The 283323-nt window shown below is 43.9% G+C and overlaps 5 protein-coding genes across 11 annotated transcripts; 4 read left to right on the top strand and 1 right to left on the bottom strand.

The window, feature by feature from the left end:
• Positions 1 to 723: 723 nt before the first annotated feature.
• Positions 724 to 187840, top strand: MARCHF5 (membrane associated ring-CH-type finger 5). Of its 2 annotated transcripts, XM_078593207.1 has the most exons (7): positions 724 to 1169; positions 32048 to 32137; positions 67824 to 68026; positions 160159 to 160289; positions 163489 to 163672; positions 166494 to 166660; positions 178736 to 187840. In XM_078593207.1, the coding sequence occupies exons 1-7, from the start codon at positions 1129 to 1131 to the stop codon at positions 178895 to 178897; spliced, it is 978 nt and encodes a 325-aa protein (XP_078449333.1). In that variant the 5' UTR covers positions 724 to 1128; the 3' UTR covers positions 178898 to 187840. The 2 variants fall into 2 exon arrangements, with proteins under 2 accessions (XP_078449333.1, XP_078449334.1); XM_078593208.1 differs by lacking the exon at positions 32048 to 32137 and having other exon boundaries at positions 725 to 1169.
• Positions 187841 to 222633: 34793 nt separating this feature from the next.
• Positions 222634 to 235205, top strand: LOC144717669 (ADP-ribosyl cyclase/cyclic ADP-ribose hydrolase 2-like). 2 transcript variants are annotated; one of them, XM_078593209.1, is made up of 8 exons: positions 222639 to 223853; positions 225167 to 225296; positions 226734 to 226863; positions 230251 to 230333; positions 230563 to 230639; positions 230816 to 230908; positions 233366 to 233452; positions 233928 to 235205. In XM_078593209.1, exons 1-8 carry the CDS (start codon positions 223546 to 223548, stop codon positions 234079 to 234081), a joined length of 1062 nt encoding a protein of 353 aa, XP_078449335.1. In that variant the 5' UTR covers positions 222639 to 223545; the 3' UTR covers positions 234082 to 235205. The 2 variants fall into 2 exon arrangements, with proteins under 2 accessions (XP_078449336.1, XP_078449335.1); XM_078593210.1 differs by lacking the exon at positions 233366 to 233452 and having other exon boundaries at positions 222634 to 223853.
• Positions 235206 to 239483: 4278 nt separating this feature from the next.
• On the bottom strand, positions 239484 to 241275 carry LOC144718003 (ATP-dependent DNA helicase Pif1-like). Its single transcript, XM_078593861.1, has one exon. It carries the CDS (start codon positions 241254 to 241256, stop codon positions 239598 to 239600), a length of 1659 nt encoding a protein of 552 aa, XP_078449987.1. The 5' UTR covers positions 241257 to 241275; the 3' UTR covers positions 239484 to 239597.
• Positions 241276 to 243271: 1996 nt separating this feature from the next.
• Positions 243272 to 251211, top strand: LOC144717670 (ADP-ribosyl cyclase/cyclic ADP-ribose hydrolase 2-like). 2 transcript variants are annotated; one of them, XM_078593211.1, is made up of 9 exons: positions 243272 to 243647; positions 244195 to 244324; positions 244429 to 244546; positions 246411 to 246481; positions 247152 to 247216; positions 248420 to 248500; positions 249825 to 249914; positions 250113 to 250157; positions 250981 to 251211. In XM_078593211.1, the coding sequence occupies exons 1-9, from the start codon at positions 243487 to 243489 to the stop codon at positions 251078 to 251080; spliced, it is 861 nt and encodes a 286-aa protein (XP_078449337.1). In that variant the 5' UTR covers positions 243272 to 243486; the 3' UTR covers positions 251081 to 251211. The 2 variants fall into 2 exon arrangements, with proteins under 2 accessions (XP_078449337.1, XP_078449338.1); XM_078593212.1 differs by lacking the exon at positions 250113 to 250157 and having other exon boundaries at positions 243287 to 243647.
• A 138-nt stretch (positions 251212 to 251349) lies between these two features.
• On the top strand, positions 251350 to 273876 carry LOC144717671 (ADP-ribosyl cyclase/cyclic ADP-ribose hydrolase 2-like). 4 transcript variants are annotated; one of them, XM_078593214.1, is made up of 9 exons: positions 251350 to 258574; positions 258949 to 259113; positions 259519 to 259642; positions 259750 to 259867; positions 260971 to 261032; positions 264012 to 264076; positions 265312 to 265392; positions 266828 to 266917; positions 269268 to 273876. In XM_078593214.1, exons 2-9 carry the CDS (start codon positions 258971 to 258973, stop codon positions 269407 to 269409), a joined length of 825 nt encoding a protein of 274 aa, XP_078449340.1. In that variant the 5' UTR covers positions 251350 to 258574; positions 258949 to 258970; the 3' UTR covers positions 269410 to 273876. The 4 variants fall into 4 exon arrangements, with proteins under 4 accessions (XP_078449340.1, XP_078449339.1, XP_078449341.1 ...); XM_078593213.1 differs by having other exon boundaries at positions 251350 to 257885; XM_078593215.1 differs by having other exon boundaries at positions 251350 to 257885; positions 266828 to 266889.
• The last annotated feature ends 9447 nt before the right edge of the window (positions 273877 to 283323 follow it).

A 283323-nucleotide genomic window follows, 5' to 3' on the forward strand; every position in this document is an offset into this window, starting at 1 on the left:
CGTATGCTATGTATGTATGTTGTGTATGTGCTATGTGTGCGTGCTATGTATGAGTTTGCTATGTGTGCTGTGTATGTATGTGCTATGTATGAGTGTGCTATGTGTGCTGTGTATGTGTGCTATGTATGTGCTATGTATGTGCTATGTATGAGTGTGCTATGCATGTGCCGTGTATGTATGTGCTATGTATGTGCTATGTATGTGCTGTGTATGTGTGCTGTGTATGTGTGCTATGTATGTGCTATGTATGTGCTATGTATGAGTGTGCTATGTATGTGCTGTGTATGTATGTGCTATGTATGTGCTGTGTATGTGTGCTGTGCTATGTATGTGCTATGTATGTGCTATGTATGAGTGTGCTATGTATGTGCTGTGTATGTATGTGCTATGTATGTGCTGTGTATGTATGTGCTATGTATGTGCTGTGTATGTGCTGTGTATGTGTGCTATGTATGTGCTATGTTTGAGTGTGCTATGTATGTGTGTATGTATGTATGTGCTATGTATGTGTATGCTATGTATGAGTGTGCTATGTATGTGCTATGTATGAGTGTGCTATGTATGTGTGCTGTGTATGTGTTGTGTATGTGTGCTGTGTTGTGTATGTATGTATGTATGCGATGTATGAGTGTGCTATGTATGTGTGCTATGTTTGCGCGTGCTGTGTACGCGTCCGCCACGTGCGCGTGGTGGTGGTTTCTGCTTCGCCTGCCGCTGCTCCCGCGTCACGACCCAATCACTTCCGGGTTCTCGGCGCCCTCCACCACCGCCTCCTCCTCCTGCCGCCTCTTGCCGCCCTCTCCGCCGTCTCTCTCCTCGACCCCCTCTCAACTTCTACACTTCTACAGGCGAGGAAGAACAACAACAACAGTAACGATACACGAAGGAGAGCGACAACGAGCCGAGGAGGAGGATAGAGGGGATAGAAGCGAGAGGGCGAGAGGACAGCCCCCCCCCCCCTTGGGCCTGCGCCGTTCGCACAACGCCGAACAACCACAACACAGCACACACGTGTTTGCTTAAGCCGCCTCGCCTCGCGTAGCATTCACAGAAACACACAGCACACATCACAGGCGTGTTAAAGGAAGCTTTGGTAATCGCAAGCAGCAGAAGAAGAAGAGGCGAGAGATGGCTGTTGTGCAAGACGCGGCGGGGCCTCCTCTTGACAGGTGAGTTGTGTGATGTGAGATGTTCATGGCAGAGGGTCCCATGTGTTGATGTGTGTGTGTCTGTGTGTTACAATAGACAGCACAGCTGGGCACAGCTTGTGTTTGCAGGACAGTAGCAGCTGGATATAAGCACACCCTGAGATTTGGGAGCGAGGCAGGGCCCTGCTTCGTGTCGGAAGTTGCCTTTTTGCCTTCCCCGCCACCGCTTTAATTGTGCCGACTTCGTCACGAACACACAGAGAAGCTTGTGCTGTATTCGGCGTTGTTTATTAGGATTATAAGATCGCCGTGTATAGCGCGAACAGTTCAAACGACGTTGCGGGGTGAGTAAACTGTGCGTGCTAATTGCCCCACGGTAAGTTTATCGCCATATGAAGAAGTGTTGTGGGTCGTGGCGAGGTTGTTTGTGACACACAGACACACAAAACAACAACAACGACGAGTCAAGGATGCAACGAGACGTCGTGGTCTGCGACACGTGCGTGCGGCATTGTGAATGCGGTCATGATGTCATTGCACACAGAGCGAGCAGCAACACGTGCTTGTGGACATGGCTTACCATCGACTACACACACACACGTGTGTTACTCTACACATATACTATTGTAAACACAAGATACCGATGCCTTTATGCGGAATACAACGTCGCGTGGTGTAGTGATGATCCGTAAAGTGTACACGTGAGATGTGACAGCTCCGTTGTTGTGTGGCAACAACACTCACACCGTGTGATTTTGTGCTGTACGGATACTGCATTAGAGCATTACACATTGCTGCTTTCGGGAATAGAGTTTACACCTTTGTACACACACTGGCATTGCAATGACATGTAATCTCATGTACATCTTCTTGGTTATTTCGGTAAAGTCACGTAGAAGGGAAATAATACAATAATAAAAATGTTTTATTACGGAAATAATAAAATAATAAAAATTAAACATATGTTACTATGTTTTATTATTTATTATTTATTATTTTATTATTTCCCTTCTACGTGACTTTACCGAAAGAAACAAGAAGATGAATCCCTGCAGTCACGAAAGCTTTAAATCGAAATCTCATGTACACTCTTAATGTGCATCATTATCATATATTATTGAATCCACTGCTGGATGAAGGGCTCCCTAAGCCATACATAATCCTTGATATCCATACCTGTCAGCCCCTTATCAGTGCCCTAACTTACTACAGACCAATTCAGACCTTACTGGTCACCCCGTGCCCTTATAAATCTCAACGTTCATCCTACAAAGCCCCATCATAAGGGAGAAACACAAATACATGTACTAATATATCTTTTTTAGCCCGTATTTAAACGGATGTATGCTGTATGGACCTGAAAACTAAATTTTCCTGTACAAGAATACTGGTAAACATGTGGGTTGACAGCTATGGATATCACTCCAGCGAATGGGATCGTATACTCCATCAAAGCATTGCATTCGACTGCACTCTGGTATTTTTTACACTTAAATCCTAACAGTCGTACAATTTAAGTTTATGCAAAACAGCACTGCAAGGTATTGTACTGCAGTCCGGTATGTACGACTGGTACATTTCAGTGCAACAGTATGTAACGCTGTAAAGCCTTTGCAACATTCTTACAATACTGTGTATACCATAATTTGGTTGCGAAATACTGTAAACAATACCATATACCGCCGTGGTATTTTTTGTGTATAATATATCTCACGCGTCCATATAATATGTAATACACAAAGCCGTAAATAAATACATGACGAAATTCTATCATATTCTTTGGGTCTTTCGGTAAAGTCACGTAGATAGAAATAAAATTACAAATATCACGACGTTTCGATCGCAACGCAGGCAATCGTCATCAGGCGCAAGACGATTGCTTGGGTTGTGATCGAAACGTCGTCATATTTTAATTTCTACGTGGCTTTACCGAAATACCCAAAGAATATGAATTCCTGCAGTCACGAAAGCTTTAAGTCAAGAAATTAGATTGCATGTACAACATGGTATATTTAAATCATACTGCATATAATGATCCTGTTAATTTTCGATTTAAAGCTTTCGTGACTGCAGGGATTCATCTTCTTGGTTCTTTCGGTAAAGTCACGTAGAAGGGAAGTAATAAAATAATAAAAATAAAACATAATAAAACAATTCTCACGACGTTTCGGCCACAACGCAAGCAGCCATCCTCAGGCGAAGAATGAAACACCCCAAGCTTGGAGCGTATATTTAAGCTGGGTTAGAGGGGGGGGAGGTGGGAAGAAGAGCGCCTAAACAAAATAATTTGCATATGCTGAATTCCTCTTGATATGCAAATTATTTTGTTTAGGCGCTCTTCTTCCCACCTCCCCCCCCTCTAACCCAGCTTAAATATACGCTCCAAGCTTGGGGTGTTTCATTCTTCGCCTGAGGATGGCTGCTTGCGTTGTGGCCGAAACGTCGTGAGAATTGTTTTATTATGTTTTATTTTTATGATCCTGTTAATGTCAAATGACACAGTATGTGTACTATGTGTACCATACACCACGAAATAGTACGTACACTTACATATATTACATGATATCCATTGCACTAAAGTACAATGCATGCAATGCATTGAGGTTTGTATGAGCTGTCCAAGTGCTGAAGGTCTGAAGTGTGCTTTTATCCATCATACAAGAAGACCTCTAATTACAATGTGCAGTACAAAACTCTCCATGCAGCATTGATTTACTCCTGCATTGTGGGTTGTTAAAGTACTCTACTTGTGTAATTTCCACGTGTTGTATTTGTTTTATGGCAAATGCTTCGTTCACTACAGCACTGGCAGAACGTGTGTATGCAGAGGTATGCCCTTACAATTAAAACGCCTGCTATCTTACCCAATGTGTAAAAAAAAAGAAAGTATGTTTATATACAGGGCATACTAAACTCCTGCGGCATGGGCCAGAAACGTGGTCACAAACAAAAAACGGAATAAAACCTGAAAAATGCACAAGTGTGGTGAGACGTTTGCTTGGCATTGCATCGAGAGATAAAAAGAGGACACATGCTTTAGATAACATCGTTATGTGTGTTATATTCACTGTTTAGAATGTTAAGTGGGCTGGAGCTGAAACAGCTCGAAAGTTTGGAGAATGGTGGATGGTCAAGACTAACGTCAGATTGGTAGCCAGAGGAGGGAACGCACCCAAGAGCATGTCCACTCCAGAGATCTCATGGTTCTGCTGAATCTCAGAACCATGAGAGATGGCGACGGCTTTAGGAGGCCTTCATCCAGCAGTGGATGCCATGATCATGCTCTTGAAGAGCCCTGCTATGTCCTGGCCACTGTGTAGATATGTAATTTATTGTACAGGTAGTCCCCGAGTTACGATGATCCGACTTACGATATTTCGATCTTACGATGGCGATAGCGATACTACAAAATTGTAAAATATTTTAAATTTCGCGCGGCAGGCAAACGCAGCAGCGTACGAGGTCCGATACGTTCAATGCATGTTAAAAGTTTTTATAGCAGATAGGATTGTTTCCTATTAAATTGCAGTACATATAGGTAGGCTAATAATTTATCATGTTTTATTACTTTACATTTTGCAGTGCAATACAGTATTGTAATTAATAAATACATACAGTATATAGTTTATACAATACGGGACTGTAGATTGCTCTGTTTTACTAAATTATCACCATTCTTTAAGACTCCTGGGTATGCTAGGCCATCTTCGACTTAGGATATTTGTGACTTACGATGGGGTCGTCGTAACGCATCTCCTTCGTAAGTAGAGGACTACCTGTATATTGTATATCCATGCATGCATAAAGCTTCATTAACCATCTTCTTGGTTCTTTATTATGTTTTATTTTTATTATTGTATTATTTCCCTTGTACGTGAATTTACCGAAAGAACCAAGATGATGAATCCCTGCAGTCATGAAAGCTTTAAATCGAAACTTCATTAACAATGTTTTTGATTTGTTTACAATTCATCTGTGTTCAGCATTCTAACATAACATCAGTTTTGGAACGAATTGTCACGATTCAGAGTACTAAAATATGTTTTTAGTTTTGTTATTTAAAACATTGTGGCAATTTACGTGAACCCAATCATCGTCAGCCACTGGCTATCCACTGCTCGATGAAGGACACAATCGCGCTCTTTCCATCCCTCATGGTCTGGTGATTCCACAATCCATCTCACTGCTGGGCATGAACTCATCCGATTGCACCATTGATGTGGTGGTTGCCCTCTCATGCGTGTTCTGTCCTTTGGTTGCCATTCCATCACATATTGTCAATCGGCCATCATCCCTCCGAGCAATGTTTTCGGTCCAAACCCACTTACTTTCCGTAACAATCAATACGATGTTTGTGATTTTGGATTCGTTTCCAGATCTGTGTGTTCCTCTTTCTGTGCCTCGGTTGCACTCAAGCACACACGCCTCCACGTTTCTTTGTACACTTTTCAGTTTCTGTTCCGTTTTTTTGCCATTGTTAAGTTCATGATCCATACGTCACATCGGTTAATATGCACCGATTGAAAAGTTCTTCTTTAGACAAATTGGAATTTGTGCTGCTCGATTAAGCTGCTTTCCAAAAGCACTCCAACCATATGCTCTTATTTACCTATTTAATCATTGTATCCCGATATGCTTCAATAACTACCCGAGGAATACATACTCTCACGTGGGTTTTCATATATTACAAACATCTAAGACTCAATATTTTATACAGTACGCAATGCATATGTCATGAGCTTTAGAATTTGTATTAAAATATAAGTTGATGAATGTTTTCACCCGAAACATCTTGCGGTTCGAGAGAATGCGCCACTGTGCATCTTGTTAAGAGAGGGTGCACAGTGCCTGTGAGTGTTTACTGATGGCATTATAAAGAGCACTGCCTCCAGTCCTCTTTCATGTAATTGGGATGCACTAGTGGGATCCTCGGATTACTCATTGATCCTGATATTTACCATGGGACTGAATGGGGAAAGGTAAGTGAACATTTCGATTGACAGGCCATACTCAATACCCACACAAGACAGAACTCTTGAGAGAGGTCTTGTTGAGAATTTACTGTAATGCATTTTGAATGCACAGATATGTCCGTTGTTTAATCTTCAGTCCTTTGTCAATCCACACCGGTGTTGGTCACGGTTTTATTTGTTATCATACTTCACGACGCACGTCAGCGCAGATTGATGAAGTGGGACCCATGGGTGGTGCAGATGCCACTCGCTTCTAATGTTCGCCGTGGCTTGGAATTGCGTTCAGGTTGCCTGGCTGAGAGCCCAGTGCGCTAACCACTGTGCCACCACTCTAACCCCTGAATTGTACTATGCTGTAATTACACTGCTGCCTCTCGAGGTTTCGTAGTGTTGTTTTTATATCAGGATAGTGTGCTGCTCAATTAAATGCAATTATGATAATGTATACCGTATTATGCTAAACTGAGGGCAATTTGACCCATTTCAACATCAGCTGTTGGTGCATAATGCGCATGTTGTCTGTTGCTGGCAATAGCAACTTGTGCTCCAGGTCCGCTTGATGGGGTTCACAGTTTATGATAAATGGACAGCATGATTCTTTCACACCATAATTATCTTTGTGAGCCCTCATTTTTTTCTGTGTGCCGCCTTTGGCTTGAATACAGTAATTTTTCAAGGAAATTACCAAGTGCAGCCACAAACCGTCAGGGAAGGCAGCGTGACACATTGTGAATTAAAAGGGTGGTTATGTATGGGGTGTAGATAGAGTGTGTGGTGCACAGAACTTAATTTTTCTTCTTTGCTGTATTATTGAACATACCCATTAAGCAAGTACATGACTCACACAATTATATTGGCTTCTGGAGTTCCACTTTCTCAAAAAAAAATTCATGACATTGATACATATTTTAGAATTTTAAGAAGTTTTTTTTATACATTTAATGTTTGCTGCTCAGTATCTGCCAATAATAAGCTAATGTCTATCCGTTGACTTTTATTTCAGAGCACCACAATAAGAAATGTGGTCTATAAGTTTATGAAGACAGAACATTTTCAAAATATTTTGGTATATAATATATGGCAGGAAAGCATTATGATTCCTGTTTAGTCATAATACATTATATACATATATTTTCCTTGAAATTTCTGTTCTCTTCTTGATTTTTTAAAATATATATTTGTGGTCTTTTTCTGCATTGAGATTTTTGTTTACCATTCTTTGTTTGAATTGCAAGTCTCCCTTGCAGAAGAGACCAAGGTGTCAGTTGGCTCTTACCTGGTTATAAAGTATATGTCTATGACTCATTCTTTCTAACATTTCTCGGTTCAGAACAAGGACCATTGCCCAACACGTTAGCTTACTATATATCCTGCAAAAATGGATGAGGTGTCATTGTGGAGGATTGTTGGAAATACTACTATAGAGGACTTCTGAAAGGCTCTTATAATTTTGTTGACTGACAAATGGACAGACAAATGGAACACCGGGCTTTTATAATAGCTTTGTATTTGTGTATATATATATTGTTATGTTTTTTAAGAGAAGACAAGTTTTGAAAAATATTTTTTTTTCCCAAAGCCAGGTACTTCCTACTCGTATCATATAAAATAAAATCACATTTTAGTCTTATTAGCCAATGGGCCTTTTCGACCGCTGTTTTCTTGCATCATTTAAGCAGGCAAACTCTGGATCGGTTTTAACTTTTTACATCCTGAGATTGATCAACAAAGTCAGACCTGACTGCCGATGACACTAAGGATTCACAAGGTTAACTTGACCTTGATTTCTGATTTAAGACCATTGTGACCCAATAAATGTGTGGTCCTAACAGACAAGCAGACACAACGTTGCTTATGAAACGCTGAAAGAAAAAAACTGGTTTAGAGTTTTCTTGATTAAAACATGCTGCTGTAAAGCATTGTGTCTAGGCTGTTGAACCAAAATGTTATTTTAACTTGGAGATACAGACGTTTGTTTATTAGTTAAATCACCCATACTCATCCACGATGACACAGATTTTTTGTACAAATGTATCTTTCGTCACGATGACACAATGATTTTTTGTACAAATGTATCTTTCGTTTTATAAATGTATGTATACGGGAGCTGCACGGTGCAATGCAAAAAAAAGCATGGAGAGATGCATGCTTGGAGTTACATTGGGAGACCATAAGAAAGCCATATTACTGTTTAGAAAAGTAAAGGGGGCTTGGGCATAATACATCGCGAGAAGAGATGATGGCCGGTGGTTGAGACTAACGATTGCGTGGCAGCCAAAGGAGCTAACGCACACGAGGAGACATTTACCGAGAAGATGGAGCAACGAAAGCCGTTTGTGTGCAGGTGACAGATGGATGCCTACGTCAACGATGGCAGCGGATTGGGGAGGCCTTCATCCAATCGCGGATTGATTGTGGCTGGTAATGATGGTGAGCAGCATAGGTTTTGGTGGATAGCTCTTGCATATAATGGAGCGTTTTATTGAACAGCTTGAGACTGTTGATGAGGCTCAAAGTCAAAACTGCTCCAGAGTTTGTGCGATTAAATGCACAGGAGCTGCTGGACTAAAATGTGTTTGATACTCTTTTGTTCTTTCGGCAAAGTCACGTAGGTAGAAAAATAAAATAAAACAAAAAATAATATATCACGACGTTCCGATCGCAACACAAGCGGTCGTCCTCAGGCGTAAAAAATAATCCAGCAGTGGATCTGCTGGACCAGCGAGAGAGCTGTTACAGCTGTGGCTATCGAAACATCGTGATATATTATTTTTTGTTTTCTTTTATTTTCTACCTACGCGACTTCACCGAAAGAACCAAAGAGTATGGATTCCTGCGGTCACGAAAGCTTCAAATCAAGATTAAATTGTGTGTTATTATGTTCATTAAGTTGTGAGATCGATCATGAATGATGATTGTGCAAACACAGCCCCTTTATATGTTTTTTTTTAAATGGTAATATTGTTACTATAACCCAGCATGGTGAGGTCTTGTCAAACAAACCCCCATTACTGACATCATCCAGCAGTGGATTTACAATTGGCTCCAAATAATTATTAGTTCATTACTCTTGCAGCGCAGTGGTTTTATTTAATTTCTGGTCTCTCTGTGCTCTAGGTGAGACAATCAATGTGATTGGCTCATCATGCGGCTGTGTCACTTTGAGTCGTCAAGCTTGAGAAACCTACATTTTGAAACTGTCGTGCAGACTAATATGCACGCTAGCACCCACACACTGCAGCCGTGATGCCACCCAACCAATGGCATACTTGTTGCCATAGTAATCCATTATCGCTGGTAGCCTGTCTGCCCTTGGCTTCGTGCTGTGGTTGAAAAATCTGCCGAGTGTAGCGCTCGAGTGGCTGCTGTGAATATACTGTACCACGTAGACAGAAGAGGGTAGGCACAAAGCAAACACGGCCGCATCACTTTCCCTTCCTAAGCCAAATGTGCGATATCGAGGCGCGAGGTTAACGTGACCTTGATTTCTCTGGCCCAAGACGATTGTGACTCAATGGATACCGCGAAGTGGGACCAGGAAAAAAACCATATGTGATTCAAATCCCACCACCTATTGTAGTATTAGATTGTTTCGTGTTTAATTATATCCACATTTTGCCATCGGCACGGTCATGCCAATAGAGTCACATGTTCGGTTTGGTAATGACCCTGAAGTGGCATAGACCTGTGCCCTAACATCCTTCCAGGATGTAATAACATACAACAACCTTGAGACTGTGCTCTTCACTTGTGCAATTTTCTGAAATGGTTTATGGTTTCCCATCTCCAAAACCATTCGTGGAAAGGGCAAATTTTTTTTTTTACATGAGCAGCAATGTGTGTGTGTGTCTAGTCTGAGCCAACCAAAGTGACTGTGAGGACGTCGTTTAATCTCAAGTGACTGCCCAGGTTAGAACCCAGCGTCTCGGCGATTCCGGCTTAGTGCCACGATGCGCACATAAGCGCTTTGCCCTAGAAACGGCCAGCCTTGCTGGGAAATATGGTGTTGTTACCGCTCGGGGAAGTTGTGCATCATTATTGTCAACGTATAAACTCATTGAAACCAAACATAATGTTTTACGCATTACGTATTCAGAAATACGAATACTTTAATAAAAAGAAAACTAAAGTAGACACATTTATGTGATGTTTTCTTTATGATTTGTGTTTTTTTATGGAACCACAAACATACTAACATATATGTTCACCCCAATGGCTACCCCCATTGGCTAGTGCTTTACTAACCCGCCGGCCTTTCCTGATCTCCCCTCTGTCATCACTCATCCTTGCTGCTGTCACAGCTCTTTATCGTCACTGTCCTGCTCCACTTGTTGTTGCTGCTGTTTTTGCCAACTCCTCACCCTGTGTCTCGTCCCATGTCTCTCACCCGCGCTTCTCGCCACGTCTCTCGCTCTCTCTGCCCATGCCTCAATCACCTGGCTCTCTCTCTCGCTCGCTCAATGTGTCTCTCGTTGTCTCACTGTGGTCTCACTCTCGTGTGTCTCCCTTCCACGTTTCACTCGCCCCATGCATCTTTCAACTCCCTTGTCCTGTGTGCCTCTTGCCCATTGTCACTCTCGCCTTGTTTCTCCCTTACCCTTTGTCTCTCTCACCCTTTTATCCTGTTGTCCTTCCCCCGCACCTCCGATTAGCACGGTTGGCTACGTACGGTGGGAAAGATGTTCAACGTACATACGTACATCTCTCTTCTCTTCGTGTCTTATAATTTTTTCTTTCTCTTTCTCCATGTGTCTCTCGCTTCGGGGTCATTATCCTCAAACATGTTCTAATAGTGGGGTACAGCAGAGGGAAATGTAGGAAATTGCATTGTTGTACACTCTGTTGTACTTCAATGCTTCCGTGTCGATGCTACCCACCATCACCAACCCACGCTGACCATCATGTTCAAATAACCCCTATGAGACCCGCACAGTGTGGGGAGGCCCTGGCCCAGCAGTGGTTTGACAAAAGGTTAGGACTCACACATTCACAGAAAGGGGGGGGGGGGGCATCTTCATATGTGATGCAAAGTGACTCTCCAGCATTTGTGATTATAGTTGGGGTTTTCCTGTTTGGTATTACTCTGCAATACATGCATGCACTTTTTTTGTTACGTATTTATACAATATTGCATGATGGTGTGTGGGAAGTTTATTCTTGTAAATGGATTTTAAACACGGAAATTAATTCAAGAAATACATGGCAAATGGGCATGTGTCTAACGCTGCAACACAATCACATTTATTTGTAGATTAAGGAATCCTAAGACAGTGATTGCATTTGGGGACTCAATCGTGAACCGCTGTGGCTTGTTTCCTGGCCAAATAAGACTAATCCAATTCGATGTCACAATTTTCCAGTGTCATCCTTATTTTGTTTTCCAGCCCCATTGTTTATTTTTACACGCGTTACTCATTTGCTGTGCCTGTAAAGTTGAGCTTTTCCATACTTCACATGGAGAAACCAATCAATGTTCACCGCTGGAGAGAGAAGCTTAGACGATAAACAAAGTTCGATGCTATTTGCCGTCTCGTTTCATTCTACTCTCTTTGGGATCATATTGTGACCGGAGTGCACATCTGATGTGAATAATAGCACATGCCATGAATGGAATGGAGCGTTTCAAATGAACACACTTGGACTGCCCCCCTCAACACTCCCCTAATTTTCAGCAGTCCACATGCAACGTTGCCCAAATTATCTGCCCATCTGTCTGCTCGTATAGCTGTTGTCTATTGATTTATATTCTTTCGCATTCATATGGCTGTCTGGTGTAACAGTGTCTAGCCTTCTGTCTATCTGTTCCTTGTGCATGCATCTGTTTTTTTAAGTATTATCAATTCATATCTGTCTTTATAGTAATTCCAAGGTACATATTTATGTAGTTGTGATACTGTATGGAGTTAGTTATGTATATGTGGAGCCTTTTTTGGTTGAAGGTGGACGAACATCGAGGTGGGTGTGGAGAAGTATAGTACAACAGTGAATTCTGCTGCCTTGCCCTCTGCTGCCCACTGTGTCGAGTAATTAATTTTAACCATTTCTGAGTTAATTAAATTTTCCAATGTAGATTTCGGAGTGGCTTTAGTGGTATCTGGCATTTTATTTAAATATTTCCGTGTAAATTGCATCTTATTTCCAAGATGCTGCTCCATTTAATCGTATGTAACGTAAGGATACGTTCTGTTAGTCAGCACCTGTGATGGTCAGAATGACACATGACCACCTTCATCTTTAGTGCTGACATTGACACATTGTTCGAATTGCGTACTCGTTTTTAGTTTAGCCCAGGCAAGCAAAATATAGTCGATGCATTTTTAACCATGGTCAGGAATTGAACTTGGCTTGCATGCATTGCAGTGCAGAGCTTTAATCACTGTGAAATGGGCTTCCTAGATAAGAGACATTGCACCCACCCACACAGATGTTCACTGGAAGGAGCCTGGTCACATCGCTTTAATGTAAAATCCAAGGATTTTTTTCTAAATATCAACTTTAATTATGGCTTTGTTCTCTACATGTCAAATTTAATTGAAATAAAGTTTGACGTATGTAATGAATACCTTCATATGTGGGCTCTTTCATGATAGACTAGGATGGGCTGTTAACATTATGAATATTGCTATCACCATTTATTACCAATGAGATGCTCTCCGTGTTCCATTATGGAGCTGTCTTAATCACAGCTTTCTGAAGGGTGAGGTCAAAATAAAACTTCAAATCATCACAACCTTCCCTTGGCTCCCAATCGACCTCAGGACTCATTGAGAGGATTGCCCTCTTGGTCTTCAAGGTCCGACAAGGCCTCATCTCTTCCTCGCTCACCTCAATGCTCCTGCCCTTTCCGCATTATCCGCTCCAGCAACCACTTCCCCCTCCCCCCCTCTTGCCAGTTTCCCCTTCACTGGCCTCCAATCAGAGGGTCATCACTGCTTCTCCATCTATTGCCCCCACTGTTTGGAGCCCTCACTATATAGCAAATAGTGCAAATGGAAACTTGACAAACCTTGTCTCCATTTGCCATGGTCAACCTCATACACCACTTGGCCCACCATTTTTCAGTCCACCCTATTCTGGATTTGAAGCTTTCGTGACTGCAAGGATTCATACTCTTAGTTCTTTCGGTAAAGTCACGTAGGTAAAAAATGAAATTAAAATGTTATTGTTTTATTTTTATTAATTTGTATTTAATTTTTTACCTACGTGACTTTACCGAAAGAACTAAGAGTACCACCCTATTTAATTGATGTAAGTAATAATAATGGCATTGCATCGGTTTGGATGGTGAGATCTCAAAACACTTAGAGTATGGGAAGGTGATTAACTTCTCTAAAGGATATCGTGATGTCGGGTGGCTAAGGAAAGCCTGCATGGGCTAACTGAGCTACTTTAATCCGCTATGAATCTACAATTGATAGTTCTCCTCACCAGCCCTACCGCCTCTGATATTTACACTGCATTTAAAGGGTAAATTATGCATGACCCCTCTCATCCACCTTCCTATTATAATTCTTCCTCATATCTCTGCCCCTCAGGATTCTTTAACCGGTGGCCCATAGGCCATATGAGGCCAGCAAAGGGCCAAAGGGCCTTTGCATGACCTCCCAAGCAATGGCTCACTGGGAGATATATAGCTCTCCAAGATATCGAGAGATACAGATTCGTGAGATAAAATATGGACAGATGAGGGGATCTGTAGATGAGAGATTAACAAGAGCCAGAGATGGGGGACCTGACATGCAGACTGCTAATCAATCTACAGAAAATATTATAATCTGCGCGCCAATTCATCCTGTTACAAGTGGATATTAAGCATCATCCATAAGCGGTCCCAAATTCATATATCTGTGCATCAGAAGTGGTCTCCCATAAACACTGCATTCAACCTACTATCCGTGGCTTTTTCGATAGCAAAAAAGGGGCGGCCCGAAAGTGGTGGCAAATGAATGCTGTTCTGTTATCCGCTTGCCGCGTGGATTGCACAAGTAATTTCTGCGGATGAACGCGGATTATAGGATCTTTCAATAGTGCCCCCTCCTCCACGTCAGCAGATCTGCTTTTAATTGAACAGTTTTTGTCCACTATTTTTTTTGAATGGTGTACGTATGTTTATGGCCTGTTTAATTTGTACGTGCACACAGCCATCTCTTGATGGTTATGATGGCGACTGATAAATAAACTTCATAGCCAAGAGACCATTGGGAAAAAATGTCTCCCAAGACAAACAGAGCACGGTGGACATGCAGAGTATACAGTTCATAAATGTATTACTCATTGCTCAAATAATGTTGTTGCGAGTCTTTTTTGTGCATTTTTTTGTGCATCTCGAGATATCCATGGATTCAGACATAATTCCAAATTGTATTGCAAAATTTGGTACGTATTTTGACGATTTAGCTGCCCTTGATGATGTTCCAAGGGAAGTTAAATGTGGCGCCTAGCGTTTAAAATGAAGGGATAATGGTACGCGTTGGGTACTGCTCTGCTTGTTTAAAGTTTTTATTGAGTTTTTATCACTTTAGTATTTTTAATAAATATTGTGCTGCGCAGGTACACTTTCAAAAGATCTTGATCCTTTTTACATAGGGCATTGAATGTATCATATCCCCATTATTATTTTCGTGATCCCTCGGCGCGCATTTTCTATTCATAGAAGCACCGATACAGTGTACGTTTAAAAAACATTTTCCTTTGTGTGGGTATAAATGGCGTATACAGTAGGTACATGAAAAACATCGTAATGTGTTTCCTTGCTTGAGTAAAAGCTTATGGTAATAATGGGAGCAGATGAGAAAAATACATTCACTAGCAATGTTCATGCTTAATAATAATAATGCACCTAAAACATGAGATTATAAGCTACTTTGAAAGAATGCTGTATAACATCATGTGGCAGATGGGTGTCACGTATGATTTAATTGTCTTCTGACAATTCCAATATCTTCAAACTATACAAAGGAGCGATTAAAAAAAACTATCTGCATCAAGATGGAGTGACCTGTTAGCTTTTATTTTATGGGTTCTGGTAGTAATTGCGTTCAAGTCATACAATCTTGTATGGTCAGGCTATATTATAGTAATCGGGGTAACTTATTTGAAATACTATGAATAAATGCAGTACACACTTGCAATCCAAACACAGCGGTCTGTATCCCATTTTTTTGAGGCTACGGGGATGTGAGGTCTCATTTTCAAGATCAGTGGTGTGAAGCTGTCTTATGTCGCTAGGACACATATTTTCCAGCCACTTCTCGCATGTTACGCCTATTCACATATTTTCATTTGCCGCTAAGGCAATAATACGTCTTAATAAACAGTTAAACAAGAATTATTGCAAAACATGAAAAATACAGTGTGGAAACTCAATGGCGTATTGGGAACCCCCCCCCCCCACATAATATCCACTCGCTAGTTTACCAGATACATCTTTATATGTTTCCTTAAAATAGCTACGATTTGAAAAAGCAACAAATGTCTATACTACTGATCTTATGGCCTGACCTATACTAGGTTAAAGGAAAACCTTTAGAAAAACCTTTCAGAATCTGCATTACAGGGAATTGATTAAACTTCAGGTGGCTGTAAAAATAATAATAGATTAATGTAATGGGCATACATAAACGCGCTTGGTATGGGTTTTTTTTAATAATAGGAGAAAGGTTATTTTTTAACGAATGTCAGTGGAGCAAGAGTGTTGCCCCCCATAGGGCTCAGAGGTCCATGTTACAGGAATAATGGAAAATGTTACAGTGGATGGGTAATAATGAAATATTGAAATGTGGTGGATGAACAAAAAAAAGAAGTGGGAATAAAGTTTGGCAGTCAGTTTCAGGGAGTAATGAACGATGTGTCAAACTCGGCGTTTCCAGTTTTAATATGTGGATGTCCCAACACCCGCTGACGTGTTCAACTTTTGAACATCCCTTTTGAACTTTGTGCTGGTAAATCGCTCGTGTAACTTATCACAGTCATTTACATGTGCAGACTTCTCTTTCACCTTAGCCAGCGACAAAACGGAAATAAATTATAACCCTGTTTGAGGGCCTGCATTGTTGTCTTGGGAAATGCAGCTGGTAAAACTGCATTGGTTAAAGGTGCACGCCTGCAATTGCTTGCTCACATCGCGTCTGGCCAAAGGGTCTCCGTTAGAGGGAACTGCAGAGAACCCATTTAGACAGTATTTTGTCTACTCTTCCATGCTGGCGAGATGTTTTGCATGAAGTGGGAGGACCCACACTCTTCCACACATGCCGATTGACTAAACTTGCAAACACGGGGTGGACAGACGCGGGGCGGCGGGGGGATTTTAAGAAACTTACCCAATGTTTGAACCCCCACTTTGGAAGACCGAATTAAACCAGTGCCCTCTGGATTGCAAGTTGTGTGTTAACCATTCACCCCACGGCATCATCCCATGCAAGCTTTTCCCTTGTGCAGGCTGCCTCATCATAATCCATCGGGCGGGTGTGTCGCTTACACGTTGATCTGAGCATGCTCAACCAGCCCAGCTCTGAAAGTGGTGGATCACAGACAGGTGGCCGCAACTCTGCGCGTTTGTTTCGGTGGTGGGAGAGTCGGTAACAAGTGCAGCGGGAGGAGCTTGGTGGCGTTTTGGGGAAACACGACGTTCCGTGGGTCAGGTTTTTAGTGCTTGCCCGTTGGACTTCTCGACAACATTTATTTTTAAGCTCGCACAGTCGAGACATCCCAACTAAGTGTCACGTGGGTGGCGGCTGGACACGATGTGAATGTCGCAGAGGACACGTGTTAATAAGCAGCTGAAGCAAGACCGTAAAAAACGTTGCTGCACATGGGATCTTTCCAATCAGTCATCCCTGGTTGGTGTCAACCCAGGATGCCAGTGGTTACTTCTGGGTGTACGACCATAACTTTGATGGCTCCAGAATTCAAGTTGCTTCCTCTTTTACCGCATAAATGAGAGCATGCCCAGTGTTGCTTTTCGCAAAGGGCACAAGGACCAGTGCTGCTAATGAGCACTTGTTTCTTGGCCCGGCTTCTATCCTCGGCAAAAAAAAAATGTATTTACCCTTCCCTCGTGGTCATGCCAGGTTGCTGCAGATAGTGGAATCTTTATATTGAAGGTTCCATACTGGTTTTAAACCAATTACACGAATTCCTTATGTTTCCAAAGGTTTGTCCTTGGTGAGTGGAATCAAACCCAGGTTGCTGTGTTTGGAGCATCGAGTTTGCTTCGAATGACGGCAGCCTCTCTTCACTTCTGCCTGAGCACGGCGATTCGTAAACCCGTCCCTTCTCTCGCAGGGCATTGCCAAGCCAAGCACGGAGCTTTAGTGGGGGTAGGTCAGCGTCCAGCTATTTGAAGTGGCTGGATGTGGGCCATTGGTATGAGGTTGTGTAACTAAAGCCATCAAGTATAAAATCCAATGCGGGTCCCCAAGAACTACAAAAACACATGTTGGGTCATCTCCAATGCACTCCATCAAGCGGGACTTGGTACATTAAGTTTCAACGAAGACAGAATCTAAAAATGTGTCATTCAGTGTATACTCTTAGGTTTTTTCGGTAAAATCACGTAGGTAAAAAATACAATTAAAAGTTAATAAAGTAATAATGGAAATAAAATGAAATGATAAATCACGACGTTTCGGAGGCAACACAAGTCTCGGTCATCAGGTGGGACCGTCACAGCTAAAATTACTGCATCAAATGCAGTAATTACTTTTATTAACTTTTAATTTTATTTTTTACCTACGTGACTTTGCTGAAAAAACCTAAGAGTATGAATCCTTGCAGTCACGAAAGCTTCAAATCTATAATTCATTCAGTGTATGTCTATTCGAACGTGTGCCATGTTGTGATTACTAATCGTTAACAAAATGAATGTGTTGAAGAAAAGCTCTCCGATGTGTTTTCGGGTTGTACCGCGTGTCGTTCTACACGGTGTTGTCCGACGTTCCGCTCCACGTGGCGGTTGGGAGCTTCTTCATTTGAGTTCCTGGTACCTCAAAAACGCATCAGAGAGCTACTGTCACAATAAGTTACACAGAAGTATGTTTAATAAACGTTACAGATAATTAAGTTGTGTTAGTTGAATTGCTTTGTGTACCGGTAGTTATTCTTGGAAAAGAGACATTTGTTACGTACATGATGCACATTTTAAAATATCGAACTATTTTGCAAATGTAAATTTTTATGGCAGCAATGTAAGGAAATGTGCATTTGTTAGCTAAATTTAAGCAAAACTTTGAATATTGTCAGGTGAGTTGTCGTATAGAAAAAGGAAAACAATTATCTGATAGTAATACAAGCCTTGCAAATAATAAATCATTAACTAAGTCTCCTATTATCACTTGGGGTTTTTAAAACATTGTCAACGCATGGCAGCGTGGCTCCACGAAGTGAAGTACTGGACACATTTAACAACCCGGAGTGGCACGAGAGAGCCGTGGGGATAAAACTCGAGCGTGTTGCAGTCTTAAAATTCTTCTTCAGATAACACCTAGTTAGTTTCAGCCGGCTTTTTGGCCCTAACATTATCTGTACATTATAGCGAGCTTGTTGTGCACTCACGGAGACTTCCGCTCGAACGGTGATGTATTTTTAATGGGGTCTCCATTACAGGCACATTACATCATCATATCACCTCTTCTGTTTCATCCGCTCAAGCTTATTCAGCTTCCACCAACCTCCTCGAACCGCAGAAAGTTGACAACTGTCAGCATGTTCAGGATTTAGTTTTTTTAATTTATATAACTTTTTGAGAGAAAACCACCCCCCCCCCCACACTTTTTTTACGTTGAATTCTGCCGGTGTTATAAGTTATGTGCTCTGTTGGTGATTTACTCAGCTGTGTGTTGAGCATTAATCATTGTACATCCATCTTGCAATGTGTCTTGACCGAGGAGTGCCAGCATTACTTTTATAATCATCTCCAAACTTCGTACGGCCTCAATGTTAAAATGAACATAAATACTGAAATGTTTTAGGCTGGAGCTGTGGACCAGTGGTTATCGCGCTACCCTAAGTACCTGGCGATCTGAGTTCAATTGCCAACCATGGCTAACATCCGTGGCGAGTGATGTCTGAACTGGACCTGGCTTGTCCTGATACCAAACCGTACTAATCAGTTTGGTCAAGTATGGTGAATCAACTCTGTGATCGATGTGGCGTACAGTGCCTTTCGTTCAGCAGCGGATTGTAAAACGACTATGTTATTAATGGCGACTAAGTTATTAACACATGGTTCGCGCACAGTAATATTTAACGATTCAAGTATGTGCCACTGCTGATATGCAAAATGTTTAAACGTACGAGTTTGACAATTACGTAAAAATGTTTCAATGTCGACACTAAATGGCACCATTGTGAAGGCTGTTTATATTTAAGTAAAAAAAAGGGTCGTGTGTTTTGACTGGCATGAGTACCCACTGAGGTCCTGAGCCTTTTAAAATTAACAATTTATTGACGGACGTTAGTGTTGCCATATGCTCTTTTTGCAGCTGACCAATCACACTTTCCTGTGCTGGCATTCTCCGGTGCAATGTCAGCATTGACCCAGCACATTTGAAACTAGGAAGCTGGGCTAATAAAGGAGTTTGTGGGGAGGAAAAAAAAACATTATGATACGTATACGTACAATAATTGAAAGTGACACTTGGGAACAGACAAAACCGGGGTGGGGGGGTGGTCGTGGCTTCGCTTGTTTGTATTGTGAGGTTTACTCCACCGCTTCCCAAGGCACAAAGACGCCTGCCAGGTGTCTTCATTTAAGGCACCTCGGTCCCTCGCGCTGACTCGGCAACCTTGCCTCCATCTGATGCCGTCGTTACGCCCACTGGTCTGTGATGTTTTATTAATTAACCCGGGCGGTTAGGCGAGAGGCTTTTATTTCATCCCGTTCACAGCTGCGTCTAAGCTGGGCCTCGTGTGCTGGCTCGTGCGTGCGTGCGGGACACGTGGCAACATCGGAGCGGCGCTTCACGTTTGCTCGCTGCCGGCGGGGTTGAAGGAGGTGCTCGTTAGGGCGAGGATGAGTAACGCTGGATAAAGCGCCCGATTAATGTTAAACCTCTGGCTCGGTGCATCTTCTTCCCACGTGAGACCAATCCCGAACGGGGCCAGACGTTTTGAACATCACGTACGCGCCAATGCGCAAAAAAAGAAAAAAACAACTCACAGCCTGCCTGTGCCTCCTCTTAGCAGCAAAGTGGACCTTGCCCGTGTCTGCATCTGAGCATTATTTATGGATGAGGCTGGTATGTTGGACGGATGCCTTACGAGGGGCAACTGATGACCACCAAAGTCTAACAGTGCCGTGGGTTTTCTGCGCATTATACGGCAGCTCGCTGTGTTGCGAGTGTTGAGCTCATGAGCACAAGCTCCTTACTCGTGATGGCGAGCCATCACATGGGGTGACCCAACTAGAGCATTGCTTGGCCTACTTTTACCTTCTTGGAATCGGGCATTCTTCAATGGATTACTGCCTCTCTGCAAGATGCTCACCGTGCGCAGCGTCCTGAGATGCTGTCGCATTGAGGAATGCGCTATGAATTAAACTTGCATTGTGTTGCCTCGTGGAAAAATGTTGAAGGCTTATGTAACATGCTTATGCTACGCAGTGATACTGTGTTATTTATAGATGCTGCCACCACAGCAAAGATCTAGTGACACTTTTAATAAGAGGGTTATGCCCCTTAGGTGCTGATGTAATGGCCCAATTGTAGATCAGCCACAATTAAATTTCGAAATTCATCATCTTCATGTATCGTGGTTTGTGCATATCATTGCTTAATTGAAAAAATATGTTTGTACATTTGTGCATCCAAAAAATGCTTCAGTGCATTCACGTAAAACTTCAAAACCCCCTAAACCATAAAGCTTACCGCACAGATTATTATTAATACCAGCATGGTCTTTGGACAATACCAGCATTATTGTCTGCAGACTATACTGGTCTTTGAACAGTAATGGCTCTGAAACACTTTTGAAAATATGTTGTAAATGAATATTCTGGGTACCAGCAAGATTAATGGGTACTCACAAGTCGACAAGTATCTGGGTGCTAGGGTATGCAAGTGCACTCCGCACTTTGTACTGTCCCGCAAAATCCCCTCGCAACAAAGAGGCTGCCTTCATAGAGACAGGCCTCGGCAGCTTGTTTGTTCATTATGTCTCCATTTAATACACTACAATTACACACCGCTACTACGGTCATCAAATTATATGCCGACATATAAACGCGGAAGCTTCATATTAGTTGCGTGTGTAAATCACGCGAAAACGGCTGTGAATGCTAAAATGTTGAAATGGAGTGAAACTCTTGCCACCTGCGTTTGTTTCTTGGCTCCGTGTAATGTCAGCCGCGAGTGATATTTGGAACCAGTTCTGGAACTTCCCGTTCACCTACCCTCACTGACCAGCGTGGTGAAGTATGGTCAAACAGCCCTCACAAGCGATGTGATACTGGGAGGCCTTCGTCCAGCAGTGGATTGACAGAGGGCTAAACATTGATTACATTTATTATGAGAGTAAAGTACAGTCGTGTCCCATGCTGGTACTATATTGCACAACCACATGGATAGCAATCCCTAATCTGCTAGGCTGTGATATCAGGTAAGTAACCAATCACAAATGCCAATTTAATCATGCAGTCAATCATTTGCTCTTCCAATGGATTTCTATTGTTCCCTCACTTAACTTCATTTATAAATTGTTCAATGGCAAGCCTCGTCGGTTTCACGTAACCCTTGTAGGCCGAGCGAAATGAGACCTCAGTAGTCTAGTGAATTATTTGAATAATCAATAGCCTCACAATGAATTCAAAATACATACAATACTGAGAGTGCGTTCACCGAGGACATGGAGCTATGTATTCCGCTCAAGTGCTGGGTAGGTTATGACGCTTGTTTACCCAGGAAAGCAGATGGGAGGAAACTGGAGAGAGCCTGGAGCAATACCGTGCAGAACAAGGGGAGACCACACAAACTACATCCAGAAAGGCATCCGAGTGAGGAATCGAATGAAGGCCCTTCTTGCCATGATGCACAAGTGTTTTTTTCCACTGTGCCACCCTGCCGCCCAACTAATCTGGGAATTGGAATTTTTTGATCCGGAAGCGGGGATAATCTCATCTCGAATTTAAAACTGTCAAATCCAGCCCCCACTGCACAGGCTGCCCATGCTGGCACTGACTATAGGCACCAAGAGAACAATATTTAAACGTCATTACACACTGTACCAACCTCTAATCACGATATTATCGAGGCCGACTGAAAGCGAATCACAATTATCTTGCTTTTAAATGGTGCTCGTGCACAAGCTTGATTGATTTTTTTTATCACCAATATGAAACCCAAATAAAAACCTTAAAAGCGACAGTGGTCCGCCACCCTTAAACAAGGTGCGGGACGCAATTTTACACACCTCAGTGTCCATTACTGAATGGACATTGTGTATTTAGAGCGGGCTTGCCTTCAAACGGTGCCTTGACCACTGGGCCACCCGAAAAGCCGTAAGCCTAATGACTGCAGCTGGGGACAATTTAGGCTGTAAAAACCATCATGGGCCCCCCCCCCCGCCGGATGGCCCGTTTCAAAAAGACCTCTCCCTCAAGATATGGTAACGCAGCATAAATGGGTTCAGTTGTCACATCTCAAAAAATGTCACATTTGTCGGTTGCTCGGCAGGCAAAGTCTTGATCCTCGTGCAACTACACGAGTGCCGCTACTGTGCCATGTAATAGACCTGTGGTCGTCCATTAAACGGCACGGGTTTGGTGAGACGTTTGGCTTGGCTAATTGTGCACTTGCGCACCGTGCCCACCCAGCAGTCATCATCAGCCATGGTCGGTCCACTGCTGGCTGAAGCCATCTCCAAGCCGACGCTGTCGCTCACGGTCCTGCTGTATAATAATAGTCATTGCTTGTGTGCGTGGCGTAGGCGGACTGTTCGCTTATTTGCAAAACTTGTTTGATTATATTATATCAGGTTTTGTTTTTAATGCGTGAAATGTGGTATTGGATTTACAGCATTCTTCTATACAGCCACTGTATTGCTCTGTTAAAAATGCATTACAATTCTTTTGAACATGGTGTAGAAATGCAAAGCTCTTATCGCATCATCTTTGAAGGAGTCATTGAAGTTAAGCCATTAGTTGTGATGGGCTCTGATTAATTGCTTTCGTTGGTTAAACATTCCTCTTGGGGTAATTTTTGCATCGTTTTTAATTTTTTTGTCATTTAGAAAACCTGAAACGTCAGCCAGTTGTAAATCATGGCAATTCCATAAAGTTACCAGGTCTGTAATTTCCTCCATCTGGCAATTACCCAGTTTCATAAGTCACCTCCAAAATGACAGAACTGAGCATTTTTCAGAAACCCGTCTGGCATTATGGTTGCTGTAGGTCACAGTATTATATTGTTTGTTGAGAGTGGCTTAGCCTTGAAGGGAAGAGGATACGGGAGACAGTTTGACATTTTATTCAGCCCTCTTGATGTGCTAATGCTCGTGCCTATCGGCCGAACATTGAAAGGCCTGAAATATAGGACACACGTTCCCTGAAAGGTGGGCCAGAGAAACTCCATTGTGCCTCTGGTAACTGTGCTAACTAGAAGGATATATATTTTTTGTACGTGGCACGCGGTTTTGATGTGAAGGTCGGCTGTGGCTTCTTTGGTCAGTGTGTGTCGACCATGCAGGAGAGTCCTTCTAAGCGGCAGTACTAATCCTTGGGTAAGGGGCATGGCCACAGGACACGATATTGGCAGGTGGTGGTGGCAGTTGTTTTGACTAATGGTGGGTCAGCTGTCCAGTTAGTGTGGTCGTACAGGATGGTGCGTGTGGCTTTGGATGGTTGGGGGAGCATGAGAGTGCTCTAGGCACTGACCAGCTGCCCGGCGTTAGACTCTGCTATTGTCTAAAATCATGGCCTTATTAGGATTTGCCAGCTTATTGTCTGGCATCAGACGGGCTTGGCTGTGGGGAGGGGGGGGGGCGGTGGCCGTCAGACAAAAAAAGACATGTGTCACTTTAAGGTTGATTTCACATCCACTGGGTAGAAGAGAAAGAAATTACTTAATAATGTAGAATATGAAATTCTGAATATTGTTGCTATTTGTGTGGGCTATGGAACTTTACTTAATGCTGGTTCATATGTGTTTATGAACATAATTTATATGTTCTTGCTTACAGTGTATATGCTGTGTTGACAAGGACTGTTGTCAACCATTTTGTTAATAACCCATTCTTGTTGGTTGCTTGCAGAATGCTTTTCTACTTTTTTTTTTGTTGTAAAATAAAGTATATTGGACAGTTGCGTTTAGGCCCCAATTCACATGTTGGCAAATTTAGGGTTGTTTTATTCCAACATTTTTTCGTGAAAATGTGCTGATGTCTCCATTACCAACAATGAGGCAAATTAGCATATCATTGTGCTTTGGCCATTTTGTCAAAGATATTAATCTGGTTGTCAGTGTAAATGTCTGACATTTGTGTTTTATTTCTTTCACCCCAACCGATAAATATAAATTAGTAAACATCCTTAGCAAGTTAAATTAATTGAAAACTTCAGCATACCATAAAAAATATTTTTACCTTTCAAATGTATAAGCACACAAACCAGAACTTGACTAAACCGTTATTATTAAATGTATTCAAGAAACTAAAATAATATTAGTCCTGTATTTACAGTTGTCCAGTACATTTCATTATTTATTTTAAGACATGATGCATTTATTTAGATAACATTTTTTACTTATGAATGTTTCAAATGGACATTCCAAAGTAAAACGAAATGCATGGCTTGAAAAAAAACCCTCCAAGTCATTGTTATCATTGTAAATTTTTTAAAATGCTTGTACAATGTGAACCAACTAATGCAACTTTATCTCAAGCTTTGCATCGCTGGTCCCTTCAAACGAGTTGTTCACTTTGCTTGCGTCGATACAATCAGAACCAATGAGAGCCATCATGGGGCAAGGGTGGCTGTTTTGTCCAATACAGTGACGTGCTTTTTTTTTGTAACAAGGAGCCACGTTCCTCAGAGACTGTTACCTAAAATAAACTCTGTGTGTTGACGTGTAAAGCATCGCATGAATTTGTGCAATGAAAGGGGGTCAGGGACAGCGGTGTTTGCGTATGAGGCATGCCCATGTGTTGTTCCTTTTTTTGTCCCGGACTCTAACGATGACACAATGACGTGCGGTTGGGCAGGCTCGCTGTCTGCCACTCTTCTGAATTCCCTGCTGGCCTTTGTTAAACCACAGTCTGATAAACCCTTGCTGTGCTGCCCTCACGCCTGCCCTGTCTGATTGCTGTTTGTCCCTCTGTCACAGGCGCACGGATCGCGCAGATTTACATCGAAAACCTCATTCCGCACGCGAGCCCGGTGTCTTTAACCGTCGGGCGCGCGTTTTTGGAAGTGGCAGCTGTGCGATTGTATTTGAAGAATGCGTGAATAGGACGGGAGGGGGGGCACGCTATGAAGCCGCCCCAAAACACGCGGCACACTCGTGTGTGTTTTTCCCCTCCCGATGGTGTGGGCAATTTTTTCCAAGTGCAAAAAATACGCATTGCAGTTTTCGTGCACAACAGTTTTTTTTCATGCCTTTAAAAAAAACTAAATTCGATGGAAGGGATTACAGACCCACAGATTTACACACAATGCAATGCTGGCGGGACTCTTAATAATGTGGATGTTTATTTGTTTAGAGCGTTTGGGTCAGGAAATGCTCGCCCACATTCAGTGAGTGACAGAGGCTATATTCATTAAGACGTCTGAGCATCTGTACGAAGGCTTTCCCCCACACGTTTGTGAGTTTTGTGTGGAGTCGTTCTACATTTCAACCTGTGTAACCCTAATCCAAGACCCACATGCAACCGCAATTGACTAGATGGCGCAGTGGCCATAAATTATTGATAATTTAGTTGGCGAGGCTTGCGTATATAAACACAAATGTTTTACGTAATGCCTCTCTTCGAAGAAAGGCCACCGCCCAAAATTATATTTTCGTTTATTTTTCATTTACGTGGCATTATCAATGAATGCTTACATTGATCATGATAACCATGACAATGGAAACATAATTTTCAGCCTGCTTTAAGGGTTATTTGACTGTGACGTAATGTGTTTTTTTATTAACACAGAACATAATTTTCCAGTAGGAGTAAGTGGTTTCATCAATAAACTTCCCAGCCTTGTTGCTCTTGCAAGGCACGTGGCCGACCATTTTGTTACTGGTTTTCCCCGTTCACTTTTCTCTGTTCTGTACCGGCACACTGATGCACATTGGGTAGCTGCGCTGGCTTGGTCTCTTGTATCACTGCAGCAGGATTTGTGACGAAACTAACCATATGATTGGCTGCCACTGTTGGATGCATCTCGCGAGTCATTGGTCGGCAGGACACTGGTGCTACACTGCTCGGAGCGGTTTGATACGTTTTGCCGTAGGGCATTTTGGGTCTGCCCGTGGGTAATTACGCATTATGCTATGTTTATAAAATTTCTAAAACAGAAATACAGCTGCTCAAATTGTAGTTCTAAGCCGGAATAGAATAATGTGGTTTTACATAAATAAAAATTACAGGCGACAAAAAAGATGTTTAACTGAATATATTTTCTTCGGTTTTTTTGTAAACAAGTAGGCAATGGACTTACGTTTCATATATATAGGAGCCAAAATGGTATTTATATTTAACCTGCAATGAAGATGTTCATCGGCCACCCCAAGGAACAAGGTATTTTGCTGCAGTTTAATCCAGCAGAGTAGAAGACCTAATTATAAATGTCTCCCGATGAGTTTTAAAAACCTGTTAACTTCTTCATCCTTGGCATCATCATCTGCAATAAATCCAAAGCTGTATGAAGGACTCCGCCAGCCTGCATCTTGCACGGTCTCACAATGCAACAATACATCCAGCACATGTGTTGATGTTATCGGTCCCGTTGACTTATGAACGTCAAATTGGGTTTGCCTATTCTCATGTATATTTGAGTCTTCTTTGGCTTTCTCACACACGCAAACATAGTCAATCAAGAATTATCCAGACATTTTTCAAGACCCTCTCTTGAAAGAGAGTATGAAGGGTCAGTGTTGAAAGAGAGTATGAAGGGTCAGTGTTGCTTCGTACATTAACAAAGACGCGAACGTTATTTCTACTTATAACCGTATCGTAACAAGAGCCTGTTTGCTAGGCATTGATTGGTCCTAACACATCAATTGGCCTCTGCTATTTAGTCTCAACACATTGGATTACAACAAACCCTGTGTTATATTTTAAAAAGGCCAAACATGTTGCATCTGACTTGTGCTTACGCAAGTTGATTTTTTGTTTTAGTTGGATTGAGCGGGAGATGACTGCGTGTTTTTGGAAGGCGTTGTGGGCTCGTCCAGCCATTCCGAGCTCTCAGAAGACACATCTTGAGCTGAATTCGATCGAATCGTTTGCGTATTGATTGCACAGCATCAGCTGATGCATTCTTCCATGGTGCATTGCAAGGTCATGTGAGTTTCCTGTGAACACGCGGTGCTATGTTTAGATTTAATGGGATCGCAAAAAATAAAAATACAGAAAGGACGAAACGGTCTGTTTTAGTCGCCACAATACAGCTTATTTAAGCCGCCATTGGTGATTGTTGTTTACAAGAATAATCCTTTCTGCTCCAGTTAAAGAAGGGTTACATGCCGTGTCCAAGCAGGTTTTTAACATGTCCTCTTATCAAAAAAAAAATCAAGGTCTGCAGTACTTGCCCAGACTAAGTTAATACGCCTCCTTCACGCTTCTATTCCGTCCCATAAATCATAAAAGTATTGTTTACACATCACATCATGCCATGTCTAAAATAAGAGGGTCCTTGCATATGAACACCTGGCAGTTTACCAACATTGGTTCAAGCAAGACTGATTCTGCTGATGAGACACGATATGTCGAAACCGGTCCAAAGTTGACTTGTGTTGACCAATATGTTGCCGAATTTGCACACTTCCAGAAGACCCTGTGGCTAATTGGCTGTGCAATTTTTTCGTACGTGAAGGGGACAGAAGCACGATGGGAGTGAATTGTCTGCTTATATATTTCGTTACTTGCATTCTACACAACGACGCGAAGTATCACTTTGTGTCACAAAACTACATGAGGCATTTAAAAGCAGTTGCCACACACGCGTGTTAAATTGGACGGATAATATTGCGCGTAAATACACGATCGTTAAAATTGCCGGTATCGGTATAACCTCATTGTAGCTATAAGGGACTCGATTGGTTGTGTCCATGCTCCCATTAACAAAAGCCAGCCCCGCCCATCACCAGTGCTTCATTGAAAGAGGCGACTTACGTTTGGCACATTTTCATCACACGTGCATTGTGTGTCGGGCAGATACCATCTGACATGGGTTCAATTTCCAAAACAAAACCCGGGCGGATCAGACCGCCCTTTATTCTCTCTCACGTTTTGTATAAACTCAAGAACTTTGCCAGTAAGGCTTGTGTTTCATATTTGTTCTCTCCCGCCCGGTCAAGTATACAATGCGTATTCAAATGGGCATAGCAACAAAGCCAGCACGTGGTGCAATGGCGCTTTATCCCATGCCTCCTACCGGTACCCCGTATTTATGATCCCATTAATTTGTAGCTGTGGAAAAAAAATGCAACCTGGGCGCAGTTTTGCCAGAGCGCAGAAAGCAGGTTGATGTATGGGCCTGGAGAAAGTAAAATTTTCCTTTCCCATCTAAATATATTCTCCTTTTATTCCCAGCAACAAAGTCATGCACAATAGTTTAGTTTTTTATACCTTTCTCACAGTGACCGTAAATTTTCGATCACGTATGAATAATTATAAGTCACACAGTATTTGTTCGTGACTTCGATATTTTGTAGCTAATGCAACTGTCACGAAGCGTTTTTCCACACCACCAGACTCGTGTTGTTGTCTGTGTATTGACTTCATTGTAACTATAAAAATTCACAACCCTTTGTCAATCTACTGATGGATAAAGGCCTCGCCCATGCCCTGTTGGTCATTGGGATTGTTTGACTAAAGTAAACCATCGTGGCCAGTATGGACGTGGAAGAGGAACTGGTTCAGTTCAGATATCATTCACCGCTGATGTCAGTCATGAGTGTGAATTAAATTCAGGTCGCCGGGTTCATAGGGCGCCGTTATTCTACCGCTGCACCCCATTGCCTTAATTAAGTCGCACTATTAGTAAATCCGTCGTCTCGGATGATGTTGTTTTGCTGGTTAAATGACAGGCGTTTTTTGTTGTGATTTCATATGGAACACGGCTTTTAGATTAATCTGTCTAGACTTGTTTGTGGGACGCTGATGAGGGCGATGCTGACCCAGTTGTAAGCCAAGGCGGCAGCAGCGTGGGACACCATGCTCAGTGTTGCTGGAACATGGTGGGTGCTTGTGGTTATTGTACGAGAAGTTTTTATTGACTTAAATATAAAGATGTTGTGGGGATAAAACGTAGTAAACCACCTTTCAAAATGGGAGCTTTTTATTGTGTTGGAGCTTGCGCAGAGCTCCACGCAGTAAACACAATTATATCCGCGTGATATTTGTGCCATTGAAACGGCCCTGATTAGGTCATCTAAGTTGTCCCGTTTTTATAATGGAAATTGTACACACACCCATGGATGGGTTGAAGAGTAATGGTGGAATGATGCATTGATGAATCCATTAATATCGATTTTTAAGTGCACGATACACGCGCCAAAACGTGTGTCAAAATCAATATCTTTCGTTTTGTGTCATCATCATGATCGGCCAATCAACTGCTGGCCTCCACAAGTCATTGCAATCTCTTACGATCCTGCCATGTAGCACTCTGTTTCCGCTGTTGTATTTAATGGGTTCGCGTTACCCCTGCAGCTACCGTTTACCGTATTGGTAAAATTATTGATTCTTGAATGGCGTCGTGATCCCGAATCGACCGGGGAGAATGGTTCCATACCTTTTGTACAGTATGAAATGGGCAATAATTAACAATTCATTGCTCCTGAACAATTCACTTTTGAATAAAGTTTTGTTCACATGTGATCCAGCATGCTGGAGAAAGGGTAAGTGGATCGCACTGAGATCATGGGAGTGAGCCACCTGCCCGCAGTCCAAAACGGTGATTGTAGAAGGTAGTACACGGAAGGTTATTGAATTGTGTTTTTGTTCTCCACACTTGCCTCTTGTTTGTTTCCGCGTACTCAAGTTACTTTTTGTGTTATATCCAAAACAATGAAACGAGAACTGGCCAAATGTGCCAAGCAAGGCTCTACTGGAAAACATTTTAGAGCCTAATTTTTTACCTTTCTGTATATGTGCAGAACATTGTTTTATCATCCTATTAAATTATTTGTTATGCCTCGCGATGCCCTGCTGTTTTATTCTGTTCTCTAGATTGCGCATCTTTAGCGGCAGTTCTCACATCGTATATAAATTCCCTTCCACGGTTGATCTCAAAGTCACTTCCTACCCTTGACTTGTTGTGAATGTGTGTAATGAAGGTGTAGGGGTCAGGAGCAACGGGTTGCAGGAGGTGGCGCGATGACTTGGAAGCTCCAGCTGGCAACATTGACATGGCCTAGCGTGGTGGCGCATTCGCAGACGCTTCACGGTTCAAATCCAATCGCCGCTGTGATGAATGCTGCAGGTGTAATGCTATAATAATACACGCCGCCTGCTTAAACAGCGCACGTTTAAAGATCCCCCCGACGTCATTCCAAAGAGTGGGGGCCTCTGTGTGCGCCAGCGTCAGGGGTCAAATTTGCCAAATTAGAAAATTACAACCGCAAATTACTCAATCGGGAAGCACCCATAGCAATCATCACCGCCTCATGGCAGAAAAATGAGACTATCCTCGTCCCGATCTCTTGAGCTTCTCACCTGGTTAAGCAAAGTAAACTGTGAACTCGAAGGTGTTTGAAAATAGAGGCTGTTGTGCCACCCTGCCCTTGAAGACGTACACCAGCCCTGTTGTACTTGTTACAAAAATAAGGGGGAGTGGGTTGGGGTAGGCTTGAAATGTATAAACGCACGCACCACGGCAATGACTTTGGTTGGTGTGACGGTCACATTTGCTTAAGACCTCAGCCGTATTCTTTCAGTGACGTTGCCAAGCGAACGAAACCCGGACACGTTTCCAGGATACTTGTGGGGCCGCCTCCTGTATGACCGGCAGTGGCAAATGAGTCGCTGTGTCATCTCTTCTCAAAGAGGAGGAAAGAAATGAATTGCATGCGTGTTGTTGTTGTTGATACGTGTGTTTATATGTGGCCGTGTATATGAATTGGATGTAAATAAGGTCAATTTAATCACGTTGTGCTAAGTTTGACTCCTGGTTGGTACACGTCAGGGGCGAGTGATATGGCCCTACCCCTGGGTAAACTCTGTATTCAATTGGTTACCTGGTTCTACGTTAGGATTGTTACTGGGAGACAATGGGAGCCAGGCATGGTGGTGTTGGCTTTATCACACAAATGTGTGCCATGCCAGCCATAATAGAAACCCACTGACAGCACTTTCCCCTACAGTCCGTAAAGCTTAACTGGTCATGTTTGCACACTGCACACAGTATGTATAAACACCCACAAAGATTCCGTCTTGAGATTTAAACCCGTGGTGTATACACAGTTGGGACAAGTGCTGTTTGCGAGCGCCTATGAAGACTGGGCACAGTGCATGAGCAGAGGGTTCGAGTCACCAACGCGCACCATCTCAGTTTATCCACCACCCGTCTTCCCAGCGATGATGATGATGTTGACACCGCTGTACTTCAGGCTGGGTTGACCTCGGGGGAGGCCCAGGTCACCGTTTGTGACGCACCCACCATTTGCTGCAACGCACAGAATTCCGGCGAGGCTCATTACGGGCAACGCCTAATGCCTGCGTCCAGGGGTTGAGAAAATGACGCCCATTACCCACCTGTGCACGACACTTTTTTTGTTATTGCAGGTTGCGTCTCTTCAGGTGGCGGGATAGATCTTGCCCTCCTGTTGGACATCACGGGTCTACTCTACTCATAACTTACGGCTGGTTGGAGGGGTGGGGGAAATCGTTAAATTCTTCTGCACACAATGCTTTTGTCGTAGCGATAGCAAAACTCTGTCCGTTTTTAGGGGGGTTCCCGATGAAAGGGGAATTAGGGATACGGAGACAAAAGCTTCCCCTTAATCACGTGTCGGTTTTACAAGGATCCGCCGCTGTATGACTAATATCAAAACATTACAAGGGATGGAACACACATTTCCAGGAATTCATTGCGTCTGCCATGTAAGCACACACACACACGCATACGTTTCCAAATTAAATACACATTTACAGCGTGCGTAGAGACAGGGACTTTCCACAATGAAGATGTGGGACCGGGGGTGGACTGTGTTTAGGTCAACTCGGCTACAAAATGAGTGCCTGGTGCGGTGTTTAAAGATCGCCACTGGGGAGACAAAGGCGTCTGGGCGTGGTGCTGGCCACCCACCCCCCCGCGTGCTGTTCTGGCTCTTCATAGGTGCTCGCTAACAGCACTTGCCCCAACACTCTTTTACAGGCTATAAGGAAGGGGGGGGGGGGTCTTTAAAAAAACACCGACATCTATTTACTTGATTTGTAGCTTTCGTGACTGCAGGAATTACTCTTTGGTTCTTTCGGTAAAGTCACGTAGAAAGAAAATAAATTAAATAATAGAATACGACTCTTCGATTGCAACACAAGCAATCGTCATCAGGTAGAACTGTGTCTCTGTGTTGTCTCTCTCTGCTTGTGTGTCTGTCTGTGTGTCTATGTTGTGTGTCTCTCTCTGTGTGTCTCTGTGTTGTCTCTCTCTCTGCATCTGTGTCTGTCTGTGTGTGTCTGTTGTGTGTCTCTCTCTGTCTCTGTGTTGTCTCTCTCTGCTTGTGTGTCTGTCTGTGTGTCTATGTTGTGTCTCTCTGTGTGTCTCTGTGTTGTCTCTCTCTCTGCTTGTGTGTCTGTCTGTGTGTCCTCGTGTCTGTGTTTTGTCTCTCTCAAATTTAGTTCTACCCGATGACGACTGCTTGTGTTGCAATCGAAACCGTCGTATTCTATTATTTAATTTATTTTCTTTCTACGTGACTTTACCGAAAGAACCAAAGAGTAATCTCTTCACTTGTTTGAACATATTTAAAACGTGCGCTCAGACGCGAAGACCCGGGCGGAGGATCCGCATGCCCCCGCCGGACTGTCCACAGGGCTGGTCCAGTCCGTGCAGATTTCGGGGCTTGGCAACTGACCACGGATGGTGGTGATTGGCCCACTTTCACCGTGTCCGGGGTCGCACGGCCAGTAAGCAAGTCAGTGGGTTGCGAGACCGGCGCTGACCACGCCTCGAGGCCCTCATGTCGTCGCCTGCTCCCCACCACCACCACAATAACAACTTGTTGACACGAGCACGCAACTTCTGCCGTCCATCATCATGTCCGGGTTGTGGGCCGTTTGCAGGGCGAGCCCACCGCTGTTTTTCAGATGAAGCCACGCCGCGTGCGGTGGGTTAAACTGACCAGAAATTGTGGCTTACTATCCATTACTGCTATTAATGTGATCCACCCGATGCAATGTTTGCAGATCTACGTGAAGTAATACAATAAATCGGCAGACATGAATACGCAGTCCTTCACATATTTGGCCCTTCACACATTTTATTTTACACATCCCATCGGATCGGCCTTGTGGCAGCACGTACATTCTGCAGCATTGGTTCCACACAATCAAGCTAGTTTTCTGATCCGTGTGGGTTTTTGGAATGATGGTTAAACTCTCGTTTTTGAGCACTTCCATTTTCTCCCACGTGCAACGTCCGTTGAATAAATTGTAACTCTCATCAAATAGGCAACGTCAAGTAGATATTCAGTTTGCTTTCATATCGTTTCATATTTAGATTACAGAGATAAAAGGCAATGGATGCGGGTGCAGTCACTGCACTATGTGCAGTCACCGTATACATTTGGACCCCTCTTATCCGGGTTGATGTGAGAGTCGCTCTTGGTGGATTCTATTATCTGCATTCATCCATTAATCGATATAGTGTAGGATGAATTTAGTACTCGCGACGACTTCATCATGTTGCAACAACAGCTTGACAATGATGACAATCATCAACTATCATAATTATCATCATCAGCAGCAACTCGAATAGCTGCAAATAGCATGATCATCAATCATCATGATCAGCTGCAGCAGTGGTGGTGGTAGTCCCCGTGGTAGTATTGACCAGAATTGCGAGTGTAAGGTGTGGCCGATGTAATCCGTTGCACTCGGCTGGCCGAGCCCTATGGGCCCCCCTTTATTACCTCACGCCAGGGTTCACAGAACCCCCAAGATTCCACGATTATTCATGATGGTGACCAACACGCTGCGATCATATAAACAAAACTATTTTTTTGATTTTACCAGATAAGGCCCACTGAGCTATAATAGGTCTTTTTCAGAAGCGACCTGGCCACAAATGATAGCTCAACAAAGTCGCTATCACGTGGAAATGTATAGCAGCCAAATACTCAAAACGCACGTTGATTTCAAATGTGGAGGGGAAAAAACTGGAAAAGTCGGAGATAAATCCACCCGACTTCGGGGAGAACACGCAAACTCCATATATACAGGTGTCGGGATCGAACCCACAACCTCCTGTATACCAGGCGAGGTAGTTCACATCTTGCGACCATGGTGCCACCATGTACATTAGAACAGAGTATGTCGTGAGCACTTATGAAAACTAGATTTAACTTAAGTACTAAAATATATTTTCCGCTGATCGCACAATCTCGATTGGAAGCGTATTCGATTCCAAGAGCGAAATCGCCATTCAAGGTTCGATTAGGAATCGTGAGTTTTAATCGATAGACACACCAAATTAGACAGCTTAAAACGCATCACATGAAGGCATATTTGTGGATTCTCGCGTTCATTTTAATAGTGCACTCACAATTTTCTGTATTGGCATGGATGAGATAAACCACGGAGTATGCAATATGGAATTTGCTCAACATCCCAGCACGACATCCTCCGGAAAAAAACTGCTGACACTCATTATGATGCTTTCTAGATTAAAGAAGCAGTCGTTACATTGAAAGTAAAATTGTATTATAATTAACCAAACTCATAAGACGTTTTTAATTTTCCATGAGATTTTTTGTTTTGACAAATTTAGTCGAGAAAAACAAATCCTCCAAACAATTGGGATATTAACGGAGTGTAATGTGTCATTGTTTAAAAAATGCAAGCGGGAAATGGTGAAAGCCCCAACAATGCATGCAAGCCAGAAACGCGTAACGAAGAGTTTGACAATGACAATGATTCACGGTGGGGTTGTTTTTTTTATAGCTCAAACGAGCATTGAGATGGTGCTCATCCCTACCTCATTTACAGCCCCTCAGCCTGTGAAAGAAATTCCACTTTCATATGGCAAGGGCAAGTCTATTCATATTGACCCCCTCACACACTAATTTTTAGGCTGAGTCAACCCCCAACCAGGCTTTAACCACTAAGCCGCCAGGCCGCTTACGTTATTACTCTGCACTCACTTATGGGTCACGCTTCGACATATCGTATATTGCTATTATTACTACTAAACTTAAGCCTCCATGACTCTTGTTCAGGAGGGTTCTGTCAAGTTTTCACAGTAGGGGGTGATGATTGCTACGTACAGTATGTTAAAATTGAATCATTTGTGGGGTAATTTGTTAAATTTGGCAAATTTGGACCACCAGCACGTTGAATTTCCTGCTCTTACAACATCACGGGACCTGTAACATTCGCTGTGAATCAAACGGCGTGTAGAATTTTGAAGGTTAATACACCCGCAGTATTAATCGGGGCAGCTGCTGGATTCGAACTGTGAACCTCCACAACAAGAGCCAAACTAAAACTAAACTTTTTTTTATTTTACCAGGTAGAGCTCGCTGAGTGACATCGCGCTTTTTCAGAAGCGAAGTGGCCACAAATAATAGCTCACCAAAGTGGCTTATCATGTGGAAGTTTAAAGCAATCCGTCGATTAGCCGAGGTATGCCTAGCTCTGCGATCTACATTTACTTGCAAATTCCATCTCTAGCTCCGCCCACTTACCCTTGGGTTTTACCCACCTCAAACCTTTATAACCTTTGACTGCAGGAGCTCTCACGCTACATTTCTTTCTGCCTCAGCAGTCCGCCTGCTGTATTGTTTCACCTGAAGATGATTGCTTGTGTTGCGATCGAAACGTCGTGATCTATTATTTATTTTTCTATCTACGTGACTTTACCGAAAGAACCAAAGAGTATGAATTCTTGCAGTCACGAAGGCTTCAAATCAAGAATGTTTAACAAATTCCCCCCAAAAAACTATTGGTCAAATGCTCGGTGGTGAGTGAATTTACATGTTCCATGGTTCTTTCGGTAAAGTCACGTAGATGGAAAAAAATAATAACAATACATTTCGATTAAAAGCTTTCGTGACTGCAGGGATTCATCTTCTTGGTTCTTTCGGTAAAGTCACGTAGAAGGGAAGTAATAAAATAATAAAAATAAAACATAATAAAATAATTCTCACGACGTTTCGACCACAACGCAAGCAGCCCTTCTACGTGACTTTACCGAAAGAACCAACAAGAATAACAATAAAATTATAAAAATGAAAATACGGTGAATAAAAAGTAATAAATTGACATGGTGACGCGTGAGTGGGAGATTGCTGCAAAGCGGTTACCGCGAGATGGGACGTGGCGACTGTATTTGCTTTTCTCGTTTTCATAGATAAATAGTCACGAGATTGTTTAAATGTCACTGTTGTAATGGATTATGGAAATGAGAGCATAAAATGAAAAGCATGCGGTAGAAATATTTGTTCGATTAACTTTAAACAAATTTTAGCACAAGTGATGGCACATTGATGACTATCAATGTTATTTATTTTATTTTACATTTACACTACTTACTTGGTTTAAGATTTAAACGTGCGTAACCTTTAAATTGTGATTAGCCTCTTCTTTAAATTGGTTCCTGGTAAGGTCACACATTCATCATTAAACTCTTTTAAGTTGGATAACGTGTAAACTTGTAATGCATTGTAATGTAATTTCCATCACGGCGCTCCTCTTCATTGTTGAGGTGTGCCCGCTCGGCCACGTTATTCCACTCGGGGTGTTCTAACGAAGACAGCTCAAAAAAACTGCCGTTACGTCTCGTCAAGAGCTAATCTTATTTTAGACACAATTGTTCAAGCTCACAGCTGGAAAACATTTTTTTTTTAAAGACCGAGCAGTTCCAACGCCTAATAATAGCGGTGTAATTTGCATGGCTGGGCGATTGCTCGGTTTACAGATATACCCAGCATGCCACCGTGGACATGGCTGTTGACTAAGTTATTAATGGCCCCAGCCCCGCACCGTAAATGTATATGCTCTGTTGGACATAATTTAATAACCTGACCTTTTTTTTAATATACCAGAAGTAATTGTTACACGCCGGTGTTTATTCATAAGCTGTATAGGCAGTGTTTTTTTTATATCAAAGATAATGTCGAGTGAATTTGTTAAAAAAAGAAAGTTAATTTTGTAGTTCAAATGGTGATATGTTTTAATACTGCCCTATATTAACGATATGGTGTGCTGAACTTGAAATATAATGACCATAAGTGTTGAGTAAGTAGATGCTGGTCTTACTCAGATAAGTACTTGCCATGAAAATGAATGGATTGGGTATGCGAACAATTACTTGTTATGGACTCCTTGCTTTAGTCAGCCAGCTCGAAAGAGTAATTTTAAAACCTGTATAAAGAGTAAATTGGAAAACAATGATTTATCATTTTTCAGTTGTTAAACCAGTAATTTAATACCGAGCTTTATGGAGGTTATTTGTTTTTAGCCAAGTGCATGGCCTCTGTTTAGGACACTTGCTGTAAATGTTTTTCTATGTGAGTTTGCAAGAATACATAACAATATATTATACGCAATTTCTACTTGCGTTGTGGAATTAATCATTTTAAACTAACGAGCGAAGTATAATTTACGAATTAACTTCAGAAATAACAATACTTGTGCATGGATTACAGGCCCTAAAATACATATTTTTCCGTTTTGTATTCTGCTATATTCTCATGTATGTGGTGCAGTCGATAAGTTATTGCAATGGGATTCCATCGCATGTCACACTGACCTCGTGCAAGGCTTACGTTGAGGCACTAAATCTCTGTCCTTTGTAATGATGGACCGGCGGGTGAGATTGCATGTAGAAAGTAACAAAACACAAATCAGATGAGCCAGGAGGCAAAGAAAGTAATGTTCCCACCAAGGCTATTCATAGTAACATTAAAATATGTTTTCTGAAAATGTTGTATTGGTGAAATAAAGGCTTTGGCATAATGGAGAAGGTCTCAACCATCTTCAGAATATTGTCGCGACCAAAATGAATGGACTGCAGGATGTTGTTGAAGACCTTGGCAAGTTGAAGTTGAATGAGCAGAACAAAAGTTTTATCCGACAGGTTCGCTGAACAAAAGAAAATTATATTTGTATGGACACCGCTCAGACACAGTAGATTCTAAGACAAATATGACATGAAGAGGTGAGCAGGAATAGGTTGGAGTGTTTTTTTTAAACTTGCATTTGTGCGCCACAGAGCAAAGTTGTAATCACTCCAATATTGTCTTCTATGACATGGACCTTGTAGAGATACAAGCTGAGAATTACATTGCACGACATCGGAACATATAGATCCAAGAGCAAATGCATATCGGAAAACATCATGTTGCGTTTAGAAAAACAAGTGGGCTTTGGCAGGACACATCGCGAGAAGACGTGAGATTGTTGACAAAATAAACTAAATTATTTTATTTTGCCAGGTAAAGCCCACTGAGAGCTGTAAGATATTTTTCAAAGGCGACCTGGTCACACATCATAGCTCAACGAAGTGGCTTGTAATATGCGGGAATTTAACAACAGCCAGATAATCTAAACGCATGTTTCTAAAATGTGGAGGGATAAAGCGGAGGACCCGGAGAAAAAAACCACACGACCACCACGGGGAGAAATCGCACGAACCCACGACCTCCTGCGTACCGGGAGAGGGAGATAAGATCTCACCACCGCGGCAACCAAAAGAGAGAAGACGCCTGCGAGGGCGACCACCATGAATATGGAGCAATGAGATCAGCTCGTACGCAAGAGCGAGATGGATTGTGCCATCGCAAGACAATGAGGGGTGGATATGGCAGGGGGAGGCCTCCATCTGGCGGTGGAGAGATCAGAGCTGCTGATAATGATGAAATCTGTGTTACATATCACGGTACATCTAGTAACACATGATGTGTTTATCAGCATGTTGTTCTCCTCTAATCACTATTTTGTTCAGGGAACGTGTTGTATATGACCAGGGATCGGCAACCAAAATAACAAGAAGAGCCATTTTTTTTTTCGAAATCGGTACAACACCCAGTATTTCAAGAGCCGCAATTGCACGTGAATATGGGACGGTGGTCCTTAACAAATAACGTCACTAAACGGTCCTCAAAGAGCCGCATACAGCTCCAGAGCCGCGGGTTGCCGACCCCTGTAACGTGACTTTTGTTTTACGCGATTTTAAGCCTTCAGTTTTACGTTTTTCAAATTTTCCCTTCATTTTAATTGGTTATAATTACTATCAGCTAACTTGACAGGGATAATACTTCTGGCATTTATCTTCATACTTTTATTTCTCCATGCAATTTTCCTATAATACCTTCAGCTGTCACTGTCGGTCTCCACTTACGATTTGTATCCTGTTAATTTCCTTACGTAGTCTTGGTGTCATCTGTCATCAAAGAAATGGGAGACCAGCCGTTGTCACATTTATAGACCTATTTATTGAATGTTTGTGTACATAAATGAAAGATGGTGTACCTCAAAGCACTATTATATTCAAAATGGATTTGAGGAATTACAGGCCCATTCGGGTCTCATCACATGGATGTCAAGTGTTCATGGAAATGATAGAGAACCGAATAATGGTCACTTTCGAGACCAACCAACCACTGGAGCAATCCGGTTTCAAAAAAGGTTTCTCTACCATTGTCCACATACATTCAGTACTATCAATCATATATTAGGGAAAGCAAATAAATGTCAAATACGATATGCCCAGCTTTTCTAGACTTTGAAAAGGCATCTAATTCAGTGGAAACATGTAGTCTTCCAAGCTTTCGGAGACAAAAAGGGCTTATTAAAAATATATAATCCGGGTGGGTGAATGTGGTCACAAATATAAAATATTAAGCTTCACTCTGCGTGGTTTACATTTTCAACTTTCAAATATTCTTTGCAACTTGTACTTTTGCATCAGTGTGTTTGCTGAGCTCAACTTTATAAAATAAACGAGTGGTTATCTGCGGAGAAGGCCTCAACCCCCTAAACGTTTCATTTCATAATCAGCCGTGATCAATCCACAGCTGGATGAACCCTCCTCCAAGTCGCTGCCACCTCTGACAATTCTGCGGTGCAACAATCCATCCAGCAACTGCACTTGAACTGATTTCATCACTCCATCTCCTTGGGGTCATCCTCTCGGACGCGTACCAATCTTTGACTGCTGCCCTGCTATCATTCTTGAGCATCCGTCATCCCTTCGAGTGATGTGTCCTGCCTAATCCCATTTACTTTTCTCAATAGTTGGTGATTTGTCATTCACCTGCGTGTGTTCTCTAATTCATGTGGTCCTCCTCTCTTAATGTAATTCCAAGCTTGCATCTTTCCATGCTTCTTTGCATATTTGTCAGTTTATTTATTTATTAACGACCACGTTTCTGAATAATATGGGTAGTATGCGCTGATGAAAAACTGTCTTCTTTCGGCACTTGGGAATGTTACTTTTAATTGTGTCACATCAAAATACATCGAATCACATTTGGTTTTCAGCAGATGTTTACTATCATCTGAGGATATAGTGCACGTAGCTTCTTGTGCCATGAATATCAACGATTTGCGAGGTGAACGTGCAGCTGTGCCTCCAGATGTACTTATTCACATATTCATGCAGTCGTGAGCAAGATACTGAAAGCCGAGTATGAATTATAGTCTTTATAGCGTGAATCTAGACACGTCTATTTGCAGCTGACTTTGTGCGATGGAGATGGTTATTAGAGCCTTATTTTGGCTGCGCTCATTTTGCATTTCTGAGAATGGATGTCTAAAATTTTTGAGCCGATGCCATTTGATATTGGACTAAATGTTTTTTGAAATGGTGTTGATGTTTTGCAAAACTGAGGTTGCAAAAACATGTTGCTTTAAAGGGACCGTGAGCCATGTTTTATAGGTCAACTAGCGGGAAGTACCCAGTGTTGCCCGGGCAAAAAAGACACAGACACATCGACTTACACACACACAGACATCGACCCACAAACACATCGACTTACACACACACAAATGGACTCAAACACACATCGACTCACACACACATCGACTTACACACATTGACGTACACACACAGCGACTCACACACACACACATCGACTGACACACACATATCGACTCACACATGCACAGAGAAGCCACGCACATCGACTTACACACAGACATATCGACTTACACACAGCGACTCACACACACACACTGACACACACACATGGACTTACACAGACACACACACATGGACTTGCACATCGACTCACACACACATCGACTTACACACACACATCGACTTACACACACGCACATCGACTTACACACACACATCGACTTACACACACATCGACTTACACACACACATCGACTTACACACACACACATCGGCTTACACACACACACATCGACTTACACACACATTGACTTACACATACATAGACTCACACACATCGACTTACACACGCACACACAGCGACTGACACACACACATCGACTTACCCATACATCGACTTACACACACACATCGACACACACACACACGGACAAACACAAACACAGAGACTGTCAGACACACATTAACTCACACACACACACACATCGACACACACACACATCGACACACACACACCACGCACACGCATATATGGACTCACACGCACACATCGACTTACACACATTATTATTTTTATATTTACTAAGTTTTTAAATCATAGTTTTCTATCTACGTGATTTTAGCGAAAGAACCAAGGAAGAGGAGAAATGCACGCGTGTATAAGTAATTAAGAGCGATGACGATCATGTTCCGACATTTTTGTTCAAAAATCTCCCGTGAGCAAAAGCGGTAAATAAATTAAAGTAAACGAATAATAAATGAACTTATCCTACCTGTAACTATGAGCAGATGCGCACCAATTAAGCGTAATTGACGTAACGTCACTACTCAACCCCCGTACTGAGGGGGCAAGTGTAAATATGTTAGAATGAAGACGTAATATCATTCAGTATATTTATTTGTTTGTCCCTGTGCAGTAAGTGATATTGCGTGGCTGCTGATGCCTCAAGAGTACAGAAAAAGGCTCTTCCCCTAAAACGTGGTTTTTGTGAGCAGGACAGTGATATTTAGAAATGTACCTATTTTAAAAGAGAAAACGTGTACATAAGTGTCATTTCCTCACACAAAGACGTGGTCACAAACGCAAAGTTTGTGTGGAATAATATCCATTTTGTACATAACAATTTTAAAGTAGCACAGAGTACTCGGGGAGAAAAATCTTTTACTTAGATTAACTATTTTCAAACATTGGTTAATCCCTATCATTTAATATTAAATAACAGTAATAGTAATGAGTAAACATTAATGGTAATACATGTTTTAAGGGAGCTGTAAATCTGTCTTACCTTATACAGTGTCCACACCGAACGCGTGCGCTCGGAGGCGCAATGTAACACATAAATAACAATAAACAGCACAAAATTCCTAATTAAAGTACTTTAAAGGGGACGGACGCGAAATCGGAATAGCTTCTGGCTCACCACGGGGCTTATGCCGTGCTACCTGGGTATTTAAAAAAAATGTAAACCCCACGGTTCGCAAGCCAAATCCCTCTCAAGTGTCGGCCCCACACAGACAGACAAAAATGCCTTTTCTAGGTAAGAGAAGAAGATTTGTACATGCCAATTTTAAAACAATAAGAATTACTATTATTCTAAGTGATTGCAGTTTTGTGTTGTAATTGTATAAAGTATTAATTCACTGCATTGGGCTCATAGTCCAGCAGTAATTGTGGCAATGAGTTTGGTTCCAGACAAAAACCTTGGAAACATGAAGCAAGTTTCTTTATTCACCATTTCTTCTGCCAAACCTGTGGTAAAAAGATACGCCTGTAAAAAGGTGAGCCAGTTGTTTGATCGTTTGCGGTGTTTGGCAAAGTAAATTGTGGCCTAGAAGAATAAAAGGCAAAAACATCCGTTGAAAGAGGGAAGCTTTCTTCTGTTGTAGATGTCAAAGGTGTGCCTTTCATTGACTTTTTCCTGTCTTTATAAAGACGTCAGTCTTCCTCTGCCTCGAGATCCCACGAATAACAGGGGTGAAGTGTCGAGGGCGGTTGCCCCCCAAGAGAAACAGAAGACCTCGGTCAACTAGATACGCATTTGCATAGGGCCTTCTGGGGTCAAACGGATGCTGCTGCAGCGTAGATTTTCGTGGTTGTGCTGCATAGCCTTCCGATGTGTGTATGCGTTGGACCTCGTGTTTGTGTTGCACGTCCTGGTATTGAGATCTTAACTACCTTACCTGGTTTCCAGGAGGTCATGGCTTTGATCCCGACCCTGAATCCTGTATGTTTGGCGTTTGCGTGTTCTCCCCGTGGTCACGTGGATTTTTCTCCGGGTCCTCATTTAGAAACATCCGTTGGAGTATTTGGCTGATATAAATTTCCACGTGATAAGCCACTTGGTTGAGCTATCATTTGTGGCCAGGTCGCTTCTCAAAAAGCTATATAGCTCAGTGGGCCTTACCTGGTAAAATAAAAATAGTTTTGGTTTTATAGTTTCGCCTGGAGTTTGAAGAAGCTGCTGCCGAGGTAAGGGAAGCGAATCATCGCACGGTGTGCTGAACGACCACACGGCATGATCCAAAAACACACCGGAGTGCCACTTCCCCAGTGATGGTTTGGGAAGTTCGAAGTGGAGGAATCGCAATGTAAAATAAAATCGGAAGGAATACATTGGTTATTTAATTCATTGTGTCTCTTAGATGTTTAATTGTTTAAAAATGTCAAACAGCATGGAAATGTTATTCCTTTAGCTATTGATTTTATTTCGCGTGTACAGATGGACATGCCACGCGTGGAAATGTCACAATTGGGTATTTAGCCTGACAATCTCATTCTGTGAACTTCTGCTGTACTTTTGCGTCAAGTAGGTTGATGCTCGCAAATTATGGATACGTTTTTAAAATGCCTCTGCTCACCTGTGCAAGTTCAAGTTACTATACTCGTTATATTTGACTGTTTCTCTTTTAATCCAAACCACATTTTTTCGCGCTGCTTTATAGGCAGTAATACAGCTACAGTCGAGCCAGCATTTAAACTTTCAATACTGTTTTCCACATAACATGAATATAATCACAAAGTGCGCTAATAAATACGGAATTAAATGTAAACTTACCAAAGGGCGCTTTAAAAAAAAACATCCACCTATGTTAAGATGCATATTCTTAGGTTTTTTCGGTAAAGTCACGTAGGTAAAACTACGTAACTTTACCGAAAAAACCTAAGAATATGAATCCTTGCAGTCACGAAAGCTTCAAATCTAGAATTATGTTAAGATGCCTTCTCGCCAGGTAAGGCCTTCGCAGCGCAAAAATAACCCAACCCCTTGCTTTTAATTAGCCTCTTCAATAATGTTTTTATTTGATGCACCAGATACAAGGGTACATTTAAGATTTGACATTTAATTAGCATTTGTTGTGAAGACTGCTGGGGGTTCACAGAGCAACGCAAGGTAACCTTGGAACGCCCTCAATGCACAGCGCATGATATTAACATGATTAACCCATCTGTCCTACCGCAGTCCCCCCCTACATACCTAGCCGCCTTCCTCGCCTGTTGCCACGGTGACACCTGGCTCCTCTCGGTGTTGCCAATACCTGTCAGCAGTGGAAAATTGGCTTTGTTCAAACATGGGGCTTGGTCCCCCCCCCGGCTCAATCTCCCTCCACCCTCTCGCCTTTCCCCTCCCCCCTTCATCCTAAGTCACCCCCAGCCCTTCCTCCTGTCCCCACTCTCTTCCCCCTCAATCTGCCTTCTTTAATCCAATTAAATAGCCATGGAAAGAGAGCTGCCTTCCTTTCCATCCCAGGGCTTGCCCGGTGCAGTTGTTCAGCACCCCATTGTCGGCTGTAAATAATTAACTTTGGTTGATTAGCTGTTTAATATTCTCAAAGTCGGGCGCGGTCCTTTAAGGGTTGTTTTGCCGTTTTGTTGGTTAAGTTTGGTGTCTGTGATGAATTCAAGTGTCATTATTATAATGTTGATGGAGAGCATTGTAGACAATTCAAGAAATAGGACTGCTTCTTAATTGTCACTTTTATGTACGGGAACATTGCTATAAATAAATGTGTAAGTAAGGTAATTGAATATATTGTGATTTTTGTTCTGTACACTCGGCATTAACATGATTTAGTAGGACAGCAAGCTCGTTGAGATGCGATGGTGAGCATCAATTTACCTGGTTATCGTGATTGATGGGGCCGTAAGGAAAGATACATAGAAATGTTTGACATGTATCGCATTCGACTCCTTTGACTTAATCTCTTTCAAATAATGCGCATTGTTACGGAGATGCTCCATTTGTGAGCGCGAGATGAATGCGAAATGTTCTTAACGCGTGAAACAATCGCAGCCTTCCTGCTCACTATTAAAAAAAAGTAGTGAAGGCTGATGTACATTTCATGCTCGCCAAGAAAATAATTATAATTAAGGAGAGAGGAATCGTGGCAGAAAGCAGAACACCTCGGATATATAAAAAAAAGCATTAAACCCAGGACCTGCAACATATCGGGACGTGCAGTACTGGTGCAATACATGTTCAAAGAAGGGACTGGTGCAGGTGTTTTCTTTACACATTTTTTGTGTCAGTTTTCCCGATTCTTGCCGATGGGATATTGAGCATTCCGCTAATTGAAAATACGTCCGTGCGTCGGAGGGGGCTGGGCTCGCGCGGCACGAAATGCGCGTGCGTGTGTGTGGGTAGAGGAGGGGGGGGGGCACAGCTGCTCTTATGTGTGGCCGTGTCACGTGGCAGATGGGGGTCCTCCGCCGTGGTGCACATGGGACCCGAGGGCGGGGGGGTGGGCAGAGTCGGCCAAAGCTACGGCAGGGGAGAGGGGGGTTATGGGGAAAAGCGCACGTGGCCATGTGGCAGTTCCCATGTTGTGAATGTGCGTCTGGGCGCGACGCTTAGCTTAGCGCACGGCGACTCGAACACCGCTACCCGAGTTCAATTCTCGCCGCTCGCGACCCAATAAGTGTGGCGAATATTTGAACTGGTTCTGGGTTGACTCAGCCTCAAATGAGTACCAGGTGTGGTGTGCAAACATCATCACTGGGGAGACGAAGGTGGCCGGACGTGGTGTTTTGGCACCCACCCCATCATTTGCCATGCCAGCCATCATCGGTGGTCACTCACAGCAATGACTCAACAGCCTATTATAGGCTATATGGGAATTTTGCCTTTTTTGTATGCACAGTCCCTTTAACCCACGGAATGATAGGTGGGACTTACCCGTGTCGCTCCTTACACATTTATGTAGCTATTTGCTTAACTTTAAATGTCGCAGTTATTGAAAAGTGTACCAAAGCGAAGTCTGTAATAGTTACCAGCAGTATGCCATGTAACAACACTTGGGCCTGTCCTGCGATGTCAGTGTCATTAAAGTGCACCTAGCCTGGTGCAAGAATTGTAGTGATGTCACCGCCACGTATTTACAAATGCCAGTTGTAATGTTCAACACGCGTGTGGTTTTTATACACGAGTGTTTTTTACGACTATCCTTTATCCGTATGTGGCATAGATGTTCACAGACTGTGCCCATGACACCAGCAACCTGGGTTGGATTACCAACCAAGCATATCTGTGGCAAGTGGTATCTGGGGCTTGGCTAGGAGGTCAACTCAGCCTTGAATGATGGTGTGGTGTGGAAATAGCCAGCAGTAATCAGAGGTGGCTGGGCTTGGTGCTGGCCACACCACCCCCATTGTGCGCAGTTGTCAGCCTTGACAAGTGCTTGCTAACGGCACTCAACCGAAAGGTTTATAAAGCTAAACGAGCGATCTACGTCTTCTGAGTATTTATGCATTCCCCAATACACTGGTTTATAGACTGCGTTTATTTTACGAACTTTAAAAGACTTTATTATTTCTATATTATATAATAGAATTTCCAGATTAATTGGAATGTATATACGTAGCTTATTTTGCACTTTTTTTTCCCATATGCAGTATGTAACAAGTAAATGACAGCCCTTCGCCTATTGACTGCTGGATGAGGGCCTCCCCACACCACACGGATTGTTTGACTATACTTCACCACGCTGGTCAGTGTGGATGAGTGAAGGAGAGGAATGGTCGGCAGGAAGGGTCGTTAGTCAGGGCCAGGAATTGAACTCGGCTTGCTGTGTTCTTTTACAGCGCGGGTGCGCGCTAAGCACCGTGCCACTGCTCCGCACCCAATATCCGTCATACATAGCGAAACGTAATTCTACAGTAAGTAACCGTGCCGTTAATCTTGGGACTCATCGTGTTTTTTTTAATTGATGCCGTTCTTGACAAGCTGCTTGAGGCGCTGTGACGAATCCGCTCCAGAGTTTGCGTGTAGCCGGCCAATGCTGCTGAAGCCCCTGTGCACTTCCCAGGAAGCCTTTGTGTTTGATGGAGTGTTAAAAATACTTGTATTCTCGAAGCGGACAGATATATTAATGAGATGTACCGTTTCCGTGTTTATTTTGTCACTTGTAATTCTCTCACAATGATGCAGATGTTTATGGTGCGCTTTTATCTTTGCATTGTTGACACAGCTATGTAATACTCACTGCTGTCCGTGGCTGCGCGTCCCCGTTGGAGTAATTTTGCATGTGACAGGAAACTGTAGTTCCCCGGGAATAGCCGGGTATTTGAAGGGAAAAGATCAACCTGTGTGATGCTAGTTTCTCCACTGCTGCTGCCCTTCATTGTCCTTGAGGGTGATTGTATAACACCCAAATATTTAATTTTATTTTACCAGGTAAGGCCCCACTGAGCTATATGGCTCTCTTTTCAGAAGCGACCTGGCCACAAATGATAGCTCAATGAAGTGGCTTATCACGTGGAAATTGACAGCAGCCAAATACTCTAAACGCACGCACGTTTCGAAATGCGGAGGGAAGAACCGGAGGACCCGGAGAAAAATCCATGTGGCCACGGGGAGAGAGAACATGCAAACTACAAATAAACCGGCGTTAGGGTCGCGATCGAACCCACAGCCTCCTGTATACCAGGCGAGGTAGAAGCTGTCTCAGCTGTGTGATCCACCAGCTCTAACACTTACCTTCGTGTGGTTGATTGGAAACATGTGCTACCATACCAGACATTATATACTCCTGCTGACATGACATCCATATTTTGATCTTGTGGTTTATATTGAAAACAAAAACACTTACCACCGTGAACTCGGGTGGTGGGGGAAGAGGTGGGTGACAGGATGGGCTGAGAAACTGTCACGTTTTGTCCTTTTATAATTTACCTGTTCTGAACTGTGTTGAAAGAAGCCAGGACAGTTTGTTTTGTGATTACAGTAAGTCCCCCTCCCTCATTTGTAATGCAAATAATCGATCTACGGGAGCATTAGGCAACAACTCTAAAAGTACGGTACGGTTTGTTTGTTTTTCCCTGTCTGCTGCACACTACTTAAAGTATTGTTCCCTGTGTAAATGAAACAAGTGAAAGCTCGCCATACATTCAAAACATCCTATTATCATTCTTAAACTGCTTCAAGTTCTTTTCATCCGCATCATGGCAATCAATAGAGTTAATGAGACTCTGCAGCCTTCTGTGCCGATAGCATCCTAATGTGATGCAAATGAGAGTGAGTGGGAACTGCTCTGTGTTTTGATTTAATCAGTTGCTGTCAGGCCGTGATTAGGAACCGCTTATTGAGCACAATGCTGCGACTGATTTGTAAATCCGGACTTTGCTGCTGTCGGGAGCGATCGCAAATTGGGTAGCTGGGCGTTCGCAGAATTAGGGCGCGTAGAATCCAATAAGGCGGGATTCTCGCAGAGGCAGACTAATACATTTTGACAGGATCAAGGGCGGACAACCCAACGAGACGATGGGGGGAAAAAATAAAGTTGAGATCGGCGTCGTTGGCAGATTAAGACGGATGGCTACAAGATGACAACGACTCGTACCCTCTGCCTGGCGCATCGGTTTGTTTTGGGTGTCTCGGACGTGCTCGAAACGATTTGCCACCTCTGCGGTACACAACAAAAATACCGGATATATCGTGGGAAGAAGAATACCTGGCAGTACCGGAAGAGTGGAGACCGACTTGCTTTATATACTCTTTGGTTCTTTCGGTAAAGTCACGTAGGTATAAAATAAAATACATCACGACGTTTCGGGCGCTACGCAAGCGTCCGTCATCAGGTCGCGTATTGTTACTTGACCGACCAAAGCTGGGACTTTCAATGTCCCCGGGAAGACTCGCAAACTTCCCAGGAGAGCCCCCCTGAAAAAGAGGAAGATCCTGGCAAAGACCTGACCAGGTGGCAACCCGCACGCAACGGCCTTGGTTGCTTGCGCCCACCTCGGTGCCGTGAGCCCCCCCCTCCCACCGCTGTTCTTTGTGCCTGTGAGAGCAATCAGAGAAGACGCTTGAGTGAGTGCCACATGCCTGGCGCGGACTGCTGAGAAGTGACTTAATGGAAAAGAAGACCGCCTAATAGAGCGCACGTCCTTGGCGTCCAAGGTGGATCACGGCATTTTGTTACGCGGCGACTCATGAAATACCCTGCAATTTGTGCCGTGAATAGATCTGACCCTTTGTGCCTAATGTTTGTTGTAATTTATACAGTTTAAAGTCGGTGTGGATTACGCAGCCTGTCCGGTGCTTATGGTACACGTTGGTCGATCTGCTACCGGGTCTGGGCCTTCATCATGCCATGCAGTCCTTGCTAGTTAGTTTGACCGTACATCACCACACTGATCAGTGCGGGTTGGTGAAGGCACCTCTGATTATCGTGGTTGACTACGTACGGTGCGAAAGAAGTTCTCACAAAGTGCAGTGCAAGAGTGGATTTTTGCTGCACTGCCCATGGTAGCATACAGCGCAAGTTGTTTTGCACGGTGGTCACCCACTCACAGCGCTATCCGGGCACAACCCCTGCTTAGCTTTCGAGATCTTACGATATTGGGCGCACTCCCGGGAGATTTGGACATTTGCCGCATGCGCACGGCTGTGCATTGGTGAAACGGCGCCGTTGATGCTCTCTGCACCAGTGAGCCGTGGTGGAGTGTGTGCGGCTTGCTTTTAGCTGCATCCTCGCAAATGTCTGCAAGCCTGAAAACAAAGGGCCTACGGAGCATCCTTTTGTATTAAGTCGCAAAACAATAACACCTGGATATCTGCGTACTACAAAACCAGGATATGTGCCCCTGTGTAACTTCCATGGCTTTAGTTACTGCCGCACTGTGAGTCCTAACGCCCACATTCGATAATTATTGACGGTGCACAGGGAAATTGGTACCAAAGCGTGACTTGCCCCCCCCCCCCCCCACGAGGTTGACTCTGTGTAAAATAAGAGCGTGGTACAATGTGTGCTACATCTGCAACTGGAGAGGCAAAGGTGGCCAGAACTGGTGTCGGTCATACCCCACCCCTTGCACGTGCTGTGTTGGCGTGAGCGAGTGCTGGGGGCTAACGGCCCGAGTCTCAACGGTGTGAGTCTGTAAAATGTGGTGGCTAAGCACGTGGCCTGCATTCCACCTGATGACGATCGCTTGCGTTGCGATCGAAACGTCGTAGTTTTTTGTAAAAAAAATGTTGAACCTATCTACGTGAAAATCAAAATCTATCTACGTGACTTTACCGAAAGACCCAAATAATATGAATTCCTGCAGTCACGAAAGCTTTTAAGCCAGCAAGTATGGACTCAATCTCAATCAGTCCCATCTGTAATAGGGACATAGTGTTGCCCCTCTTGCAGATTTGTTTTTTTTAGTGATCTGGTTTTTTCTCACATCTATAAACACTCATTGATTGGCTGAAAATAATAATTTAAATATATATGTATTGTGTGATGCAATTGCAAAAATTACGCCGTGTAAAAACGAAATATGCAACGTGTAACTTTATGTATAACTGCGACAACACTGTGCTTATAACACACTTGTTATATTAATTGCAGTTTTCTTTTAAGTGCAGATAGCTCTCGGCACTATAAATATGAACAGATTCCAAGTGTTGCATTAGCAATGGCATATTAATGCTTGAAAACAGTTATACCTCCGTGTTTAAAAAAAACAGTGACTCTAATACTCGGATATGGTGAGAACTAGCCCACATGTTAACCTGCACACCGAATAAATAATTAATTCGAAAGGCTCTCGTGGTTTTGCGCACCCTTCGTACGACTGACCTTGCAGAATTCTAAATACAGTGCGGTGGAAAGATAGCCTTGCGAGAACACAGAACAACGCACGGGCCTCCCTCGCAAAGTACCACTCTCGCGTGGACGTCAATCCGCCTCGTGCTGGAACAGCTTCTCCCCAGTACAGCGAGCGGTCACGCACGGGCACTTGGTTTCCATACGCATCGGAATAACGCAGAAATAACAGCGTTGCCAAACATTTGGGTGGCAGGGTGGTAACGCTTGTGTCGCCTCCCCCCCCACCTCACGCAGAGAGAAGGCTCCTGGGTTCGATGCCAGATTGTGTGCCTTTCTTTGTTGAGTTTGTATGTTCATCCCCGGTTCCGCATTGACTTCTTCTGGGTTCTCTGGTTTCCTCGCATCAGCGGAATCTCCCCGCCGGCCTCCTGCTCATTCAATGTAACTGGAATTGGACAAATATCCCAGTGCTCGAAATTTACTTGGATATTATTCCATTGGCATTGCACACAGCAGTGACATCGCGCACCCTCCACACCCTCTACTGCGAATATTTGGCAGGACTCTTTTGAAAAAAGGGTCTTGAGACTCGGTGAGGCTTTCCTAGGCAAATAAGCGGAATGATAATACCGGTCACAATAACACAGAAATAGTCACGGTACAAATATATTTTCCGTTTAGCTTTAAATGTTCTGTAACAATTTGAAATTCCCCAAACGGTATGTTCTTTTTACCCTTGCAGCTGTCTCAGGAACGGTCTTTAGTTTACTACGTTTATTGATAACGTTGCTGCGATAAGTTGTTTGCTGTGGTTTGTGATTGCGATAACAAAAAACCCAATTGTTACTGAATCTAGCCTGAGAATGCTGGGAATAACGGCATGGGATGCATTAAAATAGGTTATGAGAATGAGGTACAGCACTGGGAAAAATACACAGACCCCAATCTAATATTAATCTTATTTTCAAGAGCAACTTCACATGCCGATTGTATAAACGAATTAGTGCTTTGAAGTTGGTGGGTCCCTTCTTTGAAAAATAAAGTGGTATCATGTGCGACAGCCTACGCATACCTTTTTAACATCCCGTTTTCAAAATTGTTTTACCACCCCTCCCCACCACCACCATCATGACCATCCCACCACCGGATCGCATCCCACAATGCTGCCCCTCCATCAAATCATTTTGGGAAAGTTAAAGAAGTCAAAATAGTTGCGCGTTGACCGGCTTAAAAAAAACTTCCACGATCGACAAACTCAATGTTGGTACAAAGTTTGACCACAGCCGTCAACATCCAAATTCTCTTCTCACTGCCGTCAAGTCCCGCAAATGTGCAAACACCCACTCCCCTCCTCCACCCCTCCCGAGGGCCGCCAACTCTTTATACGGCCGTACCACGCGCGCCGGGCACAGCGGCGGACTCTCTTTATAAATCCAGAGGAACGGGCTGCGTTACTTAAATCACTCGGCCACGTGCACCTCAAGCACGTGCGCTCTGAACCCTGCGACGACTGGGTGTGATTAAGAATGCCACGCTGGGCATTTAATATTCTCCGGGACTGGTAACTCTCACTGAGCCACGACTGCGAAATGTGTTAGCTTTGTATCGTACTGACACGTCTTTTGAATTGTAATCGGTTTACGTGTTTACTTTTTTTTCCTCTATTTAAAAACTATTGATTAATTTCAAGGTCACACAACTGAATTTTTTTTATTTACAACGGTGCTGCTCAGTCTCTCTGATCTGAAGAAGAGCCAGTGTGTGAAACGTTCGCCTACAAATGTACACTTTTTTCAATCTACTACTGGATAAGGGCCCTCCCTATGCCGTACAGGCAGTAAGAGTTACTTGACCGTACTTTTCCACACTGGTCAGTGTTGGTAGAAGGTGGAGGAAAACATAACAACAATGCATTTCACGGTACTGCCCTCTACTGCCCACAATGCCTAGTGCACCTGTTTAGTGTACCTGGGGTCACCCATGCATGCTTTTCCTTTGAACAATCATTATTGCATTCTTACCGTGTGCCACAGATTCATCATTTGATTCTCATTATAGTTGTCCAAGTGGAATGAAAGGTTAAGTTGATGCTGGCTGGCATTTAAGCTCAGAATCTTATGATTGTAATATTTCAGCTCTGGGCCCCATCTCAGCCTTTGTAAACAGTACTGTGACACTAAGAAAATAAGTGCATAGGTTCGTGGTCACATGTGCATTTATTCACCTTAAAACCATTTCCGGTGTTTACTCCTTCATGAAACGGACGGACGGGATTAATGAACAACATTTACATGGCACAACTTTCCAAATGCTACTTAATTTACATAGAAAACAGCGTTGCAGTAAAATTCCATTGACATGGTTGAAGTGATTTGCATAATGGAGTTGTGCAACTTTAGCTGAGTTTTTTTTTGTAACCTTGCCCGGACGTTTTCGACTGTTTTTCTTCTCAGCATTGCATTTAAATACTTGGCACCACGGGCATAGCAGCTCCGGATCTCTTTTGTTCGTTGGTGATGCCTTGCCCACCGCTGGCGATGACGCTGTCTCGAAACCATCGGAAAGGCACCATTTTGTTCACGGGGCCGCACGTTCGTCGCTTAGCATTGGCGAGCGTTCAGATGGCTGGAGAGGAGAGGACTTGTCAAGCCAAACTCTGAAAATGTCAGCCCGGCTATCGCCGCACGTACCATGAGTGGGTGGCTTTTGCCCGTTTTCTCTCCTCCCTCCCCCCTCAGCCTTGCGTATAAAAAGCGCCGGGGCTTCTTCGTGAAGATGCGGCATTGAGCGTGCGAAGACATCGGGCAACATCAGCAGAGTGCAATTAAATCAGGCGTAGGTTTACCCGCGTGCGCCTCGCGTCACGTCAATAAATAAGGGGCCGCTAAGTGCCACGCATGCGCACGGTGCTCATCCGTCTATTAATACCTCGTGGCTGATTTTGGTCAGGAGTAGCTCGCAGACGGGAAGGGTTTAGATGCTTGCATGGAAAGCGGAGAGCAGGTGCATAGCTAATCTGCTTGCTTCAGCCATACCAGCAATTCGCGAGCAGCACTGTGTGTGATCCCTGAGGCCCTGTCACGTCGGTTGTCCTGGGGACCAAAGCGGCTACAGCAGCTGTGCGCGTTGCTTGATAGTTTGGCGGCGGACGGCCGCATTGGCTCAAGCGCTGTGTCCGCAGGCAGTCCTTCTCCCATGGTCGAGTGTGAATTGACGAAGGGGTTGCATGTTTTGTCCAGCGCCACGCGGCTCTCTAAGATGTAGGGGAATTCCGTAGGTGAGCAAGTGCTTTCGGTCGGTGTGCCTTCCTCATTGCCGAACGGAGTCGGTTGTGTGCAGGACAGAGGGAAGGGATTGGCGTGTGATGATCGACGATTTAAAGTAGAGAATGCATTGTCAGCCCCGTGCCCTCTGTGGATGATCACAGTGGGCTGATGAGTCGATTAGAATACGATGGGGGGGGGGGAGGGGGAAGTGATTGCAGTCGTTTGTCTACTTTATTTTGGGGATAAAATATGTATTTTTTGCAAAACGTCACCATAATGCAACTTCTATAGAGCACTTGCAATGCATTATTTTTGAAGCATCAAAAAAATAATGTGGGCTTCAATGAAAATGACTACGGCTGGCCCAGACCTGAATGCCACATGCGAGCACGGTAGCAAATTTATTATTTTCAATTTTGGTCTCGTAAATAATTAGGATTAATTAGGTTGAAATAAAAACAAAACACTGCACGTAAACAACAGCTGATTAAAGCATCGGCTTTAATGCATTCTGTGTGAAAGGCGTTTGAATGCTGCGGCTATAAAACCCGGCGGAGTGCCGTGCTGCATGCAGAGGCCGCATGCTGCGCTTTGGCTGCAGTGCAAAAGTGCGGTCTGCATGAAGACCTGCAGGGCTGATTTAGAGGGAGTGGCTTTCTCTTGCTTTCCGACTACGAAGCATCTGCAACCCCGCTTGCAATTTGTATTTTGCGATAGCTTTTACCGGCACAGTGCCGTGGTTGAAGATGATGATGATGATGCCGCCGCTGCTGCTGTTCATGATGATAGTATCTATGGTGGTGATGATGAGAATAATAAGGGTAATTATGATGGTCCGGATAACAGTGATAATTATGATCATTATGACTCGATAACAATGGTGATAGTCTTTATAATGGTGGTGATGAGTTTTGATGTTATTTTGGTAACCGTGACGATGTTGGTGATAGATTTGATGACACTAATGAAGCTCATGATTATGTTAATATCGGTGATGACAAAAAATATTCTAGGTAAGTGCTAATGTTGGTCCTGGCGATGTTGATTGTCTTTATTAATGGTCATGATGGTGACTGTTCTGGATGTCGATGTTTGTGATCATGACCTATACTCTGAATAATGCTGACGAGGGTGACGATGATATTCTAAATAATGGTGATGTGCTGATAATAATGACGATTATTACGATTATCATGATTTTAATGATAAAGAGTCGCGCTTTTTTTGCACCACTTATGTTTTTTTTATTTTAAACAATTCAAAGACACCGGGGCAAGGGTCCCCCTCCCACCCAGTCTCTCCCATCCCCTCATCCCACCCCCGCTCCCCAATCTTCCAGTTCCTTATTGCCCCCCCCCCATCTCATTTCTGCGAAGTCATATGACCCCTAGTGCTACAGCAAGGCCCACAGCTGGGCTCTGGGGGGTCGGGGCGGGGCCTCGAAATGAGATTCTGCACCGGCCTCGCAAAACATCTCGCGAAAATAAACCGACACCGCACGCGGGCGCGATGGGGGTGGTGATGATGGCCTTGGGGCTGGCCATCGCACCGCGTCGGGCCCTGCGTGGATACGAACGCCACGCGGCTCCAGCGGCCGGCGGGGAGTCCCTGGGCCGCTCTCTCGCTTTGGGCTCTCTGTGCCGCGCGGCGCTTTGCAAACGCGAGCGCGCCGGCCCTGCCTTCGATTTGCTGCTGCTGCCGCTGCTGACGGCGCAGTGGTGTTTATACGTCCAGAACAATTGGCAGCTTATTCGTGGCCTCTTTATTCTTCACGCACCGGGGATAAATTTGGCATATCCTGATGTAACGAGACAGGCGGGGGGCTGACGTGGCTCTGCGCAATTGTGCAAACACTGTCGCACGCATTGCGCGAGCACTCGCTCGCTGGGCAGAGCGAGCCGCCGCCCATGCTGAACAAACACGGTTAATATTGCAGCGTCGTTTGTGCCCTGCGATCAGCTCTCCATATCTGGCCCCTTATCACCGCGAGGTGCGCATGTTGAAATGTACGGCCATGTGCAATCAAATTCGTCGAATTGCCCGAATAAAATGATTCCATTTAGCTCAGAAATTAAATTGAAAATAGGTTACAATTTTGGCTGAAAGGTTTCCAACTGTGAAAATGTTTCATCCGCCGGTGTAAATGTTATCATTAATTTGCGTTGATATTTGTTCTACTTTAGACCCACATTTTGTAGCGTGCTTAAAAAAAGCCACGCATTAAAAACAAAACAATCTCATATTTAGTCTCAAGTAGGTATGTGGAATTTTTAAGAGGACTGCTTTGCATGCAAGGGCTATGCTCGCTTGTTAATATGCGGCATGCAGTGTGTTGTTTCTTCCTGGCCTTGCTGCTCTCATCATTCTGTGTGGGCTGCTAAAGGCTGCTGAACGACTGATCAAGGTGAAACGCCACCCTTCCCGGCGACCCGCGTCATGACGCCCGTTTTATCTGAGGACGGCGCCATGGATCTCTCCATTGTTTTATTCGCTAATCCATTAAATTTGTCGTCGGTTTGGTTCTGTACTGCGTGGATGTTTTTTTTAACATGCACACAGATATAGTCTGAATAATTCAATTTGTCTTAACCCACGGGGATGCTAAAATTATCCTTTACGTGCATATCAGCTGAGCACGGAAGTTAATATTTAATATGAGACCTGTCTTTGCTAGGGCCTTCTGGGTAATCTATACTACTGAATCATTAATGCGGAGGAAGCAAGAACTGGGCATGAAGCTAATTACTTTCCCCCTGACGTGAGCAGCGTAGGTCAGTTTGACATTGCCGAATAGCACTTTGAGGGCATTTGAATCGCATTGCGGACATATCAGCTGATTGTCCCTCAAAGGCTTATGGGAGCTGTCTGGTTGCCTACAGTCTAGCTCCGGGGTAGAGGAGTGATCGCAGACACGTGATCGTTTAAAACAAATAAACAGGTTGGCCGAAAATAATTACGTTCCCGCTTACTCTAAAAACAATTTTAAGGGGGATAAAGTGTTGACTCGTCGATCAAGCGTGATGTTGTGGCGATGATGACAGTTGGCATATTGTCTTTGTGAGATCTAAATTTAATTCCCCCCCCCCCCTCCTTTGCCGCCAACACCTTCTAAACCCGGACAGGAACAATATAAACATTTTTTTAATGTGTTTAAAACATGTGACCCCCCAAGCGCCTCTTTCAATCGACGACACGTGAACACAGGAAGCGCAATGGCAGTCAACAAAAGCAGGACGTGCTGACATGACCATTTTGTGCCTCCTCTGATGTCTGGCTGTGCATACGCCGCACGCACTCGCTCGCTCCAGACTGTCTCGTGTCCGCCCCCAGTTTTTTGCGTTGGAGTTGGGTGACCTGGGCAAGCTCGCTGTACAAAGTTCCTCCCGCCCTGTTGTGGCAAAGGGTGGTGGCGTTTAGGATTCCGACATGCTGGAAGGAAGATTTTTTTGATTGCTCTGCCTTTTATCTGTTCTCTGAGTTTGGAGGTACTGCGCCACTTCCTAGCAGGCCATTAATGTTTGTGCATCAGTGTCAACATGTATTGAGTCTTATTCCCAACAAAAAAAGCACAGCTTTATAAACAAGATTTATGCGACTTAAGTGAGCGAGCGTTGTATGGGGACAGTATGAATGGATTAAATAAATGAATTAACTTGGTAAATAAATGATGTGCCTGTGTTCCAACAATGCATCTTCCTTTACCATTTATTAATGGTACTCGTAATGCCAAGAGAGAAATAAAACATTGCATATAATTTTGATATTGCTTAATCATTAATATATAAAGTCTGGCCTTGGAAAGCCATTCCCATATCAAGTCCGGTACACATGTAGCTAATTTATTCAACTTTATTTTATATTTAAGTCAAATGCTCAGTGCAATATTTGACCTGCTGCCTAAAATAATAACGACACTGTTGTAGTGAAATATAAATCAACCCTTTGTAATGGAATATTAATTCACACCATTCCACTACTTGGGTTTTTAATTAACATGTTCATGTTGTGTGTGTGTGTGATTAGTTGGTTACGCCGCAGAAATGATGTTGAATCCGGCAATGTGGCTCGCTAACAATGTCAAGTGACAGCCATGTTCTGCCTGCGTATTGCGGTCACATCTTCGGTTCAACGGTGCCTCACCGGGCCTTCAAACGCGCCTCAAAATGTACGGCCGACAACGAAGGAAGCAATGTCTCAGTCCGTGGTCTGCAATGGGGTTTTTTTTTGTGTGCTCCCTGTATATACACGAACCGCGCGCTTTATCAGGAACTCGCACGCCCTGATCAGTGGGTGTTGCGGGCTGGCAGAGAGGGCGGAGGAGCGGCTCGTTTCTAATTATCAGCCCCCGTTACGTGAGCAGGATGAGAGTTTGGGGGCCGATGGGAGTTTAGGGGGCGACGCGGAGGTCAGCGGGACTATTTGCTGTGCAATGATTAAATCGGGAAAGGGAGGTGGCTTATGGGAAGGGGGAGGCGCAGGGGGTTTGCGGCTCCTACAGTTCATCTCGGTGCAATGTGCGGAGGGAGGTGGCCGTACCGCTGCAAGCCGTCTCCAGTCAGCCCGAGGCCTGACACCACTAACCTGGGCTGATTGAATAGGCTGAATGGTTTTGTCAATTTTTATATATTTATTTTCCCCCCCTCCCCACCCAGAGTAATCCCAACAGATGCTTTTAAATACAGTAACCCCTTGGTGGTGTTCCAGGTGCTGACTGCAGAGCCCAGGGAAACAGCCATTTGATTTGTTATATATATAATTTTTTTCTGAGCACACGCTCCGGATTATTCAAATGCCGCACATGACTGTGGTGTGTGTGCACACACGCGCTCACCGGCTAAGAAATACGATGTTTTGCGCCACCGCCATGAGTGTGCTTGCGAGTTTGAGGATGTGAAAGTACCGTAAATAACACAGAGCAAAATCCGCTCCACTTTTACCATTAACTTTTCCTTGCAACAGAAAAGTATACAGTGTGCTAATGTTCTCGGGCAATGACCATTCTTCAAAATCCTTTGCCCGAAGAGATAGCTCACAGCATATGTGTTATGCTATAGGACAAACGTGTTAATCGTTCAGGCTGTGAGTTTTGTTCACGCTTGTCCACCACTGCAGGTGCAGTCAGTCCTGCAATGCCTTATTGAGTACGGTTCATGGTAGGGTCGTGGTGCCAGTGGTAACACATGTGCCTCACTGCATGACCAGTGTGGGTTCAATTTCTAACTAGGGCATCTTTCTGTGGGGAGTTTTATCTTCTCCCTCTGTTGATTTCCTCCTAGTTCTCTGGTTTCCTCCAATGGCAAAAACTAAAAAAAATGGTATTTGTTCAACATCACAATGTTGAAAAAATAACCACAAATTACTCAATTGTGAAAACGAAAAGCAGCAACATCGGCCTCATACTGCTAAAACTTGGCCAGGACCCGCCGGACAAAGAATGTTGAGACTCTGTGACGATTTCTTGGGGTGTAAATGTAGTGATAGTGGAAGAAGTAATTTAAAACGTAATTGTTTTATCTCTGTGCTCCCACGAGTGGCATCTTAATAACTGCGTAAGGTATCGAGGCATGGTCCAACCAAAATTGGTTTCCTTGTTTCCCCAGCGGATGCTCTTCGAACATGCGATAGTTAACCTCTGAGTTTCTAGGGTTACTCAATTCCCACAGCAGGGGCACAGGTGGTTATTTAAACAATAGAAAGTTGAAGTTTTTTTTCCCCTCTCGTCACTTTTTAGTGTCTCCATGAATGCGAATGCAAGTGCATATTATTTATGCATTAGGCATACACGCAGTTGTTCCCGTTTAGAACTGAGCTGAATATCTTCTTGTGACGGGAGACATCAGCCGGTGTATTTATTCGCGCGACATTCTGAAATACACTGTCGATAATGAACCAGTGGTGTTTAATGCCCTCACAAAAAGAGAGGCTTGATAACCAGATGATCCTTGATGCTCAAAATCTGGCCCCCTTTGATGGGAATGTGGAATGAGCAACATGGGTTGTTTGAGTTTGGAGATGCTGGACTATTGGGTAAGTTCCACATATTTTGTTCATACAAAATGATAAATATCTTGATACTGGTGAATAGCTGAAACTGCTTAAGCTGAGCTTTTAATGTTTTGCGTTTGCATTGTCCTTTTAGCGACCTGTGGTCAGCACTGGTGAGACAATGCCATATAAGTTGCTGTCTCTTGTGCAGGTCAATCAGTTTCAAGGACAGTGCATACATCATCAAAGCATATTTGTTTGAGTTTTTTTTTACCACAAGTATGTGTGTTTAATGCAGACACGATGCATTGTAATTGGTGTCTATTTGGTTTTTGAAAATCTTCACACCTGTATTTATGCCAGAAAGGGTAAATCCATTCTTTTAATCATTCAACATCACTGTGTTCCTTTACCAAAATGATAGAATTAGAAACATGTATTATAGACTAGCTTAAGTAACAAAAAAACTTGACCGGAGCCAAATGGTCACAGAACATGCAACAGCTACATTAAATGCGCTATTGCACAAACTCTCCAGTTTCCCTATTTGACAGGTTCCTATACCAATGTATGTTTATTGCGTAGACCGTCCTCTAATCCTTTCACATGTATTAAGGGATATGGAAAGGGATCAATATAGCCGAGAGCAGCAATTATTAGGGAATGAAACGATGGCAAATCTCGTGCGCTTGTACCAGCAGACATTGCAGTTTGGCTCAATTCAAATCGTCTCCTGCGCGTTCCCTCCTGGATGATGGAGCTAAGCCACATTTGCATGAACACTTTGAGATTAGTGATACATCACATTTGATTCACACTTTTGCCAGCACACCCTCAACAGGTACAAAATTTCGTACCGCGTAACTTTAACCTTTTTAAAGCCCGGCTTAAAAAAAAATATACAGTGGTACCTCGGTATACGTCGTTAATTCGTTCCAGAAGGTAGGGCTTATACCGAAAATGACGTACAGTATACCAAACGAATTTTTCCCATAAGAAATAAAGGGAAACGAAATAATCCGTTCCAGAGGAAAAGAAATGATATTTTATATGGCATATTATACATTAATGGGGTTGTATAAAATAATTTAGACACTACTTATTACTAAAATGCACTTATAAATTAAAATAAATGCATAAATAAATTAAAATAAATTGAAATAAAAATATAATTTAACATCACTTTACCTTGGTGAGAGGAGTTGATAGCAAGGGTTGTGCACTGAACGAGATCTACAGGCAGACTGAGGAGCGGCGCTTTGTTTCAGTTGTGAACGGGGTCTACGCGGGTACGCGGTGACTCATCCTGACCCATACAAGTTCTAGCAAGCGCGTCGTATCCCAAGCAAGACGTCGTATCCCAAGACATTTTCTCTCTCGTCAAAACACGACGTATACCAAATTCGACGTATTCCAAAGTGGTCGTATACCGAGATATGACTGTATGTACGGTAAGACCTCGCTACACGCATGCTCACACAATGCGTTTTCGCTTTTAACGCTGTTCTTCCATTAGGGGACACTTGGCGCAATGGTGAACGTGCACCGTTACAACGCGGTACGCGCACCGTTATATTGCGGTTTCCGAGTGGTCGACGACAAACTACTCCCTTGAGCTGTGTGACTGAGCGGAATGATGCAGTCATGTGGTGGCGGACCCTCACTTGTTAATCCCGCCATCTCACTGTGTGCGCGTAGTACATCGTATTTCGCCAAACTTTATCATTGCGTTAATTGTAGGGAAATTGTTTTCGCTGAAGGCGGCAATTTTCAGAAGCACATCTACTGCGTTTAAACAAGGACTTGCTTTATTCTTTGAATTTAAATACAACTGGCAATTAAGCACACCATTGTCTTCTGACCCTACTGCAACCGAGTGTGAAGTGAGAGGTTAAAATTTATTTTATATTCTTGGTTCTTTCGGTAAAGTCGCGTAGAAAGGAAATATTAAAATAATAATAAAATATTATTTTCTTGCTACGTGACTTTACCGAAAGAACCAAGAATATGAATCCCTGCAGTCACGAAAGCTTTAAATCAAAATTAATTTCATGCTTGGTATTTGGCCGAGTTGAGCCTGGATCATGCCCGGACGGGGCACCCACATGGGCCCCACGCGCTGGTCATCAGAGGGCAGCGCACCAAAAGCGATTGTCATGATACACTTCTACGCTCCCGCATCTTCGCCGTCCTCCTTCAGCCCACACTGATCGGCCTGGCGAAGTGCTGTCAACTGACCCCCACGATCCGTACGGCGTGGAGTGGCCGTCATCCAGCAGTGGACGTAAATCAGGGGGGGCGACACCTATTACGGGAGTAGCTATGATTTGCAAGGTTACAAATCATTTGGCCCAGTCACTTCCAACCCCTTTCAGCCAATCGGCCAATCTTGCCTATTCCAGCTGCTTTCCAATTAGAGCTCTCACGCTCACCACCATTGCTCTCCGAAGCTCCACGTGTCGGTGTCGCACCTTTTTTTGTTTTAACGGAGCACATTTTGCGCGATGTTAAGTTTCCGTCGCGCTCGGCGATGCGTTCTGATCGTCACCGCGTGTGCCTTTTGTAGCGACAGCCCATTCCGGTGTAATACCGCGGCTATTTGGCTCTGATAGACGTGTCCCCCCCCCTCCCTGACTCAGCGTGGGAGATTTTAGCCCCAGCGAGCAGTTGGCAAGGGGACTTTTATTTTTTCTGGGCTTTTTTCCAAAGATGGTTATGACATGTGGGGCACACTGACCTAATCTAGGGGACGTTTTCTGGACATTTCTCTTGACATCGCCACAATTTAACAGATGGTTGATGCACTTGTTTGATAGGGTCTCCGCACCACCTTGACGGGGGGCACGAGTTTGCATTTTAATAGGCAGACGCTCTCGTTCGAAGCATTCACTTACTGGGTCTGTGATCTCCAGCAGCATATATTTTTTTAACAAGCCTAACTCTGCTCGTGAGATACAGAATACCTAAACCAGTCTTAGAGTTTGCTTGCTAAAGCAAAATGCTGCTGGTATAATATTCGTCTGGTAAGCCTATTTTTAGGCAGATGGACTGAAACATTTCTTTTTATATTTCTGTGGCTAAATGGAAGGGATTTCCACAACAACAAATAGTCAGAATCATCAGAATCGGTATTTATCCTGGAGAAATCCGATGAGCTTTGATGATGATAATAACGAGTGTGCGTGTATGATGCACTCTGACTTGTGGGGGCCTGCTTGCATCCTCCCACCGTGGGGATGAGGGGAGGGGCAACTAAAGAAAACAAATTTCCTGGTTCTGTACTCTGGAGTATAAATTGTGTGCCTCATGCAACTATCCAAACAGCGTATATATATCATGTGCTCTTTAATCAGCAACCCCACCCGCCGGCTTTAAAACCGAGTGCGTGCCGTGCAGCAATGTGCCGAGAATAATACTGATTCGTTTTAGTTTAAGGATGTTTTTCAGTACGGCTCATCAGCAGAACGTTAAACCGTGAGCAAATATGCCAATGTAAGGCCAGCGCAATTATCAACTCGACGTGTTAAGGTCATTCCCTTCTGGTTTCTCGACGCCACTGTGCTCTGAATGGTAATCGGCCGCCGCTCGCCCACGCTGGAGACTTTCCTTGCTCTCACGAGTCGCGCATCTTTTCATGATTTTTCACACAGACGCTCCCTTAAAATGCTTAAAAGAAGAGGGAGGGGAATGAACATTAATACGCATAAAGCTAGGGGTGATTTAAACTTACGAAAAAATTGATTCCCGAAAATAGACCTTTTTTCAGATGGGTTTGTTCGCGCACAACGTTGTCGCCGATGCCTTCGGATCGTTCCTCGTCTCCTTCTCTCTCTCAGCTCTGTGCCGCGAAACATTGAGGCAGCGTTGCGCGCGCACTGCTCCAGCGAGACGTTCCACCCCCCCCCCCCCTTTGTTTTAATGTCACATTGGCCGTTTTCCGAATTCTCAAGGTGAACATACCAATGAGCGCTTGCATTAGAGCATTAGATCGTTTTGCAACCAGAAAAAGGCCATTCATTCCTTCTGGGTCGTCCCTTTATGAGCGAGGCTCTTGCAGGCTGCTCGTCTTTAATGCCCAATAGACACAAGAAGCCTTACTGTTCCTCTGCCCGAGTGCGTTGGCCATATCCCCCAAGCAGCCTATTTACCAAGAACAAGTCCTACCGCTTTTTAAATGGTTCTTTTGATTGTCTTCCAGTTTTACTGAGCTGCCCCGACAGACTATTCCATTCATCCGGAAGCCTTTGAGCGAAAAAAAAGCAGAGCAAGCTTACTTAATGTACGCATGTTCGTACACAGCATCTAAACATGACCTCCACTGAAATGTTACCAATTGGGTGCGTATGAATTAAATGCTGTATTTTGCACGTCGCCGATTGATGTGCTGCATAGAGGCTGTGCAGTGACTCCGAGTCAAGGGCCGCTATGGCCAAGATCTGCCTGAATGTTGAACTAATACTCTTGGGCAGCAGCTGTGATAATTTCAAAATCAAAAGTCTTAAGTGCTCATACCAGCATTGGCCCAGGTCTCTTTTGCCAGGCCTGTTGCCTGTGGTGTCGCTGATTCCCCATTCCTATGGCAGTGACCAGTCCATTTAAATAATGGCTACTGCTGTTGGCCTCCCACCAAGTGAATGAGAGAATGTTTCAATCCCCGATAGGGGTTTGAACTAGGAACCTTCCGATAAGTGCCGTGGCATATTACCTCTCTGCTGACAATAGTAGCTATTATAAGCTGTCCTTTTGAACATGTTTTGCATGTCACGTGGCTTAGCCCTGCTTCAGTGATGTCACTTCTCACCTGCACTGTTTCCATCGAAAAAGAGCCCTCGCTCTTTTGGCATGTAATTGTGGTTTTATGATTTTTGCAGTGACACGCTGTGTTTAGGTTAGAAGGTTCTCTGGCTCGATAAAGGCCAATAAATAGCTGATCATGCAGGATGTCATGTGTTTTTTTATTTGAATTAGTAGAGGTGAAGGTTAGCATTGCAGTAAATGATGCAATGTCGGGCCTTTTTTAACACTTGCTGAGGTTGTAATTCTGTCCGTACACTAATATTTACGTAATAATAATGCTCTCTGTTTATCCAGGAAAGCCTCATTGACACTTGAGATTTGTATTCAGTGGGTTCTATACTGGGATGTGTGGCCAAAACAATGAGTGATGTGGGAGGAGATTGGAACACGCAGAGCAAACCCATACAGACGAGGTGATAAACACTTTAATGCTCCGTACAAATGGATTTAATAATTTTTTTGTTCTTCCATCTTCTAGTCACCTTGCATCCCGGGGCATTTTAGCATCGTGAATGTTTACTTCAAATGTTTACAAGTGCTTAAACTGGGTGCTTATATTAGGTGGTTAAACACAACAAAATTTAATTGTCTGATACTATAGTTGGAAGAGGATTCCCACGATGACATTGACTCAGTCCATTCTTGTACAAGTTTTAAATGCTAGTTTAATTAATATAGTTAGCATATGGAAATATTTTTGTTTGTTTTTAATCTCATGTTCTACAACATTTAAAAAAATATATAGGTTTTAAAATGAGGACGACATGTTGCTAAAGTAGGCATTACGCATTTTGCGTGAATGTGCGTTTGCGAGACACGTGACTTGCTGTCGTCGTGTTGCCGCGCGACGCTCGCGAGGGCATCGCGCCGGCCCCGGCAAGGGCGCTCGCCGTTTCACCTTGGCTCATGTGCCCGCAAGATTTTGGACCAGCACGCAGCACAGACGGGCGGTAACGTTCCGCTGGAGAAACGCGCTCGCTCTCGTCGTGCGTCCGTGGGCAACGCTGCCATCACGCTTGCCTCTCTCTCTCGCGAGCGAGTGTGCGTGTGGAGGTGTGGGTATGCCCGCACCTGCGTGTACACGCTTGCCACCGTGCGTCTCCCATCCCAATGGCGCCTCTCGCCCATTGGCAGGAGTGACCGACGGCTCTTCCGTACCGGCCTCCGCCGCACTTGAGACATCTTTGAAGCGTTGTCCACGATGGATTGGGCCCCATTAAAATTGACGTAATAGCCACGACCTGACTTTACCCTTGCGCTCATGTGCATTTGCGCACGCGCTAGTGTGCGTGCTCCGTATTTTATGTGTGTTCCTTGTTTGTTTTTATGTCGGTAATTGGAATGACGGTGTGGTTTGAGACATGCGTGTGGTGTGTGTTTCTTGCGTGTCTGCCGACGCGCGTTGGTGGGTTATGTGCGCTCTCTGTGTGTTGTGCATGCACTTAGGGGGAGGGTGGCACGATGCTAAAGGCACTTGTACTGCAGGGCCGGCCACCTGTGTTCAATTTCATTGCACAGTGCTCTGAGCCCCGACAACCTGAGTGCGATTCCTGGTCACGGCCTACAGTAATGAAAGATATCTGATCTGGTTCTGTTCCCCTCACTTCACCAACCTGCACTGACCAGCATGGTGAAGTATGGCCATATATAACCCCTACATCCCACAAGGTTAAAGGGGTCCATCGTCAAACAGTGGATTGACAAGAGTGCTGTATAGACACACATGATTCAGGACACCCACTGAAGTTGAGCAGTGACCAATCTATGCCCAGAGCTCACACTTCGTAATACAGGTTTTTTGGGTTAGATCGCGTAAATATATAAATGTGTCGTTAAACCCACCACCGCCCGACACAGCCAATTAGTTAGCTTTATCACGTAAACAGAAAATGCCAATTCGGTACTAGTACAGCACACCGGTGTGTTGGAGAGCAAAGCCACAATATTTATAGTCCGAGTAAGACGTTTCGCCAGTAATTACAACTAGCTTCACTATTATGGATGATATTGGTCGCGAAAGCCTACGTGTTAAACTCACACTTCGATTTTAATGTTTCCATCAGCAGTGTGTCCCCCGAAGCTCTGCCCCCCCCCTGCGCAGGTTGCGTTTGCGCACGTGTGCACACGCGCGTGTGCGCCGTGTTAACGTTGGCGGTGTGCGCCGCGTGCCGTGCAGGAGCTGCTGGGTGTGCTTCGCGACGGACGAGGACGACCGCGCCGCCGAGTGGGTGCGGCCGTGCCGGTGCCGCGGCTCCACCAAGTGGGTGCACCAGACGTGCCTGCAGCGCTGGGTGGACGAGAAGCAGAAGGGCAACGGCACGGCGGTGGTGGCGTGCCCACAGTGCAACGCCGAGTACCTCATCATGTTCCCCAAGCACGGTAACGCCTGCCGCCAACGCAACCGCCACCACCGCTATGCTGTGGCGATGCACCTGCAGCGCTCCTCTTTTACCTTTCCCTTCCCGTGTGTCCCTTCTCACCTCCCTCCCCCACCCCCTACCCCACCCAAATCACGTTTCACCATCTTCCCGAATGTCCCTCGCATATGCACGGTGGGATGGCGGCTGCATTTAGACCCCCTGTGTGTGTGTGTGTGTCTGTGTTGAATTTGTTGTTGGCTTATGGCCCCCTCCCGCCGGTTGACCCCAGACCTGGCGATGTCACCGAGGCACGGGGGCCTGCGAGTCGTGACGCCGCTCGGCTCGCGCGGTCACGCGACCACATTGAAAAAGAGCACGTGGGCAACCTACAAATATACCACGGTTCGTTTAAACGTCGCAATCTACCCTCGTAGATTGGCGAACGTTTTTCCAGCGGGAGGTCACACATTATGTGGACACTTTAGAATATGTGCATGTGTGACCAGGCATGCTGGTTGGGGTCACCTCTGCCCATCATTCCTCCGGGGTAAATAAACTGACCACCATTTTGTGTGGGAAGTCAACAGTGATTACACAATGCAATGCAGACGCCACTGCAAATAGCATTATATGCAGTGGCGTCTGCAGTTAATGTAACAAAGTTCAAGGGCAACCAGCGCCAAAGCAATTGTTTCCACATGATTACACTCGCCCCCGTCGTAGGAATGTGGAATATCCTCCGGCCTTCGGGCTGTAGACATCAGGATGCCCTTTGTTTTAACCACAAGCAGTTTCTACAATTATCCACGTACGTGTGCACGTCCTGCACGTAAGTATACACGGTGTGTGCGTGAATATGTTGTTATCCCTTGAAAAAAACCACACGGGTCATCGCCATGAAATGGTGCGGTCAAGGTAAGACACCACGAGCTGTTTCTCAGATCAACGATGCGGGTACACGTGAATTTAATGTCGGTAAATAAACATTCACATTGCAAAAATGTGACTCTAAATGCATCGCAACGATTACATATATTTGCATGGTTGTGTACGGCCCTTTGTCAATCCACTGCTGGACCAGTGATACCACTGGTCACTGTTGCTAGCTGTGCCAGGGCTCGTAGTGCAGTGTGCGAACCACTGTGCTCAGAATCTTTACAACTATTAAACACATAAAAAAAAAAATGTTTTACCAGGTAAGGCCCACTGAGCTATGTAGCTCCTTTTCAGAAGCGACCTGGCCACATATAGCTCAGCGAAGTGGCTTATCAAGTGGAAATTTATAGCAGCCAAAAACCAGTGGACCCAGAGAAACATCCACGCGACCATGGGGGGGAGAACATGCAAACTCCAAATATACAGGCGTCAGAGTCAGGGTCGAACCCACGACCTCCTGCATACCAGGTGAGGTAGTTAACATCTCACCACCGTGGTGCCCCTTGCCATTTATCTCGTATCTCCACAAAAAAGGACCTGAAATTTCAAACGTTTTCAATATGGCTCTATACTATAGTAATAAATAATCAGTGTTTTTTCTTTGGTAAATATCTTTAAAATGACAAATTTCGGGTTCTTGAGGGTGGGTGGGGGTGGAAATCGCCTCCATTCCCCCCACCCCCCTGAATCCACCACTAATTGTGCCACTGCTCTATCTCGTGTACAAAATAGTCGTGTGTTTCGCATCTATTCGCTGGCCTGTTGTGCGGTCCGACTATAAACCTCTGTTTTAAGTGTGCTTTTAAAATTATTTTGCTCTTTTCGCAGACACTGCATGTACAATATACAGACACGAGAGTGTGACAGCTGGAAATGGCAAAACATAAATATAAAAAAAGCACGAAGGAAACCGAGCAAAATATTAGTAAAGGCAAAATGTTGGCATTTTACCACAGCAGACTTCCAAACAACCTGGGGCAGAAACAGTTGACACTTACAGCGCACTTTTATATATATATATGAAATCCACGATTTTTATATTAAACAAACATTGCAAATGTCTTGCCAGCAGTGTTTGTAAAATAAAGTCATATGTGCATTGTGGAGGATATTGTTTTGTCATGCGATTGAAAGGCCCAACAAGGTATGTTATTTCTAGATTTGAAGCTTTCGTGACTGCAAGGATTCATACTGTTAGGTTTTTCGGTAAAGTCACGTAGGTAAAAATTTGTTTTTATAACAAATAATAGAAATAGTAATAGAAATAAAATAATAAATCAGTAAATCTAGCTTTGACGGTGCCATCTGATGACGGAGACTTGTGTTGCCTCCGAAACGTCGTGATTTATTATTTTATTTCTATTTTTTTATTTTTTTATTTTACCTACGTGACTTTACCGAAAAACCTAAGAGTATAAGGTATGTTATCACGGACGACCCCAAGTGAATGCATCAAATGCAAAATTGCGTGATTGCTCTTGGCAGAGGCTGCTCATATGGGAAATGTTGCCGACTATTGGCGGCGCATTTCCAGTGCGGCAAGGGGGGGGGATGTCGGCGCCTGCTGCCGCGCAGTCGCATGAACGCACGACGGGCAGGAGGAGGACAAATGGCGCTAGTGTAGTGTCTTGCCCATCAGTAAATGAACGGGCGGATCCCTTACTGAATGAATAGACGTATGAATAAATCCTTGGTTTAAAAAAAAAGAAATCGGCAAATGAATGAATGAAAGATGTCCTGCTCCGGTTTGGCGGCATATTGGCAGGCTCGGCATTATGAGGATTAGCGGAGCGTGACCCAAGCTAATTGTGGACATTGTCGGCACACAATACATCAGTGGTCGCATTAACATGGGCAGCATACTTAAGAGGTTTTCTTCCGCTGCCGAATGTATAGGAACTACTTGTAAATACATGTGCTGCACATTGTACAACCACAGTCCTCCCATTCACAAAATACGACGTTTGAAATATTACACACCAAAAAAAGACATTTACTTTGGTTAATTAATAACAATTTTTTTGCACATTTAAACTCTTCTGATTTAGAGTGTCTCCGTACACTTTTTACGTTCCATGCTGCCGTCACACAGATAACAACGTATGTGGTTCCACGTGCAACGCGAACGATGTGACGCCGGTCATTTTTTCCTTCTCGACCGAGGCACACCACACCTGCTCATCTATAACAAGCGACACATTATAAGCCGGGCGATGTACGTTACTCATCAAAGCCCGCCTGTGTAGTCAGGTTAATGAGATGCTGTGACCATCTGCAGCTCCTGCACGGAGCATCTGGTCGCTCGCTCTTTGTAAACAAGGTCACTCAAGGACGTGTGTGTGCCCACCATACCTGGAGTACGGACGATGGTCAAGTGTATTGTGCGGAAGCCCGTGCTTGCTATTTGTCTCCCAAGCACGTTTCTGTGCTGCGCGTGCGTGCGCATACGTGTGTGTGTGTGTACGTGTAGCGGTTAGCACGCGCTGCGCTACGAATCCGGGGACCCGAGTTAGATTCCCGCTCATGGCCATTGGCAGTGACAATTATCTGAACCGGTCCTGGGCCTCCCCTAGGTTTACTCAGCCTCAAATGAGTACCTGATGGGGTGTGTAAACCTTGCCACTGGGGAGACAAACGCGGCCAGGCATGGTGTTGGCCACCCACATCCTTGTGTGCTGTGCCGGTCTTTATAGGTACTCATACTTGTCAATCCCTTATCAGTGCCTACCTTATTACAGACAAATTCAGACCTTATTGGTCACCCCGTGCCCTTAGGAATCTAAAATGTTTATCCTACAAAGTTCCATTACAAGGGAGAAACACAAATAAATAGACAGAAAAATGTTGTTCAATTTCCCTGAACAAGAATACGGGTAAATTGTATGGGTTTACAGGTATGGGTACTCGCTGACAACACTTGCACCAAAAGTCGGTTACAGGCTATAAGGGCTGTGTGTGAGCACAAAATAATCAAATGCTCAAAATCAAGTGCTCAACAATATCAGCCACCTGGATTCAACGCCACGACTAGCCACGCACAAAGCAATAGCATTTGTGATCAGAACCACGGGTTTACTCAGCTTTAAAACAAGTACAGTACTTGGTGCGGTGCTTCATCATGAGCTCTGGGGAGACAAAGGTAGTTTTAGTTTTGACCACAGTACTCTCTTGTGTACAATATCAGCATTCATAGGCCCTCACTAACGGTGCTTCTCCCAGCAGTCTGTACACCACTCGACCGGCTCTCTGCGTATTGGGAGCAATGGTGTACCGGTAAGGCAATTACATAGGCAACCCAGTGACTCCGGTGCAATTCCTGGTCATGCACTTAAGTGGAAATTGGTGTCTGTACTTGGCATGGGTCTTCTCAAAGGTTACACAGCCTAAAAATGATTACCCAGTTCAGTGTGTCAACATGGGCGCTCGGGGAGACAAGGGCAGCGGCGCGTGACGTTGACCCCGCCAACCCCTCGAGTAGGCACACTGCCCTTAATAGATACTCGCTAACAGCAGCAGCTGCACCGGTCTGATCGGGCTATAACAGGCACCCTTGGTGTATGTGTTCACACGTGCACGATATGCCGTAGGTTTGTAACGTGTATCATCCACTGCATGTGTTGAAGACGAAATTAAAGATGTAACTAATGGCGTCATTATAGACATCAGCAACGACATACTTTTGGCTTTTAATGAAAACAATGTTGGCTTGGACAGGACATCTAATTAGAAAGGATGTTGGCTATTGGTCGAGACTAACGATGGAATGGCAGGCAAGGGAAGCAGCGTGGCCGGCATAACTTTCACCGTGGAAATGGAGCGTGATACATCAGCAGGTTCTCGGTGGAGTTTTACATCACAGGCTCTTGAGAGATGGCGATGGCTTGGGGGAGGCATGCATCCAGCAGTGGATTGATCACGGCAGATGGCGATTTGTATTATATTTTGTTATTAAACAATCTTGAGTGGGCTTGCGTGTGTTGTACCGTAATTAAGCAAACGGGCGGTATAGGCACAATGCTGTGAACGATGGCTTAGTTTTGGTTAATCAGCATTTTGTCAGGCCCGCCCTTAGCAGGATTGAGTGCTGGGAGACATGGGGGGGATGGATTTTTACTGCCCTTCTCGCGTGTTCGCTTTAGTTATTGCGCATTCTCGCCGAATGCCACTGCACAAGATCGGTGAGCAGCTTACATCTCTCCTTGCATCTCCTCGATGCCGTTCTCATCCCCACCCCCCCCCCCCCAGATTCTAATCCCCAACCATTAAGATGCGCTGACGCCGCCGCGCAGAACACCAGCGTGGATCACTCTACCCACCGCCGACCTTTACACTGAAAGCCCACCGCGGGGTTAACCCCTTCGCGTGGCAGCTGATTAATGTTTCCAGCATGCGCGCGTGATGTTCTTCTGTTCACCGCAACGGTGAACAACACGTGATTGGGCACACCACGTGCTAGGCCCGTCGTTGATTGACTCCGCATTAAAAGTGTCTCTTTCTAAACGAGAAATCACTAGGTTTGTTTTTAACTTGCAAAGTATTTAAATTTGAGTCGATGGACAATTCACTTTGTTCCTGTGATCAAGGTAGCATCGATATTTACTCCATGATATTAGTCATCCAGCAGTAGAACTGGCAACACAGCAGCTAGCCGATCGATAGGTTGTGTGTGATGGAGTAAAGTGTGCTGACTCCCACCTCTTCCAAGATGTCTGGCCAGGGTGGAAGAGGTTCTCTCGGCCCTCTTATACCTGTGGCGGTTTGAGCTGCTTGTTGTACGGTGCATTGTATGAATTCAACATGTGAGTGGTAATGGGAATTCTGCATTGTTGGTAGGTAGCCAGTGATTATCCCAGGTTAATCTTAATTGCGTGTTTGCTGGTTGACGCACTTATTTCACATTGAGCATGGCCCTGAGTGAGGTCTCGGCAGAAAAGCATGCATGCACAGTCTCGTCAAGGCCCGCACAACTTGTCACTTGTTTAACCAATCCACTGATTCCTGACATAAATACGATGCCAATACGTTTGCATAAAACCACATTGGCATAGGCAGTTGGGTGACTCAGAGGGCCATAATGCCAGCAACGGAGCGAACAATTTTATGCATGCTGCTGAGATCGTGGGTTCAAATCAAGGTCTTGTTCTTCTTCAAAGCCAACAGCTCTGTTATTGAAAGGGGTTGGTTCCGTGTACTTCCATTCTGTGTCCCTCTTCTATCTTCACATCCACGATCTGCATGTCTCATTCTACCATATCCATTCATCTCACCTTCAGTCTCCCTACCTGGGTTCCAATAAGGCAGTCACCCTTAGTTAAACCAGTTTTGTTCATACGGTGGTCACCGACATGCTCCGGTTAAAGTACTAATGAACTACGTCCCTGTGTCGAGCACCCAGCGTTACTAGAATTTGATTTAATTCATGATTACGTACGCGCAGAGTCTCTATAATCTAGTTTTCCCCAGGAGCACAGGTTTGATAGTCCCAAACCAATAAACTGCTGAAAAATAAAATCCTCATCGAGATTTTTTTTCCCCCTTAATGCGGCCGAGCTCAAAATCGTAAGTAGCAACCGTTACATAACTGGCATGCGATGAGCGCTTTATAGAGCGTGAAGTGATGCCATTGTTGGGTAAGAGAGGCCCATTGAAGTGACTTCAGAAGCATTTCTGTGGCGTCATCTCCAGGGGCCCTTCCTTTGACGCGATGTAAACTATTTATCTTTTCTTTTACCAGGTAAGGCCCACTGAGCTATATCGCTTTTTTTTTGTATGTATGTTGAACTTTTTTCACACCATACGTAGCCAACCGCGCTAATCGGAGGTGCGGTTCAGAAGCGACGTGTCCGTACATGACAGCTCAACGAAGTGGCTTTTGTGGAAGTTTATAGCTGCCAAATACTCTGAACGCGTGATGTTGATTCTAAATGTGGAAGGAAAAACTGGAGGACCCGGAGAAAAATCCAAGCAAAGATGGGAAGAACATGCAAATATGCAGGTGTCAGGGTCAGACATCAAACCCCACAACCTCCTGTATACTATACTCAGTGGTGAGGCAATGAACATCTCGCCACCATGGCGCTCCGATGTGAGGCTGTGCTGACTCAAGACACCAACAGCAGGGCTCCTTTGCGTCATTACATGCGTCCGGTGGCACATTTGGGATGTGATTTGTGAGATTATAGGAAAACATGGGTGGTGGCCTACTTTACAGGATCTGCATTTGAGATGATAACAGTTTGCCCACATGTTATTTGAGACAACTTGGATGCATCGCCCATACTAAGTTACCAACTAATTCTATCAATCAGCATTTCATCTCATAGGCCTTATATCACGACTGTCTGCCGTAATTCCCTTATGTCTTTTGCTAAGTATTAAAAAACAGCTGACAGCCTGTATAAATTAATTACAGTGCGCTATATGAAGAGCACTGGTAGAACTTATGAATATTTCATGTAACGTGCGTTGTCGCTAGATAATGATAAAGGCGTTGACATCAGCATATATTTATTCTTCATCAAACCATCTGTGTTTGTAATCAAGGCATTTGATGTCTGATGGGGGGATATATTTTGATGAGCATACCAGAACTTTTAACTGCATTAACATTCTTTTAATGCAATTAAAGCACATTTTTTTGACAAGGCAGCGAATTCTGGTGACCAGCTTCTAAGTGTATGCCGTATTGACGCGTCCCAAAGCCGTCCGCAATGGCCGTGGTTGTGCCAGTTAGAAGCCGTCAGTATTTAAAGCACGTTCACACTCGCCCACCGCTAACTAACCAAGGCACTGCAGCGCGAACCGGTGCGTGTGCGCAAAGCGACATGGAAACAGATTCATATGGGGTGATCATGGCTCGCGCGCCAAACTCATGGCTGTTTATTATTATGCACGTCCGTAGCAGATAATTACGCTGATTTAGTATGGATATTATCTCCATTATGTCTGCATTCTCACCAGGTTACATAAAGGACACTACAGTTATTATTTACATTGTTTATGTACATTGTTATTGCTCAACAGAAAGGTTATTCCCTGCATGTCATGCTAATGTCAGTGCGAATGTCCTTGCCCTGGTAATTTATTATTTCAGCTTAATATACGCATATATACGCGTGCAAACCCTGCCGATGGTTTTTATTCTTGTTCATGCCTGAAGGCCAGGGGCCGGCTTACATAACAGTAACAGCAGCAGGGAAGCCAACATGAGAGCTATGTTGTCATAAGTAATTTATATAATTTTACAGTTCACATTTGAGATATTTTTCTTCTTCTTCTTCTTCAGATATTGGGCCCCCCGAGAGGTTACGCACGCAGATCAAAGCGGCGGGCCGTCGGTGGCAGCCCCGGTGTTCCCTGTGACCGCAGTGTAAAAGCGGGGGGTGATCTCTCTGCAAGAGCGAATGTCTCCCGTGGCAAAGCGAGCCGAAACGTGTCGCACGCTGCCACGTTTCCTCGGAGCCCTCGCGTGTCTCTCTCGTCGCGCCGCACGTCGTCGCACTGCGCCCAGCCTCGTCCGCGATGCTCGATTTGCGTTTTTTTTCTCAAACGTGCCGTGGCTGCATATAAATTGAATGTAAACGCGAGGCTGGCTCCGTCGAGGCGTCGGCGGCAGGTTTCTCTATTTGACGGTCAAAGAAAAAAAACATGGCGCCACGAGACAAAAGCAAACCGATCGAGATGCGCCGGCTGCGAGCCTGCCCGCCCACCTGCCCGGCCGCCCGGCCGCTCTCGTTGTGACGAACGGTGACGGGGGGAACACGGTTGTGCCGTTTGCAAATGTGTGGCCAAGAATGGAGTTTACAGCCCAGTGCGATTTCACCTGTAGCTACAGCGTCTTGCGGCGGGGGGAAAGCATCGCACCACGTGGACGCCACAACCTGCACGGTCCTCTAATCCTATCAGAGCTATATTTCTGGGGTAGAGCCCTGACAGAATGTGCTGCTGCCCTTTACTTTTGTTTTGCCTCCGCTGCAGATCGTGCTGCTGCTGCTGCATCGCGCTCGCTCTCAAGTAGCCGAGCTGCACACGCTTGCAGGCAGGCTGCTCAGCGTGGGAGTTGAGACACTTAGCTGTGCACATTGCCTGCAGCCCCTCCGCCCGTGTGATCTGCGCCTCCTTTGCTTTTATGCGTCATCGTGATGACGTTGAGAAGCTGAGGTTAGGTGGGGGGGGGAGAAATATTATCGGCGTGCGTCATTCGTATGTCGGCGGTGCTTTCTCGTGTGTTTGCACCATGGAGGTGGTTGAAGAGGCTTTGGCGCGGAGGCGAAATTCGGCACAAAATCGTGATCGGACAGATTTTAGTGTTCGTGGCGCTGGATCCGTCGACTCGGCCTGGCTTGCTCGCAAGATTGTTTGTGTGCCCGCGCTCGTGCACGACTACGGCAGCGTGGTGGAGTGATGGTGCGATGGCACGCGGAGCTGTAATTTGAATAACTCGGGTTAAATTTATAACCACAGATGTGTCGGTGGTTTGACGGTGTCTGTTTGTGCCTTCCCTGGCCTATGAAAAATAACTTATTTTAATATTTGTTTAACACGTAGCAGGCTTTCGTGACCAATATCCATAATAGAGGTTTTTGGGCTAGATTGCGTAAATATAAATGTGTAGTTAAACCCACCACCACACGACAGCCAATTAGTAGGTTTGTCACGTAAACAGAACGTGCCAATTTGTTACTCGTACAGCACACCCGTGTGTTGGAGAGTAAAACCCACATTTAAAATCTGAGTACGATGTTTCGCCAGTAATTCCAACGTGCATCATCAGGCAACAGCTAGATTTGTGGAGAAATCCTGGTTCGGTCTTAAATGCAGGGATAAATGTGATTTCTAGCCGAGGGCAATTTGCTCGTGCCAAACTCTGACAATGAGCACGTGATTGCAAAGCAAGCACACATTTTAAAAACGCTTGTATGTGCAAGCGCTTCATTGCATTGTGGTAGATTATTGCACTCGTATTTGTCAAGATCGTTGGTCATTACTGTATGTGTCCGAATTTTTTTAACGGTGTATGTGTTTTTTTTATAAAATGTATTGTCATCACGTGCGTTTGCAGTTTGGCAAAAGGTGTTGAGCTACCTTCATTAAACGAAGTGCTTTTACATTCGACCACAGAAGCAGGGGTGGCTGCATAGAAAATTTATGACACGAGGCACGGGAGTTATTTTAATGCTTTTTGCATGTTTCTGCATTCATATCTTCGCAAAAACTGTGAGGTGCATACGTATACGTATCGGAAAGGTCACTTTTGCTAATTGCAAATATGACATTTAAAGCTCGTGTGATGTACTCGCATGCAATAAGCGGATTTGTTTCTAAGCCCGGAGTGATTTGTCTTGCATATATCACCACAAAATGAAATGCACCTGCGTGCTTCGTGTGTTTATACTCCACACAGGAATTATATTGCACCTCGTTTCAGCCCTCGCACCGCTGGCCTGTCTCGCACTCACAAAATCTTGGCATTTGGATGAGAAGCTAAAATTACTTTTGGGCTAAAGCGGTGACTCACTACCGGTGAAACTGCGCAATAAAACTAGACACACACATAATGTGTGATGGCATTACCTGAAACTCGTATGAAAAAAAAATCACGTACATGTACTTACAGGGTTTTTTTTTTCTTCTCTGAGATTGGCAGGGCCTTTTTAATTGTACAATATTCCAACGTTGTGATGAGGCACCACTGCCGTTGTCATTACAATGAATGTAGCACCCATGGAATTGCTGCCATTTTTACCCTCAAGACCTTTACTGTGTTTGATTTATGTATAAAGGTGTATAACAAACAAACAAGCAAATATCCCCGTCTAGCCTAAACAAACTGTTGGAGCGAGTGCTGTTAGCGAGCACCTATAAAGGCCGGCACGGCACACGAGGGCGTAAGTGGCCATCACTAAGCCCGGTCGCCTTTGTCTCCCCAGTGGCGATGTTATTACACACCGCACCAGGTACTCATCTGAGGCTGAGTCGATCTAGGGGAGGCCGATGACTGGTTCAGATAATCGTCGCTGGTGTTGGCCGAGAGCAGGAATCGAACCCAGGTTGTCAGGTTTGCAGCGCAGCACGCTAACACACACATATTGTACACACACCGGATATAAAAATACTTAAATGTATCAAGAGATATATAAAGAAAAATATATTAAGTATCTATCAAGAAAATAAACTTTCGAGTTCTCTTTTTGTGATATATTCATGAACTAACCACATAATAAGCAATCGCTTTGGAGATAAGTACATTGCAAAGTAAGGCAATATGCCGGAGTGTATACATTTAATATCCTGTAAAACTTTCTAGCCATTCTCCGTGCGTATATCATAATTCTGTAGTCGCTGTCCTTTCGCTGACATTGAATTTTAAGCAGCACGTCTTTGTGCGATCACTGCTGGGCCCGGGAACATTTCTTCAGCAACCTTTAATCACAAAAGTAACGTTGCTGACGGGGCCGTAAATTGTGTACCTGTTGACGTGAAAAACAGTCTGGCCTTTCCACTGACAAAAAAAAGAATTCATGGACACATCCGCAATCTTGTGATCTTCCCTTGCTGAATTATCCCCATGCAGGCGAACCTGCTGAGGATTGAGAATCGCTTGACCATGAGCAAACAATGCAAATGAAAAGGTCGTCTGTTTGATAAGATGTTGGGTGGAGAGATCAGGTTGAACTGAATCCTACACGAAAAATGTCATTGGATTTTTTCAAATTCCCCTTTAGCCATATACGAGACTTGACAGATGATCAAATCTCTAAACTTGCGGCACTCTCATTGAGGATCGGCGTCCTTCAGAAAGAGGTCGTTAATGTGGCGGCGCGATTGACGCGGAGTCGGCTTGCACGGGTTTCACGGTTTGACGCTCGCATTGCAGCTGCTGCAATTACTGGTACACGCTGCTTGTTGTGAGAAAGATGTTGGGGGAAAAACCGGCGTGACTTATTTAACACGTACGTCTTCCGCAGTGCCGCTTGTGTACTGCAGCCTTCGCCACGCACTGCTGCGTGCATCTTCGGGGAGTTAAGTTTGGCTTGAGAGAACAAAATGCTGAACTCACAGTCCAATGTGGAAAACCGTACTTGCAAGACAGTGTGTGCCTCGCAGTGTTCGTTTCGTAACACATTTGTTTCCATTAAAATTTAATGAAATAGATTCCCCCCCTTTCAGTATACTGACATGCAGGTCATCCTCGCCGGAAAATAAAATGTACCTCTCTTGGCACTAATTAGTTCAAATTCAGGACATCGATGCATGTATCGATTTATTGATTATATATGGTCCAATACGACAGTGAACGTTACTCTGAGCACAGGTGATGTTGTTGCACTGCCAGTGGCATTTGCCGATGTTGCTTAATTTGCGACGTGGATGCACGTGACTGACGAGCATTGACTAAACTTGGCACAAAGTTGCCTCCGGTGGAGTGGGTGGGTGGTCTCTGCCGTCCTGTTTATAACGATTGCGTTTGAGTAGACCGCAGATAATGTTATTTTCTGCTGATGCACTTGCCGCAGTGGCGAAAAAAATCAGATGACTCACCGTGCCCATGGTGTCTTGCTCTTGAAGCAAGCAAGGAGGTGGTAATCGTCTCTTCTGGTCGATCTCGGCTCATGGTGGAAATGTCACATTCCTATGGCAGGGGCAAGACTGTCTTTTCGACAAGCCGCTGTTGACTTTGCACAAAGTCAACAGCGGTTTTATGGGCCGAGTCCACCCTCAACCGGGATTTTAACTCGGGTCCTTGCAGCTTATGAGTCGAATGATGAAACTTACAGTGCCATCTGGGCACATCGTTCCTTTTGACATTTCAAGGTTATTGTGAATGACGTAGAGTCCATATCCTGCTGAATTGCCTTGCGTAGTCTCTGGCGTTGCGCATTAACGCGCCACTTCACGTCATCGGTAGAAGCGCATAAAGGAAGGAGACAAAACAAGCAAGGGGACTCTTTTTTTTTGACGCGAGGAAACATTCATTAAATGGTTTCGTGATAACCATCTTATTAAAAACAACTGTTAAGCTAGATTTGAAGCTTTCGTGACTGCGCAAATTACTCTTTAGTTCTTTCGGTAAAGTCACGTAGAAAATCAAATCAAATAATAATAGAATACGACGTTTCGATGGCAACACAAGCAACCATCATCAGGTAAGAATGAATGATAAAACACAGACACGGAAGCAACACAGGCAGACAACATGCAGAGAGAGACACAAAGACACAGCGAGCGAGACACACACCGAGGAAAGACAGACACGGAAACAACATAGGCAGACACACATGCAGAGAGAGACGCACGCAAAGACACACACCAAGACAAACAGAAGGACAGCGAATCTGTGCCGAGGCCTTAAATAGAGAGAGGGGGAGGGGTCGGGGCAGAGAGAGGACTGGGGAGGCGGACTAACGTGGGGACAAGGAGGGAGCAGTGTGGAATTCCGGACCACAGTGGCCAGAGGAGAGACACTGGTTTAGAGCAAGAAAATCGAAAGTTTGAGAAAGCAAATGTATCTTCTTGTTTCTTTCGGTAAAGTCACGTAGAAGGGAAATAATAAAATAATAAAAATAGAACATAATATTTTATTATGTTTTATTTTTTATTATTTTATTATTAAGTCACGTAGAAGGGAAATAATAAAATAATAAAATACAACAATACTGTTTTATTATGTTTTACTTTTTATTATTTTAGGGAAATAATAAAATAATAAAAATACTACATAATATTTTCTTATGTTTTTATTATTGTATTATTTCCCTTCTACGTGACTTTACCGAAAGAACCAAGAAGATGAATCCCTGCAGTCACGAAAGCTTTAAATCGAAAAGCAAATGTAGTACAATTAAGAAGTGTAATGCAATGCAACACAGAGGGCCGGTTAACACGCAGTCTCTCCTCCGGCCACTGTGGTCTGGAATTCCACACTGCTCCCTCCTTGTCCCCTCGTTTGTCCGGCTCCCACAGTCCTCTCTCTGCCCCGGCCCCTCTCCCCTCTCTCTATTTAAGGCCTCTGCACAGATTCGCTGTCCTTCTGTTTGTCTTGGTGTGTGTCTTTGTGTGTGTCTCTCTCTGCATGTTGTCTGCCTGTGTTGTTTCCGTGTCTGTGTTTTATCATTCATTCTTACCTGATGATGGTTGCTTGTGTTGCAATCGAAACGTCGTATTCTATTACTTGATTTTATTTTCTACGTGACTTTACTGAAAGAACCAAAGAGTAACTGTCAAGCTATGCTAGCGCCTGAAATGTTCATACCTTTGGCATGATGCAAAGGGCCAATACATTAATTCAGTGCACTGTAATATTCAGCGGCTTGCTCCATGCAATTTTAGAGTAACTGTGTAAATACAAAAAATACAGCGAATTTCATACTTTTTGTTTGCGTTCAAACATGTTTGTTAGTTATCACACAGCACTGCCAATCATGTGGTATATCCTGCAAAGCAAACAGAGTCTGCTATGAGCAGGCATATTCAACTCGCCATGGGCTCAATGTGTGAAGATATGGAATACAACAAAACTTAACCATGCTGTAAACAAGTTTTCTGACACAAACAAGGGAGAGCAGTTGTAATTACTTTCCTCAAAATGAATGTTAACAAAGTTATGCTGCTTTCACCTTCGGTAATGCTTTCTCATCAATGTACTGCGCAATAAGAATAGCTTTTGAATGTTAGAGTACATCCATTTAAACATTGTTTTACACTTCACTCGTGTCAGTCGCTTTTATTGTAAAAGGGAAAGGTGCAGCCCTGAAAGCGCTTGTACAGGCTACTGCTGTGAGAAGGGTCCCCCTTGGGCTTCCACTGGAAGAGAAACTCTACGAGAATGTATTAGGCCCTCCGGTTTCACATTGACCAGAGGTCTTGGAAGAGGTGGCAGTACCCCCACCCCTTTTCCCCCACGACACGTGACCTGCCGATCGGCTAACTATGCTGTGCTCATGTTTTTACTGCTGGGTGGACGGAGGCAATGGGGGGGGGTGGGGGGCTTGAAAAACATTTGCTCATCGTTCCAACTGCTGTGCCGGGGTAAACAGTGAACCAAACGAGTGAGTTCGGGGGTTACAAGTCCAGTGCTGCTGGCTGATGCGCCATGGCACCAGCAGCAGCGCTTTGATTGGAGAGATGTGGCAAAGCGCATTTGGGTTTTTTCCCCCTCCCCATAAAAGTTAAGCATGCATTTTTTAACTACACTTTTTAATGAGTTGTCATAATGGGAAAACTCTGTTCTGAATCTATTTGCAAATGGTGTGAATGTGAAACATTAATGCAAAGTCTTAATCAGTACAGGATAACAAAATCCACCGTTGTGCTGAAATGTAATCCATTTTAATTTAAGTTTATATTTTGATAGATGGGCATTAGTACGTTCTTTTTTGCTGATACATTTCCAAAAGTTCAATTGTATCAGTGTGGTCACTACTTAGTGTAATCACTCATCATAATACTTTTTACACGTGAGTCTGATTGTGTCTCGTGAGTAACAGGCCTGCTAATGTAGCTGTAGCCATCAAATCAGGATGCTGGGCTTCGCATTGAAAGACATTGCTAAACTGAAAGAAAAATTATCTTTATTTTTGTACGTGGCTTAATTGTACTTCCAACATCCAGATACTAAATAGGGTTTCCATTTGCCAGAGTAACATTACCGAATGACCTCAAAGTGACGTCGTGATATGTCTCCTGACATCCTTAAGTATATGCTCGACTTCGTACGTATGTATGTATGTATGTTGAACTTCTTCCGCACCGTACGTAGCCAACTGTGCTAATCGGAAGTGCTCTCCCTTTGATATCATTGCACTGGTGGGGGAACACGTTTCAAACTCAGGGCCTCCATGGAATGTTTTGCGCGATATTTACTCCTAACCATGGTCATTGCATTTGACTCCTTCAGTCACCCAGCCCATAAAAAAAATTGTGGCTTCTTTGTCAGTGACCTTGTGAGAATATTTTCAAACACATGCCCCGCCGGTGGCAAGGAAGTGGCAACGTCTCCAGCTGCTCTGCCGAAGCAACAATAACGACGGTGGCATTGATGATGACGACTCTAAGATGATGTGACACTTTGTTAATGGAGTTTGTTCCTTCCGCGGCTTTCTGCAGTCCCTGATTATAATGTATGCTAGCGGAACAGATGGCAAATCCTCTGCAGAAATTTTGACCCAAACGTCCTCTGTGTTATAGTGTTGTTCTGGAGACACAGAAGCAGTTGGGTACTTTAATCGCCTGGGTGAGTGCCATATTTGGGGATCCATCTAGCTTGTGATGGGCCCTGTCTTTCAGTCGGGTATTGGGCTGGCCCACTTTACACGTATTAGTATTAGAGATTGTATTTTGGGTCTGTGCAGTGCACACTTTAAAATGCAATTCCTATCAAATTTAAACCAAGTTACATGCGCCAATCAATGAACATCAATAATTGTAGGCATGATTCATTTTTATATTTTATTCCCCATCTGTTGAATAAAAAATGTCTTAAAATATTATCACGCTACTTTCTTTTTTTGGAAACAAAATCAAATTCCGCAACAGGACCGCTCATCAATTGATCACGTCATTTATTGATTTACTGTCATCAAAAAGAGGACACAGAATATCCGGAACAGTTAATTGACCTCGGCTGTCATTTTGCAGATTCATTTTTTTGTTATCTTGCGACCTGGCAGGTCCATGGCAGCACGTGGCAGCCCCCCCCCCCCCCGACAGGTGACGACCACTGTTACGCAAGTGACAGGCAAGAGCAGGCGTTTATCTTTTAAGAAAATAGAGCCACGACATTCAGCTCTTCTGCGTGTGGAGCTCAGCGAGGAGGCGAGCAGATTTCGGTATTCGCAGTGGCATGTTCGACACCGCCGCGGTACAGTGTGCCCAACCGTCCGTACCCCCCCCCCGCAGCCCGCTGTGTTGCGATGCGCACCGCGGGCGCATGATGCGCGTGAAAATGAGTTGCGCTGCTAGTGTGCTGGGGTGAGGAGGTGGGGAGGGGTGTTCGAACAGAGCCAACTCTGTTGGCAAGAACGGTGGGCATGGGAAAGTGGGGGGAAAAAAACATCATGTTCATTGGCAGAAGGGAACGGTGGCCTCGATCGCCATGTGCTTTATGCGTGCAAGCGTCTGTTGGGTTTTTGAAAGTTTTTTTGCTCTAGAATATACGTGATGATTCTTCTTCGTCGTGTCAACGTCCACCGCCTGATTTAAATCACGTAATAAGGAAGGACACGGTCCGCGGACATGTAAATTGTACGTTGTATTAATCAACATGCCGTAATGGTGACTTTTGTCGGAGCGATTGGATATTTTAACGGTCAAGGGATTTTTAACACTTGGTCACACGTTAGTATTGCCCGTGTGCAATTTATCTCCATTTAGATTCCCCCTCCCCCCTGCTAATGGAATTAAGTTTTTCCATGCGTTACAACCAAATGAGGATGATTCGAGCAAAAATTCAGAAAAGTTGAGAACTTAATTTTTTTAAATGGAAAATCCATTGTAAGTTGCAAATCTTGAAAAAATATATATCACAATTCATATTTCATTTAGCATGCCTTGCCCATTAAATTAATCTGGCCTTTCCATTACCACTGTGGCCCATTGTTTGTAAGTCAGCACAGCAATTATGCCAGATTGTATAAAAATCCAGCATGCACTGTTGTGGAGGATCATGGGTAAATTAAGACAAAAATCTGTCTGCAATAAAAAGTAAATATATTTTTTCCCAGCACAGCAGACTATGGGCCTTCTGGAACCAAATTGAACAGCAGAATTTTTAGAAGCAGATTAAATCTGCAGCAGTTTTGACTTTCTGAGTCTCTTCAGCATTCAGGTCTGTTAAACAAATGCTGCTGTGTTGCCAGATGTTATTGGCAAGAGTCATTATGCAAGAGCTGCATGCAAAAAGTACTGTGGGTGCTGTGTCGTTGGGCAATACCATTTTTGGCCAACAGAAACATGTTTGTAAAAATTGTTAAGTTGTATCGGTTGGGTGGTGGGTGGCTACATGGGATGCTGGTTGGTTGGTTGGTTTGATGGTGGGTGGGTGGGTTGGCAGTTAAGTTGGTGCATGGTTTCTGTGGGTAGGTGGATGAGTTTGTGGGGATTGGAATAGGTCGGCAGATAGGTGTGTGGCTGAGTGGGTTGGTGAATAGTTGATTTGGTGGGTAGGTGGACAGGTTAATAGGTTGGTTTGTTGGTTGGTAGGTAGGTGGGTATGTTGGGTGAGTGAGTGGGTGGGTGAATTAGCAGATTGGTGGATTCGTGGATAGTTGGATCACTTGGAGGAGGTGGGTGGTTTGTATAATAGGTGAAAAGGTGGATAAGTTGATAGATATGTTGGTTGGTGAGTGGATAGGTGGTTGGATTTATGGGTAGGTGGGTTTGTGAGTATGGTAGATGGATAGGGGCGGGTCGGTAAGTGGGTGGGCTGGTCTGCAGTTGGGTGGATTGCTGGGTAGGCAGCTGAGCTGGTGGGCAGTTAGCTGGATTGGTGATAAGGATGTTAATCATTATTAATCATATTTCGAATCAATTTTCAATTCCCAAATCCTTTGAATCGATAAGCAGACCTCGTAAAAATGTTCCAAGGATTGAACCGTTTGGCACGCTTAAAACTTTCAAAGGGCACTTTGCGTTCCATTGTGATTGGTCAGCGGCAGTCATAAGTCACCGACTGCAGGGACTCATCACTCGCCACGTGGATCATTCCACCACACACAGGCTGGACCTATATGTTAATTTTTAGACATTTTGATATGTGCGGCAAACTGATAATACCTTTTTTTTTGCATGTGATTATTGCTAATAATCAGAAGAATTGAAATTATCAACCCTAATTGCTGGGGTAGGTGAGTGGGTGGGTGGAGTGAGTTGGTTGGTGGCCTGTGGAAGAGGCAGTGGCTGGCACAAGGGGATATTTTGATGGGAAATGTTTGCCACGCTCTATGAGCATGTATTTATCCTTACAGAACCATGAAAAAATGCAAATGGAGGACCGCAATGATTAATTGATTGGTAGATGCATATTGATCTCCTTAATCTCTGGGCAGCAATTCATGATCGCGATGGCCTGCATGGGATTACTGTTTTGTTCTGAAGGTCGAAGGTTGAGAGAGCGAGAGCAAAGGTTGCTTTGCTATGAAAGTCCGTTTTGGCTGTGTGGAGTTGCCTGTCCTAAAATATCCCATGAATGAACCGTTTCACACGCCCCCAGTGCAAATAAAAATTTGGATCGTATTTTCGGAAATGCAGCTCGCTCACAAGCCCGAGGTTGCATAACAAGGCCGCACAGAACTTCGCCAGAGTAGAGAGATCGCACGCAGTTAACGAGAGCCGTGAATCACACGACGCTGGCATTTAAAATGCGCGAGTTGGACGACACCATTCAAGTGGGTGTGATTCTAATACTGTAATAGCTATGTTTTTGTTTACAGCGCTTTAATGGCACGGACATCATGACATTTTGACTCTAATGCCCTTGCATGATGACGTCTATGTAATATGGGAGAAATATCAAAACAAAAAAACAGTCCACTCATCCGCCATTAGCGTGCCTGAGCCAAATGAACATGAATGTAGTAATGGTAATTCTTAAGGGGATGCATGCTCGCTCGATTGACTCTTAAAGAGAATGGGCCATTATTCAACAACGGGACCTATGAACAAATTACGTTGAATGCGCCTGATGTCACCAGATCTCAGAAGCTAAGCAGGGTTGAGAGCTTTGATAGTGCTCGGATGGGCGACCACGATATATCACAGGTGTTATAGGCTGTGGGGCGACGAGGTAGGCAGCAGCGTGCCGTGCAGCAAAATACATGATCGCACTGCCCCTCTAAACTCCCACCGGTGCTCCCTGCCTTTACCAACTTGCACTATGTATGGTCAAATAACCCCGGGACATTCATTGCATGGGGAGGGCCTCATCGAGCGGTGGATTACCAACAAGCAGAACGTGTACAACCGGGGGGTTCTGCTCGTGTACTTATGGATTCGTTGCCGAGTGTAACGAAATGCGTACGGCTAGCGTATTAAATGTTTGTTCATCATCATCATCATTAGCCATGATCAATCCATGGCCGGATGAAGGTTTCAAGCTGTCGCCATCTCTTGACGGCCCTGCGGTGTTGAAAATCCACCTGACGTGAAGACACGAGCTGATTTTAATCCTCCATGTCGTTGGTGGGCATCCTGTCAGATGCGTCCCGTTCCTCCATGGCTGCCACACTGTTATTGTCACATATGGTACGTACAGTGAAGAGGAACACCTTCCACTGGCTTAACGTGCACAGCAGCATACCATTGTGATCGTCTGTAATGAGGTATTACATAATTTGTGGCAATGACGCAACTAAAACGATATATTTTTTTCCCAAAGTCAATTGCCAGTGCCCTCAATCCTGTCCTTTACAACTATAATTAAAGTAAACATTTTAGCGTATTCGTATTACGTCTAATTAACCTTTGCTGTAATAAGGAACTGAATGGAAGACAAACTTTGTAAGCACAGAAGTATTGCATGTAAAGAGTAATCTGTGAGTGCTGGGTAAGAAAACACGTAACACTTTATCGAGGCGACAACAGAAATAGTTCTCTGGCATTGTTTTGGAGGGCGGTGCCCCCTTGCACAATGCAACATAATGCTCTGTAGGGAGCTGGAAAGAGGAACACACGGATTCGAGAACATACGCGCATTAAAGACTTAATATCGATCGTAGGTAAAAGGCAAATAGGCTTGGGCAGGAAACGGCGCCAAGAAAGGGGGGGGGGAGGGGGGAGGTGGTGGCTGATGGCGAGGAATAATGATGAAGCGGCAGGCAAGGAATGGAACGTGCATCATTGGATGCTCATCGAGGAAATGGAGTGACCACATCAGCTTGTGTGCAGGTGCGAAGAGGATTCTCATGCCAGTGGAGTGTGAGAGATGATGGCGACTTGGGGGGGAGGCCTTCATCCAGCTGTGGATTGACCATGGCTGCTGATGATGTTGAAGTGCTCTGTGGATTTGTAACGTTTCCCAAAGGAAATTTGTGTTACATGCCTCATCTGTACAATTTGTTTTTTTACAATATTCATCCCATACATCTCATAGGTAAAACATTTAAATACAACTGTATCCATTGAATATTTCTAGATGTATACGGAATGGAAGAGTAAGCCAAATACACTCTGGAGGAGCTCTCCAGCACTTCCTCTCATGGAGGCTCTTCCTCCATCAATTGCTGTTTTACCATTTATACATTAAAAAAATAACAATAACAACTCAATACATGACCTATTGATCGTATTAAAAACCAGTGGTGCTTTAAATATTTTAACTATATTAACTTTTTCATGACCTGCCAAGACTCTTGGCTTGCAGGTGAAGCTTCTAAATATTGATGCCTCATGCCGACATTAATAATAATAATAATCAAAGAATGACCGCTTTCAGTGAAATGCCATTCATTATTTATTAAAGCAATGGCTTTGAATCAGTAATAACAATGTGTTCACGGTGACCTGAATTAAATTCCACGCCGGAACGGTTTGTGAAATTCTCTCCGCTGAATGAAATGCTGTTAACGGGATTGAAGCCCATCCACAAATTCCACTCCGCTTTACGGTTTAATAATCTGGCCTCGTGGCCATGTGGTCCAAGTGCTCGACACAAAATCACAAAGTTGCGAGTTCCAATCCCGGTTGGAGGGTTGACTCAGCTCTTCATTCCTCTGGGGTTGCTCCAAAATAAGCACCGGTTTGTGGGGAAATGAGAAGTGGCAGTTGCATCGGCGAGATGCGTTTGCTGATTGTACCACGTGTTGCTGGGCTTTAAGCCTGATAGTTCTTCAGGAAATGAATTATAACTGAATATGAATTTCCCTCTGAAGTAGCTGCCAGCACATGCAGCGAAACGTCGGTCGTATTGCCGAAGAATGCGCGATACAACCCCGAAAACGGAATTTTAAAAATTATAATTCGGTTCCAGTAGATCAGTGTTCTTAATTGCCACAGGCAGACCCTTTGTGGCCTTTAGTGCGGCGCCCCGACAAGACACAAATGTGCAAACACCCCCATCGTGCTGTCAAACCCGAATGGTTTCAGATGTGTGGTGGCCCTCACACTGATGTCTTATCGGCGAAAGTTCCCCCCCCCCCCCTTGAAAATGAGCGAAGAACCCTGGTGATAGACGCTTGCGGAGCAACCCGCCGGACACCACGCGGCACAGCGTGAAACTCACCGAGGGAGCTATGCTGCACAGGCACGAAAAGCCTCCACAACGGTAGTGCTGGCAATTCTATTTGTTACCAATTCGCGTTGCGGGAACGTGGAATCGTTTGCACTGGCTCAGGGGCACCGATGGTGATGAGCGTGGCCCTAATGGTCAATTGAGCGAGAAGGCACTTTAACCGCACTCATTTTTAATTACGTGCTATGAAGAAGGAATGCCGGTACCCAAAGCATCACCAATTCTATTTTTAATTTTAAGGTAATGTTGTCGACAAATACCGCGGTGGCGAGATGTTAACTCCCTCGCATGATATGTAGGAGGTCGTGGGTTCAATCCCGACCCTGATGCCTGTATATTTGGAGTTTGCATGTTTCTCTCCGTGGTTGTGTGGATTTTTCTCCGGGTCCTTCGCTTTTTCTCTCCACATTTACAAACATGTGTTTAGAGTATTTGGCTGATATAAAATTCCACATGATAAACCACTTCGTTAACCTATCATTTGTGGCCAGGCCTGCTTTTGAAAATGAACTATTTAGCTCAGTGGGCTTTACCTAGTTAAAAAAAATAGTTTTAGTTTAGTTTGAATCCGTTGAGACGATTTTTTGTTCATTCTGGTCGTGCACCACTGCCAGCACAGCAGCGTCTACTAATTTTGTTTTTAATATACGTTAGCTTCGGTGGTGTTTACTCCAGTGTAATCGAACTGTACTGTTTTACATATATATTTATGTTTTACCCTTGACTTCCATGTCAGGCACAAACTGTACTGGTGTCCCATCTGCTGTGCCCGTCACGCGTCATTATAGACGCGTCGCGATGCGGAGATGGTGCGTAGCGAGGGACTCCCGTGCGCGTGGTCTGCCGCCCGACGCGATGGGAAGACGCTGCAAGGGGTCGCCCCGAATTTACATCCCTCATAGAGGCAGGCGCGGGACCTGGCAGGCGGGGTGGGACGGCGTACCTTCACAGATTAAACTTTCGCACACTCAGGATTTGCTAAAGCCCTACTTGAATTGTTGCCACTTTATTGTAAAGTACATGCGAAACAATACATGGCCATTGTCCCTTGAAAATGTAATTATAGCGAATAGGTTTTGTTGTTGTTGTTGTTGTTAAGTTTTACAGATTTTCAGTGGTTGGATTGTTGTGCATTAGCAACAGGATTAACGTGTTTATGCCGCCCTTGTTTGTTGTGATGGCAGCTTTAGTCATGTGACTGCAGGATTGCCACGTGAACACGACATTTAAATGTTCCACTAAAAATGGAGCAATTATATTAAACGTTTGCCTCCAATGTTTTCCCCTCATGAATGTCTATTTACAGTCCTTTCAATTGTGTGTAAAAGTGCACCTATGTGTGTAAACAATGTGCATTGTTACATACTGTGTGCGTCGACATCACAGTGGAGATTAAGCCCTCACTCGTGTCCTTCCCCATCACCTTGGCCTCGAGTTGCCTGTCCATTTCTCTCAATGCAGCGCTCCACATAATCTGCGTGCTGGGAATATGTTGGTGATGAAAGTATGACTTTCACGTAAACGGTTACATTCAACGTGTTAAAATGATAATACGAATTTTTTTTTTTGCTGCATACCACATGAAATATGAACATTGCCCGAAATGTTTTCTATGCATATTTTTTATTTACTTATTTATATTTAGGCAGTGTTGCTAACAAGTGTTGTTGAGTTTTTTCGTGCATTGTGCTTGTGCTCGCTGCCTATGCAGCATCACCAAATAACCATGAGCAGCACTCCTTGATGGTGTCTGCATTATATCAGCTTTCACTGTCACCCTTACCTAAAATTGTACAAAATCCTTTTGAAAAATTGTATAAATCCATAAAATTGACTTCGACAATTATTGCTTCTCCCCTAAATCATTTCTATAACCATAAAAAGACCTTTATCTTGAAGTACATAAAAGATTTTTACATCTTCGCCAATGAAAAAAATGCAATAAGCTCGTGGCCTAGCGATAGCACGTTCGCCGCTTTTTGCAGAGGTTTATGGTTCAAATCTAGCGGCTGCCCTGGTTGTTACTGTAAGTGTAGTAACCACAAAAATACGTGTCATCTGTTTCACAGTTAATGTTAAAGATCACAATAACCTACTCTTGCTCATGACATAATTCGCAAGAGGAGGCCATTGTGAGCTGACATCAGGTCCAAAACCTTACCTGTAGTGATTTTTATTATTTTATTATTTATTAATTTTAATTTCATTTTTTACCTACGTGACTTTACTGAAAGAACTAAGAGTATGAATCCTTGCAGTCACGAAAGCTTCAAATCTAGAATCATACCATCCTTCCTACCGTCATCCTCATGACCAATCATCACCATAGCTATAACTGCTTCATCCGGGCTGTTAATACTTTCGTGTTGGCATTTTCGTTGTACTGCTTGAACATCTTAACACTTGTATTTATACCAGAAATAAGAAAGCTTTTTTTTATCAGAACCTCTCGTTCGAACACCCGTTCCCCGCTCTCGTGAAATCCGGTTGCATCTCTATGCTTCATAAATCCCAACTGTTTATTGTCGTACGTTCCGGCTTTGCGTGCGTTCCTTAAAGCTGGGATAACTCGTCCTGCCAAAGCATGGGATTGGTGGTAATTGAGGTTATGAGTTGATATGGTGATAGAGCACAACAAGACTGTATAAGTGCTTTTTGGTTCTTTCGGTAAAGTTTTTTTTGCCCACTTCAGCAATTGTTTCTTGCTGTGGTTGTTCCACCTGATGACGGGCGCTTGTGTTGCGCCCAAAACGTCGTGATTAAATTTTTTTTTTTATACCTACGTGACTTTACCGAAAGAACCAAAGAGTATGGATCCCTGCAGTCACGAAAACTTCAAACTGTACGAGTGGCTGGACAAAGTGAGAGCCATAGTTAAGTCGCAGAAAGTAGGCGAAGGAGGAAGTACTGAGTGTTTGTTTCAGCTCTTTGAACCAGATTTGGGGTGAGGAGGAACCACAAGACTCAGTGGATTTGCTACGATACGTATAGGCAGCAAGGGAAAGGTCACTTACAGAAGGCTGAGAATTCTGGAGAGCTTGGGAAATAAGCAGTCCAGGAAGAGGTCGAAACAGATGTAATACGATTGGAATCGGATAAGGAAGTGGGGGTATGTGGTGGATTTGCTGCCGGTTGGCTACATACGGTGCGCAAAAAAGTTCGACTTACATGCACACGTTGGGAGGGGGGAAATGCTGACGGAAATGCATGGGTCAGCTCGCACGCGTTTCGCTCTACGTGCTGCTGGTACCTTCTGCCGGAACCCAGCACTCGGAGCAAAACGTCGGCACTGTGCCACACAACACGCTGTACATCCCATTTCCCGCACCTCCGATTATCATGGTTGGCTGCGTACGGTGCAATGAAAGTTCAACATACATGCATGTGAACAGTCAAGTAAAGACAATTTATTTTTGGTTAACGTATGGTGCCTTTCTGACACAAATGTGCCACCCAAAGCGCCATTACATGATTCAAAATAAAAATTCCATACATTTGAACAAAATTAAAGTAAGTTATGGCTGTGAGTTGTAAAACACCAGGGAGCTGTCCAGCACAACTGCGAAAACCTCCGCGGTAGTGCTGCATGATCAACAAGTCGGGAAATCTTGGTTAATGAAAGCTGCCTGGAGTAGAGAGTGCCATAGAATAGTTAAATGTTATCATTGTACCATCGCATAGTAAAGGGGATCGATGGATGAGATGTGCTAAACCTTAATACACTTGCGTTCAATAAAGAAAGGAGTAATGCATATGCGGGTCAGTGTTCTAGGCCGTAACAAGGAAACTAGAAAAATTATCACCCGGCTTTTGAGTACAGTTGTATGCTGGGGATACTAGGATCTTAACAGCATAAAAATGAAAATAACTTTGAATTTTCAGAACTCATTGCGGCAGGTAAGCGTTGGCAACTTTTAATCGGGAAGAGGACGTTCGAGTGGATGAAGCGTGCCGTATGCAGGGTTGGAGGAGGGCCAGGTCACAGAGACGGGCATTCCAGTGGCACCCAGAGATCGGCGACGGGAGGAGAAGAGCTAAAGCCACGTGGTGGGGTGAGATAAAAAGCAGACATCGGGGGCGGGGGGCTGGTGTCGACTGGAACAGTCGTGAGATCTTGAGGAAGGAAGGAAAGGGGGGGGGGTGTAGGGGCTATTGAGATGTGGGGACAGAAGTTTTTCACTTACACTTGACATGTGCAAGGTATCACCACATGGGATTTTACTGGGCCCATACCATTACCGTAATATAACAGCAGAACATGACAACACGCCAGCGAATAAATTAATCGATGTCAAGTCACGCCTTCAAAACATTCATATGCCTATGTCCCACAATCTAGCCAAAGAACCATGATTATGTATTTGTTTTAATATAAAGACACAAATGCCTCCTAAACATTTTTTTTCTCTTCTGCCTACGCTCATGGAGCACAATTGCAGCCACATTGCTGTGGTATATTTTACCGTGTGCCCTGCAATATTTCACAAAAGCGTTAAAAGATTACCGAGGAAACGCCGTGCTTGGCTGCGGCCCCTGAAAATTATTGACAAGCGAGGCTTTGTGCAAGTCAGATGCCTCTGCCACCTCCCTGTATTTTCTAGACACTTTTTAATAACACATTTCTTTATTTATTTCGCAAATTGCTTGTCCTCCCATTGCCTCTTTAATGGCACCCCATTTTGTATAATTATTGAGTTTAAAAACGCTGACACTGCGGCAAAAAAACCACGTTGTCTTTGCCAGTCATGTTTTTAGCCTGCTAGGGTACAGTGATAGATAAATACAACTTTTTTTGCATTCGTGCTTCCGAGTGCTTACGCCACTGATTCTGGGCGAACTATCGCTTTCATCCTGTCCAGCCACCGTGCACTTTTCCGTAAACAACATGGAAGTTTTGAAGCCCATTGGGGTTTTTTCCCCCCCTTTCTCCCGTGCCTAAAGTTTAGCGTCTGGACACTTTGCCATGTGTAGTTTCACACAGCCCCTGCAATGGTCGCAAAAAAAACACTGGCATCAAGCGTTATGGTCATCACTCGCACAGGAACTGCTCTCCACCGGCAGAACGGGTATCAGGACATTGAAGGTGCAAGCCTCTGTTTTACGAGCAGCAGACGCGCGCTCGACTCTTGATGAGTGTCGGTGTGCAGCGGCGGGTTCGAGAGCAAACTGGGTTGCGATGATTGTGGCCACTCAGATTAAATGTTGCCTCCGTGCGGGCAAACACCACCGAGTGATTAATCTGCCTCCCTGCTGCGTTCAGACTTGAGCAGTTTAATTTATATCAAGTTTGCGACTTGTAACCGCCAGCAGCCTGCTTGGATGGCTTTTTGTTTCTCCTCTTCCTCTCTCAATTTCGTATGGATTGACTACTCATCCAGGGTATGGCATTCGTATTCATTTATATGGCACCGAAGGTTTGTTTACTTTTTTATATCCATCCCAGGATTCTCGGAGGTAGCTGGCAGGAAGTGTGCTTCAGTGAAATCCTAATTACACTCTGCTATTGTGTGCATCGGCTTAGCGCGGATCGTGTGTGACAGGTCGTGACATTTACGAATGCATCTGCGCGTCCCATTATGCTTTTGTTTACTCTAAAAGCTGGACTGAATGCACCTCCCGCATGTAGTGGAGTAGCCACTGTGACAGGCATGCACAAATACCTCCACTGCAGCATGCGGTTGGTTGGCGGCTGCATAGTCACATGTATTTTTTTAGATGGAACTGACGAGGGCTTGTAAAATCTGGTTCACGCTACTTACTCCCCGCCCGAAGCGAGCTGTGCAGATTGCCAAGGTCAGGTTTTTTTTACAGTACAATTAATGCCCGGTTTGGATCTCACAACACAGCAAAACATTCACTTGCCATATTTACAGCACACGCAATGGGAACAAGTCCGAGAGTACGTACAACATGGAGATGGAGCAACGAAATCAACTTGTGTACAGATGTTAAATGGCTCAAAGGGCCATGTAAGATGGTGATGGATTTAGAGAGGCCTCTCACCAGCAGTGGACTGATCGTGGCTGATGATGGGTATGGCTTTTATATTACTTGTTGTGGAACGAAACGACACACCCTCTTGAAACTTTTGAAACATTTTGAAGAGAGCCGTAGTCGCCGGCCCTATGCTGCACAGTATTGGGGATGAGTTAAATAAACATATGCCACTGTTGCGAGGACTCACTGGAGCCATGTAATGCTTTATAAACAATGCCGTCCTGTGGACATTCTGAAACTGTGGCTCGGGGAGACCACGAGGGTTTTGCAGGTCGCTGTTTGCTCAAAGCACAGTCGCTCGTTTTGTCGAATCTGCACTCTGGTCCACAGTCCTGCGCCAATTGAGCATGAATGTGCTTCAACCCTCCCCCTTGCCCGAACGGGGATGGTCAATTATAAACCTAGTGGCCAAACTCGTGAAAACATTGTCACATGACGGCCCCACTCCCCCCCCATTCTTTACAAAAGCTACGTTTTCTCTCTGGGCCCACTCTGCCTTCAGCGCCTGCCCAACCTCTCATCCCTCACATCCAGCCTCGTTTCCGAAGCCTGCCACGGCTCTTTCTGAACCTCCCCCCCCCTCTGCTTGGGCACCGTGGTGGCGAGATGTTAACTACTTCGCTTGGTATGCAGGAGGTCGTTGGTTCGATCCCAACCCTGATGCCTGTATATGTGGAATTTGCATGTTCTCCCCGTGGTCGCGTGGATTTTTATCCGGGTCCACCGGTTGTTCCCTTCACGTTTATAAACATGTGTTTTAGAGTATTTGGCTGCTATACATTTCCACATGATTAGCCACTTCTTTGAGCTATAATTTGTGGCCAGGTCACCAAGACCTATTATATCTCAGTGTGCCATATCTGGTAAAATAGAATTAGTTTAGTTTTGTTTATTTTCTGACATTTCCTGATTTCTTTTCTCCAACCAGCTCATTCCAATGAACTCCTGCAGCCCACTCTCCCTTCTCTCCCAGCAGTTTCCCCAATAACCCTCGAGCTTACTTCCACCAACTACCGTGCTTCACCATAGCAGTGCACGTTATATAACGGAAGATGTATTTTTTGTATGCCATGTGCTTACTTCAGCAGTCGGCTCATTGGAGAATGATTTATTTTAATATGTATGCAGAATTCCTAAGCGCAGTCAGTTGATTTGAGCCAAAAAAACATTACTATCACTCTTAATATTCAATCTCGCTGAAGACAACTTTGCTGCATTCGTTTTGTAAGCTCATTCATGTGATAAAGATTTCTCATACTCTTCCACAGAATGGCACCTGGACATATTCGTTGTTTCCTTTGTGCTGATAGACAAAGACAAAGTTCCCTTGTTTTAGCCTTAACAGGCTGTTGGGGCAAGTGCTGTTAGCGAGCACCTACGAAGTCCGGCACATGCACGCGTACACACACCAGATCAGGTAAAACTATTTTTAGACTAAATCAACCTCGGACATGCCCACGGCTGGTTCACATACGAACCAATTGCCAAATGCTGTGCACGGCCTTTAATCAAATCTGGGTCACCAAAATGCTAAATCGGTGCGGTAACTACGGCTCCATCACTCCCACGTATAGGCACAAGTGTTAGGACACAAAGCACTGTGACGTGTTGTTATAGGACCTTGCTGATATGAATGTGATGTTGTCGGCAAGAGGTACATTCGTGTGATCAAAACGGTGCGACCCCGTGCGTTTGTGTATCTTGCTTCTCACTGCTCGAGAAGGAATTGTTACGCAAAACATTAGGAAATGCCTTTGATTGAATGCGGCAGCGCCGCTTTGTCCTTGTTCCCAGCACCCCGTGACGTCCCTGCATGTGACCTTGTTGTTGCGGCAACGTCTTAACGTCAGCGCCACTTACCGTCATTCGTTTTTGGAGCGCCCGTGAGAATTGAAAAATAAAAATGTCCCAATCTATTCCAATAATAACGATAACGTAGCGGGGTCACGCTTCCACTCCGCGGACACGATCTTCGTTGAGTCTGTTCGCGCTATGCTGTCCGAATAATAGCCTTCATGTTACGAGAGTAACAACGTGGAATGCCGCTTTGCTGTTGTCGTATGCTGGTGAGAGTGTTTTCATTCTTCCAGGAAAGCCCGTGTCAGTCTTGTGACTCTCTGACATGAGGCTCTTGCTTGGGAGTTGACCAAGATTACCTTTCTGTTTTTTTGTGTGCAGGCAAGCACTATCATACCAGGTGATATCATTAGAACTGTTATTTGAATGTACACGTACAGCCGCTAGTTATTCCACTGCTGGATGAGACCCTCTCCGTGCCATGCAGGCCACGGTAGTTATTTGACCATACTTCACGCAGGTGAAGTAAGACGGGGGGAGCATAGATGTACAATTAAATAATGGATCTTGCTGCACTAGCTTCTGCTGCCCACCGCATCGTAGTTATGCAGCCTACAACACCTGCTATGCATGCTGGTCACCTATCCAAGCACTATACAGGCTCAACCGTGACTATCTTCCTTTAATGTGATGAGATTTGGGTTGAATTTTGGGTGATTTGGTCAGAGCTTAATTATTATGCTAATACCATACCTTCACGTGCATCGTGCTCTCAATTGCATGTTAGCTGAGGCAGGCGATGACAGATTCGGCGACGGCGCTATGGGTATCCTTGCGTGTGTTTACCACTCCAAGTGTGTCACTGCCACCGCCGCCCGCACCCTGTAATTTGTGACACTTCCTCGGGCGTCCTGCGTAAACAGGGACGGCAGGAGTCTCCCTGGCCCCTGGCAACAGCTTGCGGCCTCCTTCTGCTCTTTCCTCTCCTGCTCCTGGTCCTCGTGCATCTCCCATGCCAAAGCGTGATATCCCCTACCACCGTCATTGCCACAGGCGTTGTGGTTGTGTTGATGACGTGAGGAGGAAGTGGGGGGGGGCACTGCTAGGAGCTGGTACTTATTTTTCTGGATCCTCCCAGATCGTGCGAGAGGCTTAAAACAGTCTCATAAAACCCCGTGAACTGCATTTGATTGCATTTTTGTGCAATGCCAAATTAATTGGCTTCGTGTTGCACACCGAAGCGTCTGCATTATCGTGCCTTGCAAACAGTTTGTGATCTGTGAATGAATGAGTTCCTTTATTTTTTGAGTCAAGTGTGAACACGTCGATATGCAGCAGTAGGAGTGGCCTCGTTTATTTCGCAAGGGAGACCGAAATTAGTATTTTTTTTTAATTGAGAAATTATAGTGCAAGGATACTGACTTGCATTGAGAAAGCGACAGAAAGTAAAGTACGTATTATAAACAAAGATACGACAGTTCATTATTATTACAGCATATTCATTAACTCATCAGCCAAAGCTCGGTGCTTTGTTGCTGCATCAAATAACAAAAATATTTCAACGAGAGCTATCAATGTCTTGTTTGTCACATGAGCATCTATCTTCAGCAGTCAATCCTACTGATGTCACATCTGCACGTGTTTGTACATTTTTGCATGTGTGGGCATGGGTCTGCATTGCATGCAGGGGGGGGGGGTGACGATGGTATCAGGGAGTGCGCTGTTAACCAGAAGGGAAGCAAAGACGGTTAAAACACATGTGCGTTAAGAAACAGCTTGGCCCTTTGGTGTGTGATTTCACGGCAAAATGTAACGTCACGATGTGAAATGAAGACCAACCTTTGCAGTACTTAAAATATTTACTGTTTGACTTGTTTGTATATCTTCACTATGGACTAAGACCCATGATAATTCTCTTATGTCAATGTTCACAGCTTACTCTTAATCACCGAAGCAGGAATGCACAAAAGTATGCAAACAAAAACCTGTCTCGTGACTTAATGGAAAGCTCTTGGGCAATCCATACTGACCAGCGCGGTTGAAGTATGGCCAAACAACATCCATAACGGACAGCGCGAGGAGGCCTCCATCCAGCAGTGAATTGAAAAGCTACAAATTGTTAAAATAATGGAAGTGGTGAAGCAGTGGCGTAGTGGTTAGCGCCTTGTGCTATGAACCTAATTATCCGAGTTCAATTCCCGGCCATGGTTAACATCAGTAGTGAGTGAAGTATGAATAGGTTCTGCCCCCCCTCCTCCTCCCAGACCTTCACCAGCCCGCACTGACCAGCATGGTGAAGTATGGCCAAACAACCCCCATGACCAACACAGCACAGAAGGGGGCTTGCGGCCTTCATTTAAGCGCTAGATTTAACATGGCCTCAAAGTGAACTTTCGTTTTCTTTATTCATGGCAAACTAGACAGCTGCTTAATAAAGGGTGATCCAATTATAGATACACCACCTCCCTCTAATGACCACCTTACGTTCTCCGCGACAGGCTCATTGGATATTGTGAAAGCGATGGCGCCCATATCTTACAACAACAGGACTTGGAAGGGAGGTGACAGCATGGATAGAGACCCACGGAGCCGTGGCGCACGAACAGCATCTATTTCAGGAGAGATTAGGACATGCACCACCACAAAGGAAAATAAGTCACGAATCGTGTCACAGATTCGAAAAATATAAAGAAAAACGGAACAGTGTCTCAGAAAAGAATGTGTTGCGTGCACAGTATCCCATGCCTAGTGGTCCTCAATTGCAATCTATAATGGTATAATTTCTCACTGTTATGTTGTTTGTGGGTTATATAAAAAGGATCACCCTGTATTATGTGCACCCACACGATACTGCATCTTCATTAGCTGTGTCTGACCCCTTTCTTTGGTTTTTGCTAATGGTGTCAAAGAAAAGCTTTGCATGTTCTGACATTGGACAAAAAAACCCACCATAAATTCAAGATCATGCTGTACTGACATTAAAAGGGACGTGTCCTCTATTTGTGCTTTGTTCTTGCTGTCAAGTCTAATCAAATACTTTGTGTGTTGATATGATTGCCCTAAGTACACGCGCGTGGGTGTGTATGTATGTTATGTATGTGTGTGCTTCAGGTAGTCTGTGCTTTAAGATCAACTGTAATTGGATGAGCGCGGTTTGAAAATACACCTTCCTATATCGTACGTGATGTCGTATATCTGCCCTTGATAGATTCGACATGCATTGGAAATTCAAGGGTGTCTAATTCATTTGGACAGCTGGGTAGTTCAGCGGCTAGCGCAAACACCGGTGAGCCGGCTTGCGTGGAATTCACGCCGATTCCTGCCCTTGCTTGGTTTTGTGTGGTGGGACAGTACCACAGCGTGCAATCTGTTGTAAAGTAGACGTGGAAACGTCAGAGACTTAGGTTGTAATAGTAGGCCATTGACCGTCATTTCCAAAGTCCCAAATTAGAAAATTGCTTCCAGTTCATCATCATCATCATCGTCGTCAGCCATTGCCTTCCATTGCCAGATGAAGGCCTCCCAGCCGTGCACCAGTGAGACTGTGGCTTCACGAACCATTAGACACGGTGAAGCCTCAGTCTCACCGTTGCATGTGAACTGATCTCATCTCAGTCCTTTTGTTGCAGTTCTGTCGCCAGTCTCTCGTCTGTTAGGCATCATCCCTGCTAGCAACGCGCCATACACACAAAGTCAAATTACTTTCCTTAACAGTCCATGTCATGTCTCCGATTCGTGTTTGCTACATGATCCACGTGTTCAGTGTTCTGTGTCTCCATGTAATTTCCAGCGTGCAATTAATAGCAGTCGTCAATGTATAGTCAAGTATGCATCTATTACTGAATGGATTTTCCATTTAAATATGTTCTCACCTAGCTTATAAGGCATAACAGAAATTATGATTAGATTTTGTTATTCATTTGACATGTGCTGAAGGTTTGGTGGTGATTGGTAATCCATAATTAATCACAGTTCAAAAATAACGTTGTACTCATTCTAATGCACAGACATACGGCATAATGTACCCACCATGTATTGTACGGATGTAAAAAAATGATGTGGGGAAATGCAAAAGGAATATTATATTTATTTCAACAAAATGTATGTTGTAAAGATCCCCCGAGATGCATAAATCTCATTTACAGAGATACTAGGCCCGTCAGGGATAGCACTTGCTTTGGAGAATTATCCAAGAAGGGCAAATTTCGACACACCGGAGACATTAGTGAAACCGTGGAGGTATTTCAGCACAGACAATTGAGCCTTTAACACTTCAGTTAAATATCACATTGTGACCAGGTTCTTTAATCTCTGCACCTCGGATGGGTCCCCAGTTTAGAGTTGCCGTTTGAAGAACCATTGCGGAATATATATCTTGCCCCGAGCGTGACAGAGGGCCTTTCTGCTGGCCTGTCACCCACACGGGCGATTGCTGCAATTGTTCTTCGAAGAGGAATTCATCACTGGCCAGACAGGGCAAGTAATATTGTGGCTTGCCACATTACAAAACGTCAGTGTCCTCCCAGCTGACGTGTGCATAGGGTAGCGCGTTTCTCTGTTGGTAGTCTTGAGCCAATGTTGGCAATTCCACATTACACATGCAATAGCCATATTCCATGTAGGTGAACCACTGTTGATTTACCACGATGTGGTTCTCGTTTTTATCAGTTCCGAATATATGATGGGGTTTGGTCGACATCGAATTGTAATTTGAACTTGCAACCTGTGTATTGTGAGTTCGGTGCTCTCAACCACAGCACCACCCAGTCAGCTTTACTCGTATTACAATCAGGGCTGGAAAGGGGAAGAAATTACTGGGGGAACTCGTCAGTGCCAAGCGGTGATTTGAACTTGCAACCTCTGTATTGTGAGTCCGTTGCTCTTAACCACAGCACCACCCAGTCAGCTTTACTCTTAGTTACAATCAGTTCTAGAAAGGGGATGAAATTACTGGGGGAACTCGTCAGTGCCAAGCGGAAGCGAAGTGGATATGTTCATACCCAGGGTTGAGAGACCCCCCCCCCCCCCCCACAAAAAATACATCTTTATTCATAAGGGCTTCTATCGAGAGACACCACCTTTTACAGGTGCTTCCTTTGAAATTACCTTTTAATAGAGCCGTTACAACACCAGAACCCTCGTCTCATCCAGTACAGAACCATTGCATCTACAGTTTGCGCACTATTATAACGTATTTTTAAATCCTTTATATTAAGTTTGCTTGCTTGCTTAGGACCGTGCAAATCTTTCGGTCGTTTTTTAACCCACTTCCCGTGATCCAATCGAGCTGACATTTTGCACACAGACTCGTTGTGCGTGACAATGCATTTTCGTGAAAAAAAAATTTCCTAAATTTTACACTGTTTAGAGAAATTTTTTAAATATTTAATTACCAATTGTTTAATGCTGCCAGACAATCATCTGACCCATAGGTGGTAGCCATCTCAAGCCAGAAGACGAGATGACTCTAGCCGCCCCGATGCCACGCATATAAAGGATTTATAGTGAAAAACTTTGTTTTTACGGGTTAATTTTTTAACTCACGTTGTTTAATGGCCATTGCTAATCCACGCTATCATTTACAATTGGTTATCTGTTGGCAGAATATTTTTTGTAACAATTCTCGCTGCTTTGCTCTCAATTCTAAACTATTACATTGCTGCACAACTTTACGTTAAATTGTATTCACGATTTGTGACGAATCATCTTTCCACCCATTTATAATATAACATCCATGAAACCTAGTTATTTTACCTCCTAATTTATAAATTACATTCTACAACACATTCTAACGTATGTTTCGGTTACTTTATGGCTTTGTACAATTTCTACAACACGAACAATTTACACAAATTACAGTCGTATTTTTTTATGCCAACGTATCTATTCATAGTTTTGTTGCGCTCATGAAATATGCGTTATCTTTAACACGCTTGAGACTTTGATCTCAATGGGCTTTCACCTGCGTCTCAATAAATGTCTTGAAATGCGAGTAAGGTGCACAGTCCATGTCCTCATACATTAATTGTTTGTTTCTGAATGAGCAATATTTATGCATATCAACAAAATATGGGTAGAACGCTTCAATACCCTTCCCCATTGTCGTGATTTATGTATTACCATTGGCTGGTAGCACCTCTGTTGGCTGCAGGGGTAATATAAACCCATTGCTTACAACATAAATATACATTAATAATATTACACGGATTCTTATTACAAATGTTATGTTGATATTAAAAATAAATATAAATCGAAGCATTATTCCACCCCTAATAAAGAGGCACCACTTTCCATTCGAGGAGTAATTCCCGTCAAGACAGGTGAAAATGAAAACAGCATCCACACAAACTGCAAAATATGGCACCTGGGGTTTGCAAAGTCGTCACAACAATGGTAAGGATATTTAAGCAGAGGAAAAGTGCCTTTTGAAAACAGACAATGCTTTCAAAATAGAGCCTTTTCACCGTACCACAAAGGCTCAAAGGTAAATAAACTAAAATAGCAGGTAATGTTTTTGGCGAATGCTATGAATGACGTGTCATAGCAGGATCAGCAGTTGTGTTCCAGCTGTGCTAATTGTGGGTAAGGTGAACTCCCAGAATGCACCTCGTCGCGGTGCCTTCGTGTTTACTCCGCACGGGGTGAATGGCTCCGCGCCTTTTGTGAAGGCAGCGAAATGACGGTGCGCATGAAATAGGCTTATTTTAATGTGATTACATTATCAATAAAGTAGGCTCTTAACAATATTGAATGCAATATGTAATCGTGTGAAATATTATCTTGCGAGTCTCTCTTTCTTTTGACTCCGTTATGATCGCACGGCTTGGCCCTGTGGAGCCAAGGATAACTTTAGTTTCTCGTTAATCACGAAGGAGTTTAAAAACACCAAGATACTGTGAGCTGTTTATATGATTTACATTGTAGCAGCATTGGATGTCGAGTAAATGAAACTCAACAGTATTCGCTTGTTAGAAATGCTGCAAGTAAAAAATTAACACAGCGCGTGCCTTCGACCGCAAAGCTAGGCACGTGGCGCCATGATCCCATGGCTAACGTACAAATCATAATCGTAGGGGACGGTCACCGTAACCTCAAAGCTGTCTGCTATCAGATAGGATCGGGTCAGCACCGCCAGTGATTGTTGCTCAACGCAACGTATACTTTTCCCCGGGAAATTCGAGCATTTTACAATGGAAAGCAGGGCCGGCCCGAGGCATAAGCGAACTAAGCGGCTGCTTGGGGCCCCCTGGCCACCAGGGGGCCCCCGAATCGTTTTTTTTTTACAATTAAATAACTTAAACAAGTGATATAAATGAATTAATGAATGAATGAATAAATGCACATTTGCAAATAATTTATTTAATATGTTTTTTGTGACCGTTTGTATTCAGAAGTTTTAATAAAAGAGTGAAGTATTTTAAGTGTTGTTTTTATTTTTTATTAATACATAACCTCACTGTATTCGTTTATAATATTCGCTATAACATTATAGTGTGACATTTGTGTCAATAATCTTCTAGCACAGATGAGTCTGCGTGGTGGGAGGGGGGCCCCCAAATCAAATTCTGCTTAGGGCCCCCAAGAGGCTCGGGCCGGCACTGATGGAAAGTGACCAGAAGCAGCTGCTTTGTCCTTTTCATTGATCTCTCAGGTTTCACGTTGGTAAATCGTTTTTTTGTCTAAATTTCACAGTGGTGTAAAAAAAGTAATTTCAATTCTGCAGTGCCACTGACGGGCATTTTTATTGGTCGATTGCACCCCTGGTGTCAAGGCCAGTGTCCCCCGACATGGCATATAGGTGGCTAAGCTATTGCATTGTGTGAAGTATCTCTTGTTGGGTGCACAGGCTCGAAGCAAAAACAGGCAGTGCAATCGATAAAATATACTTTGGCCATTCAGATACTGTATATTATCTCAACAAAAAGAGGATGAAGAAAAAACCTTGTGCTGTTGAAATTGGTAAAAAAATTACAGTGAACTCAACAGGAAAAAAAACGAAGGCTCTGGCATTATTTTTATTAATTTTGTGTCACGTGGATCCCCGGGGCACCCACTCACAGTGTCATCATGGTGAACCGGGAGTCGAGGGGGCTGAGGGATTGGGGAACTGGTGTCCACGATTGCAACACAAATTCCAATTCCACTCGTAGGCGCTCGGACTCTCTTTCCCGTTATTCTCTGCGTCATGGCTCTACCATCCTGACGTTTATTCGAACCCGTTTATCTCAAATTTCCATTTGCGAGCAGACAGTGCGCGTTCCTGTTTGTTGCCAAACGGCGCAAATTTCTGCTGGCCTCGTAATTTGTGCACAGAACAGTAGTCCTGTTTATAGAAACGAAGTGTATTTTTAAACGTTGTGGCTGCTGTACATATACCGGCGGTGGAACGACTCGCCCTCTCGCAGCGGTTCGACCAAGTGTCGCGATTCAGGATCATTACTCGATTCGGGATTAGATTAGATTTCTTTTAATATTGCCGTGAGCGGTAGTGCCTCTGGTAGCTGCAGGGGTGACCTGAACTCATTACGTACATCACGTATGAATAACAAAAATATATTGATTTTCACACGTGAATCGATACATGTATGATGAGCTTAAGAATCAATTAATCCACGGATTCTCTGCACCCCCAAGTTCAAAATGTATGTTAAAGTGAATAGGTCAATGTTGTGGTGGTGTTTCAAAAAGCCCCGGGATGCTCATCTCTCTTGGCAGACTGAGCCCGTGGTGGCAATTCCACGTTACCAAGGTTGGGGCCAGTCGGTAATCAATGTAACAAGCTCTTTTGACTTCTCACAATGTAGTGCTTATTTTACCAACTCTGAGAGATGATTTGCTCAGTAGACCCTGACTGGGATTTAAACTCACAACCTTCCATTTGTGAGTGGAGTGCTCTTTAAGGTATATACCCTTATAATTGTTGTTTGCACAGGAAAGCTTGACTGAGAATTAGTTTTTTTTTCAAGAGTGCTCTGCTCAGGATATTTGGCCACTTATTGAGAAGTTTGCGTTTGAAGATTAATTCATCATCGGTCCATCAGGCCTACCAATGTACATGGACTACCCTTTTTATCATATCGGTTAATGAGGACGAATTAAAATCGTTCTTCTTTAGGCACATTGGTTTGTTACTGTTTGCATGATCAAGTTCAGATTTCCAAAAGTACACTTATTCTGACTGATCTCTGCACATGTGGACATCTACTGCCCTTTTTGTCAATTCACTGCTGGATTAGGGCCTCACTACTCCACATGCCGTGCGGGTTGTGGAGGTTAATTGACTGTGCCTCATCACGCTCATCATCGTGGGTTGGTTGAAGGTGGGGAGCGTAGACGTAGGCAGAGTAATCCAGTACAATAATGGCTCTAGCTACACTCCCGATTCGCACGGTTGGCTCCGTACGGTGCGAAGGAAGTTCAACATACACGGGCGTCTGCCAACAAGGTCCCATACGGCCTGTTCATCTTCGGGAGAAGTCTCGCCACTGGGTGTAATCGGTTGTTTTGCCTGTCGGCCGCATCACAGCAGTGGGGGGGGGGGGGGGGCAGGAACTAGGCCCCCCTCGGCTGGCGACTTGCTGCCACTCGAGCCGGTGGCAGCGTCATGGCGCTCGCGGGGATGCACGCGCACCCAACGCCGCGCGTAACAGAAACGGCTGACCTATCGGAGCGGGACTGCGCACGCAAGGTTAACGCGATGAATTAATACGTTTACGCCTCTCTTTGTTGCCGCAGTTCCATTAGGCGCGTGGCGAATGAATGGACGTTCTGTGCAAGTACAAATGTCACTTTGTTGTTGTTTTTACTTAATTTTCTGAAATTAACCCCCCCCCGCCCCCCCCCAAAAATATATTATACCCTATGAATGAATAAGTTTTAATTAAAACTGTTGCTAAGGGGAGGTTTCTCATTCCAAAAGATAATGACTTTCCCTTTATGGGAATGGACTGCTTCCATGAATTTCTATCAGCCTTGGAAATGACCTTCAGTGTTTTTGGGAAATGCTTTCAGAAGTCATTTTCTAGTTTATCAGTTGTTGAGGACATTACTCAAACGCCCACATACACCATTGCCAGACGCATGAAATATCAATGAAGTCATGTTTGTCCCAGAGAAGACTAAATCACCCACTGGTGTGTGTGTGCCCGTATGTGTCTTGCGTGTGGGTGCGTGTACCGTGTGTGCTTGTGGGGAACAGCTTCTTTACGTTTATCACTCTGTTCTGTGATTCCAGAGTCCAGGGTTTAATACCTGTCTATGATCCACACCATCAGCAGTAGGAATCTAAGTTTACTCAGCCTGAGATGAGTGGTAGGTTGTATAAAAAAAACATCAGCACTGGGGTGACAAAGATGGCTGGATGGAGTGCTGATGACCAGAATCTCATGTGACGTGGTGGTCTTCATAGGTGTTCGCAAACAACAGTTGCCATGACAGTCTGTGAATTATAAATTGGGAATATTTACACATTTGTAAGGAGTGATGGATCTAAATATAGACATTGGTTTCTTTAATCACGTCAACATCTTAAAGTCAGCCTTTTGAGCTTTTGTACAAATCTTTTCTCGCAGAATGCGTTTCATCATTGGCCTCAAATTTTGTATAAAAACATTTTGTATGAAAATTTGAGGCCAATAAAAAAAATGTTTGCGTAGGCTTTTTTTACGGGGTGACGCAAACATTTGCGTGTGTTGTATTTCATCGTTTTATTACCCACAATTCACAACAGCACGTGATATTAAACGTGGGGTAGGCAGCTTTGCTTTTTAATACTTAGTTTTTATAATGACCAAGAAAATAAAAAAGACGGCTCGCGTATTTATTTTGAATTGCTGACCGAGGCTAGCAAACGGCGTCTTTGGTGCATCGTGAGTGATGTGATCAGGCTAAAGGATCAGGGTCTAGGTGCATTCAGATCAATAACAGTGCAGGAAACCCAGCAAAATGGACTGCTTACGTTGCTCTTATAACAATTTAATGTCAATCAGGCCCACGAGCGAGCAAGCCTTATCTGATTTAAATGCGCGTAACTTATACCCAGCACGGACAAATTCCACTACTCAAAGCAACTGGTTTGTGCAAATTCGTCATGTAAGGTTTGCGTGCAACATGTCCAGCTCTGAAATATATTGTTCACATACAAACAGGTGAATTTAATTTTGCGCACAGTTCAAATTTGGCCAATGCTTGTTCTGCAGCCAAAGCTTTTCATCCTGGTGAACAGTGGTGGAGCTGGCCCATTGGGGGCCCTAAGCATACATACATACATACATGTTTTTTGGGGGGGGGGGCTATGGGGGGGGGCTCCTTTCTACCTCTAAACTCGTAGTGCGATGAGAGCAGAAACATATACAGGTAGTCCCTGAGTTACGATGGTCCGACTTAGGATATTTCGATCTTACGATGGCGATAGCGATACGACAGAATTGTAAAATATTTTAAATTTCGCGTGGCAGGCAAACGCAGCAGCGTACGAATCTTACAGTACAATATGATACGTTACGATACGTTCAATGCATGTTAAAAGTCTTTTTTTTAATAGCAGCTAGGATTGTTTCCTGAAAAAAACTTTCTATAAAATTGCATTTCATATAGGTAGGCTAAGAATTTACCTTGTTTTTTTACTTTACATTTTACTGTGCAATACAGTATTGTAATTAATAAATACATACAGTATATAGTTTATACAGTACGTTACTGTAAATTGCTCTGTTTTGCTAAATTATCATCATTCTTTAAGACTTCTGGGCAGGCGAGGCCATATTCGACTTACGATATTTTTGACTTACGATGGGGTCGTCGTAACGCATCTCCATCGTGAGTAGAGGACTACCTGTACAAGAGATAGTGGTGTAGTGAGATGAGAGATGTGAACAGAAGATAGAAATGCAATGAGATGAAAGAGATGCAGGTGAATAAAGTTCAGTAATAAAGATGTAGATAAGAGCCAGGGTAGAGGAGAGAACAGAGCTGCAGACAAGATAGATATGAGAAAGATTACTTCGTTATTTTACGTCCATATGTTTTGTTAATTGGAGTGTGAATTTGAGCTGATATTTAGTGCGTCAACATTTTTTCGTCAAGTCCAGGGCCCCTTGAGTTGCCTGGCCCCTAAGGTTGTGTGCCACCGCTGCTGATGGGCCCCAATGGGCACGGCTCCTGCGACGTGGGTGACACACGGGCTCGGCTGAAATTGTTTTAACAATAACCAAGACCAGTTGTCACTGCAGCCAAACAGACACAGCTCAGCAAACTTCTTGGGCAACTAAATTTTAAGTTTTGGACTGAAAATGTTTAACCTACATGCTTCGCTGGAGGCTTGGTAAAAAAAAATTAAAATGTTCCCACATTGACACTTAAGTAGTAATTCACATGCCACTCACAAAGCTCACTCTACCTGCTCAGCAATAGCTGTCTCCAATCCCGGCCCATTCAGTGGTCTATAAAGTTTATATGAACGCAGTGATGTAGAGATGCCATTCAGCTGCCTCTATGCGGCTTTACATGGCATGGTAAATCTCACAATCTTGCTGAAGATCACCCTGTCCTCTGCCTGTGCATTTAAGAGTCAGCCCAGGCACGAGCCCAGCAGAGGAATATCTCACGTGTATTTGACGGAAGCTGTCAAGGCCCCTTTTATTTATTGTAATGCATGTATCATCTTCCCAGAGGGCCCCCTTCCCAATAAATGCAGCTATATAAACAGGCCTCAAAATAACAATTACGACTCAAGTGTTGTACGGCTTGTGGAAATTAAAAGTGCATACCCGTCTTTGGAAATTAAAATATGAGCATGCATGTTGTATTTATTAAGCATAAGCCAAAAAACACCTTGGTCACCATCACTCTGACACGGCCTTAAATCCTAACTACACATAGCTGGTAAGCTTTCAGGCACTTGGCCAGTGGCTCTTCTTAAGAGCAAAGTATGCATTGTGCTGCCAAAACCCCCACTCTTTGCAAGCCACCACATTGGAAAATGTTGTCTTCAGTTAATGTCATTGTGTGTCTCCACCTACAAATGGGTGTTTGGAAGTACTCGTAGCCCTGAGTCAGTGGTGGCCATTCTGCATTCCGATGATTCGCAATATTATAACTGCCCTCCCTCTGCTTTGAAGAGAGGCGATTTCCTTCAATTATCCTATTAAGCCATACCACTGTGTTCATGACTGCAATTGCGAGGTATTTTAGTGTGTCCACATACACTACTGCCAACACAATCACTGACATGTTAATTATCTTGCAACTCGTGAGTTTGCAGTTGAGCATGTGTATCTGGAAGTTATTTCCAGCCATATATTTATATACTTAAAGGATGGGCGATGGCCATGCGATGACCAGGCTGCTGCAGGGCGACGTTGTCAGCAGGGGGGCCATGCAGCCAAACTCATTGTTGTACTGTACTATTCTCCAGCGTCTATGCTGCCCATTGCGACCAACCCCTACCGTTTAGCGTGGTAAACTATGGTCAAATAACCCCGGCAATCCGCACGGCGTGGGAAGGGCCTCATCCAGCGGTGGGTTGACAAAAAGGGGCTGTCCATGTGCATATACACAAATACTATTTACTTTGATCCAATATTTTTTTTCTCGCCATCAGATAGCCCAGCTAAGATGGTGTATGTAGGGGGACACTGAATGGCTCAATGTTAGGCTTAGTATCAAAGTGGCTCCACTGGGGATTGGTGCTCGTGGGAACCCAGGCTTGATTGCAACCCAGGGAGGGTTGATTGGAGAGCATTCCACTCTGGGTGTCTTATTAGTGAACGTCGTGCACTGAGCGCTTGACGTTTTTAGCACAGCCACTCGATATTAGTCACAACACTGTCCCCAAATCTCATTATTCACACTCCATTTAATGTCCTCGGCTGTGAGAGGCTCGCTGAGGGACAGGGGAAGTGTGGATGATCCGGTGGAGGGCATTCGCCGAGATGAGATCGGGTAAAGGCTCAATGGATCGCTGGACATGGAGTGGGCTCCTTCAGTGGCAGCCTATTGTGATGTCGAGGTGAGGCTTGTACTCTTAATAAGTAATAAAAACAATTTTTTTTTACCCAGGAGGGTCTCACAGAATTTTAAAGCTCCTTTTTTTCTCATGAGCATGCCATTGGGATATTTGGCCAATTATTTTTTGCGTGAAAGTTCACACTTATTTGGGAAGAGGAATAAACACATCCATTTGTATAGGTCGATAGCCTTGCTGTGTCCAACGTAACGGTCACTTTACATCCCTACAACGTTTGTTTAACACGCCTGCCTGCTGATGCGACCCAGGAATGTTTAACTGGTCCAGAGATTGCTTGCTTAATTTTTGGTGGATAATTAATGTTGGTCTGGATAGCCCAAGGCTGATGACTGAAGAATATTGTATTTGTATTAAATGGAGACACGAGACGGAGTTCAAATTCATATACGTTATTACCACGATGCTCCACAACAATGCATACTGAGTTTATTTACGTCCTTGCTGGTGAATCTATTGCGACATGTTGATGTCTCTATGATCCACCAATCCCCACCCTCAAGGCGCAGGATTTACAGGCGCTGTGCCTGAATGCCCTGAAACAGAACTTGCAGCGACGACGTAAGCAGCTCCCAACGTTTGTTAATCCCCCTCATCCACATCACATTCACATGCATCGGCTGTAGAGTTTACGAATTAAGACTACTGCGCCTGCGTGAAACAATGCGTCTAGCCATGAATGGCTTCTTTCAGAGACCCGGGCCCAGGGTTTTTGAATTATGAGCCAGTGGTCCCAGAAGCAATAATGTTCCGAGGCCACTTGTCATCTCAGTCAGGGGCCATTTGTCACCAGTCAGGAGCCACAGCGATCCACTCCACGTCCATTACCAGCAGTAAAGTCGATGTGTTCACGTTGGCTTACAGATAATAATGGTGGAAAGTGTGTGGTAATTCCCTATTACATTTGGTAAACTATTTAATGTTTCGTGTGCCACTTTGACCATTTCCCAATGCGAGGCGAGCAGATTGAAATATAAATCTCCTAATTCTTCCGCTTCTGCAAGTGGTCCTTGGGTGTGGAAAATGTAGGCGCCGCAGCCCGCTGCTTCCAAGACACCAGGTGGACAATCAAAACCCGAGCATGAGTGAGGACACAGTGGCCCCAAAAGCCGCACAATTCTGGGGCCATTTGTCATCAGTTAAGAGCCCATTCATCACCAGCCAGGAGCCACACTGGCCCACTGTGTACGTAGCAATTACCAAAGGCTCAGTGAAAGTTTTTGGAACTGGGCTGCAGTGGCCGGGATCAGTGGTGGAGTGTAGCTGCATTGAATTCGGTAACCCTGTTATTTATGTGCTGCCCTGGAAAAAAATTAGCACTGTGCTGTAGTGTGCTAAAATGGGGAAACAAAAAAAATACACCTTTAAATTTGTTTTCCACTAATGGCTCCCTGGGCAATAAGCGTTTATGTGCCACTTCTCATAGGTTACGTACCAAGTGGCCAATGTGTCTTTTCTGGTCTTGGCCTATAGCTGTTTTCATCACTCATTATGCTCAGCTCATTTAATGTAATGTAAATGAGCCTTGGAGTCATAAGCAAGGGTGGGTCCTGTTAAGTGAATGCTACTGGCTGGCCTTAAGTTATACATGAGCGCCATTCACAAGCAATGTTGTGTAACAGGCCACATCCTGCTGATGAAATTGTTAAATTGAAATCATTCAACAGTTTACTTTGTTTAAACAAATGCTACTGATATGCGTTGAACCATAATACTCATTGGTGGTTCGACTAAATGTTATTTTGTCTTGGAAGAAATATGGTTATCTGTTCTGTCTACTGATATTAATTGCGGTGTTTGCACGCGTTGTTTATTATTGTGAATTTAAGTAATGTAAGGACATTTGACATTTAGCGAAGGGCTTCTCTTGTTAAGCACTGTTAAATGGCAACAGTGGCAAGGTGCTATTCAGTCAGTGGTAGGAAGAATGCAGTCTGAGCACGTACAGAGGTTTTATAAAAGACACGCACATCACACCACACACACGCGTCACCTATTAGACTCGAAGTTTGCAAGCCTCTCCATTTTGGCTACTAACACAATACGGTTTTGAAACAGGAAGCGATACAAGGTAACTTCATTGTCAGCTTGCATTGATTCTTCAGTCAATAGTGGCTGATAACGTTGTGCAGAAGAAAACGGCCTTACAAACGCGTACAAAAGAACCCACGGACAGACCAACACCAGCGGTGATGTGCCAGATGCACGCTCCACTTTGAGCATGCCCCTCTGAAACTGTACCATTGCTCTGCCAAAGAGTGCGCCGAAACCTTGGATGTCTCTTCCCACATGGGTCGGCGCTGAAAGACATCGTACCTCCGTCTGTGGTACATCTCCTCCGCCCACCATTTGGTTTTTATCCCAGTTAGTTAGCTTTATCACATCTCAAATGGGCTCCTGCCACTCCACAGAGCCCCTCCGATTCTCTCATCTCTAGACTCCAGGCAATCCAGGATGTAGCTGCCAGACTCCTCACCTACACCCGTAAACGAGGCCGCATCGCCTCGATACACTCCAATCCCTTCGCAGGCTCCAAAAATCCTGGGTCAATCTCAAGATTGCACTCACCATCTTCCAGATCCTTCAAGGATTCGCCTCTGCTTATCTGTCTTCTCTTAGCTCTCCATACTCGCCTCCACTGCAGAAACCAAGGCTTTTTGTCAACGTTCCTAGTCAACTTTCTCTCAATGGGAAGAAGTCATTAATTTGCCTTTGCTGCCCCTATAGTCGAGAGCTCCTTTCCCCCAGCACTCTGCTCCTGACTCCCTGCCTCCTGTTCAAGTCCAACCTCAAGACTTCTTTTTTAATCTGCCTATGTCTGGCTGCCTCTCTATAAAACAAAATAGCCCCACTGTTTCTGTATTGCAAATTGAGATGCGGTCACATGTTGCTGCTATACAAATCCACTTTTTATTGTGGGTCGGCACAGCGGGTCTGCGTGCACAGGCACACGAGTCTCACGCTGGTATGCGGTGCTGAACTTGGCCTCCTGTAGGTTCTCACCATTTGTCTACAGAACACTGGCTGTGTGTGTATTATAATTTTTTTTCACAACAACTTTGTCCCCAACCCGGCAGTAAAATGTGTGGGCCCCGCCACCCAAGCGAGTGGTCCTCGGGCTCTATGCATCTGAAATGCAGCGCCCAGCCTGGTGTTGTGACATTGCAGGGAACGTGGGCCGTGTCACGCGGTGGAGCGAAGGTAAGCGTGACGTTGTTGCCTGGCGCACCGAAAGCCGTAAGCCGTTCAACAGACGTGTCCCGGGCAACGGCCTCTGTGGCCCTACCTGCAGCACGTCCAGACGTGTAGTGAACACTGATCCCATTGGGGATCACGTTGAAATGTGTATTGACTGCAATGCAGAATACAATATATGTGTCGAGTCACATGTATTGTATTCTACAGCCGAGCTTGCTGGTTGGGTGCTTTAAGGGTGTGCATTTTACCCTCGCTTCGGAGTCAAACAAGATGCTGCTGCGGTGTATTGGTTAGCAGTTCACTCAGTGGTGCAAGTTCTTAAATAGCCCATTCACAGTATTAATGGCTTTCCCACAGTCAGTCGGTCGTATGTGGTGGGGTAAAGTGTGGGTGCTCCCACGTCGTCTGGCCAGTGTAGAAGATGACGCCAAAATACCCTCGAGGGGGCTTCTCAAGAGTCCCCTCTAGTGGAGGCCCTTCTGCAAGCAGTGGTGTGAACAACGCAACTTGTGTGGCCGCACCGTCGTCACCTTTACTATGCACACAGCTAGAACACCATCGGATTAATTTCAATGCTCTGCACCTCCGATTAGCCCGGTTGGCTACGTACGACGCGAAAGAAGTTCAACATGCATAACAAAATAGGTTATATTTTAAGACAGTGTTTTTGTCTAACGGCACAGTACTGTGAGTTACAATTCCACTGCCACCACCTACTTTGCATTTGGGAGCAGATCCTCACGACGAAGTGGTTTCGAGTGCTGTGATTTTACATCCAGCACGCCACGCTTAGAAATTGCGATTACAGATGCGAAAGAAAATAACTGGATTCCCGGCATCGCCGCCCGACAGAATGAACAAATGAGCGATGTGGCGGGGGCGTTGAGAGGCTCTGAAATGAAACCACCCTTTGGCATAACCTTCCCTATATTCCACGGCTCAGTTATGTGTGCATTGAGTAAAATGCCACCCTATGTGACGCATGGGCCCAGCTTCAGTGTAGGCATGAATAATAACACGTGCATCTGCTGTGGGTGCAATGTGTGCTTTGGTTACCAAGGGTCAAATGTTGGTCAAAGGCATCAGGACATAGCGTGAGGGTCTGCAATATTAATCCGAAACCTTTCAAATAAGCTATTGCTGTTAGACCTCAAGTTTTTGTGATTAATGATTCAATATGTTTTGGTTTGTAAATAAATTATAGAGGGTAGGGGGATGGAGGGGAAACATTTATGCGGAGATTTTTTTTTTTACAAAACTTTAAAATTATTGCCGAAACTTCAGGTTCCGGGCTTTTGTTTGTCAGAATGACGTCCGTAAGTAAATTAAGCCATCTACGTTGTATTTTCGATTCGGACATGACAGAGTGGGTGTGGAAGCACGTGACTTTTATTCAGAGATTTTGGTGGTGGCTCACGCAGAGTTCTGGGCCCTGCATTTCTGGTTATGACTTTGTGCCCTTATGGCAGAGTAGAGCACAAGCAGGTTTCCGACTTAGACGGGCCACGTTTGAGTTTAACCCTTTGCATGCACGGATTTTCTCAGGGCACTCCAGTTTCCTACCAGAGCGAACGCTTTCCACAATGGATGGGCCTAACTTGCACATGCAAAACATTTAAAACTCAGTAAAGCTTTCATAGGGATTAACAAAAAAAAATCTATTTTACATTCGGTGTAGTGCTATTTATGAGCAAAACACCTGGAATGCATCCGATCTCAACAGATTTCAGAAGCCATGCAGGGTTGAGCCGAAATAGTGCTTGGATGGGCTACCGTGTGCTAACGCCTTGGACGGTTGTGGAGCTGCTTGGTCAGGGGAGGGGTGTGCGACAAAAATACATTTTTGTACTGTATCATGCTCCCAACGTCTGTGCTCGCTCCCCACCTTTATCAACCTACACTCACCAACGTGGAGAAGCATGGTCAAATAACCCCTGCAAACCCACACGGAGTAGGGAGGCCATCATCCTGGAAATGCGTAGGGAGTCCTATATATAGTAGCTGCATGGAGGCAATTGCATATGTTGGAAACATGTACATGCTAACCTTTTACATATGTTGGAAACATGTACATGCTAACCTTTTACAAGATATATACGCCTCGACTGTGTCGCAATATCTTTTCCGGCAGACATGGTGTGAAGAGACCTCCATGCATTGGTGGATTGAGAATTCATCCGATTTATTTTTGTAATTAATGAAGCTGGAGTGTCTGGAGAAAGATCATCGTGCACATCAGGAGATGAGTGAGAAAGCACTGTCCGTGGCCTGCTTTTGATGTGTTACCTTGCACCTGTGCATGTCATCTTAAATGAATCCATCCAGACTCGCCACGTTGGATGATTCAGAATGTCAAAGTGCAGTGGCACAAGCAGGTCGTTATTGTGCAAAAGCCGTATGCGTTTTTGTTGGAGTTGCCAAAAGTCGAGTAAAGATCCCCCGTATAGCCTGCATGCATCGTTGGGGCAAGTGCATTAGCAAGCACGAATTAAGGCTGACACGCATGCGCAAGAGGGGGTGGTGTGATCAGCACCGTACCAGGCCACCTTTGTCTCCCCAGTGCTGATGGATTTTGTTTTAACACACTGCAATAGGTTACAGTTCTCATTTAAATCTGAATTAACTTCAGAATCAGAATGTTTACTTATCCTGGAGGAATCCGATGCGCGATGAAGCTCGTTTTCATAGATGTTCAGGATGGGCGAGTCAGCCAGTTACAACAAGAAACAAAATAAACATCGGAGTGCAAAATAGAGAGAAGGTAAGCAAGTAGCAAGTCACGAAAATTAAATAGGGGAAGGCCGAGGGTTCATGGCTCCGCTCTAAGTTTCCACTAACATGTGGCTGTGGCTGGGATTCGAGCCCAGGTCTCTTGGTTTGTAGCGCGGTGTCGCAAACCAACTGGACGACATTAAAGACAAAGATACCCCGTATAGCCTTAACAGACTGTTGGAGCAAGTGCAGGTTAGCGAGCACCTACGACGGCTGGCACGGCACACGAGGGGGGTGAGTGGACAGCACCACGCCCCGGCCGCCTTTGTCTCCCCAGATATGATGTTTACACACCGCACCAGGTACCCATTTGAGGCCGAGTTGACCGAGGAGAGGCCCGGGACCGGTTCCGATCATCGTCACTGGCCTTGGCCGTGAGTGGGAACCGAACCCGGGTTTCCATGTTGGGAGCGCAACTCCACCGCTCCCCACAAAACACACACGGGGACAGACACGAGGCGTCGCTGCACCGTGCGCTAAACGTGGAGGTTTAAACACGCAGCTGGCTGCAATAGCAGCAGGAGGAACATGCAGTGAGAAGCAGTGGCGGTAATTCAACAACTGCGCCATCACATGCCACACCAGGTAACCGTACTTAGCCAGTGCAGGCTGCAGCCACATGTAATTGGCTTTCCCATCGGCGAATGATCAACCTGCCAGCAAGTCCTTAACAACCACACCTCATTTGCTGACACGCCGCAGCTGATGAGCCGGTTTCGCTGCCCCCCCACCACCCCAACCACTGCCGTTGCAAATGAGGACAAACCGGATAGCCCTTTAATCTGGTTAACACACAGTTGTGTGGCCCGTGAAGTCCTCCTCGCTGGGCTGGTTTGGCAATAAGTGCACCTGTGAATGTACACCGCCAGCGGGCGTTTTACATCGTGGGGGGGGGGGGTATCGGGGTCACTGCTCGAACCAATGAAGGCCGCATGAATGCGCATCTTTACTTGGCATTTTGCAAAGCAAATAAAAGCTCATTATAAGCCTTTTAAAAAAGGGGCGAATGTGTGCGTGCGCACGTGCTGTGGACCAATGCTCGTGCACATCACGTGAAACGGTAATTGTCATCGTGGCAAGATGCGGCGGTGGGAATGTTGAAAGGGAGGCACAGAGATGAAGAAGGCAAGCGTGAGGCTCTCTCGGCATTGTGTCGTGTGGCCAGTTATTGTGATTAATCGTCCACGTTGACAACATTTTAATTGCGGTCATTTATGCGTGACAAAATATATTCTGTAAAAAGGGGCTTTCGATTCGTTACTGGCAGTTTAAAAATGCTCACGTCCTCATTCTCTGTCTGCAATCTCCCCTTTTCTGTCTGTCTCTTGGAATCTCATTAGCTCATTCGCTATTTGTTTCTCCGTCTGCCGCATGTCTCGGTCCCCTTTTATCTGTTTTTGTTTTCGCGGTCCTCGCCGCCGCTCTGGCTGTCTCTTTCTGGCTGTCTCCACGTCTATATCTGTCTCTCCAGCCTTGGTGCCTCCCATGCCCCCACTGCCTCTACATCGTCTGTGTGATTCAGGCTGCATAGCTGGCTAAACATATCTGTGGTGACTCGCGGGTGTTGGTGTCGCGCGGGCTGCTTGTTGTGCTGTTCCATGAGTTGGCAGTGCTGCTGGACAGGCATTTTAACACGTAGGCTTTCGCAAACAATATTATCAATAATAAAGGGTGTTTTTCGATTTAAAGCTTTCGTGACTGCAGGGATTCATCTTCTTGGTTCTTTCGGTAAAGTCACGTAGAAGGGAAATAATAAAATAATAAAAATAAAACATACCTGTTCTTCATCTGAGGACGGCTGCTTGCGTTGTGGCCGAAACGTCGTGAGAATTATTTTATTATGTTGAATTTTTATTATTTTATTATTTCCCTTCTACGTGACTTTACCGAAAGAACCAAGAAGAAAAATAAAAGGTATTTTATTTCGATTTAAAGCTTTCGTGACTGCAGGGATTCATCTTCTTGGTTCTTTCGGTATGTAAATTTTTTGTTATTTAATTATTTCCATTCTACATGACTTTACCGAAAGAACCAAGAAAAGGGTATTTTATTTTGGGTTAGATCGCCAGCGCGACCTTAACAAGAGCCCTGCTCAGCGCTGCCAGCGTCACATTTAAATGCCTTGACTCTTAAAAAGCTATTTTTCATTTTACTAGGTAAGGCCCACTGAGCCTAATAGCTCATTTTCAAAAGCGACCTGGCCACAAACGATAACCAACTTTAGTGGCTTATCGTGTGGAAATTTATAGCAGCCAAAGACTCTTCACGCATGTTTCTAAATGTGGAGGGACAAACCAGAGGACCCGGAGAAAAGTCCTTGCGACCATGAAGAGAGCATGCAAACTCTAAACATACAGGCATCGTCAGGGTCGGGGTCTGGGTCAAACCCATGACCTTCTGTATACCAGGCGAGGTAGTTAACGTCTCGTCACAGCGATTCACTTTTAAACCATCTGCAGAGTCGTCACTTATGGGACCTATTTCATTCACGCAATGATTTTGCAACAGTTGAGAACTCATTTTTATTTAGCATCAACACCAAGCAGATAAATATACATTTTAAATAAACACCCTGATTTAGGTTTTCACAGATACGCATATTTATACCTTAATTATTCGGTCATTGCAACAACAACAAAAAACCCCACGATTTTAATTTTCTGTTCGTTGGAGCATTTTGTGTTGCGGATAGGACGGTGTGTGTTATTGACCAAAGCAAAGCGCAGAAATTACAGTTGTTGAAATGGTGCTCGGCTGCCTACAGACTTGGTAGTTCTGACGCAGAGCACGCACGTGTTCCCAAGCAGATACCGACCCAGTTAGAGATAACACGCATTGAAGTGCCTTCCCCGGGCTGCCCGTGTGACTGCTTTCAGCCGCATTCCTTACCACCGAAAGGTTTGCAGCAAAATATAGCCGCAGTTCTCCTGAGCGCTTCCAAACCGCACGCATAAATATTTTTTTCTCTCCCTCCATTCGGCTCAAAAACTGACCTTCAAAAGCAAAACGCTCGTTCTGCGTTGCATTTTTTTATATTGTCAATCGCCGCACGCTCGCGTTTCCTCAGTCGAACTGCGCAGTTTTGCTCTCGCGCGCCCGGCGAGCGCCCATCTCGGTCGCGGGCAAGCACACGCAACGTTCTGGAGAATTAACGGCACGATTAATTGCGCCGGCCGCAATTATGCGAGGCGTGTGTTGCAAATGAGCACGGGGCCTGTAACGACGACCAGCGGTCGCGGTCGGCGAATGCAAATTTCCCGCGCGGACAAATAATTCCTTAAAATAATGCGACTCTACCAAAAACGCGGTAGGCGCGCGCCCACACGCACGCACGCACGCGCGTACCGCGGCGGCTGAGCGTGCGCGGTTTCGAGGCGCGGGGCGCGTAATGCAAAATTGACGTGCCACGGCAAAGCAAGAGCATTGACATTTATCAGATGTAATGCATTATCTGCAGCCTTTTGTCCGTCCTTGCCCGCGCTCTGGTGACGCACGCTGCGTGGGCGGCTGATGCCGCAGAAGGTAGCGCCCGCTCCATCCAATAAAAGCAAAAGCATTAACTGCATCCACCCGCGCCTCCCGGCCATGCCTGATTGACGCTCCTCTGCCGCAGTCCCCTCTCCGCCGGCGTGCGTGCGCGCGCATTTGCAATCGTGGCGTCGTCATGGGGTTTCTGTTTACGTTGCTTTTGTAGTTTTTCCCCGCCTCCTGCTTCACCTTGCGTGTGGATGCTGCGCGTGGCTTCTTCGCCGGTGTGGAGGCTGTGGGCGGGCGCGGTGCGCTGCCGCCACTTTGCGCTCAGCTGCAACGCATCTCGAAAAATGTGCAAAACGATTGAAGTTCATGACGGTGCTGATCTGAGAAAGTACATTTATGTGTACACACGTGGCCCACACTTCAGATTAGTATGGTTGACCATGTACATTTGCGAGAGGTTCAACATACATGCATGCATACACACGTCGTGTGTAGTTAGGATTTATTTAAAGCAGTCAAGGTCACAAGGTCATCACAGTTAATGCCTTTAATGCCACCATGCCTGGCCGTTACCTCCTTTATTCCGACATTGCAAAGTCGACAACTGACCTTTGACATCTGATCGCACTCGCAAGCATTCGCCGTTCTCTAGCCGCTGTTGCTTTTTTCTTCTTGGTTCTTTCGGTAAAGTCACGTAGAAGGGAAGTAATAAAATAATAAAAATAAAACATAATAAAATATGTTTTATTTTATTTTTACTTCCCTTCTACGTGACTTTACCGAAAGAACCAAGAAGATGAATCCCTACAGTCACGAAAGCTTTAAATCGAAGCTGTTGCTTTTGTCATAGTTCAGCTCTTTAGTCAACCTTTTTGTGCATGTTCTCATATTCATGAAAATAAGTTCATTCCAAGCAATTACCTTTCCATGCTTTCATCATTTTTATGTTGTACCCACTTATGGATGGAAATCAATACAATGTCTCTTAACCTGCGTATGTTCTCTAATCACGTGTCCTTCTGTGCCTCAGTGTAATTCCAAGCATGTACCTCTCCACACGTCTTTCGCCGCTATTCAGCTTTTGTTCCACTTTTGTTGTTAATGCCGTCTGGCCAGATAATAAGCGTACGACACACACCAACCATATTCGGCTACACGAGAGAGAGGCCGTACCTGGCAAATCCATCGCTCTACGGGACGTGTGGCTCGACACAGACGCGTCACCATTGAGGCCGCGGGCGGACCTCAAGGGCAGGCCGCTGACACTAATCCGACGCGGTGACAGCCTCTCACGTGTTTAAAACTCCCGGGGAGGTAAATCTCCTCAGTTGAATTAATAACGAGAGCTGTGCACAGGGTTGCCGCGCTACTTTTTAGCCACCGATCAAAACGTTTTGATTTGCTACGCGTGTCTCGTCTTGCAATTCCGGTTGTCAAGCACAGTTTGATTTAAACGGCACGAGAACGAGCCGCTAAATCGATGGAACATTAAACATTTGACGTATTGCTTTCATTACAATTGAAGCTCCATTGTGTACTAATGCAATTATAACCCATATTAATACATTTTGTATTCGGAGTTCAAGAGGAAATGCAAAACACAGTGGTATACAAAGCCTGCCGAGAGAGTTGTTGACGATCAATGGCAATCTTGCCTCTCTTCAAGGACAGCTCGCTCTAACCCAAGACCGGGTGATGAACTGCAGAAACTACATCAGACACAGAAACCCTGGCGACTCAAACATTTTTTGTGATCATAAAAGATCCATTGTTGGGAGCAGTGGCACAGCGGTTAGCACACTGCTGTGCTAGATTTACAGCGACAGTGAAAGGCGGCGACTTGTGATGTTCGCACCAGTTCTGGGTGCCCCCTTCACAAATCCGCACTGACCAGTGAGATGATGTACGTTCAAATAACAACGGCACGATTGGCACGCCGTCGGGAGATCTTCATCTTGCAGTGTACTTACAAATGGCTCAAATTTACGTATTGTTATCAAAATACCCATCGATATAACATTGCAACTGATTGGCACGGTTGGCTACGTACGGTACGAAAGAAGTTAAACATACATGCACAATAATTCTCAAAACAGGTTAAGGCACATTACGTATGTATATCTTACAGTGGAAGCATGCTTAAAATCCTGCTAGTTTGGAGCCGTGGTTGATGGTACTGTGCATTTATCCTCATTCTGTTGCAAGACTCACAAATAGCTGGATTTGCAAGATGGGGGAGGAGGTGGGCAGCACATGAAGTGGGATTGTGACTTGTCTGCGAACATTTGAGCGGCTGTTTCCCAAAATGTACGTGGATTGTCTATGGGAGCCACATTTTCTTCCGAACATAAAACGCTCGTCAAAATAAGAACTGTCCAAACCTCGGAACACATTCGTAATCACCTATGATCTCTCCACTGCTGGGTGGTGGCCTCCGCACATCGTTGCTATCCCTTGTGGTCTCGTGGTGCAAAAATCCCCATGTCCCTCTGCACATGAGCTGATTTCATTGCTCCATGTCTGCAGTGGTTGTCGTCTCGGACGTATATCCTCCTTTGGCTGTCACGCCATCATCAGTCTCATCCTCCCTTCGTGCGACATGTCCTGCCCAAACCCACTTCTCTTAACGGTCAATATGTCCAGCACTGTCCTGAAAATGTATTGAGACTTTTTGAGGCTCTGCTGGCCAAATAAAATATTACTATTATTTTCATTATTTTCAAAATTGAAAGCTGTGAGCTATCCCACAGGGCAGAATTGCTGACAGGCAATATCGATCATGTTTTTATATATATATATAATTTCAGTTTATACAATAACTTAAAAATTTAGTGTCCCAAGGCTCTAATGAGCATTGAGCAGTGTTTATCTGAGCTTGGTGGTCATGCGCTAGTGGTGGAAATTTGACGTGTAGGGTTTTCATGATGGTACTCTATAGATTTGAGAACCAGCAACACAAGCAGCAGCCGGCAGCGCTGTTCAGTATAATCAAGAGAGTGAGCCGCTCGATTCCATCCCTGAAGAAGCTAAACTACAAAAATATTTATTTTTATTTTAGCAGGTAAGGCACACTGTGCTGTAAAGCTCATTTTCAGAAGCGACCTGGCCACAAATGATAGCTCAACGAAGTGGCTCATCGTGTGGAAATTTATTGCGGCCAAATACTCTTAAATGTATGTTTCTAAATGTGGAGAGAAAACCCGGTGGGGCCCGGAGAAAAAATCCACGCGACCACGGGAAGAATATGCAAACTCCAACTATACAGGTGTAGTACCGTTGAGGACGCGTGGACACCCGAGTAGAGGCACACGTATTTATTTCACAACAGTCACTGGGGACATACAGTACTGGAGGGGGTATCGGCCCCCTCACCCGGATAGCTGGGAACACACGGCTAGCTACCCCTAGCCTGCCTCCTAATCCTCCAAATACTGGGCTAGGGGAAGCTGTCTGGCCCGACACTGGTCAGTCGGGCTACGGTACCCGGAGTCCCAGAGTCCTGGCTCTGGTTCACGGGACCACGCCGCTGGCTCGGTCCTGCGCGGCCCTGACAAGGGCGGCGTCCCAGGGGAGTCCAGGGCTCTAGCTAGGCAGTCTTCGGTCTTCAAGAGTTTACTTAAACATTCCCCCTTTATACTCCACCCCCGCTGAGGGGTGGGGCCCCGGGCTGCCTGGTGCGGACGTCGTTGAGAGCACCCCCCCCGTGCACTCACGTAGCCCCGCCCACTGTGTTTGTTTCCCATAAGCTGCCATGCATAACGGCTCTCTCTCTAACACCCCTACACATACAGCTCCTCCGTAACACCCCTACATCACCCCCCCCTGTACAGCTCGCAGCCGTCCCGGCTGCAACCTTGACAATAAAAGTTTATTCACCCCTCGATCCCCCAGCGTGTGCCTCATTTTTACAACAATAACGCAACGAGAAGAACAACAGGAAGGGAAAATAACCCGACGCACCCCACCCCCGAATAAATACGAAATCCGTACAACCAACGTATATACATTTTTTCAGGAAACCCCCCAGCACACACACAACACACAGCGAACACAACATTCGTACAATGCAATGTGCCAGGAGCACACCACCGACGCCGCACACAGTGAGCATAACATGTGAACGTACACAGGAAAAAAAAATATTTCCAAAAAAAAAAAATTCTTTTTTTTCCTTTTTTTTTTCTTCCCATTTTCACTCCGTGCGTCACAAGAGTCTGCGCATTTTTGCGCGCGTCCTCGCCGCAGGCCCGTCACACGGGATAACCCCGGCCGGCAGGCCGTCGGGTGGCAAGTGTCCATCTCCGAGTGAGTCTGTTGTTGACGTCGCAAGACCCTCGGCATCCCCCGTGGGGGTCGTCGGGCGTGAGCCCGTCACTCCCGGTGCACCTGGGGGCGGGACAGCCGGCAACGCGTCAGGCGAGAGCAGCGGAGACGAACTCTTTGAGTCGGTCGCCCCCCCCACATGTTTGGCCACGCGCGTGTGTAGTGGGACCTCGCACCGCAACGAAGGGTTTGAGCCTGGAGGGGTGTACAAACCACCGGCGCTTCCCCCATTTAATGCGTACGCACTGAGGTCTCAGGACCTCAACCACCTCGACGGGGCCCCGCCACGGCCGCACCAGTTTTGAGGAGGTCGCGAGTGGTACCTGGGGACAGTGCAGCCATGCCCTGTCCCCCGGCTTCCACTGTAGCACATGCGGGCGACCCAGTCTGAGGCGCTCATTAGCCCTCTGCCGCATGTCAGAATTCTGCATGGCAGCATCCCGCGCCTCTGTCAATTTTTCCAGGTTAAATTTAACATGTTCGGCCAATTGAGTTTTTCCCTGTGGCGCTGGGATCTGCAGCTGGGCCCGAACAGGTGGGTCAGGTTCGCGGCCATACATAAGGAAGAAGGGGGAAAATCCCGTCGCAGCATGGGCGGCCAATCTGTACGCTGCCAGGACCCCCTGAATTTTCAAGTCCCAATCTGTCTGTGAGTCCGAAACCTGCTGTGACAACATCGACGTGATTCAAGTTTCAAGTTCATTTATTAGGTATAGCCCTGTGAGCCATTCAGCTCTTGAATCGGGTGCAACCGCAACAAACAAAAAACAAAAACATGAACAAAAAACATCTTAAAGTGAATATGTGACTAAGTGCAAACAGAAAATCCAAGAAAAGACATCCCGTCGGTTTGTGGGTGATATGGAGAGGTACGAATCTTTTTCGTGCCCAGGATCTCACAGACCTGTTGGAGCAATTTGCCAGAAAAATGTTTACCCTGGTCGGTCAGCAGCCGCTCGGGAGCACCTTTGTCAAGGACATATCCCTGGACAAAGGCCTCCACGATGGCTGCTGCCGACTGGTTGGCCAGGGACCAGGCCATAGGCCAGCGCGTGAAGTACTCCACCCGGGTTAACAAATATCTATTTCCCCTGGGGGTGGCGGGGAACGGTCCCAGAATATCCAGCGCGACAAGTTCGTTCACCCGGGAGACCCTGATAGACTGCAGGGGCGGGTTCGACTCCCTCGCTGGTGGTTTCCGCTGCGCACACCTAGGGCACGACCCTAACAGATCCCCGACATCCCTTGTCATGCCCGGCCAAAAAAAATCAAGTTGGAGCAAGGCCAGGGTCTTTTGGGTTCCCAGGTGGAGGAGGCGCTCGTGAGCGGCCCACACCACCCTACCCCGTAACCCCGAAGGGACCACCAGCCGGTGTCGATGGGATTTCCCGTCCCAATGCATTAACAACCCACCGAGCATTTCCCATGCGTCGGCATCACCCCTCCCCCGCCGGTCCCCGATGCGGCGGCGCAACGCAAGGAGGGAGGTATCTTCCATCTGCAAACGCCCCCATTCCGTGGCAGGCAACCCCAACAGGGAATCAGATCCCTGTTGTGCGATGGAATTCGTCATTGACGCTGCGTCGTCAGCAGCCGCCAAGACCGGAACAGGCATTTCACCAGGATGCCTGCACCGACCCGACCCCAGGAGGCATGCGCATTCGGGGTGGTTGGCATGCGCGACAGAGCGTCCGCGTTGGTGTGGCGAACGCCCTTACGGTACGTGGTCTCAAAATCAAAATCCTGGAGAACCTCCAGCCATCGAGACAATTGTCCCGATGGTTGTTGGACTCGCAGGGTGTACTGTAGCGCCGCATGGTCTGTACGGATGGCGAAACGCTGCCCGTACAGATATGGCCGGTACTGCTGGATGAAATAGACAATTGCCAGCAGTTCCCAACGGGTGACACAATATCGTTGCTCCGCTGGAGACAACACTCGACTACCGTACGCGACCACCCGTTCCACGCCCTCAACCACCTGGGAAAGCACGCCCCCAATACCTGTGTTGCTCGCGTCGGTATCGAGCACAAAGGGTTTTGAAAAATCGGGATAAACCAGGGGAGGGGCATTAACCAGAGCGTCCCGAAGGGAGCGGAACGCAGCCTCCTCCTCCTGTCCCCAATGGAAGCGGACCCCCTTTGACGTCAAAGCGTGCAGGGGCTTAGCAATGGTGGCAAAGTCCGCGACAAAGCGTCGGTAATATGACGCGAAACCAACGAAGCTCCTGACCTCTCCCACCGAGGTGGGAGTCGGCCAGAAGCTGACGCACTGCGTTTTGGCGGGATCGGTAGCAATACCCGAGCGTCCAACGATGTGCCCCAAATAACGTACCGATTCGCGCAATAAATGACACTTTTGGGGTCTAAATTTCAAATTAGCAGCCCGCATTTTGAGGAAAACGGCCCGCAACCTCTGGAGATGCTCGTCAAATGTTCTGCTAAAGACGATAACGTCATCCAAATAGATTAAACACGAATCCCACTGCAATCCAGCCAAAACCAATTCCATCAATCGCTGGAAAGTCGCCGGCGCCGAGTGTAATCCCATCGGCAACCGGTTAAATTGGAAGAGACCATGTGGTGTACGGAATGCAGTTTTAGGCTTAGATTCATCGTCCAGAGGAAGCTGCCAGAATCCCGAAAGCAAATCCAATGTGGAGAAGAATCGCGCCCCCGCCAAGGCGTCCAGCGATTCATCAATACGGGGAAGCGGGTATGCGTCAGCAACGGAAATTTTGTTGAGGCGGCGAAAATCGACGCAAAACCGCAACGATCCATCCTGTTTCTTAACCAGAACGATCGGCGCTCCCCACGGGCTGGTAGAGGGAGAAATGATGTCGGCGGCTAACATGTCATCAACAGCCGATTTGACATGGTCCTTCTCGGCGGGACTCAGCCGGAAGGGATTTTGGCGTATGGGCGCGCTGTCACCCGTATCAATATGGTGACGCAGCAAATGGGTACAGCCTAAATCGAATTTGTTCTGACTGAACACGTCGGCAAATTCGCGCAGGAGTGTCCTAAGTTTTTGACGCTCTACATCCGACAGGTCCGTCGATCCCGCACAAAGCGCCTCAAGCCACCCTTCATCGGTGTCCGAATGTGGAAGCGGCAGAGTGGCAGTGCCAACGTGATTGGCTACAGGTTCCTCGCAGGGCACCGGCGTTGCGTGAGCAAGCACGGTCCCTTGAGGAATTACCACGGCCTGCGACCCCACATTGAGGACCGCGATGAAAGGGTCCCCGTCCCCCCTTACGATGGTCTGGGCGGAAATTAAATGCGGCCCGCTAACCCCGGCCCTAGATGGCCCCAGCAGGACACCCTGGTCCCCAACACCCTTAGCGAAGGGCCTACGAAGTTTTAGGGGCACCAACATTTGTGCCCCCGGCGGCACGCGAACCGTTTGAACGACAAACGCCGGTACCGTCGCGAACGCCGACCGAGCCGCAGTAGGGGAAGGCAAAAACGCCATCTGTCGTCCCGACGGGAGCTCAATGCAACCTTGATCAATCAAAATCCGAATTGGCATTTTGCCCAAGAAGTCCGTCCCCAGCAGGCACGGAACCGCCAGCGAGGAGGAAACAAAAATGGGGCCGGACAATTTAATATCACCGATCGAAATTTGTGCGCGAATCTGACCCATGATACCCAATGAGCCCCCGTTAGCAGCGTAGAATGGGACATTAACCGGTAGCAAAGGACGACTCTGGACGGGGAGAATGTTGTATATGAGTTCCGAAATGATAGTCGCCGACGCTCCTGTATCGACGAGGATACGCACTTCGACCCCGTCAATGTGCCCTACTACGGCCGACGACCCCGACGCCGCCGCCACAACGCGGTGGGCCAACACGGACCACTGCCTGGGTTCGATTTGGGTCCCCATAGTGGTGCGTGTTGGCCCGACGGTGCGCAATGTTGGCCCCCCGTTCGTTGCGGTGTGCTTGTGTGTAACGGGTGTGTGCTTTGGCCAAACATGTGGGGTGCCGCGACTCGCCGGGTCATGTTGATGGAGCTTGGAAGGAGGAGGAGGGCCGGCGTCCCGGAGAGGAGAGCGGCACCCCGAGGCGACGTGGCCCCGGATGCCGCAGTTATAGCAGCGCGGGAGCGCAGGCGGTGATAACGGACAGTCGGAGCGGCCCGACCCATCCCGGCCCGCCCGTACTCCCACCCTCTGCTGCTGTCGGAAGTCGGCGGCGTAGACCTCCTCCACCGGGGGGGTGACGGCAGCCACCGTACGCCCGGCCGCTGCCCTGCTGGCCTTCCGTCGCTGTGACAGGAGGTTAGCGTGGAGGATCCGCGCCGCCTGGAGGGAACCCATCTCCGTGTCCTCCTGTGCGACGATGGCGATGTCCAGGTCGTCCGCCAGCAGAAGAATTTTCTCAGTGACCATCGCGTCCACGCCTTGGTCATCCATACGAGGGAAGGCCGTCTTTGCCAACGCCAGAAGGGTCGTACGGTAGGCGAGGGGCGACTCCTTTGCACCCCGCTTGCGATCATAAAGTCGCTGTCTGCATTCCGCCGAAGGTCCGTAGACCCCAGCCAGCAACTGCAGCGCCATTTGAAGAGTGGAGCGCTTGTCCCTCGGTGCCGACGTAAGAGCGGCGAGGGCGTCGCCGTCGAGGAGCGCCAGCAGCGCGCAGAGGGCTTCGGCGTCCGACCACCCCGCCATTTCTTGGTGCGCGAGGAAGTGCCGCTGGAACCCCCCCCCAGTCGCCCTCCTCAGCTACAAACTCTTTTAGCGGGGGCAGCCTTTGGTGTAGCGCAGCGATCGCCGTGGAGGCCCGCGCTTTGCTGTCCCCGCAACTCGGCTGAGCGTCGGCACGAACGACAGATGGAATCGCCTGTCGCGCTGATGGTGACGCTCCGTCCGTTGGTGGTGACGCGGCAGCCCCTGCGAGGCCGATGTCGGACCCCAGGTTGAGGCTGGCCACGCCCTCGGCAGCTGCTGCGGCGATGGCGGGAGATTCAAAGTTGTAGTCAGTAGAAATGGCGGGAAGGCGCAACGGTCGTCGGCCGTCCTCGCCCCGCGGCGGTCCAGCAGCCCCCAGCCGAGTGATGCTCTCGAGTGTGGCGGCAGCAGCATACAGCAGCTCCGCCAGCCTCGCGTGCGCCAGCCGAAGTCCGTCGGATGGCGACTCCCCTTCCTCCCGATGCCCCGGTAAGGATGCATTCGGCCCCGGCTGCTCGTTGCCTCCATCAGCCGTCTCTGGCACCGCACTTCCCACGGTGTCCTCCGCCTCCTGCACCCCGGCCCGAGCTGTTCGGCGCGTGTCCATGTTCGTTGTTGTTCACTTCTGTCACCAGATGTAGTACCGTTGAGGACGCGTGGACACCCGAGTAGAGGCACACGTATTTATTTCACAACAGTCACTGGGGACATACAGTACTGGAGGGGGTATCGGCCCCCTCACCTGGATAGCTGGGAACACACGGCTAGCTACCCCTAGCCTGCCTCCTAATCCTCCAAATACTGGGCTAGGGGAGGCTGTCTGGCCCGACACTGGTCAGTCGGGCTACGGTACCCGGAGTCCCAGAGTCCTGGCTCTGGTTCACGGGACCACGCCGCTGGCTCGGTCCTGCGCGGCCCTGACAAGGGCGGCGTCCCAGGGGAGTCCAGGGCTCTAGCTAGGCAGTCTTCGGTCTTCAAGAGTTTACTTAAACATTCCCCCTTTATACTCCACCCCCGCTGAGGGGTGGGGCCCCGGGCTGCCTGGTGCGGACGTCGTTGAGAGCACCCCCCCCGTGCACTCACGTAGCCCCGCCCACTGTGTTTGTTTCCCATAAGCTGCCATGCATAACGGCTCTCTCTCTAACACCCCTACACATACAGCTCCTCCGTAACACCCCTACACAGGTATCGGGGTCTGGATGGAACCCACGATTTCTTGTATTCCAGGCGAGGTATTTAACATATCGCCACCGTGGCACCCAGCATGTGGAGCGAAACATCAGACATTATGCTGAACAACACTCGGTTTGACCCGAAAGCACGTTGGGAGAGCTCATTCTTATTGTGGGGGTCAACTGTTTTCTTGGGCAACAGCCGTTGGCCTCCCATCAACTGGTGCTCTCTCACTGTGGTGCTATTTTTTTTACGAACCAAAGAAAAATTACGATAATAGGACCAAGTCACAACCTTGGCCATAATTTGTATTCAGGATGTTTCTCTTGGGACATAGTCATCACTATCAACACAAACTTTTATTTATAGAGCATCTTAAGGATTTGTGGCAATAAAACGAACGACATATGTCATGATGACTATGGAATATTTTCTGGGGACTAAGCACAGTGGTTATCGTGCTGCGCTGTGAACACCTCTGATTAGCACGTTTGGCTATGGTGCGAAAGAAGTTCAACATAAATACAGCACGCTGACCTGAGTTTGATTCTAGCCCATGGCTAATATCATTGGTGAGTGATATCTAAACTGGCCCTGGCCATCCCACACTAACCAGAATGGTAACGTGTGGTCAAACAACTTCCATGACCGACAGGGTGTGGTGAGGCCTTCATCCAGCTGTGAATTAACATGTTACTGCAAATTATTTGCGTTACTATTTATTACACGCACATGCAATAGAGTACAGGTAATCACGAAAATGCTATAACATGCATTTAATCAACCAATGGGCCTTCCAGGTCAATCTTTACAATTAGCATTCATTTAAATCGAGACAAACTCTGGAACACTTCCCACTTAACTGAGTTTCATCAGGAGGGTGCGGTCTATTAAATGGTGGCTGCTGACCCGATACAATGGGCGATAGCCATCCGTGATGAACACCATGAGGCCTCATGAATAACGCCAACCTCGCGAATACAGCGGCGTAAAACTGTGCAAAATGTAGCGCGCGGAGATTGACATCTCAAAGCAATTATGAATGCTCACTGTTGTGATCTTGTGTGGGGGTGCAGCTGAAATAAAGGCAGGATTCACATATCTCTGGGCTTGCTCTGCTGGCTTAATCGCCGATGCCCTGGGTGCTGGCCTTGTGTAATGAGCTGTGGCACCGAGGCTGTGTGCTGCATGCGAAGGAGACGTCTGCCCCCTTGAAAAAAAAATCGCTACCGCCCGGTTTTCTGAAAGGTACAAACGGCGACATAATGAAAATGTAAACACTCGGAGGGGTCAGCGCAGGCAAAACATGAACCGATTTCACTCTTGCTGTCCTTCATTATGCGAGCAGGCAGCCTGGATTTCCCAACGTGACATTTTAATGTTAATCGTGGCTGGGCTGTGCACCACATTTTATTCTGGCTTAGGAATTAAAGGTAAAGGGAAGGTGCAGATATTAGATTTTTTTTAAACCACCACTGCCTTCAGGAGAATGACAGATTTTGTTTTTGTACAGTACTGTACGAGCAAAGAAATGGTTATGGTGTAGTCCTGCAAGTGCTTTCTCAGGCCACTGCTGCCAGAAGGAGGCCCACGAGAAGGCGCTCTAGAGAGTCCCTTAAGAGGGTGTTTAGCCAACTCTGCCAAAGTGACCAAATTTCGTGCAAGAGGTTGGAGGTCGCACACTTTTTACCCCACCACGCGAAACCTGCCATCGACGGACTGTGGTTGACACATTTATGCTGCTGGGTGGACAGAGGTGAGGGGACTTTAATAAACGTGACTGTGGTTTCAACGGCCACATCGGGAGATCGAACCGGCGACGACCTCTGGACGACATTTAAAAAAACTTTTTGGCTTTTGAATAAAAAATGACTGAGGAATTTAGCTGTAATCTTCAGAGTTGTTTATTCTCGTACAAAAAGTTGTATTCTTCAAAAGTCTTAAAAGCTAATCAACTAATTTCATTAGCCTATAACATGTCCACAATCACACTGATCCTGTTGAGACTGCATTTGTCTTTTATGTCGTGGTAGAAGCTTGTGCATCGACACACAGACAGAAGCACACAAAAGGCATTTCCTGTCAGTGTGGCTGATGGAATGTGTTTGTATGTGGTCTGCTTTTTTTAAAATAAACTAAATATAAATACAAATGAATACAAATACAGCTGAATCGGTTGAGCGGCATGTCGTGATCTTTACAGGGCCGTATGTTAAATTTTGGCTCGGGGGTCAGCTTAACTCATCATCCATTCTGGTTGATAAAATAAGTATCACCTGGGGAGCACCAAAAGATTGGTACTCACCACAGGAACATTTGGGTTCTTAATGTTGACTCGTGACCACCAGCAGAGAGAAGCACTGCCCAGTGCTTGAAAGAGCAAGAAAAAATATTTACATCGATACATGCCAGCTATTTGTGTGACCATTGGTATAAGAGTGATATGTATTGTATATACACGCACACACCCATATTGGCTGTTCACTCCCAGAAATAGAGGTTTCTGCGTGTTATACCTCTGCACTATACTACACAAGCGTGCAATTTGTTTAGTTAAGTTGGAAAGCGGAGACCGCTTTCCGAACAGTGTCCCATGGAGTAGCTTCTTCTTACCATTTCAAAACCCTCTCGCTGTGGGAGCCTGTGGAGACACATTCAGCAGCTAAAGCTGATAACCTGCACGTGGTAAAACACTGTCCATCAGGCTCTCGGACCTGCACAGGGAAAACATTTTATTCATGCGAGTTGTGGTACGCGTTGTGCAAAGCTTGTGGTCTTAACTTGCCCGAATAACAATGTAGACTACGGTATTACAAGTGAACCTGATCACTGCTAATTATAGCCAATTGGTAGGTTACGACGTTTATACTGATGCGTAAATGATGCGAATAATCTAGGAGGCGATCTGGTTCATAAACTAAGGCAGAACAACGTGCATGTTGTTCTCGTTTCCTAGATATTTAGTTTGAAACATAAAGATGGACGCACAAATGCGCGTGCAAGCCGGCACACAAGCCAGCCGTGTCACCGCATGATATGCTGACTGTTTTTACATTAAACAAATTGAAACCGGACACGTTTCTGGGCTCGCTACAGGCCTTAACGCAAATTGACGGAGAGTGACACGGTGAAATGAAGCAGGTGAAAGGTCGATGTCGCTTTGGATGGGCCTTGATCACGCCACAGCGGGTGGGAGATGAGATGGGATATTTTCATGGCGACAGAAATACATACAAACCGTTAACGAGGCTGCGTTTGTTTTCTCAAGGCCTCGCGTGAAATCGGTGGCTGATTTAACTTCATACTTAATGTTCGGCGTATACATATATCACCGGCGTTTAGAATGTTTTGAGAATGAGGGAATATGAACGTTTTACTCGCTGACAAATACAGCAGCTCAATATTTAAATGTTTCTGTCACGTGACTTCCCAATAGCCATTAATCTATATGTACTAATAGAATACGAATATTAATGTAAATGGGTTGCTGTATTGAAATATAAAGAAGAGTGGGTACTGTACTCTGTGCCTCATTGGCACCACTTTTTGATTAACCAGCATACACATTAATTTCCCTTGAAGGAGCCGCTCGCTTTTGGCACTAATTCTCTAATTGCGTACTGACATTCATTCTTTCTCTGTTCCAACTTTTTATCTGAATATAAAAAGAAAAATTGCACGTTGATGGAATTTGCATTTGCTTGACCCCACATTGTCAGTGGTCACTCCTCTGCCTCATTGTTTTAGCATCGTCCATCTCTTTCGCGCAGACTCTCATTCCTGTTCAACTCAAGGTGTTTATTTTACCAATATTATACGCCGCTGCCGTGTGTGGACACTGGGCCAAAAGCAAATTCGTCGGCTTGGGAAAATAGGGGAGCGGAATTCACCCCTGGGGAAAAAAAAGAACATGAAGGGAAATGTCATTCATCCAAGTTCCACCTCAATTTAACCCCTGCTTAGAATCGTAGTGTTGTGTGGCCATCAGCGTACTATGCTATCAGATGCCAATTTGGCTAAGTGTGGCTTTCATTGTGCTGGTATTTTTTAGTAAAAAAAAAAGTAACCTCTCAAAGATAAACATCCTTTGGTTCAAAATACAATCGTTTGCTCATAGGAAGCCCTTGTAAAGAATCCAAGAACGCTTCACGTCCAGATTCCATTTAAAGTTCTGAGCGCCAAGTATGGCGCTTTGTACCCGGCCAAAGTCTTAGCGCATGCCGTGTTTATTTTTAAAGGTTTTAACGTTCTTCTCGGTGGAATCGGTAGAAGTGCAGGAGAGATAAAGGCCGCGGATGCCATGAGAAGTTTCATGGTAAAAATAAACAGATTTTGCTGGCTCGTGATTATAGCTCTGCTTGGCAAAGGCTCGATAACAAGCAGCGCATCACAACAATGTTCTAGCCGTAAGAGTGCATGTGTTCGCTTGGCAATTGCAAATGGACTTCAGTGGGCTCTCAAAGTACCCATTTAAAGTATCGCCAACACGTAATTCAATAGCAGGCGTTTACAAGTGCTTTTACCCATACATTAATGCCATTTTGTGCACGTGAAGTTTATGTTTGAATTAACTAACGAAGTCCTTCGTTCAAGTAATCCCATTTGAATTTGGATTCGACCGTACAGAGATACGAGCACATACAAACGGCAGCACACGTTAAGCATGTGAGCTTACGCCGACAAAGCCAAAGACTCCCCCCCCTCCATATAGCCTTAACAGACTTTTGAGGGCAAGTGCTGTTAGTGAGCACATATGAAGGCCTACAAAGACAGACACACGTGTTCTAAATCACATACATTGATGTAGCTGGTATGCAGCATAATAAATAAAACATATCTTTTGAAAGTATTTCAGAGCCACTGTTTCCCAAAACGTATACAGAGCCGGGCATTGATATTGAAAAGCTTCATGTTAAGTTTTGTAGCAATTAAATTATGGATTTGGTAGATTTGTTCAAAACCTGATGGATGTTATAGTTAACCCACGTATGTAGCAATACATAGCCCAAAACGTTCCTTAAAAAGTGATCTCAAGTTCTACTTTAGCCCCTGAGCTCTCAGGCTTCGCTAATTATTGAGCCTCAACAGAGGGTACGTTTCAAGTAGGATACATGCTCTTGTCTATTCTGTCTCCCTCACAAGCCATTCAATATTTCCTTTAAAGATGGACAACCTCGTTGTTGTTTAGAGGTGGCCAGTAGGTGGCAGTTACATAAAATAAGCTTCTGACCTGCACTTATGGATCTTTTAAGAGTCATCTCCTTTGTCTGAGCATATTTGTACGCTCAGACAATTTTATACAAGAATATTGGCCGATGATCCCAAGCCATGCTGTCTTGAAAACGTTTTGAAGCTCACTTGTGAAATTCCTATGTAAATCAAGTCAAGTCAAAGTATCGGCCTGTTCAAATGGGCTTTGGGCTGTGCACATTTCTCTCTGTTGGCATACCTGAACTCATGGTGGGAATTCCCCATTCCTGTCGTCAGGACCAATCTGTCCATAAGTCAACCACAGTTTACTGATGCCAGTTAGGTGGTGGACTGGGTGCACAGTTATTGTTAGCAGATCCGTGGGATGATTGAAATGCATGTCGACCGAATAAACAAAATCGGGGGACAAGCGAGTGCTGAAAGAAGGAATGAGGGCGAGCTGTGAGAATCGCTTTATCTGCGTGTGGGTCTTCACAGACCTATATGCCTTTTATTTTAATGTAACTTTTAACTCGCATAAAGTTCACCGCAGGTAACCCTTTCTTTGATAGTGCAAAGAGCCTTTTTTCTCTGACCCGAGTGACCCCGAGAACACATTTTTTCTTGATGTCTCACAGCAGCCGATATTTATTAGAACACAGCATTATTTATTTTTCTGTCCAGGCTCAGGCATACTCCGGTTATTCACGGTACTTGAGATTTGCTGCTCCCTCATTTTGATAACCGTACACTCTGTGGCATAATGACACCGACGCGAAGCTATTTACCGCCAACATATCAAGACAAACACATTCTGACGTTGCTCTTGGCTGCAGTACAAGTGCCTAAAATGACACGGACCTTATCCGGGATACAAAGAGAACTCTGCAGCACGCTTTTCCTTTTGGAGGCAGGTTTTGTGTCCAATCTCTGTAGCCCGGCAAAGGCGAAACTTTAACCCCGCACAAGGTCACCTCACGAGTACGGAAGGGGAGAAGAGACGGCGGTGGTGCCTTCGTCATGTCTGGCACCCAGAAACAGGGGCTCGCGAAAAACGCCGTCCCGTCACAAACTCCCAAGGGCCTTCAACGCATTCTTCAGCAGGTGTTTAATGTTCTTGACTTGTACGTTCCTTTTTTTTAATCGCTCTTATTTACGCACCCTTTGTTTTGCTTATGTTCACGGGAGGGAAAAGTTTCAGCTTTACAATCAGCCGCCGCATCGTTGAATCGCAAAGGCTAGTGAGAGCCGAGTGGCAGCATTAGCATATAGATGTGCGGTTAAAAATCCACCAAGTGGGTTTTTGGCGACAGGCTACTCTAGACGTGAGAGTAATAATTGGAGGTGTTAAGAGCAGGTTTTAAAAAAGCATTGTAAGTAAACAAAGCAACGCGTTTAATATAAATCAAACTGGCAATGTGATTACACCAAATACAAATTGCGCCTCCAAACGAGTCATTTGGGCCCCCCCCAGTGATTCATTAAAGTTTTTTGCATTGCGCTAAGAGGCAGAAAAACTAAATTTGTTAAACAAACAACCGAGTCTAATTGCTCTTCCATTTAATTATGCTGTAAAACACGATACTCCAATCAACTCGGCTTTGTCAGCAAATGCGTCTTTGTGTGTTCAAGTTTGTGTGCCTTGCTTAAGCAACAACATATTAGAAATGAGCCTGGGCTCTTAATCGACGTTTTAAGTAATGCCAGTACCCAATCTGGTCACTGAGCCCCTTACCCATATACAAATAGCTATTAAATGTAGATTTGAAGCTTTCGTGACTGCAATGATTCATACTCTTTGGTTTTTTCGGTAAAGTCACGTAGGTAAAAAATAAAATAAATGAAAACAACTAACTTAAATCACGACGTTGTGGGTGCAACACAAGCATCCGTCATCAGGTCAGGTGGGAAAGTATGGCCTACTGCTGATGCGGACTGTTTTAAAGGCCTACTGCTGATGCAGACTGTTTTAAAGGCCTATTGATGATGCAGACTGTTTTAAAGGTTTGCATCAGCAGCAGGCCATGCTTTCCCACCTGATGACGGATGCTGTTTTTAACCTACGTGACTTTACCAAAAAACCCAAAGAGTATAGTTATTAAATGATTGAACTGTGTGAAAAATATCCAGAATCTCACGTATCGTTTCATAAACCGAAGTTGACCCATACATTCTGCTGTATTGTGTGCGGAAAACAAGGTTCCAAAGTTGCTATTTGCTTTACTTTGAACTCTTGAATCAACTCTTCAGTGATCACAGACCCTGAAATATATACCTGTCAGTATATTATTACTGGTAGGAACCTCCTGGTTACACCAGCCCACAGGGGATTATTGTGTCTATCGTGCAGGGAGGTGCTGGGTGGGGAGGGAGGGGCTGGGTGGAGAGGGGAGGGTGGGGTGGGGCTGGGTGGGGAGGGTGGAGAGGGGAGGGCTGGGTGGGGAGGGTGGGGCTGGGAGGGGAGGGTGGGGAGGGGCTGGGTGGGGAGGGTGGGGAGGGGCTGGGTGGGGAGGGGCTGGGTGGGGGGTGGGAGGGGTGGGGCTGGGTGGGGAGGGGCTGGTCACCCCGTGGTGCCCTTATAAAACTCAACGTTTAACCTACCCACGCCGGCTTGTGCCCGCCCTCACAGTCGGGCATATTTGCGGAATACACCACGCCGCCGTTGACCCTGGCCATTGACCGAGCAACCCAACGTTCCTACCAGCTCCCTCCGCAGGAATGTGTTTCATATTGTAAATCTTTTTAATTTGCACCACCCTGAATTTGTCAAGCTAAATGAAGGTTCTAATTAGAGCCCAGCATTGACATGAACAAGCGTGTGCACGTAGTCGCTAAACATCGCGAGTTAATTGCGAACACAGAAAGTTAAAATGGGAACGCAGAAATCACTGTAAAGGGAGTGACGGTGAGGATCGCCAAATAATGGGAACTCGATTGGGAAGGCGATGCTGCTTGTTTGTGTGCACGCTTGGATGTTAGTGGAGTTGGTTGTTTGTGCGCACGCTTGGATGTCTCTGTAATCTGATACATTTTTGTAATTTGGAGGCACGGCTTTATGGAAGCCTCAATTGCGTTTTGTCTTGTTTCTATTGTCTGCCTTGTCTGTCTTGCTGTCTCGTTTGGCCGATTGGTATAATTTTCTTATAGTATTCCTAATACATAAACATAATACATTTACAGCCCCTTGTCAATCCACCGTTGGATGAAGGCCTCTCATTAACATGTCAATCATGGGGGTTGTTTTACCATACTTTACCATGCTGGCGAGTGTGGGTGGTTGAAGGGGGGGGGTGGCTCAGGGTCCGATTGAGATATCACTCACTCATGATGTTGGCCATGGCCAAGAATCGAACTCGGGTGATTCGGTGCATTACGAGAACCACTGTGCTACTGCTCCAAATCATGAATCACTGATAATAAATAATCGAATCTTCCATTTGTGATGAGGCTGGTGGTGATTACCTGCGAAACGTCGTACTCGAACTATAAATGCTGTGGGTTTATTCTCCAACACACCGGTGTGCTGAACTCGTAACGAATTGGAATGTTTTTGTTTACATGACAAACCCTACTAATTGGCAGTGTCGGGTGGTGGAAGGTGTAATGGCACATTTATATGTACATGATCTAACCCTGAAAAAACCTGTGTTACGATTCTTCCATGCCTGATCCGATACACGCACCACCAGTGTAAAAATAGATTTAAATAAATCCATTAATTGTTCCATAGCAAGTGAGTTGGCTCGGTTTTCTTTTTTTCGGAAAGCTGCTCAATTCCTGGTGGCGAGAGTTTCCTTGCACTTGCTGGGTTGAGCAGCATTGGATGACCCCTCTTGGGAGCCACCGTATCCCTCGTAATGTGAAGGGCTTCATTGTGGAGGGATGTTGAAAAGATATTCCAGCTCCTGGGAAAACATCTTGGTCTCAAGATGAACCCGATTGAATATGGAGATGACTGGCTGTGCCAAGTCAAGGGGCCCTGCCACTTCGGTTTGCTAGAGATCTCTCTCTCTCTTGCTTCTCAATTCAGCGTCAGATGAATAACGAGAGGGTTGGCGAAGGATCGTCAGAGCTTCACGCATGTCTTGTGACGTTTGGAACTTTAACAAGGGACATTGCTGTTGATTCGTGCGAACCAGTTGGGGTGCATGAACTGTGCCGAGGGCAACCGTAAAATGTTGTAATCAAGTACAATTTTGTAAATGGCCTTATTGCAATAAACTCTTCCTTGACCTTGAACCATTTCCAAGCCATACTGTCGCATGCTTACGACATTATTAGATAAAGCCTTTTTGTTCTGCGAGTACAGACTGTGTCAGTGATTCTAGGAACATAAATTAAAACCGAATGCAATGTCAACCTCAATGGAGAATTCGCAGAGCGGTTTGAGGTTTCAAACGGCCAAGTTTATTTTTTTTTCGGATAAGCAATAGACTTCAAGGTAGCCAGACAATCAGCAGTGCTCCATTGGTGAGCTGAGTGATTGTGACTCTCCAGACAATAATACATCCTCAATTTCAGAGTCCTTTTCATTGCAACGATAAAAAAATGGCATGTCAGATATCGCACGCACAACTATTGACAACACCGCCAATTTGAAAATCCTTGAGGAGCAAACTCTAAGTTATGATTGTTGGGTGGGGAATGTTTGGCTGATTCCGTATAAATGTCAATGTCAGAAAGATGGTGGTGTGCACTAAATATTCTTCATTAAAGCTGCGATGTTAAAGCACTTTACGAGCCAAATCTGTGCACGGGGGAAAAAAGAGCCAGTGATGTTGAATTGGCTGTGCACTGTCTGGAAGCGATGGTTAGAAAATCAGTGCCACGTTAAGAATGTTTAATTCTTTAGATGTGTCGATAATTGGATATGGGACAGAGAGCTAGACATAAAGTTTGGAGAACAAATGCATGTAAGAGCTGTTGTCCATGTCTTTCAGATGTCTTGCATTCATTGGATTTATAAAGTCAGATAGCAAGAGCATGCATCAGATGATGTCCTCGGTGATGGATCAGAGCAGACACCACTTACTCTAAGAATTTAGAGAGAATTACTTTATTGAGTTGGTCATGTCTCCCAAACGACAGATAGGAGGCTCCCCAAGGTCACAGTAATCGGCAAACCATTGGGGAAAAATAAAATAGCCAAGGCCGTGGTGTAGATGGGAAGATGTTGTTAAAATGGATTTCAGAAAACCGTCTCTTATGGAGAAACCATGAAAAAGCATCCTCGCGTAACCCAAGGGATCCTTTGCATTTCCTACATATGATCTCAAGAGTTTGCATCGAGATTGTGACGGTATAAATCTGCTTTCATAACGACAATGATGATTTAGGATCAAACCACTCATTTTATTTTAGCTTAGGGAATTTTAATTACAATGTTTATTTTACTCCAAACATTGTCTTCTGATTCTCCCCAACACTCTAACAACAGCAATTTGTCAGAATGGCAGAATTTTTGCTCCGACAAAGCACCCAAAAATGTCTGCAATGGTAACGCTCCAAAAATTTTGAATTTCAAATGGCACACGCACAAACATAGGTCCATCCGTAAAGCTTAATCGTTTGAAAAGTGCAACGTGAATACATGCGGAATAACCCAAATATCAATGGCTTTTACATTTCACTTTTTAGCTGGACTTTATGCAAATGCGTGCTCTCAAGCTGCAGAAATGCGTGTTTGCTCGTGATTCTGTTTATTATATACTTGAACGGTTATTCTATTCCATTGTGTCATTAAAGTTATAAACATTAAATGTACTTGATCAACTTAAACAGACAATGCCAATTCTCGCGAAAGTATTTCAGTGATAAAATTCTATTTATGCTCAAAGTATATTTCTCAATTTTCAGCTTAATATAGTGTTGATAAGGCCTGTGGTTGGTGGCTAAGAACATTTGTACATTCAGCATTGTAACGTAAAGTGAAAACATTTGACATTGAATCACCTGGTCTCTTGGGGTATAAGTTTGTTCGACTATTTTTTTGTACAATCGAGCACTGATGCTAAATTGATGACCACATATGTTTCAATTGTTATTTTGTGGAATTTACCTATCGATTGCAAGATAGTTTATGCAAATGACACACATCCACACGCATATTAAAATATACTTTGTACAATATGCACTTATTCGGTGCTCAATTTTTAAAAGAGGGTATTTACATATGTATTATTTGTTCAACGTCTTAATTTCAAATGTAGATATGTAATGTCAGTAAATGTTATACTTTATATGATCAAGCCTTGCACATGCAGCTTCAAATAGTTTACAATTAAACTGGCATATTCAAGGAATCGCCTTCACACATAACTTAGAACGTGTCCTCATTTTTCACAGCCATAACTGCAAAGCATTTGCGGTTGCATGTGGGAGGGTTTTTAAAATAATTTTGAAAGATGTTGATAAATTAGTGCCTTGCGTCCAGACACTGTAACACTTCTTGTACGGAACACCAAAAAAATATAACAGGGCTAAGTTAATTTCTCATTACAAGCATTTTTTTCATATTTTTCTGAGCCGCTATTTGCCCCACACACAACAGAGCATTTGTCCTCACCGTGAGTGGCGCTCCTTTGTGAGCTCGCATAACCCATCCCCGCCACCGCCGAAGTTGCGCAAAAAGACCACCTAATTGCGCTTGGACATCGCCTCCAGTGCCCGTGCCCTTCTGAATGAACAAATTGGCACGGCCTCACAAGGGCCCTCCCTCCAAACGTGGACGTGTGCGCCAGCGCGTCGCATTCGTGGCCGTCGCCGTTGCCGCGAACGCCGTAAACATTTATCAGGTGCGAGGCGTAATTTACGACTAATGACCCTAATAGCGTGCCTGCTGCTGTCTCTCTGAATTGTTGGACGCGGCCAATGATGGGTTATACTCAGCGGAGGCTGCGAAGAGTAATGTTTTTTTTTGTCTTTAAGAAAAAAAAAATACGAGCTCTGTGTACGCATGCACAAACGAGTGCACCTCATGCATCTGTACATATACACGCAGTATCGTATTCCACTATTTGCTAAGCCGTTAAGAATAGGAGATATAAAAATGAAGGGATTCTGTTGGCAGTATAAGTAAAAAAAAACCCTTCATCACTTTTGTAATTACCGCTACCTTCTAACAAAAAAGCGTATAATAGGGTAATCTTTCAGGTGTTGGCCTTCAGAGCTAATTCCTGAAACTCTAAGCCTCTTATGTATTTTTCTGAGGTGAGTCGTAATGAGGAAGGTAAAAGTGTTTTTATTTATGCTATAAGAAAAGTACTTTTCTTTTGCTAAGTATTTACTATTTTGACTTAATACTGAATGCTATTTTTGTAAATACAGCCACTTATAAAAGTAACTTCTAAATGCGTTTACTTCATATAGATCCATGAGGATTTCATCAGCACTATTGCACGCAATATATTTACTAATAAACAATACAAATGTGTGTTGTCATTTTGCTAATCAAAGAATAGACATTTTATTACCCTGTGCTTTCCATACTTGACGCTGAAATGCTGTTTCAGCAATAACAACATATTTTGAATCGACAGAAAGAAATAAATGATCAAAGCACCCTTTGTAATGGCCATGAACTGAATTTTACGTCCAAGAGATCAATACTGTTTAGTAAACAAGATGGATATGCATGCAGAAGCAGGGTTAAGGCAGTCGCCTGATTTCAGTAATGTATTGACCTGAAATTCTTAATATGAATTCATCAATCATGACAGTTCGGGCCTCGCTGCAAAAGGGCACAAATCTGGGAGCTGTGTGGCCTCAGTGACAGGCAGATATAAAAACATCAGGATCTTCAAGTCCCTTGTTTCCGTGAGTGATCCTTGTTAATTGGATGTGCTTATAAGGGCTCCCTCGAGAAGCCGGGATGAGAAGATTGGATGTGTGGGGAAGGAGATTGGTATATTTTACCACAAAGTGGTCAAAACTGAGAGCACGGATGACTCTCGACGGTGACAAATTACGACCTGGCAACCAGAGCAATCGCTTGTGTGTGTGTGTGTGCGTGCTGACGCAGGTGAAGTGACGTGCGATGCCTTTAGAGCTGAAACACGTGTGCAGCACTTAGGAGGAACAACGAAATCACAATCAACTAAAGTCACACAAAATCATACAAGGCATCAAGTCAGAACAATTTTGCAATTGCGGGGAAATTGATAGATCGCACGTTTGTAATTGGGGATGCCATTTTGGCTGGGGTCAATGGATCGCAGGAGGATGAACAAATCATCTCATCAGGCTGTTGATGTGTGCCTGTGTCTCTAAAAGCATTGTATCAAATGCGTAGATTGTATAGAAGTGAATAGTGGGGAGCGATAACGTAGCTACTAGCACGCTGCGCTATGAAGCCGGCGGCCCGAGTTCGATTCCCGTTTACAGCCAATACCGGGGATGATTATCTAAACCTGTTCTGGAGCTCCCTTAGTTCGACTTAGCCTTAAATGAGTACCTGGTGCGGTGTGTAAACATCGGCACTGGGGACACAAAGGCGGCCGGTCGTGGTTTTCGCCAATCATCCCCTCGTGTGCTGTCCCGGCCTGCATAGGTGCTCGCGAACAGCACTTGCCCCAACAGTCTGTCAAGGCTATATGGGAGATATTTGTCTTAATTTAATTTATTTCACACCGTACATAGCCAACGGTGCTTATCAGAGGACACGTCGCTGGAACGGATGATGGCCCGTGGCTGAGACTGATGACGGAATTGCAGCCAAATGAGGGAGCACGCCCAAGATTACGTCCATTCTAGCGGTGGCGTGGATGAAATTGACTTGTGTGCAACTACTAGGTAGATTGTTATAATGCAGGACCATTAAAGATGGCAAGGGCTTGGGGAGATCTTTATCCAGCAGTGGATGGATCATTTGTGAATAATGATGATGGTGCATAGACATAGCTGGGTTGCTCAGAAGTCATTTAGATTTTTTTACATAATTTGACGAATTCCAGCTCTGAAAATTTAAATATCCCTCTCACGGTCATGCTGCAAATGCCAGTCTCATAGCAGTGTGTGGTAAAATGTGCCCCTATTGTGTGAATATAAAAGGGCCATTTTTAAGGGTTTATCATAAGTTCCGTGAAAATCTATCGCACAAGGTCACACTGGTCTGGAGATTTCCTCGTGGATTCTTTGACTCACGCCGATAGTGCACTGGGAATAAAATTTGAATAAAAGACGCAACAATGTTTAATGACGGTGTCTTATGTGTGTGAGGAATTTATGTATCTCAGAACATGTATCATGTTAATTTGCAGGTCATGTTTGAATTTGGGGATTTTCATTGACGTTAACATTACCTCGCAATGGCCTGCAATTTCATGTTGGCCTGATGACCCCAAAAGTGATGGGAGTACCCACACTTTATCCTACCACGACCTGCCAATTTTTACTGCTGGGTGGACAGAAATTTCGACAGAATTTTAAGAAACGCGTCCTTTGCATGTATGTCTGTTGAATTTATTTCGCGACCGTACGTAGCCAACTGTGCTAATTGGAGTCCATGGGAAGGACAACATATTAAACACAAAAAGCAGTTCTAAAGAAATTAGTTTTCAATCTAGATTTATAAAGTACATAACTCCAGTGGCTTCCTAATATCAGAAGGAAGAGCGTTCCAGACGACTGCAGAAGTGTGCATCTGAAAGCGCGCTATACAGTTGACCGTCTTGGTGTGATGACTAGCCAAAAGGCGCTGCGAGGATGACCGACCGGCGTTTGCGTGATGGTTTATGGTCCATGACGAGGTCAGCAAGTTCTTGTGGTTCATTTGTGGCAGGCACTTTGTGTGTAATGAGTGTTTCAGCTGCCGTGCCGGGAGATCAAACCGGCGAACTGCAGTGTGCTAACCATTTCACCACGACGGCATCAGCCAACGTTATTAATGCCCACTTCAAAGCGTACCACAAACTTAAAAACAGTCGTGCCACACACATCATTACTGGACAGATGGGAGTATTGAACCACAAAAAGCCCCAGCAAACTGCCTCTGCGGTAAGGGCGTTAACCACAGCCTGTTTGAAGAAAAAACACTGCAGAAATAGTACGTGAAAAAAAATTAATCTTGTAATGAGACCCGTCACCGTGTTTTTGTGATCACCTGCTTAGAAAGACTCACAAGTGACTATGTTTAGCTGGGGATGTCGAGGGGTGTGATATCACTGTGGTCTCACATCTCGGAGGCCGCTGTCATTCCCCTCGTAGACAGCGTCTGCGCTGAGTTGTGTTCAGTCCAGCCCAGGAGCTTACGCCATGTGCTTTATGTTGAAGTCATTAAGCAAGTCCAGCTGCCCTGCTTTCTCTTCTCCTAATATCAGAGTTGCAGGGAGCCATCACAGCAGTTACGCGGTGGTCTTCCTTGAACCACGAGGCACGGCCAGCTCGTCCGCTGCCCGATGCCCCGTAGTTAGCAAAATGTCAAACATAGTGCAGTGTTCCTGCCATAAATCTGGCCGCTTATATAATAAGCACACTTTACAAACATTTGCTTCATTAACCTCACAGGCCTGGATTGAGCCCCACTTATTTTTGCACTCTTGTTATGGTGAGGTGCATTTGCATGTGATCACATTGATAATTGGCCAACGTCGTGCACAGTCGACTCATTAGATAAAAATACACGTCTTGTTAGCAGGTAAATAATTGATTATGCTCACATTTGTTCTCACAGTCGATTAGCTGCGTTTTAGTACATTGCGTGCACGTTTTAAGAATAGCCTATGACCAAATCACCTCGTCTTGTCAGGATTTCGGCACAATTTAGCCTGGATAGTATTTGGACGGGCAACCAACTGAGGCATGACACGCATGCATGTATTGTAGGCTATGTATTGTAGGCTGCTGCGGGGCTACATTGTAGACAGCAGAGGGCAGCACTGTACGTGTATGCTCTCACCTATATGCTACACACCTGCAACCAGTCTGGTGAAGTATGGTAAAAAATAACCCTCTTCAACCCATAAAAGTGTGCGGATGCCCTCATCCAGCAGTGGATTGTGCATGTTCTAAGCAAATAAGACACATACATCACCACATTCTCATTGCCAGGACAGGAACGACTTGGCACTTCGTGCAGTGGGCTTTGTTCATGTGATCTAGACAGCATGTACGCATATATACGTACGTTGATCGTTTATTAACAATATTCATTTATTGGGTTACATAAACGCGCGCGTAGTGGGCGTATGCACTGCGGTGCGTGCTCATTGGAATGCTTTGCATACGCGTGCTTTTCATGCGCAGGCTGGCCTCGCCACAATCCCTGCTGCCGGGGGTTCCTTTCTACACGTTGCCACTGCGGAGACTTGCGCGCAGCCCGGCGTACCAATGGGGGTGCACCGGGGGCCAAAGAACCCTGCACGGAATGCCCTCCGCCGAGCACAGCGCACACACGCAGCCGGCTCGAGGCCTAGAGTTGCGCGGATGCATGAGTCAAATTATCTCGGCCGTGACGACCATTGGGAAAAGGCGGCTTGGCTTTTCGCCTTTGGCCGCGGTGGTGCCGAGCCGGCGGTGGAAATTCCACATTGCCGAGGCAAAGTCCAGTCCATCCATAGGACGAGCGAAGCTTAAATAGATCGGTATATATATAGGCATATAAATAATGAAACACTCGGGTGATTCCGGAACAGAAGGCAGGAGGGATACGGAGGGTAATGAAGCCAGACATTGGCGACAGCGGTGTATCACCCAGGAGTATAATCAAGAAGACCCAACCATCCCCACTGCCTACGCACATGCACGCTCGCACACACGCGCGCACTGCGCATCCCACCCCCTCCTACGCAAAAACCCCCCCTCACCATCTTCACAGCACAGCTCTACACCGCCCCCCCCCCATTCATTCCTCCTGCTCCTCCCGCCGTCCTCCCAACACCGCCACCCCCGGGGCCCATTTCCATCCCGTTACCCGGCACCAGATGGGCTCTCCGTCGCCCAGCGACTGTCGCTTGGAGACGCGGGCGGCCGTGGAGACGGTGAATCTGCCGCCTGGCGATGGCGGAGGTGCGAGGCGCGTTGGGGGGGGGGGGGGACGTTCAGGCGCGAAACGGCTGCACGGTCCGTCCCAGGTGTGCGTCCGTAATGAATTCGGCAAGGTTACACCGAAAACGGATTATGGCTTGCGGCAAATTGGATTTGTGAATATTTTTTTCTCTTACTCTGCCCCCCTCTTCTTGAATGTTGCTGCAGGTGCGTGTGTTTGCCAAATGGCATTGTATGGCCAAAGTCTGTGTGTGTTTCATTTTGAAGGGGATGCCTCGCCGTTGTGTGTTAATTACCCAGTTCAAAAGTCGCTCCCCCCCCCCCTCCTTTAAGTGTGGGAAAAAAAACTGAAAATGGAATTTGTGATGATACTAATGAAAAAGGATGGGTTTTAATGCCTTAATTCTGCCATTGGGATTAAAGGCTGTGCCGCTGAAACAATTTGAAATGCCCGTCGTGCAAAAATATCCTTCATAGCGATTCTGTGCATTCAGCAAACCAAAGCAGAGTCCATTCAGCACTAACCGGATCTGTCACACTAACTTAGCACCTCTTCAGTGAAACGACCGTCGACATTTGTAGTAGGTTTTAATTAGCCGGTGATAATTACATCTAAACAAAGGGAACAAAAACTTAAAGAATACCCAGTTTATTGTGGAAGGTCATGCATTGCCCCAGGGTATTATTGACAAAAATATGAAATGTTACAAGTACTTATTTAATAGCTATTCTTGCAATATTAAATAAAGTTTTACCTTCAGTTTTGTGCTACAGTTGGTATTACCGTATGGCAATAATAGCCACCAACGCAGAGGCACGTGTTTAGGGTGGTCGACAACAAATGTTCGATACAACCACCTTCCAGCCCGCTTTGCCGTGTAAAAAAACAAGATAATTTGAGAGCCTTCAATGAGTAATGAACTTTATATAACCCCCTCCTAACATTTCCATTCCGAGAGGCCCGGCTGCAATGCTTGCAAAGCTCTAAGTAGGGCATCGTTGCGATGTTCGTGCGATGAGATTTCAAAGAGAGCCGTGTCCCTGAGAGAGCGCGCTGATCGCACCCAAGCAGCCAAACTTGACTTGATTCTGTGGCAGAGATAAAACAAATAGGCTCTCTTTTTTTTTGTCTGCGGCTACTTTTGCCCAACAGCTTAAACGATCATCGTTATTACCATCATCATTATCATTGTCGTCATTAATGTGATTTCTTCTCGGCGTAGTGGATTTGCAAGCTCGACATTGATGGCTGTCTTATAATTTTCGGGCACCTTCCCCCCCTCACCCCCTCGTTTTCCCATCTCCGGCTTGAGTCTTCTTTATGGGGGTGCCTTGAGTCCTTACATCTAGTGTCGTGCACCCTCTAACATTAGTTCCTTTGACTTGTTAGGGGAATCAAAGCCCCTAAAGTCATCGCCTCCCTGCACAAACGAACGTGAGGGCAGTGATCATCTCCATTGGTGGCCCGGAGCCAGTGGTGGAAAGTCCTCATTTATAAAAATAAGAGCTAATCGAAAAATTGGTAGAATAGTTTACTCTGGATGCTGCCATGCTGAAATGGCTAGCACACTGGACTTGCAGTCCAGAGGTCGGCGGTTTTATCTTCCGGTGTTTGGAACGGTTAGGTAAGTACGGTGGAAAAGAAGTTCAACATTCATAAAACAATGGACACATTTCTGTAATTCCCTCTACCTCCATCCATTCAGCAGTATAAATGGGTACGCACCACAGTCAATCGTCAGCTCGCATGTGGTGAGATAAAGTCGGTATTTCCACCTCTTCTGACCCATCTGGTCAGTGTGGAAGAGTAGGCCAAATACACTCCAGTGGAACGCTCTAAAGCTCCCTCTAGTGGTTGGCCAGTAGTGGCATAAAAAGCAATCGCACAGTACCTTCAATCTGTACCTTCAACCATTATTTCCCTCCAATACAAACATTTATTATATTTCTTCAGTTTTATTCTTGCACAAATATCGTTGGTGCCTGTATCCCATAAAAAAAAACGACGATGGTGATTGATTTATTCGACAAGTTGCAAGAAACCAACGCGAAGCGATTTGGCGTCGTGCAGCTAATGGTACGGGGTGGATGGGTGCCCTCCTTTTTTGACGGACACATTAGACCCCACGACATTGTATTGAGTGCCCAGGTGTTAATTGATCCACACGTGTATGTTAATCCCTAACACCGCGCAGCCCCGCGGCAAATAATCACCATTACGGTGAACATTTCCTTTTCCCATGTGTGCACGGCTTTGAGAACGAGCCACCACCTCTGGCAGGAAGGGTATTCTAATGCACATTGGCCTTTGACTAAATGACACATTAATGGACTCGGTGAGATGTATTGTTTTATTCACAGCAGTTGCATTTTATAGTTACTTTTTGCAATGCTATCTTTAACACACACACGCCCGCAAAAAAACCTGCATTCGCTCATTCTGATATTGTCGTTCGTGAAGACCGCGATGCCCAAACAATTCTGCCTGTGTTTGTCAGAATAGCCTCGCAAAGTTTGTCTATGTAGAGCATTTGGCCGACCTCCAGTTGCGGGTTGGTCTAATGAAAATGGAGCAGCGGTTGATGAAAGGACATTTAAAAAGAGAGTCGCGTTTTCCGCCGATGGGTGGCCAGTGCTTTCAGCTTCCCCTAAACAGTTTCAAATTACCACTCTCATTTGTGAAGGCGCAGTAAGGCTATTACAGTGTTTTATATGAAATAACAATTTGACGATTAGGCAATTTCCATTTATTACTTTTTAGTTAGATTTATGAACCGTACCAACTGTGTACAGTAGGTAATAAATTCCTCGCCTTTTCATGGGAAGACGGAGTTTGCTCTAACTGAGCACACAGTGTGCTGCTGGGAGCCCAGCGGAGAAAATTAAACGCTTGGGATGTTTACCCTGCATCGCCCAATGGACAGCGTCGCTTGTGATCTGCGTTTAGCTTTCGTTCCACATCCCGCTGCTTCGGGCACGTAGAACACAAAATGCACCACTCTGTACGTGCGTGGCATCAAATGCGCCCTTTATTTAAAAAAAAGCAAGAATATCCTGATGTTGGTGTTGGAGTTTCATCGGTAGGCAATGAGATGCCCTTTTGGAGCTCCTGCAGGCAACGGTAGCCATCACATCAAGCCAAGAAACGGTCTTGGGAAATGTACAGCGTGGACCTGGCTCTGAAGCCACTTCACGGAGCCTCTTTTGCCCAACAACAGGCGAATCCTTCCATTATCCTCTCAGTGGTTCACCGCATATCACCTGCTATATTCACACATTTACATTTCAGACCTGAGCAATACCGAATTAAACTTGAAAAAAACCTTTATGTTTTTTTTTTCATGAATTTATCCGAGATCATATAACTCGGCACGCTGATTTAATCACAGATGGCTGGGACCCAGAAATACATTCATGCCAGTGACTTTTGAGATGTGAATTAGCAATGGTGCGATTGTGAGTCTCCATGTTTAATTTCACAAAACCTTGTGTATGGTTTCGCTGCAGTAAGCCATTTCTCTGCGACAGGTTCAGTTGCTCTGTGCTTTGACCATTTATTTGCCTACAAAAACAATCTGTGCTCAATTCCTGCAGAGCCCACCTCTCCTTGATGACAGAGTTCAAGAGATACCGTGGGTAACCGGCATGCACCGAGGGAAGGCTTTGAAGCATTTCTCTTGAAAATCAATCCCTCGTGAGATACACTGCGGCCGTTGGACATCTTTAAAATTCAGTGAAGATCGGTCAAAACTATTACTTTCAATGGATTTCTATGGATCGTTGCATCTGTGATAGGGAACATATACACAGTACGGGCCCCGATGTCCATGGGTTTGCACATGTTCATTTTTGTTTGGTTTTTGGTGAGAATCCGCCGGTCTCTCGTGCCAGCAATGTGACAAATCACCGAGGTGGTTTGTTTGAGGTATATCGTCAATAAGTGAGTCTGACTGAATACACGTACTGTATGGGTTGTAATCAACAACATCACCAGCAGCAGCTGTTGTCTGTCCAGTGTTGGATGAAGGCCTCCACATGCTGCCACCATCCTTCTTGGGCCTGCGATGCCACAAATCGTCTGCTGCTTATGAACTGATTTAGTTCCTATATCTTCACGGTGGTCACCCTATCACTCGCTTTCTTCTTTCGCTGTAATCCTGTCACCAGTCTCGTTCACTAGCCATCATCTCTTGTTTGTGATATCTGTGATTTATGTTTGCGATGTCTGTGATTCATATTTGTAATGTCTGCGATTCAAGTTTGTTCTGTGGAGTTAATTAGCTGTGCCAGTTTAATACGTAGGCTTTCGCGACCAATAGTATTCATAATAAAGGTTTTTGGGTAAGAGCGCATAAGTGTAATGTGTCTTAACCCTCCACCACCCGACACAGCCAGTAAGGTTTGTCACGTAAACAAAACGTGCCAATTAGTTACTACTTCAGCCCACCGGTGTGTTGGTGTGTTGGAGAGTACATCCACAACATTTACAATTTGAGTATCGTGATGTTTCGCTGGTATTTACATCAACCAGCATCATCGGGCGACTTTCAAAAATAGTGAAGCAATCCACCTGCTTCCGGTCTTAAGTAGAGCAAGGTGACATCATCACTGTGAGCCAATCAGCTGCGGAGAGGGGAGGGGGGTTGTTGTAATTATATCGCAATAGATTGTTATTCTATGGTTCTTTCGGTAAAGTCACGTAGAGAGAAAAAAATTATAACAATTCATCCCAGAAGAATTTCCTCATCAAAACGCTACAACCATAGAGTTCAATGAACACCTGACCAGTGAACTCAAACACGTACACCAAGCTCTCAAGGCGAATGGATATTCTGACTACACAGTCCGCAAAGCCATCACCCCAACCGTGAGGAAGGAGCCATCTGAAGCTCCAATCAAAACTATCACCTTAACTTACATAGCAGGAATAACCAAAAATATTTCCAAAATCTTGAACAAACACAAGATCCAGGTTCGATTCAACACAGTGCACAAAATTCGTGGCCTGATCCCATCTGTGAAGGACAAGATTCCTGACATGCAATATCCCGGCGTCTACAAACTAAGCTGTATCTGCGGCAGCAGTTACATTGGAGAAACTAAACGACATATCTCGGACCGTGTTCGTGAACATAAGGCAGACCTGAAACATGGCAGGACCAATACTTCTGCTGTGGCTGATCATTACTTTAATGCGGCTGGCTCACATGAAATTGATTTCTCTAAGACGATGGTACTTTGCAAGCCGACTGGCTATCAACAAAGATTCGTTCACGAAGCCACCCATATATACACACAATTTCAACCGAGACGACGGTTTTAAACTCGGCAATCATTGGAAAGATGTCGTCAACCACTTTGGGTCATGACTTGATTTGTGTTTTCTTGTCCACCTCCACCGTCAGCAGTGTGGGTGTGTGGAGCGAGGTGCAATGCTTTGATTGGTGTAGACCTACTGCCGGTGTCGGAGACCTCTCCCACATTAACATTAGCTGCCCCGCCCATCTCTAAACCTTTATAAACAGCTCGCCCTCAGAGGCTCACCTCCCTGTTCCCGATGACGACCGCTTGTGTTGCGATCGAAACGTCGTGATTTTTTGTATAATTTTTTATTCACTTTAGTTTAAATTTTATTATTTTTATTATTATTTTTATATCTACGTGACTTTACCGAAAGAACCATAGAATATGAATTCCTGCAGTCACGAAAGTTTTAGTCAGAATTGTATAGATTGTTAATCACAGTTGATTAGCATGTGGTGCCTTTACAAGGAATACAGTTGTAAGGTGTATTACTTAATACAACGCTTCCAGGTGCACAAATCCTGTAGATGTCAGCGCGGTTAAAGTTATTTGTATTTTTTCGATTTAAAGCTTTCGTGACTGCATGGATTCATATTCTTGGTTCTTTCGGTAAAGTCACGTTATTTGTATTTCTCTCAATTTAAATAAACTCTAGAATTAGTCTCGCCAGTAATTAGTTTTGCACAAGACTTCAACGTTATCAAAATCAATTGAACGTCCTTGTTGGCGAGTATGTTCTGCATCTGGCAGAATTCCAACTTTTGGAAAATGTGTATGGACACATTTGATCTTTTACACGTATGCAGTTTTATGGTTTTGTAATCATTCTCATGCTTTCAAGAGGAGTTTACGGTTCCCTTTAAAACGCCTTTGCCTTGATTGCCCGTAGTTGTTTGTTTTGGAGTTCTGATTTGTACTTTAGAGGCGTGGTGAGCAGGTTGTACCAATCAATCGGAACCATTAACCTATTTAAAAAAAAGTTAAACTCACGTCCTATCAATTGTTTCCTTTTAGCGTTGAAAAAAAATCAATGCAATGACATTTACATTTCTATGGTTTCCATTTAAATAAGCATGAGTCACAACTCCTGACTGTCAACACAACTATACGAATCCCTTTTCTTATTGAACGCTTTTCTTTTCGGTTTTTTTGTTTGCTCCAAAAGTACCACACAACACACACAAAAGGAACTCACTTTTGGAAATTCTGGCAAGGTGCAGGGGGCAGGATATATATAAAAGAGAAAGAAAAAAAAACTCCCACGGACTGGATGAATTCCTGTGAGCTTGCCGCAGAGTTTGGCGGAAACAAACCCCATTGAAGTCGGAAGTTGGCAATGCCAGCTCATGCAGCATAGAAACTTTTCTGTTGCTTGTGTTACGGGCATGCGGTTTCCTTGAAAGGCCGGTATTGTTTGTGTTTGTGTGCCGGAGGAGGGCTCTTGCCAGTGTCAGAGCGAGCACACCATTCCCGGGTTTTGTTTGGCCGGTAGCTTCCGTGCTCAAAAGGTGATGTAATGTCTCATCTGTCACGGGCACCGTGAATGTGATCATTCATTAAATGTTGCTGTAATTTATTTTTGTTTGTGTTTTTTTTATCCTCCCTTTTTTTGTTCTTGTTGTTGTTGTCGTTGTAACGGCAGCGGTGGTTGGTAGTGGTGGTGGTGGTAGGGAGGTCTGGAATGGTCGCATGAAAATTGTGGCACAAAAAGCGTTCTCCAATCCATTGGAACTTGTCAAGAGCGAGTTGAAATCCAGGTCAGCTTGTGCGTTCGAGTCATTTGCATTTATAGTGGCACAACTGCGAGTGTGCAAAACAAGCCGTTAAAAGTTGCATGCTGTTTGAGACGTACAAATGAACCCGTGTGCAGTTTCACATTGCAGCTTTCCCAAGTTTGTGCAGTCTTCATAAGGAAATAAAAAATAAAAACAAGCCTTAATTAAATGCGTGGAATTGCAAGCTAGGCTTGTCCCTGCAGCCTTGTTTTCAAGCGTTGCACGGTTTTTTCTTCTCAAAACAATACTTTACAGTATGATTTCAGCTTGTAGCAGTGCATTCTATTTCGTGCATACAAAAATAACATTTAGACGACAGGAATTAATAATTTGCTGCATGTAATAATAATCTTACTGGGAGGTGCTGTGCCAAAAAAGCTTTCTATCCAAGATTGGAAGATGGTGACTTCAAATCCCAGCGTATTTGTCAGACTGCACAGAGAAATGTGGAATTTGCAGTGAGGGCTTCGAGGTGTATGACCTGCCTTCAAGTTGCACGTTGAACATTTTCAAACAAAGTTTGCGTGTGTCTTATGCAGCGACAGAGCGATCATTCAGAAGCGTTAGAACGGCTCGCAACATCGCCGATTAGATATTCAGCCGAGCGGTGTGACGCACGCGATGTTCGCAGAAACTTTAACTTCCATGACCTCTGCTGGATTGAAGAGGAACTGTGTGGAGGTGAAATCGTATACAGTATTGTGACCTTTGCACGGAAGGCTTTTGACACGTGCACGCACAGCAGCACATACAGAGAGATTTCGGCGGTAAGGGGAGGGAAGGGGGGGTCGCAGAGTGTTAAAAAAAATGCTAAACGGGTTGCTTGGTGGCACGTGTCTACCATGTGACGCTCAGCTGCTGCTTTGAGAAATGCTACCCATGCTCACGATGGGGCGAGTGACAGCAGTGTGGGTGGGGGGGTGATTTTGATGAGGTAGAGGGGATTGCGAGAGAGGCTTGGCAAACGCCAACTGCATGACCAGAGCACGCAGGGGGGACAGCAACCCAGACTGACACGGCAACGGCATCAGCGCATTCTCAGCCCGTGGCATTGCGTGTCGTCTCATTGGAATTCTCTGGGCAGCGCTGCTCTCAGTGCACTCGGTGTTCTTAGCCGTGCCACATTTTTTTTCAACATTGGACGATTTTTCTTTGGTGACCCAGCGTTTGCCGGGGGTAATTTTATTGGCGTTTCTACTAAATTGTCACACATTTTCCCCAAATCTCACAAATTGCTTGTTTTAGTTGGAGGTCATTTCGGTGTTGTGTACGGGGTACTAACCAGCGTGGCGAAGTATGGTAAAAGATAAACGATAATCCATCACCGAGACAGTGTTGGGTAGGCTTTCATCCATCAGTGGATTGACAAACGTCTATAAATTGTTGTTTATTATAATTATATCAGAGTACCGATGACATTTTCCTATGGATAGACTGGCATCCTGCCATGCGAATGTGGATGTTTCACCACTGGCTCCGGACCCCACCGAGAGACACGAGTGCGTTCCCATTGCTTGTTTGATCAGGGAAACATGTTGACTCTATTTGGCCTGGAGTGCTTTCTGAAACATCAGTACTGGCTGCTGGGTGGAGATATTGATTCTCAACACAGAAATGTGCATTGTTTGTCACTGGAGCGAAGTTGCCAGCAGAGATGACCACCAACAACAGTTCCTCGCGAGTAAGAAGATACTTGGAAATTAGCCCTCCGATGTGTTTTCGGGTTGTCTGTCGCGATGTCCGACATTTCACTCCCCGTGCTGCTGGGAGCTTCTCCACATGCGGGGAGAGGAACGACGACATCGTGCCAACCAACTCGCAATGCAACCTGGGACACATCGGAGGGCTGTGCAGCACAACCGCGAAAACCTACGCGGTAGTAACGCTGGGATATTTAATCCCCGTTGCATTCCTTTTAAAACATCTTTGCTATGCACATGTAGTGTAAAGGCGTATTATGGACACAATATCTGTTCTGTTTGTGTACATGAGCTCCAAGGAATTAATAACAAACACGTAAAATATAAGTTTCATCCCCCATGGGATTAAGTTGAATAGTTAGCGCACGTTCCAAGTGCCATTGACTTAAGTGACACTTTCTGATCATGAAACATTAACATCGTCCCTCTGCCGTGATTGCCCGCCCTCTTGACAATCAAAACTTTCCAGCGTTAAATTACCTGCTCGCCTTATTTGTGCGTAAAGTAGGGCATGCAAAACAAATTGCCCGTGCAAACTCAGAAAACTTATCATCTCCGCCCCAAGGATATAATCCCACAAGGCCGTGTTTCATTCGCATCCCTCAGTTTGGAAAAGAGATCGCATGAGCGCAGTGTTTCAATTTATATGATAATCTGTGATTTAATCAAGCATTGAAAGGCAAACCAAAACCCTGTTTTATAAATTACCGTATGAATTTTATTTACTTCAATTTGGGTTTACGTATATAAAGTATATGCGAACGGCAGTCAAATGTACATGAATTTGATAATAAGCATACATCTAAACTCGCACAGCTTCACTTATATTTGTTATATTGCCATACCTAACACTCATTTATTCTTGGTGTCTTATGTGCAAAGTAACCCTGGTATTAAATACATATATTCGTATAATATTTTTCCCACATCCCTTACCATCATCCCAGCACCCTCACCGTTAACTTAGGCTGGGTTTGAGTGTTTGATCGTCCAGTTGCTGCAGTAGAATGCAGACTTTAGGAAGCCATCGGAATGTCAGAAATAATCGGTGACCATTTGCTCTTCCAAAATATCGATACTGACACGGCTCCTTCAGCTGATATGGCAATAACACGTTGCTGCATGACATAACAGGGACACTGCTTGAATTTATATTGCACCCATAACGTCGCAAAACGTCTCGGAGCACAGTTGTCTGGGGTACCTGCTGATGGTGGTTGTTCCTGTGCATTACAAGTTGACTCAGAACCAGCCTGCAAATGGGCCTTAGTCTGCCGGTAGGGGGGCAACGCCTAATTTGGCGAGTTTAGACAACGAGAGCATCACACACAATGACCTACTGTTTTGGAATGACATCTCAGGATCTTTAACTTTCCCCATGAAGCAGACGGCGCACATCTTCTGGTTAATACACGCGTAGTATTAACCAGGGCATCCTGCCGGTTTCCAATCATCAACCTCTGCTGTAAGTGGCAAATGTGCTACGGCTGGGCCGTGTCCACTGCCTCCTGTATGTTTTTTTAACTCATTTTGCACCGTACGTAGTCAACCGTGATAGTCGGAGGTGTGAGGATGTATGTCCTCATAATGCCGACAAGTGTTCCTCATGTTTGTTTTTCATGTACAGATTGCTGTGTATGAATAGCCATACACAATCGGCGTAGATGTATTTGAGTGTGTTGGGTGCATGTGGGGGCAATGGCTTTGGTTAGTAAGGGGTGAAACAATGAATAGATTAACCAGAATTGATTCTTAAGCGCACACAAACACAGGCATGGAATCATGTGTGCAAAAACTGGATTTTTTCTTTCTTCTAGATTTGGTTATGTTCCATATTTATGATTCACATCACCCCAGCACCCACTGGTAGGTGCTACCAGAACCTTGAATTGCAACAATTAATTACATTTTTGTGTTTGTGTGGGAGCACGGGTGAATTGTTCCACCATTAGTGGTCGTGTATTAAACATCAATTCCATCTCCCCGAGTTAATTTCCGAGCCGTGGTGGCCCAACATCAGTTAGAATACATGTGTAACCGCAATCGGGTGACAGGGTCGGACTGTGATAACATTTGAGCCTCATACCAAGAAGAGCCTTTCTGCGTGGAGTTTGTATTTTCTCCCACTGTTCGTGTTTTACAATTTCCACCCATAGCTAACATACACACAGTGTAACCGGTATTGGCCAAACATCCCAATGCCGAAAACTTGCCTCCAAATAATTCAGGTGGGATTACACGCGGCAACATCACCCACTAGTGTGAAAACTTGGCAAGTCCCTCCTGAAAAAAGTGTTGAGACTCAATTAAGTTTTCCTGGATAAACAAACAATAATTATAATTGTAAAAAGCAAAATAACACCCAAGGACTCTACTTGGTTGGCTCAGACATGGACTTTGCACTGTTGTGTCTCAACACCCACATTGGGAAGACAGAGGTGACTGGAAATTGTGTGGTGCCCATTCAAACCGTCGCATTGTGTACCGTGCTGGCCTTAATAGACGTTCGCTAATGTCACTTGGCTGCAGCAGTATATTCGGGCGGAATGCAGCTACATGTAACTGAGGATCTTTGTCTTTCTGTGCTTTGTATGCGTGTGGTTACAGGCCCAGTGGTGTACATCCTAGACCTGGCCGATCGCATGATCTACAAGGCATGCCCGTTTGCAGCCGCAGGAATCATGGTGGGCTCCATCTACTGGACAGCCGTCACGTACGGCGCCGTCACGGTTATGCAGGTATGTATGTACGTACAGTACATATGTTGAACTTCTTTCTCGCCATACATAGCCAACCATTCTAATCATAGGTGCGGGGGAAGGACAACAAACTAAACACGAAAATCAGTTGTAAAGAAATGAGTTTTCAATCTGGTTTTCAAAGTGCACTGCTCCATTGGCTTCCTAATACATTGAATGGATAATGCATATTTATGGAAAATGTTATTTCCTGAGTTTTTATTTTATATATTATTGAACCAATAGGATGTGTCAGTGTGTTTATATATATATGTATTTATGGAGGGACAGGGTATTTGTCCACTTGTGTTATCTTGTGACTCCGCGAGTCACTGTACACGTGACATCTGTGCCTGGGTGGTGGTGGTGGTGGCCACGCACGTGGCTGCTGTAACCCAGCACTGTGGAGGCAGCAGCAGCAGCGAGGGTTGGTGGTTCACACACATGTTGGTCCAGATACCGTGCGATTCTAAAAATCACAATTGGAGCAGAAATCCGTTCCTAGTTCCCTCCAGAAAATAATATACAATATCTTTTCCACTGGCCTATTGGCCTTCCACACCAACATTATCTAACATAGTTTGTTTAAGTGAACAAATTCTGGACTGGTTTCAGCCTTCGGGGTCTCATCAGCAGAGTCATGCTTGGTTACCGGGTTATTATTGGCTTGAGCGCTCCATCTAAATTCAAAGCAAAAAAATATGCTTGTGATTGTGGTCTCTGGAGGGCTGGTGACCAGGACTGCATTGGGCTGGAAAGCAAACCTCATGGGGATGGGTCCGAAGGGTCATGGCAAGGCAGGTTCGACTGCACCTGTACGTGGGTGGTGTTCCTTACATGAGTCATTGCGCGTGGCCTCGCATCAGCAGCAAAATGCACGAATCCAGCGAGAGGCTGAACACATCAACACAACGAGTGGTTCTTTGTAAAGCGGTTGCATGGAGGTTGCTCGTTGCAAACGCGTATGTTTTTACATTAAGGTGTACAGAATCTTTTCAGTGCCAGTTACTTTCAGTTCAGCATCATCACATTCTCTCTTGTGCAATGCTGCATGCGCGAAACCATTACAGTAACTGAGCAGTTTAGCGTAAAATAATATAAATATTTTAAAAACATCTTGCAAATTATACAAGGCAGGAAATGATGCGATCATTTCGGGAACAACTCTTCACTTCACACTTCACAACAAGCAGTACTTTGTTATGTTTAAAAAAAATCTGTTCCAACATCATACATACTTAATTTTGCTTAATTGCAAAGGAAAAAAAAACCAGCGTGTGTTTGTTTGGCTTCATTTGCACGTTATAAATAAATAGAGCGTTTATGCTGTCGCGCTGAGGTGTCTGAGCGCTCGGAGTGTGCCAGTGAAAATTCATGGCCGTCACAGCGCTCGGCCCACTTGAGATTTGAGCCCATCTCACACTTGCCAATATTTCTGACAAATTTCTTTACGGGCAGATGGTTTGCGCTATCGTCTGTCCCATCTGCTATTAGCATAGGGGCTTTGCATATGCGGCGCACAGTAATGTCCCTCGCACATTTGCAGACAAAAAAACCTTAAAGCAGATCGCTTCACTGTCTTGGCCTAGCAAGGTCAGCTGCCTTGTCTTAAATCGAGTTTCTCTTTGAGTGCAAAGGAGTGGAAGCCATTGCTCAAGCTGAATTGTGTCACTGTAATGCTAACGTTTATTGGCTTTGTGGCTACGGTGCTAGGCATTCTGGAGCACGATACTCTGTGCGCATGCTGGAAATGGACATACCTTCCTATAATGTATCACTCGATGCACTGCGTGCAGCGGCGGGGATTTACTTTATTTTTTAAACATTCGTCTTTGACTTAGCGTCAGCTTTACTCGTGCAGAGGAACATCGTTAATGTACAGAATTATTTTTAAAAAATTACTGGCGGCTCATTTCCAATCTGCTTTGGAGGTTGAGTTGATAACAACAGTGACTCCTTCGAGGGAGGAATGTAATTTATTGTCCGGGGCCAGGGATGGGTCTGCCCTTTCGTGATGAGGCCTCTCAAAAAAGGCACCGGCAGATGTTGCGCGCGGACCTGCTCTTAGTCGCCACCCTGCGCCCGTAATGAATTTCATTACTCATCCCGCGCAGATGGCCTCGTGCAGTGGCACACGGGAGCAATGAAAACATTAGCTCTGTTAATTGTACGAATCGCAGGCGGAAGGGCACCAGTGCCCGCATTTGATTTGCACCTCCGCGGGCTGCCTCCTCTAGATAAAAATACAGTATGTCAAGAGACTAGAGCGCTTTTTATGATTTTTTTTATTTTGGTTCTCCAGCCTCTTGTCTTTTCACCCCCCCTCCCTGCGCACCACTGCTTCTACTCCCTATTCTTATTAATTTCTGTGCCATCTGTTCGCATAGTTGTGCAGACGTAGGGAGCAAGTGTTCCAAGTTAAAAATGTCATGGCTTTATGTAATGTGTGCATATGCGTACGTATGCAGATTTGTGTTTTGTCCGTATTTTGTGTACATTGTACATACCCACGCGAATATGTGTATATGTAGGCGTGTGAAGTGGCATAATGGTTTGCATACTGCGTTATCATTCTAGCGACCTGAGTTAGATTCCTATCTATGCACATCCTTAATTATTAGAATCTGAATCTTACCTGGATCTCTCAGAGGTTAATTCAGCGAAAAATACTTGAAAATTGGTTTCTTGAGTTCAAATCAGCACTGTTAAGGCAAAGAAAACCTGGTGCACCACTGGTCACCACCACTTCTTGTTCCACGTAGTTTTAATAGGCGCTCACTCTCCGCACATGCCCCAACAGTCTTTGTGTCCCAATGAGGTTCCCTATTTTTGTGTTTTAAGTGCCAGTCTTGTATGCTTCGCTGCTCACTTAAACACAGGGATGTGATGACGTGCCCTGGGGAATGGCTGAACTAGTGCCATGCGTAACTCAAAATAAAACTGAAAACTTTTTTTTTATTTAACCAGATAAGGCCCACTGAGCTATATAGCTCGTTTTCAGAAGCGACCTGGCCACAAACGATAACCTCAACGAAGTGGATTTGTCACGTGGAAATGTATAGCAGCCAAATACTCTAAACGCACGTTTCTAAATTTGAAAGGGAAAAACCGGAGTACCCGGAGAAAATCCACACGACCATGGGGAGAGCATGCAAACTCCAAATAACCAAGCGACATGTGCATGTGTTGGCCGCGATAGGTATTAGGCCACAAGGAGGGGCTGGACATGATGGAGCGAGCAGACCCCCTCTTCCTGCTCATTGGGCTGCCGACGATTCCCATCATTCTCATCCTGGGCAAGATGATTCGCTGGGAGGATTACGTGCTCAAGCTTTGGCGCAAGTACTCCAGCAAGCTCTACATACTTAACTACATCTTCCCAGGTGAGCTTTGGGGGTGGGAGTATTGGCTGTGACGACTTTTTGGTACGCAAACCAGGTGGCGCTCTTACTCACTGCATTCTCTCCCTGCTAGCTTTGAGCTTCTGTCTCAGGATTTTGGACAAATTGATGCTATTTCTTGCCGATTTGACAATTTTTCCACGGATTTCATTTCTGCCATTACAAGAATAATGGATTCATGCGCATCAGGATTTATTTAGGTCTAATTACGACCGTATTTCAAGATGTACTACGAAGGGGGACACGATAATTATGAGGGCTAGGAGGCGGTGAGATTGAGGTCAGGTAAAGTATCAGTAAAACGCAAGCTCCAGAAATTATAAATGTAATGATACAATCTGTCGATTGATAGTGATATGAAAACTTGTGATTAAATTCTCAATTTACGCTTTTGATTTCCTATTGGCAATAAACAATGGATCCCTACTGCATGGACCTAGAGATGAGCCTTTGTGGTGGTTGTCTCCCGTTTAAATTTACCCCGTTGGAGCCAGTCATGGATATTCCCCAAGGATCACGTCACATGTTGACACAAGGTGGCATAAATATAAATTAATATAATTGTTATTTATTATCTGAAAGTTAAGACCACCATTAAGTCTCTTACACACGTGTCCATTGCTGTATGTATATACATACATTGCTTTGGTTGCATCTCTGCAACATTTCCATCGCCAGATTTTATAATCTCACACTCATCGCTTTCACGTCGTCCGTAGAGGAGTAAACCGATCTGCGAATGGTGTCAGCGCACATTGCCCTGTTTTTCCGAGGAAGTCGTGCAGACTCGTACACAATGCTGGTGTCCCTGAGGGTGTTTTATTTTTACTCAGAGCAGCGCCAGCACTTGTGAAGAGTCTGTGCCCTTGATGCCTGTGTGTTGTAAGAAAGCGCCGCGTGCCAGTCTCTCAGCGCGCAGCGTGGCGCACACACGTGTACAGATTGCATTGGCGCCGTAAATCAAAATTAGAGGACTAAATAAATAGAAGGTAATGGAAGTGAATTAACAGATGAATAACTAGAACCATCACAGTTGGGCACACTGCATGAGTAATAAATCATTGGTTGTACAAGTCGCTGTTTTCTTGTGGGCACTTCCATTAAAATAAATAAAACACATTTGATATAGAAACGTCGGTTAATGGCTGTGTGTCGATCACCGAAACGTTTTTGGTAATAGCTGCTCAAAATAGGTGTCCTCTGGTGGTGCGGTGATGAATCAAATTTACCTTGGCAATAATGCCTCCTTATTTCCATAATTAAATCGGGCACCGCGGTTATTTAAAAACTCTGTTGCGTACGCACCTGTGATGAATGAAGCTTGGGGAGGGTAATGCAAACTGAAGAGGCGGCTTCGATAAATCAGCCTCGGACCTGTCCCGCATCGAATGGGTTGCTGCGAAACAAATGAGCTGGAGCGGCCCATGAATTCTGCATGGAAATAAAACCCTCTGGAGGCAGGAGGAAATGTTTAAAGCCAGCGTGGGCGGCAGCAAGGGGGGGGGGGATGATTTGTTTGCGAGCTGATCAGCGGAGCCTACGCCAGGAACAGTATTTTGCAATGCATCACCGGTTTGATGAGTACTGTAGAAGGTTTTATTGTAAATTGAGAATTCACTAATATGATGTGTGGTTTGTATGTTTCATTGTGATTAAAATGCCAAACCCTTCCAAAATCAAATCAGTTTGGGGTACGGAGTTGTGGGCTGGGGAAATACTGTGGCAGTTTTGGAGGGTTTTTATTTTGCATTGCCTTTATTGTTTTATAGGCATAACGGCAAAAGCAAAATTGACTACAGAAGACACTCAATGTATGGACCCAGACTAATTGGAATTTGCTTTGGGGCAGGCAAATTGTTCAACAGAAGCAAGACCTGGCTCTTATTTAAATGTATGTAAAAGAGCTTGACTTTGAAAAACAATGCATTTCATAATCTCACTCTGAAATCACCTCTCCACCATCTCAATTAACACTCCCAAATAATGTGTTGGAGCAGCAGCCCATCAGAGTATAAGGGGAGATTGAGGTCACGTTAGGGTGCAGGTGTATCTGCCCTATACTCGGAAGCATGCTGGTGAAACTCGGCTCTTGTGATTGACTAGTTGAAAACCAACACCTGCTTTTTTTTTGTTACTGTTGTTATTAACATTTCGCCAATGTGTGATAGGCCTTCAATGCTCCAAGTACTTGCAGAAGAACATTTTATCTCCGTGGACTCTCACCTAGTTCAAAGTAAAATCAATTGACTGGTTCCATCGATTGGATGTTCCACAATGGGTAATTAAAATACATTACCGTACACCTCACAATATAGTACCGTGAGTGTGATTAAAGAAAAACAGTTTAGTCACTGTTCACATGTACTGGAATGGTCACTTGTTGGCACACCTTCTATGACGATCAATTATAATTACAATTCCGAAGCAATGTTAAGTGAAATTACATTTTACAGTGCGATCTAAATTCATAGCAAATTGCACAATTGGTAATGGCCGTAGGTCTGCTCCAGGGAGCCGAGTAAAAGTGCCGCAAGAGAGCGGGAGTGGGAACAACACGTGCCACGCGATGAATGTGGAGGGGCGGGACGCTGGTTCACACGCGGGGGCGGTGATGGTTGATGGCGCGGGCGATGGTGCGATGGTGAGGTGATGGTGACGGTGCGGTCGCGGTGAGGGTGACGGTGCAGGTGACGGCGCGGTGTTGGCGAGGAAGACGGTATGGTGACGGTGCGGTTGATGGTGCGGTGTCGGCGTGAGAGACGACGTGGTGACGGTGCGGTTGCCGTGTGCCCCTACGCCGCAGGTGTGTGCGGTCCCGTGCCGCGGATCCCAGCCGAGACGAGCCCCCTGGCCGACCACGTGTCGGCCACGCGCATCCTGTGCGGCGCGCTCGTCTTCCCGACCATCGCCACCGTGGTGGGCAAGCTCATGTTCAGCCGTGTCAACTCCAACCTGCAGAGAACCATTCTGGTGCGTAGCAAACACATTGCCGTGGTGGGGGGGGAGGGGAGGGACTGTGTCCGTAGCTTGAAATGAATTTTTCATTGTAATCATCATCCTCATCATCATCTTGAACCTCATTGACTGTGATCAATCCACTGCTGGATGAACGCCTTTTCCAAGTTATGACCGCGCAGAATCACAATCAGGATGTTTATTCATACTAGAGGAATCCGATGAGCTATAAAGCTTTATGCCACAGATGCCCGGTAGTTGTACAGATGTCCAGTAGCTTCACAGAGCTACTGGACAGTTGGCTACGTAAGGTGCGAATGAAGTCCAACGTGCATACATCTTTCACGGTCCTACGATGTAACAATCCATCTAGTATCTGCACAGGAGCTTGTTTCATCGCTCGTGTCTCTGCATTGGACGGACTTTGGAGCATCTTTCCTCCGTGAGCTGCCACCCTGTCGCTAGTCTCGTTAAAGGTCGCTTCATATCAGAATCACAATCTTTATTTAGACTGGAGGAATCCGATGAGCTATGAAGGTCTTTTTCACAGCTGTCCAGCAGGGACGGGTCGGAAAGTTACAACCACAACAATAATAATGCAGCACTTTAAAAAGCAAAGTTGGTAGCACACGCAGATTTGATTGTGCACTGTGAGGTGGACCCATGATTGCAGTACAGCAAGTGGGTTCGTGACCTATCCAGTAGATTATTCATCGTGGTTATTCTTTGAATTCCTTTTAATTTCATAAAAATGTTCCTGAACACAGATTTGTCCAACTTCTCAATGCTTGCAAGACCCATGTGATGCTTGCTAACAGCATTCCTGGATAAATGAAGATGCTCTTAATTTATTTATGTAAAAGCACAGCCAACTCCACCCACTTAAAATACCACTGTAGATTGCTCAATATAGACCCATTTACCCTTGCGAAATTCTTTACTCCGCGAGTTTAGTCGCAAACGATTGTTTTTCTTTGGGCAATGAGCAGCAAGCTTGTTAGAGGTGGGACATTTCACACCCACCACCCCAGAGATGTGATCACGTGATTATGATTCGATTATTTTCTGTATTACATTATGGTGAATTGGGGGTGTGCCTCCGAGTGGCAGCAGAGGTTATTTGAACCAGTTAACCATAAAATAACTAAAAACATTGATAATTATTACAGATGTGGTTCCATGCGTGTATTTTGCATTGGCATTAGCCAAGTAATTGATGCATCATTCCACCACTGGCGTTCGTGACTACAGCCAGCTTAAATTTCACTTCATGTCCTGAAAGTCAGTCTATAAATAATGCCGCTGCATATGCCATTAAAAAGTAGACACAAAGAAATTGCCGACTTATAGCCCTTGCAAAATTTAAATTTCATACATGCTTAGCTTCATGTGATAGCACAAAATAGTTGTAAGGAAAATGTTGCAGATGCAATTGAAAATTTGGTTAGTATTACAAGTTTCCCATTACATGACATTTCCCTCTTAATCATATTATATTCGAAAAAGTTTCAAAGTAAAATAATTAACGGAAATAGGAAAGTACAAACAACTGATACGTATTGTTTGTGTTTTTTAAAACAACAAAAATGCATGTTCTTTGGGTCTTTCGGTAAAGCCACGTAGATAGAAAACATAATCAAAAGAATAACTATTACGACGTTTCGATCGCAACACAAGCAATCGTCTTCAGGTGAAAAAAGAGGGGGAAATCTGCTGAGGCAGGCTGTTTACAAAGGTTTAGAGATGGGCAGGGCAGCTAAAGTTAATGTAGGAGAGGTTTCCGTAACCTGCAGTAGGTCTACACCAATCAAAGAGCTGTTTACAAATGGTTTAGAGATGGGCGGGGCAGCTAATGCCAATGTGGGGGAGGTACTACGAAGCTGTGGGTGGGTGGCCATTGTATTGTGAGAGATTAGCATGTCAATGTAAGACAGCGCAGTGGCAATGTATTTATTATTAAGTTGTAAATTATTCATTTGTAATTTTTTGGTCAACAATTACATTTTATATAAATGTTGGCAAAAGGATTTTCCCCACACAGTTTTAATGTCGATTCCCTGTGCTTGTCGTCGACGATGATTGTCGTGTTAAAGTGCTATTCTACAAACATTTGCAAGAGCCATAAACGGTTTTGAAACAAGCAGACGCCAAAAAGGCCAAGCGTCTTCGTGTACGTCCTCGGTGTCGCATATCATTGCCATGCGTGGAGGTGTCAACAGATTTCATTATAGGCCATTGATCGCCTTTTGCCTCTCATTGTGGGGATCAATCCCACGCAAGAGTGATCTGAACTCTCGCGTGAAACAAGGAGATGAACCGGCCGCGGTTTTACAGCCATCTGGTGCGACATGCATGCATGCTGCGTTGTTTGACCGAACATCAATTACGTGTAATAGTTCACAAATCTGCCACAGAATTACTGCACGCTGCATATATATATTTTGTTGAAAACATTGGACCAACATTTATGATTCTGAGAAGGTAGTAAATAAATAACCTTGTTAGTACGGCCTGAGAATTAGACTCCGTTGTCCCTTGCCGACAAATGTTCAGAAGGACACAGGTTGCAATACAGTGCATAGATTATGTGCTCACTCTTGACTGGAGTGCGCTTTGAAGACGCATACTGAGATATTATTAATAATAAAGTACGTATAGCTGTTTGTAAATCCAGTGCTGGATTAGGGCCTCCCCACACCATATTGGTCTTAGGGGTTGTTTAATAATACATCAATGTTGATCAGTGTGGGTGGCTGAAGGTGGAGAGGCCCCGCCACCTTGTTCAGATATCACTTGCCATTGAATTCGGGTCGCCGGGTCGGTATCGTAAAGTGCTGTTTTGCTGCCCGGTTAAGGTTTCCATTACAAGTTAACGTTCACAAATATTCCAGGTTTTCCATGGCTGTGTCCCACAGTGCCATGTATCCAATGTGTTCACACGCGCCACTTAGTGCAAAAGGACACATTTGATCTGGGTGGACTGGGTAATGGGGTTTGAGAGCAGGTCATTTTCTCATTTGTTACGCAAGATAACCGATTGCTTCGCTCCACCCTGGCAGGTTTCTGAGCTTTAATTGAGGCAATTAGGACATGTGCCAATAGGAGTTTCACAACTGATGTTGTTTCCAACCGATGGTCTGTCTGCTGGCGTCAACACAAGGGGGTAGTCGCCACCTGGATTTAGGTGGCATTGCTAGAACAAGCGGATGGGATTCCTAGGCACTTGGCCGAGTTCCCACAGTCTGTTACAACAACAGTCGTCATTCACCGCTACGTGGTGGCGACATCTCCACATCGCTTGTGCCACGCTAGGTGCACTTTGAGGCCATGTGAAGTGTTGAATAGTCGCCGGCTGGTCATGGGACAGACCCAGGTGTTAAGGGTTGCATGTATGTATGTTGAATTTCTTTCACGCTATACGTAGCCAACCTTGTGAATCGGAGGTGCGGGCGTGGCACAAACTAAGCACAAAATGCAATCATAAAGAAATTAGTTTTCAATTTAGGGTTGACTTATTGAGATGACTCGCAGAGGCACCATCTGTATAAATAAGATTTTTAAAATATAGAAAGAAAAGTTGTACATAATGGGAGTTGCCATTAACTGGCACGGTCATTAAATATTTCCCAATCATGCACAGCAGTTGTGCTCACCCCACACGCACCCCTCGTGTTGACCCAACAGGCCCTCCTCGTGTGTATTTCGGGGGCACAGCTATCGTCCATAGCAGACTAAATTTAACCACCGCGGCCAGGTTCTGCACTCAGTTTTGAAACCTGTGCAGAAAGTTGGACTGACTCGGGCATTAATAATTCGCTGGATGCCTCAGGTTTACTCGTTCACACCCATTCATGTGGACATCCGCTGACGTCTGGCTCGGCATTTCATACCGACAAATCCAAAGTAATTAAATTGGCTCTATTAGCGCAATATTTCTCAAAGATGGGTTTTACGCTCAGTAGCCATTATTACAGCCTTTTTCCTGTTTGTGTGTGAGTATGTGGCCGGAAAATGTTGTGGGAGAGCGCTTGGCTTGCGCTGGGAATGTCGTGAATTTAAATCCCAGTCGGAGGCAGTTGAAAGGGCTCAGAATTTTTCCCAGGCTAAATAAACTATGGTGCCACTTTTGTGAAAAGTCATCAGTGGATGTTCTATTTTGATGAGACTGGACCCCTGCCCATTGGACTGTGGCATATCCACCACAAGCTCATGGATGTCAACGCAGATGATCACTGCCCTGTGCTCCTTTTTTATTCACCACGCTGGTCAGTATCGGTTTGTGAAGGGTCAAGATGTGGCCTGAAATCGAACTCAGTTTTGTCATAACATTGGGCATACTGTGAAGAGACTGGCCACTGCCATGGGAAAGTGTAATTTCGAACACAGGGCCCATGGCGATGTGGAGTGACACGTTGTAGGTGCACACGTACACACTTGTGTACGTGTGCACCTACATGAGTTTACCGTATCATTGCAGGCCTTTGTCAATCCACTGCTGCTTGAAGGGCTCTCCATGCCATTTTAGGTGAAGGGGATGGTTTGACAATACTTCACCATGCTGGTCAGTGCAGGTTGGCAGAGAGGTTGAGTATAGAGCCAGGACATTTCTAGTTACCGCTCACCACTGACGTTAGCCATGGCCTGGAATTGAACTCATAGCGCCGCATTCATAGCGCAGTGCGTGAACCACTTCGCCTCCGCTCCACCCCACGCTTTTGAATTTTACGTGCACCCAAACCTGACCTGGCTGCGTACATAAATGCGTAAACACACAGCGTGCACTCTCCATGTGTAAAAGGCCAGAAGTAAAAATACATATCTAAAAGCTGGTGGTGGAAAAGCACAGCGCGTCCTCGGGAAGCTGCTTTATCAGCTCTGATGGGATTGTCCTCGCCTTGCCTTGCTGATAGCGCTGTCGACCTCGCGTGAACCTGCAGTCACTGCCGAGCGCCATCCAACCCCCCCCCCCCGCCACCAGTTTGTAATTGCTAATGGCGTACACCACGGCGCCGCTAAAGGTTTCCTATAGCTCGATCGCCCCACGCGGCTATAATGTATACAGATGCTCCAGGACCTCATATTCATGGAATGAATCGACTGCCATTATGGCAGAAAATCTAACCGGTAATGCATTTTAAGTGATTTGCTGAAATGAGCGGCAGTTTATTGGGCTGATGTAGATAGAGTGTTCCTTGGAACGGCGCCGCCCCATGCATATTTCACGTCGTTCCGTGTTTGTCCTGTTTCTTTGGGAGGAACTGAAACTTTTACTGCAGACGAATGCGTGCCGATTTCAAATGCCTTATGAGCGTGGAAAATTATTCAATGGTCTCGTTGTCCATTGTTGACGTTTTAATTTGAAGCTTGTGTTATGTTCACTTTCCAAGGCGCCGAGGCAGAGCGTCTCCCTGCACAGATTAGCCACGAGGCGACGCTCACCCCCCACCCTCCCTTAACAGCCCTGAGTGAGCAGCCATTTAATTCCACATTCCCATGGCGGGGACAGGCGTATCCAAAGGGTGGCAACATTTGAATGTCCACCTATTATTGACCACGAGGGCACGATTGGTCCAGTTGGCCGCAGACTGCAAATTGACCGCTCTGCCTTCCAATTGCGAGTCAAGTGCTTTAACCAGAGCACCCACAGGGCTCGTATATTTACTGCTCGTGAAGTTATTGCATGATCTCCACTTGTGAGTGGGGTAATATATAGGCGTTGCCTGCCCTATATTTGCTTATTGACTAAAGACATGAAGTATGCCTATGGATGACTTTATCTGGACAAGGTCAATTTATTTGGCTTCGGTTTAGTACAACATCTCTGTGTCAGACCACTGTGGTTTCAAGTGTAGCCAAACAGCACTTGCAAGAGTTGGTGACCCCTAAACAAATATCAGGCTTGCGCACTGCATGCATGAGTATCGCACAAAGACAACTATTTCTCATTAACTTGGAATTTACTTGTACCGGTCGTGTCCTTTAAGTTGCACGCAATTGAGTGTTCTGGATGATGCGTGCTTGTTGTAAGGAATGGTAATCACATTAATGTAATGTGTAATTTAAATTCATACATAATTCGTCCGTGTTATTCAGGCCTGTTTAAATTGGCCACGAATGATACGACTGATGGCCATGTCTCATTGAAGCGTGTCGTGGAATATTCGGGGGCTTGCACCTTCTTTTGAAACGTATATAACGTGATCTCGCGACATTTTAATTGATGCACAGCTCATTTGTGAACAAGCGCAACAGCTATGAATTAATTTGTCGTTGGTATAAATCGCCTGAAATGTGCCCGACCTCGTCAGATCCCGGAAGTTAAGCAGGGTTGACCTTGAATATGGTTTTTTGAGTGACCGCCATAGTCGCTAGGTTGCCCTAGGCAGCTGTGGGTGGTTGGTGGTTGGGAGAGGGCAATGTAGCACAAGCCACTGTTATACTATACTTCTGTGCTCCTTCATCTGTGCTCCCCAGCTTCACCAACCTGCACTGACCAGCACGGTGAAGTCTGCTCAAATAGCTCCCACGACCCACCCGGCATGGGTGAGGGCCTCATCTAGCAGTGGGTTGAGAAAAGGGCTGTACTTGCACTGCTTCGTGTACGTATGCTTCTGAAATTGAGAGGTTTTTGAAGCCATTGTCAATCCCTCGGGCTCTCACCGTGAGCTGTCGCATAAAAAAAACAAGTCTGTTTAAAAAGTATTTACGTAATTTTTTTCTGCTGCAGCAAGTAGGTGTTGGTTATATATTTATTTCTGTTACAAAATTGCACCCACTGGTTTCATGGCTGAGCCAATAGGCTTTCAGTATGAATCGTACAATTCTACTGTGTAAGGAAACAATATGGGTTGCTTGCACAGCGGGGAGAAGCCATTTGAACATGCAAATCCAATATGTGCCCTGACGTACCGTTGCTCTGCCATGTGGCCTCCAGCGATTCACATGGTGCATCGTGATGTGAAAGTTAACGCTCGCTCTGATGTGGCAGCACACAGGCTATGCATCAGATGAGCCGGATGGTGGCTTGTGGGATTTGTACTGTGGCTGATCGCCGAGCCACCGTTGCTGAGATGCTGGGTTTGAGTCCTTAGCAAGCACCCATGTATGGTTAAAACGAAAACACAAAATAATCATGACCATCGTTGTGGAGAATATAACAAAATAGGTAAGCAGACATCATATCAGACTATTTATTGATACAGGAGGAATCCGATGAGCTATAAAACTTTTTCACAGATGTCGAGTAGGAGCGGGTAGAACTTTACATGAACAAACAGTACAAAAACAGGAATGTAGTACAAAGTTCAAGAAAGGTAAACAAATCACCCAAACACATACAAATAAAACTAAACCTACCAGGCAAAGCCCACTGAGGTATTAACGTTTTTTTCACAAGCGACTTGGGCACAAATGATAGCTTAACAAAGTGGCCCATCATTTGGACATGTATAGCACCGAAAAAAATCTAAATAATCTCAATGCATTTTGCTAAATGTGGAGGGAAAACCCAGAGGACCCGGAGAAAAAAATCCATGCAACCACAGTGAAAACATGCAAACTGCAAATATACAGGCGTCAGGGTCGGGATTGACCCCCCCCCTCCCACGACCTCCTGCATACCAGGCGAGGAAGATGAAGATAATATCTCGCCACTGTGGCGCCCCTTAAATAAGTAAATAAAGTATATGAGTTCAAATTGCATCATCAATTCCCAAGCTTCGGAAAGGCAGTAAAACAACAGCAAAAACACTCCCAGACCACACCATGACGAGACACAGTGCCTTAATAAAAGATTGTACATTAAAATTGAACTCTCAATACATTGTGAAGGATTGAATTTAGCAATCACATTTGCGAATGTGGCTGTATCTAGCACTAATCGTCTGCCTCAAAATATTTTTTGAAGGAAGATTTATGATGTTAAGGGAGGCAACAAGGTTGTTCCAAAACATTGGTGCGGCAATGGCTGACTCTCCACGTAAAAAATGCTAAAAAATGCTAATTTATTTGGAATGCATCCGAGGAGACGTCCGCTGCAGAGGTGAAGGCCGTGGGATTGGGTTGAATTAAAAAAATAATTTTTACGTGGAGAGACGGATTTATAAAAGGGACATTGTCTGCTTGTCCATATTATGAAAAACAGGTTCTCAAATACTCTTTCGTTGGCTGATGTTGACAGCCAGGTCGCCATTGACTGCACACATAATAAAAACCCCTTGCGTTAAAAAAATGCAATCAATATGAGAAGATTTTAGCTTTGTTTTATTGCCATTTTATGAAGACTTTTTGCAGTTTAACACATCTATCTAGATATTTTATAATATTGTTGTAGGTGTCTAATAATAATCATCATTAGGCATATCAATCCACTGCTGAACAAAGGCCTCAACAACCCATCGCCATTTCCCATGGTGCCACGATGCTACAATCCACCTAGCACCTGCACACGATCCAATTGAGGTGCTCCATCTCTGTGGCGTACATTCTGATGTGTTCTCTGTTTGGCTGTTACTGTGATGTTCTAGCCCACCTTGTAGAAACGTGCAGAATACCAAGCTTAATAACAACACCGGGTGTTGGTAGGCTTGGGCCCCTGGGTGGTGAGGAGATTAAAAACAGAGAGAAATGTATTCTTTTAATTCGTCTTTGCAGAGCTTTGAGTATTTCTGGGTTTTCTTTTCACACGCAAGCCGCTCAATAATAACATTGGCCAAACATCTACAACAAGAGACCCTCCTAAAAAACAGAGGATTGAGAGGCAATGAGACCTTTACGAGTAAATAAATGGTAAAAAAAACATTTTACACAAGAAAGGGATGACACAAGGGATGACGCTGAGCCAAGGCTGGGGGCGAATGGCGGGCCACTTGGGCATAGAGGGCAATGTCACCGTTTGGCCTCTGCCCAGCGAGGCCTCGTCCACAGTTTCAAAGTTCAAAGTTAATTTATTAGGTATAGCCCTGTGAGCCATTCGGCTCTTGAATCGGGTGCAACCGTAACAAACAAAAAACATGAACAAGAAAACATCTTAAAGTGACTATGTGCAAACAGAAAATCCAAGAAAAGACAGCAAAATATTGCAGAAAAATCACCGTACACCAACCCTGTGCAAATATCCCAGTGGGATGCAAGTCAAACAACAACAACCACAAGACAACTTAGAATAAGGCCATCAGTCTAACTCTGTACTACAACAAACAAACATGGCCAAACCAAAAAACTTTTCGAAAATCACCAAAATAAAGCCAAAAAAGCAATGAAACAGTGGTAAATTTTCACAATAAACGACGTAAACAACATGTACTACCAAACTCTGCAGCCATAGCTGGTTGCATGAGTCACTCCACAACAGTAGGAGCATCAGTCGGAGTATCAACATTTTTCAATGCACCTTTAAGATCAGCACACTAAATCAAAACACAAATCATACTTTGCATACTTGGGGCCGCTGGGGCCTCATCAGGAATTGAATTGATCAAACGATGCACGAACTTGCGTCGTCAATTACTTTTCATATTATTTTTGATTTTTTTTATCCAGAAACGATTGTAAAAAACTATAAAAATTGGAAAGGAGCATCTTGTACAGCTTGGGTTAATGCCAGGACCCCCGGATGAAATGCACCTAGTGAGAGAGTGTGCTTTCAAGTCTCCGATTGTGGTGTAGTGCTGTTAATATTCAATACAGTATTTGTTATTTTCAAGAAAGTAATCTTAACATTAATTGACTTTGTTACATTACTTTTAAAACGCCAATTACCCGAAGGCATTATGTTGCTTAGAAAACCTTGAGTTACCAATAATCCGACTGATTACTTCTCAAAGTAACTGTGCCACCAGTGAGGAAGTCAGTATAGTAATGATGATGAAGCGAAAAAGAAGACATATCCAATCATTTGCAATACTTTGAGGCCCCTTTTGTTTGTGTTTAAGCCAGTGGTTTCCATCATGGCAGTTTCACAAGAATGATGATTATTATTGGCAAAACCCAAGTTCATCCAGAACGGTAATTTGAAAGCTCCTCTCCTGCTGTGGCATTCCGTGCTCTGCCGTGCAGAGTTAATTGGGGGCTTTGAATTTGCACAATGCTGCAGGTCATTAAGATATCCGTGATTGATTACAGTAAAAGATGAATTTGTCATGGGCCAAAGGTCAGTAATTAAGGGAGTTACTGTTTGAATTAGGACGGCGAAAAGCTCGGCAACAGGATGCGTGCACGTGCAATCAGAGCATCCTAATGATATCAATAACCCGATTATGTACACTTTGCAACTGCGCACACTGAACAGAGGTTTCATTGTTGCACGGTTTCCTGCACTTGCACAATAGCGAACCGGCGGAGGCTTGCTTGGGTGGGCGGGCAGCAGTTCATTCATATGCAATGCCGTGGTCACGTGGGGGTGTCAGTACCAATTGGGCTTGATTAAAGCACTCCCTCCGTATATGTCTGACTGTGCCCGCCTTCCGAGTTTTGTCCTGTGTCAGCGTGAGCAACACGTTGACAAAAGTGGCAGCTTAGTGTGTATGCTCTGGTATTTATTTGAACTTGGACCAAGAGACGACCGTGTGTTTTTTGATGAAGCAGTGATTCTTGTTTGGAAGTTTGTCTTCACCTCCAGCGGTCTTTGAAAGTTTCGTCGAATTTTGAACGTGACCTTCAAGCTGTTTTTAGGAGCCAAGGCTAGTTTATATGGAAGAATTGCTTGCCAATTGCTTTGAAAACAGGCGCGTAATGTATTAGATGATGTCAGATAACAAAAGAATCGCTTAGTCTGTTGAAAGTTGATTTTGTCTTTTGCCTTTTATTTCTGTGCTGGAATTTTCCATTGGCTTGTATTATTTCCAATGACACAGTCATGTCATAATCCCACAACACAAAATTTTTGATTAACTGTTTATTTAAAGCGGTGGTATTGACAAATGTATTGAATTTTTCTTATTTTAGGAATCTTTGTACACTCCCCTGAAAGGGCTGCGGTGGCGAGACGTTAACTACCTCGCCTAGTATACAGGAGGTCGTGGGTTTGATCCCGACCCTGACGATGCCTGTATGTTTGGAGTGTGCATGTTCTCCCCTTGGTCACGTGGATTTTTCTCCGGGTCCACCGGTTTTTCACTCCACATTTAGAAACATGCGTTTAGAGTATTTGGCTGCAATAAATTTCCACGTGATAAGCTACTTCCTTGAGCTATCATTTGTGGACAGGTCGCTTCTGAAAGAGAGCTACATAGCACAGTGTGCCTTATCTGCTAAAATATAAAGTTTAGTTTGAGTCCGCAATTGGTGGCAGTGAGCACCCCTGGCACCCTGTTCTGTGACGCTTACGTGAACACCATCGATCGTTCCGCACATTCTTTCATACGGCACCAAGTGGGATCCAAGTGAAATTAATTAAATAAAGGTGCGAATTACACGTTTCGGGCAGAGGAGGAGCACCCCATCTGCATGTTCCCATGGTGTCCACCGAGGCTCATCGTTCTTCAAGGCTTGAATGGCCACCTATCAACGTGTGACATGTGGGCACAAAGTGTCTCTACTCTCTCATGGCAGGGACCAGTCTCTCCTCCATATGTGGGTATTAATTTTAAAATGTTTCAATTGGTACCCATTTTAGATACTGCGCGGATTGTCGCAGTTCTTCTGTATAGCTCTCTGAGTGTTTTTTGCCCGGTTTGGAATGCATGTTTTGTTCGGCCATGATGTGGAAGTCAATTCGGTTCCTGAAGAAGCTCCCGGCACGTGGAGCAAACCGTCGGACATCACGCCGAACAACACGTGGCGCAACCCAAAAACACTTCCTGGAGCTGGTAACCCGTTGTGTGTGACCCCCAGTAGCAATGTGATCAGCCGAGCCAAAAGCTCACCAAGTCAAATGTTGAGAAGCCTTTGGTATAAAATGCCTTTCACTATTTTATTATTATTTTTGCTAAGGTCAACCTGAACGTCAATATCCGAGCGCACGCAATTTCCACCGCTCGGCACGAGCGGTGGCGCGCCGAGATTTGACATTTCTTCGTCGCTGACACCGCGGCATGGCGCGCATGCGTGCCGTCTGCTTCTCCTCCGCCACCGCGTTTGTTCTGCGCGCAGGGCGGCATCGCCTTCGTGGCCATCAAGGGCGCCTTCAAGGTGTACTTCAAGCAGCAGCAGTACCTCCGGCAGGCTCACCGGCGCATCCTCAACGCCCCCAATGAGCAGGACCACCCATCCCTCCCACAAGCTGCCGGCAACCAGCTCGGGGAAGCGCAGTGAAAACACTTTAAAGTCGATATGTTTGAAAGTAAGAGCGTCTCAAACAAGTTGCTCAGTATTTTTTTTAACTCTTCCCATCTATTTACCCTTGATGAATGCAACTTTATTGCCAGGGCCATGTTGTGAATTTGCTCATTGTTTCAGTCGAAATACTACGGTGCATTTTCAGTTTGTTTTTATTTTTATGCATCTCAGTAATGTTACGAGTTGCTGACAGCGCTTTTTGGAATTAGCAAGCGATTTTTGAAGCGGAGAGACGCTGTTAACAGAACGACTAAGTGAATTAGTGCAGACTTTGTATTGAAAATAAGCTGGTACATTACATTGAAATGAAATGTGAATAAATCTGGACGGCTTACTCAGTGTAGCTTCAAGTTATAAAGTTTTGCCACCGCATTGACAAGCATATATTTTGATAATTTTGGGAGAAAATGTGGGATTGTGTGTAGGCAGGTGTAAAATGTGTAAAGCTTAATTAAAATACGGTATGTAGATATGTTATGAAGGAAAAAGACATGTTAAGAGTGCCAAAAGCACATTCACACTTTTCTTTTTATGCAAGGTTCTACTAGCCTTCACCTAACTATCACAACTTTGTGTAAAAGTATCAAAATTACTGACAGGACATCGATGCATTTGCTCTTAAGCATTATTTCACGAAAATAATATGACTGCTTTAAACATGTATAATCAGTTTGTTTCATTTACATAATATAAACGTTCAGTATCATTTGCCGTATAAATTACTTTTTCATATGTGGATGTACACGATATGATCATCATTAAACGAATACCTTCAACAAATCTGTTATACAAACAGGGATTTCTTTAGAGTCTTGCTCACATTTAAATTCGTGATCAACTGGCGTCGGTGCACAAGGCCCTAGTGCATCGCATTTACACAACAACGGTATGTGCGTATTGCAACCTTTTTCCCCCATGATGCATTGCATGCCCAACTTGATGACATAAATGGTCTTTAGTTTGGTGCCTACTCCAACGTTTTGAGTGAAACGGTACTCACGAGGCGCATCTGAGTCAGATCCTGCTTCACATTGAACATTGTTCAGCATGTTTTTGAAAATGTTATTTTTGGTAGCTCAACATCTGTCTCAGCATTCTCAAAGGTTATGTCTCGTACCTTTGGATTTCTCTCAATTTAAATAGTGTACTGGCACCTGCAGAGAAAAAAGCTAATTTATAAATATTCTGGGTTAATGCTCATGATTAAGTTAATGTCTGTATAGTAGTCCTGTGTCAATCCACCTCTTACGCCTACTAATGCCTTGTTGGTCTTGGGGGTTGTTTGACCATACTTCACCATGCTGGTTAGTGCAGCTTGGTGAAGGGTGTGCCCAGGATGGGTTCCGATGTCACTCGCCACTCGTGTTAACATTGCCCAGGAATCGAATTAGTTTTTTTTTGGGTTCTTGGCCCAGTGCAGTAACCACTGTGCCACTGCTCCCCCTCCCATGTCTGCATAGCAGTATAAAATATTAAAACGTTTTAAAGGCGGTAAAGTTAGTTGCTTAACAAGTACGAAGTAACGTATCAATCTTATTTATTTTCACATTCTGGTTGACGGAATGATATACTTTATTGTACCAGATGAGAACCAATGGAGACTTGAGGTTTATTTTGCAGGAAGGGTGATGTATGCATTACAATACTTAATATTCAACCAAAGATTTTTCGTGCGCTTTTTACAATTTGGACACGACGGTTTTCACTGAAAGCCGTTATTCTCTACTCTGACCAATTTGGGCATTTTTAATGTGTACAAAAGCCTCAGTTTAAATTTGCATTCTAAGTGGAAAGCTCACAAATTCTTCTGATTTATCGTTCTTTGCAGTGTGTTTCCTTTGTTAATTACATTTAATGCATGCTTTTCTACAGTTCTTTTTCCCAGCAAATTGGGTAATGCCACTTAGTACATCGACCATTCAGCGAATAATTGGCTTTGATTTCGAGTGTAAGAAAAAACAGAAAACAATTTATACATCTATAAGCAAAGACAAAGATCCCTCATTTAGCTTAATAGACTGTCAGGTACAAGTGCTGTTAGTGATTACCTATTAAGGCTGGCACGACACACGAGGGAATGGTGGATCTAGGACAATTCATGGCCGCCTTTGTTGACCAACACTGCTTTGAGGCTGAGTTAACCTAAGGGAGGCCCACTCAGGGTTCACGTGCCACGTGTCACCGGGTGTTGTGCTTAACACACATAACAGCACTATCATAATCTTACACATCTGGACTAGGATAACGGCGTTCTTCTGACTCATAAAACTCAGAAAATGTGCATTGGCTCACGTTCACAGGAGGAGGCGGCAGTGTCTAGAGTAGAAGGAATGCGTTGTATAAATATTGCTCTATTACAGCTGTTGCAATGTTCTCTATCCAACTTTAGAGCATGGGGTGATACATTCATGTTCAAAAAATTATGTCCATCCTTGCATTTATCCCCCTCCCCCACCACCAATTAAAAATGTTTTAATTACTTTTTTGATAAGTGCTTCATATTGATGTTGATAATAAGCAGAGATCTGGATTATCCGACCACGTGGTGAACATTAATAGTATTAGGTGATAATTCAGAATCACTCTGGCTGATTTTGTTTATTGCAGCATCGTTTGGAAAATACCCATTGCAGTCATCACCACTTGTGCCCTTGAAATTCTGTTTTGTTGCTATAAAATCTGTTTCACACAAGTCCATGGTGTTTATAGGGTAGTGATATGACCATTAATTTTGAATTTGTGACGCTGCTAAGTGAGGGTTTAAGGTAGGAGTTAGTACTTAAGATCAATGAGTAAAGTAACTGTCACTTAAATCAAATTGCTGTTAGGAAGACCAATCAAATAGATGTTTTAATGTGGCAAGTTGAAGGTCCAGCAGAGGGAGAGGGTGGTTAAGATCTTTTAAACGTTCTCAAGGTCATAGCACAACACCCGTGGCAACCCTGTATTAAATTTCGATTTATAGCTTTCGTGACTGCAGGGATTCATCTTCTTGGTTCTTTCAGTAAAGTCACGTAGAAGGGAAGTAATAAAATAATAAAAATATTATTTTATTATGTTTTATTTTTATTATTTTATTACTTCCCTTCTACGTGACTTTACCAAAAGAACCAAGAAGCTGAACCCTGTATTACACGCTCGCAGATATGTCTTATTAATTCCAATACAGAAGCAGTGCGCTGTCACCAGCGAAGTAAGTAAATTATCAGTTTGACACGTAAGCTTTCGCTCCCAATATTATTCATGATAGAAGTTCTTGGGTGAGATCGCGGAAGTATAAGTGTGTCGTTAACCCGCCACCACCCGACACAGCCAACCAGTAAGGTTTGTCACGCAAACAACAAAACGTGCCAATTGGTTACTACTACAGCCCACCGGTGTGTTAGAGAGTTAATCCACAACATTTACAATTTGAGTAGTACGACGTTTGACTGCTAAAATCGCCCGATGATGCTGGATATAATTACCAAGCGAAACGTCGTACTACTCAAATTGTAAATGTTGTGGATTTACTCTCCAACACACCCCTGTGGGTTGAAGTAGTACATAATTAGCACTTTTTGTTTACGCCACAAACCTTACTGGCTGTGTCGGGTGGTGGTAGAGGGTTAACGACACATTTAGACTTTCGCCATCTAGCCCAAAAACTTGTATTATGCATAAGTAAATTATATAAATTAAGGGTTAAGCAACGGCTCGTTGTCTACAATTTAATTCCGAGTACCCCCTTTAACAGTTAGTTGACTGTTTAAAGATAAGCTATGAGACAAATCATAGCCATGTCGTTAGATGTATATCTATGTTTTTCTTGTGTGAGCACACATGGCAAAGTGGTTAGAGATGGTGGAATTATGTTGTTTTACATGTGTGTACTCTTAGGTTTTTTCGGTAAAGTCACGTTGGTAAAAAAGAATAATAAAATAAAATGAAAATAACTACATTTAATTTAATAACTAAATTTCATTTTATTGAGTTATTTTCATTTATTATTATTTTATTTTGTTATTATAATTATTTACCTACGTGACTTTACCAAAAAAACCTAAGAGTATGAATCCTTGCAGTCACGAAAGCTTCAAATCTAGAATTACATGTGTGTGCGCGTTTGCCTTTGTTGTCGCTCGTAAACCATAAATATTCGAGAAGCTCGAATTATTTTAAATGTATTCGAATCACTCCGTCTCAATACTGTTTGCCATTTCAGAAGCTGCTTCAAATGGATGCCATATGTTAGACTTATTGCCTGAAAAGAAAGTTCACCGCTACATGCAATGTTTATCACAATGAGCTGCAAAAAACATAGGATTTGATTTTTTTTTAAACGTACCCACATATTTAGGTGTCAAACATACTTTTAACAAATAGTTGTATGAAAAATATATAAAATTCAAATGTTGAAGGAATCACTCTCAATTAGAGGTTACTAAACATGTACCGCTTGTGATTTTACAATACAACCCAGAAGTATAATTCGATGAATATGCCCATGGCCAGAAATTAGGCAAGTGTAGCCAAAATTATTTAGCAACTCAAAAGTGGCAAAATGTTGTCAAATATGTGGATACATATAAAAAAAAACTGATTTATTAAGATACATTTTCAAATATAAATCAATATTTGCATGTTGAACTTATGTTGCACCGTACGTAGCCAACCGTGCTAATCGGAGGTGTGGGGGAAGGACAACAAACCAGTTAAAAAAAAAAGAGTTTTAAATCGAGATTTAAAAGTGCACGATAGGGTGAGCTTACTCCTCCTGTTGTTGCCTGCCAAGAAAGTTGACGTGGGTTTTTTTTCTGCAGCTCTCCGCGCATGTAGAGACGACGACGTTGGGCCCATGTATAACCAGAGGTGGGACAAAGTCATTGTTATGCAAGTCCAAGTCGAGTCGCAAGTCATCAAATTCATGACTCGAGTCTGACTCGAGTCCAAGTCACATGACTCGAGTCCACATCTCATAGGTGGGACAAAGTCATTGTTATGCAAGTCCAAGTCGAGTCGCAAGTCATAAAATTCATGACTCGAGTATGACTCGAGTCCAAGTCACATGACTCGAGTCCACACCTCTGTGTATAACAATATAACAATAGCTGTTACCCTTTCTGGCAATAAAACAGGTGCTAAGATTTAGATTTAAAGCTTTCGTGACTGCAGGGATTCATATTCTTGGTTCTTTCGGTAAAGTCACGTAGGAGGGAAATAATAAAATAATACAAATATAAAACAGTCAAAATTCTCACGACGTTTCGACTGCAACACAAGCAATCATCATCAGGTGTGAAATCCACAGCAAGAAAATTGGAAAAAAAATCAACGTCGTGAGAATTTTTATTGTTTTATATTGTATTCTTTTATTATTTCCCTTCTACGTGACTTTACCGAAAGAACCAAGAATATAGGAGCTAAGATGTTAAAACACCAAACGGAATCCTTTTTCAAGGAATCTTGTCTGCATGAACCACACACTTGTGGTGACCTTGCAAACAAAAAAAACATGCTCTGGTAATATATACATCTTAGCACCTGTTTTATTGTCACAAAGTGTCAAACCTATTGTTATATCGTTATACAGGGGACCAACGTCATCGTCTCTACATGTGCGGAGAGCTGCAGAAAAAAAAACTCACGTCAACTTGATACTGGCAAAAAAGCTCCCATATTTGTCCCCTGTGTTCGCTGCTCACGGATGGTCGGCTTTAGCTCCACGATGCGTCACTGCGGGAGGTGGCAACGCTATATGCTTAGCAAAGATGAGATTAAAAGAATGCAAAATGCATTTATATATTTTTCTGTGCGCATTACACCATATAGAGATTACATTCAAATGCGAGTGAAGATTATCGGTCACCGCTGATCCTCGCAAATTTTCAGACGCGAGTAGTAACTGCACGGAGTTATCAGCACGTGCTCTTTCACCAAAAATTAAAAATTAATAAGAAAGCCTCCAAAGTTGGCGTGACGTACACTGCGATTTTACCCGGAGATTAATTTGCAGCGGCTGAATAGCGCAAACAGACCGCTAAATTATAACGCCGGCACTGACATGCAACGAACGTACATGCACCGCAAACTTTAGTTTCAAAGGCACATTGAGATTCTTTGTAATCGGTTAAACGAATGACTTGCGGCTTGCGCGCGCGAAAAAAAGGGACGAGGCTCATTTTCTGAAGAGGCTCTTGGCAGTGGGCAGTCGGTAATATCCACCACGCTGGGTGTTTCTGTCGTTCCGTAGCGGTCGCAGGTAACGGGCACAGTGGGTGTAAAGGTCCCAAATATCCCTTTACCTGTGCAGCCACGCTCAAGCACTTTGCGGGGTTTACTTATTTCGATCACTTCATCTCGCCGGGGCAGGGGGCGGGGGAGTAGGTACAAGGAGGACTGTGACCTTTTCTATCCCCTTCCCGGCAATTGAGCGGGGTCGCACAACGCCGCGAAGTGTCGACCGACGTGGATCCGCCGTGGTCACTTGCACGCGGGGATTATGGGGGGGGAGGGGACTTGCAACTCAACCGTGTGCAGTTCTGCCGTGGAGGTTAGAGTCGCGCAAAGTGCATGCGCAGAAAACGCCGGCTCCGAAGGGGAGCAGCGGGAGCTTTGCATTTTGTTTGCGGGTTGCTGTGAGAATGCCTTTTATTGACTGCCTGTTCCTAAGCGATTATATCTTTTAGTTTGTGGGCCCCCCCAATGTCCACGTGTTTGTGCCATATAGCACAGGGGTAAACAAAAAAAAATCATTTTGTTCTTCCCATTGAGTACAACATAGCATAATAATGTTCGTTCAAAATTCTTTGAACTGCATTTCATAAAACAATGTGCTATTGAAATCGCTGCCTTTTGTGCTTGTCCTTGCAAAAGTGAAATGCTGCACAATCACTGTCACATCTAAAACGTAAAAATCAGTGTCTTGCAGAATTGGGAACAAAAGGATGTCAATTTATGAGCATCTCTTAGTCTTTTGTATAAGATTATAATCATTTGTCAGAAAGGGCAGACTCCAGTTATGTGGTGTTATCAAGAATAAAATAACTGCGGTTTTCAAATTAGCTAGAACCTGGGGCCAAAAGTGCGTGACGGAGCCATATTTATAACACGATATTTACGCATCAGTAATCTTTCCTGTGCAACAACAAATACTTATTGCTATATGCCATTCGGGTCATCCGCATATACTCCATCAGTTTTCATCAATTCCAAAGCGGTATATGATATGGGTATTATGGTACTAGGGCCAGTTAATTACCTAATGCATCAACACAGTACATTTTGGATTGTGCAATTACAAAGAAATAAGCAGCCTTTCCATAGCATGCGCTAATACTATTGTTGGCATCGTAAAATAATAACACCGCAGTAATTGGAACATTAAAAGAGAAGGATTTTTTTTGTAGCTATAGCGTGTTGTTACCTCCTGCCCCCAACTGTTTTCTTCATTTCCCTGCCTCTCCACACGCAGCGAACTCAAGAGCTGCGTCTCTTCACACAGAGCAGCCAAGCAGAAATGCCCTGTTGTGTACCCCAGGGGGGTGGGGGTGCGGTAGGTGGATGGGTAGCACTCCTAATTACTGCTGAACCTTTTTAAGACCTCCATAAAGCACAAACGGTCAGCAAATGCGGCGGGGAGTTAGGAACGGGGAGATGAAAAAAAATTCGGCGAGCTCTACAGCAGGCTGAATTCAAGGGGACTTGGCTAGTTTGATGTTATTGCAAGGCTTTTGGGGACTTTTGTTGAGGTGCAAAGTTAGACCTTGCCCTTATAAATTGGCCTTGGAAGTTTGCTGCACCGCTACTCTTCTGCGCAAGGCATTGATTTGTCGACTGAGTGGAAAAAGGATACGGTTTGCTGTGCACTCGTGGGGATGTGTCTTATGTAAGGACTGTTCTGAGAGACAAAGACCTGGCCAACGTAGCAGTTTCTTCGTCCCATGATTTCATGCCACAGTGGCGGGTTCGACATGTGTTTTTGACCAACCACAAGTCAACGAACTATTGTGTGCATTTGCTTAAGCATTTGTGAGGTGACCAGGTGGCTCAGAGTCGAGGGCGCTGAGCTTGCACGGCAGAGTTCCTGGGATTAAATCCAAGTGTAGCAAGTTGATGGTCTCAGCCCTATCATCAATGACTGCACACACACACAAAAACCCATAACACATTTGATTCTGCACTTAATTTGGCTTAATTTCAAGCTCTGAATATGAAAATGATCGGGTTTCACTGGAATGCAACGAACATTCGTCTCGGTGGCGTATGGATTGGCAAAGTGCTGCCACCTACTGCGTAGGTGACAGTTTCTTCCGGTGGATTTCAGAGGCGATATCTGGTGCCGTGGGCTGTTCTCTAAACAATAAGGGTTGTTGCACTGCTCCGTGAGATTTCCGAACGGATGCTTCGTTTCGCGACAAGAGGCGCAAAGGACAACCTGTGGGAAATTGCAACAACAACGCTTAATCATTATCTGTGTGGCTTAGCTTCCTGTAGAAGCCTCTCACTCTCAACTCCATCTAATACTGTAAGTAGGCTAGCATGCTGCTTTCTCAAGGTGACCTTTCGGTCTCTTTAAATTGTGTGTGCACAGCCAATCACGTTTGACTCGTCAGCATATGTTTCTTAACGAATTGGCTGCAATGAAACAGAACAGCCTTAATGTCCTGTTATCTGTACCCACATTTCTGAAACACCCATGTGATTATGACTGGTCGCACGTGATTGGATTTGTATTTAAAACTGAGTACCATTGCCTATTTTCTTGCACAGTGTAAAGTGTACCACCATATGCTGTCATCATAACTTTTGGAACGTCGACGCTTGTAGTCACTTTAATATTTCAGTTTGTTTTATGCATTTGTATTTTTTGTTGTAATGTTCATTCAGGTAATGTATCTAGCAGCAAGATAATAAAATGTTGATTCATTTGGCTCTGGATTTTATTTCGGCGTGCTTTGTTTTTGGTTGGAGCCTTTGCGTGTATAGCAGATGCTCTGGATTTTTTTTTATTCACTTGAAATTTATTGTCACAATTTTTTCGGATTTTTCCATCTTACATTGCCACTGTTAATCTCTATAATTTGTTCCGTGGCTGATTTGTTTAACAACAATAAATCTCGAACACTGCCTTTGTACGCTGCCTCGGAATTGTGCCGTCAAAACTTTAACGTTAAATTTTAAGAGAATTTGTACTTTTGACAGTCGATTGTAATTGCGACTTGATGGTGCCACAGGAATTCGCAGAGTGAAATCTGCACAGTACTTGTATTATTGGAAATTCGAGTACAAATTAAATTAAGGAACTGCTTTTGATTACACGTGTAAAAAGTCATGTTTGTCAGTTTGTATAAATTGTGGAGAGTGTGTTTTGCAAACGGCATTATACGCACATTCGTATTTATTAAATGAATTTCTTTGGTTTATTTTTATTGATTCGTTTTTCCAGACGTTTTGTATGCAGTATAGGCAAGATCATCATTACCACTACCACTAAATCACATGACAAAATAATGAGTGTGGTAAAAGTTATTTGTAAAATATTTGTTGTTTTGCAAAAATGTATCTCCAAATCAATACGTAAAGAGAATCCCAGCATGCTTTGCAGGTCAAGACGACATCACCATTCTTGCACATGCTGTATTCAGCATCTAGTGTTCTGATGATATTATGCATTGCTAAAGCTGAGCCAAAGCTGTGGCCTTTTTAATTTAGGCAGCTGGAGGACACCATATCTGTTACAATATAGCCAGCTACTAGGGTGTATTACAAAATACTGAAATACAAATAGAAGTATATTTTTAAAGGCTAACTTAACACATGCCCTCGTCAGTAACCTGACAGCATAAATGTTTTGCAGATGGGGGCATTTAAGAACATTTAATTAAAGTGGCTGGTGGAGTGTAACAGGGTGGATTTTTGTATTGCCTGGGTGTGTAAATTCCTGTTTAGCCCTTTGATTTAGCAACTTGAGACAAGAAGGGGGCTTAAGTTCTTAGGCTCTCCACTGCTGTTGCACCCATTAATACGGTCTGCACCACTGCGCTGCGCACTTGTGAGTGCTTGACTGCTTACTGCATTCATGAGCGTATCTGTCCTTGAGATCTATAAATGCAGAAACACGCTACTGGTGTCTTATCCCCACTTTCACCTTTGCCTGCTGTTGAATACATGTAAGAGTTTCGAGGATTAGTAATATATGGTGGTGCGCATGCATTAATTGATTTGATCTGCCAACCAATTGCATACTATACCTTTTAAAAACATAACTCGATGTGAAATATTGGAGGAGAAAATATTTGTTCTAATCTCATTAGCAAGACGAACACACGTATTGCAATCTGAGTGTGTATATGTCATTGTTGAATATTGAGGAGTCCAATTTGATTCATTGAAAAGGTCAAACAAAACGCCTGGTATTTATAGTCACATTGCAAAATGATTGATAATCATTTGCAAATTAGGCAAGTATGCTGAAAATGCAGTAATGAGAAAATAAACCTCTAACAATTATAAAACATGCATTTATGTACATGTGAAGATGCCGGTGAGAGTATTGCAGATTTTATTTTTTGTACAAAACAAAAACCAATGCAATGACATTTCACAATCGTTAAAAAAGTGTCTGACTTGGCACAATAAAAAAAAGCCTGTAAGTTGAAATGTCCATCACTTTATTTTTGTTTCTTTAAGTGCTAAAGTGCATTCTCTGAACCAAATAGTCGCTGAAGCAGCAACATCTTGTTTTAATTGATATTGTATTTACTCGGGCCTTATGGGCAAAAAAATCATCGGGAGTGTGAGCAGTGACTCGAAGCTGGTGTGGGGCCTTGTGTTAAAGCGTTTTAGAATGTAACAGCTGTGGTCAGAATCGAACGATTGATAGACGTTAACGCGATGTGAAATCCAAGAGTACTGATTCCAGTCATCTTGAAGTCTTCAAACGAGAAAGGTGAAGACATGTCATCCCCCAGAGCTTCAAAAACCAAGGTCATCTCGCCAAGGTCGGCAGTACGTAATTGTATATTATAAAAAGAAAGGACTTTTAAATAGGAAATAGCCCAGGATTTGGCATGCGTGCAATGGTGTAATATTCTGTGGCCTTCAACCATGACGCTGTCAGTAAGGATACTTTCATCATCATCCTCGTCGTCAATATCAGCCATGCTCATTCCACTGCTTGATGAAGGCCTCAAGTTGCTGCCCATCTCATGATCCTGCTGTGTAATATTCCACCTAGTATTTTACCTGAGCTGGTATAATCACTCCCATCATCTCTTTATCATGGAAATTCCTCTAAATTTTTCTCAAGAATGTCCTTTCCGGTATCATATTTGCTTTCCAGAACTGCACATATACCGTGAAGTGTCACTTTCCTTAAACGTAATTTTACTCTCAAATACCCTTAATATGTTTTAATTTGTGTACATTTTCACTTTTGTGACATTCAGAAATGCAACTTGTCAGTTGGAGTGGAGCTAAGTTTTTAAATTTTTACGTAAACTGCCATCCCATCCGGCACCAAAGGCCTTCATTGTAATGACTTGCAAAGAAAACTCAAAATTCTGGCATTGCCATAAAACTGTCTTGGACATGCCGATCAAATTTGACTCTTGTGTTTTTTTGGATGCACTCCAAGTCATGCGCGCGACGCACTCTGCTGTGGCCCTGAAAGGTGATTTCTGTATGTCGTTTATAACAATGAATAATTTACAGACATTTGTCAATCCACTGTTGGATTCGGGCCTCTCTATGCACTGTCGGTCACAACGCTGGTCAGTGCGGCTTGGTGACGGTGGGACCTAGAACCAATTCTCTCATTACTCACCGCTCACCTGAGCCATCGCTGGGAATCCAACTCGGGTGGCCGGGTTCTTAGTCCATCACGCTCACAACTGCGCCGCAACTTCACCCCGTGGCATTTTTATTGAAAGTGAAACATTCAATCGGTGCCTTTTCACTTAACATACGGCTCAAAATCACAGACACTTCCATCCAAGGTTATTGTTTTCAACATAACATCGTTTCACTGTAACTTAATTAATGACCATGACACTGCCGGTATTCTCTTGCGTGCGGTAAACTCTGCGATAGAATTTCACTTTATTTTAAGGCAGAGTCTGTCCCGTGTCGGGAGCGTTGTCTGGTGTGGTTTGCTTGAGTGCACGCGGCTGAATTCCCAGGCTCCCTCGACCAGCCTTTGATGTGATAGCTGGCTGGCAGCGCTTGTCTTAATGATTTTATAAAATGTACTGAAAGCTTTCAGGTTGTGTTTTTATTGAAGACTGACCTTTAAAAATAAAGTGTTTCTTCCCCCAAGTGTGGAATCCAGTGAAATTGTAAGTTCTATCTTAATTAGCAATAATTTGAATAATAAATATATAACCTTTGGCTATTTTCTTTTTTACGAAGCAATCATACGGATGACTCATGAATGGAAGTATACAAGTTCAAATCCCTGTCTACGCAGACACGGCCCATCATCCCTTCACGATGGATAAAATAACGACCAGTTTTTGACAATTGGCCCCTACCAGTGTGTAGCGATGTGTGTGTACATGTAGGCAGATAATTAAAAATGTGATGACTCGAGCAATCCGATTGGTTCGAGTGAAAAGCCTCATTCTCACAGACACAAGAGCCCTTCAACATTATAATCCGCGTCACCGGACAATCCAGCTTTCTCTGCTCACAGTCACACTCAGGCTCCGTGGTGTTTACAGGGACTTTATTGGCAGCCTGTCTTGACGGTGACTACCGCGTGATCAAATAAGCGGTTTATTTTCGCAACGCATTGCGTTTAGTGCCAAAAGCCCGGTCATTGAGAGCCGTTGTTGTGGTGTTTGCAATGAACATATGTTTGTTAAGGTGAAAACAGAGGCGTTCAGCTTGATCCCAGTTCAACGCGTTCACATAAGTAGATTGCTGCTCTTCTTGGTTCTTTCGTTAAAGTAACGTAGAAGGGAAATAATAAAAATAAAACATAAAATAATTATCACGACGTTTCGGCCACAACGCAAGCAGCCGTCCTCAGGTGAAGAACAGGACTGTCGTAAAGACATTGTTTTATTATTTATTATTTCCCTTCTACGTGACTTTACCGAAAGAACCAAGAAGATGAATCCCTGCAGTCACGAAAGCTTTACATCGAAATTTAGATTGCTGCTGTTGAAGTGAGTGTTGCCCATGCTGTCGTGGGGCAAGTGAGGTTAGCGAGCACCTATGAAGTCCGGCACGGCACACGAGGGGGTTGGTGGCCAACGCCACGGCCGCCTTTGTCTCCCCAGGGGAGGCTCAGGACCCGTTCAAATCGAACTCGGGACACCGGGTTTGTAGTGCAGCGCGCTAACCGCTACACTACCACTCAACATTCTGTTCAGGCTGTACGGGGGATCTTTGTATTTGTTGCCCATGCCCTTAATGAAGGAGGGATTTACCCAGTCTTCATGGAACGTTGGGCCAACAGTTTTAACCGCATCTCAACGTTGGTCAAGTGTTGCATGTGTACTGTGTAGGGACTATATATATCTGTGTAGATGTGGTGTAACTGATAACCCATTTTTTTACGAAGTTTGCCCCATTAATATTTACTAATGCTTTCAACGGGTAGTTTATTAAAAATGTCAAGGTATAAATAATAATGTACGAATGTAAACAGTGGAATATTAAATATTCACTAATAGAATCCTGGTAATGTTTTTCAATTTCAATTTAATGTGATATCACGTTTAATATCTGTTTTCGGGTTTACGCTTTTGGCATATTTTGCCTTGCAATTCTTAATTATTTTTTGCATTTGTTTTAGTACTTTACATACATTTTGGTTTTATAAGTCTGGTCTCCCTCGAAACAGAGATGTCTTTAGTCTCAATGATCTACCAGCTGGTCATATATAAAGTGCAGCAATGAATTAATCTCTTCAAGACATATTTTCATCTCTATTCAAATGTAATTTCACAGATTGAATCACACTGATAGACAACCCAGGCTGAAAATGTGTACAGTATTTATAAACGGATAATGGCAGGCAAATTTAGCAGCGACTTTTAGTCTATTTAATCTCAGAATTAACTCCACTCTCATCTTTTATTTAAATGTACAGTGCAGTGTTTTTGTTTTCATAGTTACTGTTTAAGTTTATTTCACATTCATTTTCAAAAATTTGTCGGACCATATTTTCTTGGTAAGCTAACGTTCCTATATTTACTATTTTTTTACAAATCCTCTATCATCTCCCTACAGTTGCACGAATACTGCATGCATTCTCTTTTAAGAGTTTTATTTCTGTTCTTTTGTATATTTGTATTCACCCCCACGTCTTCATTGTAAAATAAACAACCGCCTCAATGGTAATATAAAGAATACTGACCACATCTGTTTTTCACTGAAACTTACAGAGTGCAGCATTTTCAAAATAGTATAAACTTGCTGAAGTTGTATTTATTTCCTAACGGTTACCATCAGGACATTTGTGTTGTTTCTTTTGCGTTTTATAATGCATTACACTGACAGACCAGTCTCTGCTCAGCAACATTTCCCTTTAAAGGTATTTGGTCTGCACATGAAATTCTCCAGTAAGCAGAAAGTACACAGCACAAGGGATGGGTCTGATGTGCATGCGCCCTCATTTGAAATTCAACATTTCAATGAATTTGCCGCGTTTTCAATTACCCGCCTCAGTCCAGCCAGCAGTACGAATGGACAACACCATAATTAGTCGATTAGCAGATCACGTACGGTGAGGTAAAGTGTGGGAACTCCTACCTCTCCCAACATGTCTGGCCAACGTGAAAGAGTTGGCCAAATGCCCTCTCGAGCAGTGGTTCTCAGAGTGTGGTCCCAGTTAACCGCAGAGTGGTCTGCCACGGTCCTGCAGGTGGCCCAAGAGGCTGTGATGCAAATGCAGCTTGATCCGCATAATAAGGACATTCATATTTAACTCATGATATAATTTAAAAATGAAGTTATATGTAAGCTACCCAGATTGAACTACCCTAACCCCAAGATCGAAATGCCCCCCTACAAAAAAATATAGCTGTAAAAAAGTTGTTTATGTCCCAGTAATATGACTAATTTCGTATCCATTTACAGAGAAGTGAATGCGTTCTGACACCAGAGGTGGGGGGCTGGGTGGTCCGCGGAAATGCTTACATCGGCCGAGTGGTCCGCGGGCCAAAAAAAAGTTTGACAAACACTGCTCTAGATAGGGAGCTCTAGAGTACCCTCTCTCGAGCATCCTCCAGTAGAGGCCCTTCCGCCAACGATGTGAGGAAGCAATTGTTGCAGGGCTGCACGTCTACCTCACCGGCTCTATAACAGCCCTGGAAGCAACTTTGTAAGCAGATCAATTGCCATGCAACTTTACAAAATGTCTCTTTACTCTTTGTTTTTTTTCGGTAAAGTCACGTAGGTTAAAAAAAAAATCACGACGTTTCGGAGGCAACACAAGCTTCCGTCTTCAGGTGGAACCGTCACAGCAAAATTACGTGACTTTACCGAAAAAAACAAAGAGTATGGACCCTTGCAGTCACGAAAACCTCAAACCTAGAAAAGGTCTCCTATCGGATTGCAGTTGTCACCTCTTGGAAGCGCTAAAGAAAATTAAAACGTGGCGCTGCCTTTTGTTTTTCTCCTGCTCCTCCTCCAGAGGGCTCATTCCAGCGAGGGCCTCATCTCGTACGGGAGTTGCCGCTCCTTCTTTGTTTTCAAGAAGTCATAATTGGAGCGGACAGGGCAGACCATTGTGTTGCCATCTTGTGGGCCAGATGGCATGCAGAGCGAATGGCGGAGCTGTTTATGATGCCTGAAATTGCTTGAGACAGTAATTTTTTTCATTGTTTATTTTTAAGTACTTAACCAAATACAGCAGCAATTTCCCATACCTCTTTGAAATATTGCTTTTTATGCGTATAACTATATACTTGTTTTCATTGTATGAAATTCCTAGTCGGCTATCTAGAAATGTAAATGGGGAAGGTAATTAACCAAAGTTTTTGAATGTCGTTGCTTTATGGTAATGTGCGTTTGTCCATATGCCAATGATCGCATGGCTCAAATGAATCATACAGAATCATGAGCATTCTTCAGTGTAATTTACATTGTCATTACTTTTATAGAACAGTGATGAAAAATAATGCTCGTGAGAAAATAAATATTTAAAGTGGATAATTGCCATATTTTTTTAAATTAATATTTCCTTTATTTTATTTTTATCATGAACCAAATGCTAATTTGGAATTATGCTTTTACCAAACTGTGTTCATAGGTATGTCGGTAGCAATATATGTTTTCCAGCATCTGCTTGGCAGTCGTATCATCTACTCGTGCTGAAATACCAAAATCAAGGCTCAGAACTCCTTGTGGTTGATTTTTCGGCCTTTGTGTAGCTAAGCCTAATAGCCCCATTAACGGCCCTGTCTATACTCAACCCTGTATTTTCATCCGACGTGTCTCAGCGTCCAAGTAATTCCAGCTGCATTCTATCTCATGTTCAGTGCCTACAAAATTGCGAGCAACCGAACCCGCCACTCGATTGCCTGCCCTGTGCGAGCGCGCCGTAAACTCACCTGCACTCAGCACTCCGGGCTCATTTGAAGGCAGGTCGTGTGCACGACAGCGTTCAACCTGGGACGTGAGGTACAACTTGGGGCACGACAACTGCCAGTCGCATTATTAAACGTGGAGATTGACAACGAAGCCGTATTGACATCCCGATTAAAGGGGTAAACACGATTCTGGGTAATTATGAGGTGGATTTCCCTTGCGAGCTGACTGGCTCATCGTGTTATAAAAAGGAGCTTATTTGAGCAGGGATGCCTAGCCGTGTGGAAGAGTGAACGTAAGAGAGACAACTTGGTGTAAGTGGTGTTGTGACTTAGGTTGCATAGATTGCGTTTGTTTCTGCACTGGAACCCTCAGTGTGTGAAACGCATCGCAAATCTTACCCTGATTGCAATTGCCAAGCACTGAAATATTGCTTTAATATATATAATATTTGAGAAGAATTTGTCTTTTTTCCAAATTTTATTTTAATTGTGCTGTCCGCATCATGTCATTCGATAAAGAATCCGTTTGGAACTGAAGACTTATCTTCTCTGATGGGCAACAGAAGCACATTTTCACATACATTTCCCTGAAATCGCTTCAAGTGCTCTTATTAGCCGCACATTTTGGTGTGCACTTTCCCACACGCCCTGCTACAAGAGAAATGTTAGATGATGAACCAATGCTTTTCAATTTTCAAAGACGGAATTTAGCCAAATTAAGTGTGCAGGTATTAGTGATCGGACTGAGACGATATTCTCACTGCACTTGAGAACCCATTTTAATCACTTGTGGCTGAACCATTTTGAACGTTCCATCTCAGCGAATCGGCCACTGATGCACAAGGTTGGTTCATTTAATGCCCCATATTTTGTGATCTGTCTCAACACTTGTTCAGATATCATGGGACCTCCTTTGCCAGTACCAAAATATGAGAATAGGTTTTCCCCTTTTTTCTGCCAACAAAACAGGTGTTAAGATGCTAAAACACCAAACTGAAACCTTTAACAAGGAATCATGTCTACATTAACCACAATGCTTTTTTGGCGTCCTCTGGTCTAACACCGTTTGAGACTAGGCTCGAAAGAAAGCTGTCTGGTGTGGACCAATCAATTTCAAAGACAATGCATATGCTATCAGAGTATGTTTTTGGTTTGCATTCTGACCACCAATATTGTGGTTAATGCACACATGATTCCTTGTAAAAGGTTTCAGTTTGGTGTTTTAACATCTTAACACCTGTTTTGTTGCCAGAAGAAAGGGGAAAACCTATTCTCATACTTGTTCAGTTTGTGTAGCCGGCTCTGATGTTGATTTCGGGTCTGTGCCGCGTGTTGTTTTGGTTTGTTTACCAACGTTTTGCTCGGCGTGCTGGGGGCTTCTTCGCATCACACAGGAAAGACGACCACTCCGCACTACTTGAGTATGTGTTGCCTTCAAAGCATTATGGTTATTCTACATTATTACTCACCAAGCACTATTATTGTATGGAGATTGTTAAATTCTCAAATTTACGTAGATTGCCATTAATTCATGAAGCCCACCACTAGTAGAAAATGTTTGTATTTTACCCGAGGGTCAATGAATGCACAGGCAGTCACACTGTTGTGGTGTGGTTTATGGGATTAATACATTTAAGGAATGTTGGTTCAATCTGGAAATTTTACTTTAGCAATTTTTTATTTATTCTGGTTCAGACCTTCCCAAGCAGTTGTTAATCTTAACCAGTAAGTGGCACTGCAGCTCAAATGTAAATCAGCTATGTGGCATTTTTCACTTACCTTGAATACACTCCATATTTTATTTTCCGTCAAATGTAGATAATAATTATCGTATAGCCACGGGTGGAGTGGTGGCGCAGTGGTTAGCGCGCTGCACGATAAACTCCATTCAGTTCATGGCCACGGACATCAAAATCTCGGTGGCGAGTGATATCGGGACCAGTACTGGGCACCCCTCCGTCTCCCCCTCTCCAACAACCTTCAGTGACCAGCGTGGTGAAGTATGCTACAAAAAAAACACATTGCCAACATGGCGCGGGAAGTCCTTCACCCAGCAGTGGATTGACATTCAGCTGACAATCACTGTTATAACTTCACGGCCACATTTTTTCATGCCGCCCTTATTCGTTTTATTTCAGTGGATATGTAAGATAGTTGTGCCGTCACTAAATGGCATCAACACTTTTAGGTTGCCTTCTTGACGAATAGTGAGAGTAATTACCAAATGCCTAAGAACGACACTTGTGATCACTTTGAAATTGTGATACCGGTTGTTGTTGTTTTTTTACTCCATTTCAAAAACACCGAATAGACATGTTAGAGACTATTGATGAACTGTGAACCCCTGTTGTTATCACCAGCAATGGAAAACGCAGGCTTAGCACCAGTGTACTTAACAAACAACCTTCATCTTGGCTGTATCACGTTTAAAACATACATTCAAATCATCAATCCAGATGGTGCTTTCGAAAGCCAAGACTCATGTAGATGTTTAGCGATTATTGCTAATCTCAGTTTTCTGTGTGTAGTGGGATACATTTCTCATGAACATGATCGTTTCACAAAATAATTTGCACCTTTCATAATGTGTGTTTATGCTCGCGCTATCATCGGCCCCTTGGGTACATTAATAACAGTTTGTAATAACAGTTTGCAATAATGTACATAACATTGCGTGTTCTTTATTGTGTTAATTTTGAAATGTGGCAATTGTAAGGTGCCGTTTGTACTTCGATATTCCTCTACGCAGCCTGCATGGCCGTCTTTTCATTGCGCTTTGCAATAGAGGTACCACAGTACTCTGGAACGCGTCCGCGGTGCAACCCTTCACGTACTGGACTCGCAACCCAGAGGTCGCGGGATAGATTGATCTCCCGGTGTGGCAATTTAACCAATGGACGCGTTTCCTACACCCTGCTGCCTCTTGTCCAAGCAGCACCGTGTGTGGGTACTGCCCAGTTCGTCAAGTGGCGTGTGGTGGAGCTAAGTGTGGTGGGGACTCCCACTACTTCCAAGACGTCTGGCCAGCAGGGAAGAGTAGGCCAAATACCTCCAGAGGCGCTCACTAGATTCCCTCTAACGAATCCCTTTTACTAGCAGTAGGGTGAGTAAGCAATTGCAGAGCTGTACCTTTACCTTTGTTTTACTCTTTCTGTATACATGATTGAACGAACTGTGCTCTGTCGCCTATTGCTGTGCAGTTGAGAAGCTGTATATCACCACACGCCACATATCCATTACCCAGACTCCCCCACCTTCACTTTCAATTCTTCCTCTTGACCTTCAGTTCCACCGCAAGTGGCCTGCAGAATGAACTTTCACAAATGTGCTTGGATCTGTGTGTGTGTTTACGTCCTTGAGGGCTCACTCCTTCGCATAATAAATATGCATTGTTGCTGTATTCCATCCAACGTTTTCATCTCGTAATATTTCGTTTCAAAAAGCACAATTCGTATAAATTGTATCTCATAATCGCCGAGGAATCACTGACCAGCTGGAAGGCAACCAGCAGGGGGTGAGCCGGTGCCAACGATTGCCCAAGCTCGACAGTCCTCTATATATAAAGATGTTTGTAGCCAATTAATGAGTTTATACATAGGAAGACACCGGAGCATCGGGAGAAAACCCACGACTGAGGGGTCAACACGATCTCACACACGAGACAGATGGCATTCGTCCGCACGTTGCTGTACTGCCACCTCCTGTCAGTCCAGGGTATTTGCACCTCGACGCCGAGAGGAAAAGGGAGTTTGCAACATTTGTGCGATCTGCCGACCCTCGCCTCTGCATTGTTGGGTTGCAGGCGTGTGGCACCACCGCCCCGCCAGTAGTGTTGGCATAACACTGACCTCTTAGGGCTTGGAAAGATTGACAAGCAAAAGTGACGCGTGGAATGAAATATTATATAGAAATTTTATTTTGAAACATTTTGGGGTGCGGTACACTACTAGCCTTTTGCTCTGCCTTGATTAGTGGGTAGCTGTGTAAGTATTTAATGATTTGCTTTTTTTTACAACTGTTCAGTCTGCTCCGCCAATTGTGCCAAAACACTGCTTTGATTAAAAAATAATCTACAGAGAGGAGTATTGTACAAAATCATTCAGCTATGCTTTACTTCTCAAGCTCCATTACTGCATTATTTTCTTTTCTATAAATGATCGAAAATTACTTTAAAGTAATTGAAGGAACATAACATAATTGTGCAGCATGTCGTACTAACCGGATGGAGCCCATTGAATTCTTTTGTATTCATAATCCAGTGTTTAACAGCCCTGTGTATGCACTTCCAGTAGAGTACTGTTTGATGGCCACTCTAACAGGTTGGCATGGTAGCTTTTTTGGGAGCTGGCTGGAATGCGTGCGGTACAAAGGCGAGCCACTCTGAAACTAATCCCATCCTAGGGTCTCCGCTGGCGACAAGGGGCTTTGCCGTCGTTGTGAACACCCCCGTGACGTGTGCCATTTACGGTCGAGTGTACACGAATTAATAACGAGTCCATCGCGCTCGCTCCGGAAGGCGCTCCGTTGGGGTGCGATGCTTGGAGGGCACGAAGCCGGGTGGCCGAGAGAGTTTCCACTTAATACGTTCGTAGGTTATCGCAGCCAATATTGCAATTCATAATAGATTTTGGGCTAGGTCACGTAATGATCTGGATTTTTTTTGTTAGTCTTAACTACTGGACCTCGTCCTGATGCGATTGGATGTAGTTTCAAATTAAATTTCGTCATATCTAGATTGCGAAATTGGGTTATGAGTATTGTTTCTGAACTCACTGGTGAGCTGCAGCAGAAACAAATTAGCGCGTGAAACGCTTGTACACATGATCATTACATTATTTTTTGCTGTGTCGGGTGGTAAAGGGTCTTAGTAGTACAAATTTGGTCAGATCATTACGCGGCCTAACCCAAAAATCCGGGTGGTGGTGGCCATGTGCGTGGTGCGTAATCCAGCAATGTGCAGTCAGCGAAGATTGGTGGATCGTAACAAATTTTGGGAAACTCCCTTCCCATCGGCATTGAGGAGGTGCCATACCCTGGCTCACCATGAGATGGCAGTACAGCAAGTGGGCTAATCACCTTCTGTTTCCATCTATAAGGGAATTTTGGTGTTGTCCCACTCACGGGCACGTGGGTTTTTTTTTCCGGGTGCTCCGGTGCCCTCTTACATGTTTAAGCCCTCGTTTAATGGCTAAAAATACCTTTATAAAAATAAAAATCCAATGGAGGACCTTCCTGAAAAAAATAGCTACACCTCAGTGTGGCTTTCCCGAATAAATTACTCAATTATTATCATTGTCATTACGTATGGGAGAGTGACTCACGGAGAAGGTGAAGCGATGACATTGAGACACATGCACTAGGAACGTTGTGCATTGATTACCAGTGTACAGCCGCACATAAGGGAATGTCTTTTACGAGTGGGCATTCCATAACCATCAGCTAATCCTTAGTAGATGGTCTCCAGATTGACACGTGATCGAGCTAGCATCATTAATGTACTGGGTTCGAATTTGGGCAGCCATCAGTGATTAATGTAGCTCAAATGTAGCTAATTTGATGGTATAATTCCAATCTCCATTAGCTGTGCACAAAAATAACATCATCGTTGAACGTGATTTCTCACTTCATTGGGCATTTTCCAGCACTGAGGACTAAACATCAAGATCTTGTTGTCATGTGACGAGCACTTTTTACAGGACGTTTTGTGTTGCCCGACACCATGTGATGCACTGCTTCCTGTAAGAGTTCCAGAAGGACATTTGTTTTCCAAACAGTGTGACCGCCATGGCACAATCGCAATGCAAGTTGTGGATTAAGATATCCAGCTAACAGATGGACGTACATTCCAAATCACTAGCCTACCCCTGAACAAAATCCTTATCATCACTTCAATGCTGGCATGGCACTATCTTACATTACAGCACAAATACTTTTTGGCCTTCATCCTTCAATGGATGAAGAATGTCTTGGATGATGCATAGCGAGGTGATAATAACATGATAAATCTAGAGACGTGATTGAGTTTGACAAGTTCTGAGTAGTGAAGCAGATGGTCCGTGTATTGGCACACCAATCCCAACATGCCTAACCTAGATATTACGTAACACTACCAAGCATTATATAAGATATATAAATGCATATCTTGTTATTAATTGGGATGCTGCCGTGGTATAATGGCTATCACACTGGACAATTAACCCAGAGGTCGCTGGTTCAATTTGATATTTTGAGCGCTGTGGTTTAAACAATCAAGCGAGTTTTTTGTTGTTGTCCATTCAGCAGTATGAATGGGCATTTGGCCTAGCGTGGAAGAGTAGGCCAAATACCGTTGATATGGGCTCGCTTAAAGTCCCTCTCGTAGAGGCTTTTCTGGCAGCGGTGGCATGAGCATAAAATTTCAGGGCTTTACCTTTACCTATTTGCTATTAAAGTAAGTAAAAAAGCATCAGTGATATCACATATCACATAAACAACTTTTTTCGTCTCAAATTTGTATATATAAGATGTCGTATATCACGGAAAAAATGTAAAACTTGAAGTTCAATTAATGCAGAATGCATAGTTATCTTTACGTCTGTATTGAATTGTAATTTGCAATATGCAAACCTCGTGGTCAATTAAATGTTTTAATAATTAAATGTTTTAATAATGAAATGTTTTAATAATTAAATGTTTTAATTGACCACGAGAATGAAAGTGTCTTTGGTAACAAGTTATTTTTTTTGTTAGAACGTTTAAAAGAACAATACTTACGTTTCAGCAAATTATCTTTCATTATCATACGCGCACGGGGGAATGAGAGCAAGCGGAGAATTTCACGATGTAGGCAAAAGACGATCGCATCGTTACTCATTAAATGTCGTGTTTAACGTTTGTTTAAAGTTCGTGAACACAACGCTCTTCCAAGTCGCTTCTTATGTTTCTCTTTTCTTTATGTCAGGCGTGTGTTTCGTTTAGATCCCTCTCTCTCCTTGTCATCCCCTCTCCCATACCTGAAAGAAACACGACCCTTTCCCCCTTTCAGTGGGACCCCGTATGGTTTCGAGGCAGCGAGTCCGCTCCCCATCTTTCTATCCCCTGCTTTTCATAACCGATGTAGGTTTTATGTCGACGGCGTATACACGTGCGTCACGTGCGTGATGTAACGGCCCCGCACATTGCCTCAATTAAAACATATATAAATATAATTTCTTAAAAAGTTAATCAACACCGACTGTTTGGTGTCGCCCCCGAGTTTGTTTGTCTTGTTATATGCCCCCTTCTCATTGAGACAAGGTCACGCTACAGGAATGGCGCTCACTCGTGGCGAGATTTTGATGGCTTTATAGTCTCTCCTCCACCGATTGGCAATGCGGGGAAGGAGTGTGTAATCCGATGTTTGTTTGCGCTTTGTGCTAAACTCGGCAAGGAGAGTCCAAGGAGCGATTTGAGACAGATTGAAAATTTCCCCGCGGTAAACTTTTGTTATTTATTTGATCACAATTAACTGTGCAGATCCTAAAACTCCCCATCAAGGGGGCCCTCTTTACAGCGTCCAATTACTTCTGAGGCTTTTGGATTGCGGCGTGCGAGCGTAAATTAAAAGCAAAGTCTATTGCTCTGCACACTTGCAGTGAACACCTGCATGCACACACACACACAGGCGCACACACAAAGACATGCACTGCCTCCGTGGGGTAGTACAGGTGCCAGCGGTGAGCTCCAGGGTCTTAAACGTGTGTATTATTTAGCGCCAAGGTTACTACCTGTGTCTGACAGTAGGCACATTAGCATACATAACAATCTGCAAATGTCAACATATAAATCGCACGTGTGAGACGTAACTTTGTGTAAAAGATTTCCTGCTTTGGCTTCGTGTTTCTTGACATTCAGTGCCATGAAACATAGACATTTGTAGCATGTTAGCCCTTCTAGATGGTTTAGAACACATGCCTTTTACAAAGTAATTATAATGCACTTTTCGCTAACCGTACAACAGGTGCAGTGCATTTCAGGTCATTATGACAAACGAATTGCATATGGGACCGCATTACCCAGTGCGCGCATATTCAATAGATTCTCTACCTACTTTAAATTTTAACTACCCGCGATAAATTATATCAACTACTTAAAGAGGTGCTTTTAAAAAAAAATGTGATAAAACTGCACCACCGGGCACCCCAGGGCCAAAGATAAGAATTTCCAGCGTAAAAATTAATGACTGTATAAATAAATGAGTGTTTCGAGTTATGTTAATCCCGCATGCAGATATGCCCCACACCATATTTTTGGCTTCCATGAAACCATTTTTTTACGTTAGCTCAGAGTCTCTAGTGCTGCGAACTGCATGAGTGTTGTTGTCAACAACATTCATGGCCATCTGGCAAAATGCACGTTTCCTTTTGTACAGCGTGACTATGTATGTAAATACATGTAGCGTCATTTGTATATGTAAAGCTAGAACATAATCAGTTGTGTCGTTGTGGAGAATATAAGCATTAAAGTAAATAAGCAGTCAATACTGTCTCCTTTCCGTATGGGTCACTCCTCATTTTGGTTGTGCATCTGGTTGTGCATACGTTCAGGAACATTGTTTCAATAAAAGCAGCCTCTGGACTGCTGTTTAACTTTCTATCGTTTCACCAGCATATTCAGGCTTGCACAAATGCTGGTGAACTGCCTGATATTTATATGCAACTGATTCATATTCATGTTTGTTTATGTATATGCAGTAATTATAATAGGTGCTTATTTGTAAATCACAAGGGAATGGTCTGTGTAAGATATGAAATTCAAAGAGCAGCATTATTGTTGTTGTAATTTTCACGCTTTTTAAGGTGATAAGTAAGAGCCATGATCCACTGGGGCAATTTTAGAGAAATCGTGGTTGGCAATAATCAATAACGGTTGCCACAGACTTTCCCATTTTCAAAATGTAGTTTGCCCAGAATTTGAATCTCATCGTTCAGGCTCCCGAGTGGACAAACTTGGGCAACAACTTCGAATCATTTCGCAAGACGAGTCACGTTAATGGCCCCGACGTACGCTCTTTCCATTCGAAACGACGACAGCTAAATTTCGAGCGGGGTCTGGGAAAGACGGCGCGCTATAGAGAGACGGTGCGGTGAGACGGTGCGGTGAGATGGTGATGGTGTGGCGCGTCGAGCCGCCAAACCATTTCAGCAGATTTGTTTCATAAACAGATTTTATTTACAAGTCACCCATGGTTGCTCAGCAAACACGCCACTGTGTTGGACAGAGATAACTGTGTCCCTCCATTCTTTTGCCAGTCAAGATGCCACAGTCGCTCATCAATGTGTTGCTGGTGACGGTTGCAGGCAACGATTGTCATAAAATTGCCCGAGTGATTCATGGCCTTCTTTAAGCATGAGATATCAGATAGTTCAGGCATCAAGGTAAAGGGGGCTGATATGATACCTGTACAACATGAGCAAAGGACACGGATAAAATCCAGGACACATTAATCTGACTTTTCTCACTTTCGTGATCGAACGTAGTATTTACAACCTGCACTACAAAACCAAAGACTGATACATCCTAATATATTCTACATACACGAGGTGAACGTGTGTAAGAACCCGAGTCAACACGACCCAATTGAAAATGTCCCGCTTCAATAACGCTCTGCGTCGTCGCTCAGTCTACTCCGCACGACCGCTGATATCCGTCCAATGAGACCAGGAGCACGAAGCGTAAACTGCGTAACTCGAACTCGTGTTTGCACTGTGCGCACCGCTCGAGAGGTCCAGGATGCCAATGCGAGACCATGCACTCAGACGAAGCCACGAAACTCGAACTCCGAAAACCTTCTGAGCTTCTCGCCATTGAAACCGCTTGCTCTTTCCCCATTCCTTCCTTTCACCTCAACCCCTTTGACTTCTTCACGGCTACCGACCCTCTCCACATACTCGAACCTCGGTGGACCGATTCGACCCCGCCACACTTCCCAATGACGCCACGGGTGCTCGGTTCAAGATCTCGAACCAAGGCACTCTGGCGGGCGTCAGAACAATGGCGTGGGGCCCTCTCGATCCCGAAACTCGAGGCAGCATGACCATTGCATCTGCATCGCACTCACTCGCGCTCCCTTGAGTCTTGCTGCAGCTTACACCTTGCACTCTACAGCCAAACCCGCCCGCCACTACTGCTGCCTCGTTCGCAATCTCTACTCTACTACTCCGCCGCTGCAATTTGCGCCCTCGGTTCCCCGTGGTTTTGGTTTCCCTGCGCTCATCCGCTTCGAGGTTACGCTCATCGGCTGCCTACTCGGCCCGGTCATTTGGCTGCTCCCAGCGATTCCATAAGTCGCACGTCTACGCCGCCTTGTATAGCCCCGAAACTCAACAATCGCTCACGATCCACAACATCTGCATGTCCAGGAGGGCAGCGCGTCTCGGCTCCCGCCACTCGCTCACTCGCCTCCCCGATCGCAGTGCATCTGAATCATCGCACATTTGGACAAATAAAAAAAATGCGCTCTGTGCCGCGTTGGGCATCCCTGCCGCGCTTCTGCGGTAACATTTCACCATCTCTCTCTCATTGGCGGCGAGGCCACCTTGACCTCGTGCACGCGGTCGCACACAAAGCAGCAAACGCCACGCTGCCACCCCTCTCACCGACATTCTCAGTAGCAGAGGCACTGAGCTCTATCCTGGTCCGGGAGCTCGTACACAACACTGCTAGATGCACAATGAAATAACAGGAATACTGAAACCGACACCAATCCCCTTGACTCCCGGTTCTGGCGAACATTCTGTCACCAAATATCCGCACACAAGTTTGCACGTTTTCTTGCCAATGACAACCAGCTACCCATCTACCCAGACCTTGACAATGCCACCTCGCCGCCGACTCAAGTTCCTGTCCCTCTTCTGGGATCATGCTGCTGCTGTCACCATCCTGGAATCTCACCCAGATCCGGCAGAACGCTGGCGAACAAAGTGGAACGACGCGGAGGTCAAAAATAAACGCCTCATTCGAGACCCAAACATCATCGCATCTCCTGCCTTTGACATTCCTCGAAGACGCCGGTGTAGCCATCAGCTGCATCAGAACATCAACAGACCGATGCGCACATCTCCACCATGAATGGACAATTAAAGACAGGGCTACACTTAATAAATGAACTTGAACTTGAACAAGCCAGGGTCGTGGTGCGATTGTGACCACGCAACCTCAGCTACGGACAAAATGGTAAACCTCTGTAGTCTGGGCTCATACCAATATAGGAATAACACAACTACACGGGTTCTCTCCTGAAGTCCCGCCGCGGCTAGCGGATCTCGACATCGGCATTCAGCTTCTGAATACAAAGCCACGCGCAAGAATAGCATCTAACACCAAACAGTGCATTTCTGACAGCCGCACGTTATTCCCTTTGGCACAGTGTCATCTCCCCTCGTGACTACATGCTCATCTTCACACCATCATCATCAACCTCAATACATTCCCTGGAATCCCATGGCACAATGCAGTCACACAACACAAGCACTGTGGGGGGGGTTACCTATTGCATCCGTTATTAATGGCAGCCCGGATTGCAGTGCACTCGAGTCATTTAAATGCAATCCCGGTGTGTGCTTTATTAAGCCAGTGGCGCATCCGGAAAGCACTGCACGCGTGCTCAAAGGCCAATTGGGACGACAAATGCGTGGAGTGTGCTTGTGGTGTCCTTTTAGAATCGTCGTCTTGTGCGAGACTAAAGTCACATTTGGTGCTGACTCCTGAGCACGTGGTCTCAACACGTCGCTGGCAATCGGTTGCTTTAGTCCTGCAAGGCAGGTGTCATACCGTAGGCAGGTGTCATCCCGTAGGGTATTGCGACGGCAGCCAATTTGCGCATTTGAACATTTTGCAAATGGTAATCGGCTTAGGTTCCGAAAACAAAGTAAACCGCGGAGACGTTTAAACGAGGGCCCGGACTGATCCGACAAGGAGTCGCCACTCGAACGTCATTGCCTTCATCTGTCAGCGCCGTCGATAGCCCCTTCGGGATCGGGACGGCAAAATGAAACTTGTATCGAGCCAAAATAAATCAATTCAAAAGGTGCCGATGTACAGGGCAACCTTGGCATCTTATTGATATCGCAGCAGGGGCTTAGCACCAGTGGGGTGGTAAAATGCCACGTGATGTCGGTCTGAGTGCCTGGCGCTGTTGTATGTGGTTTCCCATCTGCTCGTTGCACTTGTGGAAATTCCGCCTGTCTAAAGGGAACAAGATGAATACAGCTCTTTTCCGTAAACCCCCCACCAGCAAAGCCCCACGCAGCTGTGTATCTCTAATGAGTTGCTCATTGAAACTTTTATGCAAGGACAAGTGTCGAAACGGGCCACCGATAAGTTTGGGAGCCAGGAATCCCATTTTTGATCTTTTCTCAGCATGCAATGCAAAGGGGCGCTTAATGGGAGTTTTGGCCAGATTTAAAATATTTCGTTCATCTCATTGCGACGTTCCTGTGAGATTTAATAAATATTCAAATAGGCAACATACATGCCCGCCCATCCAAAGGCCCACTCATTTATATACAGCTCACGGATATATGCTTCCCTTAGAATGTATGGATGTATTTATATTTACTCATTATGTATATATACACGTTTATATATTCAGTATTTGCAATTTTGCATACGCTTCATTTTAATGGATATACATAGTCAACGTATGTTAAGCCGAAGTTAATTATGCATATGATGCATGGCCGTTGTCTTTTCAATGTGGATATATAAATGGCTCGAACAACACAAGCTTCAACATTGCGTGTATGTTAAGCAGCGATATACTGGGTGACCAGGTGATCCAGCTTATAAGAATTTAAGACTACGGAATACAATTCCCTGCAATAGAATGAATCAGTTTGAACCCGTGTCTCAATGCGTCCAATAGTAAAATTTGCACGCACGATCGGCACAGCAGGCTGTCAGATTGCTGGCGCAACCAACCTATCAACCTACCTACCAACCTACCTACGATGTTCTTGAAAACACGCCAACGTGCGCAGGCCTCGTGGATAAAATTTACAACCCTGCAATAAATAACAAATATTCCTTTGAACAAAAATGAGACCTCTTTATATACATAAAAACAGGCTGTATGTAGATTAATGGAACTACCGTGTATAAATAAATAAATATTGTTTTCGACAAATAAATAAATGGCTCAATTGCTCAGCAGACAGCTGGTTTAAAATAAGATACTGCATGCAGTGTTCATTCCAGTTGCTTGCACGGTGGAAAATATGACACCATATTATTTCCACAAACATTTAAGGTTCCAAAAATGAAACCCAATAGCATTACCAAAGTGATACAAACACTTTTTCTCGTCCACTTCATTTATCATTTCACTTTAGTGTCCAATACCCGATATATGCGTTTGGAATAAAATTTTGTATATTTATTTAAATGAAATAGCACTGCAAATATTGTGTTGACAGCATAAAAGTTAACTGCTATCATATTTAACCACGCCCATTCTAGCCTCACCCCTGAACAAATTACCATTCTGCATTAGTGTGAAGAGAAGAAAGAAAATTCAAATTGTTCATTACAATTTCTGAATTACATCTCTGTGGGACAATTGCATGAGGGAATTTGTGAATTTTATATTTGCTTTTCACGGCCGCACTGAAATTTTTGTCAAATTTTTATGAATTCCAGCTTCCAATTTCAGCGGTAAACCTCTCGCTTATTTATTATCGTGTATGTGGGTTTTATTTGTATATATCCGTGGTGATGAGAACCCAGACTTAATAATTTTCGCAGGGTTTTGCACGCGTTACCAAACATAACGCTCGCAAATCCGGCCCCATTACTGCACCACCACCACCACGACCGCCGCTGGCATCAGCGTAGACTGGGTACGAGGCTGCCTGTCTCTGTTTACTGCGGGTCAGATGGCAGTGCAGATGAGAGGCTGACCAACGATGGATCATTTACAAAAGGACACCAGATCCAACTCGGTTATTTATTTATCGGGCGTTGGCACAATGGACACGTTCCATTCTACCATTTTTTTCTCTCTCTCTCGCTCATTTAATGTATTATTCAACGCCAAGGTGCGCTGTGTATTTCAAAAGCGCACGGCATTGCAGACTGCGGACTCGTGATGTTTATTATTGCAAACAACACCGTGTGGACACTGGGCAGATGGTGAATTGTTTGTTTAAAAACACACCCGCTCGTGCATGCGATGCACATCCCCACGCACTGGAAAATGTCTTCAGCTCCTCCCTCTCCAACCGCATCTAGGCCACCGCTCTCGCAATCCGCCGCTTCCACCAATTCAACATTCGTAACATTCTCTCCCCTCGTCTCACTCTCTTCTGCTCAACTCTCCCGGTTCACTCCCTCGTGTTCACTCACCCTGACTACTGAAACTCGCTCTTCTTCTTCTCGGCCTTCCTGTCTGCGCTCTCACCCCTCTCCCAACAGATACGAAATGCCTCAGCCCGGATCATTTTTTTTACCCTTCCGCACAATTCCCAACACTTCTGCTCTACTTTCCCAAATCCACGGGCTCCCTGACTACTATCGCCGTCTTTTTAAATGTCTCACTCGAGTCTACAAATCCCTCCATGGTCTTGCCCCACATTATCTCGCTTCTCTCATCTCTCACTGTGCCCAATCCCATCCTCTACGCTCCCAGTCTCTCACGCACTCGTTCCATTTTGCCTTCACGCTCTCCTTTACTCCAACAAACTCCCCCTGCACATAAAACAATCATCCTCGCTAACCTGCTTCCGTTCCTCCCTTAAAACAAACCCCCATATCTCTTCTCCCTTGCCCATCCTGCTACTGCTACTCCCTGCCCCAGACCCCGCAGCTACAAATAGACTCACCACAACCCCTATCACTACCCCTGTCACTACCCCTATCACTACCCCTGTCACTACCCCAACCCCTATCACTACCCCTATCACTACCCCTATCACTACCCCTGTCACTACCCCAACCCCTACCACTACCCCTATCACTACTCCTATCACTACCCCTGTCACTACCCCAACCCCTATTACTACCCCTATCACTACCCCTGTCACTACCCCAACCCCTATTACTACCCCTATCACTACCCCTATCACTACCCCTGTCACTACCCCAACCCCTACCACTACCCCTATCACTACTCCTATCACTACCCCTGTCACTAACCCAACCCCTATTACTACCCTTGTCACTACCCCCTATCACTACCCCTATCACTACCCCAATCCCTATCACTACCCCTATCATTACCCCTATCACTACCCCTATCACTACCCCTATCACTACCCCCATCACTACCCCTATCACTACCCCTGTCACTACCCCTATCCCTACCCCCATCACTACCCCTATCACTACCCCTGTCACTACCCCTATCACTACCCCAACCCCTATCACTACCCCTATCACTACCCCTATCACTACCCCTGTCACTACCCCTACCACTACCCCATCACTACCCCTGTCACTACCCCCGTCACCACACCGACACTTAAACCTGACTTAACAACTCCCACCTGTCCTCCTTACTGTCACCATAGCGACACCACCACTTTTTATAACCCCACTCTTTATTTTAACCACTATCATCTAAATGTACAATTGTAAAGCGCCTTGGTCTAAGGCGCCACATACATCTATATAAGATAAAGATATTTAATACTGCCATTCTGAATTTCGACCGTAAATCTGCAAAACACAACGGATGTTTTGTTATTGTTGTTGTTGTTGCCATAGACCTCTGTGTCTTTTCGACTGCGTGCGCCATCAATTTGTCTCACATGGCTAACGAAACTGAGTGAATTCTACTCACACAAAACCCGGAACAAGTTGTTCCAATGCATCAAGGAGTACAAATTGGCACCAATTGAGAGAGAAGAACTTTCATAGTCACGGCAACCAAACGCACGCATATGGGTGCGCACTGTTTTTAAATTTACTTGTTTTTGTAAACAGGCAGAAGCTGTTTTGCTGAAGTCATCATCTGGCTGTCGCCTGATGAAGCTAGTTGTAATTACTGGCGAAACGTCGTACTTAGATTGTAAATATTGTGGCTTGGCTCTCCAACACACCGGTGTGCTGTACGAGTGACGAATTGGCCACGTTCTGTTTACGTGACAACCCTTACTAGTTGGCTGTGTCGGGTGGTGGCGGGTTTAACGACACTTTTATATATTTATGCGATCTATCCAAAAAAACCTGTATCATGGATCATAATTATTACCACCACCACCACCATCAGCACCACCATCCATTATTTGCTGCTTAAAGGCCTTTCATATTTTGTCTTAATGGTTTTACTCAATTCCGTGGTCTATGCAAGACACACCTATTCAGACTCGCCTTCACATAACATCTAATATTTTAAATAAAAATTCTATTTACTTTTCATTTATTTTATTTATTTTCATTTACCACTTACCTTTCTTATGCTATTTGTTGTGCACGACTGCGCTTTATTTTGCGCGCAGTTGCAATTTACTCTCCTCTGTCGGTGTTAGCCGCCGAGGTCGTGACGGGTTTATTTTTAATTTCTGTTGCTCTGTCCCCCCTGTACCGTTCCCGTTCTGTTGTAACGTGCACTGATGCCCACTTTTCTGAGGGCGATATGGCACGTACAATAAATATTGATCGATGGATTGACATGAGCTAAATTCATTGCTCTATCGAGGGCGTATTCTCGGGTGTATTCACTACTTTGGCTGCCGCCCTGTCATTTGTCTCATGCATCGGACATCATCTTTGTTTTTGTCTGTAGAACTTCTTTCGCACCGTACATAGCCAACCGTGAAACGATGCTAATCTATCGATGGTGTCACTTAATGACTGGGAATTGAACCCAGGTGACCGGGTTGTGTGGTGCAGTGTGAGAACAGCACACACAGACATTACTCACAGGCACAGCAAGTGCTATGCTGATACAAAAACAGGAAAAAAAAATATTTTGATTGCCGATGTAAATTCATCCACTCGAGTGTCACGAGACATGGAATGGCACTAACTCTGAGAAAAAAAATGTTTTTCCAAAGAGCAGGAGTTTGAGTGGTGTGTAATGCCCATGCCCTCTTTTATGAAGCCAAAATAACTTCTCCAAATTGTGCTTGTTCTAACATCCATGTCTTCTGTCTCTCAATGCAAATCCCAGAATGCACCTTTCCACAACTTCTTTGCACACTTTTCAGCTAATGTTCCATATTATGTTAAAGTCCATATTTTTTATCCATATACTTTCACAGATAATGCACACTGATTAAACATGTTTTACTTTTGTCACATTGGTATATTTTTTATAATCCAGTTCAGTTTTACAACAAAACTTCCAACCAGCTCTCGCCTACCTCTTTATTGTATAATTTTGATCCCAGTCCATCTTCTATAACTGCCCTTGGTATATTATACTGTGATGTGTTTTCCAGTTGTGTCCCTCCAAAATATATCTTGTCTTTGTTTAGTGAACTTATTTTGTGGATACAGTATTTATCTTGAGCTCTGCTTTGCTAATCGAAGGTGTGGTTAGCTAAGTATGGTGCGAAAGAAGTGCAACATACATACATTTGCAGCATTAAGTTATTGTATTTTTCCCTGTAATTCATTCCCATTGGACATTATAATGACAACTTTGTCAGAAATCCTGCCATGATTAATATTTTCTATATTTTTTTGTAAAATGTCTTCTAATGTTGCTGTGAACAATGAAGGTGCATCACCCAACTCCCCGTATCGCTATTCTGCGTTTGTAAAGTGTGCATTACTTTACTTCTAAATATGTTTTATTTAGGCCTAGGCTTGTAAGAACCTGGAGTGACTGCTTCAATTTCTATTGATTCAAATTGTTTTTCAGAATCTACAAAGCCTAAGCACAAAAAAAGTATAATTGAAGGTCACTCGTCTTTGCTAGGTTCTGATGTGGTCGAAGGTAGAAAAACCTCTCCTAATCCTTGCTTGCTCATCTGGCTGGTTCTCCTCATTAATTTGTTTCCAATGCGGGTGTCATGTTCGGTGAAAGCAAGCTTCCAGGTGACCAAGAGCCGTGTTTCAGGCTGACACTGCCAGGTAGTTGTCCACACTTGTCCGTGCGAGTTGCAGATAGTTTACATAAGGTGCACCGCGCATAACTCACACAGACGACCCCGAACCACTTGGAGGGAGTTAGCCAAGCGCACACTTAGGTCACAGCATCCCGTCGTCCAAGAACACAGCACCCAGTCGCCCAGGCACAGAGTACATCATACACAGTTAGCCAAGCACAGTTATCCATCCTCATAGTTCATGCAGCTTTAATGATGCACAACGAGACTGTATTTACCATTCGAAAGTGAGCCGGAAATCTATTATATTTTCTATTACTTAAGTATGTTATGGTAATTAATTATATGTTATGTTGGCCATATGTCACTGTGTTACTATAAGGAAATTTGATTATGAATCCAACTATAATTTCACCTTTTTATAATAGCTGCTGCTGATAGAAGACAGTTGCGTGATCTGAGTGAATTATCCACTCATTTGTTTAACGAACTCTTAGAATGTTGTAGAAGGCCGTGTATATAAATAGATACGGTTTAATTTAGTAAACAAAAAAAATGTATTACATGAATACGCATTGCATTGCTCTCTATACGATATTTAATCACATTAACAATGATCTAGTTAATATGTTACTGTTAATAATGAAAATAACAGATAAATATCACCATTAACCACTATTAATACTGTAATATGGCATTTGCAAATTGTTACAACAATAAATGACTGAATGTTATTCGCTTACCGGTATTTTTGCCCCCAAAGTTGGCTTACTAGTAGCTATAAACTCAAACAATCCATATACCGCAGTATTTGCGACGGAACACATTAATAAATGCAATTTCTTTCATTGTTCGTTCGAAATGTCATTTGAATAATTACGAAAAATGACGACGGTAAATTAAAATTTCAAAAGAAACAATTGGGTACATTTATCGTATTATATTTCAATTACAGCCCAACTTACGTTGACCGTAATGCTCACCCTTCCTAGTATCGAAGGGTAAAGTGCCACACATTTACATGTATATGGCATTAGGGCAGTGTTGATCAATTTCATGCAGAGACGTTGCTTCAGGAACATATACACATATATATAATCATACTCAAGAAAAATCATAGTAATAAACTGCATCAAGCTTAAATGGGTTCACTTTGACAGCTCTTATTGAATGCACCTAGCCAATTAAAAATTGGTTTAATATGTCCATATATTGTTTCATCAGCAATATGCACGTTAAATTACTGACTTATGAAAAAATATGGATATTACCACACAGTCATTGTGTATTGTTTACTACAGACCGCTGTGATTCTCAAAGGTTGATACAACATTTATTACAGTGGTTTTATGCACGTGGTGTGACGTGGCATGTGTTTAGATGGATCTGTAAAAACGCAGATGAAGCTGTAAAGAATAGGGAATACCTTGACCTTTAAGCAAAAATTGCGGCTCTAAGCAATAGCGCCATCGAGGGTAGGTTTGGGTTCACATGTCTGCAAGAGCAGTGCACTTGCGGTGGCGAGATGTTAATCCGCTCGCCTGGTATGCAGGAGGACGTGCGATCTATCCCGACTGCGGCGCCTACTGCTACTGTATATTTAGAGTTTGCATGTTCTCGCCGTGGTAGAGTGGATTTTTTTCTCCAGGTCTCCCGGTTTTCCCTTCATTATTTAGGAAACGCACGTTTAGGGTATTTGGCTGCTTTAAATTCCCACGTGATAAGCCACTTCGTTGAGCTATAATGTGTAAGCCAGGTCGCTTCTGAAAAAGCGCTATATAACTCAGTGGGCCTTACCTAGTAAAATGAAAACAATTGTTTCGTTTATAAAATTAGGAAAATCTGCAGTAAAATGCTTTCAGCCTCTGCTATAAATTGTGCTTCATCGCCACCTGCTGTTCGTTCCTTCATTTCAGCAACATTTGGTGACATGACCCGATTTGCAATCACAGTACAATCGTCGTATAAGTATAAGGGGCCGTCCATAAATGACGTCACGCACCTAGGGGCGGGGGGTCAGACATTTGGGACGATGTGTGACGAGGGGAGGTTTAGAAATGTGACGTCACATCAAAATGCGCAACTTTAAATAAATATAGACAACACGTTCTACTTAATTAAATAGACTTTTTAATAAATGTTTTCTCCTACAACATCAGAGTGCAGCGCCACATTAAATACGCACTACAATGACAATAGTTTAAAGCGATTTGAAGCATGTTTTATGGTTTGGGGGTGGGGCAGAGCTTTGTGACGTCATATTTGAGGGGGGGGGTCTGACTTTTTGTGACCCCATGTGACGAGGGGGGGGGGTAAAAAATCGTCCAAAATCGCGTGACGTCATTTATGGACGGCCCCTAAGTGTGGGGTTGAGGCGACGCCAATCAGGGAATACAGTGACGACGTATTTGCGAAACTCATACCGTATCAACCCATACGGTTTAACCCCATATTCTTGTGCAGCGAAATTGAGTTTTCAGGTCCATACGGCGTACAGCCGTTTTAATAAGGGCACATTTTTTTTGTCTGTTTGTGTTTCTCACTTGCGATGGGACTTTGTCAGATGAACGTTGAGATTTATAAGGGCACGGGGTGACCAATAAGGTCTGAATTGGTCTGTAATAAGGTATGGCACTGATAAGGGGGTGACAGGTATGGAAACTTTGTAAAAGGGGTAGACGTACATTCGTGCATTGCTCTACTCTACACCACAAGTCGTCTATCTAACGAGTCCGGAGGCCCCTTTTTTAAGAAGAAGGAAAAGCTCTTGCCTAGAATGCGTCTCTAAATTCGCATTGAATACTTCTTGTATTTTTGAATCAAACCAGGTCATATAGCGGTAGTTCTCAACTATAGTTCTTTCGGGGGAGGGGGGCTGGGGACACAGGCCGTGGCATGGAAACTGTGCAGGAGATAATTTGGAATCAGCATGGGGATTGCCAGCGCCGATTTGTATCGACGAAACAAGCAACCAATTAACGTCGCCATGATGAGATGCGTGGACACGTGGGCACTCAGTAAATTGTGCCTTGAGTAACTTTAGTTGTGGTTTTGGGGGGGCCGCCGGGGCAAATTGGTCTTGATTAGGGGCCCATACCAGTACGGTTGGGAGCCACTGGATTGGAGGGATGAAGCCATAATGTGTTAACAAATTGGGCGTCCATTATTTATTTATTATTGCATATATAAATATTTTTGGCCTGGAACATCGACCTACCCTTGTCCACGTTTCTGTGCGGTACACTGATTAAAAACGTTTTCATCTATACGAGCGTCGGCGTGTTGTTTCTCATTACTGCTTCAAGTTCACATTTACAAAAATTCTCAAACCCTCTTTTGCCCACCTCTTTATTTCATCTTTTGTATCTCCTCAGTCCATCTTCAAAAAAAAAACTACATCATATATACGCGCACTCTTCGCTGTTTTCCAGATGCGTCCCTGCAACCGATATATCTGATTGTTTAGCAAAAGCATCGTGCATGTTTTATTTGGCAAACATTTATCTTCAGTGCATCTTTGCAGACTGATGATTAAGTGCTTCTAAAATTTCCTGTGGCTCATTCCCATTGGACGTCATAATGACTGTATCGTCAGCAAAATCTGAGATGGTTAATGTCTCCAGTTATATTTATGTGTTTGTGTCCCCAATCTAATGTCTCATAATGTACGTGTTTCTTTGTCTAATCCAGGACAGTATATAATTTTGGCGAAAGCTGACAACTCGCCAAAGTGATTCACAGTTACATTGGAAGATGATTTTATGCACTGCATAAAAAAATATTTTAATTATTATTTCCCCAAGGAAAATCTCACCGAGTCCTCTTTTGGATGTTGGCCAGTTCCATTTTGAGTAGTTCTACAGAAGGGAGGAATGCAGAGTACCCTGGAAAACCTGGCACATATTAGGGGATAATTAAAAAATCCACACTGGTGCAGAATGTCAACCACCTGCTTGCTGTACTGCCTTGTGTTTGCCTCCACATTTCCCTAAAGACACGTTCCCCATGTTAAAGATGGCCTCCGTGTGATTTACCAACCCTGCCATCTAAGAGATGGATATCATGGATGTATCTTTAACTTCTTTCACACCGTACGTAGCCAACTGTGCTACTCATCACGTGCCACCAGGCCCAACACTCAATTTAACCACCATCTCAGGGGCTATTCACTTTCGATATGTTCCATTTAGTAAGGATGTATCCTTTATTTCATGCGTGAGACATTTTTGCTATTGTGTCCTTACTCGTGAAAGCATAAATTCACTGGGGTGGAGCGGTGGCGCAGCAGTTAGCACACTGCACTATGAACCCCAGAAGTCTGAGTTGGATTCCTGGCTACGGCTAACAATGGCGAGTAATATCTGAACTGGTATCGAACCTCCACCCCCGTACCCCTCCGCTAACCAGCATGGGAAAGTTTACCTCCACAGTGTGGGCGAGGCCTTCATCCAGCAGTAGACCTTTAAATGACTAGATATTACACGGGTGAAATTTTATTTTAGGAAGATCATAGTTCTTGGATGGCCAAAGGTGTTTTTATTGCCCCGATCCTAAGAGCAACGGATTAGGCTGGCTTCTGGGAGACGGGCACAGACTTACAGAATGTGCGCTGCGTGATTTAGGAATTTTCATCGGCAGTGGCAAATTGGGGCATGAATCCTGCGCAGTGTTACGTTATACCACGAGGTCATGTGTACAGTTCAGTGTCCTATTGATCTACAGCTAACTGTAATTCAAGGAAGTGCATTTCGTTATGACTATAGTTTGCGTTGCCTTTCGATTAACGTCAGTAAGTGATGTTCCGGAATTTAACTGGGGCAAGGACTTTTTAATGTCAAATGCATTTATTGTAGGGCGATGTAATTGGGTAGTAGAGTAAACTGAGCGATGCATTGACTCAAATGGCCATGGACTGGAAATTAAATCCTCGTCCCTGTACTATATCATGCAGAAACCAACTGTATGACGTGCATAGTCGTTCTGAGCCTGAGCTAGACCAGCATTAGCATATACGTAATAATGATATCAAAGAGATACAGTAACAATTTGCAGTTTGTGTCAGTGTGGTGATCATTCTATCATCCACCAATATGATGAAAATGGGAGTTATGACTTCTCCTTTTCTGCCTTCACTCTCCGGGAGTCCCTCCCCATGGGTGTCCATACTGTTGACCTCGATTTAAACTAAAGATGTTTACAAACGTTGTCCTTACAATTTTCACCCTTGTACGTTTAGTACCCCTATGACCCAATTCGCTTGGCAGGGGTTAAGCCTGGACAGTACTTTGGATAGGCGACCACGATGCATAGCAAGTAAAACTAAATTCTACTTTTTATTTGACCAGGGGAGGCCCACTGAGCTATATAGCTCTTTTCAGAAGTGACCTGGCCACAAATGATAGCTCAACAAAGCGGCTTATTGTGTGGAAATTTCCAGCAGCAGCCAAATATTCTAAACGCACGTTTCTAAATGTGGAGGGAAAACCCGGAGGACCTAGAAAAAAAACCACGCGACCACGGGGAGAACGTGCAAACTCCAAATATACAGGCGTCAGGGTCCGAATTGGACCCACGACCTACATACCAGACGAGGTAGTTAACATATTGCCACCGTATTAAAGGCTCTGGGGCTACATGATGGGCAGTGCAGTAGATTCAGTCTCTGCTCTCCACCGTTGGCAACCAACATTGAAAGGCGTGAAGTATGATCAAACAATCCTCACGAACCGCACAGCGTGGAGAGGCCCTCATCAAGCAGTGTATTAACAAAAGTCTGTATAACATGTGTACACTCGCCCCAATCGTTGACAATGTGACGGTTAGTTAATCGTTCACATTTTGAGACATAAATTTATACAATTGCGTAAAATATGACACAATCTCTAAAAGCTGTCCACACTCCTGTTTTTCCTGTAGAGAGTTACGTCGTTGCTAGGATTTCAGTGTCATGTGGGTCGTTGCAAAGACACTGTTGCAGTGTCAAGTATATGTTATTTCACCTTTATTTATTCGTATTATAAATTAAATTGATAACATACAGACGTTTGGCAATCAACTGCTGGGTGAAGGGCCCCTATGCTTTGTTGGTTATGGGCGTTGTTTGTCATGGAGTTTACATTTAACTCACTGAGAATCAAACTCGGGTTTCCAAGTTTGTAGCACACTGCACCGCCGTTCCATGCCTTTATTTGTATATTATTGGGTACTAAAATTCGATACATAAACGAGTGTGTGGACGTGAGCAGTCACTACATATATCTAGACTAACTTGAGTCACTCCAACCAAATTCATCAACAGTTAGTACCGTAGAGTGGTTGGCATGGACCCGAGCGTAAGGAATGAAATGGGGCCCTCCTCATTGATGGGCTTCTTTGGCCCACAAGCCTCAGCACAGTTACACTGCCCGTACACTCAATACTTACTCCGCTGACTGCGGTAACACGACCGCGATGCTACACGTTTTCCCCAGTCGTGTCGTGTTTAACTTAGCCACTTTGCATGACATCTCTACAAGGCTTGGACCTTTAAATAACATGGATCAATTTGTAGGACTCACATCTTTAAGGAACGGATTGCTTCCCTCAGGTGGAGCATGATTATAAAGATAACTAGTGGGAAATCTTGAGGTCTGACGGCAATAAATAAGATAATTGTTTTGTTTGCATTATGACTGCAGGTATTGTGGTCTATGCAAACATGAGTCCTTGTAAAAAAGGTGTCAGTTTTGTTGCCAGATTAAAGGGTAAAAAAACAATTATCATATTTTTTACTGGCAAATGAGGTTCCAATGGGGCAATACATAACTTTGAGAAATCCAATAATATATTTTCTCGGGTTAGATCGAGTGAGTACAATGCCAGTGTGTGTCAGGTAACCCCCTCTACCTACCACGACATACAGTCGTCACATGAACAAACACACCTTTTTTAATTGTTTCAGCAAACCGTGATGTAAAAGAGCAATCCATACCATTGAACAATTACAATTAGGCTGGTAATTACATCCAGTACCATCTGGCGATTGTCAGCGTTAAACTCCTTCGATGGAGTTTATTTACCCCCTCTGCCGCCGCCAGAGATTTGATGAATTATAAAAATTCACAACGATAATTATTGCATTTTTACTATCTTTGCGTAACACAATAATAATACGACACTAATACATCTATGACACCATATTTAAGAAGGGTACACGAGGCATGAATAATTTTTGTCAGTGCCAGTTTTGGGCAGTTGTGGTGTGAACAGCAGTGACGTCGCATGCATCTGCGGTGACAGCAGCGGGTGTTTTGGTGGGCACGTAGCATGCCCCGTCATACCTATTAAGTTGTAATAATAATGACGATAATTCTTGGTTTTGATAACGCGCCCCTTTAGGGCGAGACGGCTTCTCAAGATCGCTTTACAAGCAAACAACTTACTCACGTCTCACCTCAAATCTCGCCTCAAATATTTGAAAGGGCGCCCCCCTAGTGGCAAAGTCGTCCACGTGGGCACAAAAGTGACTCGGCATCTGGTCTGCAACCAGACGTTAGTCTGGTCGGTAGGGGGCGGTCTTGCTATTTGTACTCTCATGCCAATTCAATAATTTCAGAGTCATTTTCCAAACTTTGCAAATTTGTACCACACAACGACCTACTCGTTTCGAATGACGTCAAAATGATGTTGAACGTCCACCGTGACACAGACGGTGTGTACTTAATGGTTACTAAACCCGCAGGAATAACCAGGGCAGCTGTCAAGGCTTGAACCAATAACCTCTGCAACGAGTGGCGACCACGCCACCGCTGAGATCGTGTTGCCACCCCAGTTGTAAAATGTACAAATAGGGACCCACGTCAAATGCTGGACTATTGCAAATGATAGAGCGGATATGCAGCAGCAGGCCTGGTAAACTGAATCAGCCGAATTACTTGGTCGAAGGTAAAAATGACGAAAATATCGTTACCTTTCAAACGACAACTCATTTATTTAAATTGGTGGAGCAGTGAAGGAGGACTTCTCCGAATAAACATATCCACCAATAAAGATAATTATTCACTTCGTCTTATGGCTGACACTGTTGGAGAGTAACAGCGAGGTGGTTGAGCTTGATCAATGCTTCAGGAGTAGCCGAGTTCATCGCTGCGATGCCTCCTTCATCTTAATTTTGGAGCTTTCGTGACTGCAGGAATTATTCTTTGGTTATTTCGGTTAAGTCACGTCTAAAGATAAAATAATAAATTAAATAATAGCATATTATGACGTTTCGATTGCAACACAAGCAATCATCATCAGGCATAAAAGAAATAGCAACACAAATCTAACTAGAAAACTATAGACAGACATACAAGCAGACAGACATCACAAGGACACACAGAGAGAGAACACATATCGGCACAAAGAGAGAGGTCGTTTCTGTGACGGGGCCTTAAATATAGAGAGGGGGGCGGGGGCGGAGAGAGGGAGGGGGCAGAGAAAAAATTAGCATATCAATGAGTGGACGACAACGTGATGCTGCAAGTAAGATGACGACGCGGCACGGCACGCAAGCTTGAAAATCAGGAGAAAGACACACTAAAATTAAATAACCTAGTAAAATATCGAAATGTAATGTAATGCAACACAGAGAGTCCTTCATATTTCTAAATTGGGGATTTTTGCGTCGTGACATGTTTCCTGGTCTGTTCTGGATGACCGCATAATGGATGGATCTCATTAATACCGTTTGGAAAACACCAGCAGCATTTGTTTAGCAAGTCTGACTGCTGATGATACCTAAACGGTCTTAACCAAACCAACGTTTTATTGTTCACCACAAACTCTGCTGTATAAGATTGTTTGGAAAGCCTACAGGGTCATAGACTAAAAACCATTCTATGTGGTCACCAGAGATCTCGATATTTATTTGAGTATTTTGATATACTGTATTGACTAGGTACCATGCGGTTGCTTGTATCTGCCAAATTATCGGCTTGGTCAACTGCTATTTGCTAAAGTTTGGACAAATTGGTGACCTCAACAATGTGGGCCCTGAGGACTATGATTAAAAGATGCTGCTTAATGAATTAGAGACATATGCACAGCGTGTATGCAAACACCACAATGAGTGAAAAACAACATTGCATGTAGAGATGTTACACTCAAACTATATTTGTTGATGCTGAAGTTAGTTCCTGTCGTGTTAAAATTAGCTTTCTCCTAAAAATACTCGCTTCCATCTGGCAACTGCACTATGTCCTGCAGCGAGATCTCCGATGGGCACAGGATTCGGTTTCTTTGTCAGGTTTGATTTTATTTCTTGAAATCGTCAATGTGTTGAAAATTCAGTACGAAGCAAATGTTGCAGCTTTAGACCATAAAAAAGACAAGTTTAGAATGAGTCACCCTTGCTCATTCCCTAGCAACAGCTGTGTAATTTACGATTGTATTAGATTATGACATGATTTGCAATGTATGTATGTATGTTGAACGTCTTTCGTACCGTACGTAGCCAACTGTGCTAATATCTATAATTAAAGATTATGTTAGCGTTCCTGCTTAACCGGACCTTTGAAATGAGATACGCATTTAATTTCGCCACATATTAGATAGATCCTGGTGTGTTTTAACGGTGCTAACAAACCAGCCTCATCATTCACCAACTGGTGCTGCTCGTGCATCGATTGGCCTCACAATGTTGTCACATGCGAGTTCTACATTTTATGCATGTTACAGTTGCTCAGTGCACTTGGCTATCATACGCGATATACCACCAATGTGCTGCAATGAAGTGACATTGCTCCACGTACGTAACTGTATTTATCATACGGCTCCAGCAACACGAGTTTGCAATCGTCCGACTCTTGCACAAATGGCGGTGTACAAGCCAGGCCACAAAAACAAGATACGAACATTAAAGGTTTCGTAAGAATTAATCTCTCATTTTCCACGGAACACGTCATACTTTTCATTCGCGTGTGTGCATTTACCTAGCTACGTGTGTATTTTAGACGTTTTGCCAAAGCGCAAATGGGGGGCAGGGCAGCTGCGGTGCTGATTATATAAATATAAATTGTTGGTGAAATGCAACACACTTGATGTTCAAAACAGCAGCAGTGAAACTCCGTCTATGGCTGGGTCGCGCGCTCCCTATTCTCAACTTGTCGTCTCACGTCGCCACCGCGGCTCGCTTCTTAAGAGCCTAACGAAGAGAGGGGAACTGTTTACAAGTCGGAGCCGAGGCATCTTAGGCATGAAGAAGGTTTGCTGTCTGCTGGGCTGGCTGGCGTGGAGTTTCGCCCCACTCGTCCTCATCGCGGACGGACATGCCATGAGGAAACGCTCGGCAGAGATTCCCCGGGGGACCACCGAAGACCTGAAGAAGATTTTCGTTGGCAGATGCTACGATTACATTCGTGTTATTAATCCTGCCCTACGGTGAGTTCATTTCGATATATCCTCTATAGAGCCGTGCTGCCGAAGACGGAAGCTGATTTAATTGTATCTGAAATGCTATATTTAACTTTATGGGTTCTCATTAATAAGATGCTAAAACCTGATCAGAGTGACAAGCGCGTACAAAACTGGAATAGATGATGGCCAAGACCCATGTATGCCTTGTTCAATGTTACATGTATGAGTGTGATATCGTCTATTCACAATGGCAAAAGCATGTAGGTGATACTAGAATGGATGACACGGCTAACTGCATGCCTTATACATTTGACGTCTGTGTGAAACGCAATGCATTTTTTATGATTTCAACTAATAATTGTACGACGCAAAGAATCGGCCAATCCTGTGAAACGTTCCTGAAAAAACGCAAACATTTACGGTAATTGTGCAGAGCATTGTCAGCCTCTTGAAGTCCTAAAAATGTATGCCACTTTTTATGGATCAGATTTGTCTCAATTGATGTTATGATAAGAAAAAAATCAGGGCCATTACTTATTTTAAATAATAATCCAATTGCACTGTATGCATATAGCATTTCAATGTTATCCTGGCTTATCGACGTTTGGCTTCACTCTTATAGATTAATTGGTACCTTCAACATTACATTTCAACATTTAATATCGTCACAGTTAAACCGTAAATAAGTAATTATTTGAATGTGGCATTCGGCACCAAAGTGTTGGGGGCATACTCTTTGGTTCTTTCGGTAAAGTCACGTAGATGAAAATAAAAATAAAAAATAACTAAATTAAATCACAACGTTTCGGAGGCAACACAAGCTTCCGTCATCAGGTGGGACAACCACAACAACAAAAACAGAATTAATGTTGGGGGCAGTAATTATTATTGAAGGCCAAGAGCAAAGTGTCTCCAAGCCCATGTGAGTATTGGGTCGGTGTCCATCCCCATTGGCTGCCGTGAACCTACCGTGTACATTTCAAAATGAAAACAAATGACAATGACTCATGTGGCTACGCTATGGGATCATTGATAACGTGACACAATTCGCAAGTTTCTTGCCCACTGTGTCCATTCTTGTCCACCTGGCAGCATACATTGGAACGCCACGGTCGATCGGCAGGTCACCCACTTGTGGTGGGATGAATTGTGGGTACACCCACATGTTCTAAGACGTCATCTAGCCAGCATGCAAGTGCAGGTCAAATTCGTCCAGAGGGGCTCCCCAGAGCTTTCTCTCGTAGAGGCCCTTTCACCAGCAGGGGCATTGGCGAGACGCTGCAGGGCTTTCTTTACCTTTTCCGTCATTGGTGGTGAAGTAACTTTCTTCCTCCCAGGGACAAGAACTGTGAGCAGATGTGGGAAGCATTCTACAAAGGATTCGTCGGCAAACAGCCATGCGAGGTCACCATGGACAGCTACAACCAGTTTGTTGCGCTGGCAAGCCATCCTTTACCAAAAGACAAGGTTATTGGTCTCTAATAACACATTCCTGCGCAGAGAGCTGGTAGGAACGTTGGGTTGCTCGGTCAATGGCCAGGGTCAACAGCGGCGTGGTGTATTCCGCAAATATGCCCGACTGTGAGGGCGGGCACAAGCCGGCGTGAGTAGGTTAAACGTTGAGTTTTATAAGGGCACCACGGGGTGACCAGCCCCTCCCCACCCAGCCCCACCCCTCCCACCCCCCACCCAGCCCCACCCTCCCCACCCAGCCCCTCCCCACCCTCCCCTCCCCACCCAGCCCCTCCCTGCACGACGGACGGACACAATAATCCCCATTGGGCTGGTGTAACCAGGAGGTTCTTACCAGTATAATTTAATATGTGTCCGTTGTGTTCAGCATGAATGTTAAATGGAATATTTTATATCATATAACACGCATGTGTATTCATATCTTTCCATGCACAAGATGTATCTGCTTTTGATATTAACCATTGCAAGATGGGGTTTTTTTTACGGTGAATATGTTCATGTCAGTACTGTGAGAGACGAGCTAAACCAAACCAAAGTGAAGAAAGTGTCCTCGGCGTCACAGCAGGTGACCAACAATGGCTGTGACTGAGGTGTATATGCAGAAGATTGATACATTGATTACCTCATTACACATGTGCATTGATTCAGGCACTTCGAATTGGGCAACGTGCAGTGTAGAGCATCCATCAGTCTAAACTTTCTAGTATTGTATGGAATCCTTGTGGAAACGGTTTGTACTATAACGCCGCATGTTTTCATAACGCAAATTGCATATAACGCGAAGACTGTATGAGGGAACACGTTTTTGTAAAGCGGATGCGAATTGGATATAATACAATTGAGTGAACAGTACTACGTCGCGTAAATAGGAATTAGTGGTTGCCTCGGTGTAGTATCACACAAGGCGGGATGCTGCTGGATGCTTCTAGATGCTACCCACGCGTTTCAGTCTTTGTTGAGATGGAATGCTCTTACCAATAATCCTAATCAATAGGATTCTATTCAACACAAAAAGCAACATTTTATTATTTAGAAAGATTATATGAATTTTTTTTTATGGGTCTGGCACGCAGGCTAAATAGTGTGGGAATCCTGAGTTATGAGTCTCAGCCTGGGACCCATAATTACCTTCCTTTCTTTTTATCTTCATAGTTCTGTTATTACAGACCGGTAACATCATCTGAATGCAATGTGTGTAACTAATATAATTTTTGTTTTGCATGTGCCAATAGCAGGACTTAACATTTTAGATAGTTTTGCGCAGGTATATTTAACAATATTGGATATTAGACCTGGAAAGGTAATTCGCCAATAGACTCAAAAAATATTATTTGTGGAGACAGAACGGGGTTCTGCTGCTTATATATGCATTCGTGGGAGTACATCTTGTTGTTCTATCTAAGGCATTATCTGATTATGATTTATTTGCAGGAAATTTTCTGGAGCGGGACAAATGCATTGGTGCACAAGTATTCAGGGGCGAGGCTGTTCACGCTCGAGGATTCCCTGGCTGGTTACATAGCCAACAACCTCAACTGGTGCCCAATCGCTGGCAATCCAGGTATGAAATGTTGCCTGCTATTCTAATATGTAGCTAGTGAAGAGGTGGCTGGGTGGCTCAGAGGTTCGATGAGCACGGTTGGCTACGTTGGCTACGTAAGGTGCTCAACATACAGTGCATATGTAGTATAGTAAACTACGGCGGGAGACCACTTGACGGGTAGCACACTTTATTCACACTTGGGTTGTCACAATAACACGTGTTGTCACTACAGCTCACGCTACACGTTCCACCTGACACGTGTGGTATCTACAGCTCACGCTACACGTTCCACCTGACACGGGTGGTTACTACAGCTCACGCTACCTGTTCCACCCGGCTACACACACACGGGCATTCCAGCCCCGTAGCATCCGGGGGAACCTCTAGACCCACCCCTGCTTGGGTACGGATCACGACCACTGGGTCCCGCGGCCCGGTCCTCACACGGACGTCCGGCCCCCGGGTCCCAAGGTCCCGCCTCTGAGCCACACAGGGCCCCGGTCCTTACAAGGACAGCGGGACTAGGTGTCTCAGGGCCCTATCTCTTCCTCCTCCGTCTTTTGTCTTCACTGGTCACCAACTTCTCCCCGAGCGCCCGCGCGCACCGCCTTATATAGCCCTCCGCTCCCAGGAGACGGAGCCTATGCGGACCGCGATGTGAGCACCCACCCTAGCCGACCAATCATCACGCGCTGCCACACGATCCCTTCTTGTGTCAGCGCACATAACCAATCACCACGCGCTGCCACACGATCCATCACTGTCAGCGCGCGTCACCAACACACAGCCAATCACCATCACATAACCCATGACCCCGCGCTGACCTATGATCCCTCACCGTCAGCGCGCGTCACCAACACACAGCCAATCACCACGCGCTACCCCACGATCCCTACCACCAGCGCGTATCACCACTACACATACTTAATCTTGATTTGAAGCTTTCGTGACTGCAGGAATCCATACTCTTTGGTTCGTTCGGTAAAGTCACGTAGGTGTAAAATAAAATAAATCAGATGGGAAAGTCTTTCCCACCTGATGATGGACGATGTATTTTATTTTATACCTACGTGACTTTACCGAAAGAACCAAAGAGTACAGTACATACTGACTTGGTGGCTCAGATCAGTATGGGCATCAAGGCGAGTGAACAATCCCGCACAGGTGCAAACGCGGGTTAGGGCCACATGGAAAACTCTGAACCGACTTGGCGCCCAGGTCGGCAGGTTAATTATCCCACCTGGCCACACGACGGCGCTCCACAATACCAAAGAGATGCTGCTGCTGCGACGAGAGGCCGACGGTGCAGCACCTCGTGGTCTGCCGGCTGCTCGAGGAAGGCCCCTGCACTGTGCAGGGACCTTGCATAAGGCAAACCTGCGAGCGCTGATATGCGCTCGCCACTGAGAAGACGTTTGGCTTTGGCAGATGGACCCGAAAAGAATGCTATGATACTGAGTTTGAATATGGTCAGTGACCTGTGATTAAACTGGGTTCTCAAGTGGAGTGACTCACTGGTTCCAGGCCGGTTACCAATGACGGTACAAAAACAAATGCTGGCAATAGATTTGTTTTTTCACTTAATTCGACAAAATTAAAGCTCCTGAGCATAAAAATACCAGTTTGACTATCATGCGATAATCCAATAACAGGACACGTCTCACTTTTATTGTTACCATAATGGTCAATGTTGACATTAAATGTGTGCTTCAATACCTCTGCTAATGTCTAATTCTACAAGATTGACAGTTTCTTATCTTCTGTATTGTTAAAAACAATACCTTTTCTCACGTTGCTCAACATTTGAAATGTCCTCCCCTCATCACTTTCCCCAAGTTCATATAACCTTAGGGGCCGTCCATAAATGACGTCACGCTATTTGGACGATTTTTTACCCCCCCCCCCTCGTCACATGGGGTCACAAAAAGTCAGACCCCCTCTCAAATATGACGTCACAAAGTTCTTCCGCCCCCCCCCCAAAAAAAAATAAAACATGCTTCAAATCGCTTTAAGCTATTGTCATTGTAGTGCGTATTGAATGTGGCACTGCACTCTGATGTTGTAGGAGAAAACATGTATTTAAAAGTCTATTTAATTAAGTAGAACGTGTTGTCTATATTTATTTAAAGTTGCGCATTTTTATGTGACGTCACATTTCTCAAATCCCCCCACCTCGTCACACATCGTCACAAATGTCTGACCCTAGGTGCGTGACGTCATTTATGGACGGCCCCTTTATCATTTCAAGAAATGTGCTCCCCTGTTCTGTACTCTCACTAGTGTTCTTCGTTGCTGGCCCCTTGAGCATAGCATTTCATTAGACCTGTGCTCAACAGCTGTGATCAAATATACGTGACTCTCACATCCAGGTCCCTAAATCTCCACTGTCACCTCCATAACACTCACAGCATTACGGATAACTCTTAAAATTAATTTGAAATACCATGCAATGAACAAGGAGGTCCTGGACAGAGACAAAGAATCAAAGCTACTGAGTTAGGTCAAGTAAAGGAAACTGCAATATTTTAGACCAGGATGAATGGTGAATGGCTGCAAAAGATGCTTTAAACTTTTATTTTACCAGGTAAGGCCCACTGAGCTATATTGCTCTTTTTTCAGAAGCGACCTGGCCACAAATGATAGCTCAACAAAGTGGCTTATTACATGGCATATATAGCAGCTAAATACTCTTAAACGCGTGTTTCTAAATGTGTAAATAAAAACTGAAGAAAATCCACGCGACCACAGGGAGAATACGCAACCTCCAAATATACATGCGTCAGGTTGGGGATCGAACGCATGACTTCCTGTAAACCAGGCAAGGTAGTTAACATCTCGCCACCGCAGCACCCTGATGAAGGGAATGCTTATCGATGCGAGAGGAAGACCACGATCTGACTGGAGGTTCAACATTGAACACTGGGCTGGAAGGAAGTTACCTCAGTTAAAAGACGTAGTGACGCACAGTGAAGGGGAATGACAGCTGAAAGGAGATATCGGTGAAGGACAAGCCAAGGGACTAGAAGAAGAAGAATTCCTCTGACCTCCGCTGGTACGACATCTCACAAGCATTCACATTGCAAAAACTTGACTATCCGGCCTTATGCTAGATCTTCAACTTCAGCATTAGCATTGCCTCGCTCCGATTATATATATAATTTATCTCAAAGACGTAGGGTTTGTGCGTATTGCTGGATTTGAGTACAATTCTGCTGTACTCAAACACGTATATTCAATTAAAATTGAATATAAAATTTAAATTTAATCAAAATTGAATATACGTGTTGAATAGCATCTTTACTTTAATTTCCCGTTGGTAGCAGCAATTGAATATACTGAGCTTTTTACATGGTGTTTGCAATGCGTGTAGACATATTTCATTACCCTTTTTCTGTGAACATTCAGATCTGGATTACACTTCCTGCCCTGGCTATTCGGAGTGTGACAATAATGCTGTCAAATCTTTCTGGATGATGGCCTCCAAATCGGTATTGTAACTACATCACAATTATATCACACTCCCGCACCTCTGATTAGCACGGTTGGCCACGTACGCTGCGAAAAAAGTTTAACATACATACACTCTAAACTTTGTATTCTGTCTTGTTAATGGACATGGACTTCGGGAACATATAAACCAACTGTTAACCTGCATATTCTACTTGGTTGTTATGTACTCACTGAAAATGTATATCCCCATTGCGATGCCTTTTGTAGTTTGCGCAGAATGTTCGTGGAGTTGTTAGAGTGATGCTTAACGGATCCAGGGAGGGTGGTGCATTCTATTCAGGAAGGTAAGTCGGCTGATTATCCATTGTTTGCATTGATTATGGTCGAGCCGGCCATGTTAGAGACATGGTTTAACGTTGAATTATGAATTTTAAAAAACTAGTTGTGTTTTTGATACTTGAGAAAGTTGCAGTTGCAGTCATGAATGTTGTTTGTCTTTGTGGCCTGTGTCTCGTTGCAGTATCTTTGGAACGATTGAGCTGCCAAATCTCCCGAAAGACAACGTCTCTGAAATCCATCTTTGGATTATTGATACATTGAATGGACCTGATAGGTAATTGGGTTATTAAATACGAAGCAATTATTGGCAGTGAATGAGCAACATGGAAAATAACTTATACTTTATCTTGACTTAAAGCTTTCGTGACTGCAGGAATTCATATTCTTTTGGTCTTTCGGTACACAACTATAACCATAAGCATAACCACCACATAACCACAGCAACATACCCCAGAATATAATCACAATAGCCACATAGGGACAACAACACACATTATAGCAATCATAACCACATAACCACAACAGCCACATAACAATTACAACAATCATAACCTCAATATAACAACCATAACCATCAGTTTATAACTACCACCACCTAACCATAACTATCACATAAACACAATATAACCACAACCATAATCACATTATAACCAGAACCAAAATTATAAACAGAACCACGTATAACAACAGCCTAACCATCCCATTATAACCACAACAACATTGTCACCACAAACTTGATTTGAAGCTTTCGTGACTGCTGGAATTACTCGTTCGTTCTTTCGGATAAAGGCACGTAGAAAGAAAATAAATTAAATAATAGAATACGACGTTTCGATTGCAACACAAGCAATCGTCATCAGGTAGAAAACAAACCTAGTAAAACTTAGAATATAATGCAATACAACACAGAGAGTCGGCTAACACAACAGTCAACACCCTACCTGGTTGATTACGTTCTTCCAAAGATTGCTAAATTTGAGAGAGAGACGTGACTTTACCGAAAGAACCAAAGAGTAATTCCAGCAGTCACGAAAGCTTCAAATCAAGTTTGAACCACCTCTATGGGGAGGATTTAATTTTGTTTTCTCTCTCTGTGTGTCTCTGTCAAATTTCACACTTAACTTCTAATTTAGCAATCTTTGGCAGAAAGTAATCAACCAGGCTATGCGTTAACTGCGTGTTAACCGACTCTCTCTGTTGCATTGCATTACATTTCCAAAAAAATTGCTAAGTTCGTTTTCTCAAACTTCCTATCTCTCTCTCTAAAATTTACCAGGCTTGCATAGGTCCATTTGCTCTTTCTCCCCCCTGGCCGATGCGAGGTGGATTTCCACACAGCTCTCTCATTGACATGTTCATTTCTCTGCTCCAGCACCCCCACCTCTCTCTCTGCCCCCCCCTCTCTCTCTATTTAAGGCCTCGACACAGAGGCGTTGTGTGTCTGTGTGTCTCCATGTCTGTGTTTTGTCTCTCTCTCAAATTTATCAATCTTTGGAAGAACGTAATCAACCAGATAGGGTGTTGACTGTTGTGTTAGCCGACTCTCTGTGTTGTATTGCATTGTATTTCTAAGTTTACTAGGTTTGTTTTCTACCTGATGACGATTGCTTGTGTTGCAATCGAAACGTCGTATTCTATTATTTAATTTATTTTCTTTCTGCGTGACTTTTCCGAAAGAACCAAAGAGTAATTCTCACCACAGCAGACAGAATATAACCACAACAGCCACAATATAATCACAACTATAACCACAACCACGACATTGGCAATGCAATGTGGAATGATGAATTTACCCTCCCTTGAGAGCAAGGGGGTAGGGGTGAGCATTGCCTGATAAACATATTTCACTTGTTTCAGAAACTAATAAAGCAATTTCATGTATATTGTAAATTTCCACAGCTAGAGATTTTTATTATTATATATTTCATTCCTTAAAAATATCGTTTGGGAATTCCAGAGCATGACATACGGATGGACACATGTGACTTATGTGATCAACCGAGTGACCTAACAGGAGGTTGACCAACAGCAGCTGTGACTGAAAGGTGGCCTTCATTTGCAAAATGTTGATAATGATTCCACTAACGATGCTTTTACAAATGCTGGTTTGGTATTACAGGAATGGATATATTTAGAGTACTGCACTGCAGTTATATTCAGGGGTCTTGTGTCACGGTGGTCTAAGCTTTCAGAAAAGCAATGGTGACTGAAAATGACTCCACCTTTCGTCCAAAATGTATGTTCATGAAGAAACGTTGTTAAAGAACATGCCGACAAAAACAAGCATTGTTGTTGGCCGAACTGTAAAACATTGAAGTTGGGTTGTCACAAAGTCATTGTGTAATCGTTAAATTAATATGCTTTGAAGAAACTGCCTTTACGGGTCTCGCAGTTGAGACCCGTATGTAGGTTTTAAGATACGTTCACAAGAACTCAGAAATCGCTATTTCTGACTACTCACATGAGTGTGGTCGGAAATCAACCTTAGGTCAACGGGTTCATGGTACAGTGCGCTAACCATATCTGCACTCCACACTTAACCCAACATGTGTGTTTGTACGTTGCCAACCGTGATAAGCAGAGGTGCGGGAATTGTATTACATATGATAAAAAAAAATAGAATGAAATAATGTTAAGAGTTACACTGTTTTGAGTTGTTAAGAATGCCTACTATAATAGAAATCTCTTAGCAAATGTGTTGTGAGCATGTGTAATGTATCTATCGTAACAGGGAGTCATGTGGTGTTGGCTCTGTGGCTCATCTGGAAGCTCGCCTAAAGGAACATGGATTCAAGTACAGCTGTTATGATAACTGCAAGTGAGGATCTAGCTTTTACAGTCATGCTTGTAGCCAAACCTACAATTGTTATTACCAAGAGCATTGACTAACGCATGTGTCTGCAGTAACGTGATCTATCTGTATGTCTGCTCATGGGTCTCTGTATCTCTATTGTAATAATTAATTGATACATCAATTAAAATTGATATTTATGCTCAGGATACATTTGTTGTTATATCGTGCACATATGAAACGTGGACATTGTGCAAATTATATGCAACTTACAGGAAAATGTTACCTGCAGGTTAATAGTGCGAGAAAATAAGAGAGAGAATACATAACGAGAGAAAATATAATACACGGTACATCTGTTTATGGTATTTGTAGGCCACTCAGATGGCCCCATATAGAGTTAATACCGTTTCATATATGTTGTAATATCGTGAACTTGACCATAATTGTCATCGACTTGTAACAGGAAAAACAATGGCGGTCGTTTCCCTCAATTCTGTAGATCTGTGCTACATATGCAGTGCGTGGATCTGCCCAACATTCCCATCTGCCAATTTGCAAACAACGACTTCTTGCCGGGTAACTCGGCCACCATGCTGTCTTCACCGCTGAACGCACTCGTGGCGTGTATCCGCCGCCTTGTGGTGCCCATGTAAGGCGGTGGCGAGGATGGAAAGCTGCCACAAATGTTGGCTTTGGTTGATTACACCAGGCACGAGTCATTTGAAGTTCTGGAGGAGATTGATGAAAGAACAAAAAACAACCAAGTTAATGGGCAGGTGATGGGTGGATTATTACATTGCAAGGTCGTGGGAGGTTGTGACTGCCTAGGGAGGCCTACATCCAGCATCATCACAATCCATGGGCAGATAGCCCGTAGATGTCTACTCCACATTTCGTCATTTGTTTCCACTTCTGTCTTGTGCCAATATGTTCAAGTAGTGCTACATCTTCATCCAGCAGGGTAGTGCTTTTTGGGCAATTTACGAGTGGTACTGTGTCAGGCCTGCTTTGCTTTCATCCATTTCCTTTCAACTGCCATCCCTCAGTCAATTAAGACTTATTTTGGAGTTGGTTCTTAACCTGGGGTGCATGCACCCCCTGAGGGGTGCACGATGCCCTTTTTGAGAACCAAAGGGGTGCAGGTTGCAGTGAAGGTTAAGGACTACTGTATTATATGAAGAGCTGAGACTTAATGTGTACTTTAATAAACGCAACATTTAGGTGTATTAGAGGGAGTTCGTTTTTATAACCTTATGCTCTAATCACATTGCAGAATGGAGGGCAACTTAAACTGCATTTATTCATTATCCCCTCTTTGTGGCAACTGGCAAATCTCATGCGTGCACATTCCCCAAAAACAAAAGTGGAACGCCCATGACAGTATTGAATAAAACATCACTTTTTGTTGTCCAATTAAACATTCCATTGCAAGGTGTTACCCAAATATCATGCAGTATAGCAATGGAAGCAATCGATAACACATTACAGCACAAATGAATACATCTAATGCTCGGCTGTTGATAATGTAATCCTTTGCAATGAGTGTATGATAACCTATTCAATGCAATGTGATAATCTCTATGTCATTGTAGTATTTTCATGATACTCTGGTAATTATTGTGAGATTCGGCTGTCAAGGGGCTGGAGTGTAGCCATGTTGATGTAATTTGACGGTGTTTTTCTGGTGTCCATGCTCTTGCTGATATAACACTTGTTTTTCTCTATGGGTTGAAATAAAAGCTGATAACTTAAATAAACGCATATCTACAAAATACGACTGCTGATCTCTACAGGTGTTTACTTGGATGTATGCTTGTCTGGAGAACTTTTTCTAGTCCTCCTATTTCGATGAACGAGGTGTCATTTGAAGTATATAATATTTAATTATACAAATGGATGGATGATTTGGGTAATTGGCATATAGACCCCAGTGGTACGTATCTGTTCTATAACTTACAATATTATGGCATGTAACGCAAGCTCCGTTTAAAAATCATACGATTTATAGGTATTTAGATTAGCACGGTTGGCTCCGCACCTCCGATGAACACGGTTGGCTACGTACGGTGGGAAAGAAATTCAGCATACATGCCCACGTATTTCACTTTCCAATTTCTCCCAACCGCCAACCCTTCTGGTTACATTTAAACCTGAGTGCTTCGTTCGAATGCGAACTCCCCCAATCACTGGTTGCCTAGTCAGCTGCCAAGCCGGATCCATCCGTCCTCAGCTGTTAGTCGCCGTGAGTGCCCAGTTTGAAATTGGGTTTGCAACAGCAGCTGTCTGACTTCGAATCAGTCAATTGGCATGTTTTCATCCGCTGAATAATGCTGTGTAGAAGCTACCTGTATGTTCGCCTAAGGGATTTCCCTCCCTTCACATTGCTTGTGAAACGTTAACTCCTCGAAAGGAACAGCTGCGTTGGCTTGAAACATTCGAGCTGATCTGCATAAGATCCATCCTGGGTTTAAACAGACTGGACTGTGTAAGGAGCTCACAGATCCTTGGAAAATCTGGACACAATCCCATCAGTGAGCTCTTCTGTCAGGTTAGGCTGCGTTGGCTGAATCATGTAGCCTTCATGCCCATCCACCGCATGTCCAAGCATTTTTTGTTTGGCTGGATATTAGGTGGTAAACGGCCACAGCATGGGCCAGAGAAGACATGGACTGGTGTGGTACGGGATGATACCGAGGACTGGAACTAGCTGTGTCAATATTGGCCTCTGTGCAGGAGGGTCGTGAAGGAAGCTACTGACCAGTTGGAGTCGCTCTCCAACAACAACGCTGGCCAGAGGAGTGATGCTCACAACAATGAGCAGAGCGCTTGGTGGCTAAAACGCAAGTGAGATGGCACAGTTGGCACGGGTAGTGCATCTAGCAGTCATCTCAGCCAACCCATGGCTCCTGGTGTCCTACCAGCGTGCCTTCGAAACTTCACATGGTTTCAAAGTGCACATAGCCTGGCACAAGCCTCGTGGTGACGTCGTTTGTTATTGTTTAGTTTACGTGTGTTTATTAGAGTGTGGCTATGTGAGCATGTTGTTTGTGAGAGCGTGTATATATGTGGAAACGTGGGGAGTAGTGGTGTAGCGGTTCGCGCGCTGTGCTACGAACCGAGGAAACTGAGTTCAATTCCTGCTCATACACAAAACTAGTGACGAATATCTGAACCGGTCCTGGGCCCCTCCTAGGTCGACTCGGCCTCAAATAAGTACCTTGTGCGATGTGTAAACATCGCTACTCGGGAAACAAAGGCGGCCGGGCGTGATACTGGCAACTCAACCCATCATGGGCTGTGCCGGCCTTCATATGTGCTTACTAACAGCACTTGCGTCAAAAGTCTGTTAAGGCTATAGAAATGGGATTGGTCTCAAATGCACATATAAATAACAGTTTGAGGAAGTACTGTACAGGATGTAAATGTTCACAAGTGTGGTGACTGCACACGAGATATTCCATTGTAGGGTCTCTATGCTACCACACACACCATGCATGCCATGGTCTCAAGGACACGAGGCATCGATCGTCGTGTTCAGTGGCGGCTCGTGACATTGCCACGAGGTGGGGCTGTTGTGAGTCACCTCTGAAAAGATGGCGTTCTAATTAAGAAAAACCTCATCATGGTATTGGCCTTCCCGTGAAAGTGATATAACCGTGATAATTAGTTTTTTTACCCTTTTATCTGGCAACAAAACTGACACTTATTTTTTACAAGGAGTCATGTTTGCATAAACCACAATACCTGCAGTCGGAATGCAAACAAAAAACACAACTCTGATAATGTATGCACTGTCCTTGAAGTTGATTGGTCCACACCTGAGACAGCTTTCCTTAGAGCCTAGTCTCACATGCTGTTGGACCAATGCAAACATGACGCCTTGTAAAAAAAGGTATCAGTTTTGTTGCCAGATAAAAGGGTAAAAAAAAACAATTATCAAGATTTACGATGTTAAGTGAGGCAACAAGATTGTTCCAAAACGTTGCTCCTGTTATGGCAAAGGCGTTGTCACCTATTCCAATTCTTGTTCTTGGGATAGCTAAAAGGCAATTCGATTTCTTGGATTTGACAATGGGGTTAATGAATTAGCTTAGCATATGGCAGATTTGCCAAACACATTCCTGCGGAGGGAGCTGGTAAGAACGTTGGGTTGCTCGGTCAATGGCCAGGGTCAACGGCGGCGTGGTGTATTCCGCAAATATGCCCGACTGTGAGGGCGGGCACAAGCCGGCGTGAGTAGGTTTAATGTTGAGTTTTATAAGGGCACCACGGGGTGACCAGCCCCTCCCCACCCAGCCCCACCCCTCCCACCCCCCACCCAGCCCCACCCTCCCCACCCAGCCCCCCCCCACCCTCCCCACCCTCCCCTCTCCACCCAGCCCCACCCCTCCCATTTTTGGATGTACGACGGGCGGACGGACACAATAATCCCCTGTGGGCTGGTGTAACCAGGAGGTTCCTACCAGTGTAAGTATTTTATTTGCACTGCGGTACATCGCACACACAGGTAATACGGTTTAACGTCAGCTGACTTCATGTTCATCTTACACACTGTTTATAAACATGTAAATACTGTTCAATGTATGCCATCTACAGTACAGTATACCGCATAACTGGCTGAGCGCCATGTGGCCTTTAGCAGCATTCACCGTTCAATGTTGAACGATCAAAACCGTTGATTTGCGAACGCTGCAACAACAAGAGCCCTGGATCTCGTCCAAAGGTTTTTGTTCCTGTTAGTTTCAGGAAGTACAGTAAGCCCCAAGTGTGGGTCGACTGCAGCCAGACATTGCATTGTAGGCGCTCTGTGCTAACACACAAACACCCCGCACATCATTCTGTGCCACGTCAGTTGATAGAAGAGGGTTTTTACTGGTAGGAACGAAGTGGACCAGCCTACAACAGATTATATCGTCCGTCCGTCCATTTGTCCGTCCGTCCGTGTAGCAACATCGCCCCCTACTGCAAACACTTGGCATGACCCTACAAAAACCTTTAGACTCTGTGAGGCTTTCCTGGCTAAACAAGTGTAACATTCCCTTATAATTCCCTCAGATAGCTTTTAATTAAAACATTGAAATTAATGAGGCTTTCCTGGCTAAACACGTGTAACATTCCCTTATAATTCGCTGAGATAGCTTTTAATTAAACCTTAGAAATTAAATAAAAAAACTCACAGCGCCCTAAAGCCTACAGCTAGGCCTAAAGCCTAGAACTAGGCCTCAAAGTCTCCCTTCGTATCGTACCCCCGCGTGTGTGCAAGGGAGTTAATGTTTAACAATGTTACATTCCCTGATGCTTTTAAATAGAAACATTTAAATTTAAAGATTTTACATAAATAATAAAAACATTTAAATTAAAAATTAACTCACGGCGGCCTAAAGCCTACAGCTAGGCCTCAAGCCATGAACAACGCCTCAAACTCTCGCTTCGTATCGTTCCCCCGCGTGGGTGCAAGGGAGTTAATGTTTAACAATGTTACATTCCCGGATGCTTTTAAATAGAAACATTTAAATTTAAAGCTTTTACATAAATAATTAAAACAGGTAAATTAAAAATTTACTCATGGCGCCCTAAAGCTTACAGCTAGGCCTAAAGCCTAGACCTAGGCCTCAAACTCTCCCTTCGTATCGTACCCCCGCGTGTGTGAAAGGGAGTTAATGTTTAACAATGTTACATTCCCTGATGTTTTTTAATAGAAACATTTACATTTAAAGCTTTTACATTAAAAACAACTCCCTACCCCTCCTCATCGGCGGCTTTCCAGCCTAGAGCCAGGCCTGGGAATCTCTCCCCCGCTAGGGGTGTATTGGGCGGGGGTACAGCGGCAGGGGGCGGGGCTACGCGGGGCTGGGCGGGGCAACGGCAGCAGGGGGCGTGGGCACGAGGTGGAGGGCAGGGCTACGCGGGGTTGGGGCGGGGTTACGGCAGTAAGGGGCGGGGCAACGAGCTGGGGCCGGGGACACCGAGATGGGGCGGGGCCACGGGTGGCCGGGGCGGGGTTACGCGGGTGGAGGGCGGGGCCACGGTGTATATACCTGGTTGGTGGGGAGTTGAAAGTGGCTGGACACAATATACATGTTTTGGTGATTGTTTTATGTTTATTTTTGTGAGGTTATATGTATTTTAATGAGACGCTCAATCGACAATATTCAATAATGCAACTTATTCAAATATAGAATTCAAACATCTGGCGACACACGATATTCTTCGTGTACACTCCGTCTTCCTCCTCGTCGTCAGGTCCCTCAATAAGCGCCTTGATGTTGGATCTTGCCGTGACTCGCGATAGTGCCACGTACAGTTGGCCGTGCGAGAAGCATGGCGTTGGTAGATATAATGCCAGGTTGTGAACAGTTTGCCCTTGCGCCTTATTGATGGTCATCGCGAAGGCTGGGACAATGGGGAACTGCTTGCGCTGAAGTCGAAATGGGAAGTCCTTCGTGTCGTCGTCGCTGATGAAGAGGATCTGAGGGATCAACACCTCCTTACCGTTATGGGTTCCTGTCATGATAGTCGCGCGAATGACGTGTGGCTTCATTTCCACGATGCGAAGCCGTGTTCCGTTGCACAGGCCAGCGTCCGGGTTCAAGTTGCGCATCATCATCACTGCGATGCCTTTGTTGAGGATCAACTTGTGTGGCGGAACCCCATTGATGTTCACCGAGTTGAGGACATCTGTCTCAAAGAATGCTGACCCTGCTCTCTCGTCGTCCTCAACCGAATCTGTAGACAGGTACACTTGTGGAGCTTCTCTGAGGCGATCCGCGACAGCCTCATTCATTCGCTGCACAGCGGCGTTGGTCGGCGTCAGAATAGTGCGGTGAGCGAAGTAGTCGTTCGTTGCCACCGTAGGGTAATTCAATTCATCTGCACTGTACATGGCATCGACAATCCTCTTCATCCCGAGTGGAATGGGCAGATGATTGCCGTCCTCATCTCCGTCGATGTCTGGGTCATATTCAGGATTGTCGATCACCATGGCAGGTGGAATCTTCATGCAATCCGGACCGAGGTCTGGATCAACTTCATGCCTACCCTCTCCGACTTCCAAAAGAAATTCAGAAAAGGCAGCCAGTTCTGCGGCTGATTCTTGGTTCTCTGCGCACTGGACTTTCATGTTGACAGTCAGATGAACTTGCTTGAAGTGGGACCACAGGTCGGACGACTTGAAACACGCATCCACAGTATCAGCTGGTGTTTTTTTCTTCACAACTGGCAGAATCTGTCGAAAGTCACCGGACAGGACAACCACTTTGCCTCCAAACGGTTCATGCAGATTGTCCAAAATATCGTGAAGCGTGTGATCCACCGCTTCAAACGCAAACCGGTGCGTCATTGGGGCTTTATCCCAAACGATAAGACTTGCCTCCTTGATAAATGCTTTGAGCTTGGACTGTTTGCGAATGAAGCATGTGTATATGTTCGTCGGTTTCAAGGGGATCTTGAACGTGGAATGCGCGGTACGGCCGCCTGGAAGCTGCAGCGAGGCAATGCCGCTGGAAGCAACAGCAATCGCAATCTTGCCTTGAAGACGTATCTTCGCCGGCACATGTTTGAGCAGCGTGGACTTCCCCGTGCCGCCCGGACCATCGATGAAGAACAGCTTTTGATCGGGTTGACTGTCTTTGACTGAGCCAACAATTTCGTCGTAGATTTCTCTCTGGTTCGTGTTGAGTCTGTCAGCACGTTCTACGATGTCTTGTAGCTCGTTTCTATCATATCCTTCCAATTCGCGGCGGATGTGGTTGTTCTCAAGCAGCGAGTCCAAGACCAAGTGTGGGTACTCGGAAAGCTGCGGGAGGTTGTCAAAGTCCGACAGAGCCATCCCACCTGCCGTGAGGAACTCGTGGAGGCTGTGAAGGGTCTTGGACTTTACCATTTCTTTTATTTTCTTTGATGCTGCTAATCCTGCATTAATGCACGGGTATAAGTAGTACTAATCACATACCTGCATTTCCCATATACCCTCCCTTTGATGCTGCGAATCCTGCATAATGCACGGGCATAAGTAGTACTAATCACATACCTGCATTTCCCATAAATATGCTAAATTCCTCTTGATATGCAAATTCTTTTGTCAAGGCGCCCTTCCCCCCCCCCTTCCAACCCAGCTTATATATATGCTCCAAGCACGTGTGCTGTTTCATTCAGACGCTGTCGCCTCGACAGACCTGGTTTTCACGTGAGGACGGCTGCTTGCGTTGTGGCCAAAACGTCGTGAGAATTATTTTATTATGTTTTATTTTTATTATTTTATTACTTCCCTTCTACGTGACTTTACCGAAAGAACCAAGAAGATTTACCATTTCTTCTTTGTTGGTCAGCTGGCGGTACTGGTACTCATAATCGCGAGCCAATTCGTCGTAGAATTTATCCCAGAGAGCATTTGTATCTGCTGGCATGAAATACAGCAGAATCGTAGCGAAGAGTTGACGAAGCTGATACGGCATCTGAAAGAGCGAGGCTTCTTCCAGACACGCAACCCATTCGCGATCGCTCTCAAGGTAGCCTGTTCGCATGGCTGCTTCCAGCGGTTTGTTTTGTTTAATTTTATTCGTAACGCACCATCCATATGCGCTCCACCATCCACCATGCCCTTGCATCGCAAAGACACAGCTCCGGTGTGCGTCAGGGTGTGCGCCATCCACAGTGACATTGGTCAGCAATTGCACCGTTCCGATCGCACACAGGTTGGCCCCTGCATCCTCTGTCTGTATGTACACACACAGACAGATGCGCTATGGGGCCACCTATTTTTTTCTTATATTAAAATGTATTTTGTTGGTGTTTTTACGTTTACGTTTACGTATTCCCATTGTGGGTGTTTTACGCATGCATCAGATTTTTGGGTTCCTCACATATGGTATCAGAGGTGTGAGTCACTCCATTTCTCAATCGAACAATAACGGGGATCGTTTCAGTTATGACAGCTTGCAGATAGAAACATTGTATGATCGTATACTAATAATGACAGAATTTGTACCCCAGTTGAGGGCATCCCCCACCCGGCGCTTCTTACCGGTACTGTGAGACTTACAAATCCAGACCTGTCCTCCTCCTGAACCGTTCACAATACCCTGTGGTAGTACCATAATCATCTCAATAAAGCGATCACTTTGCAATGGCCATTTTGATCCCGGGAGTTACCCTGGTGGTGTCACACTGTACTCATTGTTTTAGCATGTCGCAAATTCCGATATGGCTTGTGCAACGGCCAGAGAGTGACAGCAGCGGGGGCTGGGCTGCAACCTTTTTAGACAGTTTATTACATTTCAAAGTGCATGGGATTGGCACTCCAAAACATCATAAATGTACAGTAACGCCAACTGCATCCGTGGCAAACATGATACGTGGACACATGCTGCATATTATACAACACATGCCCTTATACCAGCAGCAGCATGCACAACATGTCAATTACACAACCGAAGTAGACAGCAAGCTGTCCATGGAGACGTGATCAACGTCAATACATAATAATGGTAATAAGCCGGATAAACCAAAAAGTACCCATTGTACCCATCAAACAGTCAGCTGTGTTGCCCCATGGGGGTATTGACCCATGGGCGAAACTGTAGGGGGCGCTACGCAACTGGCCGTGGTCCCGGCAGGTGAAGCTGCCAGCTCAGTCCGCTAAGACTCACTGTATAGCGACCCCTGGCTACTCGTAAGGTAAAGTTGTTTGGGGACTCCACTAATCGCAGAACGCAGCACCCATTTTTTACATAAATATACGTAATATTAGCATAACTACCATTCGCACACTTGCATACACACCACACACAGCGCAGGGTCTGCGCCCACAGTGCACTGCACCACTGCGGCGCAGACCTTGCCAGACCTATGCTTTCGCTCTCTTCCGGCTGTTTTATTTTTATCGAATCAGAGTGAGCTGTCTGGGCGGGCCCGTAAATAAATAAATAAACGTCGACACGCACGCAGAAGACCAAACAAGCGTAGTTGTTTAAGAATTAAGATTCAATTGTTCGTTCCTACCAGCCCACCCCGCAGGGTCCTGTTTTTCCTTCTTGAATGTTCACAGTTCTCCAGTAAACATGTTGGCAATGGGCAGTTTTGTACTGTGGGGTCTGACGCTCGCGGTTGTGCCGTGGGGCTATGGATTTCCAGCAGAATTCGTACCAGGAACCACCCCGGGCCTGCGAAGCAAGGTGACTGGCAGATGCAGAGACTACGTGAAGAGCCATCCTGACCTTGGGTGAGTGGGTGGGTGGGTGTCGTTAACAACGCAGATGGTGGTGATGGTGATTACGGTGATAATGCTGAAGATGATGGTTATTGATGATAGCAATTTTTACAAGGCGTATTGTTTGGGATATCTTTGCCTTTGTTTATGATATCGCGTAATTGAGAGGCAATTTCCATTTATAACTTCTCTATTTTCAGATATAGTCGACTTATCAGTACTATAATATATTCTGAGATGTTTCCGTTTATGATATAAACAATAGTTAAGAACATTCAGCTGGTTTACATATGATGTCCATTTTTTATTTCCATGCTATTTTTAACCTGTGTAGAACTATAATTTAAAATGTAAAATATCAAAGAGTGCAAAAGAAAAAAATGCACCACTAAATGTGGTAACTGTGCAGCATTAGGTTGTCCTAAAAGGTGACTCGAAGGCTAATGTTGTGACTTTCATAACATTCTGAAGACAGGCCATAGTTAAAAATTTTGCAATGTTGTAAATCTCAGCACTGTCCAATATAAACTGTTTTAACAAAGCTATCTTTTTCCTTTAGGAATAAAGATTGTGAGAAGATTTGGGAAGCATTTTACAATGCATTAATGAACAAGGAAAATTGTAACATCTCTTCAGATAGTTACACGAATTTCATTAATTTGGCACATCATTCTGTGCCACAAGACAAGGTGATGTATTTAGACATTCTGAGTTACGTATTTACACGCCACAGCATGTTTTCGTATCCAGTATCTATGTGAAACGTGTTCATTCTATGACAATGTGTTTTCAGGCACTCTTTTGGAGTAAAAGAAAAGCGTGTAAGCACAGAGACCGGATCAGGTTTGAAGAAACGCTGATGGGTTATATATTAGATGACATGCACTGGTGCCCAACTAAAGATGGTAAAGGTATGAACGATGTGAAGATGCACACTGCCTTGGAATCGTGGTTTACAACCTTTTGCTAGTCGTGTACCCCCGAACGGATAGCCAATCGTCAGCATAGCTCTACCAGAACATTAGGTTTCTTTTTTTAACATGCCAGAATTGGTCGTATTGGCGGTACACCGGTGCAGCATAACACATCGGTCCTCGTAAAACAGTCTCACGAATGTCGCTGTTGTCCTTGAGTGAGCTGCAGCCTCACCATCAGAAGTCGCCTTAGATTGAGCAGCTGCTTTGCCATTCGAACGTGTGACAGACACCGTGAGTCAAAATGTTTTGATGCCACCATCTGCTAAGAAATTATTTCGGAAATTAATCGAGGAACCGTCTGACCAAGTCTTGGGCACGAGGAGTCAAATTTGCCTTTGGAACACAGAGCCAGCCAATCGTCATCAGGCTGGGTGCTGCTATACGGCAACAGACTGTGAATCTTCGTGTTTAGCTGCTATTAACATCCGTCTTTCGACTGCTTCGACATCACGAGAACTGATTTTGACGCACCACCCCACAACATTTTGTCACCGGGGTTGCGAATCGCGGGAAAATATATAAAATAAATAATGATGGCCAAAAATCTGATTTTTTTTTATTGCGAACTGGTGTACCACCAATACATTCATTTATTTGTTTACTTAGAAAGTTTTTCACGCTGCAAATAATACCATTGAAAATGTACTGCATATTCTATGGTTCTTTCGGTAAAGTCATGTAGATTGAAAACATTATAATAGAAAGAAAGTGATTAAAAATATCACGACGTTTTGATCGCAACACAAGCGGTCGTCATCAGGAACAGAAAATAATCACTTTATTTTTATTTTTTCTATCGACGGGACTTTACCGAAAGAACCATAACATATGAATTCCTGCAGTCACGAAAGTTTTAAGTCAACATTTTAATTACTGCATGTTTACACTAAATTAGCACCTGACATTCAGTTCTGAATTAATAACTTCAGAATAATTAACTAAACATTACAAAAAAATGTATTTTAAATGAATAGCACTTAAAATGTACTTTTGTAAAGTTTAATGTGAGTCAGCATCACTATGAAGCAGATGTGGAAGTCCAAAGTTACTGTTTGTGAAGTATTCATTTTATTCAAACAAATTTAAAGTTATACAAATGTGTACATTGACAAAACAATGCACTAGTACAGAATATTTGTATAACCAATGCATTCAAGTGCAACGGTTTGCCAAATTCCATGGAAGAGACAAGTACAAAATATAGTTTGAGAATTGAGAGTGAGCACACACAAAGGAGCACGACTTAATAATCGCACATGACCACTACCACTTGAATGATATATATCATTGCAACATACTTGAATGGAAATCCAGTGCTGTGTAGACAGATATTTACAATTAAATACTATTTTCATCAATGGTTATCTTTTGTCTTGTCTAACAGTATGTTATTTAATTTCAAATTAAATACAATTTCTCCTCACATCACAACGTTTATAGGTCTCGACAGCGAGATATAGACTCAGATTTGTGTCACGTAATGCATGGACCACACAAGACACCTCAAGCTAGTTCTAATCTAAGTGATTTAATATCGTAAAAATGTCAATATCTCAGAATAACACTTTAGCACTGCAACAATTACATAATGTTAAGTAAAACCTGCTTGTCTGACGCAAAAACACGTGACGTGATATCGGCAATATATTGGTGTCCAAGTTTGTATGAAGTGGAGGGTGCAAGATTCCAATATGTCCATCAGTGCAGTGGTTTATGAAAGGATGGAAGGTCTGATTTGGTGATACTATTAACTGTATATACTTTATAATATAATGGCGTTTGTGTTTTCACTTTTCAGCTTTGAATTATGTAACTTGCGACGGTTGTGAAGGTGTTGAGAAAAACTTCTGGAGGATTGCTTCAACATGGGTAATACATATTCACATAATTAGCATGCACTTTTTAAAAATTTGACAGGTGCATATTCATCTTGAGGCAATTATATTTGTTTTTTCAAAGTGGTGACAATACTCCACTGTCATTTCATGATTTTATTTCTCAATGCATTTGAATCTGTTGTTTAGACTTACTTTGAAATCCTCTCCCTTGATGGCCTAGATGTACAATGTTTACTGACTTGTATGGCCTGCAATTAGCTATGTCTGAAATGTAACTTGAAATAAAAAAGGGGAACAAATGCAAATTAGAGACATTGTGACTTGAGAAAAATAAGCAATATTGGCAGGACCCATCATAAAGGGATGATGGCTGATGCACAACACCGGTAAAGGAATCGCAGTCAAAGGAGAGAACTCTCTTGGCAAGATGATGACCACCGAGATTTAGCGATGAGGCTAGCTTGTGTAGGAGCGAGATGGATTGTTGCATCGCGAGATCACGTGGGCTTGCAAGGACCTTTTGGAGGCTTCCTTCCAGCAATGGATAGGAGGCGTGGCTGATGATGATGATGATTATGGAAAACAATCCCAACGTTATTTTTTTTGCTAATAAAAACTCATCTTGCCTGCTATTGGGCTTTCCGTTACAGTTGCTGCTGAGGAAATAATATTTCATTTGGTATGCGCGTATTCATTTTCAGTTTGCGAAATCCGCCACAGGTGTTGTGGGAGTGTTGCTTAATGGTGGAGCTTACCAGCCAGGAAGGTGAGTTTATACTTCATATAAATGAGCCAAAGAGACATTCCCGCTCCTGACAACAGCACAAATGCTGATATGGCTTGCTGTTGTTTTTTTAAAGAGCAGGTGATTGTGTACAAGTGGCACGTCTCAAATTTGTGTTTAATTACTGAGTTACAGTGTGAAATATTGTATTACGGTGTTGCTAGTGTGACACATGAGTGCATAAAGTGTTTCCATGTTGTTAAAACTGTAACAATACAATAATCAGTTTGTAATAAGGTTCAAATCATTGTTGTTTAATTTCTGATAATCTCATGATAAAAATGGTTAAAATGGTTATGTTTACCGCATATAGAACAATTATTAAACAGCCATGTCCAAATAATCAGGTTAGCCAATGCCTTGATTTATCATCCTTAATAACTAGCACTGCCCGCTCATTTGTGTGTGATACACGGCCAGGGTGGAGGGTGGGTGGGGGGTAGGCGTGACGTCAGTTCGATGCACTAATACCGCTCAACGCTGTGGGATGCGGGTGACATCATCGCCTTCCCGTGTGCCAGCCAGCAAAACTTTTTTTCTCATTATATGGCAGGAAGTTATTGAGTCACATTGTTGTGGCATCACTACAATTAACGTCACTTTCAATTGGCCTATATAACATTTCACGAAAGGATTGTGGATAACCATTACATTTTAACAATTCATTGCTTTTTGCAACTCAGCTTTGAGCGGTATATAATCTGAACTCACCCTGTGAGCTCCGTATCATAATGATTTAACTACACTTCTCATATGGGTTGCCAGCTGGAATGATTTGACATTTAATAATTTATCCGAAGCCATATATGTTGTGGTACACAGTAGTGACTAAAGAACCATCAACATTTCGTTTTACCATAATATCCAAAAAAGGCAATTCATTTTTCAACATGTGCCTAAACAATAGCGAGATACTTAACTAATCCTCAATCATCTAATACTGTAAAATTAAACAACTTGAACAGATGTGTTAAAATTATCTGTAAAGATAAATTAAATAAAACTTAAACGTACTCTGCATGTGCAAGTGCTTTTCACATGAAAAGCTATGATAGCTACTAAATGTAGTTATTCACTTGATAGACAACATTCGTTTCCACTGTTAATGTGTTGTATATGGATAAATTGCAAGAAGCATTACAATGATAATAAGTTAATGTTTAAAGTTTTGTGTTTTTGTTGCAGTATTTTTTATGACAACGAGGTTCCGATTTTTCAATCTCCACGTGTGACTCATATGGACATATGGGTTATCAATAACGAAAGGTATTTACTTAGTTACTTTTAATTACAATTCATATCGACCAATGCCTTGTATGTAAATTATATATTTATTGGGAGCAATCCTAAACAAAGTTAGTCTCAATAAAAGTTGTCTGTCCTACACATTTGTCCTACAAACTACAAATTTGTTCTACAAAATACAAGGACAAACTAATTGTAGTTTGTTTACGACCATTACTACTGCAGGCATCAACTACGAGTCTCTTCAGGGGTTAAAGAGTGGTAGTGTGTGGTGAAAGCTTGAAAGAAGACATTTTCACGAGCAGCTCAATGCTGGATTTCAAGCTGCTGTGAAAAGTTCTTAGATCCTATCAAAAGTTGACCAAAACAAGACAAAATAGTTTCAAAGAAAGCACCTTTCACAGGACACTAACTTTCACATGCACTACAATCATTGTACTGAGTTGCTAAACTCGTGGATGAAAACATTTTAAGAAAATAAAACTTCCCACCAAAATCAGGCTTGCTAGAGTGGGTATGGCGAGTGATCTATTGGTGCACCAACAAACTTAACAGCTGGTACGATGTTGCACAGTCGGAAACAATATTGACGACGATGACAATTATGATGATGAAAACTGAAAATTTTCCGTGAATAGAAGTCCCCCGGTAGTGGTCTACACGAGTGATAAATTCATACTGTCATCTGCATGAAAGTTGGAGTAAGAGTAAGATTGACGTTGGCAGCAAATACATCGTGTGTTCTTAGATGCTGTGACGATGCAATAGTTCGAACACTGGATTTGCAATACAGAGGTCAACGGTTAAATTCCATCTTCTGGTGTGGCAGTTGAAACAATAGGAGTTTCTTGAACCCCCCCCCCCACCGTCTCTGCCCACCCAGTAGTGTGTGGTGGGATAAAGTGTGGGTACTCCCACCTGTTCCAAGATGTTTGGCCAGTGTGGAAGAATACGCCGAAATACCCTCGAGAGTAGCTCTGTAAAGCTTCCTCTGGTGTTGGTTCTTCCGCCAGTGGCATGACCTAGAAATGTTAACCTGCGCCTTTGTGTGCTTGCTGTAGATATTATCCAATTAAAATTTGACTGAAAGTGGTTCTGTCACTCATAATATAATCCATGCACAGGAATTGATAAGAGAAATTATCTATAAGTTGAAAATGTATCTTACTGTCTTCTTTGTGTGGGTAGCGGGGCTCATAGGATTTTTTTCTGTTTGCACCGGCCCCTATTGTTGTAAATAATTTTTGGTGTTTGTGTGAAAAAAACACAACATTGGTAACCGTGTTTTAACCAGTATCCTAATCTAATGTGTGAACAATAAAGGCCTGGATGTTGTGTTCTGTAGTAATGAAGAGACATGCGACTCTGGAACTCAACGTGATTTGATTGATCATTTAAATCTAAAGGGTATAGGATCCACTTGCTATTCTAACAAGTAAGTGACTCCTCTTTATGCTCTGAATACACGGCCTACGCGGAGGGTGGGGGGGGATGCGTGACGCTGCCGCATGCGGGTGACATCACAGATGTGACGTCACCGCTCACTTGCCGTGCAAAATATATCCATTATTGCGCCCCCCCCGCCCCCCAAAATACAAAAGTATTTTTTTTTTACTTTTTGCATTGTGTACAGTCTGGAAGCTACCCACATGCCAAATTTTAAGTTTGTTGCATGTCGGTAAGTATGCTATACATTTCGAACAGATACACATTCACAAATTTTCTTTTTTATATATATAGATAAATACATCCACCAACCCCTACCTCCAGCACTGTAGAGGCAGGGGTTGATGGATCATACATATATCATGGAATGTCCTTCCTGTGGGTGTGAAGGCATTGTGTGTGATTGCGTAGGTGGTGAACACGATATCGACACGGTCAGAGAAACACATTTGGGCTCTTGACAGATAAATAAACAGCACTCCGTACTCATGGCGACATATGCATTTGTATTTTTCTGGATATCGTTGAAAACTGTTTAAGCTCTGTTTTGCTTTGGAGATCAGTACATTTTGAAAACTGTTATCTACTTTGGTGTTCAATTTGTCACCAATTACAAAAAAACTACTCTGCCTCACTAGAAATGTCCCCGAATGTGACAGATGATCGAAAAACAAGATTTTGGATTCATTTTAAAGTATCATGGCATAGGAAATGACATCACCTTGTTTACGTAGGAAAACCACCATGCACATGGAGCAATGAGATCAATTCATGTACAGGAGTGAGATGGATTGGGGCATTGCAACAGCATGAAGGGTGATGGAAAAAGTGAGACCATGCTTAATGAAGACATTGGAGTCTCACGTCCATCTATTAGAGCAGAACCTGAAGCGTGTTTTCCTTCATAATGCATGAATGCCACTTATTGTTTACATAGTTAAAGAAAAGCATGAATATTAGATTACGCTTATAAATATTCCAGTCGATACGTTTGATATTGGTTGTTAATTTTGTGCAATGAATAATGAAAAATGCTTTTTTTCTCTCCATTCCAGGACATCGCCTAACACAGAGTGCGTGTACTTCCCTAATGCACACGACTGTGAAATTACCTGCTCTGTATCAGGCTCGCTTATCTTTTCAACAACCTTATGACAGTTACCTAAATGAGTGTGGTGCTATTCATCTGTTATTCATAGAACACTTTGTGTAGGAGACATTTGTTAATTTTGTCTTGCATTCTGTATTTGTGTGGCTTTCTTTATTATATAATTATGTTACATTTATTTTTTGTTTGTTTATTTTTGCTTTTCAAACAGTGTCACGTCATGTCCAATACATAATTGTTTCCCTCTTAAAGTTTCCACCCGAAACATTTACTATAATACCCCAGTTTATGTCAGGGAAGGCCTGGTGGTACATCACACCTGCTGACTGTGCTGCTGAGAGAGGCCAGGTGTGATATGAAAACATCACCACTAGGGAGACAAAGGCCTCAGCAGCCCCGTGTTGAAGCTAAATATAACTACATACTCTCTCGTGTAAAACTTAAACAAGGGAATGGTTCCTGCCATAACATGGAATTTATGAAAACTATAGAGATAAACGTCAAGAAATGTTGATCTTAATTAACCAAAGTGTGGTAAACATGCCAATGTATTTCTTACGAACAATTTTGGGGCTCCATGTCCGACTCGACCGTCGGGTTAATTCCTCGGTGGTGCGCCCACATACTGACGTGGATTTACCCAATGCGCAATGCCAGATATTACAGACACGACGCGAAATGCACGACAAATGATGCCAATATGCGGTGTGAGACGCGCGACAACCAGAACAAAGGCTCGGCACGAACGCGTGGCAGATACCACCAACACTCAGAGACCGCCACAAATGCAGGTCGTTGTCGCCCGTTCCTGCGTGGGCCCTCGCTCGCTCCTTCCTCTCACTCGTGCCGCTGCGCACATCACCCCGGGGTCACACTACGCGCGTCAATGCGTGAACTCAGGGCGTTATGTCGTGCCGCCCCCGACTTCTCGCACACACTCGATCCACGACTTAGGGGCCGTCCATAAATAACGTCACGCACTTAGGGGGGTGGGGGGGTCAGACCTTTGTGACGATGTGTGACGAGGGGGGAGGGGTTTGAGAAATGTGACGTCACATCGAAATGCGCAACTTTAAATAAATGTAGAATTTTTGTAACAACACTAATTGTTATAACAACACTCCTACAACATCAGAGTGCAGCGCCACATTAAATACGCACTACAATGACAATAGTTTAAAGTGATTTTAAGCATATTTTATTTTCAAAATGGAAATATGGTTTGGGGGGGGGCAGAGCTTTATGACGTCATATTTGAGGGGGGGTCTGACTTTTTGTGACGCTGTGTGACGAGGGGGGGGGGGGGTCAAAAATCGTCCAAAATCGCGTGACGTCAATAATGGACGGCCCCTTACACCGAAACCGGTGACACCGCGCCGTCTTGATGATACCTTTATTTTAGGCGCAAACAAACCCTTGAAAGTAAGCAATCTAGTCGGTACGACCCGAGGGTGTATTGCGAGAAAAGCCTTCTCTGACGCTGCCTACCCACCATATCGCCCAAAGCGTCCTTCCCTCGTGCTGCGTCGCTGCAATCACCGGTGTCGCACGGACGCTGTGAGCGGCGAAGAGAGGGGGTAGTGTGCTGCTATAGACCGCCTAATGGTAAGGATGTTGAAGCTGGGACTGCACTGAGGGAGCCTCTTGGGGGCCTCCCTAATGGTGAAATAGTTTGTGGGTGATCTGAATTGGAATTGGCTAAACCCACCTGCCGAATTTAACCTATTTAAATTAATAAATGTCCCCACAAGACCCAACCTAAAAACTCAGGATAGTCATCTCTGCTTGACGTCCTGTTGACTAATGCCCCTCACAATTCCCCACTTACTGGTGTTCTGGGTAATAACCTTAGTGATCACTCCTTCATATTTGGGGTGAGATCATCAGCCAGAGCCAAAGCCCCCCCCCCCCTAAGATCGGTTGATAAGCACTCCATGAGACACTTCATCATAAAGGCATTTACTAATGATATGCTTCACTCTGATATTGACAAGGTCTACGATATCCCCAACCTGACTATGGCTTGGAAGACCTTTAGTTACACGTTTCTGCAAATTCTTGACAAACATGCTCCGTTGGTTAAATTTAAAATTAAAGGCAACCGCCCACCATGGTTTGATCCTTTGATTACTAAGCTCATGAAAACTAGGGACAAGGCCTGGGCATGTGCTCAGAAAAGTAATTTGGTCAAAAACTGGCTAGAGTACAGGATTATAAGGAATAGATGTGTAAAAAAAATACGGCATGCAAAAAATGCTTACTTTTTCTACACTCTCCTGGAATCACGTGGCAACGCCAATATCTTCTTGAAAACAGTAAAACGTATTGAAAAGGCATCTAATACACTTAACCGAAATGGGGACTATTTTTCAGAGCCCCAAAAAACAGTCGACAATTTTAACCTTCATTTTCCTGAAGCTGTTGACCTTTTTGATAATAATGTAGTGCCATAGGTGGGCCACACTTACCAGCAGTGGTGGACAGGGCCCATCTGCAGGTACCTGGACCCCCAGGGGAGGGGCCACTGTGCCAGCCCAAGAGGGGAGGGGCTGCTGGGGGCTCTAGGATCCTAGACAGCTAAGTCCTCGGCGCCAGGCCCTAGGATCCCAGGCAACCCAGACAGCTAAGCCCCTTGGCGCCACCAACGGGGGGCTGTGTGTGCTCTATGAGGTATCTGGGGGCACACACAACCCCACCCCTCGATGGGCAAGAGGCATAAAAGGGCCACTCCCTGGCCGATCGGGGCCAGTCGCAGCTCAAGACTCAAGACCAGCCAGCTGTGCGGGCCAGTGGTCGGAATCTGGGACTCCCGGCTCTACGTCCTTGTAAGGGCAAGTTCCGAGGAAGCCAGAGTCTAGACCCGCACCTTGGCTGGGTCGGATCAGGTAGCCTGCCCTCGGGTAATTGTAGCCGGGGGACCCGAGAGCGTAGTCAGGCTAGGCTGTGTTCCTAGGCTGTGTCCCTAGGCTGTAACAGAGTATCAGGACTGTTGGAGTGTTGTATTGTAATAAAGAAGTTACCTCTACAAGTGTCTCCGGAACCCATTACAATAATAATAATGTATTGGGAGTCAATCCTGCTAATGCAATTTCTGACACCCCTGTACAAACATTAAACGAATTTAGTTTCCAGCCTATCCACGAAAATAATGTTCTGAAACATCTGTCCTACCTCAAAGGATCCTACTCTTTCAGAGCAGATAGTAAAATATGTGCAGAGTAGTTGCTTATATGTTGCTGCTACATTCCTCGCACTTGATATTTTCCTTGCAATTCCATGCAAGGTTGTTTGTAGAAGCACAGCATTTGAAGCACACTCCAAATTATTTCAGCATATTCTTCCACTCTTCCAATGGCTTCCTCCTGAACTCACGGCATTTCTGGGAGTGAGGTTTATCATGCAATTGGCATTGCCTTTTTGGATCTTCTATATTTTTATTTGTGATGGTTATCTGTATGGAGTTTACGAACATCATAGGAAATACCTCAGTCTTGTGTACGGAGATTGGCACTCTCGCTGATCCTCGTCTCACCGTTGCTCTTTCGATTTTTGGGAGATCTGGACTGGAGATCTCCGTGGTGCCAAACGTGAAACTCGGGTCATTTCTGGTCCTAACCAGGTTCCAGATAAACTTTGAGAAAAAAAGAGAATGGGGGGAATGCAACCTGATGCTCTGACTTGTATCTTGAACCCTTTGTTCTCCATTTCTCCTGCCTGTCGAATGGCAATTTCTCTATGATGGGGTTCACTCCATGGTAGGTATTCAGGAACATGAGATCTGGTAAGTAGGGGTCAGCCTGTGCTGATTCAAGCTCCATCAGAAGATCTCCAAGCTCTCATAACCTTTTGTTGTCTCGACCAGTGATTTTTGGAAAGTTCTGAAACTTCTTGAAGAGGGCCTTCTCAATTATTTCTGAGCTACCATAGCACTCCTCGAGCCTCTCCCACACCGCATGCAGGCTTGAGGCAGGGTCGTCCATGTTTACCGACCGAATCCTCTTTGCGTACTCTGCAGATTCATTTCCTAACCATTTCATCAACAGGGCAAGTTCTTCAGTTGTTAGAGATGTCGGCATTTCTGATTGCATTCCTTAAGGTAGATCTCCAGGCTCGATCGTTCTCAGAGTGGTCATCAAACTTTACGAGTCCTGTGTTGATTAGCTCGCGGTGAGCCAGGTACCTTTCAAATTCCCTTATGCCTGCTGATCCAGGGTGTGTCCATACTGGCGCTTGTGAGGTGCCATAATTGGCTGTATTGCCTTGCATGCTGTCATTCACGATGGCGTTGAATTGTGGGCCCAAAAGGTTTCTATCACGTTGGTTTGATCCCTTTATGTGACTGTCTGGAATATGGGTCTGACTTGATGCATCCTTGTCTGACCCCACGTGTGCGACGCTGAGTCGGCGGCTAACTGCTAGGGCAGAGTATGCATTTTCACCATTCCCGTAGACAGAATTCATGTTCATTCGGTATGCAGGTGGCGATGCCTCGACGTCCACCTTTTGCTCAATATTGGTTGGTGGAGGAGCATTGGTGCGTTGTTTAGATCAATCCAACATATTTTTTGTTGGTCCTTGACAAGCATCTGAGTGTCAAACTCACTCCAATTCTCTTACTTATCCAGATCGGTTGCTGCATCGAGCACCTCTGCATGGGCCTTTGCAGCAGCTGCTTCTTTATTGAGTTGCAGGGTGCGCAACTTAGCATCCAGCTCTATCTTCTTTCATGTCATAGTAGCCACCAATGCACTCTCTGCTATCTTGCTTCTTCTTGTATGCGGGCCTTTTCAATTAGCATGTCTTCCTCTTCGGCCATGTAGGATTTACGGGTGTTTGCTGCTTCTGCTGTTGCACATGCCTGAGCCGCTGCTATACTGGTGTAATAAAGCTCGTTGAGGCGACTTCTGGAATCCGTCTTTTATTCAACTTGTATACAGCTGTTCCTTCACGCTGCTGACAGGCAGCGTGAGAGGGACAGATAGAGAGAGAGACACACTGCCACGTGGCAACCCGGAGCCCCGCTCCCGCGTGGCCCCCTTTCTCTGTTCGTTCCCGTTCTGACCACGTGTCGTTCGTCTCCACCCCTATTTAATACCCGGGTCATGTGGTACGTTTCCCCCAATCCTGGCTAGCCTCCATGGAATATTCCAGGCCCCCTCGTAAGCTGCCGGGACCACGCCCCTGACTCATCTCCCCATTGGCTGTGGCCAAAGCCAGCAGAACCAATCCCCTACTTACAGCTGTCACCTTTCCATTACGTCAGGGCCACGCCCGTAGGCTTCCCCCCATTGGCTATAAACCAGGACCGGCACAGCCAATCATCATGACAAGTTGTGATACGTCATTGAGCCTGATATATCCTCACATTACACTGGTAGATTATATCTGTGAGTGTGCTGAGCCTTTAGATCTTGTGGTGGACTTGGGTGAGACAGAGTACTGAGATTGTGTCTCTATTAAGCCTTCCACATGGTCCATCCCGTCTTGTATCACTGCCTTCACATTATCATTGAGCAGTTCAAATAAGTGCTCTTGAATGTGAACTCCCTCAACTGTCCTCACCTTCTTCAGGAGGGAGATGTATTTATTTGCCAGCAGCTTGTAGCTTAAACTGCTCACCTTCACTCGATGTATGGCCCGCTGAATTGAGGCCACTGTGTCTGAGGTGTTTTGAGGTTCAGATATGTCTGCTTCAACCCAATCCCATGCCCTTTGTATCCTGGCCTCAAAGTCTTGTTTCTCAGCATCATAGCTTTCCAATGCCCGTTGTGTCAGCCTATCCTCTCTTTGGGGCCTTGAACTCCCTTGGTCCTCTTGAGGCAGGTTGGGAGATCCTAGATTGCTTAAATCACTTGCATTAGCATCTCTCCCTGCTGAACTGTGGCTTTCCATGCTGCGATGCTTGCAACACAAGTTTAATGTAGACTTGCTGCAGAACTGGCTGCTTGAGAACTCCAAGCCTGAGGAGCTGGCTGCTTGAGAGCTCCCAGCCTGATGAGCTGGCTGGTTGAGAGCTCCAAGAAGAGTGTCTTTTTACTGTGCTTGCAGCACAAGTTTAATGTAAACTTGCTGTAGAGCTTGCTGCTTGATAACATTACAATAAATGACAGCATGCATCGTAATGCACTCAAGGCTTAACACAAAATATCACACGTACAGAGGTAATAAGGTTTACTGTTTATACTATATGTTGACCTGATGCAGGCAGTAATGAGAAGGACACTAACACTATTTGAACACATATAGTGTGTTGTTTGGAAAAAATGGAAAGAACTGGAAAGAGAGGAAGACCTAACAGAGAATGTCTTTACGACAACGACATCACAAGAGATCGGTGTAACGGTGCGTCCTTTTGCGACATGAGCTTTGTGGGTTTCGGTCCATAGCCGACCCTAGCTCTAGTACCCGCACCGCTGTGGTTTAATTTATGGTGGGAACTCTGTTTCACGTGACACACCCAATGACCATGTGCGGAGGACAACAACCCGACAATACCGTTTTGACAGATTTATTCAAATACGAACGCCGACGGGTGACAACTGCGGAGCAACCACCCAGGGTATTAAATGTTCCCCCAGTTCTTGAACAGATTACATAAAACGTTCTAACAATAACTTTACAGCCCTTAGGTGATCACTTCCCTTCTTCTCTGCGAGTCGAAGTCCCCGCAGTCTTCAAAATTCGGGAGGGCGACTTTCACGGCAGCGGCGGGTGGTTTTATATGACAATCCACTCCTGGGTGGCAGACAGGTGAACAGAATCGCTGTCCACAGTAAGACTCCAAGCAAACCAATAATCTGCAGTCACCAACACTCCTGGCTCCAAGACGACGGTTGCTGGGATGACACACTGGTGAGCAGACCAACAGTCAACAGCAGAATCCCTGTCGATCGCGCTCACAGGCCAGAAATTAGTCGTCACCACCACTCCTGGCTCCAACTTTCGACTGTACTCTTCAAGATGGCTGCCTCGTCCAAAAATGACGCAGCGAAAATTCACCTCCACGACAAAATGGCCACCTTACCAATACACCTGGGCACACCACGGCTGTGACGCGGTTTGAATATCTGACACCCTACGCTATGTTTATTTTCAACCTGACACTTTTCTCCGCTCTCGAAATTTTGCTCTGTCACTACTTATCTTATTCCAGGCCCCAATGGCCCTCACTACAGCAAAGCAAATGTTTAAACTCATACTCACGACGCCACACGGCCACCCCGCGCGTCCCTCACCCCTCCTCTCTCGTTCCTCCCCTGTCACCTGGTTCCCCTTACACAAGCTCCACCCATTCCTGTCAATCCGAATCTCTCACCGATCAGGAGACACCCTGCCTCCAAAGCCATCCTCTGACTGCTACAATCGGTGCCAGAAAGATGTGGCCACTACTTGGGCATATTGGCACAAGACAGAGGAAAGTGGAAACAAATGACGAAATGTGCAGTTGACACCGACGGGCTATCTGCCCCAAGGATCGTGGTGATGATGATGACTTTTTGTGTTCAGTTTATCGTCCTTCCCCCGCACCTCCGATGAGCACGGTTGGCTACGTACAGTGCGAAATAAGTTCAACATATATACATATTCAGCTTAAATACATGCAGATACTATTAATCATATCGTGTTTACAGTAGGCTTGGTAACTGCCTTCATGTACAATGTGGAATTTTGCCTGATTTACTGTGCACTGTTTCCTGATCAGATTGTAACGGTGATTGCGAACGCTGCAAAGATTGTTTTCCGTTGAAAGGTCTTTGTTCCATTTTTTAGTTTCGAGAAGTGCAGTACGTTTAAGTGTGGGTTGACTGCACACAGACTTTGCATTGTAGACACGCTGTGCTTCCACATACACACACACCCCACCCCGCATCTCTAGGTCGCTCGACATATAAAGTAGATTTGTTATCTTTCACAGTTTTGAATCAAACGTTTCGGCAATGGGCAGTTTTGTACTGTGGAGTATGATGCTCGTGGTTGTGCCGTGGGGCTATGGGCTTGCAGCTAAATTAGCCCCACCGGACTTGCAAAGTATGGTTACTGGAAGATGCAAAGACTACATTTCGAAGCATCCTGAACTTGGGTAAGTGTGCGTGTAGGCGTGGCTCTTAACAACGCATATTGTGGTGGTCGTGATTATGATGATGGTATTAATAATGGCAAATCTTTAACAATGCTTGCTGTTCTCTACACCTTGGTTTTGTTGAAAGATGTCATAATTAAGATGCTATTCCATTTTGAACTTTTCTGATTACTTATCAGGAAGATATACTCAGATGATTTAATCAAGAGTTAGGAACACCCGACTGTTTTATATGTAATGTGAATTCTTATCTCCATTGTATTTTTGAACACTGGTAACAATGTGCATTTGCAGGTATACAGTTGTCCTAAAAGGTCAATGTGGTGACTTGTCATACGTCTCAGGTCTGTCAAGCATACACGAGTTAACACTGATATTAAAACAAACATGTCTCTTTTGTTTTAGGAATAAAGCTTGTGGGTCTATTTGGGAAGCATTTTCCAGGGCTATAAACCAAGGCTGCAGGGTTTCTGAGACAAGTTATGCGGAATTCATTAGATTAGGAAATCATGCTGTCGAACGAAACAAGGTGATGTATTTTACACCTATTTTAAGTTAAATGCAGTATTTACAATATGCAAGGTATTTCATAGAATGTGCAACATGTTAATTTTATGATGATGATGTGTTTTTAAGGCATATTTCTGGAGTGGAGTAACAACATGTAGTATACCAGGAAAGACCCTGTTAAAAGACACGCTGATTGGTCATATGTTAAACGATCTGCAGTGGTGCCCCACTCAGGATGGTAAAGGTACGAGGGGAAGGTGCATACTTACCATGACATTTTAGTCATCATGACACTGAGCCAACCGTGGACATGCGTGGTTTACAACCATGTACCTCCAAACAGACGACCGACCAGCATATCGGATTTATTTTTGTAACAAGACATACATTTGATCTCATAATAAATACAAACAATGGAACAACTTCAAATAATTGAATATCATAAATGGTTGAAGAGTTAGGCTGTTTTTGATTTTCAATCCAGTTAAAAATGTTGGGTCTCCAAAATGACAAACAAGTCTAATTCAGGGCAGCAAAAAAGCAAATAAATCTAAAATACAGCACAAATAAATACTGTAATTATAACGTTATACATCTTGTCTTTCACAAACTAACATTACTAACACACTAATGCAAAGACAAAGATCCACCATATAGCCTTCAACAGACTCTTGCGGCAATTGCTGTTAGCGAACACCAATGATGGGCGGAACGGTACAATGGGGGGGGGGGGGGTCATCACGTCCAAATACCCTCTTCTCTAGGGGCTGTCTAGAGCTACCTCTCGTGGAGGCCCGTTCTGCCAGTGGTGGCATGGGCAAAGACATTGCAGGGCTGCACCTTTACCATTGCAACGGGATGAATAGGCAGTTTTAGTATAAAAGTCAGAGGTGATGGATTATGGTGTCATAAAAATTGTTTACTTTTCTTGAAAATTACCTCATTTATGTTTAAATGTTTGGCAGCAATATGCTACATTCATATATGCACTCAACAGTTTATTATTTATATATTTAATAATTATGCCCCCAACGTTTTCATCAATCGGTATTGCATCACGAGACGAAGAATCCATTTGGAAATATTTCATGTATATGATGGGGATATCACAGAGCTACCACCCGGAGAAAACCCACGAGTGCAAGGCAGCAACGCTGTATCCCATACATATGGAGCAGGTGGAATCCACATTTTAGTCGACTAAGAGAATGAATAAACGAAATCCATGTTGATCGTAAACATCACTGCAGAATACTTGTATAGTACCAAGCTTCATATATGTACTTTATATTAATGTATGCATTATATGTACAAGTGTGTTGAATGCGTTTTCTTTAAATGCTTTAGAGTGTTCAAAAGAAGATTGTAAAAATGCTGAGAAATTCTACTGGAGGAGTGCTTCAAGAAACGTAATAATTTCAATCTTATTTGTATCATAATTGAGCATGCACTTCAGTGTGTTGTTTAGAGCTACTTTGAATTCCTCTACATCACGAACTAGAATTATAAGTATAGATTTGGTGATCTGTAACGCCTGATACTCTACGCTGTGTGACGCAGGGTCGGCTACATAAATGTTCATGCAATTTGAAATATTTTTTTTTTCACTAAAGGCTTATGAAAATTGTAACTAATTCGTTTGTTACAAGAATAATAAATTTTCTTCAAAATATACGATCGCCGCATTTTATAAAAGCCAAGTGAGCCCCTGTATTTGTATTTTATCTTTTCGTTTTGTGCACCATCAGAACAATAATAATTAATCTATTCGGTTAATTTGTGCGTGACAGTAGTTTTCCTTATTTTTTGGACGTAAAATAAAAATGTAAACGAAGAAACAGAATAACTTTTAATTTGAACTCGGTGCAGTTTCACTTTGACGGCATTTGCTCGCATTTATAGTGAACATTTGTGAAAATCGACCTCTCCCCTTCCGAGTAATAATAAATAATGGATATTTAAAATTCACATTCATTCAGAATCCAGTAAGTTATTGTAACTGAGTGCAATTGTAAAAGCGACCCTCTGCTCACATTTTTTGCGAAAATTTGTGAAAATGTATCAAGTTACTTTTTTTATTCACATCAATACAGCATACAGTAAGTCGATACTTATAATATTGAAATAAGTCCTACAGCAATTGCACATTTGTAACAAACATACGTCGAGAACCAAGTGTTTATATTTTTTATTCAGTCTCACAGTTGAGGAAAATTTTCAGTTTGGAAAACCAATTTTAATTGAAACATTTTGTTGAGTTCCCATCCTATCAGGAAGAAAAACAGCTCTTATAATGCTATGATAACGGTAATTTACAATTGAAATAATTTATTTGCAAGATTGTAATAAATTACTCTCATAAAGAGTAAATTACATTCAGTACATCACATTCCATAATTTAGATTTTATTCAGATGAATCCAGAAGTGTCTACAGATGAAAGGAGATACAGTATAGTTTAAACAGAAACAGACAGCAGAGATTGGCGTAATCGATAGTCAAGAAACACTGAATCGTTTACGACTTCAAAATATCCATCATATGACGGGCAATTACACTAGTTTTTTTCATGTGTATTGACTTGTTTGGCATGCAGTTAGCTTTGCCATCTTGTTGGCTATCTATATTTAAAAAATACGCTCATCTACATGTCTCAAAAACCTTTAGGGTACTTCCGACAAGGTAGAAAGCTGACATTTGGTACATCGGTAGCTTTTAGGACACAAACAACAGTAAAATAAATCTGAAATTGCGAGGTTTTTCATTTTAAGGTCCCCAAATTTCGATTTTAAGTGCCCCATAAACATGTTTGCGCGTGTCATTCAGAAACCGTTCAAAATATAAGATTGCAGGTTTTTTCGTTTGATAGAGCATTAAACGGCGAATAAAATTTAAGTGAGAACTATTGTTCTATCTTTAGTTTTTTCAGCTATTTCGGATTAAAGCTATTTTGAACGAAAAAATACGCATTTTATGTTCAAATCTGAATAATTCGAAAACGGTAATAGGAGCATCCCATCATAGAACAATTAAGTTAATTCATTTTTGCTCTTTCTAATATAAAATAACGGAAAGTTTAAATTGAGGTGTTTCTGATGCTTACGTCTTTAAATATAAGAAGCTGAATCAAGTCAACAATTTTTGTTTTTTATTTCATGGAAAAAGACATGTTTTGGAGTAGTTAGTGTCTGATCGTAAATAAAATTGTAAAAAATCATATCAGGTTAAATTTGATATTTATGTAAAGCTTTTGCCTGGTGAAGACAGGCTTTATGAACTAGTATTGAAATGTGGCCGATAGGTGCATGTGTAGGGGTGATACGCGCTGGCAGTAGGGATCGTGGGGCAGCGCGTGGTGATTGGCTGTGTAGTGGTGACGCGCGCTGACAGTGATGGATCGTGTGGCAGCGCGTGGTGATTGGTTGTGTGCGCTGACACAAGCTGGGAAAAGGGATCGTGTGGCAGCGCGTGGTGATTGGTCAACTAGGGTGGGTGCTCACATCGCGGTCCGCATAGGCTCCGTCTCCTCGGGAGCGGAGGACTATAAAAGGCGATGCGCGCTGGCGCTCGGGGAGTTGGTGACCAGTGAAGACGGAGGAGGAGGGAGATAGGGCCCTGAGACCCCTAGTCCCGCTGTCCTTGTAAGGACCGGGACCCTGTGTGGCTCAGAGGCGGGACCTTGGGACCCGGGGCCGGACATCCATGTGAGGGCCGGGCCGCGGGACCCAGTGGTCGTGACCCATACCCAAGCTGGGGTGGGTCTGTAGGTTCCCCTGGATGCTACGGGGCTGGAGAGCCCGTGTGTGTGTAGCCGGGTGGAACGTGTAGCGTGAGCTGTAGTAACCACATGTGTCGGGTGGAACGTGTAGCGTGAGCTGTAGTGACCACACGTGTTATTGTGGCAAAGACAAGTGTTAATAAAGTGTGCTACCCGTCAAGTGGTCTCCCGCCGTAATTTACAATATTACACATGCATGAACTTACATTGAGAAAGCGTTGAACAAATGCAAATTAAAGACATCACATGCTGCCTAGAGAAAAAAAAGTTGTTTGAGCCAGGACTCGTCGCAATATGGGATGATGGCTGATGCACAACTCTGGCGAAGGAATGCCAGGGAGAAAACTCCAGACAAGATGACTACTGCAGAGGTTGAGCGATGAGACCACATTGTGCAGGAGCGAGATGGGATTGTACATCGCGAGATCACGAGGAATGGCGAGCACCTTGGAGAGGCTTTCTTCCAGCAGTGGACAGAGCGTTGCAGAGAATGGAAAACAATCCCTACATATATATTTTTCATACCAAGTATCCTTCTGCTATTCTACTTTACATTACGGTTGTTGCTGAGCAATGGAAAATGTGTAGTGCATGTGCTTTTCCGTTGGCAGTTTGCAAAGACCGTCTCAGGTATTGTAACCGTGGAGCTTAAAGGTGGACATTACAGTGAAGGAAGGTGAGTTTACTTTCGACAAACGAGGCAAAGAAACATTTGCCCTCCTAACACACAGCACAAGCGCTCATATGGCTTGGTATTGTTTTTTTTAATATAAAAATCCAGCAGGTGATTGTGTACAGTTGTGTCCAATTGTATGTTTGAAATGGCCAACTGTTTGACAGTGTAGAATATCGTAATATTGCCAGGATGTCGTTTTCCACTTCACCTAAACGCCGCTAATTCTCGTGCGTACGAAGTAAAATAGCAATGTTAGGCGAACTCAAAAAAACATTAACGCCACGTCGTTTGCGCAAAAGAGCAGCACCGCTAGCACGAGGTGCCTGCTGCCAGTAGTGGCGTTCAAAAACAAGTGTAATGCTCCATACTAGAGGTGTTTTGGGTTAGATCGCCTAAATATGTAAATATGTCGTTAAACCCGCCACCACCCGGCACAGCCAACTAGTAAGGGTTGTCACGTAAACAGAACGTGGCCAATTCGTCACTGGTACAGCACACCGGTTGCGTGTTGGAGAGCCAAGCCACAACATTTAAAAACTGAGTACGACGTTTCGCCAGCAATTAGAACGAGCTTCAACAGGCGACAGCCAGATTTGTGGAGAAGTCCACCTGTTTCGTTCCTTAAATAGAGGCATAGAGATGATGCCAACAATTGTGCGCTCTTCTTGCGCGAGGGGGGGGGGCATTAATGAATCAACGTACATGATGCGTCCGCATTACGTGAGCCCATTGATCTTGTACTTTGTGTCGATTGTGTGCACTAAAATAGCCGAACCAACGGTAATCCCTATTGAGGGATGGTGACCTGTATAGGCATGCATGTAAACAATGTAATATTTGATGGCGTGCTGTAATTGTGACGAATTGGCACGTTCTGTTTACATGACAACCCTTACAAGTTGGCTGTGTCGGGTGGTGGCGGGTCTTAACGATACATTTATACATTTACGCGATCTAACCCCAAAAAACCTCTATTATGGATGATATTGGTCGCGAAAACCTACGTGTTAAATTTTAATGCTGCACCTTTGTCTTTTGGGCTGTACGTATGTTGAACTTCTTTTGCACCTTATGTAGCGGTGACAGAGTCCTGCCACTGGTGCTGTAAAATTGTTTAAGGATTCCACTAATCGGTTAATGCTGTTACTTCTTTGTATATGGCTGGCTCAATGGCATGTCTTTTTATAATGAACTTATTACAATAAGGTGATGTTAAAATGTATTTTTTGTTGCAGTATTTTTCATGACGTGGAGGTTCCAGAACTTGTATATCCACGCGTGACTCAAATGGATAGTCGTGTTATCAAAGGCAAAGGGTGTGTATTGCTTTTTTACAACCTATACCAACTTATGGGATTATATATTTGTTATATGTTTGTGATGAGCATTCCAAGTAAGGTGAATGTCAATAAGTGTTTTGTTGAAGAATCTCAAGGGATCCTTCATCAACCATAATTGCAGTCCACCTCTGTCGGCCCAGCAGCATAAATGGGCACAGCACAGTCTATTGGCAGGTCATGTGTGGTGGGGTAAAATGTGGGTACTCCTACGCCAGGATGGAAGAATAGGCTAAAACGCCATCTAGAGGAACTGTACGTAATAGCATCCACGCACCGGCATTGATAAGAGGAGCCATCTGGAAGTAGAAACAGGACCCTGCGGGGTGGGCTGGTAGGAACGAATAACCAAAGAATATAAACATAATGTATTATTACACTTGTTTAGCCAGGAAAGCCTCACTGAGTGTAAAGGTTTTTGTAGGGTCCTGCCAAGTGTTTGCAGTAGGGGGCGATGTTGCTACACCTAATCGGACGATACGAAGGGAGAGTTTGAGGCCTAGTTCTAGGCTTTAGGCCTAGCTGTAGGCTTTAGGCCGCTGTGAGTTAATTTTTAATTTAAATGTTTTAATTATTAATGTAAAAGCTTTAAATTTAAATGTTTCTATTTAAAAACATAAGGGAATGTAACATTGTTAAACAATAACTCCCTTTCACACACGCGGGGGTACGATATGAAGGGAGAGTTTGAGGCCTAGTTCTAGGCTTTAGGCCTAGCTGTAGGCTTTAGGCCGCTGTGAGTTAATTTTTAATTTAAATGTTTTAATTATTTATGTAAAAGCTTTAAATTTAAATGTTTCTATTTAAAAACATCAGGGAATGTAACATTGTTAAACATTAACTCCCTTTCACACACGCGGGGGTACGATACGAAGGGAGAGTTTGAGGCCTAGTTCTAGGCTTTAGGCCTAGCTGTAGGCTTGAGGCCGCTGTGAGTTAATTTTTAATTTAAATGTTTTAATTAAAAGCTATCTCAGGGAATTATAAGGGAATGTTACACTTGTTTAGCCAGGAAAACGTCACTGAGTCCAAAGGTTTTTGTAGGGTCCTGCCAAGTGTTTGCAGTAGGGGGAGATGTTGCTACACGGACGGACGGATGGACGGACGATATAATCTATTGTAGGCTGGTTCACTTTGTTCCTACCAGTAAAATCCTGCTATTGTCTGCATTCATCCACACTTCTTTGCGTGGGTGCGAGGAGGAACATACACGGATAAGCTGGAAAAATAGGATTATCTAATTGCACTGCCCCATATCAATGGATACAATTATTTCAATTGTAATGCTTTGTTTTTTCTTGTGTTTGCGAAAAAACATAACATTGGTAACCCTGTTTTAGCCAGTATATCCTAAACTAATGATGCAACAAAATGGACAAAAATGTAATAAACGCCTGCATATTGTGTTTTATAGTAACGAAGGGACGTGCGACTTTGGAGCTCAACTTCAGCTACGTAGAGATGTAGAGAAGAATGGTGTGATTTTCTATTGCGTTGAAGTCACGTAAGTGATCCTTCTTATCCTTTTTTTCACGTGTTGCTTCATTCATAAATATTCTAATTCATGCTTTGATAATTGTGGCCAATGAGCGGTCGCCAAATTTATTCGTGTCTGTGGTGTCATTAGCCAACTGGAGGCAAATCTACTGTGGTGTAAGAGCATGTGTACGAGTTGCTGTGATCATATGATGCTGACAACAATGTGAGCATCCTGGATTTTGGAAATGTTTTCTACCAGATATACTTTCCACCAGGGACGTGCGGTCAGGGGAGGCAGAGCCTCATCTGTCATACTCCAATGAAAATAGCTGTTACGAAAATAAAAAATAATAAAATAAAAATGAAAATTTTTCCACTGATCTGTGTTATGTAATTTCTGTATGATTCCAATAATTTTTATAGTCAAAATCGCCAAATTTGCGGAGTTCCGCTGCAAATACAGGGAGAGACGAGAGGTGAGGTGTTGACGAGCTCAGCCTCCCCTCTGATTGTACAACCCCTCAGAAACTGGATGGAGCGCGGGCAATAAGTGCATGCCTGTTACTATCTCTCTGTAATCATTGGAATCATACAGAATGACATTTATAACACAAATCAGTGGAAAAATCGTATTTTTTTTTACTTTTCGTAACATCTATTTTCACTGGAATATGTCAGGTGAGGCTCTGCCTCCCCTGACCGCACGTCCCTGCCTTCCACCAGATGCTATCAACCTGGATTTAGCACCTATGGAAAAGCATTTGATTCTGTAAATGATCAGAACAATGTATATAGAAGGGATTGCTTAAATGTACAATGCCGTTTAGAGTAACGGAATATATTTATCAACATTAGAATGCAAAAATAAAGATGTAAACAGGTGGAGAAAGTATGAGCCATCTCAGACTGGTTTACAGTCTTCAAACAGCTATGAAATCGATTTACAGGAAACGATTAAAGAGCTTCACAGAAGACCTCAAAGTTGGACTTAAAATAAATATGAGCAAACCAAAGGGCACAAACAAATGTATGAATTCAAATAATTGTCACTCATAGAAATGGTAGAAGTATATATTCAAGATATTTTCTTTGTATGTTTTTTAAATAATAAAAAAATACCTGAAAATAGGGCATCGATACATTTAGGATGATGCAAAACAAGTTTGGATTGATATGAAAGTTTTCCATCACAAGAAATTGTATGTTATTTATTTGTATGATTTTTTTTTATAATTCAATATACCTGAAAATAGAGCATAGATACATTTAGGAGGATGCAAAGAAAGTTTGGATTGATCTGAAAGTTTACCATCAAAAGAAATTGTAACTTAAAAAAATTACTTCCGTGGCTTTCTTTGCAAAAGTGTTAACTGACATTTTGTGACTTCACTTTTTCTAACCTCAATATATATTAAATTAATACAATGTAAATAATCCGAAAAATAAAGAAATCTGAATTTGTCCTTATTAAACTATATTAAATCTGAAATATTTAAATCTGACATCCATCCCTCGTTCACATATCAGTACCTCTGGTAATAATTAAACTCGGGTTCTAACAAGTGATTTTATGAAAAGCAACACGCTCATTTAACTATATAGGGCATGTTTCAGTCGGTGCATATTGGCAGCTATTATATATTGATTAGAAACGTGGATGATGACAATGAAATAGAACACAAGCTTAAAAGTGCATAAAGAAGGTCAGATGTATGCTTGGAAATTACACTTGTAGATATATAAAGAGGCACAAGTGACTCAAGGAATATGCACATTTGAGATATTGACTGTTACTGGTAGGAACGAAGTGAACCAGCCTACAATAGATTATATCGTCCGTCCGTCCGTCCGATGTCCGATTAGGTGTAGCAACATCGCCCCCTACTGCAAACACTTGGCAGGACCCTACAAAAACCTTTACACTCAGTGAGGCTTTCCTGGCTAAACAAGTGTAATAATACATGATGTTTATATTTTTTGGTTATTCGTTCCTACCAGCCCACCCCGCAGGGACCTGTTTAAAGGGTAAGTGGGTTTAGGCAAGACCGCAAGGATGATTGAGGCTAGTAATGGAATGGCAGCCTAAGGACAGAACGTGCCCAAAAGGAAAACTATCTCCGAGATCCTGAAATAAGATCAATTCATGCTCAGGAATGAGACAGATTGTGGCATTGCTACACAGTGAAGGATGATGGCCAAAGTGAGAACGGTTAATGAGCAGAACCTGATGTATTGGGTTTCTTCATAATGCACGAATGGCACTAACGGTTTAAAAAAGCCAGTACCACATTGCACTGCTGAATATTCCAACATGTAAGTTTGATATAGATTTTTGATCTGTCCTTTGACTCATCACGTATTTTTCTCCAATCCAGGTCATCACGCAAGAGAAGAGATGTGTTCTTCCGCAAGGCACGGCACTTTGAATATACCTGCTCTGCCATCAGCCTTGCTCATCTTCACAACAACCCTCTGACATTTTTCCTTTTGGGTCTTGTGCTGTACAATGTATGGTGATTCAGAGAGCATTCGATGGGGGAGACTTTAGTTTTTTTTATTCTTTTTCTAGTTTTATGACATTTTTTGATTAGCTCATGATTGGACCTAGCTTTTAAATGGATTGCTTAACATATATATAATTGCGTGCCTTTCATGTTATATTAATAACATATGTAACTTGCCTCCTGATGCATTGTTATTTTTAGATGTTAAATCTTGATTACAATATTATTTTGCTTATTGCCATTGAACAATAAATCATTAATCAGGAAATTAATTGATCAATTAGATACAAGAGGTTAAATCCTAGATTGTGTAATGACGACTTGACACACTTTTATTGAGATGGCAATTTATTGAAGACGCATTCACTCGACATCAGGCGGAGATCCCACGACAACGGCCCTGAGTCTCCCGCGCATCTCCTTATATACCAACACGAGGCCACGCCCCCCTTCTCGATCATTCTCGCTGACTCTGGACGCTCACTCCACCGGCAGACTCGACTGTGTTCTTCCGTCACATGACCATGCTCCCTTCTCGAACATTCAAGTCGCCACCGGTCCCTTTGCACTCACAACTGATACCCCTGTCATTACCTCCCGTGGCCACTAATGCATTCGTACTGTAAGCTGGCTTCCCTATCATTACCTCCCGTGTCTACTTGTCCCCTCACACCACATGCAGGCTCTATTGTCATTACAATTTCATAACTTATGTACTGTATGTTTGGTTGCATTACAAACTTTCCCATAATGGTGATGACCTAATACCGTGTATGGAGCCTGCTAGATACATGTTAATGTGCATAAGGGCTCGATATTGCAGGATTACAATATGGTTGAGCATATGGTTATAAACTATGCAAATAAAAATGTCATCCCCCTTGAATCTTGACTTAAAGCTTTCATGACTGCAGGAATTAATATTCTTTGGTCTTTCGGTAAAGTCACGTAGATAGGTTCAAAGAAATAACAAAAAACTACGACGATTCAAGTGCAACACAAGCGGTCATTATCAGGAAAAGGGGGTTAACTTCTAAAGGCAAATTGGTTATAGAGGATTGATATGGGCGTAGCCCAAATGTCAGCAGCCAATGCTAATGTAAATGGTGGGCAGCGACCGCGATGGTGGTGGTTTTTCACCAATCAAAAGGCTGCCAGGTAAGAATTAGCACGTTAATGTAAGATCGTTGAGCGGCCTCCACAGCGAGCGCACTGAGGTGGCTATGTTAATCTGAGAGATTATCATGTTAATGGGAAATCGCAGAGCAGCAACCTCGAGGTCGGTGAGCGAGGTGGCTGTGTTAGTGTGAGAAAATGTACCTGTTAATGTAAAATCAGAGAGCCAAAAATAACAACCAACATCAGAAGGTGGTAGGATGGGAACATCACAGCCAGTTATGACTTTAACTGGTAAATAACGTCCTTCCAATGATTGCTCAGTTTGTACCCATCTTCTTGGTTGAAATTGTGTCTGAATTCCTGCATTCACGAAAGCTTTAAGTCAAGATTTATGGACTTCATGTTCATATAGTTATTCTGTTAGCTCCACTAAGTTTTAGTAGTTGTTTCATATACAATTGGTATCCTTTATTCAGCAGAGGTCTCTTCAGTCCAAAATGAAACACATATCCTGTTGGAGCTGTAGCTTGAATATTAAATTTGATGTCATACTTTCCAGGTCTCTGTGGGTTATAAACTTTGAAAACCAGTCTCCTGTTGCATTCCAAAGATCGTTTTCTGTTTGGTATATACCAGGGGTCTGCAACCTTTAAGACATAAAGAGCCACTTGGACCCGTTTCCGAAGGAAAAAATAAACTGGGAGCCGCAAAACCATTGCAACATTTAAAACAAATATAACACTGCATATATTGTTTCTTACCTTATTGCTATATACAGGATCGTGCAGTCAGCTGTCAATCTGAATAAAAAAAGGACTTTTTCACTTAACAATGTAAAATATATTTTTGCAAATTAATAGCTAAATTACCTGGTTAATGGGATTTTTGCTCCTGAACCTCAGTGCACAGTGTCTGCACATCAGGGCTGTAAGACGTCACCTTCATTTTCACACAGGCTTGCAAGCTGTCATCTGTGAGGCGTGATCGATGTTTGTTTTTAATATAGTTCATGTTGGAGAAGACCTGCTCACATACATATGTGGAGCCGAAGATCGACAGGACTCCAAATGCATACTTTTTCATGTTTATATAAGTGTTGGGGATGGCATTCCATGTTTCGAATACAAGTTTGTCCTATTTGGGAAGGTTTTCAATATCACTCCATTTATGATTCTGAGCCAGAATGGCCTTCTGACGGGCAACATCCTCAAGAGTAGCGGTCAAGCATTTGAACTTGGACACCCATATATCTTTGTCGGCTATATCGGCCAGTTCCATCTCAAGATCAGGTTGACTTACACCTGCAAATGCAGTCATATTCAATAGGGATGGATCGATCGCCAGGGGAGTGACAGGGAAGGATAATGTCGTTTTTTCCTCTCTGAACTCACAGAATCGTTTCCCAAACGAACTTTGCATTGTGGTGATTGCAGACTTGAAATATTCCAAATTTATCGTATCATGACTTTGTTTGAACTCTCTCAAAGAGGGAAAGTGAGACAGTGTACCTCTCTGTAAATCTTTGACAAACACTGTCAACTTGCGCTCGAATGCCAAAACCTCCTCCAGCATGTGCAGGGCTGTGCCTCCTTTCCCCTGAAGGGTTGTATTTAGCGTGTTTAGATGTGCTGTCATGTCTACCATAAAATGTAATTTTTCCAGCCACTCTGGCTGTTCCAGCTCAGCAAAGGTGAGCTCTTTGCTGCCCAGGAAGGTTTTTACTTCTTCCAAACATGTGACAAAGCAACGGCAACGTTATTGCCTGTCACCGGGCGGGCAGTGTGGAGCGGAGCGGCGACCTGTCAGCAGCGGCAACGCCAGAGCAGGTGTCACAGTGCGCCTCCTCCCCTCGCTAGCATCCGCCCCGGAGCCGCGGTCAAGGTTCAAAAGAGCCGCATGCGGCTCCGGAGCCGCAGGTTGCCGACCCCTGGTATATACAAAGCCTTGAATTTACCGTGAAAATATTCCATTGCCGTGCACACTTTCAACAACCGGTCTGTGTTACCACGAGACACTCCCGCATGTGTGAGCCTCGGTATGTCTTCGACCTGATTACGTATCGATAAAGCTATTTTTATTTTGTAATGAAAGGGTTAAGCACTGCTATACATTGTACACACACAGGTAATACGGTTTAATGTCTGTATACTATATTCATCTGATATAGTACTCTCTGGTTCTTTCGGTAAAGTCACGTAGATAGAAAAAATAATAAAATAAAACATGGCGTTTCGGTCGCAACACAATTGTCCGACCGAAACGTCGTGTTTTCTTTTTTTCAACCTAAGTGACTTTACCGAAAGAACCAGAGAGTATAGATTCCTACAGTCACGAATGCTTAAAATCAAGATCTTTATAGTGTTTATAAATACATGTAAATACTCTTCATTGTATGTTATACTGTATAACTATGCACAATGTGGGCTTTGACCTTATGTAGGGGTGATGTAGGGGTGTCAGGGGAAGGATTCTCACCAATAGGAGGGGTAGTGGGACGGTGACAGGAGAAGGGGGAGGAGTTAGCGAGGAGAGATAAGGGGGAAACGGACAGGCAGAAGGGGAGCTTGGCTAGAACGGGATTGAGACGGCTGGGGACTGGTGTGGATGGGAGAAAAGGATTAAAACACGAACCCCATGCAACCTTGTGTCGGCTCTCCTTTACATTTATGTACCATACATTCTTGACTGATAAAAATGTTGATTGCGAACGCTGCAACAAGTGTAAAGAATCTTGTTGAAAGGCTTTTGTGCCTTTTGTCCCTTTTTAGTTTCTGGAAGTAATGCATTTAAATACAAGTGTGAGTGGACTGCACGAAGACATTGCATTGCAGGAGGGCTGTGCTTTCACACACAACGTGTCTTTAGGTTGCTCCTCAGTGATAGTAGACTTGATCTTGATTTGAAGCTTTCGTGACTGCAGGAATCCATACTCATTGGTTCTTTCAGTAAAGTGACTTTACCGAAAGAACCAAAGAGTATAGTAGACTGTGTATTTCACAGTTCTGCTTCAAACATTTGGGCAATGGGCAGTTTTGTACTGTGGGGTTTGATGCTCGTGATTGTACCGTGCGACTATGGGATTGCAGCAGACAAAGTACCATTAGGCATCTTCGAACTGCAAAACAAGGTTACTGGAAGATGCATAGAATTCATAAAGGCTAATAAAACGAAATATCCTGAACTAGAGTGAGTATGCGTGCGTGCAGGCGTGAGTCTCGCCTGAACTCCCATTTGTGTGAAATTAACAACGCGTATTGGTGGTGGTGGTGATTACGGTGATGGTGCTGAAGATGATGGTATCGTTGATGATGGCTTATTGTTTTATATAACTCTGCATTTTAAATATATCACATTACTAAGAGACTTTTCCCATTCCTAACTTATTTGTATATTCAGATTGTTTACTTATCAGTAAGGTATACTCAGATATGTCCGTATACGATGTTAGCAACTGTTTTACATTTGTTATGAATTGTTATCTCCATTTTTTTAGCTGTGTTCAGATGAAATGTATTTTAAGTACCAAAGTTTTGCATAAGGATTTAAGGATGCACTTCTAAATGTGGTAACACTGCAGTATTCAGTGGTTCTAAAAGATGATTAGAAGGCATTTATAATATTCCTGAGGCAGGCCATAGGTTTAAAGTTTGCGATGGTATATGTCTTGGCACTGTCCAGTATAAACTAGTTAAACCTGATATTGAAACAAACATGTTTCGTTTGTTAAGGAAAAAAGATTGTGAGAAGATTTGGGAAGCATTTAACAGTTCCATAAACAATTGTAACGACCCTGAGAATGGTGACATAAATTTTATAAAATTAACCCATCATTCTGTGGAACGAGACAAGGTGATGTATTCACACCTATTTTTGGGTCATTAATTTACAAGATACAATATTTTTTATATAATATTTGCGTGCAACATTTTCATTTTATGATTATGTGTTTTTAGGCACTATTCTGGAGTGGACTAAAAGATTGTCCAATACTAGACCATATCCGGGTAACCGACACACTGCTTGGTTATATGGTAAACAACCTGACCTGGAACTTCACTTTGGATGGTAATAGTATGAGGGGAAGGTGCTCACTACCCTGGCATTTTAGTCATCACCACACTGAGTTAACCGTTTACATGCGTGGTTTCCAAACTTACATTTGTCGTGTATCGCCTAACAGATTAGAGTACCAACATCACCCCCGTGTTAAAGGGCCTTTTCCCAATACCACTAGAAGCCATGCTGCCCCCAAGTGATGGAAGCCATATCTGGTGGAATGCTGTGTTCCCATCCTTATTAATTTTGTTGAAAAAGTTATTCATTAGAAAATATAAATTTACAAATTCTATTATATTTTAGTCAACGATAGCTGAGTGGACCAAAATCATCAAGCATGGCAATGAGAAATACCTACCAATGGTTGACTAAATATGACAAGGCAATATCAACTAATTTGAATAAAGATGCAAGCTCAGATAATTGAGTAATATTATTAGAGACTGCAATGTAATAAAGAAGACCAATTACTGTAAGTTATATGTGCATATAAAAGTATTTATTGTGTTCACTGATTGACTGAACTGATAATATTGGTGAGTGGAGGAAATTGTCCACCTCACACCAACATTAAATAAGAGTAAATGTATTTATTACTTTAGATGATTTAGTTAACTAGGTGAGAACTCAAGAGACCAGGATAGTCTAATTTGCAAGAGTAACTTGAGTCTCCAAATTTACAAAAGCAAAACAAATAAAATTAAGGACAGCAATGAAGCAAATATAAATCGGGACCAAAACAATAATCGCTATAAAATTCGAAATACAGCATACATAAATATTCTCCACATTATACGATGCTCCAGAATGTAAGATGCAGCCCAATAAATAATTATCATACAGTTATTAATCTAGTTTTTCACATACTAACATATACACACGAACACACTATAGTTTTTAACAGACTGTTGGGGATAGCTCCGTTAGTCACCACCAATGAGGCCCCTTCTGCCAGCAGTTGCATGAGCAAGGACATTGCAGGGGTGCACCTTTAACTTAAAAACGTGATACATTTGTAGTTTTAGTCTAAAAGTCAGACATGTGATGGTATTATAAAAAAAAAACTGTATGTTGCTGGAAAAGACCTGATTAGCAGCAATATGCCACGTTCATACATGCAGTGATATTTATTATTGAAAATTTTAACATTGAGTAATTATTACCCTGATTGTTTTCATCGCCCTTGCGCAATTGGCAAAACATCACTAGACGAAGAATGTATTTGGAAATCTTTCAGAGCAGTGCAACACCCCAACCCCCCGGAAAACCCACGCGTGCAAGGTGGCAACGCTCGATCCCATACATTGGAAGAAGGTGGAATCCACATTTAGTCGACTAAGATAATAAATACATTAAATCCCTGTTGATGATAAACATAATTGCAAAATACTTGTCGAGTACTTTACATATGTGTGCAGTATATGCACTTTATATAAATGTGTGAACAGCACTTTATGTACATTTGAGTTTCCTGCTTTAAATTGTATCCTTTACATTGTTCATCTGCAGGTTGTAAACTTTCCCGGGGCTTTGACTGGAGTAACACTTCAAAAAACGTAATAAATTCATCCTCATTCGTATAATAATTTGACCATGCACTTTTGAAAGAGTGGACAAAGGATGCAATAATTAGCACTTGAGTTTGACTTGAAAGTTAGTGAGAAATATACTGTACAAAATAAATGAAAATGGGCAGATGTAGAATATGTGATCCATTTTCATGACTTGTTGAATGTATAGTTTTCTTGTGCCCATCAGTATTTCCAGTGCAGGCTATTATTTTTCAAGAAATTTAATAATTCAAAGTGGTGCATATTGTACTCTTTGTCCAGTTTAACACGTAGGCTTTCGCGACCAATATTATTCATAATATAGGTTTTTGGGTCAGATCGTGTTATTTATAAATGTGTCGTAACCCTCCACTACCCGACACGGCCAAACAAAAAAATGTGTCACGTTTTCAAAGGACAAAATAATTCACTTCTTTAGCCCACCGGTGTGTTGAAGAGAAAATCAACAGCATTTTTAAAATTTGGTAATTACAATCAACTTCATCAGGCAAGAACGGTGAAGGTCTCTTGTTGCTCCCGGTCTTAAATAGAGCAGCAGCAGGGTGACGTCATCATTTAACTCTTTGTCCAATTGAATCTGTTGATTAGCATTACTCTGATGTCATCTGCCTCATGAACTAAATTTTTGTTTTATGTTCGTTGACAGGTTTTGCACGCAGTCAGCTTCTTTGCCTTCTAGTTGGCTAAAATGTATGTTGAAATGTAGCTTGCAGGTGCATGCATGAGAAAAAGTTGAACGACTGCAAATGAGAGACATCACGTTGACTGTTGAGAAATCTAAGTGGCTTTGGGGGGGGGGGGCAGGCCTCGTCGCTGTATGGGATGATGGCTGATGCATCGTAGACAACGGTGAAGGAATGCCAGCCAGAGGAGAGAACTCTCCTGGCAAGATGAGCACCGCTGAGCCTGAGCGACGAGACCACCTTGTGCAGGAACGCGATTGGGATCGTTAACATTGCGAGATCATCAGAGATTGGCAAGGACTCCGGAGATGCGTTTTTCCAGCAGTGGATAGAGCCTGGCTGACGATAATGGAAAACAATATCTGGGTTATATAATTTATACCGGCCAACCCATACGGTTCACCCGTATTTGTGTACATGCAAATTGAGTGAATAAAAATGTCGATTTGTTTGTGTTTATCCCTTGTGATGGGACTTTGGAGGATGAACGTTTTAGATTTATAAGGGCACGGGGTGACCAAGAAGGTCTGAATTGGTCTGTAATAAGGTAGGTGCTGATAAGGTGCGTGATCTATTTTATGCCAATGCATCATGACATTAGTTGCTGAGCAAAAATAATATTTTTTGGTGCATTTTCTTGTTTGCTTTCAGTTTGCACAGTCCGTCTCAGGTACTGTAAGGGTGAGGCTTAAAGGTGGATATTACAAAAATGAAAGGTGAGTTTTTGCTTTCGACAAATGAGGCCAAAGTAATATTGAACCCTCCTGACAAATAGCACAAGCGCTCATATGGCTTGATATTCTTTTTTTTTTGGTGAAAAACAGGGCAGGCGATTGCGTACAGGTGTCGTGTCCGATTATATGTTTAACAAGTATAACCTGTAAAAACAAAGTTTTTCACTATAAATCCTTTATATGCGTGGCGGCTAGAGTCCTCTCGTCCTCTGGCTTGAGATGGCTGCCACCTATGGGTCAGATGATTGCATTGCACCATTAAGCAATTGGTAATTAAATATAATATTTTTGTCCTAAAAAGTGTAAAATTTTGGAAAAAAATTTTCACGAACATTAATTTTCACGCACAACGAGTCTGTGTGGAAAATGTCAGCTCGATTGGATCACGGAAAGTGGGTTAAAAAACGACCGAAAGATTTGCACGGTCGTAAGCAAGCAAGCGAACTTAATATAAAGGATTAAAAAAAATGGCAACTGACGGTGAACAGTAGCATACTATAGCCGGGTAGCCCGTTAAAAGTGTAAACGTAATGTAAAATAAAGGTAGCTTTAAATGCACACATTACAGTACAATGAAAATACCACTCTGGAGTTAAGAGTAATGTAGCCTACATTTATTGGGACTGCGCCAAATTTGTACGGCACAACGCCTGGCAGATGTATTTACCCTTTAGAGCTCCCTCTAGTGGAGGCGCCCTGAGAACGATTGTTTAAGGGCGCTTTCTAAATTCTGATTATAATTGTTGGCGTTTGCAAACAATTGCAGGGCTGCCACCTTTTATATTTTAAATGAGAAATTAGGGCGAATAATAAACCACGCGGTGGCTCAGGCCCGCGACTGGTGCCGTGATCATGGTTGAAATGTTACACTGCAATGGATTACCTGACTTATGTAAGCGGTGATCGATTCTGATGTAAGATCTCCAGTTTTCCTCTTGTTATGTAACAACTATATGTACAGTATACACAATAAACATGGAACGTCTAGGAGAAAAAAATAGGTGTGCGTATAACATTTGCCGAGAAGATGGGTACAAACTGAGCAATCATTGGAAGGACGTTATTAGCCAGTTTAAGTCATAACTGGCTGTGATGTTTCCATCCTACCTTCCAATGTTAGCAGTTTTTTTCGACTCTGAATGTACATTACCAGGTTAAATGTCTCACACTAACACAGCCACGATTGCTCGTGTTCTCGATGTGGCGGCGGCATGCGATCTCACATCGACATGCTAATCTCTCACGATACAATGGCCACCTCTGCGCCCTCGTCGTGGAGGTAGCTCTCCGATCTTACATTAACATGATAATCTCTCAGATTAACATCACTAGCCCCGCCCACTTCGTTTATGACCCTTGGGCTACACCCATTTCAAACCTTTAAAACAGCCTGCCTCAGCAGCTTACCCCCTCTTTTTTTCCTGATGACGAATGCTTGTGTTGCGATCGAAATGTCGTGTTATTTTTGTTATTTTTTATTCACTTTATTTTTTTTTATAATTGTATTGTTATCATTTTTATATCTACGTGACTTTACCGAAAGACCCAAAAAAATGTTAATGTTGTATCTGGCTCAATAGCATTTCCTTGCTTCAAGGATAATTATAAATTAATGTTAAAATGTCGTTTTTGTTTTTACAGCAGTATTTTTCGAAAATACGAGCTTCCACAATTTAAATCAAGCGTGACTTACGTTCATATCTACGTTGTCAAAAACGAAAGGTATTTATTTACTTCTTTACAATTTATACCAACTAATGGGTTGTGGGTTTAGCTTTTATTGAGCCCACTCAGTAGTAAAAATGGGTACACCAACCGATTGGCAGGTCGTGTGTGCTGGGGGTAAAAAGAGGATATTACCGTCACTTCAAATATATTTGGGCAGCTTGGAATAGGCGAAAATACCCTCTCGAGGGAATCTGTACATAATAGTAATCATCCACGGCTTTGATAATGGAAGTAATCTGGAAGTAGAAAATTCCTCCTATTATCTGCATTCACCCACGCTTCTTTGTGTGGGTACGAGGAGAAAGATGCGTGGATAAAGGGGACTAATATGATTGTCTGATTGCATCGCCCTTCATCAGTAGATTTGAGAGGTTCCATTCTAAAGCATTTTTGGCTTGTGTGTGTGTTAAACCCCCCGTAACATTGGTAACCCTCGATTTAAAGCTTTCGTGACTGCATGGATTAATATTCTTAGTTCTTTCGGTAAAGTCACATAGAAGGGAAATAATAAAATAATAACAAATAAATTTTATTGTTTTATTTGTATTATCTTATTATTTCCCTTCTACGTGACTTTACCGAAAGAACCAAGAATATTGGTAACCCTGTTTTAGCCAGTATATCCTAAACTACTAGTGACCCAATGCAATGGATACAATTGTTAATAGTAAATGCATAGTTTGTGAACAATGAAGGCCTGCATGTTGTGTTCTGTAGTATTAAGGAGACATGCAATTCTGGAGCTCAACTTCAGCTGTTTGAAAATTTAAAGAATATGGATGTACCTTACACTTGCTATGATGACATGTAAGTGACCCCTCTTCATCCTCTGAAAATATTTTAACTCACGTATTGCTGCATTAATAAACCATCAAGTCATGTGCCAGTGAGCAGTAGCCACATCTCTTCGTGTCTGTGGTGCCATTGGCCAACTGGAGGCAAATCTACTGTGGTGTAACAGCATATGGACGTCAGTTTAACATGTAGGCGTTCGCGACCAATATTCATAATAAAGGTTTTTGGATGAGATCGCTTAAGTATAAATGTGTCGAAACCCTCCACCAGGGATTTATTCCTTACTGATTTGTCCCTTACTGATTGGCCCGATGATGCTGGATGTAATTACCAGCGAAACGTCATACTCAAATTGTAAATGTTGCGGATTCACTCTTCAACACACCGGTGGGCTGAAGTAGTAACTAATTGTCTTTTTGTTTACGTGACAAATCCCTTACTGATTGGCCTTGTCGGGTGGTGGAGGGTTTCGACACATTTATACTTACGCGATCTAACCCAAAAACCTTTATTATGAAGCATATGTACGTGTTGTTGAGATCACATGATGCTGACAACAATGTGAGCAACGAGGAAATGGTTTTCGACCACATATACATTTAAACAGATGGTTGAACCTGCATTTAGCACCTATAGAAGGGAATTTCATTCAGTGGGAACTGAAGCATTATTCAAGTCATTGGAAACCAAGGTCTTAATACAAATGATCAAATCTATGTAGAAGGGATTGCTATGTTCAGATTTCCAATACTATCCAAAGTAATTGAAGATATTTTCCAAAAATTGGAATGCAAAAATAAAGGCCTAAACATAGTTGGAGAAAGTATGAGCCATCTCAGACTTGTGATTGACAGTCCTCATGAACAGCTTTGAATAGATTTGCAGGAAATGATTAAAGAGCTTCATAGAAGGCCTCAAAGTTGGACTCAAAATAAATACGAGCAAAAAAAAGGTCAAAAACACCTTTACTAATTAACATTATTGTTGGAAGGACACTCATAGAAAAGGTAGTAGTATATATTTGAGATGTGTTCTTAATCTTTACTTCTATTAATCCAGTATTAACTGGCATTTAGGCGACCTCACTTTTGCGAGCATGAGGATACATTAAATAAATAGATAGTCCACAACTTACGATTGTCCGACTTACGATGGGGTCGTCGTAACGCATCTCCATCGTAAGTCGGGGACTACCTGTATAATGAAAACCATCTGAAAAAGAAAGAAATCTGAATTTCACCTTATTGAACCGAATATCTTGAATCCGAAATATTTTAATATGAAATCCATCCCTTGTCCACATATAAGTACGGTACCTCCCGTAATTATTAAAATCGGTCCTAAAAAATGGAATCGGGAGGCAAATAATGGAGTTATATTAAAACAAATTATTTCATGAAAAGCAACACATTAATTTAACTATATTTGAAAGATTGCAGTCAGTGCATATTGGCAGCTATGATGTATTGATTATAAACATGGAGTCTAACAATTAAAATAGAACAAAAGCATAAAGAAGGTGAGATGCATGCTTGGAATTACACTTGTAAACAGAAAGAGGAACACGTAACTTAATGAACATGCACATTTGAGACATTGACTGTTTAAAGGGTAAGTGGGCTTAGGCAGGACATCAAGGATGATTGAGGCTGGCAATGGAATTGCAGCCTAAGGACAGAACGTTCTCAAAAAGAAAACTACCGCCGAGATCGTGAAATAAGATCAGTTCATGCGCAGGAATGCGACAGAGTGTTGCATTGCAACACAGTGAAGGATGATGGCAAAAGTGAGAACGGTTAATGAGCAGTACCTGATGCATCGTGTTTCTTCGTAATGAATGAATGCCACTTATGGTTGTATCGGGTGTTTAATATTCCAATATGTACGTTTGATATTTTCATTTTATTTTAACTATTGACTAATCATGTTTTTTTTTTCTCCAATCTAAAACAACAAACTGCGCGTACTTCCTCGATGAAAACTGCGATACTATCTGCCATTCAAACAGCGTTGCTTTTCTCTGCAACAACCCTCTGACATTTTTCCTTTTGGGTCTTGTGCTGTACAATGCATGGTAATCCAGAGGGTGCAGCAGTGGCGAGATGTCAAGTCCCTTGTCTGGTATAGATAGAGATCGTGGGTTCGATCCCGACCCTTATGCTTGTATATTTAGAGTTTGCACGTTTTCCCCGTGGTCGCGTGGATATTTATCCAGGTCCTCTGGTTTTTCCCTATACATTTAGAAATGTGCGTTTAGAGTATTTAGCTGCTAAAAATGTCCACATGATAAGCCGCTTCATTAGGCTATCATTTGTGGCCAGGTCGCTTCTGAAAAAGAGCTATATGGCTCGGTGGGTCATATCTAATAAAATGAAAACTTTAGTTTAGCATTGGTTATAATAAATTTTCTCGCTTTTTGGGACACTTTTTAATGAGCCCATGATTGGAGCTGGCTTTTAAATGAGTTGCTTAAAAATGTATAATTAATTTTATGCCTTTCATAAAATCTCTTCATTAGTAGATGTACACTATTAATACATGCAACTTGCCTCCTGATGCATTATTTTTAGATGTTAAATCTTGATTACAATATTATTTTGCCTATTGACATTGAATTATAAATCATGAATCAGGAAATTAATTGGTAAATTGGATACAAGAGGTTCAATCCTAGATTTTATCACTTTTATACTGTATGGTTGGTTACCACACAACGTTTCCCACAATGATCTAATACTGTATATGGAGCCTGCTACATACATGTTAATGATGTTTTTTAGGGCTAGGTATTGCAGGATTACAATATTGTCGAGCGTATGGTTATAAACCATTAAAATAAATGTCACCTCCTTGGTTGATTTAAGTCACAGAAAGGGTCAGCCTGAAGTTCTAAATGTATTCAAACTTTGCAATAAACATGAAAAATTATGATCTACATCATCGGTGAATCAATTATATCAATAAACATTCGGGATATACTTTCTGTCCCATAACAGTCTTCTGGATTTATATGTTGCACCTATGGAGCTATAAGTATCTTTTCCTATTTACCATTAAAATAAAACCGGCTTTCTCCTTATTTTCCACAAGGCCCTATCTCAAACAGGAAATAGTAGGCAATGCATACCCTCTAATCTGACCCAAATCTTGGGTAAATCTGTCAGGCGAATATCCTCTGAAGATGCACTTGGCGATCAATTGGCTTCTTTAATGGAATCACACTCGGAGAAAGACGAAAAAA

This window comes from Lampetra planeri, chromosome 4 (assembly GCF_965212315.1).
Source record: "Lampetra planeri chromosome 4, kcLamPlan1.2.h2, whole genome shotgun sequence".
In the NCBI taxonomy this organism is placed as follows: Eukaryota; Metazoa; Chordata; class Hyperoartia; order Petromyzontiformes; family Petromyzontidae; genus Lampetra; species Lampetra planeri.

Coding starts and splice junctions, on each gene's coding strand:
- MARCHF5 (XM_078593207.1), top strand. CDS start 1,129: ATGGCTGTTGTGCAAGACGCGGCGGGGCCTCCTCTTGACAG. Junction 1,170..32,047: donor GCGGGGCCTCCTCTTGACAG/GTGAGTTGTGTG, acceptor TTGTTATTGCAG/GTTGCGTCTCTTCAGGTGGC. Junction 166,661..178,735: donor ACCTGCAGAGAACCATTCTG/GTGCGTAGCAAA, acceptor TTCTGCGCGCAG/GGCGGCATCGCCTTCGTGGC.
- LOC144717670 (XM_078593211.1), top strand. CDS start 243,487: ATGTTGGCAATGGGCAGTTTTGTACTGTGGGGTCTGACGCTCGCGGTT. Junction 244,547..246,410: donor CCCAACTAAAGATGGTAAAG/GTATGAACGATG, acceptor TTCACTTTTCAG/CTTTGAATTATGTAACTTGC. Junction 246,482..247,151: donor GGAGGATTGCTTCAACATGG/GTAATACATATT, acceptor ATTCATTTTCAG/TTTGCGAAATCCGCCACAGG.
- LOC144718003 (XM_078593861.1), bottom strand. CDS start 241,256: ATGGCTCTGTCGGACTTTGACAACCTCCCGCAGCTTTCCGAGTACCCA.
- LOC144717669 (XM_078593209.1), top strand. CDS start 223,546: ATGGCTGGGTCGCGCGCTCCCTATTCTCAACTTGTCGTCTCACGTCGC. Junction 230,334..230,562: donor GGATGATGGCCTCCAAATCG/GTATTGTAACTA, acceptor TGCCTTTTGTAG/TTTGCGCAGAATGTTCGTGG. Junction 230,909..233,365: donor ACATTGAATGGACCTGATAG/GTAATTGGGTTA, acceptor CTATCGTAACAG/GGAGTCATGTGGTGTTGGCT.
- LOC144717671 (XM_078593213.1), top strand. Junction 259,868..260,970: donor CCCCACTCAGGATGGTAAAG/GTACGAGGGGAA, acceptor TAAATGCTTTAG/AGTGTTCAAAAGAAGATTGT. Junction 261,033..264,011: donor GGAGGAGTGCTTCAAGAAAC/GTAATAATTTCA, acceptor TTCCGTTGGCAG/TTTGCAAAGACCGTCTCAGG.